At 40.0% G+C, this 248,501-nt stretch overlaps 11 protein-coding genes and 2 non-coding genes across 35 annotated transcripts; 9 read left to right on the forward strand and 4 right to left on the reverse strand.

Annotated features, from left to right (window-relative positions):
- Positions 1–12,156: 12,156 nt before the first annotated feature.
- On the reverse strand, positions 12,157–26,943 carry ANP32E (acidic nuclear phosphoprotein 32 family member E). 3 transcript variants are annotated; one of them, XM_063104593.1, is made up of 7 exons: positions 26,559–26,943; positions 23,134–23,283; positions 22,575–22,697; positions 21,420–21,585; positions 19,772–19,941; positions 15,150–15,204; positions 12,157–14,444 (listed from the first exon to the last, which is right to left on the reverse strand). In XM_063104593.1, the coding sequence occupies exons 1-7, from the start codon at positions 26,610–26,612 to the stop codon at positions 14,377–14,379; spliced, it is 786 nt and encodes a 261-aa protein (XP_062960663.1). In that variant the 5' UTR covers positions 26,613–26,943; the 3' UTR covers positions 12,157–14,376. The 3 variants fall into 3 exon arrangements, with proteins under 3 accessions (XP_062960663.1, XP_062960662.1, XP_062960665.1); XM_063104592.1 differs by having other exon boundaries at positions 12,157–14,447; XM_063104595.1 differs by lacking the exon at positions 26,559–26,943 and adding an exon at positions 25,426–25,592 and having other exon boundaries at positions 12,157–14,447.
- A 17,929-nt stretch (positions 26,944–44,872) lies between these two features.
- CA14 (carbonic anhydrase 14) lies at positions 44,873–51,104 on the forward strand. Its single transcript, XM_063105442.1, has 11 exons — positions 44,873–45,275; positions 47,243–47,263; positions 48,204–48,383; positions 48,793–48,935; positions 49,149–49,244; positions 49,420–49,486; positions 49,671–49,828; positions 49,929–50,046; positions 50,284–50,304; positions 50,428–50,512; positions 50,634–51,104. Exons 1-11 carry the CDS (start codon positions 45,221–45,223, stop codon positions 50,698–50,700), a joined length of 1,011 nt encoding a protein of 336 aa, XP_062961512.1. The 5' UTR covers positions 44,873–45,220; the 3' UTR covers positions 50,701–51,104.
- Positions 51,105–51,428: 324 nt separating this feature from the next.
- APH1A (aph-1 homolog A, gamma-secretase subunit) lies at positions 51,429–55,023 on the reverse strand. Its single transcript, XM_063105154.1, has 7 exons — positions 54,715–55,023; positions 53,973–54,143; positions 53,732–53,805; positions 53,381–53,503; positions 53,100–53,227; positions 52,563–52,686; positions 51,429–52,227 (listed from the first exon to the last, which is right to left on the reverse strand). The coding sequence occupies exons 1-7, from the start codon at positions 54,825–54,827 to the stop codon at positions 52,163–52,165; spliced, it is 798 nt and encodes a 265-aa protein (XP_062961224.1). The 5' UTR covers positions 54,828–55,023; the 3' UTR covers positions 51,429–52,162.
- A 1,829-nt stretch (positions 55,024–56,852) lies between these two features.
- Positions 56,853–63,596, forward strand: C8H1orf54 (chromosome 8 C1orf54 homolog). 5 transcript variants are annotated; one of them, XM_063106962.1, is made up of 7 exons: positions 56,853–56,935; positions 57,518–57,582; positions 59,146–59,286; positions 59,839–59,897; positions 60,378–60,488; positions 62,730–62,828; positions 63,519–63,596. In XM_063106962.1, the coding sequence occupies exons 2-6, from the start codon at positions 57,537–57,539 to the stop codon at positions 62,823–62,825; spliced, it is 453 nt and encodes a 150-aa protein (XP_062963032.1). In that variant the 5' UTR covers positions 56,853–56,935; positions 57,518–57,536; the 3' UTR covers positions 62,826–62,828; positions 63,519–63,596. The 5 variants fall into 5 exon arrangements, with proteins under 5 accessions (XP_062963032.1, XP_062963028.1, XP_062963027.1 ...); XM_063106958.1 differs by lacking the exon at positions 56,853–56,935 and adding an exon at positions 57,009–57,039; XM_063106957.1 differs by lacking the exon at positions 56,853–56,935 and adding an exon at positions 57,079–57,192.
- Positions 63,597–65,385: 1,789 nt separating this feature from the next.
- Positions 65,386–69,219, forward strand: CIART (circadian associated repressor of transcription). 3 transcript variants are annotated; one of them, XM_063106346.1, is made up of 6 exons: positions 65,386–65,479; positions 66,068–66,469; positions 66,641–66,716; positions 67,108–67,186; positions 67,300–67,411; positions 68,561–69,219. In XM_063106346.1, the coding sequence occupies exons 2-6, from the start codon at positions 66,128–66,130 to the stop codon at positions 69,086–69,088; spliced, it is 1,137 nt and encodes a 378-aa protein (XP_062962416.1). In that variant the 5' UTR covers positions 65,386–65,479; positions 66,068–66,127; the 3' UTR covers positions 69,089–69,219. The 3 variants fall into 3 exon arrangements, with proteins under 3 accessions (XP_062962416.1, XP_062962419.1, XP_062962417.1); XM_063106349.1 differs by having other exon boundaries at positions 66,316–66,469; XM_063106347.1 differs by lacking the exon at positions 65,386–65,479 and adding an exon at positions 65,535–65,686.
- Positions 69,220–73,244: 4,025 nt separating this feature from the next.
- MRPS21 (mitochondrial ribosomal protein S21) lies at positions 73,245–86,994 on the forward strand. 2 transcript variants are annotated; one of them, XM_063105243.1, is made up of 3 exons: positions 73,245–73,331; positions 73,734–73,848; positions 86,664–86,994. In XM_063105243.1, the coding sequence occupies exons 2-3, from the start codon at positions 73,766–73,768 to the stop codon at positions 86,842–86,844; spliced, it is 264 nt and encodes an 87-aa protein (XP_062961313.1). In that variant the 5' UTR covers positions 73,245–73,331; positions 73,734–73,765; the 3' UTR covers positions 86,845–86,994. The 2 variants fall into 2 exon arrangements, with proteins under 2 accessions (XP_062961313.1, XP_062961314.1); XM_063105244.1 differs by having other exon boundaries at positions 73,245–73,327.
- Positions 86,995–94,737: 7,743 nt separating this feature from the next.
- Positions 94,738–112,857, forward strand: PRPF3 (pre-mRNA processing factor 3). 2 transcript variants are annotated; one of them, XM_063104961.1, is made up of 16 exons: positions 94,738–94,833; positions 97,532–97,720; positions 98,544–98,674; positions 100,788–100,934; positions 102,127–102,210; positions 102,414–102,634; positions 103,299–103,605; positions 104,271–104,437; positions 105,204–105,283; positions 106,825–106,968; positions 107,466–107,565; positions 107,738–107,851; positions 108,873–108,991; positions 109,261–109,344; positions 110,608–110,669; positions 112,494–112,857. In XM_063104961.1, the coding sequence occupies exons 2-16, from the start codon at positions 97,576–97,578 to the stop codon at positions 112,638–112,640; spliced, it is 2,052 nt and encodes a 683-aa protein (XP_062961031.1). In that variant the 5' UTR covers positions 94,738–94,833; positions 97,532–97,575; the 3' UTR covers positions 112,641–112,857. The 2 variants fall into 2 exon arrangements, with proteins under 2 accessions (XP_062961031.1, XP_062961032.1); XM_063104962.1 differs by lacking the exons at positions 94,738–94,833; positions 97,532–97,720 and adding an exon at positions 100,014–100,109 and having other exon boundaries at positions 98,611–98,674.
- Positions 106,638–106,737, reverse strand: LOC134385426 (small nucleolar RNA U13). Its single transcript, XR_010024394.1, has one exon. It is a non-coding gene; the product is annotated as a small nucleolar RNA U13 (small nucleolar RNA).
- A 10,772-nt stretch (positions 112,858–123,629) lies between the features above and the next one.
- Positions 123,630–218,972, forward strand: RPRD2 (regulation of nuclear pre-mRNA domain containing 2). Of its 8 annotated transcripts, none has more exons than XM_063106879.1 (12): positions 123,630–124,363; positions 170,044–170,173; positions 184,718–184,818; positions 185,687–185,764; positions 187,015–187,067; positions 187,666–187,792; positions 189,772–189,947; positions 198,966–199,248; positions 200,793–201,053; positions 203,694–203,894; positions 208,467–211,230; positions 218,913–218,972. In XM_063106879.1, the coding sequence occupies exons 1-12, from the start codon at positions 124,156–124,158 to the stop codon at positions 218,947–218,949; spliced, it is 4,419 nt and encodes a 1,472-aa protein (XP_062962949.1). In that variant the 5' UTR covers positions 123,630–124,155; the 3' UTR covers positions 218,950–218,972. The 8 variants fall into 8 exon arrangements, with proteins under 8 accessions (XP_062962949.1, XP_062962953.1, XP_062962955.1 ...); XM_063106883.1 differs by lacking the exon at positions 218,913–218,972 and having other exon boundaries at positions 208,467–209,645; positions 209,786–209,954; XM_063106885.1 differs by lacking the exon at positions 218,913–218,972 and having other exon boundaries at positions 208,467–208,883; positions 209,786–209,954.
- LOC134385215 (small EDRK-rich factor 1-like) lies at positions 180,423–180,848 on the forward strand. Its single transcript, XM_063107141.1, has one exon. It carries the CDS (start codon positions 180,508–180,510, stop codon positions 180,694–180,696), a length of 189 nt encoding a protein of 62 aa, XP_062963211.1. The 5' UTR covers positions 180,423–180,507; the 3' UTR covers positions 180,697–180,848.
- Positions 218,973–220,412: 1,440 nt separating the features above from the next.
- Positions 220,413–231,886, forward strand: TARS2 (threonyl-tRNA synthetase 2, mitochondrial). 2 transcript variants are annotated; one of them, XM_063106887.1, is made up of 18 exons: positions 220,413–220,513; positions 220,836–221,032; positions 221,338–221,461; positions 222,616–222,740; positions 223,206–223,323; positions 223,439–223,503; positions 223,776–223,854; positions 225,266–225,412; positions 225,594–225,692; positions 225,988–226,205; positions 226,677–226,839; positions 227,270–227,407; positions 227,585–227,662; positions 229,051–229,151; positions 229,366–229,467; positions 229,645–229,717; positions 230,332–230,446; positions 231,506–231,886. In XM_063106887.1, exons 1-18 carry the CDS (start codon positions 220,439–220,441, stop codon positions 231,652–231,654), a joined length of 2,166 nt encoding a protein of 721 aa, XP_062962957.1. In that variant the 5' UTR covers positions 220,413–220,438; the 3' UTR covers positions 231,655–231,886. The 2 variants fall into 2 exon arrangements, with proteins under 2 accessions (XP_062962957.1, XP_062962958.1); XM_063106888.1 differs by lacking the exons at positions 220,413–220,513; positions 220,836–221,032 and adding an exon at positions 221,049–221,143.
- Positions 231,887–232,401: 515 nt separating this feature from the next.
- On the forward strand, positions 232,402–237,952 carry ECM1 (extracellular matrix protein 1). Of its 5 annotated transcripts, none has more exons than XM_063104126.1 (11): positions 232,402–232,569; positions 233,698–233,748; positions 233,828–233,929; positions 234,084–234,164; positions 234,253–234,333; positions 234,664–234,720; positions 235,068–235,390; positions 235,660–236,034; positions 236,543–236,763; positions 236,922–237,009; positions 237,446–237,952. In XM_063104126.1, exons 1-11 carry the CDS (start codon positions 232,500–232,502, stop codon positions 237,674–237,676), a joined length of 1,680 nt encoding a protein of 559 aa, XP_062960196.1. In that variant the 5' UTR covers positions 232,402–232,499; the 3' UTR covers positions 237,677–237,952. The 5 variants fall into 5 exon arrangements, with proteins under 5 accessions (XP_062960196.1, XP_062960197.1, XP_062960199.1 ...); XM_063104127.1 differs by having other exon boundaries at positions 234,667–234,720; XM_063104129.1 differs by lacking the exon at positions 235,660–236,034.
- Positions 237,953–237,997: 45 nt separating this feature from the next.
- On the reverse strand, positions 237,998–238,105 carry LOC134385328 (U6 spliceosomal RNA). The gene has a single exon (XR_010024320.1). It is a non-coding gene; the product is annotated as a U6 spliceosomal RNA (small nuclear RNA).
- Between the last annotated feature and the right edge of the window lie 10,396 nt (positions 238,106–248,501).

Consider the following 248,501-nt stretch of genomic DNA (forward strand, 5'->3'; position numbering starts at 1 on the left):
GACATGATCACATACTTAGAAAACCCTAAAGACTCCACAAAAAAATTACTAGAACTAATAAATGAACTCAATATAGTGGCAGGATACAAAATCAACACACAAAAATCAATAGTGTTCCTATACACCAATAATGAAATAGCTGAAGAAGAAATAAAGTAATCCCATTCAAAATAACAATCAAAAAGATGAGATACCTAGGAGTAAATTTAACCAAGGAGGTGAAAGACCTCCACAATGAAAACTATAAAACATTGGTGAAAGAAATTGAAAAGGACGCAAATAAATGGGAAGATATCCTATGTTCATAGGTTGGAATAATTAACATCATCAGAACGTCCATATGACCAAAAGTGACCTAAACATTCAATGCAATCCCTATCAAAATACCAACAACATTCTTCACAGAAATAGAAATAACAGCTTAAAATTTGTATGGAAACAAAAGACCCCATATAGCTAAAGCAATACTGAACAAAAAGAACAAATTTGGAAGCATCACACTACCTGACTTCAAAATATACTGTAAAATTATAGTAACCAAAACACCGTGACTCTGGCATAAAAACAGACAAATAGACCAATGGAACAGAATAGAGAGCCCAGAAATAAACCCATGCACTTACAACCAACTGATCTTCAAAAAATATGCCAAGAATATACAGTGAGGAAAGAACATCCTCTTCAATAAATGATGCTGGGAAAACATGATATCTACACACAGAGATTGAAACTAGACCCCTATCTCTCACCATACATAAAAATCAATTCAAAATGGATTAAAGACCTAAATTTAAGACCTGAAACTGTAATACTGCTAGAAGAAAACATAGGGGAGTGGCTGGCCAGTTAGCTCAGTTAGTTAGAGGAAGGTATCATAACACCAAGGTTGAGGGTTTGGATCCCTGTACCAGCCATCTTCCAGGAAGGGGAAGGGGAAGGGAGGGAGGAAAGGAAGGGAGGAAAGAAAGGAAGAAAAGAAAAAAAGCAAAGAAATAAAACAAAGGGGAAACACTACACAAAATGGGAGTAGGCTTGGAGAAGACTACAAAAGCACAGGCAACTAAAGCAAAAATAGACAAATGGGACTACATCAAACTAAAAAGCTTCTGCACAGCAAGGGGTAGAATCGACAAAGTTAAGGGACAACCTACAGAATGGGAGAGAGTATTTGCAAACTACACATCAGACAAGGGACTAATATCCAGAATATATAAGGAACTAAGGTAAGGCAACTCAACAGCTAAAAAATCCCAAATAACCCAATTTCAAAATGGGCAAAGGACTTGAACAGATATTTCTTTTTTTTTTTTTTCTTTTGATGAAAATGGAAGTCAGCTTTAATTCAGAAACACCAGTGACCCGAGGAAAGATGTTGGGCTAACCCATCTCTCTGATAAATCTGAAAGAGAATGGCCAGACTAAAGCCATGTCAAAGACTCAGATTTACTGAGAGGTTTTTAAAGAGGCGGTTGAGGAATTGGAATGTGGGAGATAAAAAGCAAGAGGGAGGGGGACATGAGCTGTGGGGGCTGTGCACAAGGAGCCAGGTGCAAGGTCTCTCCAAGGCTCCGTCTGGTTTCTGTTCCCATCCTTGTTATTATCTCAGGGTCCTCCTGAGGGGTGGAATCAGCATAGCTTTATTGATATCTTCCTTGGTTTCTCAGGGTCTGGATAGTACATGTCTCACTGCAAGTCTGTACCTCCAGGCTGACCGGAAAATAAAGTTTTGGAGGCTGGGAAGGCCAAGGTCCATATGGCACATCTGGTGAGGGCCTTCTTGCCAGGGGGTGGGGTGGGGGACTCTCTACAGCAACGCAAGGTATCACAAAGCGAGAATAGCAAGAGTGAACAAACTAACCTCGCTCACTCTCAGAATAGACATTTCTTAAAAAGAAGACATACAGATGGCCAACAGGCACATGAAAAAATGCTCAACATCACTAATCATCAGAAAGATGCAAATTAAAACCACAATAAGATATATCTCACTCCAGTTAGAAGGGCTATTATCAACAAGACAGAAAATAAATGCTGGCAAGGATGCAAAGAAAAGCAAACTCTCCTACATTGTTGGTAGGAATGTAAACTGGTACAGCCACTGTGGAAAATAGTATGGTGGTTCCTCAGAGACCTAAAAATAGATCTACCTTATGACCCAGTGATCCCACTGCTGGGTATATACCCAAAGGAAATAAAATCAATATATTGAAGACACACACCTGCACTCCCATGTTCATGGCAATACTAACTAATTCACAATAGCCAAGAGGTGGAATCAACCTAAATGCCCATCAATGAGTGAATGCATAAAAATACTATGGTATTTATAACACAATAGAATACTATTCTGCTATATTAAAAAAAAATGAAATCCTGTCATTTGCAGCAAGATGGATAGAACTGGAAACAATCTTGTTAAGTGAAGTCAGCCAGGTACAGAAAGACAAATAACACCTGATACCACTCACATGTGGAATCTAAAAAAAAAAAGTGGTTCTCATAGAAGTAAAGAGTAGAATAATGGTTACCAGAGGTTGGGAGGGGAGGAAGGCCCGGGGAAAGGACAAATTGTGGACTAACAGATCCAAAGCTATGCTATCCACCCTAAGTGAATCATTGTGCAGTATATGCATGTATTGAAACAATACACTGTACACTAAAAATATGTAAAAGTAAATGTTAAATTTTTTAAAAATTTTTTAAATGTTATCAAATGCTAATTCTACATTAACAGACCCAAATGCATCCTGGAAGGATGAACCACATTTCTTTTGAGTTGTATACATTTTCAGAATCACAAATAAAATAAAAATTGCAGAATTTACTTCACCTATAATATCATAAGCCTTCAAAGAAAAGTCTGGGCTATAAACTTTGAAACAGTGGAGTTTTACCACTGCTGTTAAAAAAAAAAATACCCATCTTTTAATTTTTAAACTGTGGCAGTTTTACTTGGCAGTTATTTAATCTTTCAGTAAGATGCACATTCCAAAATGCACACTATAGTTTTTTACTATAATTTTTTTCCAGACAGATTGACTTCTAAGTGTGTTCTCCTTTTGACACAAATACAAGTCTATAATTCCACTAACTTCCCTGGGAATTGTGAGGACATCTCCTGAGGTGGAATCATTCTCATTGTGGATAATGTTGTATGACATTTAAAGGAAGTTCACCATATTCTTTCATAGTTTCATTAGCATAGATTACAGTTTGGTCTTTCTTGGAAAACAGTATTTAAATTTCATATACTTTGAAAATACAATATTGTTTAATAATGATTATTGATATTAGATATAGAACTTAAGACTTCTCAGAAATAGAAATAGTAAATACATATAATAATGCTTTCTTTTAACCTTAACTTGTTCCTGTATTAGATAGTATGTTTTACACATCAGATTAATACATGTTTAAATTTTAACTTCATAAAGTTAAAAACCTGATATTAATGATATTAATATTTTAGAGTAACTCAACATAAGTAAAATATGATACATAAGAATTTAATAAACACTAAAAATGAGACATCACAAATCACTGGCAAAGGGATAGATTATTTAATAATGTTGGAATAACTAACAACTTGGGGTTATGGAAAGACAAAAAAGATTGGCTAAAGAATGACCCTGAGGGCTCTCCCCAGGCTACCTAACAATGAGCTGGCTGGTATATAGAGGTGCCCAATCTCACCTTCCACCAATATCTCCAAGTGCTGGGCAGCTGGTGTTCCCAGCAGTTTCCTAAAGAGATGGCACCCAAGCTCAGGGTATTAGAAACCCAAATTCAGCTCCACTCTCAAGCACACTCCCATGTTTGACCACACTGGACCCTGGGACAGTCAAGCAAGTATACCTCCCTCTTGGATGGTGAATGCATGCCCCTGTACGTCCTATGGATCCTTCTATTTATGAACTCCTACTTGAACCAAATAATGCTTGCAGAAAATACAGAGATAAAACTAGAATGAACCTTGAAGTGTTAGACAGAAATGGAGTGAAGTCATGGCTTTTGATATAAATATATGTGTATATAAATATGTATACACATATACACACATATGCTCTGTCCATTGAGAAGACAGGAAAAGAGTAACACCTCAGTAGTGATGAGCACACCTAGCACCTAGAATGTGGCTTCTAAATAGCATTCTCTAGGGCTCCTTGGAGAAATGGCTGATTCTAGGGTTGGGGTAGAAAAGTACAAGATAAGCCTATATAACATCTTTATGTGTCAGAAAGCAAGTACTAAAAGAATGATAAGGACATGTCAAAAGGAAACAGAAGTTTAGCTTAAAGGGATTCCAATGGGAAAATCCAAGAACAATTTGAACATCAAAAATGATACTAATTCATTGACTGAAATAGTAAACCATGAGCTCATACAGATATATACAAAGTTTAGTGAGGAATGTGATCAAGTATCTCTCCACAAAATACTTAATCACAAAGGGAAGAAAACTAGCTACAGTGGAGAAGCTTGGAAGACACCATCTAAATAAATCATGTGATCCAAGTAAACATTATCAGTAATGGGACAAATCAAAATTATGCACTACCTGATAAGATACATTGAGAAACAGCATCACTTCTGTGATATTCCCACCAAAAATGCCTAACCCTAAGTCTAACCCTGAGGAAACATCAAACAAACCTAAATTAAGGGACATTCTACAAAATAAGTAGCATGAAATCTTCAAAAGTGTTAAGGTCATAATAGTTGAAGAAACACTGAGAAACTGTTTGAGACTGAAGGAGTCTAAAGAGACGTGACAATCAAACGCCACAAGCCATGATTCACAACTGGATCCTTTTGATATAAAGGGCACTATTTAGACAATTGGCAAAATTTGAGTGTGGCCTGAGGATAAGATAGTATTAATTTATCGATGTTAATACACTTATTTTGATAGTTATTTTGCTTATGTAGGAGAATTTCCTTGTTTGTAGTAAAAATACACTAAAATATTTGGAGAGGTGGAACATTACATGAGTAATTAACTTTCAAATGGTTTAGGGAAAAAAATTTTTGTTATTATATTCGCAAGCTTTCTAATTTTAAGTTTAATATATTGGGGCTGGCCAGTTAGCTCAGTTGGTTAGAGTGGGTGGGGTGCTGATACCACAAATCAGTTCAAGGTGACTGAACTGACCAGTCACCAAAAAATAACAACAATAATGATAAAATAAATAAATTTAAAATATTTATTTAGAAAAATTTTGTCACCTACTCAATGAGACCTTTACTAACCACTGTAAAATTTCAATGCTCACCACAATGGCATTTCATATTCCTCTTCCTGCCTTATTTTTTTTCCATTAGCACACATATTTTATTTATCTGGTTGATTGTTTCATCCAGGAGAATCCATGAGAGCAGGAATTTTTGTCTGTTTTATTGACTACTGTGTTCCGAGCACTAGAACATTGCCTGGAGCATAATAGGTGCTCAATAAATATTTAATGAATAAATGAATGAAATAAACCTATTAAATAATTTTTTAAGAAAGATAATACTCAATACAAGGACAGGTGAAGTAAAACTGTTACTCTCATCATCGATAATATTGTTAAAAATCCTTTTGGAAAACAATTTGGCAATTAAGAATCATAAAAATAGTAATATCCTTTAACCCAGAAAGTCCATTTCTGGAAATTTATTCTAAGGAATTATCCTAAAATATGGAAAAGCAATCACAGTAAGGGTCAAGCTGTTCACTATAGTGTTACTTATACAAAAAAGAGAGATATGCCCCCCAAAATTTAAATTATGCCATATCCACAGATTGAAATTCCATTTATTTGAAATTCAATTTCATTTCTAATTCCAATAATGTGGAGAAATGCATTTATGTAAACAGAAAATGGATTTGCTGTCTATGATTCCAACGAAATAAAATTATGCACTGTAAAAAGACTAAGCAAGAAGCTGGCCAGTTAGTTCACTTGGGACAGCATGGTGCTGGTAATACCAATGTCAAGGGTTTGGATTCCCATAACGGCCAGCCACCAAAAAAAAAAAAAAAAGACTAAGCAATTATTGCAATATAGTGATTTTTATTTGCTTTTTTCTATTTTCCAAATTGTTGATAATATGGATATAATTCACATTCTTAAAATACATTTATAGGGGGCTGGCCCGTGGCTCACTTGGGAGAGTGTGGTGCTGATAACACTGAGGCCGCAAGTTCAGATCCCTATACAGGGATGGCCAGTTAGCTCACTTGGTAGAGCGTGGTGCTGACAACACCAAGTCAAGGGTTAAGATCGCCTTCCGGGTCACCTTTTAAAAATAATAATAATAATACATTTATAATAAAAATAAAAACATCATGGATAAAATTTGCCAGTTGTAAAACATATTAACCCCCTGAAAGAAAGTAACTGCTTAGGTGAAAAGATTAGAGAACACGCAAATCAAACATTGACTAGTCTGACCATGTTCATCACAGCTCTGTTTACAATAGCCAAGATATGGAACCAACCTAAATGTCCATCGACAGAAGACTGGATAAGGAAAATGTGGTATACATACACCATGGACTACTAACTCTGCCATAAAAAAGAATAAAATTCTGCCATTCACAGCAACATGGATGAACTTGGAGAAAATTAGGTTGAATGAAATATGTCAGGCACAGAGGGAAAAATACCGCATGTCCTTACTCATAAGTGGGAGCTAAGAGAGAAAGAAGTAAGGAAAGAAAGACCACAGTGGTGTGCTGGACTTGCAGAGGAAGACAGCATACCTAGGGTTGCAGAGTGAGGAGCGGGGGAGGAGGGGGATCAGGGATTAATTGAGTAGGGGACATGGAGAATAATCGCAATTTGTGGTAATGAGCATGCTGATAGTATTGATCTGGCCATCACATGTTGGGTACAAGTGGTGACCGTCAGCTTTGTACTCCATGAACATGCATAACCAATAAAATTAAAATAAACAAATAAACATAAATAAAAATAATTTTTAAAAGATTGACTAGTCTGCAATTAAATATGACTAAACATAAAATAGGAAAAAAAAAAAAACCTAGTTGGAGAAAATATGTTAATAAAAAAAAGTGGTTTACACAGAATCAAAAGAAACAAGAAATGTGGCAGCATTAGTGTCATGCTGCTGAGTCCAGTACTGCTGAGACAAGACACACGAGACACAAAAAATACTAAAAACACTAAAAAGGATACTCTAGTGTGGATCAGGGTAGATTCATCATGCTTGTCATGTCGGTAAAATATTCCTCAAGACCATCTAGCATCCTCTATTCTGATTCTATGCTCACCAGGGAGCTTTCTGATTATTAATTTGGCCTCTCAGTTACCCTCCTAGGAAAGAAATACACTAGACCTCCAGCTAGTCACACGAGTACTTGATATTAATAACTTAAAAAACTGACACCCTGGTTTAGACATCTGACTCTGGTGAGTTTTCATAGCACAAGTCTTCCTCACACACCAATCAACTTTGCATTGACAAAATCAAGCCGCACAAAACACATCAGACTTTCACTGAAGTGAGCAAATCAAAGTTTTGGCACCCTCTAAGCTTCCTGGGCACAAGCTGTCAGCTTAGCCATTTCTCTCTTGGCTCATAATGCTGTGTTTAGACTGTGTTCTTCAAGGGATAGGGTTATATATTATTCACCTTTGTTTTCCTACCACTTTGTTTCCTTAAACAGCCGTATTCAAGTGTATTAAATAAACATTCTATATTTTTATGTCTTTGATTGAATCTATAAGCCTTCCTACCTCAAAAAGGATTTGTACATAACTCTCCATTGTTTTTTTCATCTCTTCATTGCAAAAGGCTTGTAAAGAATGAACACATGATGACCTGGAAGAAAGCAAAGTAATTTAGTCATGTAAACTAAAAATGGTGTCTAATATCTCATATAGAGTGAAAGCTTGATAACTATATTACAGCACACTGTATTTTATTATCAAGGACAGAGCCTCAGAGGCAGACCACAGAATCAACACTCCATCATTATGCAGTGGCCTACATTATATGACCTCTTATTTGTCCCTAAACCCTAACAGCAACCTCAAGGCTGATATAGAAGAGTAGTGGAAAGGAAAATAGATGACACAAAAAGAAAGTAGATTTACCACGGGATCAGTGTAATGCTTTGGCCTCACAGCATAGGCCAGATGGCCATAACTCGTTTCTCAGCAAGTAGCTTCTCAATGCCCTACGGGTTGTAAACAACAAATTCACATCAACTGCACCTGCTAAAAATTATTTTTTCATATCGTGGCAGCATCAAAACAATGCTGAAAACACACAATCCCTCAATATTAGAAGGAATAAAACAAAGAACTTTTCCTAAATACTCTGTCAAAAGGAAAATTCTTTTCTGAAAATGCCATTCTGAAGGGTGACTGATTCCAACAATAAGCATAATTTGGTGGCAGTTTTTCTTCAATAGTTTGAAAAAATTCAAGCCCTAATCCCTCAAACTGACCTTTACAAAATTTCCCCAATGGAAACATTCTTTCCTTCTAGGAGAGTGGAAAACCATCCTACGTATATGCTAAAGCTCCTTATCATTTTACATACGGGCTCCGTGTCATTTTTCAGGGGTTTCCTTCGCGGTAGCTGCTTGCTCTAATATTTCTCAGAATCGATTCGTCCTTAGGTACCAATTTGACTGATTAATTCAGCAATTCTGGCTTTAAGATAGGGAAAATAGGAACAGGAACAACGTGGCATAGCAGGCTAGCACCTGGGGAAAAGAAGCGAAGTTCACTGAGCAAAGATCACCCAAGTGCGAACTTGAACCAGACCAGGTACAAACAATAAGCGAGAGAAGCTAAGTGACCTCTCAGCTCCAAACGCAGCACTTTAGAACTAACCCACACTCATTATTAGCCCTCATTTCCACCTTAGAGATCTTGAAAATGTACATAACACCGCCGTTTACAGTTGCTAAGTAGGTGGGTGATATTCGTGACTGTAGGGTTTAAAATAATTCAATATTTGAAATCAGATTAGAAAGAAAATAGAGACTTCATTAATCGTTATGCGGGGCTTGCAAAATGTAAAAGACAGAAAAGAAAAGTCCTAAGGACTCGACCGACGAATTTCACGCGGGCCCAGGAAGAAGGATGCTTAAGGAGGATCAACAGAACTTCCCTCAGGCCGCTGGCGCCGGAGCTCCCGGGGCAACGACGACACTCCCCACGCATGCGCAGGTCTCCGACTTGAAACGTGGCGGCTAGGCGCCGGCCCTCGCCCCTCTAGAGGGGAGGGGGCGGGGCAAGATCACGTGACGGGATTGCAGCATTTCTGGCCCAATCGGAGACATTTCGACAAGCTCCCTTGTAGAGCCGTTTGCGTAGCTCCGGTCCTTCCCGAGTCTTGACCTCTTTTTTATCTTCTGGCTTTTCGACTCTGCTCTTCAATCTAAGAATCTGGCTTGGCAGAAATTTTTGCCTTGTGTCCCGCGAGTCGAATTAGAGGCACACTCTGAAGTGATTAGAGCTTTTTGTTTTATTTTTTCCATAACTAAAGTGGCACATCTCTAATTTCAAGTTCTTCTGCTCTTTCCCAGAAGCTCAAATTCTATTCCTACTGCTTGAATTTCGGAATCGCTGGAGGGCACCTTGTAAAAATAGCACCCCAGAGACGAAAGAAAAACAAACTGTTTTGTGTGTATCTCGAGGGTTGAGAATTGGGGAAATCAAGGTAAAAATTTAGAGGCAAGTGACCCTTAAGACTACAACAGGTATTTTACCTCAAAAACGTACCCCCAAGAGATCACTCTGTTTAGGCATTTAAATAAAATCTTCCGATCTGTTTATTCAAGCCTCCTATGAAGAATCTAAACTAGTGAAGTTGAGATAACGTGGTTGGTTCACCCCAGAGGGATGTGACGGGAAAGAAGGCCATAGAGAAATTTAATCTTATGGCTGGAGTCCTTGAAATGAGAAGGGATGGGGTAAAAGTGAAACGGATGAGGCTGAGTTCTAGAGCTCTAATCCTTCGCGTACTGACTGCTACAGCCCAGGAACCTTGGTAGTGGTTCCTGACACATAGCCCAATATACATGGCTTGGTAAAAATAGTTTTCGGTAAAATTACCAAATCTGGTAGAAATTCCTCACCGGAGTCTTATATAGAAATATTTCACTAATTTTCTACAAATATTAAATCCTCAACACTGCAGAAATGGGTTTGTTGTTAAATTAGAATATTCTCAGAAAAGTGACGGGGGCTGGGCAGAGAACAAAACTAAGCGCTGAACTTGCACTGGCTTCACTGCCACCAAAACAAAAAAAATGTAGTTGCTCCAACTGAAGTTCCTCCCATTACACCTACAGGTTCTTCTGTGGACCCCAGTATTCATTTACGTAGACAGTCACGGGTCTCTACGTAAATGACTTTGAATGCCACTGACTACACTGTTGCTGGCTACTCGGTGCCAAGAAAAATGGACCCTGGGAGACAATCTCTCCAAGTGGAGAAGCCCTGTAGCCTCTGTGAGCTACTTCTGGAGCTGGGGAACGACCCTATGTAGGAAAAGTCACAACCCCAAGTGCAGTGCATAGGTAGGTAATGGCCTTCTTCATCTGCAAGACAGTGCAGTTTGAAATTTAATAGGAGAATAAAAGAAAATAGGCAAGTGTTTATTTAGTGTCAAAAGTTACTTCTTTAAGTTAAAACGGGTTGTTTTCACCAGTGTTGTGTGCCTATTTGGTGGCCTGTCTCAGGATTAATCATAAATGTGAATATGTCCATTTTATAAGTAACCAAGTCCAAATGATAACAAAAACTTAAAATTATTTGTAAATATTCATGAAATTGAAAGTCATACCTGCTTCCAATTCTTTCTTAATCAGGGTTTTTATTATGGGGTAACCCTACTTCAAGGTCTTACCACCTAAAAGACTAACTAGATTTGTATGAAATAAAAGTATTTTACCAGTATATAGTCTTTTTAAATATTCTCCTGGAGAGCAACTCATTTTGTAATTTCCATTTTGTGGTGTAACCCGTTCTCCTTCAAGTTAGGGCTGTTCAATAGACTAGTAACACAAGTAGCTGCCTCTGGCCAATGTACCCACGCCAGGTTCTCAAATCTTAGACTGATTAGTGTACGAAAAAGGCATGCAGTAGTAGAATAGTAGAATGCTATTATTAATTAAGCAAGAGCTGCAGAATATCATTGCATCCAGTAGTAGAAACAACAGAAGGGAAATTTTCAGCAACTGGAAAAATAAAAGTCACATTCCAAAGCCTCTCTTTAAAATATAGAACAAGGAGTAAACAATACTTACAGATATTTTGAATCACAATCTCTCACTGAATTGCTTCATAATCTAATAACTTAACCAAAAACTTTGCATGGTTCTACCATTTTCTTTAACCAAGAGGGGAAAAGCTTTGAATTCCTTAAAGACATTTTTAAAAACACACTAATGTCAGTAAACAATACCTGTAGTTAAAAGTACTTCAATATTTTCCACCTCTCAGGAAGGAGAGTTCTGTAATTAAAATACCTTTTCAATATTTAACCATAAAGCAACCGTGAAGATATTACTTAGCATTATAATTGTGCCTTGACTTTACACAACAGATACATCCTAGAGATGTCCACAAATGAAACATTTTAAAAATCACTTATCAAGGGAAAACCAAAGAGAGCAGAAAAAACATACTGTTTGTTTCAAGTTTGATTTACTCATGGAAAACATGTAAGAATTATGTATATTCGTATTTATACTATCAAAAGATTCTAAACATTACACGTATAAATGGAGACTTTGTATTCGTTTTAGAAAAAACTATTGATGTACAATAGTTTTATAATCACTTTAATTAACTGTAGATAATAGTTACTTCAATTACAGGTAATAAAGTTATTACTTCACATCAAAATACGATAAGTAATGGCTCAATTTGCAACTCCAAAAGGAAAATTAAGGGAATCCAGACTTTTTTCTGCTGCCTGGAAAAAATAAGATGATGTTGAACTATTAGATTGTAATGCCTCATATCACATCCAAATGTTTGAATGAGTTTACTTGCAAGCTGTTTCAATGTATTTTTTTAAAATGGTACTGTTGAAAAAGTGAATGTCATACACTGAAACTAATCATTAAAACAAATCTTTGATTTATTTGAAGCAATTCAGTTTCAAAAACTTTAAGTTACAGCAGTCACAGGAAAAAAAAGTAACAATCAGAAACAATAAAAGAATGATCAGCAGTACTGCATTTTTTTGTTTGTTTGTAACACTGTAATGGCTTTATTCAAAACACAGTTGCACAAAAGTGTTAACTTCAAAGTTTTTAAAGAGATTCTTGAGGAACTTAACACACTATATACATACTGCCATATAAAGAGCATTAAAATAGGACCAAAAACTTCTACAAAATATAAAACCCACCCTTACTTATTTGCATGAAAATATCATTCACAAAGCTAAATAGGTCTTAAAAGTTATCTGGAGGCTCTAAGTGTTGTTTTCCAAGCAAAGAACTCTTATTTTGATTGCACAATAAGATGATTGATAAGAAAGTCATTATACAGATTTCATTTTAAAAATAAGTATTTTATAATATGACATATATGCAATGAGAATTCTTAGGGACTAAAACAGAGCATTTCACAATTGTTAAAATTAGGAGAAAAACGTTAGTCTTCTGGCAATTCCAATACCCCCTCTAAACTTATTCCAAGTGTTTTAGGTAAGTCAGTTGTGCAACTTTTTTACTTTTTCCACAAGTAACTTCATAATTTTTTTACTTTAAAACAACAAATTATACATTTTAAACTAAAAAAGCAGCTGCAGCAGTACTATACTCAGCAATTTAAATGTGTCCCAGTATAGAAGCATTACTTCAATTAATTTGCTGACACTTTTTAATAAATTTACAAATATTCAAAACAAAGGGAAAAAAATGTTAGAGAGCCAAGATTAAAAAAGCAACTGCCTTGAACATGGAGCCTCCATAACAAAAGGGAGCTGTACTTCTTGTCTACTCATGTTTTATATAGTAGCCATATTAAGGAAACACACACTTACACTTATCCTGAATATTTTTCTATTTTTAATGGATACCTGCTTGAAAACAAATCTTGATTTTAATATTGATTTAGTTTCACATATTTTTCCAACTGCCTAGTATACTCCAATTAAATGCTATATCTGGTAATGCTTTAAAACTATATGAAGAATAATTAAAGGTTCCACTCAGAAAAATTATAAATTCTTTGTAGAGTGGTATCCAAATCATTTGGGAAGCCAACTTAAAATCTCATTAATTATTAATAGGCAATTGTTCTGACCTTTGAGGAACACTAATGCTGCTTCCAAAAGCCTCCCCTGCTTCGTTTTTTTCTTCATCCTACTAAGACAGTCTTACATGCTGTCAACCAAGAACAGTAGGCAGAGTTTGTTGCATAAAACTGTATCAATAATAATATTCGTAAATCAGAAAATACTCAATTTATTTCTTCACTTGTTTAAAACCCAAACAGGTCTGAAAAATTGATTGAGGTATAAGACTTAAGGTTTTCCTGTATATCAAATTTCCCAACTTTCTTTTGAGATAGAAGGAGGGGAGTAAAACAAGAAGGGAAAGTGATCATAAAGGAATTGCTGACAGAAAAAAGAATGCACACATAAAAACAAAACAACATAAACAAACATTGGTATGTCATGATGCAGCCTGAAGAAAGGGCTCAGCTGCATGTATCTGGACTTAGTATAACCAATTTTTCCTTCAAAAATAAAATCTTATCAGTCACAACAAAATCGATTAACTATAATTACTGAATAGAACCTCCACAAAATCCATTAATTATATCACTGAACAGAACCTTTACTATTCTGCTTCTACTTTCCAAGTTACTCATGAGACAAAAAAGCACCCTATACCCTTAGCCAAAAAAAAAGGTCACTGCCCTCAAACTAAAGATCTCTGGATCACCTCTAAAAAAAATAGCCAACTTATCATTCAAGAGACTGTCATTTCATATTACAGCTGACTGCAATTTCAGTTAATTTATAAATAACTTTAAAATCTTACAAATGAAATGCAACATACTACACCTGTGTAAAAGCAGTCATGTTTTAATTATGGGCTAAAAATGACTAATACGGTGAGCTTGAATTAGAAAAATTAAAATTCTAAAATTGCGAGGTAATTTCACAATGAGGGTCAAATGAAAATTTTTCTCTACATACAATATGATCATTAACAGACTAGTAAATCTTATTTGGAATGATAAGGCAAAAATAGTAAAACCACACTTTTCCTATAAAAAGTTACACATTGTCTTCTGTAGGGATAGCTATCATACATGAAGAAATAAAGACATGATCACTCTATTGCACACCCAGGAACATTAGGGAAGCAGGTCTTAGAATGATCTAGTCATCTTCTTCCTCTCCATCATCTTCAGCATCTCGTTTCCTCTTCTCCCCTCGAAGACCTTCTTCTTCTGAAAGAAGAGTAGAAGGAAAAGCATAAAATACTTAATTTTAACAAATGAATATTAACTTACAAAACTGTGATTCTTAGTGAAAAGTTAAGAGCAGAAAAATATTATAGGTTAAGTTTCCTCTCTGGCTTTCTTTCAATTTCAGTGTACTGAACAGACATAATAGACTTAGAAATTCTTAAATAATGACAGCTCGTTATGCACCCTTGTGGCCAAATCATGAAGTACAGATCAAGAAACTCGGGGCTTGACATCAATGAAATTGTTAGTAAATTTTTAAAATTATTCTAAAAGACCTAGGTAAAAAATACCAGAGAGCGAATCTGGAGTTCAACTGTTCTCCTCTTATAAATAAGGTTTCACTCTCTCCAAAACAAGAGACCCCCCAAAAAAGAATAAATTGAGCTCAAGGTTCCATTATCTCTTCATTCCTGCTTTTAAAATAAACGTTATAAGCTGTTTATTTTTTTAACAGAATTAATTACCTGAGACAATTAGTCTTTTAAAAAACATATACTTTTTAAGGCTCTCTGTGATAAACACAGCAAAATCAAATGGATTAGTAATAATTTGCAATATAAACTCATTCATTAGAGTCCATAAAAAATAGCTATCATTAATTTATCTTTAATCTAAAGATCGCTATTTTTTATGGACTTTAATTATGGACTTTTAGAATTTGTTGTGGCTAATGTAACTCACCTTCTTCTTCTTCTTCTTCCCCTTCTTCAACATAGTCATCATCATCTTCTTCATCCTTAAAATTAAAATACTCAGTATGAGAATAAATAAACCATGAATGGATTTTTCACTGTTTGTTGTAATATATTCCAACAAGAGCAAAGAAACTACAGTTATTCTGTATTCTGACAGCTTCTGCATCCATTATAGGTCCTTTTTTAAATCCTCTAGTTTTTTAATGAAAATAAGTTATGCTTTAGACCATCACTGTTCAAAAGAACTTTCTGCACCAATGGAAATGTTCTATATCTGTGTTGTGTAATATAGTAATCACCAGCTACACAAGGCTATCAAGCACTTGAAATGTAACCAGTGCAAACGAGAAAGTAATTTTTTTATTTTATATAATTTTAATTTAAATCGCCACATATGCCTACTAGCTACCATAATGGACAGAGCTATCTATTTTAAAAACAGGGTCTTCTATTTTATAGATCTGTAAAGAAAGGAATGACCCGAATCCTAGCCCCCAAATAGTTATGTGATGAATAAGTCACTTTATCTCACTAGACCTCAGTTTTCCAATCTGTAAAGGTAAAGTACTTATCTAGAAAGATCTATAAGTTCCTTCAAAATCTAAAAATCAATACAACAAAATAGCAAATGTTGATAAAAATCACAATAAAACTTGATCTACAACTCATGTGAAATGAGTTGTTCTGGACAGCTAAGATTTAAACTTTGCCTTGAAGCATCACAACCTTTTTACTTTATTTTTTTACTCTAGCCTATAGTGATACAAATCTCTAAAGTGCACTGCATTTTCTTCTACAATTTTATGCTGAACCTAAGTTAATATCTTTTACTTAAATAATCATGGCCACCATTATTTTTTATGGTTACCATTTTGATCATGAATATTATACCAATTAGTAGATGCTGATTCCCTCAGAGCCTATTAATATACGTAGAAAGGTTTTCTCTATTTCAAAATGACACTGGCCTCCACCTTTGAGTTGTTTCTTTTCCTAGTTTTTATGCCCTCTCTTTCACAGTCAGTTACTATTTCAATTTTAATCTGGTAAAAAAATCAAAAAATAGATCAACAAGCTTATCAGAGAATTGAATACATAAAAGAAAACAGGTTTAGCTTGAACACTGTCCTACAAACAAAATGTCTTTTGTTACTTATATTTTGGCTACTCAGAAGCCATGTTTGACACTTACTGCCATGTTCTTGGCTATGTTCCAGATGTATGAGTTCTAGATAGATGAGTTGCCACAATATGTTTGAACAAACTGAACAAGTCTAGCATCTCCCCTCCAATGCCACAAAAGTTTACTGCTCTTCAAAAATACTCTAACCAAGCATACCTAGGGTGGCCAGGTGGGGGGTGAGGAGAGGGAGGTTGGGGAACAATTGGGTGGGACAAACAGGGAATAATCGCAATTTGTGGTAATGGGCATGCTGATAGTATTGATCTGATCATCACATCTTGGGCACAGGTGGTAATGGTCAGCTTTGTACTCCATGAATATACATAATCTAAAAGGAAAAAAAATACTCTAACCAATTGGTAAATGCCAAGAACCACTGGATAGGTAGGGAGAAATTGGACAATCCTCCCTTCACGATATCCACACCCTATTGGGGTCTAGAAACAATAAACAGAATCTAATTTTCCAGCATTTAGTAGAAGCCCCTAAGAAACTAAACGGCATGATTCTTATATTAAAAATAATTAATTGAGGGCCGGCCCGTGGCTCACTCGGGAGAGTGCGGTGCTGATAACACCAAGGCCCCGGGTTCGGATCCCATATACGGATGGCCGATTCGCTCACTGGCTGAGTGTGGTGCTGACAACACCAAGTCAAGGGTTAAGATCCCCTTACCGGTCATCTTTAAAAAAAAAAAAAGAAATAATTAATTGAGTCTACTAAAACATCGTAAAGCATCTCCATACCAGAACACCAGTAAGCTACAAGGAGCAGAAAGAATAAATGGGGTACCAAATAGCATAATAAAGATCTCAGTAAAAATCAGGAGATCCTGCAGCCTTAAACTGAAGAAGAAATGAAAGGAAGAGAAGAGGGGTAGAGGACAAAGGACAGGAAAGGAGAAGGGAAGGGAAAGCAAGAGAAGGAGGACAAGACATTTTAAACAGCTCAAATTTGCAAGGAATAATGAAAGGAAAAATATTCATAATTTTTTAACAAAACACTTGAAATACCAATCATATTTATTCCTTGATAATTTAGAAAAGCCCAAGTATAAAAAGCCAATTATTTCTCTGGATTTTGTTTTAAATCAAACATTTTTTTTTTTTTTAAATCATCTATTAGACAATACTTCTCAATAAAAACTTAGCTTTCACCAGAGACTTCCTTGCTCCGTAGAGACTGTGATCTTCTTATTAGTAGGAAATAAAATATTTCCTCATTTGTGGTATGAGTAGTAAAAGGGTGCCATAATTCCCAATACTTCTTAAAGCCCCCACCTCTCCTACACATACATAAAGTCCTTCTTTATAGGTATTAATTCCTTGCCTCTGAAGAGCAGCTAAACTAAGAAGAAATAAAAACACTCAAATAAAAAACAGCTAATCAAATATGCCTTCTATTTCCTTCTAATTTCTTTTTAAATCTCAATAGTCTCTAAAGCTTCTCCTGGCACTTAGCTTCTAAGAACAAGACCTTTTTTTTTTTTTTTAACACGTACTGACAGTTTATTAAGTGTCAAGCACTGTGCAGACACTTTACATGTATCAGTTAATTTAATTCTCACAACCTTGTGAGGAAGGTACTAGCATGAGCTTCATTTTACAGATGAGGACACAACATAGAGATTAAATGATCTTCCCAAGGCCCCACAGATAAAATTTGTGGCATCTGAGGTCCAGAGACATGACTCTTACTCCAGTCACATAGAAACTATGAAAGGGAGTTACCAGTTGCCAAACTCCAAGGTCCAAGAAACCTGCCTGGGCCCATCAAGAAATCCCTCCAGCCACACCCACTTCCCCCACCCCAGACCACTAGCCCAAGAGATGCAAAGGAGCTGGCATTGAAAGCCCTTAAGGTCAGCCCCACAGGTTCTCAGACCCTGATGCTCACCTCATTATTGAGGTTCAGGGTTCCTGGCTGAGCCATGGTAGATCAAAGAAGAGGATCCACTGCTGCCTCAAGACTTAATTTTAAATATCCAAATTATCTCATCATGAATGGGAACTCTTTCTGGTCTCTGCTAGCCCTATCACTGACATAATGTTGTATGTATTGTCTTAGAGATTCTCAATCTATACTTGACCACGCCTAAACTCCCAGGGGCTAAAAAAATCATTTGTTCTAGTCAACTGACATTCCTATGAGCCTATTTTGTACCACTCAATGCACTAGATGCTGAGATACAAAGATGAAAGGCCCCTCCCCTTAAGGACCTCACCACCTAGTTGAAAGTGGCCAAATATGTTTTTTCTTTTTTCTTTTTTTTTTTTTTTAAAGATGACCGGTAAGGGGATCTTAACCCTTGACTTGGTGTTGTCAGCACCACACTCAGCCAGTGAGCTAACCGGCCATCCCTATATGGGATCCGAACCCGGGGCCTTGGTATTCTCAACACCGCACTCTCCCAAGTGAGCCACGGGCCGGCCCCAAATATGTTTTTTCAATAGTGTCTGTAGGCAAAAGAAGCCGAATCAAGGCTCAAAGATAACAGAGGAAGGAATGACTACATAAGAAAAATTATAGACAGCTTTAATAATGAGGCAGCTCCAGAGCAGCATTTGTAAAAATAAGAGTTCACAAGACACGATTCAGGAGGTGGTTACACAAGTATATACACATATGTAAAATTTCATGGAGCTGTATACAAAATTAGTGCACTTTATATGCTTCTCTATATTTATGCTTACCACAGCAAAAAAGAAAATAAAGTTCTTCAGAGAGCATGGGTAGAAAGTCATTTCAGGTAGAGTGAACAATGTATACACAGATACTAAGGTAAGAAATGGCTTGGTATGATAATTTAATTTGGTATTGAAGGACATGAGACTAGAGAAGGAAGCAGGAGCCAGATAATGAAGGGCCTTGTATGTCTTGGTGGCAAGAGGGAAACATTAAAGCATATCAAGAAGGCTAGTGATATAATCTCATTTGCATTAGAGTACACAGGCAGCACTACAGAGGATATTCAATGATGCTGTATTCAGAGAGACCATTTAGAAAGCTAATATAAAAGTATAAGCAAGAGATAATTACAGGGAAGAAACAATGTGCCAGGGACTAGATACTTTACACATACTGTCTTGTTAAATCCTTAAAAACAATCCTATGAGGTTGGTATACCATAGCTTTATGAATGCAGAAAGTGAGGATCAGAGACATTTGTAAAATGTTTCCACCATCTCATGCCACTGAGGTCAGAATACATTTGAAAGATATCTGAGAGGTAAAATTAACAGGTGTTTATGATTATTTGGATATGTTATGGGGTGGGGACAATGGGAAAAAAAAGACGCACTGACAGATATACGTACACCCACAAGTTAGAAATAACTCAGATTTCTACACAACTCACTTTTTACAGTACTTAGCCCTATGCCTAAGTAATTAATTTATAGTGCATGTAAAAAATGTCTACTCACCTGAATTTCTTCTTTCATTAAGTATGAGAGGCCCACTTCCTCTTCTCCCTCCCCCAATTCTGAACCTGCTTCATCTTCATCCTCCTCCTCATCCTCCTCTTCTTCCTCCTCTTCCTCATATCCTTCAGGTGGACCAGCTTCTTCTTCCTCTTCATCTTCATCATCTCCATCTTTAAAAACATTTTAAATGATGGAGGTAAAGGACCATAAAAATGTTTACATTGTGTAATGATAAATTTTTTTAAAAAAAGAAAGAAAAAAGAAGTCTTTTAAAAGATGAGCAAATGACTAAGCAAATGTTTCTTGCTGGTATGCTGATCCTTTCCATCCTTCCCAATCACTTCGAATTCTTAAGCCAATGGGTCAAAAATATATCAGGTTGATTTTTTTTTAACATTTCCTTTTTACAACATTCATATTGACTACTTCAGATGTATGGTTTCTAAACACTGATATTTATCCAATGTATAGATTTTCATCAAAACATCACATGCACTACAGTTTTACTTTGTGGACACTTCAAAATCTGCTTGTCCATTTTATAATTGTTTATCATTACCATATAATTACATTATCATATAATTCCTTACCATTTTATCTGCTTATCATTTTATAATTGTTTATCCACCAAAGTTCTTTTTTTTTTTTTAAGATGACCAGAAAGGGAATCTTAACCCTTGACTTGGTGTTGTCAGCACTACACTCTCCCATGTAAGTAAACCGGCCATCCCTATATAGGGATCCGAACCCATGGCCCTGGTGTTATCAGTACCGAACTCTCCCAAGCGAGCCATAGGCCGGCCCTCCAAATTTTTTATAGTGAAATCTTTTCATCCAATAATAACAAGCAGTGTCCCATTACTAACAACAGCTATTCTGTCATCTGATTTGTTAGTTATCTAAAAATGCATATTCACTATCTTATTCCAGAATTTTTTCTCTTGTTGCTGGCCAATATGGGGATCTGAACCCTTGACCTTGGTGCTATAACACTGCACACTAACCAACTGAACTAACCAGCCAGCCCTAGAATATTTTTCGTCACTTCAAAAAGAAACCCTATACCCATTAGCAGTCACTTCCCATTCTTGCCCCATAGCCCCTAGCAACCATTAATCTACTTTCTGTCTCTATGGATTTATCTATTTTGAACTCTTCACATAAATGAAATCAAACAATATGTGACCTTTATGCGTGGCATCTTTCTCTTAGCAGAACATTTTTAAGGTTCACTCATGTAACATGTATCAGTACTTCATTCGTTTTTTATGGTGGAATAATATTACATTATAGGAATATATCACATTTTTTTAAACCACTCAGTTGGGTTGGGCTGTTTCTACTTTTTTAGCTATTAAAAAGTACTATTTAGGAAGTTGCCACTTTTAGTGGGTGGTGGTGAAATAATTTTATACAGATGTAAAATGTCATGGAGCTTCATATGATAATAATCATTAAATTCCCTGAAACTATCAGGAATCTAAAAGAAGAAATTAAGGCTAGAACTGTGGGTTTTTAAATTTTTTTCATACTAATATCTTGTTGTGCATTTTTTTTTCCACACCTAAATCTCCAACCCAACCTAAATTTGCATGGCTAGAGTGGAGACTATAATTATGATACATTTATGAGTATTAAGAATGATTACCTTCATCGTCCTCTTCTTCAGAGTCTGGTGCTTCATTATCCTCCTGATCAAATCCATCTAAGTATGTGATTTGCTGCAGCAGTTCAAAAATACTTTCTCTATAATCTTCCAGGTTTGTGATCTCACAGTTAAACAAGTCAAGACTTTTCAAATTTTTAAGATTTTGCTGGAAAAGTAAAGTTAAAACATTCAAGACTTTAAATACCATTCTATTTCTTTTTAATTCATGATCCAGAAAATTACATATTTGAAATTGAGAGAATGATTTTTGGATTTTCAGAATTTTGTAATGAAGGGTTATTATATCAAGCACAACCAACCTTCTTAGTTAGCCCCTGGCATATAAACTCCACAAGAAAAGGGCCAGCCCGTGACTCACTTGAGAGAGAGTGGTTCTGATAACACTGAGGCCACGGGTTTGGATCCCTATATAGAGATGGCCAGTTAGCTCACTTGGGAGAGTATGGTGCTAACAACACCAAGTCAAGGGTTAAGACCAAGTCAAGGGTTAATATCCCCTTACCGGTCATCTTTAAAAAAAAAAAACTCCACTAGAAAAACAAATAAATAAACTCCACAAGAGTAGGAACTTTGCTTTGTTCACTGTTGTATCTCAAGCATCTTACTGCCTTACTTATAATAGGCACTCAACATATTTTTGACTAAATCTGTGAATAAATAGGCAACAATACCATGTAACAACAAATCATGCAATAACAATATCCATTTAAATCCACAGATAAACTTATTTTCAACAATTTCAACCTCCTTCCAAACTGTTTTAAAAATCAGAGCAACAATTTTCAGTTTCACTTCATCTTTTTTTCCTTCCCTCATACCAGGAAACAAGAGGGCAAACAGTAAACTAACTTAAAAAATAATCAAGAAAGAAGGAAAAGGAATAGAAGAAAATACTAGAAACTTAAAAACTAGATAGTCAACTTCTGAAACTGACAATGAAACAAATTTCTCTTTAACTTAAAAATTCATTTGAATATTTTACTCTAAAGGAAAAGAAAGCAGTAACCCTCTAGATCACGACATATAAGAAATTCAGAAGTTTCAAGAGTTAAATAAAAATTAATGAGATAAAACACAAATATCAGACAATTTAACCAAAAAATACAAGTCCAGAGACAAAATCTTTCCACTCACCAGAGCTTCTACTGTACTGAGATCTTTAATTTTGTTTCCACTCAGATTGAGGTAGGTAAGATTTGGACATTTCTCTGCCAGGACTTCCAAACCTCCAGAAATTATATTGTCACTAAGTTCCAACTATATATTCAACAGAGGGAGAAAACAAAGAATGGTGAAAGCTTAGAACAGACTAAAGATTTTAAAAGCATATCAATTTGAAGAAGAAAAACATTTGTCATTCTCTCTGGCTTCAAGAGACTATCACCACAAATCATTAATTTCCAAATTCCCATCTACATCTACCAAATAATATATTAGAACCCCTATAAAATGGGATCCTAACCCAGCTTTGGTTCCAGTTGTGTTACATTTGGATTTCATGATTCAGAGAAAAATGTTAAACCCAAATTTGTGATATAAAGCAATTCCACTATCCTATATAACCCTTTTTCTCATCCCTAGAAACTTAAAAACTTGTCGTACCAGGTAGAATGGTTGTTTCATTTGGTCAAAAACTAGACATAATAGCCCTCGGCACTGAAATCACGATGCCTTCACACTAATGCCAACTTACCTTTCGAAGTTTATTTAAGCTGGGAAGCCGGGCCAGTGAACTTAGTTCCACATTAGCCATACTCAGAAACTCTAGTTCTTTAAAAGTATCATTCAGGCCTTCAATTTCCCCATTGACACACAGGCAATTATCAAGAACTAACTCTGTCACCTGGAAGAGGGAACACATTAATGATTCTTTAGTTTACAATCTGCTTAGCAATAGACCTGGATCTTGATATGAAAATGTAAATATTAAAACCACCAATCGCCTTACATGCATCCTTTTATTCCCCCCAAAAACTGATATACAATCTAAAGTCATCACTATAAGCAATCTTTTAAACTTAAACTTGGACTAAAATTTAAGCCTGCTTCAAATCACTGAGGCATAAAAAACAGAACTTTGAAAAAGGTCCCATGTGGGCCGGCCCGGGGCTCACTCGGGAGAGTGCGGTGCTGATAACACCAAGGCCCCGGGTTCGGATCCCATATACGGATGGCCGGTTCGCTCACTGGCTGAGCGTGGTGCTGACAACACCAAGTCAAGGGTTAAGATCCCCTTACCGGTCATCTTTTAAAAAAAAAAAAAAAAAAAGGGTGCTGAAAAAGGTCCCATGTGAAACCTGTTTCTAACCCTGATGAGAAGGACCCTCAACATCTGGGCATATATTTATTTATTTTGCAGTGAGGGGACACCTGGTCTTTTGGGAAAAGATTAAACTGCCCTAAAACTTAAGGAGAAGAGAGGAAACTGTTTTAACATTTTTCCACTTTAAACCCCCTTATCTTTGGTTGATAAATGCCATCATAACTCAAAAAAACGTTGTTACCATTCATGCAGAAATGTTTGAAAGCTCCTCCTGGGACAGCCCAGCTTTTGGTTGTTGTTCTAACATTAAGGCATAACAATATCAACTAGAACAACTCATTCTTGACAAAATGTTATTTCTCCCTGACACTCTGGTAGCACTTTATGGAATTTTTCCCACTCTTCCAGGGAGGGGGCCTGGATTCCCTATTAGGTAAGATTACTAATAACAAAACTTTCTGGCGTGGACCTGAATGGAATTAATCTTAAAGTGGAAGTGGAAGATTCTGGTTTTCTATTCCCAATGCAAAAATATGTCTGACTTATTTGAGAGCTAAAAATTAGCCACAAGTGATACCACCTTCTCTATTTGAATAAGACTTTGACATAATTATTTCAATGAGGAGAGAACGCTTCATGGTCTCCCTTTTAGAGATGAGAAAACCAAAGACCAAAGGGCAAAAATGACTTGCCTAGGGTCACACAATTAGCATGTGGCAGAGGTGTGTCTTGACTCTTAAGTCTTCTGACTCCTAGTTTAGCTGAGTGATGCAAGGGCTACTACCAGATTTAGTGTCAGAAAACCAATTCTTACAGTTGAGTACATCACTTCACTGCCCTGAGACTCCGTTTGCTAATTTGGATTTTAGAACAATACAATCTACCTTACAAGTTTGTCCGAAGGAGGGAAGTAAATAAACTCGAAAAGTGCTCTGTAAACTGTCTATACAAATATGAGACCGTTATTACACCACAGCAGAGGAAGGAGAGGCTGCAAAAAGGCAACATCCTGCACTCCCCCAAACTGGCACGGACATTAATACGGATCACTAGGTAAAAGATTGAGGGGGGGGGCGCTATTTTTCCAACCCAAGACATAAAAAGCATTCTGAACATATGCTTCTGAGAGACAGCTTTGAAAGTTTGATTTTTTTTTTTTTTTTTCCTTAGGTCCCCAAGAAAAGGCTTTAGAAAATTCAAGTTCTGGGCCGGCCCGTGGCTCACTTGGGAGTGCGGTACTGATAACACCACGGCCACGGGTTCGGATCCCTATATAGGGATGGCCGGTTAGCTCACTTGGGAGAGCACGGTGCTGACAACACCAAGGTCACGGGTTCAGATCCCCTTACCGGTCATCTTTTAAAAGAAAAGAAAAGAAAAGAAAGTTCTCTCTGGGACGAACCTAATAGCAAGAGACTGTTTCCTCCTCCCCACCCGCCACCAATTTCAATGAAACCGAGACTTAAAAAAAAAAAAGTGTGATTTCTCCCTCTGCAGACCGACCGGGAAAACCCAGACAGACGCCACTCGTCCTCTATGCTGGCATGCAGCACAGACACCACCCCAGTTTAAAATACATACGTGTGTGAGAGAGTGCTTCAAAAAGTTCATGGAAAGATTCGTACTATCTTTCAATTCTATTTTTCCACGAACTTTTTGAAGTAGCCTGGTATTAATATCCCTTATATTCCAATTCTAGGGTTCACTTCAGGGGCCACAAACCGGCAAGACTCTCCGCTTTCCTTTGCGACCAGAAGTGCGAGACTTCCCGCTGGCCGTGGGCCCCGCTCTCGCGACCTGCCGCTCGGACCCACGGGAAACCCCACACGGGGCGGAAACACTCCATAGAAAAAAGGGGTCGCCTCCCCGCCTCCCCTCGTGCCTCCGCCCCGGGCAGGGAGAGCTGGGCTAGGCCGAGGAGGCGCCCGCGAAAAGGAGGCGGAAACGCCTCCCGCCCGACCCTCGAAAACACCACGACCCCGCCTCGCGTGGCCCCTCCCAACCCCGTCTCTTTAACTAAAGAGACAGCAGCGGGAGCGCATCATTTAGTATCGCCGAACCCGTCTTCAAGCACAAAACTACCACGACCCATTTGTTGAGTTTTGTGAAACCGTCTCCAGGGATCAAATTCGGAGTTACGGCCACTACCACACGACAAGCCGAATATCGTTACGCTGTGGGGGAACGAGCAGATTACGCCTGACGTCCCCTCCCCACCTCCGGTCACTGCGAAGAGTCCCAAACCTCAGCCGCGAACCTGCCGCTGACCCAGATTCCGCCCGGCGGCTGGCGGCGCGCGACGCTTCCCGGGGGAGTGGGCGCCGCCGGATCTGGCGGTGCGCCGACTCCGCGAGCGACCCCAGCCCGCGCCCGGCGCGACGTCGGACGGCCGGGGGCCTCAAGGCCGGGGAAGCTCCCCCCAAATGAGTTGGCAACACTGCAGAAAAGTTGGACTAACTTCTCAGGCGGCGATGGCTGCGACCTAGGCGCGTGGGACTGGGGGTCGCGCCCACGCCGCCGGCCCCCAGGCGGGAGGAACGCGGGGAGCAAAGCGGCGGAGCGCCCCCACCACCCCGTTTCTCGCCCCCACGAGGCCAGGACGCCCGATTCCATGACAGCCGAAAGGGGCTTAAGCCCCCATGCACACACAAAAACGCCCCTAGAAACTTAAACCCTTCGCCATTTTAAGTAGAAGATTTTAATGATTTAAAACTTAAAATTAAACACTGTCCCCAACCCTAACCCCAGCTGAGGGTCAATTTATTGTCCCTCCCTACACATCCACCAGGACACCAGAAACCCGACCCTCAGCATAAAGAACTGGTGGGGAAGGGGTGGGGGCTGAGTCATCTCACCTCCTCCGGGGCTCTGTTCCTTAACTCCAGGTTAATCCTCTTCTTCATCTCCATGTCCTCCTCCTGCTCTTCTGCTGCTGCTCTCCTCCCTTCCTCTTTCCTGCCTTTCCCACTACCCCCAACCCTAAAATTTTAAAAGATTTGGAAATGAATGAAAAGAAACGCAAATATAAACGCCCACTACCACCACATAGGCGTGGGAGAGAAAGAAGAGAATAGCAAATGGAGTCCAAGGAGTTGGGACTCTAACTCGGCTGCCCCCACCTCCTTGTCCACACACTCGCGCGCGCACACACACGCACGCACACACACACACACGCACACACGCACACCCGCAGTTCCTTCCCCTTCAATGGCTGCTCAGAGACTGAGCCTCCATGACACGGCACCGCCAACCCCCTGGCCTACACTCCACCCACCTCCCAAACGTATTGGTTGAGTCTTTAGCGTCACACTATTCCATTGGGCTACGTATATGTCTATCAGTCTTCAGGGAAGACCTGGACCAGAAACTGTGTGTCTATTGGCTACAGCCAAGCGCGCAGTTAACTTCGATAGGTCCGAGAGGCTGTAAGTCCCAGCGAAATGATTTTGAATCCCAGTAGCTCCCCTCCTTTTCTTTGTGTGGTTGGCGCGCTTTCCCTAGGAGCTCGGATGGTTCTGATGTCTGTTGGATTTGTTTTTTGTTTTTGTTTTTATTGTTAAAGGGAGAGAGAAAGCATCTTTGCGTGACCAAATTGGGAGACTAATAATTCACCACACGGTACGCACCGGCTGTTGGCTGTTTTAAAAGCACAGCCTCTGCTTTGCAGCTGAGGTGTACACCAACGTGCATATCACATTAAAAGGATGCCTTCGTGGCACTGCCCTGCTAGGGACAAATTTCTCACAGAAACTGACTTTCCGTGGTGCAAAACCAGAACCGAGATAAAGATGGTATTCTAACTTCCACCATGAAAGACAACAGTTTTGAAAGCAGATGGGTGAAATGTATGTTAGGAATCTTTAAATAAAGCTATCCTGGAAGAATTGTTACTGAGGTAATTGTTGCTGTAATAAACACAGACCTTGAAAGAAAAACAACGCTGGCCTACCGAAAATCAGACATTAAGTCGCATGGAAATGGCACGGCAATGCCTCTCCCTTCTGATTTCCCTTTGGTTGTTTCCATGGAAATAAGTAGGTAAATTGTGCTTTTAAAGTGTTCGATATGGAAGAGTGAGATAAGAATGATTTTTAAAAATTTTTGTCTTGAGGACTAACTTTTCTTAGTTCTTGTTTAAATTATGTCCTCATTTCCTTACACCATTCTCAGGATAGATACCTAAAGAAATTTCAGATGATTTGAGGGAGGAAGTGGGTGAGTTAGTCCCACGCCTCCCAGAACAGATTGATGTTTTTCGAGTTTCTCAGGTTAGAGACCTTTTGCTTTCCAACACAGACTTCTCACCACTCTACCAACTCTCTTCCCTCCTCTCCCAAGACCTCACACAGCTCCTCAAATAGGTTTACATTTAAAATGTAAATACTTAGTATTTTGCATTTTTAATACTTTAAAGGAAAGCAAAATGGTGATTGTCTTCACAATGCTAAGTGTTTCCTTTGATTCCTTGAAAAGGATATTTTGTGAAGATGAAGACAGGGGAAGAGGGAGAGCTTTTTGTATAAAATGGCATATCTAGGGGTGGGAGAGGGGCATTTGGAAAGTTAGGTTTTTTTGTTTGTTTTAATGTAGCCTAAAGAAGCCAAGATGATATGAAAACTGAACGAAAGGACCACGAAACAGTTCAAGAAAGAGTTAAAAAGCAAGAGAAGGAAAAAAAAAAAGAGCTAGAAAGAAAAAAGCTCACTTTAGTACCAGCCTGGGACTAAGTCCTGAGTTCTGATCCCACCTGCCACTGCAAGGTCTGGAACAAAATCCAAAAGAGAGCTCAAAGACGGAGGTTCAGATTTAGGGGTCGTCTGCATACAAGTCATAGTTGAAGCCATGAGAAAAAAATAAGATGTCCGGGCTGGCCCGCAGCTCACTTGGGGGAGTGTGGTGCTGATAACACCAAGGCCCCGGGTTCGGATCCCATATAGGGATGGCTGGTTGCTCACTGGGTGAGCGTGGTGCTGACAACACCAAGTCAAGGGTTAAGATCCCCTTACAGGTCATCTTTTTAAAAATAAATAAATAAATAAGATGTCCATAGGGAATATACACAATAGGATTATCAGGCAAAGGAGAGCAAACTGTGGTTGAGGGGAAAAGAGAGGAGGGAGGGATTCTCTCCCAAAGTACTCAAGGAAACTGAGAAATAAGTAAAGGAAAAAATGTATGGAAGCCAGAGAAGAGGTGATTATTGATTATGGTAGGGCTTCAAGAAAGAGATGATTATTGGAGTTAAATGGTAGGGCTTTTGTATTGAAACACAGTAAACAGAATGAGAGAGTATGCTGGACATAATGAATGTGAAGAAAGGCCATGAATTCATTTTACCACTGGATATTAGCTGCAGAAAGCACCCCATAGTAGCATAGACAGAGATCCACCAAAGTGGGTCTTCTTCCCACACTCATTATCCCCACCCTCATATCATCTCTCATCTTCATTACCTCAATACCTTGAAACTTACTTCTTTCCAGTTTTAACCAAGAAGCCAGTATAAATAAGAAGTTGGGGGAGGAGAGAGTCCCCATAGGGCTGGTGCACAGAAAGAAAGGTCCCTGGAAAGGTGTTGAACATTTATTCTCATGCTAGTTGATGGGTATATGGAGCTAAACGAAGGGTGGAAGAGTGAAATATAGTCAGGAGAAAAGCGAAATTCATGAACTAGAACATGTTTTAAGCTGAAATAATTAGGCAGCGCTTAAATTGTGGAATGGAGTCTGAGGTTAAGTAATCAGGAGGTAGGTGAAAGAGGAGTGGAATGAGTGAGAGGCTGGTTCAGAAAACTCTAATCTACCAGTAAGAAGCATACAACAGGATATTATTAAACTCAACATGTCTTTAACATCAAAAACTAAGCCCATCTTCTGCTGCTGAATATCTTGTTTGCCCCTCTAAATCAGCTCTTCACCTTTCTCCACCCTGCTCTGTAACCCACATGGACTGTGTCAAGTCCTTTGGCTTCCTGGGTTTGGTCCTGGTAGGAAATCAGAAGTCAGGAGGACAGTGAGTTTGGGGTATAGATTCCCCCAGCTTCCTCTCTGCCAGGTTCTTACAAGATGGCTGAGTCCCTCTACTGAAAGTCACAAATCCTGTTGAGGCTGTGGCAGACACTGGGATGTACCATACAGGTTTTCCTTCAGGAACGAAGGACTTATTCCCCTATCTGCAGAGAGCACACAGGAAGATGACTCAGTTGTCAGCCCTTTAAGGGAATTGCCTCAGCTGAAAAAATTGCCTTGCTCAAGGTTATACCTCTTTCTGAGGGAAGTCCACATCCATTGATAAGTCAACACAGAGGTATAAAGACTTAGACTGTCCTTTTGCCCAGCCTTAGACAAACTCCGAAGGGTCATCTCTGCTCCAGAATACCCCATGGCTGTGGCCTTTGTTGGGACAGCACTGCCTTTCAGTTTCTCCTTCTACTTAATCCTGCCGCTTTCTCCTCACTCTTATTAGGTATTGATCCCAATATCACGCAACAATAAATGTCCTGAGTGGTATTTCCATCTCAGAGTCTGCTACCTGGGAAGCCCAACATTTGACAGTGGCTCTCTCCAAATACCTACCCTCTGAGAAAATCCAAACTAACCTATAGGACAGATCACATGGAGAAGCCTTGAAATTATGTGAAGAGAGTGAGAGATTCCCAGCCAGCCCCCAGCTTCTCCAGTCTCCAACTTTTCCAGCCATTGTCTGACTGCAGCCACATGAGAAAACCTGAGCCAGAACCACCGAGCTGAGCCCTTCCCAAATTCTTGTACCACAGGAATTCTTGTGAGAGATAATAAAATGATCAATATCATTTTAAGCATCTAAATTTGGGATTGTTATGCAGCAATAAAAACTGGAACAATACCTACTACACATTTTTCTGATCAAGTCTCACTAATGCTGTTTTGTTTTGTGAAATAACAGGTAATAGTCATTCTACTCTTTTTAGTTTTGCTTACGCTGTTCTTTTGCCTTACCCAAAACAATTTTCCACCCTCTGAATTCTCAGCATTTATTAAATGTTCTATTCCATTCAGCATTTATCCTATGCTGCCTTGCAACATCCCATATATGTTATTTAACTCTGGTTCCTCATGACCAGATTGGAATTTCCTAAAGAGAAACCAGGTTGTAACCTGGCTTTGTCTGGCATCACTCACAGGACTTGGCACAGTTCTGAGCACAGAGTGGGTACTCAAGACATGTTTAATAGTTGATTTTATCTCAAATAACTCAGGTAGTAGTTTCAATTCATACTTCCATTAGGAAATAAAGAATTTGGTGCTTTCTTGGGGAACGGGTAATGGAGTAAAAGTTAAGGATAACTGCAGATTGCTCTTCCTCTTAACTTTTTAACTTTCCCTTTTCCAAACTAGTTAACTTGCAGTCTCAAGATAAAACTAAGCCAATGCAAAGAATGCATTTTCTCCAGAGATCAGACTGATTTGGAACCACCAGAAATCATTCCCACCTATACCTCTGAGAAATCCTGTCCCAGAAAATCATCCAACAGGGTCACTGCTGCTCCCCTTAGCATGAGGATATATGATCAATACTCACAGAATACCAACAACTCTAGATGCCCACTGTGCTAAAATGCTTTGGGAGCCTTCCAGGTCAACACTCTTCAAGATAAGGTGGGTTTTTATATTCATATACGACCTTAGAGTTAGGGAATATATGTCTATATATTTATACCTATCAATCAATCGAAAGTGAGTTACTTTTACAAATTTGAGGAGTAAGTCTCCTAGAAATAAATCCATATTGCAGTAGAATTGACTTAAATATTTTGCACTCTAAGAATTATTGCATCACTGTTTCTCCAGTGGCACAGATAATAAATAGTTGCCTTAGAAGAAATTTGTAACTTTTGTAACAAAGTTACTTTCAAAAAATAACTTGAAACTTTTGGTTAAACATGGAGAATTTAATATACATATTTACCTTCATTTTGTCTCACACTTTACTAAAATTACTTTGAAAGAATAAGAAGGCCTAAATGCAAAAGGACAAACTGAGCAAGGAGAAGACAGCTGATGAGAGAACTCAACAAAATTTTGGAATCTATAAAGCTGACTAACAAGGTAGTTCAGAAACGCTTCTTTACTGCTGATGTTTTCCTTCTTGTGAAGACAGTTCAGTTAATGCCCTTTGTTCATACACTCTAAGTGGACTGTTCCTCTCAGCTCCATCCTCTTTGCTCTTGGGAGCGGGGAACCTGCCTGCCAAAACACGCATTCTGCTTTGCTCTTCCTGCCCCAATCCAGGGTGCCTGATTCTGGGGTACAGTTAGCAGGTCCACTGACTCTCATACTAAACTGCATCCTTCAAACTGGCCTGTAACAGTAATAAAGGTGATGTGTTGAGCACCACATATATTTTTTGCTTTATTTTTCAATGTGTTCAGGACCACTGAACAAAGAAGGAATGCCATTATTGGGATCCCCTTCAGAGATCCCAGTAGACTAGAGTTAATTATTTTAGAGAGAGGAGGAAGTTGAAACCTAACTGCCTGCAGGAGATTAAGAGACAAACTGATTTACACTGTGGAACCCACAAAGATTCTGAATTTGGAGGCACTAAGGACCCTTGAAGATGAGGCTGTGGGAAGAGCTAGAACAGAAGATTGGTTGAAGGTTGTATTAAAAGTAGTTAAATCCCCTTCCCAACTCTGGCTATAGAGGTCAAAATAAAGTTACTGTAAACTCAGAGACAACAGGCATAACTAAGGCCAAGTTAGATATAATGAAAATGCGCAGAAAAAAATAAAAATCTATATTTTGAACAGTGAGAACCCTCCCCGCCCCCCAAAACCAATACTTTTTTCTCCTTAATTTATCTTACAAATGGGTGTACCTTCAGGGAAAAAGTTAGAGGTTTTCTCTCAGGAGAAAGTGACCAGCCAAGACACAAGCTCTGAGACACTGACAAATGGTAGGAAATGGCCAGATACCTGTTCCATCCCCTCATCATGCAGTTCACCCATCAACAACCTTCCAGACATGATCACAAACACCTTTATGAGCCTCAATCTTAAATGTGAATGGATAGGCAAAGATCGCTGGATATTTTAAAAGACTTTTCACATAAAAGCTGAAACCAAAAATAAACAAATTAAAAAAGGAACTCAGAGGAAACCGAGATAGGGCAGGAAGCAAAAGAAAAAAACATATTAATATATAAAAGATAGTGTATTCATAAAAAAGGGAAATGCTATAAAAAGAACATTAATAGAAGAAAGAGCTCATGAAAATTAAAAATATGAATGTACAACTTAATAACTAAACAGAAGGGATAGACAATAAAGTTGAAAAAATCTCCCTGAAAGTACAACAAAAAACAAAGAGATGGGAAAAATGACAGAAAAGTTAAGGATATTAGGAATCACTCCAGAAGATTCAACATACAATTAACAGGAGTTCCAGAGAAAGAGAACATAAGAAACAAAATTGTCAAAGACAAAATATGAAAAAATGTCCCAGAGGTGAAGGACACAAGCTTTTAGACAAATGAGCCCACTGAATGCCCTTTCAATAAGTAAAAAGAACTACACCAAGATGCATTATCATGAAATTATAGAACACCCAGGATAAAAGAAAGTTGCTAAAAAGCTTCCAGAGAGAAGAGAATCCAGTCTAGCTTAGAATTGGAGGATGGAGGCTTCCAAGAGGAATATTCTTGTAAAAAATGTGGTGACAGATTACTTGATATGTTGGCATGTGATGAGAGAAGAGTTACATTTTCAACAGTGAATTTAGAGATGAATAAGCAACTAGAAAACTAAAACAAAAGAAAAACAGGCTGTTATCAATTCAAGGGAAAAATAAAAATTGTACAAGGAAGGAAATATAATTAATTCCTTGGCTCAGCCATGAGTAAATATTGATAATAACTTAAATGCTGATTTAACTAACATTATGATGTAATAACTATACCGAGAGATTGGGGGTAGAAGAAGTGTGTGTTGGGGAGGAAATGTTGTGTGAAAGAAGTAAGTCCCATCTTTCAGAGTTGGAAGCTTATAGACAATAATATCTAAAACTGAAAAAAATCAAGAAATTACAGAATAAACCCGTTTTTGTATTTGGAGTTAAACACTGGAAGAAAATTTTAAAAGTTGCAGTGATTGTCTCTGGAAAGTAGGAATCAGATGTGGGGCAAATAGAGTGTTTCATTATGACCTTTGCTGATCTACTTGACTTTTAGAACTTTGTATTTGTACTACTTTGATAAAAATTAAAATTAAATTTAAAAATAATGTGAGGTAGCTAACCACTGACTTGTGGACCTTCCACAAACATAACGCAACATATTGAGTGGATCTTTGACCTTTGGTTTTTGGTCTTTAAACCAATATCTACTTTTCCTATTCTGTGGTGAAAAATAAGGATATGAATACATCTTGCTATAGAAATTTAGCATGCCAAACCCAAACTTACACAGTTACAAGATAGAGAACTTATTCAATGCACAATACCTTTTGAAAAGATTTTGGTATAGTCTTCAGTAACGTTTCAATGAGTATATTCCCATTTCTTTATTTATCAAAAAAGTTTAGATTTTTTGCCAAGGCTGTGTCTGTGTTTCTCTTTAACTTCAGCTCAATCAAGCCGATTGCCTCTAAAAGTATCAGAAACAAAACCGTAGTAATCAGTTGAATATAATTCTATTTAAATATATTAAAATTTGATAGAAAGCGGGTGACTATTTGGTGCAATGCGGTCCATTTAATTAAGATTTTCTCCTGTTTAGTTATTTGAGCTATTTTGACAAGCAGTATTTTGCATTAGTATAAGTTACTTTTAGTATTATACTTTCTCATAAAATGATGGGTTTACTTTCAATGTGTGTCTTTGAAGAGCTTGCTACACTCACTAATGTAGATTTCACTTATCTTTAAGTCAAAATTTTCCCCAAATGAACATATCTCTCACTTTATATTGAAAGTCCATGAGAAGGGGCCGGCCCATGGCTCACTCGGGAGAGTGTGGTGCTGATAACACCAAGGCCACGGGTTCGGATCCCATATAGGGATGGCCGGTTAGCTCACTGGTTGAGCATGGTGCTGACAACAACAAGTCAAGGGTTAAGACCCCCTTACCGGTCATCTTTTTAAAAAAAAGAAAGAAAGAAAGTCCATGAGAAGATGAGATTCACTGTACAGAAACTTAACCAGGAAACAGTTAATTTTATTTCTGTGTAGCAGCTAAAAGGTCATAACGGAAAGAAAAACACTGAATGTCTACCTAGTGATGGAACACCAATTGTAGGGTCCTTTGTCTCTCTAAAGAAAGAAGAAAATAGTGACAACTTGTGTATACAAGATTGGAGGAGTGTAATTTTATGGAAGGCAATTCGGCAATGAATATAGCAAAAATCCTAAAAAAAAAAAAAAAAAAAAAAGTTCATACCCTAAACTAAAACCAAAATGAGATACCTTACAAACCTATGAGAAAAACTACTTTTTAAAAAAACAGACAATATCAACCACTGGCAAAGATGAGGAGCAACTGGAGCTCTCATACGTTGCTGGTAGGAATGAAAAACAGTACAATCACTAAGAAAAACTGGCGGTTTCTTATAAAGTTAAACATACACTTTACCATAAAATCCAGCACTAGATATTTACTTCCACTCCTAGGTATTTACTCAACGATAATAAAAACATATGTCCACTCAAAAACCTGTACTCAGAGTCTATAAAACACTCAGATGGGGTTTTATTCGTGGTTGCCAAAACCAAGAAACCACCCACATGCACTTCAACTGGTAAATAGATAAACTGTGGTCCATCTGCTACACAATAGAAAAACTCAGCAATAAAATATACCAAATTTCTGATATGCAACAATATGAATGAATGCCATGTGAAAGAAGCCAGACTCAAAAGGCTACATACTATATCATTTTATAAATAAGACATTCTGAGAAAGACAAAATTATAGGGTCAGATAATAGATCAGGGGCTGGCCGGTTAGTTCAGTTGGTTAGAATGCAGCCTTGTAACTAACACCAAGGTCAAGGGTTCGGTTCCCCATACTGGCCAGCCATCAAAAAAAAAAAGAAAGATTTAAAAAAAAAAAGAAAAGAAAGAAAACAGATAAGTAGTTACCAAAGGATGAGTGTGAGATGAGAGAAGTTGACTACAAAGGGGCAGGAGGGAATTATGATGCGGGTGGTGGTGATGAAACTGTTCTATGGCTTGATTATAACAGTGGTTACAGGACTGTATTTGTCAAAATTCATAGAAATGTACAATAAAAAGGGTGAATTTTACTGTATGTAAATTATACCTCCATAAACCTGACTTTAAAATAAGAATAAGTTTAAAATTTTTCATAGTAAAAAGTTTAAGAAAAAAGTACACGCCCTCTTGCAATTTTTCTAGGAGACAATTGGACAAGCATATAAATATATATAAACAAGGATATTCTAATTGAAATATTGTTTGTCATAGGTAAAAATTGAAAGCAACCTCACAGTCCTAATGCAGGGGATTGGTTAAATATTTTAGGTTACCATACTATACTGTGCAGTCATTAAATTGATGTCATGGATATAGATTTATTGACATAGAAGAATGTTCACAAACTAGTGATAAGAAAAAAACAGGGATAGCCCTATTATGCATATAGTATGGTTCTATTTTTGGAAAAAATATAGTATATACGCACATCAAATATATGCATTATATGTAACTTCATAAATTAAAAGTTTGTAAGATATCGGAATGTTAACAGTGGCTAATTCTAATTGGGAGAATTTTGAGAGTTGTTATTTTTATTTCTTTTTTTGAGTCTTGGAATCTTCTGTTTTTCCTAACCAAGTATTACTTGCATAATTAAGAAATAATAATTGAGAGGAAAAATAACAAACCCTTGCTAAGATTTGAGGTTCTCTACCATTCTGGAGCCAACTCCAAGTAACTTTCTCCCTCCCTCCCTCCGTCCCTCCCTCCCTCCCTCCCATCCTTCCTTCCTTCCTTCCTTCCTTCCTTCCTTCCTCCCTTCCTTCCTTCCTTCCTTCCTTCCTTCCTTCCTTCCTTCCTTCCTCTCTTCCTCCCTCCTCCCTTTCTTCCCTCCTTCCTTCCTTTCTTTATTTTCCCCAATAAGATAGAAGTTTATTTTTCTCCCCTGTAAAAAACAAAACAAAGTATCTGGTGGTTGGCCAGGCCAGTGTTGATATGATGGCCCGTGGTGTCATCAACATGTCTACCTTTCTGCTCCACCATCTTCAGGATATAGCTTCAAGGTCACTTGATGGTCCAAGTTAGCTCCACATCTCTGTTTCAGGCAGCAGGAAGCAAGAAGTGAGGGTAAATGGGACATCTTTTATTCCTAGAAATCCCCGCAATACGTCTGCTTATATTTCATTGGTCAGAACTTACATTACATGTTCATTTTTAGCTGCAAGGGAGGCTAAGTCTTATTGTTTACCAGTCAGCAATGTAATGCAGGTAAATATTTGAGTTCTGTTATAAGAAGATGAGAGTGGATATTAGAGGAAATACTAAGTTTCTTCATGTTGCCTTGGACCAATGAGGAAGCAGGGCACAGAATGATTAAAGACAGGCAGTTGATCTCTGATTGAGGCAGGATTTGGACCCTGCCAGTTTGCATCCAGAGCCTGTGCTCTTAAGTGCTGTGCTGTTTGGTCTTCCCTGGAGTTCCTTGTTGCTTCTTCTTCTTTTTTTAAACATTTACTTATACATATTTGTGGGTTACAGTGTATTGTTTCGATACATGCATATACAATATACAACACAATGATTCACTTGGGATAGATTAACAACAGTCCACCACTTCTTCTCTCCCCCTGCCCTCCACCTCCCTGCCTCTGGTGACCATTATTCTACGCTCTGCTTCTATGAGAACCACTTTTTTTTTTTTTAGATTGCACATATGAGTGATTTCATGTGGTGTCTGTCTTTCTGAGCCTGGCTGACTTCACCTAACATGATAGTTTCCAGTTCCATCCATGTTGCTGCTAATGATAGGATTTCATTTTCTTTTATAGCTGAATAGTATTACATTGTGTATATATACCACAGATTTTTTATCCATTCATCTGTTGACAGGAATTTAGGTTGACTCCATATCTTGACTTTTATGAATAGTTTGCTATGAACATAGGACTGCAGGTATGTCTTCAATATATTGATTTCATTTCCTTTGTGTATATAACCAGCAGTGGGATCACTGGGGGGTAAGGAAGATCTATTTTTCGGTCTCTAAGGAAACTCCATACTGTTTTCCACAATGACTGTATCAATTTACATTCCTACCAACAATGCAGGAGAGTTTGTTTTTCTTTGCATCCTCGCCAGTATTTGTTATTTTCTGTCTTGTTGATAACAACCATTGTAACTGGAGTGAGATATATCTTATTGTGGTTTTAATTTGCATTTCTCAGATGACTACTGATGTTGAGCATTTTTTCATGTGCCTGTCAGCAATTTGTATGTCTTCTTTTGAGAAATGTCTGTTCAGGTTCTTCACCCACTTTTTAATTGGGTTATTTGGGATTTTTGTTTTTTCGTTTGCTTGTTGCTGTTGAGTTGTTTGAGTTCCTTATATTTTCTAATTATTAGCCCCTTGTCTGATGTGTAGATTGCAAACACTTTTTCCCATTCTGTAGGTTGTCTCTTCACTTTGTTGATTGTGTTCCTTGCTGTGCAGAAGCTTTTTGTCTATTTTTTGCTTTGGCTGCCTGTAGTTTTGTCCAAAAAAGTGCTGCCCACCCCCATTTTGTGTAGCAGTTCCCCTATGTTTTCTTCTAGTAGTATTACAGTTTTGGGTCTTAAATTTGGGTCTTTAATCCATTTTAAGTTGATTTTTGTGTATGGTGAAAGATAGGATCTTGGTTTCAATATTCTGCATATGGATATCCAGTTTTCCCAGCAGCATTTATTGAAGAGGCTGTCCTTTCCCCAGTGTATATGGCACCTTTGCCGAAAATCAGTTGGCTATAAGTGCATGGGTTTATTTCTCTGCTCTGTATTCTGTTCCACTGATCATTTGTTTTTGTGCCAGTACCACGCATGCTGTTCTGGTTACCATAGCTTTATAGTATATTTTGAAGTCAGGTAGTGTGATGCCTCCAACTTTATTCTTTTTGTTCAAAATTGCTTTAGCTATATGGGGTCTACAAATTTTAAGACCATTTTTTTCTATTTCTGTGAAGATTGTCATTAGTATTTAGGTAGGGATTGCATTGAATCTATAGATTACTTTGGGTAATATGGACATTTTGATGATGCTACTTCTTCCAACCCATGAGCATGGTGTTGGAGTGAGCAGGATTGAAGCCATGCTGGGAACTAAAACCACATGGGCAAATTTTTTAAAGACAGTTTTTTTCTTGGCATGCATTTCTCTGAGTTCCCTCTTTTCCCATGGTTATTTAATAATTTGAACCTTGGTTATGGAGCAAGATGATATTATTTACATGAATGTAAAGTTGTTTTCCAACCATCCTGAAGCTGCAGACTTGCGTCTACTACCCAGACCCCAGGATAACAGCAAAGATGAGAGCAGAAACCAGACAGAGTCTTGGCAGGACTTTGCACCTGAGACATTGCATGAAGCCTTCACTGCTCACATGTTTCTCCCTCCTGCTTTCTGTTTCCCACGTTCCATCCCGTTATCCCCCTCTTTAAAAACCCCTCGGTAAATCTGAGTCTTTGAGATGGCTTTAGCCTGGCCATTCTCCTTCAGGTTTACCAGGGAGATGGCCTTAGCCTGGCCACTGTCCTTCAAGTTTACCAGATAAACGGGTTAGCCTAACATCTCTCCTCATGTCACCAGTATTCCTGAACAAAAGCTGACTTCCATCTTCACCAACATTAGACTTTTGAGTGGTTTGTTTTTGAAAGGGGGCAGGCAGCTGGACCTGTATCATATTTTACATATCCAGTATCAAATTTGGGGGGGCCTCAGCCAGAAGCTGAGTGTGCCTGGTAACAATGGGATCTTTTTGTTTTTTAAAAAAGGAGCAGAAGGGGGGGAGGGAGAAGGGAGGGAGGTTTTGGTGATGGGGAGCAATAATCAGCTACAATGTATATCGACAAAATAAAATTTAAAAAAAAATAAAAATAAAAAAATAAATAAATAAAATAAATAAATAAAAATAAAAAATATATAAATAAATAAAATAAATTTTTTAAAAAAGGAGCAGAAACGGTCATTGTTTCCAACATGCATTAATTTATAACCAATCTGTGACAGTGGTACTTAGATAAAAGATATATAATACATAAAATAATAAGTATGTTGAATGGTAGATAATGGGGACAATGAAGGATCTATGAGGTCATTAACAACTGCATTTCTCTTTTACAGATGTTGCCTTAGAAATAACTTTAAGTTGGGCCGGTCTGTGGCTCACTTGGGAGAGTGTGGGGCTGACAACATCAAGTCAAGGGTTAAGATCCCCTTACTGGTCATCCTTAAAAAAAAAAAAAATAGAAAGAACTGTAAGTTTTTAAAAAAATGTTGGTTTTTGTATTTGTATTTTCTTCTCAGAGCAATTCCTCAACTACTACAGGGAATTAAGTAAGGCGGCAGCAGCCAGAACTAGAAATATCCTCTATTGACTTTAAAGGTTTTTGGCTTTGTTTTTTAAGTATCTTAACATGCTTTAAGTGGGGGGTCAATCAGAGCCTGATTCTTTTTTCTAATATTTCTATGTGACTTCAGCCAAGTCACCTTACTTTTCAAGATTCACATCCTTCTAAAAAACAGATAGCTACTTTAAGAGCAAATAAGATGTCAATGAAAACACAGCAAGCTCTTTCGCCATGAAGTTTCAAAGAAATCCAAGTCATTTTTCACAATCTGATCTGAGAACAGACTTCTGTCTTGGGGGATGATTTAAACCAGTAATAAGTTATCCATCATCACAATATTTTGCTATATTATCCTCTGATTCCTATTCCTGTAAGGATTCAGGCATAATAGTTCCTTCAAAAACAAAGAAAAAAGTTCTCATTAACAAAAGTTTCTCACCATTGAAGGGAAGTGGTGGAAATGCTAATAATGTCTTTTGCTTGGGTCAATATACAAGCTTCACTTGAGTTAGATGAATGATAGTGAATAAGAAGGAAGGGGAAAAGACAGGCAGAATGAAGTAGCCAAATAATTACAAATAATTACAATTCCAGAGTACCATGTTATCCTTTTTCCTCCCTCCTTCCAGAGGAAGTAGTTTAGTAAATATATTAATGAGAAACCTACTTTGACATAATCTATCCTTTAATGTCACTCTCAGAGATTATGAAGCATGGGTCTGTCCACCATGAAGTGGCAATTGCTATGTTCTTACATATAACTATAGGACCTGGTTAAACTACTCTGGTTATGTTCCCATCCTGCAGAGAGATTGCTGATTGTTATGGAAAATCTCATTGCTCATTGCTCCCTCCCCACCCCACCCCCACCACCCTGGTTCCCATAACCCTGTGCTGTACCATTTGATTTGGAACTTCTCACAGTTGTATTCCAGTAGTTGGATAAGGTATCTGCATCCCCTAAGAGACTGTGAAGTTCTTGAGAGCAGGGATTATGTCTTATTTATTTTTGTATTTCTAGGGCACAGCATGGTTCCGAGCACCTAGAAGTATCTGACGTATGTTTGTAGTTTACATATGTAGTTTACATATGTTTTTGTAGTTACATGTGTAGTTTACAAACATATGTTAAATACTTCTGTTTAGGAAGAAATTTTTGCTAATCTCAAATAAAAAGGTGACTGAAAAGAATGATTCTAGATGGCTGGAACTCTTACAAAGAATGGCAAACTCCTTACCAACTCTGCTTCTCCAATTGGTATGGGCAGTGGTTCTCAAGTATGGTCTCTAGGCCAGCAGCATCAGCAGCACCTGGGAACCTGTTAGAAATGCAAATCTCTGGACACACTCCAGACCTGTAGAATCAGGAACTATGAAGGTGAGGCCCAGAAATCTGTATTTTAATAAGCTTTTTGGTAATTGTGATATACACTGATGTTTAAGAACCAATGGTGTAGGAGAGAGCTCACTGGTGCCCGTGTCCTAGTTCTGGTTTAGCCTAGTAGCTACGTGATGGCTGAATCCCTAAATCCCTCAAAACTTAGTCTCTACAGGGTATAATGCAGGGTTTCAAATGATGCCTGACGGCCCTTCTGGTCTAAACTTCTGTGAGATATCAGCGGCAGAAAGAAAGTAAATACACATTCCAATGACTAGATTCATTCACTGAATCAAATACTTAACATACTGGACGGTGTTTTGTGCATGGAATCAATGCATGACACAAAATTACTCCTTTTTAATTAAATAAGTTGCAATATTTCACACTACAAATTTTTACCTGTCCTTGGTCTACAAGATTCTTACACTGCATCTGTCATACAGTGTGCAGTGAAAAACAGAAAATGATCCAAAAAGTTCTCACCACCCCTTCCCCCAAACCACTTTGACTTTAATTCTTGAACATTTTTGTGTTTGCTTAAGGGGCTTCAATACCAATGTGTTAGAAGACAAGCATGTGATAATAAATGTGATTTCCTATCAAATTACAATATCTCAGCATCTACATTACTTCATGGCATAAGCTTGCTGGCTCTTTTAGGACATCTAATTCCATCTAATTCTCTCTCCTCATTGATTCTTCTCAGCAAGTAGTTGCCACCTGTACTGTTTGAATGACCTGCAGGGCCATTCTTGCTTCCTTTTGCTTCCATTCATTCTCCCGCCCTAATTGAACTCTCATATACCCCACCACACAAACTCGGAGCACTTAGTGGGTTCTCCTAACTTGTTTTAGACTATTGAGTTTAAATATCTAAGTTAAGACTTTTTAAGAAAAAAAAAAACAAAAAAGTCAGCACACTTGGAAGTTTGAAACTTTTAACTTATTCACGTCTCACTGCATTTGCAAGGACAGGAGATGGCGCCAGAAGTCAGTGGAATGCCTTGGCTTTAAGAGGGTTTTAACCAACCCCAGGGTGAGAAAGACTTGAGAGGGAGAAGTCAGAACTGAAACAAAGATGCCAGAGTTTGAGGAGAAACTAAAATGGAGATGGGGGCTGGGAAGGAGGGTATCACTTTTTTTTCCTTTAAAACATGTAATGGTCCCCTTGACACCTATTCCAAATCAGCACGGTTAGAAAGCAGCAACAGAAATATTCACAGTAAAGGCAAAGGTCAAAATAAAGTCAACTCCCTGGAGGACAGTGCTTTCCTCCTTTCTCTCTCCTTCCTAGAAACCAGGGCTTTTGTCCATTTGGGAAGCACGAGAGCCTGGAGAGGCGGTACACTCAGGAGCGGGGAAGTGTTGAATTGGGGCTAAGACATCTTTGCCAGACAAATTATGCAGGCAAAATCCCAAAGTCCACCAGCAGTGAAATACTTCCCAGAAAGAATCACATATAAAACATTTTAAATTAAAATTTAAAAATTCATAAACGAGCCAGGAGGTGGCACATAGCAAGACATACTATCTTCCCAGAAGGCTGAATATCAGCCCTGCCCTGGACACTGCACGGGAACTCTGTCCTGGCAGAGGTCATTCTGTCCAGACATCTTTTTTCATCCTAGATATCTCTGCTTGCTTTCTTTTTTCTGTTCTGCTGTGTTAACCACTCTGATTCCCAGGAAATCTAATTTACACTTTATGCCTTTTATTCTTCTTAGATGAGATGGATAAGCCTTTGGGGGAGCATCAAAACATAAAACTTTCCTGTAGGGGAAAAATAATTCAGAGGGTGATGAGAGAATAAAAAGGTAAATGACATCTGCAAAATGGCTTTGCTTTGCAGATCAATCACAGGGGACAGAAAGACACTGCGAGCTCCGGTCTCTGTAGGAGCTGATGATCCAGCACATGTATTATTCTGTTCATTTATTTGCCTTTTGTCCTGCTCCTTTATTTGGCTTCTGCTCTCCTTGTTTAGCTATTTGTTGCTACTCAGCAGGAGCAAGGAGGGCAGATGGAGCTCAAATGGGTGCATCCTCCTGACCAGTGACTCTGGTGAAGGGTATGGAGGAGAAAGAGGTTTCAACGTCTAGCTTGCAATTGTCTGTGTGTTTCACATTCTCTAATGAGGGACTTAGGATGTACATTCCGATCAGGATTTCCAGTCCCGTGGGAGAGCACACACCAGCCCACATTCCTGGGACACACAGGCTCCGTGCTCCACTGGCCCAGCTCCTTGGTGGCAGATTTCACTCAGTCCCACACGTCCTGCCTCAGCCCTTTGTTGGGCAGGAGAGAAGACCCTGGGCCCCTCTTCCATCTGGATCACATGATCTCATTCTGGTCCCTCCCTTCTCTTTATCCAGAGCCCGCCTTTTTCTGATGGTGGTAGTGATTGTTTCTAAGGTCTCCCCATCTTTCCTCCTGCCCCAGCCTTTCTGCCAGGGGTCAGTGTCCTCTTCAGTGACAAAAGCCGCCCTAGATCTGGGCTCCCTGGGGAGGGAGGTGGCTGGGTCTGGCAGTTAGAGCCACTGCCTCTCTATGGTGCTGCTTCAGCCCCTCCCCCACTGGGCACACAAATGGGCTTTATACAGCAAACAAAACCACTCCCCCACCCCCAGGCCACACAGGCACGTGGACCCAGGCCTCACAGTGGGAAGGGGGTGGTGACAGGCACAGGAGAAAGAAATTGCTCCAGAAAAGTTCTCGCCTCACTTTCCCTTATTTTTTACAAACTAGGTTTTAGTCCTTCACTGACTTCCTACCCACCACCTGCTTGCTCCCTGAGCCCCCAACTCCTTCTTGTTATCTATTTCCTAACTCTGAACTATTCCTATTCCAGAGCAGCTCAGATTCTGCAGGGGACTGGGAACAGGTCCCCCCACCATCTTCCTCATACCACCCAGGGAGCTATTCCTCAGAGAAGTCAGGTGGGGAAATGAGAACACAATGTCCTCTTGAGGGGGCTGGATAGGACCCCAAAGCTCCCCTTCCTCGCCCCCACCTGCTCCAGGGGACACCCGTCTGAGCAGTGTCTGTGTACCGCAGAGAAAGAAAGAGCTCACCGCAGCTGGGCTCCTGAGCTAGGGCTGGGGCTCCTGTGAAACCCGCTGTGCACTCTGGCTCTGAGCAAGTTCATCCTGCATGCCTAATCGGCTATTTAAGGAGCTGTTCACCAGCAGCCCAGGCAGCCCCCGCTCCCCACGTACACCCGTCCAGAGCCACCTTAAAAGCAGGAGGCAGTTGTGAAGTCGCTGGCCAGCAAGTGGAGTGGAGACTGCAGAGGGAGAAAAAGAGGGCAGAGAGAGACGCAGCAAGTAATTTGTCCTGGGACCCAGAAATCCATGGAACCCTACTGAAAACCAAATCCTCTGGGAGCCAGCAGAGTACACAAGAGACAGCAAGAGAAAAAGAGATAAATACACTCAACACAAGGATTCTCCTCTCTCTCTCTCTCTCTCTCTCTCTCTCTCTCTCTCTCTCTCTCTCTCTCTCTCTCTGTCTGCCCTAGTCCTCTAGTCCCCAAACTCCCAGTTCCCTGTGCCCCTTCCTGGGATACCATGTTGTTCTTCGCCCTCCTGCTAGAGGTGACTTGGATCCTGGCTGCAGATGGGGGTAGGTATAACTGGATGTCTGTGTGTCAGTCTGTGCTGATGTCCACAAGTCGCCAAGTGTGCTTAATGGGGGCAGGAGATGTGTAAAAAGAAGCCTAAGGGTTGAAATAATAAGCTTGGGGATGAGGAAAAAGAAAGGAATGTGGAAGAATCCACTTGCCTTCTTCTCCCTTTGCCCTTACAGCTTTGCTGTTATTGGGGATGAAGGAGAAAAAGCCGGGGGCAGGCTATATACACACACAAATGCAGGAATCTCTTTGCAGGCTACAGATTCTCTCCAGAGCTTTTTCCCCCACTGCCCTAGTCCCAGGCAGCCCTCCTGGACTTCTTTATTTATGAACTACTCCAATTAGAGAGCCAAAGAGGCCTGGAGTGAAAGGAGAGACCTGATGAGGGGGGGAGTTTACCCTACACCTCCTGCCAAACTCGGACCCTGATTTCCAACTGATCACCTCATGGTCAAGGTCCCCTCTTCATTCTATGGAACAACGAGCCAATTTCCCAGTTTTCTCCTGAGAGTATAGCAATAATACAGTTTACAAAGGACTTTCAGGAGCTCCCAGGAGATGAATAGAGTTTCTTGGGACAACAGGCCAAAGTGCTCCAGGAGTGTCCCCAGAGACCCCTACACCTCATTTTTGTGTTTTCTGTGCCTAGCCCAGTATCCAGCACATAGTAGGTGTGTAATTAAGGTTTGTTGGAAGAAGGTGGGGGGGACATGTCTAGAGAGCAGAAAGGGAATGCCGAGAGGATGATGTGGAGGAGAGGGAAGCCAAATGGAGAGTCGCAAATTTCATCTGAGGAGAAAGAAAAAAAAATAGGGAAAGAGGAAGAGATGTAGAATCAGTGTTTAGATTTGATGGGAGGAGAAGACCACCTTCACAAAACCAGGGGATTCGACTTGTTGGGGTGTCCCACAGAGCTGGTAAATAAGAGGCTGCCTCCAGCCCTTCCTTGGGCTGCTTTTCAGAGTTGTCTGAACCAAGGAATGGGACAGCAAAATACACCACGGATGAAATCCAGGACATTTTACAAATCTGAGGAACTTAAGGGAATAAGTGAGAGACAGGATGGAACTTAGGATTTCTCTCTAGAATTTCCAGCAATTTGAATATTTCAGCGAAAACCTACAAGAAGGCCTCCCTTTTCTACCTGAAGCAGTTTGGCCTTGGGTAGGGGCTGGACCGGCAGACCCCCAGCCTTTCAGCCAGAAACAGGACTGCATGAGAGCCTGCCATGTGACTAAGCTGGCAGCTCTTTTCTATACACAATGCTTCACTTTCATCCTGTCCCTACCAGCCTGGCTGCCTGTGCCTTCAACCTAGAGTAGACCCTGCCTTGACTCCTGCCATTCCCTAGCCATCTGGGAATGAAGGCTTCTGGTGATGAGGAATTTCCTCTAGAGCTACAGAGACCAAAAAGGAAGAATTTAAATATTAATTTGGACGTCAGTGGCCTGATTCATGCAATGCTTCAAAGCAAAGGAATAATACCTTTTCTCCCTTCCGCAGCACCCCCCACCCCCATACACACACTCTCTGAACTTCTTTCCTCTCCCCCCATTTCTAGTCCCTTTCCTCCAAACTCCCTGCTTGCACCCTCACTCTACCCCACACCAATTTTCTAAGTGTTAGATAGACTTGGCACAGGCTGGAGCAAAATAAAGGTTGGGCTGCCTGAACATTTGGATCCAGGTTAATTTTAGTCTCCAGGTTTTATCTTTTCATTTTTCCTCCCCCTTTACTCACCAAACACAAGCACAGCCTGGCTGGTGATTCTAAATAGGCCCCCTGACCTTTCCTCCAAGGTGTCCAGTTACAGGGCTTCCTTTAGGAAGTGCTGGAGTAGAGGGAGGAAAGAGAGCAGAGGGAGGTGAAGCAGTACAGAGCTCCTGAGAGAGGGCAGAGTGGAGGCCAGGGCCCTGCCCCGGGCCATGCTGGCTGTAACCCAAATTATTCTGCCTTGCAGGTCAGCACTGGACGTATGAGGGTGAGAGCAGAACCGAGGCCTATCAACACCACACCCCTTTCATACTGAGACCTCCCCAACTGGCAGGAAGACATGTCATGTGGCTGGGGAGGTTTCCTTGAGCTTCTTACCCTAGCTCCTCTCTTCCCCATCTCCCTATGCCCTGGGTTTTGCATATATGGCTCCTAGACCCTGTTCTAATCATCAAACCCCACACCTCCTGATTCAGCAGGAAAGCCCGTTAGGCCTTCAATAAATCCATGTGGGAGTTGGGGAACTGGAATGGAAAGGAAACTGGGTGGGGAAAAGAATCTTGAGCTTAGCTGCCAGTTCTCCTCCTGACTCTCTCTACCCTAATTGGTCCTAATCCCATTCTGCATCTGACATTAGGACAGAGATTGAGGACAGGTGTGAGGAAGAGGCTGGCAGAATAGTTTGACCCTGGGGGAGGGGGAACTCAATTCCCTTGAACTTCTGATTAATGACTTAACTGAACTCCAGAGTCAATGCAAGGTCCAGTGTGAGAACAAGAAGTGAAAGTAAGGATATCTGAATCCCAAGACCACTTGACAGGTGGCCCCAAGGACACCCCGTTTCTCTAGGATAATTTTATTTCCCCCTGGTTTTTCTATTCCAACTCTCTAATCCCACCTCGTGGGTATTCAGGCTTTCTAGCCCTCTTCCTCTCATTCAGCTCTCTTGTCCTTGAACTATAGGTAAGTAAAAGAGCCACCACTCCCCATTTATTAGGACAGATGGGGAGTTATCACTTCCTTCTGGGTAGCTAAGGGAAATAGCAACATAAAGTCCAGCAGAGACTCCTACCTCACCCAGCCCTTTACAATTGGGGCTGGAGGGAAGTGCATTTCTACCTCCACACAGATGTATAACAGAGGTGGGTGGTGTTAAAGGGTGGCTGGGGCTTGTGGGCAGGACAAATGTCCATGATAACCCCCACCAGGCCCACATGGTCAGGACCATTGGCCAGCCTCCTATCCTGAATGTGGAAGCAATGCCCAGTCCCCCATCGATATCCAGACAGACAGTGTAACATTTGACCCTGAGTTGCCTGCTCTGCTGCCCCATGGATATGATCAGCCTGGCACCAAGCCTTTGGACCTGCACAATAACGGCCACACAGGTAAAAGCCCAGGCTCTGGGGAGTTGCAGGGCTCCAGTTGAAATTTTAGGAGTTGGGGAAAGAAGCATTCTCATAACTTGTGAATTCTCAAAAAGCTTCATCCATGAATTTGGGGATATGAAAATGGAGATCAGGCTCTGTAGCCAAGGTAGGAATTGAAATGTCTATGATTGAGCTCGATGGGTAGATTTGTATCATAGCACTGACTTAATCTTCACTAGGAAAAGGGGAGATATGCTTTTAAAAAAAAAAAGCAAAAAAGCATTGGCCTACAGGAAGAAATGGGAAGAAGTGGGGGAGGAAGGTGGAAGGTGAAAGAGGGCCAAGTCTCCAAAGAAGGGTTGGCAATCCAGGGATAGGAAGGTTTCCACATTTCTCCACCAATCCTAGCTTGCTCTTTTCCTCACAGTGCAACTCTCTCTGCCCCCTACCCTGTATTTGAGCGGACTTCCCAGAAAATATGTAGCTGCCCAGCTCCACCTGCACTGGGGTCAGAAAGGATCCCCAGGGGGGTCAGAGCACCAGATCAACAGTGAAGCCACAGCTGCAGAGGTACCAGAGAACAAAAAGCTTGGACCAGGACATAGTGACAGGGATGGTTGGTCCTAGGGAAAGGAAGGATTTGGACACTGAAAAGAGTCATACTGGGGGGATAAGGTCAATCTTTGTGGTACAGACTTAGGGCATGATGGGGGGGGCTAGGGTCAAGGCCTTGGCGGGGGTGGGGAAACATTAAATGACTTGATTCCCTCTCCCTTCCCTCAGCTCCACATCGTACATTATGACTCAGATTCCTATGATAGTCTGAGTGAAGCTGCTCAGAGGCCTCAGGGCCTGGCTGTCCTGGGCATCCTAATTGAGGTCAGTGGCCCAAACTCCCTCCCAGGTCTCTCTCCACTTTCTCTGCACCCCTCAGTCCTATTCGGTTGTTGACCTCCCTCCCAAGGCAGACAAAAACCCACACTGACCATTTATTCTCTACAAGAACTCCAAACACTGACTCTTTCCAAACTCTCTCCCTTTCCTTCCCTTCCAGGTGGGTGAGACTAAGAATCCAGCTTATGAACACATTCTGAGTCACTTGCATGAAATCAGGCATGAAGGTGAGCCCTAAAAATCTATAGTACAAAGAAGTGAGATTAGACTTTAGAGAAGCTTTCAAACACTGACCTAAGAGGCCTTGAGAAGAGGCAATGAGTTAACACAGCGGGTTTTGCTTCTGGGAGCCCTGTCTAGGTAAAGTAGGGCACAGTGAGAAGAAGATGAGTCCTAGTCTATTCTCCCCAGATCAGAAGACCTCAGTGCCTCCCTTCAACGTGAGAGAGCTGCTCCCACTACAGCTAGGGCAGTTCTTCCGTTACAATGGCTCACTCACAACTCCCCCCTGCTACCAGAGTGTGCTCTGGACAGTCTTCAATCAAAGGGCCCAGATTTCAATGGGACAGGTGAGTGGTGTAGAGGTGAAGTGAAAGAAAGACATAGTTGTAACCTCAGACCCTTTCCCACTCCACAAAGTGACACTTCTCCAACTCTTCTACTCCTCAGCTGGAAAAGCTTCAGGAGACATTGTTCTCCACAGAAGAGCCCTCTAAGCTTCTGGTACAGAACTACCGAGCCCCCCAGCCTCTCAATCAGAGAACAGTCTTTGCTTCTTTCATCCAAGGTGACTGTGCAGGGCTCAGAAGAGATGGGAAACTGGGGGACTCAATGGCAGGAACTAGGGAGCCCCTGGGACAGAAAAGGCAAAGAGGGGAAGGAGTTTCCAGGACTTGCTTGGACTGGGAACCTCCCACCAACCCTGGTGGTGCCCAGGTGATTTTCCCAGACATAGGAGAGTGTGCTGCTCCCAGCTGGGATAGGGATCTGAAGTCCCACTGACCCAAGTTTTCTTTCCTTACAGTGGGATCCTTGTATACCACAGGTAAGACAGCCCTACCCAGGTATTGAGGGGATGGGGGTGCGGAGAAGCTCCTCAGCAAATGGGGGAAAGGCTCAGTATCTATGTTAGTCCTAGACTGATACTTTCCATCTTTATCTCCCCCAGGTGAAATGCTGAGTCTAGGTGTGGGCATCTTGGTTGGCTGTCTCTGCCTTCTGCTGGCTGTTTATTTCATCGCTAGAAAGATTCGGTGAGGTCCTACTTTCCATCCTTTGGTCCTTTTTTTTGTATTAAAAAGCATTCTCCTATTCCACCCCTAATCTGCTTCACTTAGGACACTAGTCATTCCCATGAACCATTCCCCCTTCCAGGAAGAAGAGGCTGGGAAACCGGAAGAGTGTGGTTTTCACCTCAGCACGAGTCTCCACTGAGGCATAGACTCCCTCTTAGATATTGTGGATGCCTTCCCCTCATGCCTATCAGGGAGCCTCTAAGATGGGGTGCAAGGACTGGCTAGAAAATACCGTAGCAGTAGCAGGCAGACACCCCTTCTCCCTCTGGATATCCCCTACAGAGAGGTATGGACCCACGCTCTTGTTCAAGGGAGCACAGTAGAGCCTTCAGTTTCTCAAAATATGCAGGAGGAAATCAGGAGATCCCTGTGTTGTTAATGCAGAGAATAAATTGTGTTTAGTTGTAGGGGATGTTGGGATGAGCCCCGAAGTCTCCTATTCCCTTACCTTTATGTCCCTTTTCCTGGATATATTGCAGGATTTACCCTTAGGAAAAGGGGGTTATATATTTTTGCTCAATATATTGGAAATTAAAGTTTCTGACTTTAATCCTGGCCTATCCTTTGGGGTATCTTGACGGTGGGATAATTTCTTAATCCCTCAGGTGGCAGAGATGGGCAAAGGATAGGGAAAAAAGGCATGGGTGATTAACTCCTTTTATCCCACCCCTGGAAGGGGAGATCGACTTCTGGGAAAATACTTAGCCCAAAGTTTTTGACATATTAAACTCCCAGCCCAGATTTCTGCCCTTGCACCAGAGCTATGCTTAGAGATGAGTGAGTGGTTGCCAGGTTAGGAAAGAGGCTGAACAAGAGACATGAGAGGACAGAAATTTCAACTGACACGTTATCCCCTCCCTTTTTAAAAGCCAAGTTCCCCTACAATTATAAAGTTATTTTTATTAGCCAAAATCACAATCACCTTGATTAAAAGGATGGGACACTCCACCCTCAGCAGAAAATGATACAGTTTATAGAAAACCTCCCCACCCCTCCCACACCCCAATTAAAAATTAGAAAAATCTGCCCTCCTTCCCTATGATGTAATGGTAGTCTGACTCCTCCAATGGCACTGAAACTCTGGAGGGGGCCAGCTCACCACAGCACTCTCCACTTCACCTTGGGGAGAGGAGGGATGCTGGTGGTCAAGGAGGTTTAAACCATTAGGTTCCAGTAATACCAGTACCCAACTGTGCACTTCCTTCCTTTCCCCCAGGGCCTGGGACCAAGGGGAAAGGAACAGAAATGAAACCAGCCATGAGGAGCAATTTGAAGAAAGGAAATATAGCCCAAGAGGTTAGAAGAGTTCCAACATATCTCCTCCCTCCCTTTACTCAAAAAACAAAAAAAGGCAGTTTGGGGTCTTTATCACCAAAAATGGTTCCCCTCAGACCTGAGAAAAAGAAAAAGATGTCCAGTCTGGGGAGGGGGTACTGGGAAACTCAGAGCTCATCTACCCTTGAGCCTCCATTAATTTCATCTCCAGGGAAATGGCTAAACTAGGTCCCTTTTCTTGGCAACCTGCACTGTCCAGAACTGGAAATGAAGAAATACAGGGCGAGGAGATCAGGAGGGCACCCCATGCCCAGGGGTCCCCCCCAGGTTCCCTCAGTCCTCGGGTGGGATGCGCAGGGCAGAATACACCATCACCCGACTGTCCTCCTGCCGTCGGCCTGCAGAGGGGAAGGGGGGTGAGTCTTGGGCAGGATGAGAGCAGAGCACTGACACATGGGGAGTGTCGGACAACAAGGGGTCCCCAGGTGGTAGGGATAAGTGCAGATTCAAACCCACCAGTCACTGACTGGCTGAACCCAGGCTGTTCCTGGTAAAGCTTAGAGACTAAAGGTCACAAATGGACAAAGCAAAACCCTAAAGGTGGTGGGCTAGACCAATGAGAAGGAGGCAGAGAATGTGGGCAATGGACCCGGGCCGGGGCTGGGCTCAGTCATGGGCAGTGGACAGGCAGGTGGGATCTGTCAGGCGACCAGTCCAGGTAGTCAGTCCTTACAAGAGAGGCTGTGCTGGATACTTCGGAGGGACCCTCCAGCTGTGATGAAGGCCCAGAGCCCCATGGAAACAGTGACTGCATAGATGGGCAGCAGGCTGGCCTCATACCAAGGGTTCAGGAATGTCTAGGAATGAAGGTAAGAGTAGAAAAGAGGTTAGATTCTCCCCCCACCTAATCCCTATATTCTCTTTGTGCCTTTGACTCAAACTTCCCCCAGATATCTCTCTCAAACTCCCTATCTTTTCCTTTGGAGCAACAACATCTTGTAATTAAAATGACTCGACTTTTCAGCTCCCTCAAAGGCTTCTGCCATTCCAGCTCACCTCAGGCCCTCTGCATTAAGTTTGACTAATCCATTCCTGCTCCTCCCCAGAGTAGGGGGTATAATTGATGCTGAGGTGAGAGACCTCTAAAGACTCCCCTTTCTGCCACCTCCCAAGGTAAGTTTAAAATGTTAAGTAAGGATGTACTTTCTCCCGCATCCCACTCACCACTAAATGCCTTTCTCCCTAACTCAGGCCCCTTTCTCCAACTCACCAGTCCTGATGTCAGTAGGTGACTCCCAACCACCAGGCCCAAAGCCCAGTACCGTCTCCTCTCACAGGCATCAAAGAACACAACTCCCCAAAAGGTATGGAGCAGGATAATGGCTGCTGTCAGAAAGGCTGCAGGGAGGGAGATGGGGATGAGATGCATCCCTGATCTTCTCCCAGCCTCCTGAGATGTTGAGCCAAAGAAGTCTCCCAGGGATGGCCAATGAATCAGATCAAGGCCACAGATAGATGGGGCATGAAGGCAAGATAGGAAACAAGTCTTACCTGAAGTCAGGAAGTAATAGGGTGAGTCTCCATGGATCCCAACCACACCTGGCCCAAGTGCATCGGCCAAAATATTGATAACAGAGAAGACACCACTGATGATACCGAAGGAGAGACCAGAAACTGGGGGGAGGGAGGGTCTTATCAATGTCAGAGATTACTATAACCTGATTACCAGTGACCCCTCCCAGTCACAATTCTCCCACACCTACTCTCCCTCCAGACCACCTCTCCTTAGTAGTCAGGTATGAAGGAAAACAAGAAGCCTCTTAGAACATGTGGATATTTACAGACTATCCTAGGGAAGGGGGCTGTCCAACTCCCTCCTCCAGTCCCTCTCCCTTGGCTCACCATAGGCCATTTGGCGGATGGAGATGGGTGATCTTCCGTCCTCACTCAGCGATGCTAACCCCTCATCTGCCTTCCTGGGGTAGGGCAGGGTAGGGGAAACATGAGGGAGGGCAGGGATGCTCCTTACCCTCGAATGTCCTCCCATAGTACCTCCTCTTCCAAATCACAACCCAGGGGCTGCCCCACTTCCCATAGTGCAATCCTCTGCCCCTCACCCATCCAGACCACCCCATCTTCTTACTTAAGCAGCTTGTAGTAGGCAAAGCGGAAGGCCTCCTGTAGAAGAACAGAGACTGCAGCACCAAAAATCAGGAGGCCATACTGGAGTCGGGCATCTGACCGGTCGGTCACATGGACCAAGATGAACCAGACCACAGAGGCCAGGAGCAGGGAGACCAGCCAGAAAAATGCCCTGAGAAAAGACAAGGAAAATGAGACAGGCAAGGGTAGGAGCAGCCAGAGAAATCAAGGAGGGGAACGGCCAAGGCTGCAGCATGTAAAGTGGAAGTTAGACTTCTGGATGGTCAGGGAGACAGGGACCAGATATGGTAGATGTCTCCATCAAGGGACTCATCTGTAGGAATCCGGACGCAGGGAAAGGGATAGAAATCTGGTTAAAGAGTCTTCAGAGCGGTGAGAACCAGAGCGTGCGAGCACGAAGGGCGAGGTATCCATTCCTGGATCCCTACTTAGGGAACCTGACTTGGCTGGCCTAAGTCAACACAGCCCCCTCACGAGTCCCGGCCTTAGGCCTCCTCTGACGTCGCTGGGAGGAACATAGGAGGAATCTATGCTATCCCCGGAAGGCGGAAATCCATTACCGGAAAGGGCAAATCGCCCAGAACCCCGACCCGACCCTGTCCAACCTTCACCTCCGACATATCTTTCCCAATTCAGGCTCCCAGGCTCGCCCCAGTTCCTCCAGCCCTTTCAGCGTCTCTTGTCTTCGATGCGCTCCCGTGTCTCCCCGACCCGCTACTCACCCTGCAACCAGGATGATAACGCGAAGAGGGTCCCCAGCCACAGTGATCAAGAAAAGTGCGAAGGCCGGGCCGAACGCGACGAAAGTGCATCCGAAAAACACTGCAGCCCCCATAGCTGGCCAGCTGGGGGTGGAGTGGAGGTCTGGCCAAGAGAGGCGAATGGAAGGAGCACTCCAGCTGAGGAGTCCGCGTGGGGTGACGACGCGACCCCACAGGGGGCGCGGCGCAATGTCACCCCCGGACCCCGGGGAAGGGGGGGGCACCGAAACCCCAGATGAAGGTCCGCGATACTTCCTCTACGGAAGCCGAAGAGGGGACAAACCCCGACTGCAGCCCCATGGCCACCTCCCCTGTAATCCCCACCCCCGGAAGGCCAATGGTGACTGGGGGGGCGGGCCTGCGGAGGCGGGGGCGTGGCTTCACGACCTGCTGGGAGTTGTAGTCCTCCTGCACTCTGAGCCCTCGACTTCGTCCTAGGAGTGGTTCCAGCCGGTTAAAGGGGGTGGGCTGGGAATGGCCCTGGTCGGGGCAAGGATTCCTGGGTTCGGTTGCGCCTTGGCCGTGGTTTCCTTTCGTAACTTTGCGGGGAAGGGTGGTAGCAATTCTACCTCTTCTTGAAGTGCTACAGAGGGGGAAGATCCTGTTTGAATCTAAGGGACAAATAACAAAGAGAACACAGGATAAGAGATGCAGGAAGATAGGGACGGGTATTATTCTTACTTGAATGAGAGGAAATGGGCTAGAGCTGCTGCCCATTTGAAGGTTGGACTACAAAGGAGCTCTTTCGATAGGCTAGTATAGTAAACATGGAATACAGTATGTCACTAACGAAGCCTTCATCTGTAATGACAGGAGAATCAGAGAGAAGCAAGAAGAGCCTGAAGAGAAATATTAGGAAGGCGTTTAGAGAGAACCGGAATTAAAAAGCAATTAGAGCGATGGGGATGAAAGAAAACGGCACTCCTCCTCACCCCCGTCACTCAGTTCCTTTTATGTCATACTTCCTCTATTTATTTTCTGAAAAATGAACCTCGTGGTGTCTTTTCCTCAAGTTAGGGAGAGGGATTGCATATTAGAGTGAAAGAAAGTTAAAGTAGAAGAGAAAGACATTGTAAACCTCATATGGATGGGGAGGGGTTAGTCCTCAGGCAGGATTTAGTTTCAGCAGAGGTATCCTAGGATGGGAAAGTGGGGGAATCTGGAATATTTTTTAAATATACGATCCGAACCCACCGCGGGTTCGGATCCTATATAGGACTGGCCGGTGCAGTCACTGGCTGAGTGCTGGTCATGAAAAAGACAAAAAAAAAAAAAAAAAAAAAAAAAATTAAAGCTTCCTTTCCTTCCTGGAAGTGATTTATGGTTTAATGCATCTGTGTACAGCCACATAGATGTTTTACATTTTTTCCAGGAAATTCTGGAAAGGAACTGAGGAATAGATTGTATAGATTTACATGGAGTCACCAAGCAAATCCTTCCCCAATAAGGTTGAGAGGGTGAAAGTGTCCTGGTCAGTGTTCGAGACTCCAGTGTGTCCTGCTTCTCAGTCCAGCAGGCTGTAGGGGAAAAGAGATAGGGATGAGACAACTCTTATCAACTCTCTCTCCTTTGAGCTGTTACCACAGCATGTTCTGACTGTTGAAAGTAGGCTCTCAACCTACCTTGTTCATGGGTGGCTCCACAGAGACTTGCATAGTGCTTGGCTCATGATAGATGTTGAGAAGATATTTATTAACTCTCTTTTTTATAAAACTGTGTTCTTTTAGGAGCTGGCCCGTGGCTCACTTAGGAGAGTGTGGTGCTGATAACACCAAGGCCACGGGTTTGGATCCCTGTATAGGGATGGCTGGTTAGCTCACTTGGGAGAGCGTGGTGCTGACAACACGAAGTCAAGGGTTAAGATCCCTTTACCCATCATCTTTAAAAAACAAACAAACAAAAAAATTGTGTTCTTTTCTTATCCCCTTGCCTGTCTGAATTGCCTATCAGACTAGGCCTAGCACACTGTACCTAGCACATATGTTGTTAAACATTTCTGAATTGAACTGAATGAAAACAAAAAATCTAAAAGCAGAGGGAAGCATAAGAACTCTACCTCTGCAGGCCTGAATGAAGGGAACACAGCAAGTGACTGAAAGTCCGAGGGGGTGTGGCACCTACAGCAGGGAAAGAGACTATCTGTTTCCTCTCTTCTTCCATCCTGTGTCCAGAAAGTTAAGAGGTGAGGTGAGGTCATTACTTACCGTAAAGGAAATGACTAACTTTGGCTGAGAGATTTTTATCATAAGCTATGCAGCAGGTGCTTTGAGAGTCAGATAATGACGGGTAAATATTGCTCCCATTATAGCCCAAGACAGACAAAGGAAAGGGACTATTTTCAGTCTAGAAAAATGCTAACTCCTTTCTGAGAACATTTCCACTGTGAAGAAAGAGACTGTGATTAAGCCTCAGAGAGAAGGGCAACTCTAGATGGTGATGGTAAGTTAGGGACAGCGAGGGGGAGAGAGGAACAAAAGGACTGGAAAGAGGAAGCTCCTTGGTAAATTTTGGGGGTGGGTAGTAGCAGAGGATCTAATCTCTGGGCTGGGGAAGCTCAATGAACATGTTTGCATCAAATTTGCCTCTCTCAATATGGGCAGCTCTGGTACCGGGTAGTAACTGAAGATCTAGTCAGTTAGCAAGTAGGCGGAGAATTTGGCCCCCAGGGAGAAGAGTCTCTGCAGCTCCCTCCTTGCATTGGAGGAGGAGGGGAGGCGGGGTAAGTTTGGTGGGAAACGCTGTAACTTCCTTTCTACTTTCACAGCGATAGTACGGAATCCAGAATGGATGTCCTCTTTGTAGCCATCCTTGCTTTGCCACTTATCCTGGGTAAGTCCACTTCTCTCCCTGAGCTTTTGCACCAGGTCTTCTACCATAGATGGGGTGGGGAAAAAAAATGAGGAGAGAGTGAGAGGTGCATTTCAGTGAGGAGTGATAGTACTTTCTCATCTGTGCTAGACAGAGTCTGGTGTTGGGGCAAAGCAGAGTTCTAGAAGGTAGAGCCGGGAAAAGGGGAGGAAAGCAGAGTCCTGTCAAAAAAAAGAAGGCTTATTGAGGATGGAGTCCCAGACACGGGGAGGTCCTAGCACGACAGAACTCAATTTTCCATCACCACAAAGTTGAACAAGGTGAGAGGGACTAAAGTGAGAATGACAGAAAGAGGTGGACTCTTGGAAGGTGGGACAGTCTGAAACTAGTGAGGGAGGCCACGATATCTCCTTTCCCAGTGAGTTGCAGAAAAATCCTTGTATTAGTAAAGATGTAGAAGTGGGGTGGCCTTTAGTGTAGTGGAAAACTGGCTGCCTTAAGGGACAGGGTCCCAAGAGTAGTTTGGCTCCTTCCCTTCTTTGTTCCACAGTCTGTCAGGTGTGTCTCATTGTTTCCTTTTCCTCTAGATTCCTGTGTCATTAGTTTGGAGTTGGAGGGAAAGCATTCAAAAAGCTCAGGAAAATGTTTAGCAGGCAGCGTAGAGTTCTTGATTCAATCATATCAAAGCCACATATTTTTAGTTCTGAAAGGAAGAAAAACTAACAGAGATGGGTCGTTTAGTCCAGCTGACTCATTTTAAGAAAGAGGATATTAAATGGCTTCTTTAGGGTTATTCTGCTAGTTAGCAGTGGAACTGGAATTAAAACCCCAATCCGAAAACCTAAGGATGTGTGTTAGTCATTTGTGAGAGACACTGATAAGAGAAGATCTTTCACAAACACACTAAGGTCTAGAGCATACTGAATAGAAGATTTGGTGTTTTTAATTTCTTTTTTTTTTTTTAAGATGACCAGTAAGGGGATCTTAACCCTTGACTTGGTGGTGTCAGCACCATGTTCTCCCAAGTGAGCTAACCGGCCATCCTTATATAGGGATCTGAACCTGTGGCCTTGGTGTTATCAGCACCACACTCTCCCAAGTGAACCACAGGCCAGCCCCCCCCCCCTTTTTTAAAGATGACTGGTAAGGGAATCTTAACCCTTGACTTGGTGTTGTCAGCACCATGTTCTCCCAAGTGAGCTAACCGGCCATCCCTATATAGGGATCTGAACCTGTGGCCTTGGTGTTATCAGCACCACACTCTCCCAAGTGATTTCTGATCTCTCGTCTTCCTACCTTTTTTAGGTTTAGTTCTCCCTTTGGGTTTATAGTATATGAAAGGACCTGTTTTCATTCTAGAAGTTCCTGGATTGAAAGGGCATGGGGTAATAGGCCTCATTACAGATGTAGAGCCCAGAAGATTGAGAAAAGTTTATACATGCAGAGGCAGGGAGAGAGTACAGTTTGACTCTTGGAGGGGAGGCAGAAAGAAAGAAAATTGGTAGAGCTGGGATCAACTCCAGGTGTCCTTCTGTTGCTAAGGAGTTCCAGGTGCCCTTTGATCTGTAGTCCTTGTCCCCATAGGACAAGAATATGAGGATGAAGAAGGACTAGAAGAAGCTCCAGTGGCACAATCGGTTAGCGCGCGGTACTTATATGAAGAAGGACTAGAAGAGGAAGACTATTATCAAGTAGTCTATTTTTACACAGTCACCCCAAGTTATGGTAAGTATGTGAAAGACTTACACTTTGCATGGTAGAGAGAGGCTTTGGGGATACTTAGTTCTGAGGCTTTGCCCTTCACTTTGCAACAGATAAACTGGGTCAGAGAGAAATGTGGCTATGAATAAAAACTATCAAGACTCATGCTGTAGTTTCTCAAGCTAGCAATTTTTAATTCTTTGGAAAATGGTCGAAACCATTTGAAGATTTTCAAACTTGTAAATTATTTTAGATACCAGGTTGAAAATATAAATGCATACACTTTCACAAACATTTTTAACATGAAAGTTAATTAGAATTGAAGCTGGCCAGTTAGCTCAATTGTTAGAGCACAGCCTTGTAACACCAAGGTCATGGGTTCAGATCCTCATACTGGCCAGCTACCAAAAAAAAAAAAGTTAATTAGAATTGAATTATATTCATTAGCATATATATAGCCAATACATTTTACAACTTGAGCAAGTTGAAGTGTTCTGAGCAATTTCTTCCCCTTTTATTTCTGGATCTAGAGTTACCTTTCTCTTTTTTTATTACTGATGTTTTTCTCCTCCCCAGATGATTTTGGTGCAAATTTCACCATTGATTACTCCATTTTTGAGTCAGAGGACAGGCTGGTGAGTGACCTCTACATCTAAGAGGATCAAGATAAGTAACAGTTAAAAAGTAACTGGGCAAAAAAATAGAAAGAAGAGGGAAAAATAAAAATAATAAATTAAAATAATAAGATAAACAGAAAGAAAGAAACTGGGCAATGTTGAAATGTAACTGATTAGCAGGAATTGAAAAGGAGTTAGAAGAAGAGAAACTAGGTAGTAGGCCGAGAACAGATTTGTTAACCATAGCTGGGAGGGAGAAGGAAGCCAGAACCCAGCAGGTTAGCTAAGACACTGAGAAGCAGTGGCAGTCCTTGAGTCAAGGGACTTGTTGAATGAGATGGGTACATAATCCATGTAAGCACAGGGTAGGAAGGATTCCTGAGTTTAGTCTTTAGTGGGGGTGGTGGGAGCGGGGAGAAGAACTCTAAACAGAGAATCTATGAGGAAGTTGGATGGAGGAGATGATAACTCTGTGTTTCCCAATCCTACTGAGGGCAGAACAGGATGGATAAGGAGGTAACGGAAGCAGTAGAGACTACCATTAGTCTTGAAACAGAACGTGCAGACAATCAGAAGCCTATAACCATGAAACCAGTAACAATGGAACCAGTGAGTTGATTGGGGATTGGGGGGAGGGAGACAAAATGTGCTTTACCTTGGATAGATCCCAGCTCTGGTGGCTGGTGATATGGAGTAGACAGAGGGCCGGAATACCAGGCTTCGGTGGTTGGGAAAACCAAATAACTAGTACTTCAATGCAGATGTTCATCTCAACTTGGCCATCATATCTTTCACTAAGATTTAAAACTAACCCTGTATACAGAACACCAGGGAGATTTGGTGCAGTTAAATTTTAGTTCAATAGTACTTAAAGTGTATGTAATCTATGCCTAAGGCTGCTAAGGATGCTGATGCTGATGAAAAAGAAATCTATGGGGTAGCTGGGGTGAAAAGAAAAAGAAATCTATGATGCTATTATCGTCTTCAAGGAATCTATAAAACTTAAGTTTACATTTATGAAACATTTAGAACAAGACAAAAAGGTATGTCACAATGTTAAATTACACATAAGTTTGACAGCATATGACATAGGTAAGTGCTTTGGCCAGTGTAAGGAGAGAAATCAATACAGGCTAGAGTTGACTGGAAGGCTTTTAGGAGGTATATGTCAAGATATGGATTGAAATACATCTTGAGTAACAGGTGAACTTTTGATTGGTGGGAAGTTATGAAAGGATGAAAGCAATTAGGAGGAAAAATAGTTATTCCAAGAGTGAAAGAGCTGCATAGGCGAAAGGAATAGAACAAGTATAGTAAGTTTAGTGGATAGGGTATGATTCAAGGAGAGGGTATAAGGAGGGGGACAGTGGGAATTAAGAAAATTTAAATTTGAAAGGTTCCTAATATTTGCTTGGTAATTTCACATATGCTAAATTGGGGCCAAATTATAGAGTCTGAAGTGCCAGGCTGAAGCAATAGGACTTATAAGCAATAGGGAGCCTAGTAAGTTCTTAAGTATGGTAAAGAAAGTAATATTTTAGAAAAACTATTGGTCTGCTTGTGTGCAGGATGTAATTTAGTGGAGAGAGATTTATGAGATTTACATTGCTCCAGAAATAATCTGTTAAAGGCCTGAACTATAGACGTGGAATTATAAGTGGAGAGAAGAAAAGTTATAAATATTTTAAAGAAAATGCACTGCTTCAGTGATAATTTCATAGATGAGAAGGTTAAAATAACTTATAGGTTTTAAATATGATGTGTGGGAAAATGGTTGACCAAAATGGGAATTATAGGAGGCCAGAATGGTTTAGGAGGGAAGTCATGAATCTGGTATGAGCCAAGCTGAATTTATGATGACATCCCTAGGATGGTGCCCTAAAAGTAGCTGAACTAGGTCATGGCTAGAGTTCTAAGTGCAAAGTCACAGTTACGAAAATAAATGAGCTCAGCAGAGCCAGTACACACAGAAGACCAGAAGGGCAATGGCCCTCTATAGTTACTAGAAGGAGGAAGAGGAATCAACCAAGGAAATGGAGAAAGGTAGATTGGATAGGTAGGCAGATGGCCAAGTTTGTATTACAGAGTCTAGAAGAGAAAATTTAATATAATCAATTAAAAGCTACCAGGAGGCCAAGGAGAAGTTCATTGTTAACACCCATAAAAGTAGTTTTAATTGAGTGGTTAGAGAAAAGCTAGATTTTGTGGAGCTGAAGAGGGAGGTACATTATGAGGAAGTGGAGGCAAATATAGACCAATCATCAGAAAAATCTGGTAATGAAAAAGAGAAGCAACAGCTGGAAAGGTTAACAGGACCAAAAAGCAGCCTGCATATAGTTGAAAACAGAGGGGGAGAGCCAGTAGGAATGGAAAGCAGAAGACTGACAATAAGATAGATAAATCTTTTTAAAATATATCATTTGAGAGAGCGTGGTGCTGGTAACACCAAGGTCATGGGTTTGGACCCCCATACCAGCCAGCTACCAATAAAAGAAAATAAAAAGTATATAGCAGTCTCCCTTTAGATTGTAAACTTAAGGACAGGAACCATGTCTTATTCATATTTATATCCTCCTTACAGCACCTAGCACAGTGACTAGAATAGTGTCATGTACATAATAGATCAAAAAAATAGGTATCATTGAAATGAGTTGGGGCATCCCTGTTACGGTCAGTGATGGCTGATAGACACAGAGGAAAGGGCTCATAGTGATGGGGAGGAGGGCTGGATCTTTCTCTAAGGAAAGGAAGACAGGTTGGTGTAAGGAAGTGGTTATCCTTCTGGAGGGGGTGGGGGAAATAGTAGGAAGGATGACACTGGCCTACTGTGGGGGGATGTCTGTATTTTAGCAGAGTCCAGATCTGAATGATGCTGTGTCCAGGATGCACAGTCCTGTTCCCCTCCTGTGGTGGACCCTCATTCAGTGGGGGATGTATTTCATGTAGAAGGTGAGAGTGCAGCAACTGGCTTTGGGGGATTTTGTGAAGTAATTCTTACCAGTATCTCTGGCTAGTGTTTTCAGCCTCATCAATTCTTAGCTACTTAAAGAAGGAAGAGGGATCACATTTAGAAAAATCTTCCTAATATCTAATCTTGAAGAAGTTTAGGAGATGTTGAGGCAAAGACTTTAATGATGAATCATTAATTTTTCTGAACTGGGAGGACTTCAGGACCTCCTAGAGCAGAGGCAAGTGAAATGGAGAAAAACATCTCTCCAGGCTTCCTATATGCCTTAAGGAATCAGCACTCATTCCAGCCTGGCCTCATCTCAGGGCATGGCAGGTACCAGAGGGCAAAATGGGCAGGTCCTATAACCTGGTAGAGTCAAGAAGCAAAGTTCAGAGGCAGAAGAAATGGTGATTCCCTAATGTACTGGAGAGATAGTGGGGGAAGGGAAGAGGCATGAGAAAGCTGTATTAGAGGGAAGGAATTTAAGTTGGAATTCTAAATAACTATCAGGCATAAGGAAATTTAGCAAAAGGAGGAGGGAATGAGGAGGGGAGGGGACACATCTTTCCCAGAAGTATCCCAGGGAAGTCCCAGCTCAGAATACGCAATGTGGGGAGTGTTCACAGAAGTGGGGGGCATGGAGGGGCTTCGTGGGTCCCGATTTTTTTTCCTTTTCTTTGTTTTTTTAGGTGAGAGATGGCTGCTATGACTCTTTAGATGGGGGTTTGGCAAGAGGAAATTGGAAGATAAAATAAATAAGTGAAACAGTCTGGTTACTGTCTACTCCTTTATGAGGGTCTATTCTAAAGTCACAACACTACAGAGAGCAGCAAGATTTGGGGGCGGGAAGGGTAGATTAGAAAAGGAGTTGGGGACAATAGAATTTGAGGGAATTATGGACTGTGAGTAAAACTGAAATTTTGGGAAGAATGAAGAAGAGCACCCACAGACAAACAGGTTTATTCCCAGTCGATAATTCCCTCTAACTATATTGTTTTATTTTATTAGATACGGTGTTGCGACAGTGTGCTTGGGGAAACAGAGTCGAAGTTTATTTGGAACACTTTTTAAAAAATAAAATAAAATAAGCGCGTTGTTAAATACATGTAAAATGTCAAAAACCAGGGCCGAGCCCGTGGCGCACTCGGGAGAGTGCGGCGCTGGGAGCACAGCGACGCTCCCACCGGGTTCGGATCCTATATGGGAATGGCCAGTGCACTCACTGGCTGAGTGCTGGTCACGAAAAAGACAAAAAAAAAAAAAAAAAATCAAAAACTACTTAGCATAGACTTAAAATAGTCATATCTTTCCCCATTCCCACCCACACTCCCATCCAACGATGTGCCTTTTGCAATTAGTAATTATAGCAGCGACACACTTTTTTTTTTTAAATTCTCTGTCCTCAAGACTCTAATCAAATCTGGGCTGCCCCCTTGCGGTTTCTCCGTGTCATATCGTCCACCAGCCCACAATCCCAGGGCCCCATTCCCTTTCCCTCCGTTGTACTCTTATTACAAGTGGCAACGAATAGTAACGTCCCAGTTACTTTTGAGACTCTCTAACTCAGGACTCGCATCCCTCCTTCCTTCAAGGCTTTTCAAATCTCCAGGGAACAAATGAAAAACTAAAACTGGACAAAACCATAACCTAGGAGGTCAGGGACCTATCCCACTCTGTTCCCCGTGCTCGAAATCAGGGAATTCAGGGCACAGGGTCCGAGAAGCCGGGCAGAAAAGTCAAGAGCAAACGAGTTCGGCTTTGACCTCTGGTAGTTGTGGCGGGCTGGCATCTGAGCCGGTAACGTGCGTGACAGGTTATGTAAGGAAAGGGCTGGAGGAGCCGCCCCAGCGGGAGCCCGGGAGAGGACGCGGTGTTCTCGGCAGCAGTCCCCACCCTCCTCCTCACCCAGCAGGACAGGAGGCACCCAACTTAGAGGAGAGAGAGGAAGAGAGGGTGAAACAGAGACCGGGAGTCATGAGGGCTGGGCCGCCGAGAAAGGGATGGCATATACAGCGTCACACATCCATTCTCTCACACGTTGCAGACACAGGTCGCTGATAGTTTCCACGTGCTGCGTTCGTGAGCGGAGGTGCTTAAAGAGGGGGCAGAGGGGTTAGCTCCGGAAGCGAAACAGGATCACACGTCTTGAGGCGCGCACCTGCGGTCCACAACCAGTCTCCGAACACCAAGCCGAGCGTCTCCCGGGCATTACCACCCTATTTACGGCCCTGGGCTCCGCCCTTTCCCTCCCCGCCCTTCTTTTCCACTCTTGTTCCCTCCTCCTCCTTTTCTCATCACCGGGTCCTCTCCCGGAGCCGCATGTAGGGGCGGAGCACGGAATGCTCTCCTTCCAGCCAATCATCACCTGACTGCTTCTCTATTGGCCAAGCCCCTGTGTGCTGTAGCGAATGTGCTGTGAACGCCAGTAATGAGTGTCACGTGTTACAAGATAGACACCAATGAGGGCGCGAGATTTGTGTACGCCGGGGAAGGCACGTGCCGAGACGCACGTGTCTGGGGGGAAGGGGCGGGACCTACTGAGAGAAGGGAGAGAGAGAGAGCGCGCGAGAGAGGCGGGGGTGGGTAGCCCAGACCGAAAGAGACTGAGAAGGTGCTGGAGACAGATCGTAGGCTGGGCTGACCGACACAGGTGAGGAGACTCGTAGGCTGAAGAGCGAACCGCTGGGGAGGATTGGACCCAGAGGAAGCGGGTTTGAACGTACATGTTGGATAGAGTGGGATTGCATCGCTTGGCAGGCGCGACCAGAGAGGGACCGGCGCAGGGATCCTGATCATGAAAGATTGGGAAGGAGCAGGAGGCCTGTCTCTTGGGGGGCGGCTTCCGTAGGGTCACTAGGTGGGTTTGGGAGCTCAGATTTACCGCTCACCGGTGGCGTCGCCTCAGTCGGAAAGGCTCGCTGTGGGGTCAGGCTGGGGAACAGCTCAGGCGAACAGCGGGGTGGAGGGGAAGGTGTCAAGACAGTTATTTACTCCGAACTGAAGGAAGAAAAGAATGGAGGCTGTCAGGCCCAGAGCTGCTCTATGGAGGCCGGAGAGGCAGCCCCAGTTTCTTAATGGGCGGGGGTGGGGTGTGGGAGATGACTTTTTCTATTGTCTCTGAAACAGGTAATATTGGGGAAGGGAAGAAATGGTATTATCCCGTGCAGTACACCCAGTCTCCCAGTTCATTCTCTAATCCTTAGACTCTCGTTTCAAACTCCCTCGCTTTGCTCTTCAGTTACAGGTTCCGATCTTTGCGTACTCCAGGAGCTGATCTCCAGCCCCTGCATCTGGACCTATGGATTCTCCATCTAGTGTTTCTTCCAATTCTTCCTGTTCTTCCTCTTTTTCCACCTCCCCAGTGAACAGTGACTTTGGCTTCCCCTCTGATAGTGAGAGGGAGAACAAGAGGGCCGACGGGCCCAGGCCAGACACTGTTGGGCAGAGGGGAGGCTCTCGGCCCAGCTCAGGTCCTATCCGCTGCAGGCATCGATCCAGGGTTTCCAGTAACCAACATACGGCATCTCACTGGGAACAGCGGGGCTTGGCTTCTCCTATGTCAGGATCAGGGGTCAAAAGGTCAAGAGATGGTGAATTCGAAGATTGTACCACAGAGGGAGACCTGCTATTTGCTCAGAAGGTAAGAGAAAGCAGTAAAAAGGAGTTACTACTGGAGTGGCTTAGCACCCAGCTGGTTGATAAGAACCTTATGAGAATAGTATCAGCTCCCAGATTTGGAGGTGGAGGAAGAATCAGTACTGGTGTGGGCAATTCTTGGTCTTCTCATAGCCTTTGTCCTGTTTTCCCACAGTGTAAAGAGCTCCAAGGATTTATACGTCCCCTCACAGACCTACTGAATGGGCTGAAGATGGGTCGCTTTGAGAGAGGTAATTATTAGTTGCATTGCTTTGGGCTAGATTCGTATCTGTCTCTCTCCCTCTTTTAAAGGTGTATTTCTCTCTCTCTTTTTTTTTTTTTTAGGTTAAACTCTGCTAAATTTAACTTTAAAAAAATAATTAAATCTTCAAGGTGTATTTCTCTTAAGCTTTTGTTTGGGGCCTGGATTATTCCTTTTTTTTTTTTTTTTTGCTTCTGGTGGGTGGTGGTGGTGGTGTGTGTGTGTGTCTCTTTGTCTCTCTCTCTCTCTCTCTCTCTAACCAACTGAGCTAAAGCGATTTAACTTCTTTATGTGAATCAATTTTAATCCCCTCTGTTCTTCCTTTGTCTGACTGCTTTCTTGATTCTCAATCCTCAATCCTTCTCTCTCCCTGACCCTAGGATTGAGCAGTTTCCAGCAGAGTGTGGCAATGGACAGGATTCAGCGTATTGTAGGTGTTTTGCAGAAGCCACAGATGGGGTAAGTCTCCCTGGATCTTTCTTCAGTCCCTCATAAAAGGAGATCTCTGCAATCCTGTCTTGCTTCTTTTTTTTTTCACACTTTATGGCTTTTTTAAACTGTCCTTTTCACAGGGAGCGCTATCTAGGAACCCTGCTGCAGGTAGAAGGGATGTTAAAGACTTGGTTTCCTCATATAGCTGCCCAGAAGTCATCACTTCATGGTGGCAGGCATCAGCTGATGAAGGTAAGAACTTAAAAAACTGAGGAAGAGGTGGGAGACTAACCAAGGAAACAAAATGTGCATGCATAAGTGGGCTCCCCTTTCATTTTCTTCTGGGTCTTTTTCTCACGTTTCTTCTCAGGGAAGGGAATGCCTAAACTTCCTGCATTGTCTCGATTCATAGATGTTTTTGTTCTGTTTTTTTGGATCACTGGGAAGAACTCCATGAAGTTTAATCTTATCCCTCATGTTGCAACTTATCTGCTTCCTGCATAGATACAGGCTTATTACCTGGCCAAATGATTGATGCAGAAAGATGCCTGAGTCCCTCTGCAGATCCTTTTTTTCCTGATACCCCTAAAATTCTTCCCCCTTCTCCCTTTTCACTCCTGCCTGAGTATCCTTGTACCAAACCCTCTGGAAGCCTTCGTGTCTACACTGGGTTTCAAGGACTGGTCATAAGAGGTACATCACTGAGTAAAGGGCATCCATGGGGCACCCACAAGGGGAGTGTTGGATAGATTCTTAGACTTGGTGTGGAAGTGACCTATTTTCTGTACTTTCAACTAATAGGGTATTTAGAGGGCATCAAATCGGGAGGGTAGAGTCTCCTGTAGATAATAGCCAGTCCTTGTTTTCAATCAACCATAGTTATTATTTCTGTGAGAATAATTGACTAAATAAACAGCAGGATCTTGCCTGAGTTTTCTTTAAAAACTTAACACAGAAAATTAGAATTTAAAATACAGAAATTAGGACTGTACTCTGTAGTTTCTAATTTATGTAAGTATATGTATATATATGTGTATATATTACTTTTAATGTGTGGGTTTGTATTGAGGTAAGATTTTCTTTAAAGAATTTCTAAAAGGAATTATTTTATAAATAGAACCTATGGGACTGTTTTATTTTGTTCTTCTCTGGATATCCACTGCATAATATAGTGTGTGGTACATAGTAGGCCCTCAACTACTTGTTGAATAAATGAAAACATAATTTGGTTACTAAAAATTTTACTTAATCATGGCCTGGCAAGAACACATCTGTTGCATAAAACAAGGTATGTTTGCATTGCAAACTGAGTTCCCAAGGAAAGTAAAGGTTTAAGCAAACAGGTGGAGCTAATCTGAAATCTTTCTCCATAATTTTTTTCTCATTTCTCCCCCTCTCTAGCATTTTCCAAGCCACCACAGTGATTCAGCTGCTTCCTGTCCTGCACCTCCCATGGAAAAGATAGGCCAGATACAGCTCAGACATCTAGTTTTGAAACCAAAGCAGCCTTGGCACATCACAGAATGGCCAGCTATGAACCTCACCTGGATCCATACCACTCCAATTTGCAACCCCCCTCTCAGTTCCCCAGGTACCATCTCCTTTAGCCATGGTCCTTTAGGCACTGGAACCAGCTTTGGCGTCATCCTTTTCCTCCAGCATGGAGTGCAGCCCTTCACCCACTCTGCCTCAACAACTCTAGTTCCACCTACTACAGCATCTCCTGTCATCTCTGGTGATCCTAAGAAACTATCTGGAGAATGGCCTCATTGCCGTAGTTTGCCAGTAACTCTGCCATCAGACTGGAGCTGTAACCCATCCCCTCCCAGTCTACCCACCATGGCTAGAGAGATGACCATAGGACACCTAGAGCAGCAGATGAGAAGCCATCATCCTAGTGCTCCTGATTCCCATCTTCTCAGCCCCTAATCCAGGGCATGTGACTGCCCTCTGTAGTTTCTAATTTGTGTAAATACATGTATATGTATTTTTTACTTTTAATGTGTGCATTTGTATTGAGGGAAGACAAATCCTTTCTGATTAAAGACATTTTAACTAAACAGTTTGCTGATTGTGGGAAACTGAGAACTTTCTGCTTCAAATACCAACCTTTATAAACTCTGATCCGCAGAAAAGAAGAGGGATGGGGATGTTTGTGAACATGAGCTCTACCAAGTTAGAGTCTGGATGGGACAATATAAGTAGTGTCAGAGGAAAAGGGACTCTCTGCTGTTGTTGTCCTAGGAACACCCTTGGGACAGTTACAGAGTTGGTTTTATTTTTTCATTCAGGCTTTTCCTTTGTGTATCTCACCCCTGTAATCTTCCAGCTGGCCCAGACTACCTTCCTTTGTGTATCGCACCCTTGTAATCTTCCAGTTGGCCCAGACTAGCAAGTTCTTTTGCCCTGGGATAGCTCTTTGCTTTTATGGAAACTGTTGATGCTATGGGTAAATGCATATGTAACCTTCTGCTGCCAGAGGAAGGGCACAAGAGCCAAAACAGCCCCTGTGGTTGCTAGTTTTGAAGAGGGAAGGATACCCTAGAACTGTCAGAGAGGAGGGGTCCCCAGTGGGCCTCATCTATTACAAAAAGCTGCAGCTGCTAAATGTATGATAGACTAAGGAAGGCTATTCAGTGTTATAAGGAGGCAAAACTGAGGTCCAGGAATGTATCTATATTTACTCTTCTCTGTGTATTACTGTCTTTCTGATTTGTCCCAGTTCCCACCAAAACTATCTCCTCTCCCATCCTAAGCCTTTGTGCTGTATCAGACTACTCTGTCCTCTTAGTCATTGCTTATTGGCTCCTTAGCATGTTTCCCATAGCTAGTTATATATCTTTCCCCCATTTCTCAAGTCTTTTGTGCTCAGTGAATAATTGCCTCCCTTTATTTCAGAGAATATGACCTGGCAAAGCTCTCCATTTGTGCTTTTGATTATCTTTTGCCCCTGAAACCTTTTCTGTATCACATATCCTCTCTTTATCTTGTAACTTCAATTTGTTCCCCGTAATTATTTATTTTTCCTACAAGTTTGATCAGATCCCTCCTCCTCGAAAATATCTGAGCCTGATTGTCCTCTTTTCTCCATATTTCTTGATAGAGTAATCTAATTGTACTCTTTCTAGTTCCTTTCTACTATTCAATCCTTAACCTCTTGCAGTGTAGCTTCCACCATTTTTACTTTGTTGCACCTTCCAAAGTCACTAAATGATCTCATAGAATCAGTATTATAACATAGCTTCCACCTAATCAACAGCTAAACCCATAGGCCTTTACAAATGCTGTTTATTTCATGCTCTGTACCATTTGATACTCTTGATGCTGCCTACTGAAACTCTGCTCCCTTGGATCCCATGACAGCACACTATCCTAATTCTACTTTTAACTATCTGGCCCGCCTTCTTCCTACTCCAGAATGTGGGTGTTCCCCCAGGCTCAGGCCTTGGCCCTTTGCTCTGACTGTTCTTTCACATAAAGGTTTCATCTTCTTTCATGGCTTTAATTATTGTTTCAACTTAGAAGACTGCTAAAGCTTCATCTCCAGTTCCAAACTTTGTCCTGAGATGGCATACTCAGTGTCTAAATTTCTTTTTTTTCTTTTTTTTTTAAAGATGACCAGTAACGGGATCTTAACCCTTGACTTGGTGTTGTCAGCACCATGCTCTCCCAAGTGAGCTAACCGGCCATCCCTATATAGGGATCCAAACCCATGGCCTTGGTGTTATCAGCACCACACTCTCCGAAGTGAGCCACAGGCTGGCCGTAGTGTCTAAATTTCTGCTGGAAAGTTTTATCTACATATTGCTGGTACTTTAAAATTATTGAAAATTTCAGCATTTTAGATCCAAGATTTTTTTAAAATTTTGTATTTAATTCAACCCAACCCCCCTCATTTGATAGATGAGGAAACAGGTGACTTGTTCTAAACAACACAGTGTGTGGTACAGAATTTCTTGGTTTCTAGTTATGCTTTTTCCAGTGATCACCAATCAAGTTATTCTTTCCTTTAAACATGTCCTGCTCCCTCTTTTTAGAGTCCCCTCTTCTGTTAGTGCTGTCTATGGTACCATCATTTTTCTAGATGACTATGCTTTAAATTTGATGCCATTTGGTCACGAGATCCTTTTTGTTCTTTATTTGGAATGTCTCTTAAAATCCATTTCTTCCTATATATTCCATTGTCACCACTCTGGTCTAGACTTTCACTATAGCAATAGTCTGTCTTACTTCTAATCCCTTCACACTGATAATCAGATTAATTTTCCTAGAACAGTGCTTTACATGTCAACCCCTATTCAAATCCTTCGATGGTTCCCCAGTGCTTAGAAAAGAAAGTCCAAAATCTTTTGTCAAGATCTCCTTCTCCCCTGCATGATCTCTCTGCTCCAAAACACTCTAAATATTTATGCCTCTAAGCTCTTGTCCATGATGTTCACCTTGCCCAGCCTTTCCTGGTACTGTTATATAAACTCTCCCCTCTTTCAATAACTAAGTCCCTCTCCTTATCATTTTTTCTGTTAAGTAATATGGGCTCGGTCCTTGGCCATGACAAGTTTTTGCGATTGACAGGGCAGATATTAGTCCTATTTTACAGATGAGGAAATAGACGGAGAATTTAAGTCTGGGAAGGGCCAGATAGAAATAATTTAGGCATTTGTAGGCTGTACATCTCTGTTACAACTACCCAACTCTGCACTTCTATCCCAAAGCAGCCATACCTAATACATAAATGAATAAGCATGGCTGTGATCCAACAGTTTTATTTACAAAAACGAGTGGAGCTGGATTTGACCTGCAGGCAGTAGTTTCCTTGTCTAAGTGACTTGTTCAAGGTCATATGCCTAATGAGTATCAGAACTGAGACAGAATCCAGATCTCCCGACTTCTTTTTTTTTTTTTTTTTTTTTTTTTGTCTTTTTTTGTGACCGGCCGCACCGCGCGCTCAGCCAGTGAGCGCACCGGCCATCCCTATATAGGATCCGAACCCGCGGCGGGAGCGCTGCTGCGCTCCCAGTGCCGCACTCTCCCGAGTGCGCCACGGGGTTGGTCTCAGAGCTCCCGACTTCTAATCCAGCACCTCTCTACCATATTATGCTGTTGCCCATACAATTTATATTGCATTTATTATATGCTACCTTGTTTCACTATCTTTTATATCTACATACTGTCTTCTAGTCGTCTAAAAGGCACTAGAATGGTATCAACAATACCTTATCAAAGTTTGTTGATAAGCATAACGATGTTCCAGTCTAGCTCTATTTTGGCACTCTGAACCAAGCTTACTCTGAGGCAGGCTTGTTTTCTGTGTGAATTCCTACTAGCATAACTGATAAGGATGCATCTGTGTGTATTCGTGTGTGTGTTCTAGGGGAAGTATGCTTTGCCATAGCCATTAGATCTGAACTTACATGAATAACCATAAATGTATATGTAGAAGTAGCATACAAATAAAAGGAAAGCTGTCTCCACAGTGAAGAAGAAATTTAAAAGGAGATATTTCTACTAGTTCTCACTGGGAGGCAAAAGGCATAGAAGCTGACCGAGAGTTTTTTTTATTCTAAAGCCCATGTGTTTCCCATGTCTTTAGTGAAATGGCTGGCAAGGTGATGTTATAGGAAACTCATGGTATGTTCATTTCGTTTTTTTCCCTTTAGTTTTTAGGCAGATGAGTGTGTGAAGCTGTTTTTCGTCGGGAGAGCAGATCCATTCCGCAAAGAAAACAGGAAACATGCTCAGGAAGCTTCGCCTATTTCTCTCATTTTCCATCTAGAAAAAAGAAATAAATGGCTTAGATGTCTATTAGAGGGTTAATAAGATTAAGGGGTATGAAATTGGGCTGACCTTCTCGGAGGCTGAAGGACTACGACTCCATGGGAAGGCGAGGAACCTGTTTCGGTAGAATTTAAGTCAGCGAGTATTTTGCTTTGTCATATGTAGAGTCCAGGCTCAGGGCCCTAGGAAAGGCCTTCTACCCAGGACAGAAAGAACGTTGTCATGGTTTCCACGCACCGTTTTCTCCCCTCAGCCTGGGTTTCTTTGCGCGGCGCTGGGGACTCCGTAGTTTCCGCTTCCGGTCGCGGACACCTTCAGGTCGGCGGGGTCCCAGAGCGCGGCTGGAATTGGTTGTGCAAGGGCTAGAGAAAGGAAGACGGGCGTGGCTGCAGGGCAGGTTTGCGCGCTGTTGCCCATTTCCTAAAGAACGATAAGGACTCATTTCCCTGCTGCCAGCCCAAACCCTTTTGGGGCCGTGAGCGTAGTTGCGGGGGGAAGGGAGCGGCTCTGCGGTGCGTCCCCGCTGTTCCTGTCCTCCGGTGCCCGGCGACGCAGATCTCCGTGGTGGTGCCCTGCTACCTTCTCTTTTCTTCTCTAGGCTAGGAATTGTATTGGCAAAGAGAATGAGGGAGTCTTGATAACAATTCGCGTATACTTTCTTGGATATGAAAACTTTCACATGCCCCGTCTCGCGTGTCCGGACCCTGAATAAGCCGCGCGGTTAATTGTGTATTATGTTGTGTTTCTTTTTCTTACTTGGTCTCTATACTTTCCTTGCCCTTTCTCCGTCATCTTTCAGGTCTTGCAGAGCGAAGACTTAAATCCAAGGTAATGGCAAAACATCTGAAGTTCATTGCCAGGACTGTGATGGTACAGGAAGGGAACGTGGAAGGTGCATACAGGACCCTAAACAGGTAACTGTTAAGCGAACAGAATCATGCCTAGACCAGTTTTCTGGGAAGTGCGGTGGTTATTCTCTGCCTTTCCTTGACATTGATTGATCTCCAACCAGTGTCACCTCAGGTATTCAGTCTTTTGAAACTTCTCAGCCCCTCAGTTTATTTTTAAAATAAAGTTCTACCCAAAACCTAAATGTATGAAGCTTACTCAACAAGCAATCATCCCTTTGATAATGAACCTGAATTCTATCCAAGACTTAAAAAAGAGAGAATCAAAATGGGAAGTTGCTAGGAAGCAGGAACATAGTACATGAGAAATAGAAAGCCGAAGGTGATTGGTGTAGGACAGGTCAATGAAAAAGATGAATTCAGATTGGGATTTTGTAGGAGGCAAGAAATGGGAATGCTTACAGGTTTTGAAGAGGTTTACAGCGTAAGCAGAAATACAGAGATGGAAATGAACTAGTTGGAGTGGAGGAGCTGTATTGAAAGGTTTTGAATGCTAGGCTAAGAGATTTAGAGTAGCCTTAATAATGCCTTACCACTCTTATTTCTCAAGCAAAAAAGGTCCTTAGTCTTCTCTTCTCACTAGTTGTAAGGTTTTTGACTTTCTGGCATGCCTTGTGGTCATTTTCTTTCCCCAGTGTGAGGTAGAGTTTGGAGAAATAAGTGCTTGCTGAGTTGAATTATCAAAGAATTGTAGAAAAGAGATTATATGAGCTGACCCTCTGCCTTAAGGCCTGTATTGTGGTAGGTTTATTTCACAAGTAAGACAAACCTAGGAAGATCAGATTATATTTATTGGGTCACGCAATTATTAAATGGTGGCGAGTAGCATAAAACACATCTTTTTAGTGCAGTGTTATTTGCTCTGTATTACTAGATTATTTAACTAGTTTTTCTGGAAATAGACCTTTGGCAGTCATTTTTCAGTTAAGAATCATGATTTGATTGGGCTTAAATATTGATGAAGTCCTTGGGGACTGAGAGGGCAAATGAAAGGAAACCTAACTCTTAGCAAAGCAGAGAGTTCCGGGTGTGGAGGGCCGGATGGCAGAAGACCACAGTTGATAAGGGCAAAAATGCTGTCATAAGCTGTGTAGACGAGAAGCAGTTGCAGGTTCAGGATGGTCTGTGTGTTTTAGTCTTGGGTCAGCCCCATCACCTCGTTCTGTGTCTGTATGCTGGTCATACCCTAGGGCTGAAGCTATTCCCTCTGCATTGTCACTTATGCTGAGTGTAAAGATAATCAGTTAAGCACCAGATGGTAAGAGACCTTATCTCATTTTTTTTCTATTGCTGCTCATTCCCAAACTCTTTCCTATTTCGGACCTTCTGATGGCATGTCTGTGAGAGGCATTAGTTGTCTTTTTCTTTCTCTGCCCCTATATTGGAAGCACAAAACGAATGTCTTTACAGGTGACATAAATACTCTGTAGTGATATAGCTAGTGAGATGAAATGCTGAATTTGGGAAAAGGAATATCTCACATATAACTTCACTCTTTTTTTTTTTCTGACCTCTCTCTGTAAGACTTTTTCTGTATGATTTGTTTTGGTGGATTTGGATGGGTCTTCTGGCCAGGGTGGTTGAAATAGTTGTATAATTCTGGGATTTCAAGTGGTTACTTGATGGTAAAACAAACTTCCAAAAGGCTTAGTTTAAGCTCCTCTCACCTCCCATATTCCTAAAGGACAGATAACACAAAAGCAAGAATTTTGTTTTTAGAAAATTAGCTGCTTTGTCAAAGAACCAAAAAACAATTTGTGGTACAGCATTATTTACTGAACCATTTCTCATAATTGTATCAAGAAAGTAGCTACAATCTAAATAATTTTGACCAAGCCACAGCCTGATAGTTTTCTCATGTAAATTAGGCAGCATAATTTAGCCGTTAAGAGCACAGACTGCCTGATTCAGATCCCAGTTCTGCCACTTATTACCCTCATGATGTATGGTAATCTGTCTGGTAATGTCTCTCTGCCTCAGTTTCCTCATCTGTAAAGTGGAGCTATTACTAGTACCCCATAGGGTTGATGTGACAATTGGTAGTTAATACATATAAAGTGCTTAGAACAATGTGTGGCACATAGTAGTCATATGTTAGCTATTCTCCTAATTTGGAAGTCATTATAAGGAAGTTTTTACCCTTTTGATTTCGCTTTGTGGATGATTTGTTTATTTTCAAAGATTGAGAGTTTGCTTTGGCTGTTTCTTTCCTCCTGTCTTCCTTGACTATCAGGTCATGCTTAAAGTGGCCTACAGATTCAAAAAATGAGAAAATAATTATTAAACTTTATTTTGACATGATCCAGTTTCCTAATGGTATTGAATGACTTTTCTTTTATGCAGTGATACTTTCCATCCAGGGCCCTTCCTATTTAGCCTATTGGCTAATCTCATTTTAAAATAACAGTATTTATTTCCTCTGTGTGCACTATTGCATGTATGGAGTGTATCCTCCTTTCCACTTACAAAAATTTAAAACCAAGAACCCAAGAAACAAAATTTCTCTAATCTCTTACCTGAAGTAGTTGGTTATCTCTCCACTGATGCCAGGTCTGCAGAAAGCATAAGGCCAACTCTGGCTTCTGAGAGGAGACTTTCGTTATTTCTTTGTCTAGGATTTTTCTAATTATCTTAGAACCATGCCTCTATATATATGCCTCTTCCACTAGCAGCCAATGTCTTTTTTTATTTACTCAAAACTAGGTTTTAGCTTTTTCTGTTTTTTCTTCATAGTTTTCCATTTTATCTAAAATCCTTCCTAATTCTAGGTGCCAGTGGATGCTGAGGGAAAAATAAATGGCAGAAAGTAGAGGCAGGTGTGGATACTTTCTGGCATCTCTAGCCAGGCCTGATGCTATCTCAGACATTCTAGTTCTTAAGAATCTGTTTTCAGGGCCGGCCCGTGGCTCACTCGGGAGAGTGCGGTGCTGATAACACCAAGGCCCCGGGTTCGGATCCCATATACGGATGGCCGGTTCGCTCACTGGCTGAGCGTGGTGCTGACAACACCAAGTCAAGGGTTAAGATCCCCTTACCGGTCATCTTTTAAAAAAAAAAAAAAAAAAGAATCTGTTTTCAAATCTCTCTAAATTTCTTTTTCTTTTTTTTTTAAACAGCAGTCCCTACTTCTTTTAAAATTCTCTTTTTATCGGTAACTGGCAGTTTACACCTACTTTTTCCATTCTTCTTTTCAGGTTGTCTTTTTATTGGTGACTGGCAGTCTACATGTACTTTCTTCCTGTATGGAAGTGTTAATTTTAGTCAGAAACAGCAGGAGACTAGTCATTGTGACACCCTGTGGTTTTCAACCCTGGCTACCTATTAGAGTCATGTGGGGAAACTTTAAAAAAACTCAGTTCCAGGGCCCAACCTGAGACAAATCAGAATCTCTGGGAGGGTGGCACCTGACTGGCAACACTTTTTAAAGTATCTCATGAGATTTTAATATTCAGCCAGGATTGAAAATCATGGTAGTAGACTAGAGACCTGTGCTTTTTCATTTGTATAGCTCTTGCATTTATCAAAGTGTCTGGCGCATAGGAGGCTCTTATTAAGTGTCTACTTAATGAAAGTAAATGTTCCTTTATTTTTTGTCAATCCTTGCTTTAGTGTTTGTTAAACTTTTTCACTGTAGTCTCCTTTACAGCAGAGGAGAGAAAGAACTGTAGGGTTTCTGCCACTATAAGCAAACATGGAACTTCTTCAAAGTCTCTCTTTTTTATATTAAAATTTTAGGTGAGTTTTATATTCACTGCCATTGCACTTGTTCTAGGGCTAGCATACACCTCCCCCCATCAATCCAGTTAAAATTGTTGCTCGAGGCAGATGCCTCAAATTTATCCAGAAATTCTTGTATCCTATAGCATTCTGTCAGGTACCCTAGTTAAGAAGCACAGTTTATTACTTTTTCTTACTTCAGGGATTAAAACACCAAGGTAGAAATAGGTTTTGGAAAAAAACAATTTACATTGCTTAAAAAGAAAGGAATTTGATTAGAAAGAAGAGGGGTGGTTAAAAAAATAAATGAAGAGATTCAAGTCCCAGAGACTCAGCGTCTAAGGTGTAATGATATCTTTTAGGCTTCTTTGTGATTTTGGAAAATTGGAACCTTGTAGCTGAGATTGTCTAGGAAACCAGTGCAAGACACACGTTGGTTGGAAGGAGGTAGCTTGGGGAAACTATCATGGTAGTGATTTTTATAGTCTTTGGGAAGGACGTTTATTTTGTCCATTTAGAGTCACTCTTCAGAAATCTGCTTTTTTTTTTTTTTTTGCGGGGGGGGGCTTCAATCCCATAACCTCGGTGTTATAACACCATGCTCATAACCAACTGAGCTAACCAGCCAGCCCCAGAAATCTGCATTTCTATTCCTTTTTTATCTTGGAGTGTTAGATATTTGTCCCATAAATTGTATTTTAGCCCCAGGGGGGAAAAGTGAACAAATATTTTTGCTCTTAGAATAAATTTGAGGCAAGGGCTTTTAAGCTTGCACATGTGAACAGGCTAATTCTGGAGTGTCCCAGTGTTCTGTCTTCCTGCCTGTTAAGCAGTATTTTCTGACTGATGCACTTTTATTTTTTCCCTGCTTTTCCCTAATGTCCTCTCTCTGACAACCTTTCCTTTATATCTCTCTCACATACCAGGCTTCTCCTTATCTATCTCTCTTGCCTTTCTGGTTATTGCTACTTTATTTATTTTTTTAACTTATTTTTTATTAGCATATTCATTCTTACAAATCTATGCCCCTTATCCAATCCCTCCTCCCCCTCCCCCCCTCTCCTCTTCTTCCTCCTCACTCTAATAACCATAGATTTGTTCTCTTCATCTGATAGGTTAACTGTTCCTCTTTTGGTTTGTTGCCTGGATGGTCAGTCCAGTACTGAGACAGGTGTGATCAAATCCTCCCCTATTATTGTAAATGGGATGCTTCTTCTGTTACTCTGTACTGTGCTTTGTGGAGAGAGAGGACTTCTTTTTTTTTTTTTGGTCTCTGCTGGTGCCTCTCCTGTGTCAGTGCAGTTGACAGTCTGCCATCTGTATGATGGCTATGACTGCTGCTATAGAGACTAGCCACTTTTGTGGCAGCCATGACAACTGCAGTGGCTGTGGTGGGCTACCTACATGGAAATGGTGATTTTGGTGTGCTCTTTACCTGGTTGCAGCTGGGTTCAGCTTCCTGCAGCTCCATGCCTCAGGACCCTGGCATGGCCCCGAGGCAGTGGCAGCAGCCTACCTAGTAGCAGCTGGGTTTGGCTTTCCGTGGTTCCCTTTGGCTCCATCCCTCAGGACTTTGGCGGGGCCTCAGGGCAATGGCAGCAGCTTGCCTAGTTGCAGCTGGGTTCAGCTTCCTCCAGCTCCATGCCTCATTCTAAAACATTGTTGCGGAGCAGTTGGCAGGGAGGGGGAGAGGGGAAGAAGGAGGGAAATGGTATGGGAGGGGGGGCATGATTGAGGCCCATTGCATCCTCCTCATTCAGGCAGAGGAGACCAGGGGTTCCTAGCAGCAGCTTGCTCATTGCTGGGCTGGATGCAGATGTCAGCAGGGTGTGGCTGAAGCCCTCAGCCCCCTACCGCCTTGGCTCAGGACCTGGACTGTTTCCTGCAGCTGCTCGTGGTCGTGGTCGTGGTCGTCGCTGAGCTAGTTGCAGATGTCAGTGGGGATGTGGCTGAAGCCCTCAGCTCTCCCTCCTCTCTGGCTTGGGAGCCCAGAGGGCTTCCAGTTCTTCTAGGTTTTATAGGTATTTTTTGTAGTGTTAGACCTGTACTGGTTAATATCACACTTTGAATCTGATCTGTGGGTATTTTGTTTTTTCTTTCAGTTCTGTGTTGGATTATTTGCTATTCCCACCACTTAAACTCTGACTGTAACCAATTTGTTGTCCTTTGTTTACTTCTAAAATGGAGGAACTTCCTGTGGGGATCAGCACTTGAGCCCTGTAGTTGAGCTAAGCTAAATTGCTTCAGTGCTGCTGATTCCCTGGGGAAGGCTTTTTCTGCAGCTCAGGTTTTAATTTGTTGACCTTGTATGTACTTCCGGGTCTTGTGAGGTCTTATACACCTGGGTTGTGTGGAAACTGGTCTGGGCCTGAGTCTTTTCAGCAAACTACACCCCTGCAGTTCTGTATTACTGCCAAGTCTCCCCTGAGTGATCCTGCACTGACTGGAGGGCAAATCAGCTGTCCATGCTGTACCCCAGTATTCCCCCAGTGGGCCTGTCCCTCCCACCGCCCACACTCCAAACACTTCCCATGGGACAGGCCATGTGCCGGTCCCTTGCGATGACTCAGGTGGCTCTAAGTGGCTCCTTTATTCAGTTGTCTGTGACTCTTCACTCCTGTGTGGGTCCTTGGGAACACTGTTAATGGTCTTGCTGGCCTGGGGGCCACCAAGGCCCTCTTCTCCCCTGCATCCCCCAAGCAACTTCATACGAAGGGCACAGCTGCAGCTTCTGCGAGCTCTTGCTCTGTGGGCTCACCAGCTCCAGCCTTGAAGTAGCCGGGGCTCAAAATGGTGGGAGCAATCCTTTCTTTCTCTCGTCGTGGCTTCTTCTGCCTTCATGAACTCCATAGATCTCTCCTCCTCTTCCCCTGAGCTCTAGCAGCCCCAGCTTGGCTGTCATCATTTGTCAATAGTTGTAAATTGGTTGATTTGTGGGAGAGAGTGATGCTGGGGACTATTCTGCCATCTTGATCGGAAGCCCCTGATTGTTGCTAGTTTAAAAATAAGTTGCTTATTCTGTGGTCTAATTACAACAATAGATAGGAGAGCAAGTGAGAGGAGAGGGAGACTGAGGAGTCTTACAAAGGAAAACAGCCTATGTGTCTGCCCAGTGAGACTGCCACAAAATGCCTCTTATATAACCAGGGGTCCTCACTATGCCCTGGAATGTGGAGGTGGAAGGTGGGAGTTGCTAGGAAGCTCTGTGTGATTGGCTGGCCCCCAAACAAGGAAAAGCAAGCACACTAGAAGTGTGCCCAGTTGACCCATTTTACTGCTGACGGCCGAGCTTCTGGGTCCATTGAGTCCTTCTGCACACACATTGTTTCAGTGTAGGCTGGCTACACTGACATGTGAGTCTGCTACCCCCAACTTCCTCCTCCAGGCAGGTTGGCTTCTTTTACATAATCAGTTGAATTTCACTAAAACTGGTAGCTGATTTCTCCTTCGGTTTTAGGTTGCCAGGCACCCAAATTCTAGGCTGATCTGTTTACTCTAAAGCTCTTGGTCTGCTAGTCCTTAAACTACCTTTGGAAGCAAGCATCATTAATAACACCCTTCTATATACTTGTTGAGTTCTACAAAGCTCTTCCTGCATCCTTTTCTATTAGAGATGAAGTTGAGTAAATGCCTCAACTTCTGGAGCATTTGAAGGTAATCTGTGCTTTTTTAGGATGACTAAAAGGTTCAGAGTAAGAGAGAGAATCCTTACATGGCATCTTGGAATTTGTTTGGTCTGTGTTTTGGAAGTCATTAGAACATCCAGGGAACACCATTTACCCACCCCATCATTATGTTCTTTCTACTCTTTTCCCTCTTCCACCCTTATGTTCTTTTGTTATTTTTTTCTTGTCTTTCTTTTTTGCCTGACAACACAGACATTTACTTGGTAAGATGATCACATCTGTTTCAAAACCCTTTTGAAACTCCACTGGGATACTTGAGTATGTTTCTAAACTCCCTCCTCTTACAGTTTTCTTTTATCCCACTTTTAAATTGTCTTTATCAGGGCTGACCAGTTAGCTTAGTTGGTTACAGCACAGCCTTGTAATACCAAGGTCAAAAAAAAAGTAAACTGTCATTGTCATTGCAATAGGCTCCTCTTCCTAGGTGATGCTATATTTGGGGGTCTCTGTCCTTTTTACAACCTCCCATATCCAGTCTCCTTGTCCTTTTTCTTTCTTTATTTTTATTTATTTTTTTCCTCATCCTTTTAAAAAGATATATATATATATATTTATTTATATATATATATATATATATATATATATATATGTAATCTTTTTTCTTTGAGAGTTTTTTCTGTATTTTCTGTTGCTTTGTCCCCCACGGATTTGTCACCCCTCTTCCCCTGGGTGATGGAGACGCAAAGGATTACTCAAAGCCCATCTCTTCTGAGCAGTGAGAAACCCTGAAGTTGTTAACTTCCCTGGTACCCTCCAGCAAGAGGCATCCCTTCCTCGGGAAATTAACACCGAATTGGGGTTTTCTTCCTGCATTTACTTTCCAGACCAGGAAGTTACAGGAAGAGAACATAGGTAGGATTATAGTTTAACGATATAGGCTGGTAACTTTCAGTGAAACAAGCCAGATGACATTTCAGTAGACAATTAAGTGGTCCTATGAACACAAGCTTGATCTTAGCAAACATTCCTTCTCCCTCTAGCAGTTTTCCAGCAACTTAGATATCAGTCAGTTACTAATCTGTCTTTGAGCCAGCAACCTTGCTGTGCCACAAATCGTTATCTTATACCAGAGACTTATAGCCTGAGGAAAATTTCCAGTCCTCTGCAAGGTCAATATTTGAAACTTCAAGACTTTGGAAAACCAAGCCCTGTGAAGTACATATGCTCTGTAGTATATTCCACAATTTTCTCCAATATACTAGTCTCTAGTTCGAAAAGTGACCTTCATTAAACAGTAGTGAACACAGGTTAAGACAGAAATAAATACTTAGATGTTAAGAATATTCCTTTCCCTCAGTGCCATGTCATCTTGTCTTCCATTTCCTCTTTTCCTCCAGTTGAAGAATCTAGCCCAGCTCTTTCCTTGCTCATTGTCTCTTTTGCCCATGGATGGTGAATTCTTCTGAACTTGTTTGAGAAGCAAAGTACTGTTGTAGAGCACTGCATTAAAGACCTGAATTCTACTTCTAGCTCTGTTTTATGATCTTGGGCAGGTCAGCCTCTCTGAACTTTAGTTTCCTAATCTATAAAAAGATGACATTACCTACCTAATCAATTTCATAGGATCATGAATGTAAAAATGCTATCTAAACTCTAATGTGCCGTCTTGGTAAAAGTAATATTATTGAGGCTTTATGAGTTAATGTCCCCAAGAACTGTACATATCATAAAGTCACTTAACCCCTTGTGCTGTGGGCATTTGTCAGTCATCCAGAGGACTCAATTTTGTCATACATTTACTGATAATTTGCTTTTGTCAAGCATTATGTTAGATGTAAAGATGAAGAGTTTTGATCTCTAACCTTAGAAAGCACACAACCCATTAAAGGAATTTTTTTTTTTTATAGTTAAATATAATACTGTCTGATCAGTGCTGTAAAAGAGGCATTAACAGTGTGCTGTGACATTGGTTCTCCCTAGACCATCAGCAGTAACATCACCTGGGAACTTGTTAGAAATGCATATTCTTGGCTCCCACCCTAGACCTGCAGAATGAGAAACTGGAGGTGTCATAACAGTCTGTGTTTTAACAGTCTTTCCAGGTGACAAGGCATGCTAAAATTTGAAAATCAGGCCAGTCCGTGGCTCACTCGGGAGAGTATGGTGCTAATAACACCAAAGCCACGGGTTCGGATCCCATATAGGGATGGCCGGTTAGTTCACTGAGCATGGTGCTGACAACACCAAGTCAAGGGTTAAGATCCCGTTACTGGTTATCTTTTAATAAAAAATAAAAATAAATAAATAAAATTTGAAAATCACTGTGCTTTGGGAATGGAGGGAAGGAATGATTGCTTTAACCTGGACTAGTTTGCAAACATGATAACAATTTGGGCTTTTGAGGAACAAATAGGATTTCATCAGGCAGAAAAAGAATATTTCATGTAAAAGGAACATCGTGAAGAAAGGTAAAAATTAAATGTACAGTGCTTGGAGAACTGCACATTCCTTTAGTATGACTAGAGCATAGGCTTTACAGGGCAAGTTATTAAAGATAGGGTGAAGCTCAATGGTTTGGGCTTTCGGCTTTGAGCTTAGACTAGTTGTTCCCAAATTTGTCTGCACATTGGAATTACCTGGGAAACTTAAAAAAAAAAAACTGCACATGTCTCTTCCCCTTCCCCTTCTGATTTAATTAGTCTGGGGTGTGGCCTAGGGTTTGGAATTTTTAAGAGATTCCCCAGGTGATACTAATGTGCAGACAAGTCTGGGAACCACTGGCTTAGACTATTCTGTGTGTTAGGAAATGTTTTTTTAGTGCCAGAATGAAATGATCTGATTTATGTTTTAGGACAATAATTGGAGTAGGGAAAGAATGAAAATAGGGCATCCTCCTTACCTTTCACATTTCAAATAAATTGTCCTTTAGAAAGCCTTCATAACCACCTTCTCATTGTCAGGTCCAGGTTAAATGCCTCTGTCTGCTTCTATAGCAATGTTTCCCTTATCTTTGCACCTATCATACTCTGTTGTAATTTTTGTACAGTAATATAGAATATTGTCGGAGAAATTTGGGGAGGAGACAACAAATTCTGTTTTCTGCAGGGTTTGAGGCAGTTGGAAGTATTAGTGTACCTCTAAGATAAGATCAGGGCTAGAGATAAGGATTTAGGAGTCAACATTTTCTGGGTCAGTTGTTCCCCATCATGGTTCCACATTAGAAACACCTGAGAAACTTTTAAAACATTCCCAGTACATGGCCCCACTGTAGACTAATTAAATCATAATCTGTGTGGAGGGGAGGCTGAGCATCAGTACCTTTTACAAACTCTTTAGGAGGTGATTTCATTGTGCATTGGGGTTGAGGCCCAGTAGTAAAGGTTAAGAGAATCATGTAGAGCCAGAAAGGGGGATGTTTACAGTCAGAATCTGGAAGTATACCAACATTTAAGGGTAAATTGAGGGAGAAGGCCAGTGAAGGAGACCCTTTGTGGATCAGGATACTTAGTCTTCTGGTCTTTGGTGCCCTACTTCTCTATTATTATAAGATTCTAGTCTTAGAAGACTAGAGCATGACTATACTGATGTTTCCAACAGAACCTGCATTAATCTGCTTTTCTCACTTTTGGGAGTTTGCAGCAATTGCCTTGCTTCCCATCTCTCTGCCCCTAAAACCTAAGCAAACTGATCTATATAAATAGGATTCTCTAGTAGCCTACAAATTATTCTTGATGTTAAACAGCAGGAGCCTGGGAGAGGATCCCACAGGACAGTGGTTCACATGTCTATTCATATTTCTAATTTACCCAAAGCCCAATTCTTTTCAAGTTCATGTTTAGTCTGTTATTTTGGGCTTTATGGTGACACATAACAGCAATAAATGGGGTTTACCACTGGGCATAAGTAGCTGATAGCTTTTCTTATTTTTATTTTTTTCTTTTTCTGACCCCTTCTTCCAATCATAATATATTTCAGCTTCCTTATCTCCAGTTGTGTTTGTGACTTACTTTTTGCATGTAATGAAAGGACAGGGTTAGCAGGAATGGAGGGCAATAGCAGAAGATGCCTCTAGACCTCCTCGGGACCAACTGATGATGAGTTGAGAGGAAAAGAAATTGCAGATTGGAGCCAGAGCTCTCAAGAGTCTAGGAATTAGGTTGGCTATAGAATAACCCCAGTGTCTTCTTGGCTCAGTGAGAACAAAGAGGTGAGTTAGAGTTATCAATCCAACAGGAGAAGTTGCATCACAGGGAATTGGGTGAGCAGTAAAGAAATAGATTGAGCTCAATTTTACAGACATTTATAAAATATTTTTAACATTAATAAAATATGGCTTCTGTTTTTCAGGGATTTTTAGTCTAGTGATTTTCTTTTATTAAGAAGTTGGGAAAAATTTGTAGAGAGTTGACATCTGGGCTTGGCATCAAAAAGATGAGAAAAATTTCAGTGAGAATGTTGACTGCTGCAAGTTGGGGTGGCATTCAAGGCTTAGGAAACAGCATGAGAATTAGTGTGTTCGGGGAGAGTCAGCAAAATAGTGTGGTTGGAGCATGCGATACATGGAAAAATGATGGGTGAGGCTGTTATTTTAATGCTCCCATGTGTATCGCTGGTGTGATAAGGGCCACCTCTTTCCCTGTATAAAGGATCTTAAAAAAAAATTTGTGGGAAAATATATATATATAAAATAAAACAAAATGAATTAAAAAAAGAAAAAAGTTTGTGGAAAGATTTATATTATCTTCCAATTCTATTTTTCTCAAACTATTTGAAGTACCCTCATAATTAGGTTGGCCCTTGGGGCCGGCCCGTGGCTCACTCGGGAGAGTGCGGTGCTGATAACGCCAAGGCCCCGGGTTCGGATCCCATATACGGATGGCCGGTTCGCTCACTGGCTGAGCGTGGTGCTCACAACACCAAGTCAAGGGTTAAGATCCCCTTACCGGTCATCTTTAAAAAAAAATAATAATAATAATAATAATAATTAGGTTGGCCCAGAGATTTCTCAGACCTACAGACTTCACCTGTATCAGTTCTTAAACCCAGTAAGGATGGAACTACATTCTCCTCTAAAGACCAAGTAGGAATCACCTCTGGTGATTTTTTTCCAACCACAAATGGCTCACCCCTTGTGAAGTTTGAAATGCCCCCTTGGTTGAGAATCACTGCCATTGGGAGCCACTGTTTTTATGGGACTATGTCATATCCCTCAGAAGTGTTGTGGTAGAAAAAAGTTTGAGAACATTTCCCTGACTGTAAAATCTCTAAGAGTAAGGACCATGTAATTAATTGATTTTTTATTTCCCCGCAAATTCTTACTGGGGCCTCTGTAAGTAGATTAATGCTGTTATTGCCACCATTTCCCATTCATTTTTACACACACCAGTTGTTTGGCCACTTGACTTCTGAGTGTCTGTGAAACTGGAAAATAATAATAATGAGCTCAAGTTTCTAACCTCATTGCCTGTCTTTATACAGAATTCTCACCGTGGATGGGCTTATTGAGGACATTAAACGACGGCGGTACTATGAGAAGCCTTGCCGCCGGCGACAGCGAGAAAGCTATGAAAACTGCCGGCGGATCTACAACATGGAAATGGCTCGCAAGATCAACTTCTTGATGCGAAAGAATCGGGCAGATCCATGGCAGGGCTGCTGAGGCCTGTGGATAGGACTCCCAGTATGAAAACCCTCATCTAGTTTGTGTCTTCACCTCTTTCTTTCTTCAACCCCATTTTCTGTTACCTTTCTCTTAATACAATAAACTTAATCACATGTATGCAAGAAGGCTTGCATATACAGAAGCAATCCCATGAGTCAGCAATGGACCCTCTCTTTTATTAAGTGAAACTGAGTCCAAAAGTAGTCTAGGAGTAGAATGGTGGTTGCCAGAAGCTGGGGGAGGGAGGCAAGCAATGGGGAGTTACTGTTTAATGGGTACAGAGATTCAGTTTGGGAAGATGAAAAAGTTCTGGAGATGGATGGTGGTGGTGATGGTTCCACAAAAATGTGAATGTACTTAATGCCACTAAACTGTACACTTAAATGGTCAAAATGGTAAATGTGTATGTTACTACAATAAAATTTTAAAAAGTCTAGGAGAGATGAGGAAATTTTCTAAAATGTAGTGGAATATTACCTACCATTTCCTACAAGGCAAAATCTTACTGGAAAATCATCTGTTACTCTACTGAACTACTCCCCAACTGTTAGGTAAAAAGGAGAGAGCTCATTTGATTAGAGCACAGCCTTCTAACATCGGGGTCATGAGTTTGGATCCCCAAAGTGGCCAGCTGCCAAAAAAAAAAAAAAAAAGGGAGAGGAAGCATGTATGTATTTGGAATAAATTCTGCTTCTGAAATACCTATCAACCAGAATAAAGTGCTGAATCCTTGCCCAAAGGAATGTTTAAAACAAATCTAACCCACTATTCCTTCCTATTTTCTGTCTTTCCTTTAGTTTTCCTAAAGGAGACTAAGAGAGGGATGGTAGAGAAGAAATAAAGCAGTAGATGAGTGGTAGGAAAGAGAAAATGGGGGAGTGTTGATAGAAAGAGGGGCACGGAGCCAGAAATACCCTTCAGCATCATCACTTTAGAACTTGATTAAGGGGCCGGCCTGTGGCTCACTCGGGAGAGTGTGGTGCTGATAATACCAAGGCCACGGGTTCGGATTCCATATAGGGATGGCCGGTTTGCTCACTGGGTGAGCGTGGTGCTGACAACACCAAGTCAAGGGTTAAGATCCTCTTACCGGTCATCTTTAAAAAAAAAAAGAACTTGATTAAAATGCAAATTATGGGACCCTACTTTAGATCTTCTGAATTGGAAATTGGGGTTGGAGCCCAGCAGTCTTTTAACAAGAGCCTACATGTGATTCTGATGCTACTAGAGTTTGAGAACCACTGCCCTATATGCAGTCAAAGAGATTCCAGGTGGAGGTTCCCACCACCACTACCTCTTCCCAGCAGGCACTCCTATGTATGTTACTCTGACTGCTGGGGTATCTGACCACTGTGGGAAGATCATCTGCTCTGCTTTCTCTCCTGCTGTTTGTTTCCTCCACCCTTGGTCACCAACAGCCATACTACTAGTATAAGGAGAGTTGGCTCTAACCCCTACAGGAGAATGCAGAAGGGAGGCAGAGGCAGCTGACCCACCTCTCCTCTCCCAGACTACAGCTCTAAACATGGTGTTAAAAAAGGAAATAAACAGAGCTGTCTGTCAAGCTTTCTACCACTCCAGGTTACCAGTATTCAAACATGGTCACCTTGTGGTATATTAGAGTGGCTTCATCTTTCTGGCCTTAATTCTGTCTCTTAAATATCATTTCTGCCTTTCATAGTTACCATACTTATTGATTAATTAAGCGGGGCCTGCAAGAAGATATGCTGGAACCACTGTGGTCTTGCCTCTGAGAGCTTGATCATTTTTTCCCCACTCAGCAGCAGTAAGGCCCAGTGAATAAAGCATGTTATTGGATCCTCCATAGAGATTGCTTAAAAATAGAGATCTGCTTCTTGTCCTCTGAAAACTTACAGTGTGATTTGAGAAAATCTATGTACAGGCTGTCTTCAACTTTGTTACCTTTATACAAACCTAATGTTAACAAGTTAGACATTGATACTTCTGAACCACCTTTCAATCCCTATTTGGTTTTTATATCACTTTTTTTTTTTTTTTTTTTTTTTTTTTTGCAGCTGGCTGGTACTGGGATCCAAACCCTTGATCTTGGTGTTATAACACAGTGCTCTAACCAAATGAGCTAGCCCACCAGCTCCTACATCACTTGTGAATGATTTTGAGCCATGACATAGTGTCACTTCCTGCCACACTGGTAGGGTATGTTTGTGATAGCAGACCCAGGCCTGTTACTTGGCAGTATTACCCTGGAGCTAAAGTTGTTTCTGAGCTCCCAAAATACTAAGGGGTGGTTGAGATCAGGAATTTATTTAGTCTCTGAAAATTATCCCCTGCTTGTCCTAATCTCCTGACCTGACCATCATCCATCCATGCTCCCCTAGAGCAGTGAACAATGGTGGGTTTTAGCAGAAAGCCAGTTGAGAGGCCTTATAAACAGGGTGGGGGTGGGGGTAGCTGGCTAGTTGGCTGGCTGGCTGAAATTCTAATCTGCTTGTGCTGTGATGGCAGGGAGAAAAACCTTCTACTCCCTGCTCTGGCAGGCTAGAAGATAACCATATGGTTGTTTAATGAGTGGGGTTCATCCCTGCATTGGGTACAGAGGAGGAGTGGTTTGATGTTTTCCCAGTTAAAGGATGATAGATAAGTACCTCCTACCCTGATCTTGGGCACCTTAGAAATCTCAACAGTTCACTGAAATGCCTCTGGCGGGCCTGCTCCAGTCATAATTTCAGGATTTTATAATGTAATGCTCTGGAAACAGGTACCCCTTTACAATTGAGACTCTGCTGAATAACATTGTACTTTCAAGTTTTCAGAAGTGCACTAAGTAAGAGTTTGCCTATATGTTTACTGAGAATACTAACTGTATACTAAAAAGGTAAAGGAATAATGGAGTGATGTGTTAACATAGGTAATTGAAGAGAAAGGAAGATGGAGCTTCCACTATGTGCCAGCTACCTTACATATAAAATTTTTTACTTAGAAAGATCTGTATTCAATCATAATCTTGACAAGTTATTTAAAACAAGCCCTTGTTTCCCCTGTAAAATGAGGATAATGGTATCTACGGGTTTGTGATGAGGATTAAATGAGATAATGTGTGTCAAATACTTAACACAGTGTCTGGAACATAGTACTCCAGGAATGTTAACAATGAATCCCCCAGTTGTGCCAGCCAGAAACCTGATCCTTTTTTTTTTTAATTGATGTAATTCTTTAATGACACAGAAAAATAATGTTATGAAACAAGTGGGTTACAATTAGTATGTAGAAGATGATTCCATTTTTGATAAAAAAAAATTAAAAAGTATGAACATGCATACAAATAGCAGAAGGTTATATACCAAAATATTAAGAATATTTACTTTTGTTCAGTGATTATTCTTTGCTTTTGTGTATTTTTTGAAACATTATTTCTGAAACAACAACAACAACAACAAAAAAGGTACTAGAAAGAACAGTTATTAAATGCCAGGAGTTAGGAATCCAAGAAGCCAAGCCAGGAGCCCAGCAGTTAAGGTCTGAAACCCAGGACAGGTCCAGCGAGGGTAACAGTGGTCAAGCCCAGAATTGGAACATTGTTCTTTTCTTTTCCTGCTGGAATGCTGTTTATCAGATGGAAAAACCTGATCCTTGATTCCTTCTCACTCAGCCATGACCAGCATCCATTTAGTCCCTTCTGGCTGACTCTATGAGTAAATGCCACAACTCTAGTCCCAGCTACCATCTGGATTATTATAACAGCCATTTGACGATCTCCTTACGTTAGGGTTGCCTGGCTCCAATCCATTCATATTTTGGTCAGAATGATTGTTCTAAATTGCAACTCTGTCTCTTCACTTTCCTGCTTAAACTGGTAATTGGCACAGTTGGTTAGAGTGCAGCCTTACAACATCAAGGTTGTGGGTTCAGATTCCTTACTGACCAGCCACCAAAACAAAACACACTGGTAATCGGTTCCCATTGCTTTCAAGACAGAATCCAAACTTCTTAGCATAGCATTTAAGTCCCTTCATGATTGAAACCTGCTTTTCTCTCTGCCCATTTGTCTCCTCAAATGCACTTCTGGGTCATAGCATATGCTGTTTTCTCCTCTTCTCCACTGTACATCAGCTCCCAGTTAGGATGTTTTCTGACATGCCAGCTGTCCTTGTATTCTTTTTTGTGTCTTCAATTTACCTTTCATATGTTCACTTCTATAATAGCACAGTTTATTTCTATAATATGTTGTGACTTATTGCTTATTTATCTTTCTCCCTCCATTAGGTTTTCAGTTATCTAGTGGTTGGATCTTTTTCTTTTTTACCACTATATTCCCAGTGCCTAGTATAATGCCCAGTATTTAAATACTCAAATATTTCTTTTTTTTTTTTTTTTTTTTGTGACCAGTAAGGGGAACGCAACCCTTGGCTTGGTGTCGCCCGCACTGCGCTCAGCCAGTGAGCACCCCGGCCATCCTTATATAGGATCCGAACCCGCGGCTGCGGCGCACCCAGCGCCGTGGCACTCCCAATGCGGCCCTCACCTGAGTGAGCCACGGGGTGGGCCCATAAATACTCAAATATTTCTTGAAGGAATATATGACAATAGCAGTGATCTATTGTCTTACTATGTGTTAGGCGTTATCCTAAATGTGTTTTGTTTTATTGTGATAAAATAGACATAGCATGAAGCTTACCATTTAAATTATTTGTTGGGGTTTTTTTGGCAGCTGTCCAGTATGGCTATTTAAATCATTCTTAAGTACATAATTCAGTGCCATTAAGTACATGCACAGTGTTGTGTAACTATCACCACTATCTATTTCGAAAACTTTTTCATCACCCGAGACAGAAACTGTAACCATTAAGCAGTAACTCCTCACTGCCTTCTCTCCAGCCCCTGGTAGCCTTTATTCTACTTTGTCTCTGTTTGTCTATTCTAGAAACATCATATAAGTGGAATCATACGATATTTGCCCTTTTCTGCCTGGCTTATTTCATTTAACATAGTATTTTCAAGGTTCATCTATGTTGTAGCAAGCATCAGTACTTCATTCCTTTTTGTGGCTGAATAGTACTTGCATTCCATTGTATATGTATACCACATTTTGTTTATCCATTCATCTGTCTGTGGACACTTGGGTTGCTTCCATCATTTGGCTATTATGAATAATATTACTATGAATGTGGGTGTACAAACATATCATTGAGACCCTGCTTTCAATTCTTTTGGTTATATACCCAGAAGTAGAATTGCTGGATCATATGAAAATTCTATTTTTAATTTTTTGAGGAACCGCCATACTGTTTTCCATAGTAGCTGCATTGTTTTACATTTACCAGCAGTGCACAGGGTTCAAATTTCTCCACATCCTCACTTGACACTTGTCACTTTCTGGAGTTTTTGTTAGTTTTTTATGGTAGCCCTCCAAATAGATGTGAGGTGGTATCTTCTTGTGGTTTTATTTTGCATTTCCCTAATGACCAGTGTTGTTGAGCATCTTTTCATGTGCTAATTTGCCATTTCTATATCTTCTTTGGAGAAATATGTATTCAAGTCCTTTGCCTATTTTTGAATTGGGTTGTTTGTTTTTATTGTTGGGTTGTAGTTCTTCACATACTCTGGATATTAATCCCTTTTCAGATATATGACCTGCAAATGTTTTCTCCCATTCTGTTGATTACCTTTCTACTCTGTTGATAGTGTCCTCTGATGTACAGAAGTTTTAATTTTGATGAAGTCCTGTTTATCTGTTTTTCCTTTCATTGCTTGTGTTTTTGGTCACAGTCTTCACAATCCAATCACCTCTCAAAGGCCCCACCTTTCAAATATAATCAAATACCCACTTCGTAACACTGTTACTATGGGGATCACATTTCCAGTATGTGAACTTTTGGGGTCACATTTGACCCATAGCAGCTATTGCAGGCATTTAAGATAGATAAATGAACAAAGATCCCTGCCCTTAGAGAGTTTACATTCTCGCAGGGGGAGTCAGACGATAAGCAATAAACATAGTAATAGCCTAGTACTAGTACAGTAGGTGGTCACAAGTACTATGTATAAGAAAAAAAACCAAACACTAGGGGAATCAAGAGTGCTGAGCAGACTGCAGAATTAAATAGGATCATCAAGGAAAATGTGAAGGAGATGAGGGGGCAAACCATGTAGATACCTGAGTAAAGAGCAATCCAGGCAGAAAGTAACAAATGCAGAGGCCTTGAGGTGAGATGCTTGGTATGGTCAAGGAACAGCAAGGGATCAAGATACTAAAGCTGAATAAGTGAAGAGAGAAGTAGTAGATGAGATCACAGAAGTAAGGGAGTGAGGTAGATCTTGTAGGGCATTTCACTCTGGCAAATTAAAAGCCAGGGGGTAGTTTTGATCAGGGGAGTGATATGACCCTTTTAATGTATTAACATAATCACTATGGCACTGTGATGAGACTAGACTAAAGGGGGACAAAGTGGAAGCAAGAGAAAGCAGTTCAGAGGCTACTAAAATAATCCAGACTTAAGGGTGGTAGTAGTTGAGGTGGTAAGAAGCAGATAGGTTCTGTACATACTTTGAAAATCGGACCAATGGAACTTGCTGATGGATTGGAGAGAGGCAGAGGAGTCCAGTATGACTCCAACAAGATTATTGGTCTGCATAACTGGAAGAATTGAGTTGCCATTAACTGAGATGAGAAAGACTGCATTGGGAGGGCGAAGAAGTGGTGGTGGCGATGGTGGTTGGAATGAGAAGCTTAGTTTTCCTTTTAAGTTTGAGATGTCTATTACACGTTTATGTAGAGAGTTGGCTATATTATTATAGATCCTATATTGTAGCTGCCATTTTTTAAACTCTTTTGGGCCCGACCCCGTGGCACACTCGGGAGAGTGCGGCGCTGGGAGCACAGCGACGCTCCCGCCGGGTTCCGGTTCGGATCCTGTATAGGAATGGCTGGTGGACGACACCAAGCCAAGGGTTGCAATCCCCTTACCGGTCACAAAAAAAGACAAAAAAGTAATAATAATAATAAATAAGTAAAATAAACTCTTTTGAGAAGTATTAAGTGCATTATGCTCATTCATTTTTGTGGTCCTCCCAGCAGTCCTATGAGGTGGATTCTTTTTAAAATCTATCCCATTTAACAGGTGAAGAAACGGCTTAAGTAACTTGCCTGATGTCACACAACTGAGTAGGAGAGCTGAAATACAATCCAGGTGGGGTTTTTTTGTTGTTGTTGTTTTGCGGCTGGCTGGTGCAGGAATCTGAACCCGTTACCTTGGGGTTATAAGGCTGTGCTCTAACCAACTGAGCTAACCGGCCAGCCTCAATCCGGGCAGTTTGACTTTAAAGCCCATGCAATCACTTAATCACCAAGCAATACTGACTCTCAGAGGGTGCCTGGAACATAGTAGTAGGCAGTCGATAAATATTTGCTCCATGAATGAATGCATGAATAAAATAATAAAAGACACAGAGCAGGCTACTTTCTTCAGAGTCCTCCTAAACTTGCTTTTTATCTGAATGATCTCTAGCACCACTGTTACATTAGAGAGAAAAGGGTAAGGAGTGGTGGCTAACACTCGCGATCACGACTCTTAGAGGGTTTACTTTCTACCAGAAATGCCGTGTTTGGGCACGAACGCAGAAGCCTCGCTTTTAGTTCTAGCATAACTTTAGCGCACTTATTTTCGACATGAGGAAAACTGTCCAATAGTCAAAAAAAATGGTCCAGTTTTCGCTTCAGATGGTATTTACTTTGCAGTAATCTAGTTAACAGATTTAGCTAGGGAATCCGACCGCGGGCAACTTACACGAGAAAAGTTTAGCGTTCCGCCACGCATGCGCTCCGCTGCCGGGAAAGTGGCAAGTACGGCTGCGCGAGTCGGCGGCCCGGCCCTCCCTGGTCACGTGTTGGGGGACCACTGCGTGGAGGCGGCCGTGGCGCTAGAGACGGCAGGCCGTAGGGCGGTCAGAAGGTTTCCGGTTCCGGTGTAACGTTCGGGCTCCGTCTCAGGGGCTGAAGTTTGTGAGGTGAGTAGTGGCCCCGGGCCCAGAGAGGGTATCCTCTGGTCCGAACTGCTGAGGCCAGGGCTCAGTCCAAGGGCAAGACCGAGGCAGGAGAGTTCAGAGGGAAGGAGATTGAGAAAAGTACACGGTTCTGTGGGAGAAAGGGTTGGAATGAAATTGTTGAGAAGAAAAGGGCGGGGGCGGGAAGGGGACAGAGTGGGGAGACTAGCGCTGAGGTGAGTAGTTTGGGTAGAACAGGGTGGGGTGGGGGCCAGTTGGAGAGACGGAGAGAGTAAAAATGGAGGAAACTCGGATTGTAGCAAAGAAAAGCATGGAGTAAGAAATTCCTTCAAAAGATTGGATTCTGCTACCTGCTCATTCAGAGGAGATCATTCTATCTTACTGTCACTCCGCACCCAACCCCGGCGCCACCACAGCGACGCAGTTATTGTTGAACATTTGATTAGTGACAAAGCTAGTTACTGTTCGGAACTTTTTTTGGTTCATTGGCTGTTTAGTTTGCACATCATCTTATGGAGGATTGGGTTGTACTTGAATATATTTATTAGTATAGTGCTTGGGCACACATTTTATCTGTTAATAATTGTACTTCATTTATTGCTTTGGGTTTTCAAATTGCTTCTACTTTCTAGCATATGGTTCATTTCTAGTGAAATGCGAGGATTCTTGTGTTTTGTTCACTTCTGTATGTATCCTCAGCACCCAGTACACTGCTTGACATTTAGTAGTTACTCAATAAATATGTACTGAATGAATTTAAGTATGATGTAGATATGGCAGTTATCCTTATTTTGTACGATGGGTAAACTGAGGCTCAGAGGAATTAATTAACTTATAAATGGTGGGGATCAGTGTGCCAACTATTCATTGTGAGCTGTTTTCTTCACTGTGGTGCCTGGGTTTGCTTCTTTTGAACAATGCACATTTAATATGTAGAAATTGATAGCTTATATACTATCTCATAACAGGATAATAGAACTACCACAGCATTATTCACATAACTTGTCACTGAGGCACAGAATCTTTCCGTCTTAGTATCATGACTTTAATATACTAGCTTTGTTTGGATATACCAAAATTAAGTCCATTATTTGGCAGTAGGTGTTGAAGAGGGTAAACCTGCCAAGAATGCAGAAGTTAATCAGACTATATCTTTTAGGAGGAAAGATGTCTTAAAACGTCTTGAGAGATTGATTCCCAGGATCATACTCTGATGAGTGGCACTGCTGAGAAGAGTTAGCTTGGAAATTGAAGTCAGTGTAGTTTAGTGACTGTCACTATGGAGACACAGTGGAGAAAATCAGAAATAAAATTTTCTCTGTGCTTATGAGGGAGATCAAAATATAAACATGAATAATGTTTTTGTTTTTGTTTTTTTAAAGATGACCGGTAAGGGGATCTCAACCCTTGACTTGGTGTTGTCAGCACCACGCTCTCCGCAGTGAGCAACCGGCCATCCCTATATAGGGATCCGAACCCGTGGCCTTGGTGTTATCAGCACCGCACTCTCCCAAGTGAGCCACGGGCCGGCCCTAAACATGAATAATGTTGAAGTTTTATACTAATTTATTAAATAATTATACTAACTTATTAATTAAATAGCAAATTAAAGGTTTGTTGTGGAGAATCCTTTATGATAGTGTTTTCTCTGCTGAGCTAAAAAGAAGAGTGGAGATGAAAAGAAAGAGAGAACATCCAAAATGAAGGTATTCTTTTCTGAGCTGAGGGATTACTTTCATCAAGTCAGCTGACAGAGACCCTGTAGAACATGACAGAGGAGAGGATTATCTGTGCAGATTTCCCACTGGGATGGATATGACTACAGAGAAATGTGATGAAATATTCTTAAGGATTATGAGATTTAATACAGGGTGACTGACCTGGATAAATCCTCCCTTATTTACATCCTTTAAAAGAAGGGAAACTCATAGGTCAGGGCTGGGTTAGGGAATGCCTGCCTGGGAGGAGGAGGAATAGAAAAGCTGACCTCTAGGTGGGCTTTCTTAGTCTTGTTTTAATGTTATTATGTTTGCCAGTCCTTGTTAATATGACAGGCTCAAAAAAGAAGCTAGAACTCATTTCTCAGACTAGATTATTCCAAGAGTTTGTTTATTCCTCAGATTTCATTGATCTACTGATACTTACTGAGTTATTGTTAAAAATCAAATGGAATCTGTTTCTTTCTGCTTTGATATATGGTTTTTGGGGAAAGTATTTGCCTTCAAATGAGGTGGAAGAGCTTGCCTAGAGATTGAGAATAGGGCAGGGGAAAGCATTCCTGATGCACTAACCATTGCCCTGGATCACTTTAGTCTTTTTTTTTTTTTTTTTTAAAGGATGACCAATAAGGGGATCTTAACCCTTGACTTACTGTTGTCGGCACCACGCTCTCTGAAGTGAGCAAACCGGCCATCCCTTTTTTTTTTTTTTTTTTTGTCTTTTTCGTGACCGGCACTCAGCCAGTGAGTGCACCGGCCATTCCTATATAGGATCCGAACCCGCGGCGGGAGCGTCACCGCGCTCCCAGCGCCGCACTCTCCCAAGTGCGCCACGGGCTCGGCCCCCGGCCATCCCTTTATAGGGATCCAAACCCTTGGCCTTGGTGTTATCAACACAACACTCTCCCAAGTGAGCCACAGGGTGGCCCGTACTTTAGTCTTTTCCTATTCTCTAACTTAACTCTTTTCTGATTTCTTTTTAGGTGTATCAAGTCCCATTTGAGCTATCATTCTCCTTTTCCAGAAAATGGCATTGTCTAAGAGGGAGCTGGATGAGCTGAAACCCTGGGTAGAGAAGACAGTAAAGAGGGTCCTGGGTTTCTCAGAACCCACAGTGGTCACAGCAGCATTGAACTGTGTGGGGAAGGGCATGGACAAGAAAAAGGCAGCTGGTATGTACCTTTCTGAATCTTTTGACTTAACCTATAGGATGGCCCCAAACACCGCTTTGAACTTCCCTCTCTCTGTTGGGAGTATTTAAAAGTCATGCCGCATTTTATTTTCTCTTGTATTATAATGGAAATAGTGTAAATAACTAATTTTTCTTTTTCTTTTATTGCTTATTTTTTTATAATCCTTATCTCTTTTTTCTTTGTTTATTGGAGGGGGATTGTTTGTTTGTTTTTTGACAACTGGCTAGTAGTGGATCTGAACCCTCAATCCTGGTGTCAGAACAACATATTCTAACAAACTGAACTAAGAACTAACTGGCCAACCCCTACTTCTTTCTTTTTATATTATTTGTGGCATATTTTGAATCTCATACTGACTCCTTTTGACCACCATACTCAGTCACCTAAGTTAGATTTACTTAGGAATATGATAAAGTCATATATGTATATATATTCAGCTTCTGATCTCAGCATATAGAAGTCTTTATAAAATACATGAAAAAGGTTGAGGGAGGTAGATTTTGTTAACGGTAGTCTCCTACAACTTGCTGTTTGGGAAAGGTTAAGATAATTATTCATCCTAAGCCTGACGCTCAACCTATATGCATTGCTCTGGCTATGCTTCTTTCTTCCTACTCCAAAAAATTATAACTTCTTTACCTCATAGTGCAAGGTCATTCAATGTAAGTAAATTTATGGGAACTTAGAAAAAAATTTTCCTTCCTCCTAGGGATAAAATTCCATTATTGGTGTCTGTTATATGCCTAGTATTGGACTACATACTCTTATCTTTTCAATTCTGCCACCTCTTTTTTCCTGTCAGACCATCTGAAACCTTTTCTTGATGATTCTACTCTCCGATTTGTGGACAAACTGTTTGAGGCTGTGGAGGAAGGCCGAAGCTCTAGGCATTCCAAGTCTAGCAGTGACAGGAGCAGAAAACGAGAGCTAAAGGTAGGTTACAGTTTACTATCTAATGAGCTTGGGAGTGTTTTGAATGGTAACAAAGTTGCTGAATTTACCTGGCTCACACTTTGATATCCACTGTTAGAATACCTAATATTCAAGGGAGGTACTTAGTCATGGGAGTAGAGGAGGTGCCCTGGGGAGGAAGAGGAAAAAATAAAATAAAATAAATAATAATAAAGGAGAGGAGGTGAATTTGTATTATCACCATCTTATGATGATGAACTACTGAAGTTCGTAGGTTGAAATAGTCAAAGAAGTAATTGATAGTTTTGTCCTTTTTCATATACAGTTAGGAATTTTGGTTCTCGTGTTTCTCTGTGTCTCCTTTTCCCCCACTTGCTACTACCCATAAACTGATTGCTCTGAGGTTTTATGCTTGGATTTATTTGAGGCCTAATAAGTTGCTTCAGAATGTCACTCCACTGCTACCTGAGCTGTAGACCTCATTCTTGCTCCGTTATAGAGGTTTCTCTGCAATGCATTTGTAGATAGGATTCCTAAAAACAACTATTATTTCTTATTTTCTCAAGATCCCACCATTTGCTATATAGCATATTGTACATCATTTGGCCCCATGAGTGGTGTACTTAAAGAGACTGTCCCTTACCTACCTACCTTACTCCCTCACCTACTACACTTTTTATTCTGTACTTACTGATTGGTCATGGCCTCTCTCAGTATTAGTAGTGTCAAGTAACCTATCTCTGTGTCTCATTTCCCTCTCTCTCTCAAAAAAAAAAATTTTTTTTTTTTTTTCTGTGACTCCCTTCAAACCTTCCAAAGTGCTTTTGACACATTGGCTATCCCATTGCTTTTTCTGAAGCACAAAGAGTGGATACACAATGTCTGCTTGGTCCCTGGCCAGGCTTTGGAACCAAGAAAAATAGAGATTCACGTGCCCTTTGTGTTTAGAGCATTGAAGGGTGATCAGAGGAATGAGAGAGAGTCCCTGTCTGAAAATAATTTGCAATTTAAAAGAGGGCGGGGGTGCAACAAAATACAGTCACAAATTATAAAATCTGAGTAGCAGGTTCATGTACTTTTAGGATTGACTAGAATTTCAGACTTCTGTTGAATTTTGTTATATTTAAAGGGGAATGATTGACCCACAGTATGCACAGGTCTGTACAGTGAAGATTATATTATGATAAGGCATGCTGCTGTGTAAGTGCTGAGGGCATGCTGTGAATGAAGTGGGATTAATAAAAATGGTTTCTTAAAGGAGGTGTCTAGATAGCCTTGGGATATGGGTCCCATTTTTGGTCCATTCAAGTCCCCACCCCACACAATATATTATGGGAGAGTCCTTTTTCTTGAACTGTAGGAGTTCCAGGAAGCGCTCGCCCCTGGCCGAGGATATGTCCTTGCAAAACACGAGCCCTCCTAGTGAAGAGGGGATGTCACCCAAAGCCTACCACCGGTGTGTACATTTGCTTTTTCCCATTGTCCCTTCCAGTTGGCCACTCTTGGTCCTATTAAATTTACCTTGCAAATTAGTCAACATATTTGAGTTCCCATTGTTTGATGAGAACGAAGTGTTAATGGGGAATACTCAAAAAGAAAGAGAAAGTCCCTGTCCTGAAAGAGCTGAGACTCCAGTTGGGAGAAAGTACTAACATTATGAGATCTAACACTTGGCAAATAGAATATGAATAATGTAATTTAACCTAATATGAACAAAGCTCTTAAGTGCTAAGAGGATGTGAACCAAAAGTTTAATCAGAGTGGGATAAGGTTATAATGAGGAAAACTTCCTGGAGGAGGTGAGTTTTAGGCAGGATTTGAAATGGGTTGTGGAAAAGTTGAGGGAGAGCATTTCAAATGTGGGCAGTAGCATTTGCAAAGACATTGAGATGGGAACATTTATAAGAACATGGGGATGAAATTTGCTTGACTGGAGTAGGAAAATGATGAAGTTGGGTGAGATGGTCCACTTGGTGGAAAGTCCAGAAGGCCCTGCTTCTGGCAAGTAAATATTTGCAAGGTTGCATCATATTCCCCTGGGAAAAGCCACAAAATGCTGGTGTGGGCTAGAATGATTCTTCCCTTCTCTTCATGGGGAGGGATACAACTCTCCTTTCATATTGGGTTCCCTTAGGAGGTGTTTGGTGATGACTCTGAAATCTCCAAGGAATCATCAGGAGTAAAGAAGCGACGAATACCCCGTTTTGAGGAGGTGGAAGAAGAGCCAGAGGTGATCCCTGGGCCTCCATCAGAGAGCCCTGGCATGCTGACTAAGCTCCAGGTTAGTAAATTAGGACCGAATCAAAGCGATTTTGTGAGTTGAAGAAGCAAAGGGTACATGGGTCTATATTTATTGTGATCTTGATTTGAATTAGTGTTTACCATTTGGGGAAGTTTTATTTTCTGCTTTATATTTCAGCATTCCTTAACTTAATTAACAGGATTTGAAACAAGAGTTAATCTAGTTAAGGGTTATTGAAATTGCATTTACCTGAGCACTTACTGTGTGGCAAGCAAGGTGTGTTACATACATTATTTGCCCAATTATCTACCTCATTGGGTCATTGAGAAAATTAAATTACCAGAACTCAGCTTGATGGCAGAGGAGATGAATTTCTAAATATAATACAAAGAAGCTATAATCCATTTATAAATAATTGCAAGTTGACTTTGTATTTTTTTGAACAGGAAGTATCTGTTTTTTTAAATGGCACTGTTAAACAATTTTGGTACCACGTAGGCATTGAATATTTCTTGTACCATTTAAAATTTGAGGGGGGATAGAATATATACATATATATGGATGAATGGATTTGTGCGCGCGCATGTGTATACATGGATGTTTATGTAAAGAAAGAAAGTGATGGTGAAGTTTATGGAGAATGGGGATAGAAGAATTCACAGTACCCTTTTGTGATTTTTTTGAATTTTGAACCATATAAATATATTAACTACTCAAAAAAATGTTAAAAACAAATTTTTAAAAATATCTTGAAGCACCTTGAGGGCAGGAATCTTTTGGAAATCTTTGAGAAGAGTTATTTGACCATATCCTCAAAGCTTATTATTCTGAACTTCTTTAGGCCTGTAAGATAGGTACTATTTTTCCCTCCCTTTAGATACTTGGGAGGTTTAAAGATTAAGTACCTTGCCCAAGGTAACACAGGCATTGAGTGGCAGAATTACGATTCAAACTCAGGTATGTCTGACTCCGGAGTCTTAATCACTAAGCTATGTTACTCCCTATCATGCCAATCCTGCCTTGGGGAGATGGGTTGAAAAATTCCAGTGCTCAGCTGTGTAGTATATCTTTACTAAATTTTCTAGCCTCTATGGTACAGGCAGAATATGGTGGATTCATTCAGAAAATTTTAGGTCTCTAGACCTGAAAGTTCTTTGGGTTTAGGAACCTGTATGGGAGAAATTAAAAGGAGAAATTCACAGGTTTTCAAATTTTTTTTTCTGGAGAGCAGATCAAACAGATGATGGAGGCAGCAACGCGACAAATTGAGGAGAGGAAAAAACAGCTGAGCTTCATTAGTCCCCCTACGCCTCAGGTATTATGCCCAGATTACTCTGAAAAGGATAATCTTTAACATAGAATTTCTTGCTATCCATTTAAACAAGAGTCCAGAAGGTGACTGCATGTTCCACTCCACAATCATCTACCATGGTCTACCATGGCACGGGGAGGTGGGGTGGGGTGGGTTTCTATCTGTCTGTCTGTCTCAATCCCTCTGATTTCTTTTTTATCTCACAGCCAAAGACTCCATCTTCCTCACAACCAGAGCGACTTCCAATTGGCAATACTATTCAGCCCTCCCAGGCCGCCACTTTCATGAATGATGCCATTGAGAAAGCAAGGAAAGCAGCTGAACTACAAGCCCGAATCCAAGCCCAGCTGGCCCTGAAGCCAGGGCTCATTGGCAATGCCAACATGGTAGGCCTGGCTAATCTCCATGCCATGGGCATTGCTCCCCCGTGAGTATCTATTTCATGGAATCCATTCTCATTTCTAAAGCTTGAGAAGCAATAAATACCTTTGAAGGTTATTGATATTTTTCCAAAGAACCTCAATCATTTCTTACCCAGTTTTATATTTCTTACATACGGTTGATAAATACTAATTGAATTTATTCTCTTGGCTTCCTTGTTGCAGAATTTATTATCTTCTTTTTATAATTGGTAGAACTGAGATTTAAATTACTCATCTAATATTGGAGTTAGGAATAGAACCAGCTCTCCTGGTTTCTAAGTCGAGAGTTTTATCCATTAAACCACATTGAGTGAGACCAGATCTGAGGGTTCTCTACAACTGGGCAAAGATGATAGACTTTCTTTTTAGCTCCTATAATTGGTCTGGCATCCCATGACTGACTCAAGAATTTAGAGGTAAAGAAAGATAGGATTATAGATTCTTATCAATATAATTTATAAACTTATTTCATTTGATTGTACCCTATATGCAAATGTCCAGTTTGATGCTTTTAATCAAAATGTTATCCACTGCTGAGATTATGTTCCCTAGAATTATTTTACCTGGTAGTCTTTGTTGAGTTTGCTTTGTTTTACATTGTGGGGTTTTTTTTTGTTTGTTTGCCTTAATGTTCCATCAGGATTTATTTCTTTGTGGGTTATTTTTCAGGAAGGTGGAATTAAAAGATCAAACTAAACCTACACCACTGATCCTAGATGAGCAAGGTCGCACTGTAGATGCAACAGGCAAGGAGATTGAGCTGACACACCGCATGCCCACTCTAAAGGCCAATATTCGTGCTGTGAAAAGGGAACAGTTCAAGCAACAGCTAAAAGAAAAGCCATCAGAAGACATGGAATCCAATACCTTTTTTGACCCCCGAGTCTCAATTGCCCCTTCCCAGCGCCAGAGACGTACTTTTAAATTCCATGACAAGGGCAAATTTGAGAAGATTGCTCAACGATTACGAACAAAGGTATCTGGCTTAGAGTATAACACAGAATTTAGAAGTACTTAGGAAGCTAACAGAAATGAAAATACTGTCAACTCAATTCTCTTTGTTTTAAGGAATTAGGTAAACAGATAATTTAAAGCAATGAATAATTTTTTAAATACTGTATTTATTTTTGTCATACATGATTTTTTGCTGATTTCTCTTCCTAATTACTTTCTACTTAGGTGAAAATAAATAGAGTTTGAAAATCTCTGCTAAACAACTGACAGCGGAGGGAAACAGTTCAAAATCTTCTGAGGGCCTGAGGAAAGCTAGCTTAGTGTTAAAATTTACTGCAGACAGTTCACATATCAGGAGAGTAAATTGACTCTGTGTTGAATGACTTTTGCCTTCTCCTTTTTGTCCTCTCAAAGTGAGATTTTTAATAGAATTCCATTTCTGCGTATTTGCTTCAGGCACACACTGTGGGGTGAAGGGAAAAGGAATGAGTGAGATATATGTAAATGAACTAAGTAGAGGATAAAATAAAGCAGAACAACTCTTTTTCTAAGCTTTCAGAAATTATGAACTCTTTGCATTAGGTATAAAGGTTCCATAAGGGAGTATTTTAAAATTTGGGATTTTACCACTTCACCATTTTTTATGACTCCAATTTATCTTCTTGTCTTGGTTTATCTTGCCTGTAGGCTCAACTAGAGAAGCTGCAGGCAGAGATCTCACAGGCAGCTCGAAAAACAGGCATCCATACTTCAACTAGGCTTGCCCTCATTGCTCCTAAGAAGGAGTTAAAGGAAGGAGACATCCCTGAAATTGAGTGGTGGGACTCTTACATCATCCCCAATGGCTTTGACCTGTGAGTTTGTTAGTTAATACTTTTAATAAGGCTGTAATTTTAATGGGAAAGATGATACTCGTGCATTAATAAAATTTTAAATTTGTTTAAATTCCATTTCCCAAGGGAAATAGGTAACTGAACACATTTGTAAACAATATATAGAATGGGTTATTTTTAGCTTTTGGGGTTAATGCAGGAGAATCAGGGACACAGTCTACAAAAGCAGATCTATAAATTTTCTGTTTGCTTTTGTTACATATTTTTTTTAGCATATTTGTTTTCTTAATTACATTCTTTTACTAACATAGGTGTTTCCCTTTCTTAAAGATCCAGTTGTAGAGCAAAGATTCTTGGTTGATGAGAGAGATAATGGTAAATAAAGCATATAAGCAAACATATATTTGGAGAGCCTTAACTATATCCACTCCATCATTCTGATACATGGCTTTAGGAGACTGTGTCTCAGTCATTCCTTACCCTTCCTTTGCCAACCACTGTCCCAGGGACTTATTTTTACTAATGAGAGAATATGGTATATATCAAAGATGTTAGGGTAGAAAAAAGGTTGAGAATGGCTGCTCTGGAGAGTGTGTCCAAACTTACTGGAGTCCAGTTTTCTCATCCTGAAAATTATGTGTAATTTAATTACGTTATAGGTATGTAAATGCTAAAAAGCATTAGAACACGTTATGGAAAATGGATTTTTTAATTAAGTTTCTGAGACTCTTCTCTTGGATTTATATCTACCCATGTATCCTGTTTTCTCCTCTTCCTCCAATTTTAGTACAGAGCAAAATCCCAAGAGAGAAGATTATTTTGGAATTACAAATCTTGTTGAACATCCAGCCCAGCTGAATCCTCCAGGTAATGTATAGATTACTCAATCAAGGCACTGTCCAAGAGAACTTTATGCGGTGATGGACATGTTCTCCATCTGTGCTGTGCAACACAGTAGCAAACTATCCACATGTGATCTGTTGAGCACTTGAATACTGAGTTGCAGTAGTACAACTGAGGAGCTGAATCTTTAGTTTTATTCTATTTTTAATCAACTTAAATAGTACTTGTGGCTAATGGCTACCTATTGGACAATGCAGCTCTAGAGCATTGAGGCCTAATCTATAGATGGTCTCATTCATGTATATCACATGTTGGGCGTTTGCCATAGTGCTAACTCCAGCTCTAGTCTTGCATACCACCACTTTACTGCTGCCCAAGTTCATTCTTCTTTGTCTTCAGCCTTTATTTTTCTTTTTTCTTTTTGTAGCAAAAGTCTATTGGCTTGGTCAAAAGAGATATGTTTTAGTTGTGGCTATGTTTTTAACTAGCTGAATACCTTGGATAAGTCACTTAGAACACTGGGAATTTCCTCATATGTAGAGATAATAATGGATATGCCTTTACCAAGAGTTACATGGATCATAAAAGATTTTAACACTTTTACTAGACCTGGGATGAACAGAAGATAATATTGCAACTGGTAAATTTGCTTGACAGTGTCTCCAGTAAATTTAGAAAACAGATTGAGACTTTGAAATAATACAAGTTATAATAATCATTGAATTTTACTTAACCATATTCTTCTTAGCTGTCATCATTGTAAATCATTGGAAGAATGTGGGGTTTTTGTTTTAGTTTTGAAAGATTAAGTAAGCCTGCTTTGAGAGTCCATCTCTTTCCCTGCAAGACTAAAATGATAAATTTTATCATCTAGGCCAGTGGTTTTCAAATTGTATTCCAAACATCAAGCTTCAGGAGTGGGATCTAAATGGGAATCTAGGGCTGGCCTGTGGCTCACTCTGGAGAGTGTGGTGCTGATAACACCAAGGCTCCGGGTTCAGATCCCATATAGGGATGGCCGGTTGGCTCACTGGCTGAGCGTGGTGCTGACAACACCACGTCGAGGGTTAAGATCCCCTTACCGGTCATCTTTTGAAAATAAATAAATAAATAAATAAATGGGAATCTAGATATCTCCCACCTACTCCAAATTCTCACCCAGAGCAACTAGAGAACCTCTAACTTTGTTTTCTATATTTGCCACATTTCATTTGATGAAAGGGTTCAACTGCTTAAAGAAAAACAACTTAGCACACTACTTATGAAAGATAAGAATGCTTTTTAAAAATATCACCATACTACCCCATCACAACTTAAAAATAACTAACAATAATTAAGCTAAAGGTCTTTCTTTTTTGGGGGGGGGGTTTCCCCTCCACATTGGATAGGTAATGTGATGTCAACAAGGTTTAGAGGAAGGCACGTTTCACACAATAGCATGAAAACCCAATCATCATGCTTATAAACCATAAAATTATCTAAAGGTCTTTTAAATGTGATTCATATTCACCTAAGTCCCTCTAATATTCTTATTACTTTGGTATACTCTTTTCTCTGCCTGACAGTCGACAATGACACACCAGTTACTCTGGGGGTATATCTTACCAAGAAGGAACAGAAGAAACTTCGGCGGCAAACGAGAAGGGAAGCACAGAAGGAACTACAAGAGAAAGTCAGGCTGGGCCTGATGCCTCCTCCAGAACCCAAAGGTACTTGTCTTTGCCCCTGCTGTTAAAAAGGGTGGCAAGTCTATCTCTTTAATTCTAGAGGAACTTTAACATCTCTATACTTGGGTGCTCTCTGTTTCTCAGAATCATTCATGGGTTTTTTCTTCTTTCTCTAAATTCTATACTATCTATACTTGTTAAAACAGGCCAACACGTTCATTTTTGAGTTAGCACTGTTATGTATAGGGTCTTTCACTAGATGCTGTGATCAGAGTGAAAAATATCAAAGGAAATAAGTTTCTTATCTTTTATAAATTTTCAAGTAATATAAATGCATACTGGTTTTTCAGGCTAATGTGTAAACTTCTGTAAATGCTGAGTTAATTGAATGGGATTTTCAACACAGGAGTTATTGGAGGAAGTGAGTTTTCAGCAGAGATTTGCAATAGGTAAACAATACGAATTGATAAAGAGAGAACAGGTTATCCCAGATGGAGAAGTGACTTAGGAGGTTGATTGCTGTCCTCTCTCCACTGCAGTGAGAATTTCCAATTTGATGCGAGTATTAGGAACAGAAGCTGTTCAAGACCCCACGAAGGTAGAAGCCCACGTCAGAGCTCAGATGGCAAAAAGACAGAAGTAAGTGCCATGGGGGTGGGTGGAAACTCAGGGAAAATACATTTCCCAAACTCTTCTGGGGGATCCATATTTGGAGGGAGGGGAGAGTCCTCCGTTGCTCTCTCTTTCCCTCAGCCCTGCCTCTGATCTTCAATGCCTTTCTCACTTGTGGATGTCCTTCCTGTCACGACAGAGCGCATGAAGAGGCCAATGCTGCCCGAAAACTTACAGCAGAACAGAGAAAGGTCAAGAAAATTAAAAAGCTTAAAGAAGACATTTCACAGGGGGTACACATATCTGTATATAGGTAGGTGTCCGTACTGGGCCAGTCTTCCCCTTAGAAATACCAAAACATTATCCAAGTGCTTGAGGCAGAATCATTGTGGACTAAAAGCATACCTAACACCCATCTGTGCTCTCTTTTAGTGACGCTAGTGTGAATCAAGAGCTAGTAAACCTTCTACAGTGATGCGGGTTAAAGACTTATTTTTAGTTATCCAATTCTTCCGTCTCTACTCTTTATCATTAACTAGTATTAGTTCTGAAGAATAAATGAATGAATATAATTGTTCAGGCCAAGATGTGAACTAAGGATTTTTTGTGCTTTGTGAAGTATAAAATATTGTCTTATTTATCTGGGAAGCATTAAAAATTTCCTAATCATTTCATCCTCACTTTGAAATGCATTTTATACATTGTAAATATTTTTCTACCTTTGCACTGAATGTTTTCATTTTATTCTTTTATGTTGAGTATGTGTATCCTCTATTTTTTAAGTGTGTTTATTTCTGTTAACTAGTTTTTCATTATAAAAGTGGTACATTATTACAAAAGTAGTCGATGCTTATTAAGATAAGTTCTAACAATACAGAAGAGCACTTACTAAAAAAAGTCCCCTTCCTGTTCTTTGATCCCTTAGGAACACTCTCTGTAGGTAATTGCTGTTAACAGGTTTTCATGTATCCTTCTAGAAAATTTTCTTGCCTACATAGTGACTACATTATAAAAACCTAGAGGGCAAAGAATTTGTAGATCTTTACACTGTCAAGAACAACGAGCTTGTAAATATTTTTGGATGACAGTAAATACCTCTCCCTTATTCTTAAATTTTGATTACCTGCTGTTTTTTGTAAAGTATACCATACTAAGTAGTGGAAATATTTTTAGACTTATCAATTCTACTTTTTAGGCATTCATATATTTGTTTACTCCAGAGGCCTTTGTTTATATAGAGAAAATCATTTTGGATCAATCTGTTTATTTGCCATTCCATTCAGGCAGCTAATGATGCTAAAATAGAAGACATAACTAAACTTTCCCTTCTCTAGAGTTCGAAATTTGAGCAACCCAGCCAAGAAGTTCAAGATTGAGGCCAATGCTGGGCAACTGTACCTGACAGGGGTGGTGGTACTGCACAAGGATGTCAACGTGGTAGTAGTGGAAGGGGGTGAGTCTGAAAAAATTGAGGGAGACTGTCCCCAGACAATTCTATGCCTAGAGTGATTAGCATTGTGGGGAGAAGGGAGAAAAAGCCATACCTGAGTATAATATGCTGGGCCTCTGTTTCTATGTTTATTGGAGTCGAAGGCCCCAAGATGTGGTTCCTGGGATTGCTTCAACTATCACATTGATATCTGAGCATTAGATGAGCTCAGAGGTTCTTTTTAACCCGTCATCTTCCATAGCTCTGGCAAAATTCTCCTTCTCTCTTTCCAGGCCCCAAGGCCCAGAAGAAGTTTAAGCGTCTTATGCTGCATCGGATAAAGTGGGATGAACAGACATCTAACACGAAGGGAGATGGTGAATGGGGGTTAGAGGAGATTAAATGGGACAGATGTGGGAGGTGGGGATGGTGCATCTGTTTATTCATCTTATTCCCTCCCTGGGACGCTCTTACTAACACTACATAGTGTTCAGGAATTTTAGAAAGACCCTTTAAGACTGAGCCATTCATACAATATTTATTACATGATCATATGCATGAGTATTATTCTTCTGCCTGTCCTTTAAGGCTGTTGTACCAGTTGGTTTCCCTATCTGTGCTGGGTCTAGGTACCAGTTACGTGAGTGTATTTAGTTTGTGAAAATTCAGCCAGCTGTGTTACTGCTATGTCACTGCAGTATATTAATAACATACATGCAGTGTCTGTATTATTTTATTCTTTGATAAATTTTTTTTTCCCCCCAAAAGATGACTGGTAAGGGGATCTTAGCCCTTGACCTGGTGTTGTCAGCACCACGCTCACCCAGTGAGCTAACTGGCCATCCCTATATGGGATCCGAACCCGGGGCCTTGGTATTATCAGCACCGCACTCTCCCAAGTGAGCCACGGGCTGGCCCTGATAAAAAAATTTTTTTTAAGGATTGAAGGCAAAAGATTTTCAGATCAAAGAAGCTCTCTGCTTTGATCAAGAAAAGATAATTTTCATTCTTTTGCCCAGCTTTATCTTGTCTTATATATACATTTGACATGGTCCTGGTTATCATACTTCCATCAATGTTCATTCTTCTCATCTTTGAAGACTGGATTAGCATTTAACATCTGCAGAGAGCCTTACTTTTCTTAACTTTACCTAACTTTGGCCCTCCTATACTTTTTGTCCTCGAAGTACTTAAAGTATACTTTCAACCTATATTTTATTTTGTTTTTCAAGTGTTTCTAAGATATTTTCATTTGGTATGGCTGCTCTCCTCCATTAGGCTAAAAGTTCTTGAGAATGTTGACATCTAAATCCTGGTTCCCAAAGTGCCTAGGACAAGTTTTTATTGTCGACTTCTTGTCTTGTATTTCCTTATTCTCAGTACCTGGCACAGCTCTTGACACATAATAGATGCAGGTAAATGTTTGTTGAATTAATGTCCCTACTTGTAGGGCCTACTTGGAGCTTTCAGTCTAATTTGGGGAAAATAAAGAGTAACAGAAAAGAAAACATTTGATTCTAGCACATGGCAAAGAGTGACAGTATTTAAGAGAATTTGGGTAGAATTGAATACTGTTTATTTAGAACCTAAATCTGTGGTCTATAGTCTAGAACAAGGTTTAGCTACATTGTCTTTTTCAGATGATGAGGAATCTGATGAGGAAGCTGTGAAGAAAACCAACAAATGCGTACTAGTCTGGGAGGTAGGTGATCCTTTGTAAAACATTGAAGCAGAACTTTAAACACTTCCTGATTGTTTATACTATTTAAGTGGGGCAATGGAATGTTGAAAACTAAACAGTGAATAATTTCTTAATTCATGTTTCTTTTGGAATTCTTTTTTTTTTTTTTTTTTTGGTGACTGGCCAGTATGGGAATTTGAACTCTTGACCTTGGTGTTAGCAGAACCATGCTTTCCCAAGTGAGTCACTGGCCAGCCCTGGAATCCATTTTTAAATGGTTGGCAGCAAATTTTGATTATATTTTAGTTAAATTGATGAGTATATAGTATATGCCATCCGCGGAAGTGTATAGAAAATGCTGGTGTCAGGAATACAAATTATTTACTGAAAGTTACTTTTTAAAAATTATTTGGCAGCTGGCTGGTATGGAGATACGAACCCATGACCTTGATCTCACATTCATGAATATGAAACTCAGAAAGAGGGGAATAACTTGTTCTGGGATTTTTGTGGTCTGTATGTAGTGAAAGGAGTACTAGACTTCAGAATACAAAGTTAGGAGGATGGGCAGTGCAGTGTCTCTTATTAGCTGTGCAATCCGGACAAGACATTTAATGTCAAAGTCTGTTGCCTTATCAATAAAATGTGGATATTATTGTTTGCTCTTTGTATTGTCAGTTTTTTGGTTTTTGGGTTTTTTTTGAGAACCAAATTAGATAAGTATGTGATAATGTTACTAAAATCAGTCTTCAAATGGAATCTTCTTTATGGTTATTCCATTATTTCATTCCTGAAATACTTAGTGAACCAGTGTTAGTGTTTTCATTTTATTCCTTTAATTGAGTACATGTGTCTCTTCAATTTTTTAAATATGCTTATTTCTTTTAACTAGTTCTTTATTGTAAAAAATAGTGAGTGCTTATTAAGACAGACAAATTCTTACTATACAGAAGGGTACTTACTGCAAAACTCTTATTCTCTGAGCCCTTAAGACCATTCTTTACAGGTAATTGCTATTAACAGTTTTTCATGTATCCTTCTGTCTTATCCCAGACTCTTCATTTATACAGAGAAATTAGGTAATAATAACCATAATACCTGTTTTTCTGTTTCATAAATCCCCACTTACATATTTAATATCCCAGCCCTCTCATCTCTTCCAAATTATCTTCCATTCATCTCTGAGAGTCCTCAGGAATTGTCTTTCAGGTTCAGAAACAAGCCACGTTCTGCTCTGTCCTCCTTATTGTAGTCTGTTTCCTGAAAGCTCTTGAGGTTGCATTTTATGACTGCTATCGCTACTTGTGCCTTTGGTGAAAATGCTGTTCCACCCAGTACCGTGTCTTTTTCTATTGTAGTTCTCTGCAGGTAGCCTCCCTGATTCTCCACACCATCACCACCCCTAATTGTACTTTGTCATTGGGCCCCAAAGTTTCCTGCTTATATACATAATTTCACTAACCCTTGTAAAAAGAGTTCTTTCAGCCTGTGGCTCTCTAACTCCTTGCTCCTTGAAGACCCAAATCTGGTTCTTGAGGCCTGGTGGAAGCCAAATTCATTCCGTCCCACCCTACATAGTCCTTCCTGACTTGTTCCATCCAGGCACTAGAGCATAGAATTCCTCGTTGTCCCTTCAGTCAAAAGTCTGAAACCCTTATGCATATGAATTTATGAAAACTCATGCAAATATCCAAGGGGGTGGAGGTTATGATTGCTTTTACCTTAAAATCATAGTCAGCTAGGCACATTGCTATACAAATGTTTTTAGGTCTTATGAAAGAATATTACATCTGATTTAAATATGAAATTATAGTGGTTTTATTATAAATTTTGTCTCTACCCCAGGGTACAGCCAAAGACCGGAGCTTTGGAGAGATGAAGTTCAAACAGTGCCCTACAGAGAACATGGCTCGTGAGCATTTCAAAAAGCATGGGGCTGAACACTACTGGGACCTCGCATTGAGTGAATCTGTGTTGGAGTCCACTGACTGAGACTACTGCAAGCCCTTGCCTCTCCCCCTTTGCCTTTGTCTTTTCAGTCGTTTCCCTTATTCTCCTTCCCAGCTCACCCCCACTTGTGTGTGTGATCTCAGAACTGTGCCAAGCAGACATTGGGACAAAGGGAGGAAACCTTACTCCCTCTCCCAGTCAGCCTGGTGCTGCCCTTTATTCTCCTTATGTGCATATTGATTAAAGAGTTATTTTTAAACGTCGTATGATATTTTTTCACATACTCACAGGAATTAGAATTTGGGTCTTCAGGTGATATTTTCTCCAGACTTCTAGCAAGTGATGTGGGGGAAAAAAAATTTTTTTTTTTTTTGGCGGCTGGCCAGTACAGGGTTTAACTCTGGACCTTGGTGTTATCAGCACAGTGCTTTAACCAACTGAGCAAACCAGCCAGCCAGAAAAAAAAAAACATTTTTTGTCATTGATATTTATGTATGTAGGAATGGATGGGTAGATAAATGGATATGTACTTTTGAAGTCTAATGGAAGTGTTTGACCTTATCCTGGAGTAAGAGTGTTAAATATTGTTTTCCTGGAGCAGAATGAAGCAGAAAGACGTGTTAAGTGTGTAAGGGAGGGAGGACAAATGAGTGCTCACATCTTAACCTTCAGCATATAGAGTTGCAAAGTAGATAGATTGCCTAACTTGTCTTAGCTAAGTAGTCTTTCCAAGAAATCATTCCTCAAATGGGTGCGTTTATGGGATTGTGTGCTTAGGTGAAGTGGACACAGGGAGTCAAAGAAGGATGTTATGGGTCATTTTGTAAAGAGGAATAGGATTCAAGAATTTAGCTCATTTTCTCTCTTACTAATTTAAAATCCTCTTCTAAAAGGTAATGTGTAGTTTGTTTTCTAAGAATCTGAGTAGATGTGGTTGGTTCTCTTTTAGCATTTAATGTTTCTGGTTTTAGGAGTATATGGGTCAGAGTAAGTATAGAAGTCCAAAAATTCTTACCATACCTATCCTTCCATTCATGTGCCTGTTGAGGACATATTGGGAATGGATCAAACGAAGAAGCCAATAGAGCTCCAATGACTTCCTGCTAGGTAGAGCTTCCCATGAAGTAGTGTTGATGAATGGATACTTGACTAGAAGTAAAAACATTCTGTGTTACATAATGAACCCCTTTTGGGCCGAGCCCGTGGCACACTCGGGAGAGTGCAGCGCTGGGAGCGCAGCGACGCTCCCACCGTGGGTTCGGATCCTATATAGGAATGGCCGGTGCGCTCACTGGCTGAGTGCCGGTCACAAAAAAGACAAAAAAAAAAAAAAACATAATGAACCCCTTTTAAAAAGTTACCCATTTTACATACTGGTTAAAGTTCCCATTTTAAGGCAGTATTAGGGAGCACTAGGGTCAAAGAGGTAAAAAGAGACAAAGGACTACAAAGAGCCTTAAGGAAAATATAGTACAACTTCTCGCTTTTTTAGAGATAAGCAAACTAACTGAGACAGGCAAGGTTGCTAATTCCTGGAGCAGGATGAAATCTTTGAAAAAAGCCTAGCTTGCTAGCACACAGCAATGAAGACTTTGGGTGCTTGCTAGTAATTATATCTGTGAGAGTTGGGAGCTAGAGAATTGAACTAGTGTTTTTAGTATTTCTTGATTTAAGTAAATCCAGGGGGATAATTCATTGTTATAAAAATGAAAGTTTTGTTAAAGGATTTATCACAAATATATGTATAAATAATTTATACACTCCTTCAAAAATATATTGATTGCGTAAGATCTAAGAGGTATATTTATACTAAAGTACACTATTGTTCATTATTAAGTACCCATAATGAGACTTGTTGTCTTGGGCAGATCAGTCATCTCCCTGTGCCTAACAGGTGTTCTTTATTTTTTAATTTTCTCCCATATTGTGTTGAGCATCATGTTTAGTAAGCATTATCTCCTCATTTTTTTTTTTTTTTTTGACAGCTGGTCAGTACAGGGATAGAAGTCTGGACTTTGGTGTTATCAGCACCATGCTCTAACCAACTGAGCTAACAGACCAGTCCTATTTCCTTATTTCTTATAACAACCTTATCAGAAAAGTAGATTTTAGAAGTGAGGAATGTGAGGCTTAGAGTAAATAATTTGCCCAAGGTTATGGCTAGTAAGTGGTGGAGCTTGATTCGAACCCAGGTTTCTTTGGCTCAGGGCCCAAACTCAGCCTTTAAGCAAATACTACCTCATTTGTAAAATAAGGAAGTAGCGACAGATGTGTTTTTTCAAATGGATGTTATTCTAAGGATAGTTTCAACTATGGGATGCTATTATTTAAAATACTTTGTGAACTTCAGTAGTTTCTTTCATGATCTATTGCAAATCCTTTTGAATATTTTTATCTAATGGCAATTACTTCTCCTCTGTAGATAGTTTTGGAAAGAGTTTTAAAAGCCATTTTGCTGGAACTAGTAAGTACAGCAAGGTTGCAGGATACAAGGTTAATATACAAAAATCAATTGCTTTCCTATATGCCAGCAATAACCAAGTAGAATTTGAAGTTAAAAATAATGCCATCTGCATGAGCACCTCAAAAAATGAAATACATAGGTATAAGCCTAATAAAATATTTACAAGATATGAGGAAAACTACAAAACTAATGAAAGAAAGAGAAGTAGATATTCCATGTTTATGGATAGGGAGATTAAATGTTGTCAACATATTAGTTCTCAACCTGATCTATAAATTCAGTGCCATCCCAATCAAAATCCCAGCAAGTTATTTTGTAGGTATTGACAAATTGATTCTCAAGTTTATGAGGAGAGGCAGAAGACCCAGAATAGCCAACACAATATTGAAAGAGAACAATGCTGGAGGACTGACACTACCCAACTTCAAGAGTTACTATAAAGCTACAGTAATCAAGGCATTGTGGTATTGGTTAAAGAACAGACAAATAGATCAATGGAACAGAATAGAGAGCCCAGTGATAGGCCCACATAAATAATAGTCAACTGCTTTTTGACAAAGGAGCATAAAGAAATGCAATAAAATATTTTTTAAAAACTGGTGCGGGAACAACTGTACATGAAAATGCAGAAAAAATAAATAAACACAGATCTCACACCCTTCACAAAAAACGCAAAGAATATCACAAAGCTAAATGCAAGATGAAAAACCATAAAACTCCTAGAATATAACATAGAAAAAAATCGAGATGACCTTGGGTTTGGCAATGCCTTTTTAGATACAACACCAAAGACATAATCCGTGAATGAAAAAAATAAGCTAGACTTAATTAAAATGAGAAACTTCTGCTCTGTAAAAGACAGTCAAGACAATGAAAAGACAAGCCACAGACTGGGAGAAAATATTTCCGAAAGATATGTCTGACAAAGGAATTATCCTTTACAGAAGGATACTATATACAAAGAATTCTTAAAACTCAACAATAAGGAAATAACCTGATTAAAACATGGGCCAAAGACCTTAACAGGCACCTCACCAGAAAAGATAAAGTAAATGAGCATATGAAAAGATGCTGCACATATATGCCATCAGAGAAATGCAAATTAAAACAACATTAAGATACCACTACATACCTATGAGAATGACCAAAATCTAGAACACTAACACCACCAAATACTGGCTAGGATATGGGGCAACAAACTCATTCATTGCTGGTGGATGCAAAATGATAACAGCTATGTTGGGAGACAGTTTGGTGATTCCTTAGAAAACTAAAAATACTCTTAACATGATCCAGCAATCATGTCTCTTGGTATTTACCCAAAAGACTTGAAAACATGTCCACTCAGAAAGCTGCACATATATTCATTATTGCCAGAATATGAAAACAACCAAGATGGGGGCTGGCCAGTGGCTCGCTTGGAAGAGTGCGGTGCTGATAACACCAAGGCCACGGGTTCAGATCCCATATAGGGATGGCCAGTTTGCTCACTGGGTGAGCATGGTGCTGACAACACCAAGTCAAGGGTTAAGATCCCCTTACTGGTCATCTTTTAAAAAAGAAAAGAAAACAACCAGATGTCTTCAGTACATGAATGAATACCTAAGTTTTTTTGCTTTATATTTATTTGTTTTTATTTTTTGTAATTTTTAAAATCTTTTTTTTCTTTCTTTCTTTCTTTCTTTCTTTTTTTTTTTTTTGATCACATAAACTGTGGTACATCCAGACAATGGAATATTATTCAGCTCTAAAAAGAAATGAACTATCAAGCTGTGAAAAGACATGAGGAGACTTAAATGCATATTACTAAATGAAAGCCAATCTGAAAAGGCTACATACTGTGTGATTCCAACTTCATGACTTCTGTAAAAAGCAAAACGATGTTGACAGTAAAAAGATCATTGGTTGCAAGGGGCAAAAGAGGAAGGAGAGACGAATAGGCATAAGCACAGAGGATTTTCAGGGTAGCAAAACTGTTCTGTATGATACCATACATGCCATTATACATTTGCTCAAACTCATAGAATGTACAACACCAACAGTGAACCCTAACGTAAACTATGGGCTTTGGGTGATAATGATGTGTCAATGAAGATTCATCAATTGTTACAAATGTACCACTCTGGTGGGGGATGTTGATAATGGGAGAGGCTATGCGTGTGTTAGGGCAGGGGGTTTATGGGATATCTCTGTGCCTTCCCATCAATTTTGCTGTGAACCTAAAACTGCTCTAAAAAAAAATAAAATTTGTTGGTCGGGGGGGGGGGGGCATGCCATTTGAAATTTACAATGGAGAATAAAGTGAGAAGATCAAGCTAGATAATAGTTTTCGTAGTTAAAAATGAAAATATAAAGTGGTTAGACTGATTGTCCCTCACTGTATGTGGTTTACCTTGATGAAATTCCAGAAATATCTTGAACAATGTCAGTATCATTGGAATGCAAGTGCTCAATAATTACTTTTCCTTGAATCCTATAAGACAATGCAGTAATAGCTAATACTGTGTAGCAATTCACAGTTTTCAACGTTTTTTTGCAATTATAATAAAATATTGCTGGAGGTACGAAGAATACACAAATGATTTCATTCAAGACAGAAAGTGCTATCATACAAAAGAGAAATTCCATCCAGTCAGAATAATCAGGGAACTTTGCATGAAAGAGGCAATTTAAGATAGCTCTTGAAAGATGGATAGAATTTCGATGAGAACAGGACATTTTAGGTAGAAAGAACAGAATTAATTATAAATAGAAAAGTATAGGATATATTTAAGGAAAAAGACAATTTGGAGCTCAAGGAACCATGGAGGGAAGGCATCTGAAATAATACTGGGAAGTTAGATTGGAATCATTTTGGAGGGGCTTAAAAGTCAGGGCTTTTACTTAACTTGGTAGGTAACAAGGAATAACTGAAAGTATTTTTGTTTTGTTTTGTTTCTGTTTTTGAGCAGAGGAGAACTGAGATTAATCCGGTAATGGTATATAAGCTAAAGAAACTGGGAGACTAATTGTGATGCTGTTGATACAGTTCATTAGAAAGATAATGATAACCTTAATTAGGTAGAGGGCAAGGAAAATGGAAAGAAAGGAATTAATGCAAGAGGTTTTTAGGTAGAAGTCTATATGATTTGATAAATAAATGGAATGGGTTGAATCAAAGATAACTAAGATATCCAACTTAAACAAATCTAAATGTAGGTGATAAATTGAATCTTTGGAAGAGGGTAAGAAGAGAAAGATGAGAGAGGCTAAAAATAGAACTTTGGCAAGCACACAAGGGGTGAGAAAACTAGCAATGGGCAAAGAAAAGAGCTTTAAAAAAATTTAATAGGATCTGGGCTGGCTTGTTAGCTCAGTTGGTTACAGTGTAGCCCTATAACACCAAGGTCATGGGTTCAGATCCCTGTACTGGCCAGCTACTAAAAAAAAAGAGAGGATCTAATTAAGGTTTATATAGTTAACAGAAGCAAAGGGAAATAAGTTTTAAGAAAGGTTTAAGTGTAATACTAGTTGCCATCATCATCACGTCAAGTCTTCTCTAAGGCACTACTCTAAGCACTCTACATGCATTAACTCATTTAATAATATAGCACCACAGGGCTGGCCAGTTAGCTCCCTTGGGAGAGTGTGGTGACAGTCAAGGGTTCAGATCCCCAAACTGGCCAGCCACCCAAAAAAGTGTGTGTGTGTGTGTGTGTGTGTGTGTGTGTGTGTGTGTGTGTGTGTGTGTGTGTGTGTGTGTGTGTGTGTGTGTGTGTGTGTGTGTGTGTGTGTGTAGCACCACAGAAAGTTATGAAACTTACCTAAAATTGTAGCTGTCAATTGAAAAGGCCTGACTTTGAGCAATCTGGTTCTAGAGGTCTTGCTGTTAATCATCATGCTATCCAACAGAAAAGTGGAAGAGTTAGGACACTGGAATAGGCAATTAACAGATCATTGGTACCCTTTAAGAGAGGGTTGTCTACCTATTTCACTAAAAAACCCACAAATAATTGAAGAGAATTTATGCATATTCTCATCACCAAATCTACCTACCTACCTGCATCTGCACCTAGATTCTTACCTTACTGTTACATGAAAGGAACTATTCACGGACCTATCACTCGATCCTATCCTTTCCCACCTACTCCAAGAAATCAATCCAGCAATTGTCCCATCTCTATCCTGAACCAATATTTTCCCTTTCTAATGTGTCATTTGCATCAGCTACAAACATGCATTATCTCGCATCCTAGAAATGACTCCTTGATCCCACATTTCCCTACAGCTTCAGTCCCATCTCTGCTCCCATTTATAAAATCATTTTGTCTTGAAAGAGTTGTCTATATATATCGCTACTTCTCCCATTCTCTCTAGAACCCTCTCCAATCACTCCACTTAATTGTAAACAGCTCTTATCAAAATCACTGATGATTACCATGTTGCCAAATCCAATGGTTATCTCAGTTCTCATGCAACCTACACAGCAACACCTGACACAGTTGATTATTTCCTCCTTCTTGACATACTTTCATTACTTGGCCTTTAGAACATTATTCTCTAGGTTTTCCTTTCACTGGTTTCTCCTTTGCAAGTTGTTCCTTATATCTCTGTCCTTGGACCTCTTTTCTATTTACACTTACTTCCTAGGTGACCTCATCCATCTCATGGCTTTAAAGATCACCTATATACTGACAATTCTTTTTTATTTTTGGCAGCTGGCTGGTATACTGAAAATTCTTAAACTGATGTTTTCAACCTAGACCTCTCCCATGCACTTCAGACTTACATATCAGGTGTCTGATACCTCAAACTCAAAATGTCCATAACTGGGGGCCGGCCCATGGCTCACTTGGGAGAATGTGGTGCTTATAACACCCAGGCCATGGGTTCGGATCCCATATAGGGATGGCAGGTTAGCTCACTGGGTGAGCATAGTGCTGACAACACCAAGTCAAGGGTTAAGATCCCGTTACCCTTTTAAAAAAAGGTCATCTTTTTAAAAAAGGAAAAAAAAAAAAAAGTATATAACTGAAATCCTGATTTCCAGTCATTTGTAGAAGGACTGCTCCTCCCAATCTCTTTACCTGTTCCATCTGAGAAAATGGCAACTCCATTCTTCAGTTTATGCATTCTCAATGGGGACCATATCACCCCCAAGGGGGCAAAAACAGGATTTCAGGGGATAAAAAAACTCTGAGATATTACAATGGTCTGTGGTCCTCCAAAGCTTAACTCTACCCAACAAAAACTTACTTCTTATTGTTTAATTTTTCCTATTTTCTTGGGTATGACACAAGCAGTAATAATGACATTGAGTTCATAGAATACACAAAATACATGCAAGGTCAGCGCTACTAAACTATCAGGAATAGATGGCTGTGATTTGAGGACTTTGTCTCAGTCAGTTGCTCTATCTTGAAGTGATATCAGGCCAAGCCCGTGGCGCACTCGGGAGAGTGTGGCGCTGGAAGCGCGGCGACGCTCCCACCGCGGGTTCGGATCCTATATAGGAATGGCCGGTGCACTCACTGGCTGAGTGCCAGTCACGAAAAAGACAAAAAAAAAAAAAGAAAAAAGTGATATCACAGGAAATGGCCTGCAGTGGATACTGGCTGTCATTTGCTTCCTTGTTAATCTTATGTTTGATTCTCAGTGCTTTGGTATGCAATTTGGGCTTGAAGAAGCAAATAAAAATAGTTTATATTTTATTATTTAACTCTAAAAAAGTTATTCAATCCATCATAAATTATGTGAAATGCCGAAAAGAAAAAATGTCAACAATACCTGAAATAATTCTCATATCAAGTAAAACTTAAAAGTTAGGTTCACTAAAAATAATTTTTTAAAATTTAATTTTTTTCAGTGTTTTACTTATGCTGGCAAAAGCCATTTTGAGTGATTTTTAAAAAAAAAATGACTATATTGCTATTATGTATTTCTATAAATTGCTAATTTGCATTTACAATTCCATAAATTACAATTTATATTAGTAAATAAACTGCATTAAAACTTTCTCAGAAAACACAGTTTTAAAATTAAGTAAATATTGCTTTATTTATTTATTTATTTATTTTTTAAAAGATGACTGGTAAGGGGATCTTAACCCTTGACTTGGTGTTGTTAGCACCACGCTCTCCCAAGTGAGCTAACCGGCCATCCCTATATAGGGATCCAAACCTGTGGCCTTGGTATTATCAGCACCACACTCTCCCAAGTGAGCCACGGGTCGACTCCTATGTTTGTAATTTTTAACTTATAATTTTTACTTCATCATTCTTAACTCTGCATTGAATAAAAAGCTTCATGCTCACTCTTGTTTTGGGTAAAGCGCAGATATATATACAGTACCTAAGGAGATATATACTATATCTGGGATGTTAAAATTTCATGGGGATTGGGGGGATTAGGAAAAAAAAATCTAGACAGGAGCCTTAGGGACAATAATAATGAAAAAAAAAAAAGGTTGAGAAACACTGCTTTAATTGTCCAGGTCAAAAACCTTGGTGTCATACTTAGTTTTTTTTTCATACCGGAATGAAATCCATTAGCAATCCTTTTGGATCTACTTCAAAATATACCCAGGATCTGACACCACTTTTCATTCTCTTTTGCTACCACTCTGGTCCAAACCACGTCATTTTGTTGTCTAGATTATTCAATAGCCTACTAACTAGTGGCAATGAAGTCTATTTTCAACATAGCAACCGATGTGATTTTTAAAACATCCCATGATGGTCACCATGTAATTTCTGTTAAATAAAATTTACAGGAAGCCATTGGTTTGGACCAAGCTCATGGAGTAGGCCCAAAAGACCAAATCATAATGGAGTCGCTGATGCTAAACTTTCATGTCACCAAGCTGAAACTAAGTCATCTGGCCTTCCAAGAAATATAGCCAAATCCCCCAAAAAGCCAGTTTTAGTGGCCTTGATAAAGAAGTTCCCTCTGCTTTAATCTTTACAAGGAAAGTAACTTTGAAACAACCAATCCACTTTTGTTTTGTTTCTGCTCTTCTCAGCCCTTTTCTGTCTATAAAACCTGCCTCCTCTATTTTATAGAATGATGTGTTGCTGATTTTAGAATTGCAAATAAAAGCTAATTAAGATCTTTAAATTAAATTTGTTGTAATTTTATCCTTTGACACTTCTTTGCTTAAAACCCCCTTGCTTAAAAAGGCTCCCCATTTTGGAGTTAAAAGCCAAAGTCCTTACAGGGGCCTGAAGACTGGACATGTATTCTCTGTACACTTCTACCACTTCTCTCTTCTCTTACTCTCCTCCAGCCACACTAGCTTCCTTGCTCTTCCTCTAACATGTTAAGACATTTCTGTTTTAGAGCTTTTGTTCTTGCTGTTCCTTATCCTAGCATATTCTCCTTCTCCCCCATATCTGCTTAATTACCTTTTCCCCAACGTTCAGAACAAGTGTCACCACCTTCCAGAAGCCTTCCTAGTTCACCATACCACCATTCCCATTCTCACACAGAATCACACACGCACACACACCCCTCTCTCCCTTACCCTGCTTCATACTTCTTTATAGAACTTATACTCCCCGAGTATAAGATTTTTATCTGTTTTGCTGTTATTCCCTAGTATCTAAAATAGAACTTGGCACATGGACGTTTAACTACTTTTTGTTGAGTTAATACTAGATATAAACTTGACAAAACGGGTACCCTGATTCAAGAAACCTGGATCTAGTAGGGAGACAGAAAAGAATTAAAATGCAGTTGCATGGGTTCAGCGGAAACACAGGAGCCTCCAAATCTGCCCAGAGGATTTACGTAGGCAGATGCAATGGGATGGCTAATGAGGCTATGCTGATGAACATAATAGGCATCTAAGGCTCTTATAAACTAACGTATCATGTAAGTGTGACACTATCGTAACTGCCGAAGGTGAGGTCATATCTTGCCATTTATTTCTTTCTCGCCTCAAAAATTTTACAGGGAATTTTTTTGTTTCACTTCATTTCATGCTCCCATAATGCAAATGTTCAAGTGGCTGTGAATGGTATTGTCCAAAGGGAGCACGAAATCGTTTGCTTTAGTCTGCGTAGTGAATGGCTGGCCGGAGCTGGCGCACGCGCATCCTCTGCGAGGCTGCAAGATGGCTGCCAGCCATTTTGTCACGCGTCGGTGCCCCGAGGAGTTAGCAGCGGCGGCGCCGGCTGCAGTCGCCATAGACTAACAGTGACCTCCGGGCGGTGGGAACTTTCCAGGCCTGCTATGTGAGCTGGAGAGCCCCAAGAAAACGATCTCGCCAGGAAGCAAAAGGCAGACAAGCCGGTGAAACCCCTTTAGTTCGACCAACTCAATCACCCTTCCCTTCCAGTTTTTCTATCCAGCCCACTACCCGCTGATTTGCTGCGCAGGCGCATGAATAATCGAAGCGCCTCCTAGGCTCTTGGGGGTTTGCGGGCTGCTGCGCGCGCTTCTCGTTCTCCTCCCTTGATTGGGCAGATCGCCCCGCCATCCCGCCTCCCTTTGCTTGCAGGGTGGGGAAGGAAGCGGAGGGGCGGGGCCAAGCAGCGCATGCGCAATACTGGTTGCTGTTCCTTTGCTGCTATTGCGTTGCAAAAAAAAAAATCCTGACTAGGTAGCAGTGGGCCTTCTCTTTGCTAGAGAATCTAAAGGAGAAAGAGAGTTTCTGCAACTGGAGGGACAGTCGGTAGTATTAAACTTAGGACTTCTGCCCTGGCAAACAGGAGTGTAGGGATAAGGGTGGGGAAGGGCCTTAGTGTTGAGAGCCGAAGAGTATAAAACCATTCGTTTTGGGGCCAGGCGTTTTGAAAGGCTTTGCTGGTCCTGTTTTCTGCGTAATTCTTCTGTGATTACTGACTGGTTTAAACACGACCCCTTGAACATTATTGACAAACCTTCGAAACCCGCAGCCGCTCCTTGCAACGTGTAGGAGCCGCCAACGTGCCCAGCAACTGGTCCTTCCGTCCGTACGTCCAGAAGAGCCCAGCGCGTGCACCATCCCCACCCCCTCTCGCCTCCCTCCCCACCTACGGCTTTCACGCACTCCCGGCGATTGTTTTGCCCGCTCCCGCCGCCGCCGCCGCCGCGCCCGGCAGAGGAATAGCAGCGCTTGTGCAAACCGGGAAGATGGCGGCCGGCGGCGGCGGCGGAGGCAGCAGTAAGGCCTCCTCCTCGTCGGCTTCTTCGGCAGGGGCTCTGGAGTCCTCTTTGGATCGAAAATTCCAGTCGGTAACCAACACCATGGAATCCATTCAAGGCTTGTCGTCTTGGTGTATAGAGAACAAGAAACACCACAGCACTATCGTCTACCATTGGATGAAGTGGCTCCGGAGATGTGAGTGTTGCGGGTAAATGGGGAACGGAAGACTAGGGAAATGGAAGGAAACACGGCCCCAAGCTCTTAGGGCTTTCCCAGGGAGTCACTGCATTCGGTTGGGGTTGTTCACATTAAAGCTTTGATCCGAGTGTTCCCAAACCCAGACTCCATTCCTAGCCAGGGTTGTCCCGACCTGCAGGAGGCTCATTTCATGGATTTTTTTAGCCACCGACTTGTGACCTTGGGCCTAGATCCATAGATTTACATATTCTTTCATTTTAAAGCATTGTCAGGTATGTTGTTGATATTACTGAACCTTCATGTACCGTCCGTTTATTTCTTATAGGCCTTGACGTGTTAATGATTTTTGGTTTTCCTGACGGTAGACAAGCTATAGTTTAGGCAACAGTAAATCCACCTACTTCGCTGGAATATGTTGGACCATTCTGAATTTTCTGCTGACCTAAAACTTGTGGTGTATAGTAAGGAGGGCCTTAATCTGGATGAATGTACGTAAAACTTGTGATGTGAAATAGGGAGGGCTTTACCCGGGTGAATGTTAAGAAGAAGCAACATGAGCTCTGTATACATCTGGGAGATTTCCTTGTACCTGCGTTTGCTGCAGTAAAATAAATACAGGCTTCTTGATACTGACCAAAAAATAACCAAGATACTGTAGTTAGTATCATTATTAATATCTTAATTTATAAAATGTAGCCGGCCTTTTTAATCACCTGAGATACCTTTTTACAAAATTGAGTTTGGTTTCATAGGTAATCAAAACAGCAAATGTGCTTTTTGAGTGTATAGTGCTTTTTTTCAGTAATTGTTTTTTTGTCTTCATCCTGGAGTTTTTTCACTTTGCTGCTTTACTACAGAAAAGAGGCCTATTAAAGCATGGATTGTTTGCAGAATATTTAAGTCTTATAGGAGGAAGTGTGGCGAAGTCACTGTTGCTTCCTGCTGAGAAGAGAGAGTTAACTCCCAACCCCATTTATTTCTATTTGAATTTTAGTTTGCTTCCTGTCTATGGCATGTTACCAATGAGACGCATCATCCAGTAATTCTTATTTCTTATTCCACTTCTGCTACTGCTCCTGTAGTGCTTTGAATTATGTTTACCTTTTAGGAACAGATGGATAAAACTTGTAAAAGTAATAGGCCCTAAGCTTCAAGCCATTTGTGTTTAAAGTTATTGCTGGGAGAGATGTTTTGTGGTACTTTGAATAATGATGTTGAAAAGTTATTAGAGACAAAACAGGATTACCTGTATTTACCAATAGCAGATCGAATAGTTTCTTTCTTGCCAAGAGGTAGGATTAGAACATGCAATATCATGCTAACAGTCATCATCAAAGATTTCTCACGTATTAAATATGTACTATGTGCCCAATCATCTCATTATACCTTAAAGTGTACCTTAAAGTCTACTGAGAAGTAGATTTTTAAATCACTGACTTACAAATGAGGAAATTAAGACTTAGAAATGTTAAGTAAGTTGCTTAAGGTTACTCAGTAAAATGGCAGAGTTAGGATTTGACTTCACCATTAATTTTGTAAAATACTGTTTCATGTACTTGGTGCATCAGTGGTAGCAAGCAGTCCTAATGTGAGCATGAGAACATATTCTCCACCCTGTTTTAAAACATTTTTACTAAATTATGCAAGCATTCTACATTTCCTATCTTTGAGCTCTGGTGCTTAACTATGGTTACATCATTGGCAAGAATAAGTTGTCCTCCATCCTTGACTTGTGGGGTCACAAGTGACAGTTACAGTATTTTTTTTTCTTGTTAGCAATGATGAAATATACTGGAGCCAGATTTTTTCTGCCTTTGCTCTCATTAATGTTATTCCTGAGCTTATTTCCTTTGTTGATATCTTAAGAGGAAAAACAATGATAGCTTTAGGAGGGCTATACTCATTTAAAGTGCATTCTGTGTAGTTTATATAGTTAAATGCTTTTGGCTTTCTAAAACCCGAATGTTGTTTTCCTTGTGGAATGGAATTTAACTTTCTAAGACAAATAAGGGTAATTTGTAGTTGTTTTGTATTTACATTTAATGAACACCATCTATCTCATAAATAAAGCCTTTTGAGATAAATATTCAGAGTGGTGAAGGGCAGAATGAAAATAGTCTGTGCATTGGGCCTCATTTTCATTTAACTTCATATTTCTTTACAGTTATACTTATTTTAGTTTGAGTTTGGTTTCTAAGTCAGCTTTAGGTGAAATTGTGAAATTGTGAAGTAGGTGTTTTTGGCATTCCCACTCTTTCTGTCGATTTTCCTGATGCCACTTTTGCTTCTCTTTTGCTTCTAACATCCATTACTTAGTAATTTGTATTTATACCTCAGCGTAAATTTAAGTAACTGTGTTAGCTATTCCAGAGATATTTTCATTTTATCCTTTATTTCATAATGTGTAATATAAGAGACTTTTGTTCACTTAAAAGGAAACAATTTAGAGAAGCCAATTAGGCTTCCTGAAGATACACTCCAGAGGTGGATTCTACTGATTTTATTCAGTTTTCTTTTAATTTGCTTGACTATAGCATTCATTACCATCCTTTTCTAAAGTGATCTTTCTGTAGCATAAATGTGTCATTCTTCTACTTTAAAATCCTCCAGTGATAGCCCCTTGCAACAGGTTAAGATCTAAACTGCTCTTAATTGTGGTCTGCCAGATCCTACGCCATCTGCTCTGCCTTCCTCTTAGGCTTCTTCAAATCCTGCCGCCTTCTCATCAATTAGATCTAAGCTTAAATATCACCTTCTCAGAAAGGCCTTCCCTGATCCCCTTATTTCAGCTGGTCCCTTCAATTGCTATGACATCACCTTAGTTTCAGTATATGAAATTATCTTATTTATTTGCTACATGTTTATTGTCTGTCTTTCCCCACCAGATGATAGAGCTGTGTCATGTTTGCTGCTGTATACCCAAGCAGCTAGAACAGTGCTTGACATGCAGTAAGCAATCAGTAAATATTTGCCAACTTAATGTTGTGAAGTAGTTAATCAAGAACTTGAACAGAATTGTTCTGCTTTTTGTTTACCAGAAGGGAACATTTATAATTTAGTGAAAGAAATTATAGGCATCATTGTCAGCAGGTTCAGGCTGTAGCTCTTAGTTGGACTTGATGTGCAACTTGACCAGGTTATCATTTCTGTACTTCATTCTTCTCTCCTGTTTTTAATGTAAAATGGGAATTGGTATGGAAAAGCAGAAAAACATAGATTTTAGAACTAGACCTATGTTCAGATCTTTACTCCATCATTTAATACTGGGTGGCACTATGCAAGTATTTAAACTGTGAGCCTCAATTTCTCATCCAAAAGTAGAGATAATAAAAAAAAAAAAAAGTAGAGATAATAATGATCTCTCATAGGATTGTTGTTTAGATTTAATAAGATAATGCATGCATTTTAGCATAGGGCCTACCAAATAAAAAACATTCAAATTATATATGATGATGATGATGATGATGATGATGCAGATAAAGATAGTCTTAGGATCCTGAGTATTCAAAATAATCACAGCAGAACTTTGTTTTGGGTGCAGTACTGGAAATTATATTCCCAGTCAGTGGCATGTTAATTGGACCAGCCTCTCTGTAGTGAATTAGCAAGTGGTATGAAAAACTAACAGGACAGATGGAAAATATTGTGTTCAAAATACATCCATTTTGTCTTGCGTCTTACCATTGAATGGTTTGGTCTGTTTCAGAAGGTGGTATGAGAGTATAAGTGAGTTCTACAAGGAAGTAGAAGAGTAATTGCTAATCAGTTATAGAGCAGAAAATCTTCAGCTCTTTTTATTTTATTTTATTATTATATCTTTTATTTGGGGGGGTGGCCGGTACAGGGGTCGAACCCTGGACCTTGGTGTTATCAGTACCACACTCTAACCAACTGAGCTAATTGGCCAGCCCTCCCTTCAGCTATTTTTGATACAAACTATAAATGTGTACAAAAACAGAAAGATGATGAAACCCCATCCCCCTTTCTGCTGATAATCCCACTTCAGTAGTTATTAATATAATAATGGTCAGTCTTTTTTCATCTGTCCCTTTTACTTTACCCTCTGCCCTGCATTATTTTGAAGCAAATCTCAGTACAGTCTGGTATTTTTTTTCACAAAGGAGACTGTTATATAAACATGGACTAGGAAAAAAAAAATCTTTTCATACAGGATTTATTGTTGCAGAGAATTGGCAAAGTGCAGTTAACTTTTTTTTTTTTTTTTTTTAAAGGATGACTTGTAAGGGGATCTTAACCCTTGACTTGGTGTTGTCAGCACCACGCTCTCCCAAGTGAGGCAGGGGCCCGCCCTGCAGTTACCAGTTTTGATCTAAGGCAATTGTTTCTCAGTTTGGATCTCAGGATCCTTAGGTGGACCATGAAGCTGGTGATAATTTTATAGTTAACTTTTGTTTAGTGCTTACTGTGTGCCAGGCACTGTTCTAAGCATTTTACACATATTAATGCACAGTCCTCACAGAAACTCTTTGAAGTAGATATTATTATGATACCCAATTTACAGATGAGAAAACAGAGGTATCGAGAGGTTAAGTATCTTGTCCTTGGTTACAGAGCTAATAACTTGATTAGTAAGAGCAAGGATTCAAACTCAGGCATTCTTGATCTAGTGTATGCACTCTTGGCCACTATACTACATAGCCTTTCCTATTCATAAAATATTCTCTGCAATGCAGAAAACCTTTGATAACTTGCTTATTTATTCAGTATTAGGCCATATGGATTAACTAGAATGTCAAGATTTTAAATCTTTGTGTTTGGGTTTTTTTTTTCCCCTTCTCTGACAGAACATTATCTTCTGCTGATTTGAAGTTCTGATAGGCATTTATTTATGTTTTTGATTAATAAAAGGGAAAACAGTTTGAACATTTTAATTAGTTAAGCTGTCTACTAGATAAAAACTTCTCTAAATGTGAGGTTCATTTAGGTTAAATAATGAAAGGGAGTTTTGGTAGCAAAACATTTGAAGTGTACATTGGTCAGTGGGGTGTACAGTCAGCTGTTTTGTATTTGATATTCCACTAATCTGAGGGCCTAGTATTATTTTTTGCAGCTCTGGCCTCTGAAATGTTGCTCTTCCTTTAATTTTTAACCATTTACTTTCTTTGGGTTTTTTTTTTTTTTTTTTTGGTAGGGGGGTATTGTTTTTTTTTTTGCTGCTGGCCGGTGCAGGGATCCAACACTAGACTTTGGTGTTACCAGCACCACACTCTAACCAACTGAGCTAACCAGTCAACCCCTACTTTCTTTGTACTATGTCCTTTGTAGCAGATGTTTAGGCTAGGTATGTGGAATATAACAATGCTGCCATAGGCATAAAGCTTTTCAGTCACTTGTTATATGTATACAAATGAGTGATGTGGGTGAGCAAAATATTTATTGGACATCTACTGTGACAGGCACTGTGTGGGCACTGGGAATACAGCAGATGAACAAAGCGGACAAAATATTTTGCCCTCATGGAGCTTATTCTCTAGTAAGGGGAGACCGAAAACAAACTAAATAAGGAATTTTTTTTTTTTTTTAAAGATGACCGGTAAGGGGATCTTAACCCTTGACTTCGTGTTGTCAGCACCATGGTCACCCAGTGAGCTAACCGGCCATCCCTATATGGGATCCGAACCCGTGGCCTTGGTGTTATCAGCACCACACTCTCCCGAGTGAGCCACGGTCCGGCCCCAAAATATTAATGTATTAGAAGGTGATAAGTGAAGCAGGGAAGGGAAAATATAGAGTGTTATGGGGGTTTGCAGTTTCAGATGAGATAGTAAGGGAATACCTCACTGAGAAGCTGACATTCGAGTAGGGAGATGAGATATTAGATAATATAGATATGAGGGTATGAGGGGGGAAGGTTCAAGTCAAAGAGAACAGAAAAATACAAAGTCCTGAGGTTAGAATGTGCCTGGTGAGATTAAAGAACAGCAAGAAAGGTTTTGTGGCTGGGAAAGAGTATTAAAATGGAGATTAGCAGATGAGTTCAAAGAGATTATGGTGTGGGGGAGAAGTAAGTCATCAAGGGTCTTACAGGCACTGTAAGTTCTTTGGCTTTTATTCAGAAAGAGATGGGGAGCCATTTGAGCATGGCAGGAAAATGAACCGATTTATGTTTTTATTTATTTATTTATTTATTTTATTATTTTTTTTTTCCTGACCGGTAAGTGGGTCGTAACCCTCAGCACAGTATGGTCTGCATGATGCTCAGCCAGTGAGCCCACCGGCCATCCCTATATAGGGAACCCACAGCCTCGGCGCTACCAGAGCCGCACTCTCTCGAGTGAGCCACGGGGCTGGCGCCCGATTTATGTTTTTAAAAGGTCATTCTGGTTGTTGCAGAAACAGGGATACCAGTGAGATGGCTATTATAATCTGGTGTAAGAAGATGTTGGTGTCTTGGATCAGGTTATGGCCAATGGAAGAGATAAGAAGTAATTTAATTCCAGATCTGTTCTGAAGGTAAATCCAGTTGGATTTCTAGATGGATTAAAGGTGTGGTGAGAGAAGAGGAGAATAGTCAAGAATGACTCTGGGTTTTGCCTGAGTGAATAGGTAGAGTTGATATGTATTGATATGGGGAAGGCTGTGAGTGGGGCAGATTTTGTGAGGAATATCAGAAATTTAGTTTTGACTATGTTAGGCTGTTAAGATATTTAAAAAATATCTTTAGTGAGTTATAACTCACAAATATAAAATTCACTCATTTAAGGTGCACAGTTAAACTGTTTTAAGGACTTTTTTGGGGTGGGGGTGGCTGGCCAGTACGGGGATCTGAACCCTTAAACTTGGTGTTAGAAGGCTGTGCTCTTAACTCAGCCAACCAGCCAGCCAAGTTCAATTGTTTTAGGATATTCATAGAGTTGTGCAGCAGTCACCACAGGCTGTCTAGTGTATGGATTGTTTTTAGTGCTAGGAGGCTGGAAGAGATAATGAGGAGAGTAGGTGTAGATAGAGAAGTAGGTCTAGTAAGATAAAGTAGCTAGTATAGATAGAGAAGTCCAGGGAGAAAGCTCTTGAGGAATTCTGGTATTTTAGATGCCTCTTTCTACTTACTTGGTCTGGTGTGTGGTTTAGGTTCTTTTTGAGGTTCAGGATAAACTTTAACTCATCTCCCCAAAGAAGTAATAAATCTATTTTGATTTCTCGTATATTTCTACTCTTGGTTTGGGCTTTTAGTGGCTTTCTGGATTAACTGGACAGTAGTTCCGTTATAATTCCCCCATTATAAAGTTAATATTATATTATCTATCTTCTGCCTCCCTTTGAATGGCTAGATTACCTTTTCCTCATTCTATTGCCCTAGGTTCATAGAGTTGTAGGTAATATTTTTCTGTGTTTCCTGGCAATGTTTCAAAACATGGGACTACCTTATTATAAGGTATAATTATTGTAATGGTATATATTAAGTGAGCCTTCTTATCTGTATTATGAGACTTTACAAGCAGTCGTTATGTTCTTCTTTTAGTTACTTTGTCTTTTACATGCGGAAGGGTGATAGTACATCCATGGCCCTAGGTGGGTTTGAAGCAGTATGTAAAATATGATTTTGCTGTGCTAGATTCCATAGTTTACATGTTTAAATTTTGTAGCAAATAAACATTACCATAACTCAAAGTGTGAAACAGAATTGACAAACTTCACATGGTTCCGTCGTGTGGAAATATTTTGAAAGAAAATTTACAATGGCAATGGAAAAAATACTAATATTAAAATTTGTTCAACAGGCCACCTCAAAATTATGTGAGTTTTGTCTGTAGAGAAGGGATGAGTATGTATATGTGTGTAATTTCTTAAGGAGTGGAAGCTTACAGATTTTATTCTTAGCGATCTAGCTTCCTGCCTTTCATAAACTAATAAATAATAGCTGCATCCAAATTCCTTTTCCTCCTAGGCTTTTGTCAATTAGTTATGATAGCTGTTTTTCACATTTCTTAAATGTTTATTGTTTTATACCAGTACTTTAAAAAGTTCAAAGGGGAGATTTGGGTCGTTTTTAAAAAATTTCATCTGAGAACTGAGGAAACATGAGGTTTCATTTGTAGAAGAGGCTCAGAGACCCTAGTTAAAATGATGCAAGAGCTTAACACCGTTGTCCAAACCAGCTTGACTGACTTTGTCATTTGTTTTTTAGGGAAACAAACAGTTTGTGTTTTGTAGTGCTTTGAGATTCTACCGCCCCCACAGATTTTAATTATGGAACATTGGAAAAATGCACATCTTGTGGAGAAAGTAGTAGAACCTTTTGGTAGAACTCCTTTTGGAAACAGGCAACAATTCCATCTGTGCTTTGAAACATTAAAGCTTTTCTGGCTAAGATAAAGATAGTTTTTGAAAATACCTCATTTTTATTTTCTTGTTTGTAGAGACACATTGAAATAGAGGCTCTTTGATGAAAGAATTGAAATGTTTAATATGCTGGGTTTAAATTTTACTAGGAGTTTGGTTTGGGCCTCTCTTTCATCTCTCTTCCACTTCACTCTAATGATTAATTTCACTTACTTTCACTTTCTGATTCTTTGGTACCCATTAGCAGAGAGAAAGAGTGTTTCTTTATTATCCTTTAGTAGAAGTTGCACTGTGAAAGGAAAAAAGATCTTTTAATGTTAGGAATTATAATTTACCATTTTTTATTTTAAAAAGACCAGAATGGATCCTGAGCTGTTTTTGTGTTCCTTTACCATCATAGTTTTAAAAGTGTAGCGTGATGCATTTTTTTAAAATGATGATCTCTGTGTCCAGGAGGCAGTCAGTATTACTTGAATAATTAAAAGTTCTTTTACAGTATGTTACTGTGTCCAAAGATACAGAATTCAGAAATATTGAGTGCTTGCTCTGTGTAAACTCTGTACTGGGTGCAGAAAGAAACGTAATTATAAGAAACTTAATATTTAGTAACTCAGATAAGAATTGGGCAAAAGTAACTGGTTCTGGGAAGTATGATAGTATGAGTTATATGCTGTAACTCTTCTAAGTTTAGAAGAGTTATCACTTTTTTTTTTTTTTTTTTAAAGATTACCGGTAAGGGGATCTCAACCCTTGGCTTGGTGTTGTCAGCACCACGCTCAGCTAGTGAGCCAACCGGCCATCCCTATATAGGATCCAAACCCGTGGCCTTGGTGTGATCAGCACTGCACTCTCCCAAGTAAGCCATGGGCCGGCCCAAAAGAGGTATCACTTTTTGTTTGGAGTGTAGGTATTGTTTATTGAGCATACTTATTAGATATCATAAATACATTACCTATGAACCTGACATCAGCTCTGCAAGATATGGATTATCCCCACTTAAAAAATTTATAAACTGAGTTTGTGGGAAGTTTATTGTTTACTTTGGAGAAATTGCCAGAACATTCATAGCATAGGAAAAGGAAACCGTACAAGGTTTCAGGGTGGCTAAACATAAGCTTTATTTTGTTTTTTGTTTTATATAGGCAGAAGGTGAGGGTAAGTGGAAAAAAGAAAAGAAGTACAGTGGATTCAAAGCTCCAGTTGCTTACAAGTACTTTGTTGTTATTTAATAATGTTCTTTATCAAATTTCCAGTCATTAATGTAAACTTCACAAATACATCACTAATAGATTTATTTATTTATTTATTTTATTTATTTATTTTTTTGTTTGTTTGTTTTGTTTTTGTCGTTTTTTCGTGACCGGCACTCAGCCAGTGAGTGCACCGGTCAGTCCTATATAGGATCCGAACCCGCGGCGGGAGTGTCGCCGCGCTGCCAGCGCAGCACTCTACCAAGTGCGCCACGGGCTTGGCCCCCATAACTAATAGATTTAGAAATACAGTAACTGACATTTACTGAGTTCTTGTCTTGTGATCCCATTTAATAAACAATTCATTAGGTAAGTAATATATAATTTTTATTACCAAGTACATCTATTAGTGATGTGTTTGTAGAATTAACTACACTGGTGACCAGCAAAATAATAAACACTATAAATGATAATAAATGAAGTACTTGAGAGCTCAGTGAGGTAAAATAACTTGTTCAAGGTACACAGCTAATAAACAGTAGAGCCAGACTTCAGTCTTGACTCCAGAGTCTGCACTTTAACCATTGTGCTAGACTGCTTCCCATTTCTATCGAAAGTATATTGGTATTTTAAAGTCTTCCATAGGCAGTGTGGTATATATAGTATAATAGTTCCCAGCTTTGTGTCTATCTATTTTGATGATTTCACTGGGCTTCAGAGTTGAAAACAATTCATTAACTCATATGGAGCAAAACATTGAATATAGAAGCAGATATGAGAACCCAGCAATCTTCTAAGCCATACGTTATATAGATTTGTGAAAAGTAAAACAACTTACTGCCACTGAATTTTTGTTTTGTAAAATATAGTTATTTTAATTAAAATATAACTTGTTAACTGTAATGGATTTATTACTGTTGCTTTTAAAGAGTTAATAGATATTTTTTGAATTCTTAGGTTTCATTTCAACACTTTTTTTTTTTTTTTTTTTTTTTTGGCGGCTGCTGGTCAAAGCCTTGACCTTGGTGTAACAAGGCCACACTCTAACCAGCTGAGCTAACCAGCCAGCCCAGGTTTCATTTCTAATATAGTAAATAGCTATAGCTATAACTCACATAAACAGGAGCTCTTTGAGGTCTTCAATAATTTTTAGGCATATAAAGGGATCTTGAAACCTTTATACCTAATGGTTTGGGAAATAATGGTTTGAGAACCATTGCTTTATAATATAGAATGACCTTTATCAAGTTTCTACAATGTACACTTCCATTGTCTCTCATCTTAATATTGCATATTGCTCAGTCATTTCCAGACTTTATATTATCAATCAGCTAATTTTTTTATTTGTGAAATCATAAGTTTGACAACTTTTAATTTTACCGAATAAGGACATAAAAATATACTACCATTTATATTATCACTACCGTTTTATAAACTACCACTTTATAAGGAGGTTATATTTTAATACCAAAAGTGTTGGAAGGACATTAACTCAGAATAAAGGATAAACCTTCAAACGGTATATATATATTTAGCTGTATGAACAATTTGCCTTGATGTCCTTATCTCTCAGTCTCAGCTCAAATGTCGTCTGCTCAGAGGTTGACCCCTTATGGTCTTTCCCAAAGAACTTTCTCCCTGCCCATCATTCTCTTATCACCATATTTTATTTTCTTCATAGCTTTTCTCACTATTAGATATTGCCTTCTTTATTTATTTATTTGCTTATTTACTGAGGCATAGTTCCCCTCCACTCTCAACTAGAATGTAAGCCCGTGACACAAGGGAATTTGTTGTGTTCACCACCACATCCTGAGCACCTAGAAGTAGGTGTAGAACATAGAAAGTGCTTAATTAATGAATCCTTCTTAAGTCTGACCCCAGCTCACACTTTGAGAACTGATGCTATAGAAGTTATACACAATTTTGTTAGATTTACATATGAAGTATAGGGAGACATTGTATAGTGGTTAGTTGGTAAAGAACGTGGGTTTTGAATTCAAATAGACATAGTTGCTACTTAATTTCTTAAAGCCTTTAAATGGGGATGATAATAGTAAAATTCACCTTATGTGATTGTTGGTGGGATTAAGTAAGGTAATTCATATAAAGTGCTTTGTAAACTGCCTGACATTTAGAAAGCTCAGCAAGTGGTAACATCATTTTATTTTTATTTATTTATTTATTTATTTATTATTAAGTTTTATTTTGTCGATATACATTGTGGCTGATTATTGCTCCCCATCACCAAAACCTCCCTCCCTTCTCCCTCCCCCCCTCCCCCCCAACAATGTCCTTTCTGTTTGCTTGTTGTATCAACTTCAAGTAGTGGTAACATCATTTTAAATGCGATTTATTATACTGTATTTCATGCAGCCCTCTCTGCTTAAGCTTTAAATTCTTCCAATTAATCCTGCGTATCTACATAAGATTTTAAGGTTAATAATGCAAAGGAATGAGCATAGGTTTTTTAGACCTTTCTTTTTTTTTTTTTTTGTCTTTTTCGTGACCGGCACTCAGCCAGTGAGTGCACCAGCCATTCCTATATAGGATCCGAACCCGCGGCGGGAGCGTAGCCACGCTCCCAGCGCCACACTCTCCCGAGTGTGCCACGGGCTCGGCCCTTTTTAGACCTTTCTTATTAATACTAGTGAATGCCAGAATAACACATAATTTGGAAACTGTTTGCCTGTTTTGATTATTTCAAGTTCCTATTCATATAGCAACATCTTTCAGTTCCAGAAATGTATAGAATTTAAGAATCTTTCATGATTTTTATAGCTATTGTGCTATTATGAAAATGCATCTTTTTTATTAATTTTTTTTGAAAATGCATCTTAAAGAAGGGCTTTTAACAGGACAGCAAAATTCTTGATGTTACTGGATTTTTTTTTTTTTTTTTTTTTTTTTAAAGATGACCGGTAAGGGGATCTTAACCCTTGACTTGGTGTTGTCAGCACCACGCTCACCCAGTGAGCAAACCGGCCATCCTTATATGGGATCCGAACCCGTGGCCTTGGTGTTATCAGCACCGCACCCTCCCGAGTGAGCCACAGGCCGGCCCCCATGTTACTGGATTTTAAAAAATAACAGAAAACAAGGGGTTTCTAAAAATTGAAGTTGGATCAGTAAAGACCAAATATCGATCACATTTTTATTTAAATTTTTTTTCTTAATTTAAATTTTTGAAATTTAAATTTAAGAGGTTTTGAAAAGAAAATTTCAAAGTAAGACACATTTTGGGAGATCAAATTAACTTTATTTTAAAAGACTTTAAAAGCCTCGTAATAATTTTTAAAAATATATAAAAAGAAAACAAACAAAAAACCTGGTAGTAGAAAAGTGAAGAACTTTTGAATTTATTTATAGGACATCTTCACACATATATACTATATTTAGTATCAATTAGTTAAGAATTCATTTCTATCCTCTTAAATTTCTCATATTGCCGTATGCAGCACATATGCATAAACTGACAAATGTGTTAAGAGAAAATATACTGTAGTGGTTGCTGTGGATTGGTTGAATGGTGTCCCCAAAGTTTATATATTAGAAGCTTAACTCCCACTGCAACTGTTGAGGGTGGGAAATCCTATTATGGTAATGGAAAGGTGGGGCCTTAAAGAGGTGATTAGATTCTTAGGACCATGCTCTAATGAATGGACTAACAATGGTGGTCATGGGCATGGTTTCGAGGGCTTTAAAAGGAGAATGGGTGACTCAGTCTCTCTCTGCTCTGCCATTTTCTGCCATCTGGGACTCCTGCATTGCTGTAAAGCCACCACACAAGAAGACCCTCACCAGATGTGTTCCCTGGACTTTGGACTTACCCAGCCTATGAAACTAAGCAATGAATTCCATTTCCTTTATAAATTACCCAATTCCAAGTATTTTTGTTATAAGCAGCAGAAATGGACTAATACAGTAGTTAACAAAAGTATCATTGGAAATTTGAACTCTGTACAGCAGTATTTCCCAGGAAGTGGTGATGTTTAGGGTTTCACTGTCAAAGCTTAGGAACTACCAGATTAAAGTTAAACCTGGTGTCATGCTGCTGGACTTATACCTTTAATAAAATGCTTCATGAACTTCTTGGAGGGGTGGGGGATAGGATAGTCAGCATTTTCCGAACTTACTTAATCATGGAACCCTTTCTTTTTAGTCATTTCATGTGACTAATGTTTCATGAAACATGCTTTGGGAAACTATGTTATGAAAGTTTTTCTAGAAAACCTCCAATTGCAGAACAGAAAGTACCAATTTTTATTTGTGGATAGTAAGAAAGGCTTCATGGAGGAAACAGTTCTTCAAAAAAAAAAATTTGAAGCAGGTGATAAAAGGTATCCAATATGGAGCAAAGGTGTGAAATCAGAAGCAGGAAGTGACAGCCAGAAGGTGCACATACATAGCCAAGTGAAACTGAAAAAGACAAAATAAAAGGCATGATTTTTAAAGGTATAAGGGGTGGGGAAGTAGGTATAAAATTAACTATGTATAGGCACAAAGCTACAGTAAATTGTAATTGTAACTCTGAACCAAGATTATTTTTTGCAATACTTGTATTGATCTAATATTTGTATTTTATTCAAAGCTTTTGGAATTTTTTTTTTTTTTTTTTTTTTTTTTTTTAATGATGACTGGTAAGGGGATCTTAACCCTTGACTTTGTGTTGTCAGCACCACCCATTGAGCTAACCAGCCATCCCTATATGGGATTTGAACCCATGGCCTTGGTATTATCAGCACCACACTCCCGAGTGAGCCACGGGCTGGCCCCAAAGCATTTGGGATTTTAAAATTGAAATCAAATCAGTGAATCTAGTTATTTAATGTATTTTGTTTTTAAAAAAATTATCATTCTAGAACATCAAATAAAAGTTTATAAAAATGTAAATATTAAACAGATTTTCATTCTAATACAAATCATTAGCTGCTACTGGCTTTGCTGCTTCCTTTGACTGGTCTTTTTGCCTTAGGCACTCTTATAGTTGCATGTGTGATATAGCTGTTTGGGCTGTTAGCTACTTGGGTTGGATGGACTTCAGTGTTTTGTTGCCATTTTTAACTCTTCCTTGTAGTACTTTCTCTGTTCAGCAGTTCAAAATTGTTAAATTTTTTTTTCCTCTTGGCCAACTTGGGAAAAATTGCCCTAAATGAGGTCTAAGTCCTTTCTTTTCCCAAAGAGAGATCTTTTGTTATGGAAGGTTTTTTTCCCTTAGGGACATTCCCTCAGTCTTTTAAGTGGGAGGTAACAAGGGTAGAGGGGACTGAATTAAGGGAGTTTCCTGAGCTGAGTAATAAATAGTAGTAAAGTATTCCCCCCTTCTCTGCAGGAGATGAGTTCCAAGACTCCTCATGGATGCCTTAAACTGCGGATAGTACCGAACCCTATAATATACTGTTTTTTCCTATAAATACATACCTGTGGTAAAGTTTAATTTATAAATTAGGCACAGTAAGAGATTAACAAAAACTATAATGAAATAGAACAATTACAACAATACTCAGAATGGCTAACAATTTAAAACATGAATTGTTTATTTCTGGAATTTTCCATTTAATATTTTTGGACCGTGGGTAATGGAAAGTAAGAGGGTTGGCGGTGGATGAGTAGGTGGGGAAGACATTAAGATAATCAGGAAAGATAAATGAAGCTGCTTTTGTATTATGCCAACAAAAATATTGTATTTTGGTATTTGAAATAGCACAGTAAACTGCAGTACTTGAAACTAGTAAAAAAAAAAATCAATAATGTGTTTGGGGTAATGTTAGGAGGTCATTATAATAACCCAACCATATGGCAGATTTTTTTTTTTTTTTTGACACAGGTTCATTTTATATTGCTTTGTGTAAGTGTTTAGCTTTTTGAAAATTATACACCAATACTAAGTTTCCAAACTCACTGGTGAACTTTGCTGGCGAGTTTGACATTAAGTATAGATTATAAGTACACTGATGCCATTTCTCTAGAACTCATAGGAAAGTACTGTACATATTTCACCTCATTAACATACCACTACTTGGAACCTATATCGGTTTTAGATATGTAGACAAAGAACTAAATATCTTTAGTCAAGCATTATGATTTTTTTAAAAAATTTAATTTTAGTTTGTCAATATACAATGTGGTTGATCATTGTGGCCCTTTACCAAAACCTCCCTCCCTCCTCCCTCTCCCCCGCTCCCTCCCAACAAACTCCTTTCTGTTCGCTTGTCCTATCAACTTCAAGGAATTGTAATTGTTGTGTCTTCTTCCCTCCCCCGACCCAGGTTATTTGTGTATTTATTTATTTATTTTTAGCTCCCACAAATAAGTGAGAACATGTGATATTTCTTTTTCTGTGCCTGACTCGTTTCACTTAATATAATTCTCTCTAGGTCCATCCATGTTGTTGCAAATGGCAGTATTTCATCATATGGCAGATTTGAATTAATGTAGTGGTAGTGGAGCGGGAGGAAAAATCCAAGAGGTGTTTAGAAAGTAGAATTTGACAGAACTTGCTGACCAATTAGATGCTGGGGATGAAGTTAGAGGAAAATTTGGATGATGGGTTTTATGTATCTGTCTTGGGTGATGGGGAATTTGAGAAGAAGTAGAAAGATGATGAGAGCAGGTTTGAACATATGGAGTTGGAATGTCCACATCTGAGAAGAGTTTAATAGAGAACTAACTATTTAGATAGTGCTCATAGTCCTAATATTGGTTAATATTTATTGGCAATTATGTAATTGACTCTATATAGGAGTTTTATGTGTATTATGTCATGTAATCTTGACAACAGCCTTTGAAGAGATAGGTACTATTATTATCCTATCGTATAAGTGAGGAAAGCAGTGTTTTGAAAGGGTAACTTTGAAACTAGGTCTGACTGACTTTAAGACGTATGTTTATAACCACTATATTGTATTTGTGGGGGGAGGTTAAGACTAGAGGTATAGACTTTGGAATTGTAAGCATATGGGTAAGTAGTTAATGGATGAGCACTTCAAATTTCGGTGTGTTAAGTGAGAAGAGAATAGGGTCGATGAAAGAACCCTGGGAACATCTGAGTTTCAGGGGTTATCGAAAGCAAAGGTGTCCTAGGGAAAGGAAAGGAAACAAAGAACAAAGTGGTTTTTAGAAACTAAGCAAGAGAAAGTTTGCCAGAGAGTAGGAGCGTGATTGTACTGGGCTGAAGAATGAACAGGAGGACTTCTGTTTCTGGTGATTTGACAAGCTAGATATTTTGCAGGATCCTTCCAATAAAAACATAACTAAATCCTGTATAAGTTGCAACAAAAATTATTTTTAGATAAACTTTTTACTTTGGAATAGTTTTAGATTTACAGAAAAGTTGCAAAGATAGTACAGAGAGTTCTAGTATACCCTGTACCCAGTTTCTCCTGTTGTTAAAATCTTACCGTTAGTGTGATACATTTGTTAGAACCAACAAACTAATATTAATATGTAACTATTAAAGAGTCCATACTCTATTTGTGAATTTCTTTAATTTTTGTCTAATGTCTTTTTCTGTCCCAGGATCCCGTTCAGAATCCGTATTATATTTAAATTTAATCATCAGGTCTCTTTAGGGTCCCCTAGTCTTTGACAATTTTGAGCAGTACTAGTCAGGTATTTTATAGAATGTTCCTCAATATGGTTTTGTCTGATTATTATTTTATTTATTTATTTATTTAAATGATTAGCTGGGGTTATTGGTTCTTGGGAGGAAGACCACAGAGGTAAAGTCCCATTCTCATCACATCATATCAAGGGTATCCGTTCAACATGACTTATCATTAATGATGCTAACCTTGATTACCTGCCTGAGATAGTTTTTGTCTGGGTTCTTCACTGTAAAGTTACTCCCCCGGACCCCCACCCACCATACTCTTTGGAAAGAAGTCACTGTGCAGTCCACACTTAAAGGGTTGGGAGTTATGCTCCTCCTCACTGAAGGAGCTGTATCTCTGTAAATTTTTTGATTTCTCTGTCTAGAAGTTTAGAAACATACTTTTTAATGCATTTCTGGGTATGCTAAAAAAATAAGGGAGCCCTCCAAGGGTCTCTTCACTCATAAAAGTGAAGAGTCAGCTGAAACAGGAGTAGTGGTTGAGCTTGTGAGCAAACAGGAAAGACATGGTTGCCCTGAGGGCAAATGTCCTATCATCCCTGATGGGAGACTAAGTCTTCCAGCCTGAAGAAAAGTGAAAGAAAATCACTCTGAAAGGGATGCTAAGGTCAGTACCACCCCTAACTCTCTGCCAGAAGCAAATGCAAATGTTTTGAGAGAAGGCTTTTTCTGATTAGGCTCTCAAAATTCCCACAGATAAAATTCGAAAGCATATAAGCTCACAATAACAGAATTACCAAAATAAGGAAATAAGCCACTGTGAGTGAGATTTGGTAGAAACAAACCTCCAAAGACTTAAACTATTGGAATGATAGGATATGAAATATAAAAAACTATGTATGAAATGTTTAAATTAATGAGATGGAATCTAAAATATAGCAAGGAATGAAAGACTCAGACATGGTTGGGCAGATTTGAAAAAGAACCAAAGAGAAATGAAAAATACAGCTGTTGAAATTAAAAGCTCAGTGGATGGGTTTGAACAGCAAATTAGACCATTTGCAAAGGGAGAATTCATGAACTGAAAGATCTGAAGTAATTGTAATGTAATGCCAAGAGATAAGTTGATGGGAAAGGATATAGTGAATCTAACATGTGTGGTTGAAGTTTCAGAAGGAAAGAATGGAGAACAGGTAATTTTTGAAGGAATGATAGCTGAGAAATCTGAAGAATTAATGAAAGACATGAATATACAAATACAGGAAGCATAATGTTTATGAAGGACATTAAATAAAAAGAAGTCTACAGCTACGTACTTTGTAGTAAACTGAAGAATATCAAAGAGAAAGAGAAGCTCTTAAAAACAACCAGAGAGATCAGATAGCCTACCAAGGAATGACAGACTGATAGTAACAATGGAAGCCAGAAGACATTGGAAAAAAATAATTGTATGAAGAAAAAACAACTATCAATCTAGAATTGTCTAGCAAAACTATTTTTTTTTAAGAACAAGAGCAAAATGATGACATTTTCAGAAAGTCAAAAGCTGGAAACCAACAGATCTTCACTTAATGATTTTCTAAAGGATATATGCTTCAGGAAAAGGAACATAATCCCAGAAGAAGGTCTAAGAGATAAAATGCAATGCTGAGCAAATACATTGGTAACTATGAGATTAAATCTAAATGAACATTATCTGTATAAAATAATGTTTCATTAGTGGAGTTAAAAATAAAAACCAGAGCTAAAATGCTGGATAACATATTGTAGGTCAAGAAAAGGGTAATTTGAATTAAAAGTATTCTAAGATCCTTGTATTTTTTCAGGAGTGGGGAGATGTTTAAGGTATTATTTAACTTGAGACTCTTATATGTATGAGATAAATCTTCAAGTAGCTATTAAGTGAATAGAAATAGGATATATAACTTCCCAGCCACTTGGAGGGTTTATTATCTTAATTATTGATAGTTTAAACAGATAAAAATTTTGTAAAGAGAAAAGAAGATTTATACTATACCACATGTGATTTAATGGACTCATGTAGAGACCACACTGTGGTCCAAAATTTAAAAATATGCATTCTTGAACAAACAAGGAATGTTTAAACCAACAAATGTTGTGTATTGGTTCCTAATGCAAGATTCAGGTAATTTCACATACTCTGTCATACAAATCCGTGTAATTTAACCATAGGGCTTAGAAGTTAATAACAAAAACAAAAAGTTCTACTTCGGAAATTAAAATATGTGTTTTCCAATAACTTGTGGGTCAAAGAAGAAATAATAGTAGAAACTCAAAAATATTTAGAGCTGGCTGGTTAGCTCAGTTGGTAAAGGTATGGTGCTATAACACCAAGGTCAAGGGTTCAGATCCCCGTACTGGCTAGCCACCAAAAAACCCTACAAAAAAACCTGACAACCCACTAAGCAGAGTGTGTAACACATAGGAAGCACTGTTTAAAGAAAAGAGAGAGAGAGAATACCTAGCACTAAGCAGTAATAAGAATACCAAACCTAGTGTAACTTGTTTTATTGAGTGCCCACTATGTGCCGCTTGGGATCCATCAGTTAATACATTAAGATTTCTGACCTTGTGGGGTTAAAATTTGGTAGGGAAGTGGGACAGAGAGTAAATATAATGAAAAAGTAAATAATATGATAGAAGATGATAAAGTCTTATGGAAAAAAGGGTAAAAATAGATCAGGGTAAAGAGCATTGGAATTTATGGTGGGGATTGGGGGACACATTGTAGTATTAAAGGAATCAGTTAGAATAGGCTTCATTGAGGAGATAATTGAGTACAGACCTGAATACTGAGAGAGTTAGTTAATCAAGTGGATATGTGGAGGGGGAGAGGATTCTAGGCAAAAGGTACAGTTAGAATTAGGAATGTTGAAGGAGCAGTGTTCCAGAACAGTGTGGCTGGGATGGAATGAGTGAGGGGTAAATTAGATGAGGTCAGAGAGATAAGAGAGATGGCAGATCACTTAGGGTAAGGTCTTTGGCTTTTACTCAGAGTGAAAGGAGTTACCATTGGAAGGTTTTGATCAGAGAATAACATGTTCTGACTTACATTTTTAAAGGATTACTCACTGCTATGGGAAGTAGACTTTAAGGAAGACCAATAATAACAATAATGTAGTAGTCCAGGTGAGAGATGATGGTGGTTTAGGCAGGTATGACAGAAATAGAGATGATAAGAAATAAATGGGCTGACCGTTAGCTCAGTTGATTAGAGTGTGGTGTTATAACACCAAAGTCAAGGGTTTGGATTCCTGCACCGGCCAGCCACCAAAAAAAGTAAATGGTTTCTAGATATATTTTGAAGATAGAACAGATCACTGATAGATTGGATGTGGAGTATGAGAAAAAGAGAAAAATCAAAGAGTATGAGGAAAAAGAAAAATCAAATATAATTCCAAGGTTTGTGGCCTGAGCCAATAGAACAGTGGAGTTGCCATTAACTGAGCGATGAAGGCTTTACGTGGACAAGATTTGGGGGAGATCAAAAGTTTAGTTTTTGACAGGTTGAGTTTGAGATGTTTAAGTAGAGATGTCATATAGACAAGTAGATAGGTAGGTCTTGAGTTAAGGAAACAGGTCTGGGCCAGGATGCATTAAAGCATAAGGGAAATTTGTAGCCTAACATGCAAGAGGCTGAAAATTAATGAGCTAAGCAACTCCTGTAAGAAGTTAGACAAAGAACAGCAGAATAGAATAAGCCCGAGGAAGATTGAAGAAAGGAGAAGATGAATATAGGAGCAAATAATAAATTCAAAAGAAAGATAGAAAGATGAGCAAAACTAAAACTCAGTTCTTCAAAAATCCTAGTAAAAAAGCTAAACCTTTGTCAAGATTAATCAAGGTAACACCAAGGTCTAGGGTTCTATCCCTGTACCAGCCAGCCACACACACAAAAATAGACTAATCAAGGGAGAAGAAAGAGAAGGCATAAATAAACAATATTAGGATTGAAAAAGAGGGCATGCCTACAGATGAAGTAGAAATTTAAAAGGTAATATAAACAACTTTATGCTAATAAATTTGAAAACTTAGGTGATTCAGATGAAATAGACAAATGCCTCTAAAAAATTAACCAATAGTGGTCCAAGAGGAATTATAAAATCCGAATAGTCCTGTAAGTACTAACAAGATAGAATCAGTAGTTTATAAAATCTTCTATGAAGAAAACACCACATCTTGGAACATCTTGGGCCAGAAGGCAAGGAGGTGCTCAAAAAATGAATGAGATCATATCAAAAGGATGTAAAAGGTGGCTTGAAGCGGTTTTATTGGCTAAAAGTGGGACAATTTAAGTATCAAAAAGAATAATGACAGTAACAAATGAAGAAAAAAAATCCCTGAAGTGATAGTGTTGTTCATTAAGAGAAAAGAGAGAAAGAGCAAGGAAGGGTGCAAAAAAGGAAAGCGGTTCTTTACAGAAGAATGTCAACTAATAAATGTAGAAAACACCATTTTGTAACCCCTAACATAATAATTGATTTAGGCAAGGAAAACCAAACCACTGGGTGAAAGCCTTGTTAAGGAACAGGATATTCTTACAGTACAAAAGTATCACCCCATAGATTATGAATTACAAGTTGATAATTATAGATTATTACTTTGTTAATTATAAAGGGGAAAGTGCACCTTTATAATGGTGAGAGAATTTGATGTCAACAGCGGTGGAATGGCCTGAGAATGTTCTTGTCAGAAATGTTTAACTGGGGGGCCGGCCTGTGGTTCACGCGGGAGAGTGCGGTGCTGATAACACCAAGGCCACGGGTTCGGATCCCATATAGGGATGGCTGGTTTGCTCACTGGGTGAGCGTGGTGCTGACAACACCAAGTCAAGGGTTAAGATCCCCTTACCGGTCATCTTTAAAAAAAAAAAAGAAAGAAAGAAATGTTTAACCGGAATCTACTCTTGAGAAAATGGATGAATCCCCAAATGTGGTTGTGCAGGACAACTGGCTTGGATCTTGAAAGAATTCAATGTCATGAAGAATAGAGAGGTGAAGAGACTCTTTTAGAAAAGAGATATAAAAACCAAATATAACACAAAAACTTTGGTTCTTGGATTGAAAAAATACAAGAATAAAATAACAATAAAAAGAGCTTTAAACAAAAATCTGGGGATAGTTGGGGAAATTTGAGGATAAGCTTTATGTTGGCTGATATTATTGAATTAATATTGATTTTCTTAGGTGTGGTAATGGTACTATGATTATATGGGAGAATGTCCCTGCTCTTGGGAGATGCATGCTAAAATATTTAGGGATAAAGTGTCTTGCTTTCTACACCCCACTTTAAGATGGTTTGGCAAAAAGGAACTATGTTTCATTTATATAGTCATGTACTACATAACGACATTTCAGTCAACAGTAGACCACAATGATAGTCCCATCAGATTATAATGGAGCTGAAAAATTCCTATTGCTTAGTGAGATTGTAACTGTTGTAATGTCATAGCATCTGTTTACAAGCAAATCTTTGTTGAAAAAAGAAACAAACCAAGCGAACCATTATGAGCATACTTCTGACAGGAGTGACACCTCCTCAAGAAGAGTCTGAGCGTGATGCTGATAACACCAAGGTCAATGGTTTGGATCTCTATACCTGCCAGGTGGCCCTCCCCACAGTCCCCCCAAAAGAAGAGTCTTAAGAGGTATTTCAGTAGGCAGCATTATCATCATAGGAGATGATAGTTCCACTTGAAGACCTTCCAGTGGGGCAAGATGTGGAGGTGGAATACAGTGGTATTGATGATACTGACCTTGTGTAGGCATAGGTTGATTTGTGTGTTTGTGTCTTAGTTAAAAAAAAAAAAAAGTTTAAAAGTAAAAAAAATAAAAAATTTGATCAAAAAGTAAAAAAATAGAAAAAAGCCTATAGAATAAGGATATAAAGAAAGGAAATATTTTTGTACAGCTATACAATGTGTTTGTGTTTTAAGCTTAGTGTAACTACAAAAGTCAAAAGTTTTTTAAAAATTAAAAAGTTTATAAAGTGAAAAAGTTACAGTAAGCTAAAGTTAATTTATTATTGAAGAAAGACAGATTTTTTAAATAAATTTTATGTAGCCTAGGTGTACAGTGTTTGTAAAGTCTGCAGTAGTGTACAGTAATGTCCTAGGCCTTCACATGCACTTACCACTAACGACTCACCCAGAGTAACTTCCAGTCCTTCAAGCTCCATTCAGGGTAAGTGCCCTGTACAGGTGTACCATTTTTTATCTTTTTGTTTTTGGGTTTTTTTTTTACGGCCAGTATGGGGATCCGAACCCTTGACCTTGGTGTTATAACACTGCGGTCTAACTAGCGTCCATCTAGATTTCTGTAAGTATGCTCTATGGTGTTGACACCATAAAATTGCGTAATGGCACATTTCTCAGAACGTAGCCCAGTCATTTAACAAGACATGACTGTATATAGAAATGGAGCTGGTGTGGCAAGACGTTAACAGTTGGTAAATATGGGTGATAATATAGGGATGTTTACTGAATTTTCTATATTTTGTGGGGGGTTTTTACATAAGTGAATAAATATTGGCTGGATAAAAAGAGAAAAGAAATTAAGGGGAGAAAGCACCAAGCACAGAGTTCCATTGAACTTTCAAGAAATGGATTATTATAGGAGCTGGCCAGTTAGCTCTGTTGGACAGAGCACAGTGTTATGATACTAAGGGTTTGGATCCCCATACCGGCCAGCTGCCAGAAAAGGAAAAAAAAAAAATTCCGTAAATATCATTCATCACATGTACAGAAAAACTTTTGATAATATTCAATGTCCATTTAAATGGATATCGTTAACAAATAGAAATAAAAGGGAAATTTATAACTTGATATAGAAGTCTTAAATACAGAGAGTGAGATACCATAAGGGAAAGACTGCCATATCATAAAGCTGTCAGTTCTTCCAGGTTGATCACTAGATTCAATACAGTTCTAATCAAAATCCTATATTAAGGAATTTGACAAGCTGCTTTACTTTTTTTTTTTTCCCCCTGACCGGTAAGGGGATCGCAACCCTCGGAATGGGTGTTGCCTGCACCACACTCAGCCAGTGAGCGCACCGGCCATTCCTATATAGGGTCCAAACCTGCAGCCTCTGTGCTACCAGCGCTGTGCTCTCCTGAGTGAGCCATGGAGCCAACCCGTTTTACATTTTATATGGAAATATAAAGCCCTAAGGATAACAAAAGCACAAGATGGAAGGATTTGGTTCTCCAAATACCAAGACATCATAAAACAGACAGAATGGAATTTGCATAAGGATAGCCAAATTGACCAATGGAACATAATGGAGAGTCCACAAACACATCTGTGTTTTAATTGGTATTCGTGACGGGTGGCATTGCATATCACTAGGGAAAATGAAAAAACTGTTCATTAAGTAAGACAAGGACAATTGTATTTCCATATAGGAAAAAAAAGGAAAATGAATTCTATCATGTCATGCATAAAAATCATTTCTGAATGGAATAAAGACAAATACAAAAGGCTAACTAAACAAAGATTTTAGCAGAAAATACAGGACAGCAGACCCAGGGTTCGATCCCTGTACCAGGAAGCTGCCAAAAAGAGAGAGAGAATAGAATAGTGGTTACCAGAGTCTGGGAAGGGGAGGGAGGAGAAGAGAAGGGGAATAAATCCTGGTACTTTGGGGTGACTATAGCTGATAATGTTGTGCTATATATTTCAAGATGGCCAGAAAAGGGAATCTTGAATGTTATAACCATAAAGAATTGATAAATGTTCAAGTGATAGATATGCTAAGTATTCTGATTGGATCATTATACAATATATACATGTATTGAAACAATAAACTGTTCCCATAAACATGTACAATTTAAAATGTTTTTTAAAAAACTATAAAAGAAAATGTAGGAGAACATCTTTATGACCATAGTGCAGAGAAAGAATTATAAAAAAGACAGTTTGCTAACCGTAATAAAAAGTGTGTTTATTACAATAAATATATAAATTCAACATTATAAAAATTTATAATCTCTTTTCATTAAAAAGACATCGTAAAGAGAGGGCTGGCTGGTTAGCTCAGTTGGTTAGAGTGTGGTGCTGATAACACCCCAAAGTCTAGAGTTCAATCCCTGTACCAGCCAGCCACCAAAAAAATAAATAAAAGACACCATAAAGAGAGTACAGAGACATACCTCAAACTGGGAGTAGCCCTTTGTAACTTCTGATGTGGGCAAAAGACAGAAACAGGATTTCGCAACATAGGAATCTTCAGTAGTCTGTAATTAAGAATTTCATTAATAATCAGGAAAGTGGGCCGAGCCCGTGGTGCACTCGGGAGAGTGTGGCGCTGGGAGCACAGCGACGCTCCCGCCACCGGTTCGGATCCTATATAGGAATGGCCGGTGCGCTCACTGGCTGAGTGCCGGTCACGAAAAAGACAAAAAAAAAATATAGATAGATAGATAGATAGATAGATTGATTAAACAAACAAACAAACAAATAAATAAATAAAATAAAATAATAATCAGGAAAGTGAAAATTAAGATCACAGGATGATAGCATTTACCCCCACTGGATTGGCAAAAAATTAAGAGAACTGATATTACTAAGATTTGGTGAACACATGCAGAAACAGCAAGTCTTATTTACTGTGTTGGTGTTTTGCCTTTTTTAAAAAAAGTCAGGTTTATTGACGTATAATTTACATGCAGCAAAATTCACCCTTAATAATGTATAGTTCTATAAGTTTTGACAAATTTGTAGTTGTGTAACCACTATGGTTAGGATATAGAACAGCTGGCTGGCCATTTAGCTCAGTTGGTTAGAGTGTGGTGTTATAACACCAAGGTGAAGGGTTCAGATCCCTATACTGGCCAGTTGCCAAATAAATTAAATATTTTTTAAAAAGATATAGAACAGTTAACATATAGAACAGTGAGTTCCTTCTCTCCACCTCTACTCTCTGACCTTATAGTTTTTTTTCCAGACTGTCATATAAATGGGATCGTATGTAACCTTTTGAGTTTGACTTCTTATACTTAGCATAATGCATTTGACACAAGTCTGGTACTGGTTTATTTTACGTACCAGTACTTCTTTTATTTTTACTTATTTTTTTAAAATTGTGGTAAAATATACTTACCAAATTTCATTTCTTTTTTGTTGTCGAATAGTATTTCATTTTAGGGATGTTCTGCAATTTGTTTCCATCACAGTTTGTCGAAGGATATTTGAGTTGCTTGGTTTTTGGACATTGTGAATAGAGCCATCATAAACTTTTTTTTTTTAATGGCTGGCCAGTAGGGGATCTGAACTCTTGATGGTGGTATTAGCACCAAGTGAGCTAACCCAAGTGATCTAACCAGCCAGCTCATAAACATTTCTTAACAGCGTCTTTAAAAGAGCATAGTTGATTGATTTTAGTCCAGTTTACCAAAAAAATTTTTAGCAGATTGTGTTTTTGTATCCTCTCCAAGATATCTTTGCCTAACCCAAAGTCACAATGATTTTTCCAGTGTTTTCTTCCAGAAGTTTTATAGTTAGGTTTTACATTGAGGTCTGTAATGCATTTTGAATTAATTTTTGCAAATGATGTGAGGTATTGGTCAAGTTTTTTTTTTTTTTTTTTAATTGATGTCCATCTGTTCCAACACCGTTTGTTGAGAAGACTGTCCTTTCTTTCATCATTGAATTGCTGATGCACCTTTGTCAAAAAGTCAGTTGCCCATATATGTATGATTTTATTTCTGGGTTCTTGTCTCATTCATCTGTGTGTCCTTTTGCTACCACCATACTGTCTTGATTATTGTAGCTTGTATTAAAATCAGTTAGTGTGAGTTCTCCAACAAAATTTTTAAAATTATGTTGGCTGTTCTCGGTTCTAATCCCTAGGTATGGCATATCTCTCCATTTATTTAGGTCATCTTTGATTGTTTTCATCAGTGTTTTGTAGTTTTTCGACATACAGATCTTGCATACACAGTACTTTTGCTAGATTATATCTAAGTCTTTCATGTTCTTATACGTGGTGCTCCTTTTTTTTTTTTAAATTCATTTTCTAGCTGTGGATTGCTATATAGGAATACAATTGATTTTGGTATCTTGCAACCTTACTATAAACGCACTTATTAGTTCTAGTGCCTATTTTGTGGATTCTTTGTGATTTTCTATAAAGACAAGTACTGTCTACAAGGAGAGACTGTTTGATTTCTTTCTTGCCAATCTGTATGTCTTTTATTTCTTTGCCTTATTGCACTGGCTAGAACTTCTAATATGATGTTGTAGAGGAAAGGGAGAATGAATGTCCTTACTTTTCTCCTGTTCTTAGGGGGATAGCTTTTGTCTTCCACTGTTAATGTATGATGTTAGCTGTAGGTTTTTTGAAAATGTCCTTTGTTTGAGGAACTTCACTTATATCCCTAGCTTTCTGAGAGTTTTAAATCATAAATGAATGTTGAATTTTATTGATCTTTTCAAAGTACTTGTAATTGGGTTTTAAATGGGAAACAAATTGATAGTACTTGAAAATTCAAAAATATTTGCATACCCTTCAATCCAGCAATTCCACTCTTGCACATTGTCTCAGGATATAGATATACAAATATTCATACCAGTTTTGTTTATCATAGAAAATGTAGAAAACAACCTAAATGTCCATCAACAGATGGATGGCTAAAATTGTGGTATATTCACAATGAAATATTTTACTGCAGTGAAATAAACGTACCAGCCTATGCAGATGGATTTCTCTCAGGAACAATGTTAAGTGGGAAAATGATAGAAAACTACCTGTAAAATGAGACTGTTTATATGAAGCTCAAAAACAGGCAAAATTTAAAAATATTTTGTTTGGGGATATATGCATACATAATTTTTTTTTTTTTTTTTCTCCAACTGGCCTGTACAGGGATCCAAACACACATGATAATTTTTTAAGCAAGGAAAAATTAAACACAAAATTTAGAAAATTTAGGGTGTACACAAATACAAGGGTACTTCAAAAAATTCATTGAAAAAAATAGACGACTCTCTGTTTTTGTTTGTTTGTATTTTGGCTTTTGATGTCTGACTGGTATGGGGACCTGAATCCTTGACCTTGGTGTTGTAACGCTGCATTTTAACTAACTGAGCTAACCATCCAGAATTTAAAAGATAATACGAATAATAAAAACAGATAAAGAGATAATATGATAATAAAAACAATTAAAAGATAATACAAATCTTTCTGTGAATTTTTTGAAGTGCCCTCTTATGCCTATCTTTAGGAGGGAGCAAGAGAACAGGAGGAGAAACTATTACGTGGGTAGTGTCACTGGTGCAGGTAATGTTCTAGTTACCTAAGTTTGTTTTGCTTCATAACCTACATTTTTGTTACATGTGTTTTGTGTATGTTTGATATTAAATAAATAACATTCTTACTTAAAAATAAATAGTGATGGTAGATGAGGAAGTGGACATATCTGGCCATTTCAATAGACTGCTAGTTCCAAATATTTGAATGAAAAAGGAAGGTAAAATATGAGAAAGTCGATTGATTATTTTCAAATTAGTCACTTGAGTATATTAGGGAGCCATTAACTAGTTTGTTTTTTAAACTACTATATTAATATAAAAGTTCATGTTAAATAAAAATTAAACAATATATGAATTATAAAATGAAAAGTTAGCCTCCACCTTCTTCCTCTATATACACAGTCCCATTATTAGCAATTTCTTCTGTATTCTTACAGAATTTTTTTATACTTGCACACGTTTATCAAAATTTTAAAAATTGTGATAAAATATACACAGCATAAAATTTACTATTAACCATTTTTAAGTGTGTAACAGGTGGCTTAAGAACATTCACCACCATTCACCACCATCCATCTCCAGAACTTGTTTTCATCTTCCCAGACTGAAACTGTACCCATTAAACAATTAATTCTTCATTCACCCCAGCTCCTGGTGAGCACCATTCATACTTCCTGTCTCTCAGGAATTTGACTACTCTAGTAGTGTCAAATTTTACAGTCTTATAGTGTAATCATACAGTTTTTGTCCTTTTTTGACTGGCATATTTCTCTAATTCTTCAAGGCTCGTCCATATTGTGACATGTCAGAATTTTCTTCCTTTTTATGGCTAAATTAAATATTCCATTGTACGTAAATACCACATTATGTTTACCCAATTTGTCCTTAAAAGAGGACTTACTATAGACATAGAGGAGATTTTTAAAAATTATAAACATATGTTCAACTTTACATTAGTAATTTGGAAGCCCAGAGGAAATGGAGAAAATGTTCCTGAAAATATTAACCTTATTGCTTCAAGAAGTAGAAAACCTGTAAAAGGCCTCAGCTCCAGCTGATTTAGCACCCACACTTGTGTAATTATGTGTGTGTGTTTACTTTTATTAACATGTATTTTGTGGTTAAATATTAGTTTGAAATAATTTTAAGTTCAAAATTTTAAACAAGGCTGTTTTTTGTATCCTTAGTGGATATATTTGCTAGGCTGTATCAGATCCCATCAAATATAGTTTTAAAATCTGTATAACTTACATTCAAGAGATCCTATCCAGGATTCAGCCTGTTATGATATTATTTTAATATTTATTGCAGCTTGAATGCATTTCTCTGCACTATTACATATTGTCATTTCAATGTCTATTAGTCAGTCTCTTGAATTCAGAATAACGTCTTACTTATCTTTATCTATTATAGCATGTGTTTTGCATGAAGTGAGTGGTTTATGAAAATTGGTTGAATTTGTACCAGCATTTTATAGACTTTGCAAAATATTGCTACAGAAGAGAAATTGATGCTTGGAATTTTTAGTTTGGAGGACTTATATGGTTTGTTACAGATCAGTGTGGTTCCCAGCATCTGGGTGAAAATAAGAATAACTGACAAGGGAAAAATGTAGATTGTTGTAAAACAGGGAAATTGTGATTAACTCCTCTCCCAGGTCTTGATCCTTAGCCCACAATTTAACTTACTTTAACATCATTTTACCTTTCTCTTATTTACTTACCTGCCTGCTTTCTTACCTTGATTAGAAGGGTTACGGTTTAGGGCCAGCCCGTGGCTCACTCGGGAGAGTGTGGTGCTGATAACACTAAGTCCACAGGTTCAGATCCCATATAAGGACGGCCAGTTAGCTCACTGGGTGAGCGTGGTGCTGACAACACCAAGTCAAGGGTTAAGATCCCCTTACCGGTCATTTAAAAAAAAAAATTAAAAAAAAAAGAAGGGTTACAGTTTATGCAGTATACTAGGTCTGTAACTGTACTCCCTACAGAGACACAATGGGAATCCTGTTTGCCCTAAACTCCAGGGCCACATAAAATAGACACCAAATTCCAAAGAACCAGAGTAGCTTTTGGTAAAAATATGTGACGTTTTAAATGTCTTGATTACTAAACTGCTCTACTGGCCAGCTGCTGTTCCCCACCCCACAGTCCCCCATCAAAGGGGGGAAAAAACTGCAACTATTTTACCACATAACCACATAAACTCTTTGCTGAGATGTGCTCTTTTTTGCTCTTTCTTGGATTTTTGTCATCTGCAGATCATGATCCCTATAATCTCAAAGAACTTTTCCAGCATGGTTAGAACACATGTCTAATTACTGATTACAAAAGGAAGACTAAGTAGATGAAGTATTTAAGCATGCATTAATTTTGGTAGCTCTCAGTGAGTCAGGGTCAGAGAAGATCCACTGGACTAGTAGTTTCTAGACATGGGCCAATCAATTTAAGAAAATAAAAACTAAGACTGCTAAAATAAGATTATTTATATTGTCATTCAGGGACATAAAATTGTTACCATCACTTCATAAAGATATTTTAATTACCAGAAAAGTAGGAAGAAGAAGAAGATAATAAAGAATAACACTTTAATTTGGATACATCCTGGTATATATGTACATATATTTAGGGTAAATAAAGCTGTGTCCTTATTTTTCTCATTTTTCTGCCAACCGGTGGAAATTTCATCATAGTCCAAGGTCAGAATTTGGTAACAATTGCACCAAGCCATACTGCTTCTTTGAAAATTTTCTTTGCTTATTTGCTAGATGAAAAAAAAAGTTAAGGTACAGTATCTAACTGTGAAAACTAGTTAGCTAACATTTTATTGTAAAAGTTCTATGGAAAATTCTTCTAAGTTTTTTGTAAATGTATAAGTTTACAATTCTTGGTCTCAGATATGCTTTATTGTTGGTGGTGGTAAAGTTGGTATTGAAATATCAAATACTATCCTGCTTAATATATTCTTTTCTCACTAGTTAACTTTTCCTGCTCCTTATAGCATCTCTCTTTCTTACCTATTAGAGAAGGATACGGTGTAGAGAGTGAGATTGATTATTGTGATACAGTTTAAGCATACCTAATCCAAAAATCCCAAATGCTTCAAAATCCAAAACTTTTTGAGTGCCAGCATGACTCAAAGGAAGTGCTCATTGTAGCCTTTCAGATTTGGGGTTTTCAGGTTAGGGATGCTCAACCGGTATGTATTTATATGCAGATATTCTGAAACCCAAAAAATAATCCAAAATCCAAAACACTTCTGGTCCCAAGCATTTTGGATAAACGATACTCAACCTATTTAACCTTAGAAGTCTAATTATCAAGGTGTTTGTAAAAGAATTTATATGATTACTAAATTCAAAAGGGAAATGTTTGGGGGATTACTTTGTCTGTGTCAGCCACACTAGTGTTTCCCTTCATTGATACTGATGTGATTAATAAATAGTCATACTAATATTCATTGAAGATGAAAAGGGAAAATATGCTTGCTTTTTTTGTTTTGTTTAGTTTCTTTGCCACAAGTTAGACTAAGGCAGACTGTCAGTCAATCAGCAAATATATAGTAAAAGGCTAGTTTGTGTTCAGTTCTATAAAAGATAGAAAAGAAATAAAAGATGTTCTCTTTTCAAAGCGTTTACAATCTAGCCAAGAAAAAGCTAATGTGTGAAATAGTGCATGATATTAAATATGAGTTGTTTGAGTTCACAACCAAGAAAGATGGAAGTAGTTTCAAGAGCTTTCATTGAGGATCAGGAATTGGACTTGAGTTTTGACATGAGAATTCAAATAAATGGAAGGGAGAAGAGTAAGGGCTTTTTATTTATTTTCTTGTTTTTTAGTCTTTTTTTCCTTTGGTGACTGGCCAGCATTGGGATCCGAACCCTTGATCTTGGTGTTATCTGCACCGCGCTCTAACCAAGTGAGCTAACCAGCTAGCCTAAGCGCATTTTAGTTGGAAGGAATACTGTGAACAAATTTTTTCAAATCCATGAGCAAACAGTTTAGTTATATGATTAACCAACTTTTGAGTTACACATGAACAGAATTTTGGTTATAATCAGCATTTAAAAACATTTTGCTGATTAAATATGTAAGTAGTTACTGTTCTGCATAGTAATTGGGTATAAGCAATTAAACAACTGATATAAATCACTATTCTTAGTATTACTACAGGCAGACCAAACATTTCTGAAGTCAGCTGAAAAGAAAACAGTTGCCTTAAAACTCTAAGACTTCCTTGAAAATGCGTTCCCAAGTAATTGGGCCTCTGATTGGCAGCCTAGATGTCTTAGGAGCCTCCTAGATGTTAGGAGCCAGAATGGAGCAATGGAGTCCAGGGTCTGGAATTAGAGAAGCTAAGAATCTAAAGCCTTCTTTTTTTCCCATTTTCAGAGGCCACAAGAAACTGTTGTCATACATATCTTAATTTAATCTGATTGGTTTAATCAGGTGGTTTTATCTCCTTATACTTGATATATGTGTACTAGCTTAGAAAGAAGGAAAGCTGGGGGAAAACAACTAATGCAAGTGAAGTATTTTACTTGCTCTGCAACAGGCACTACAAACAGATATTTTACATATATTATTCTTTCCAAATGCCTTTTGAGCTATTACTGTCATTTTCAGATATAGAAGTTAAGGCTCAGAGACATATAATTTTAGTCAAGATCATGACCAAGTTAGTTATTGAGGCAGAATTTGAATTCATATCTGTCTGGTTCCAATTTCCATTTTCTTTCTACTGTATCAGGCTCTGAAGGGAATGAGAGTTCTGATTATGTGGATTTGAGAGTACTGTCCTTAGCATCTAGGGTTGACAAATTACATTATTTGCTATTCTCTCGCCAATATCATTTTTGTATTAGTAGAGTTAAGTCAGATGTGAAAGAGTGTTAAAAATTAGGCTTGGGGGCATTGTTCAAGACTGTAATACAGACTTACAGAAGATGGATTTAGTTAACAGGGGACCAGGAGTAAAAGATTTCCTTCTCCTTCACATCCTATGTCATTGCTTTGTGTAATCCAGGGCTACTCCAAAACATTGTGGGGGTAATTGATAGGAGAGAGAAACAGGTAATTTGGAGCATGGGGGGGGGGAAGATGAGGCCTGGATGGGAGTGATTTTAGAAGGGAGTCTTTGGTTAGTATTCATTTATTCAACAGAAGATATTTATTGTATACAGGTTGAGTATGCCTAATTTGAAAATCCAAAATGCTACAGAATTAGAAACTTTTTGAGTGCCAACATGACCCTCAAAGGAAAATGCTCGTTGGAGTATTTGGGATTTTTGGATTAGGGATACTCAACCTCTAAATATAATGCAAATATTCCAGAATCCAAAAAAATCCAAAATACGTTTAGTCTCAAGCATTTTGAATAAGGGATACTCAGCTTGTACCTGCTAAATATTTCATTGGCATTATGGTGTGTAAAGCCACTGTGCCCGAGGAGCTCACTGTCTGCTGGAGAGATAAACATACATACATACACACACACACACACACACACACACACATACATACACGTACATACATATATAGAGAGAGATTTTTTTTTTTTTTTTCTTGGTGGCTGGCCAGCACAGAGATTGAACCCTGGACCTTGGTGTTATCACCACCACACTCCAGCCAACTGAGCTAACCAACCAGTGCATACATACAAGGTGTTTTGGCAATATTGAGGAAGGGCATATTGTAGCAGCATGGGGATGTTTTCTCAATTTTTAATGTATTATTTTGAATAAGTAAATTTATGCCCCAGGCAGGTTCTAAAAGATGTACAATAAAAATAAATTCCTCTGTGATGACTGTCCCTTTCTATTGATCCCTTAGTTTCCTTCCCTAGAGGCATCACTGTTAGCAGTTTCTTATATGTCTTCCCAGAGATACTCTGTGAATATCAAGTAGATGTTCGTTCACATATGGTAGCATACTAGACTCACTGTATCTTTTTCACTTTATACCTTGGAGATCTCGCCAAATGAGCTATATAGAACATCCTTTTTTTTTTTCTTTTTTAAAGATGATCGGTAAGGGGATCTTAACCCTTGACTTGGTGGTGTCGGCACCACGCTCTATGAAGTGAGCTAACCGGCCATCCCTATGTAGGGACTCGAACCCGTGGCCTTGGTGTTACCAGCACCACACTCTCCCAAGTGAGCCACGGGCCGGCCCTTAGAACATCCTTTTTAAAAAAAAATATGTAACTACGTACTTTCCATTGTAAGGCAGTAACATAATTTATTTAGCCAAGCCCCTATTAATAGACTTTTAGGATATTTCTAGACTTTTGTAGGAAATATTGCTGCAAAGAATATCTTTAAACATATGTCGGGCTGAGCCCGTGGCGCACTCGGTAGCGTGCTGCGCTAGCAGCGCGGCGTCGCTCCCGCCGCCGCGGGTTCGGATCCTATATAAGGATGACCGGTGCACTCACTGGCTGAGCGCCGGTCACGGAAAAAAAAAAAAAAAAATAAAATAAAAAAAAAAAAATAAACATATGTCATTGTACACAGGAACAAGCATATCTGTGGGATAAATTTCAAGTAGTATGAAAAATGTATTGAAGGGTCATAAAACTAGAGGCAGATATCAGTTATTTGGAGGTTTATTGCAGTAAAGATGAGGAACTTCTTTTTTTTTTTTTTTTTTGTCTTTTTTGTGACCGGCACTCAGCCAGTGAGTGCACCGGCCATTCCTATATAGGATCTGAACCTGCGGCGGGAGCGTCGCTGCGCTCCCAGCGCCGCGAGTCCACCACGGGCTTGGCCCAAGATGAGGAACTTCTGAAGCAAGGTAGTGACAGAAGGAGAGGACAGGGAGAGAATGAATTGGAAATTCTGTATTCTGTCCATTCAAAACCACACATTTCCCCCACATTTTAACATGTTCGAAATTAGTGCATAGCTCACAGTCGATGGTTACATTCTCTTAATTGGAAGTACTTTTAAATTTCATGGTGGTACATAATATGGGACATGATATAAACAACAGTATCTTAAATTCAGTGAAATACAAGGGGTCTTCAAAAAGTTCATGGAAAATGCATATTATGAAAAAAAACTATGCATGGATTTCAAAATTTTTGCACCAAAATAAACTTGTACTAACTTGTTGTAACATGTCTGAACAGGTTCTAGTTTGAGGCACTAAGAAGGATGATATCAGTTTGAAAAGAGCCCCTATCAGAGCAGCATGAAATCTGCTAAAATTGAAGCAAGAACAAACATCAAATTTATGGTGAAGCTTGGGTGGAAGAATGGTGAAATCACCAATGCTTTGTGAAAAGTTTATGGGGACAGTGCCCCAAAGAAATCAGCAGTTTACAAATGAATAACTCATCTGAAGAAGGGACAAGATGGTATTGAAGATGAAGCCTTATAGTAGCAGATCATGCACATCAATTTGATAGGAAAAAATTAATTTTTTGTGTGTCCTAATTGAAGAGGACCAATGATTAGCACCGTAGACATCTCAATTGCTTCAGCTTACACAGTTCTGACTGAAAAATTAAAGTTGTGCAAACTTTCTGCTCAAAGGGTGCCAAAACTATTGCTCCCACATCAGCTGCAGATGAGCAGAGCTTTCCATGGAAATTTTCAACAAGTGGGATCAAGATTCTGAAGAATTTTTTCAAAGAATTGTAACAGGAGATGAAACACGGCTTTACCAACATGATCCAGAAGACAAAGCACAATCAAAGCCATTGGCTACCAAGAGATAGAAGTGGTCAAGTAGAGCAAAAGCAGACCCATCAAGAGCAAAGGTCATGGCAACAGGTTTTTGGAATGCTCGAGGCATTTTGCTTATTGACTTTCTGGAGGGCTGGAGAATAATAGCATCTGCTTATTTTGAGAAAGTTATCCAAAGCCTTAGCAGAAAACCACTAGAGAAGGCTTCACCAGAGAGTCCTTCTCTGCCACAACAATGCTCCTGCCCATTTCTCTCATCAAACCAGGTCAATTTTGTGAGAGTTTTTCTTCAGTTAGTTAATGTAAAAAAGATGGGCTGGCCAGTTAGCTGTTCGTTAGAGCATGGTACTGATAACAAGGTCCAGGGTTTGATCCCTCTACCAGCCAGTTGCCAGAAAAACAAAAAACAAACAAACAAAAAAAACGCAATTGTTGGGAAAATAGAATAATTTACTCAGGCCCCCTCACCTGCCCATCCAGTTGGGGGTGGTGCGGTGCATTCTTTGTAAGCAAATTGTGTGTGGGGGGAGTTGAATTAGTGCTCATGTGTGGCGCCGCTACCTGGCTGGAGCTGACTGCCTCAGGTGTCCGCCGTGCATGGCCATGCTCTCCAACCTATGGCTTCCAAGGACCTGTTTGTCGGTTACCCAGCTCATAGACCTGCATGTGAGTGGTCTGGTGACCCAGCCTGGCGTGTGAGGGGTCTGGGGACCCAGCCTGGACAACAGGCTTGAGGAATCTGTGAGCTTGAGAACCAGCCCTAGCTTGACATTTGGCCCGGTCGGCAGGATTATGGGCAGATAAAAGAGCTCGACAACTATAATGTTAAAAAAAAACTGAATTGACACTGTTAAATTCTCAGGATCTTCAGTTCTTTAGGGATGGACTAAACAGCTGGTATCATCGATTTAAAAAGTGTCTTGAACTTGATGGGGCTTATGTTGAGAAATAAAGGTTATAATTTTTATTTGTATCTTTTAATTCCATTTTTCCACGAACTTTTTGAAGTCCTGTCCTACAATAGTAAAAAGGTAGGATTGACGGGACTTAGAGGTAGAAAATACAGGGAAGCAAGAGTCAAGTTTGACATACCTTTTAATATTTTGTTTTCTTCATTTTTAGTGTTTAAGCCATTTTTCTATTTTCTACAGGTCTTCCTATTTGATAATGTTTACATTAATTTTGAGAATTTAATAAGCCAACTCTCCTAATAGTGGATATTTAGGTTCTGATCTTCTTTTGGCTGTCATAGATCATTGATAACAATGAAGTTTTCTGTTTGGAACTGGGGAAAATTTGAGTTTACATAGATTTCTGGATAATTGAATATAACAGTATCTAATTAACAGATACTTTGAGTGGTAAACTATTCAAGGAACTGGTGGATTGATACCTTACAAACGTTATCAGACTTCCTTGAAATTTTTAGTTTAGGTATGGCTCTATATATATTGAAGTAGTTTTACTTGGAACTTAGGTTTAAAATCAGTACATGAATATAAGATGAGATTAAGCTTGAAAGTATTTAAAATTGTTTACTAATTGCTATATTTATGGATTTTTGGTAAACAGCTTTGTACAGAAATATATATGTGTGTGATGTATACTGTATAAATTGATAGTGTGCTATTCCATAAGGTGAATCATATTCAGAAATTAAATCAGCTGAATGTTTTGATGCTTGGAACACCAGAAAATTTAGGGAGGGGCCGAGCCCGTGGCGCACTCGGTAGAGTGCTGCACTGGGAGCACGGCGACGCTCCCACCGCGGGTTCGGATCCTATATAGGAATGACCGGTGCACTCACTGGCTGAGTGCCGGTCATGAAAAAACGCCAAAAAAAAAAAAAAAAAAGAAAGAAAGAAAATTTAGGGAGAATCAAACTTCCTGGTTCTTCTGTCTCTCTTCATCTTTGTGAAGATATTTCTTCCAGTTCTTTATTAAGGAATATTTCTCTGTGACCTCAAATTTCTTTTTGATACTTAATTGCCTTTGTCCCTGAATGTGTCTTTAACTTTGTTGTTAATTATTTTCTCTCTTTTACTCTGGCTAAGTACTTACAGGTGAATTCTTACAAGTTAAATACAAATAATGTGACTTTCAGTACTGAATGGCTCTTGGTATCTCTAGTTTTTGTATTTGGATATTCTTTATATTTCATTCTGTGGAGCATATGGTATTCATATAATGCTTTTGGTTGTTGGGGATGGCACGTACAGTGCCAGGATTCTCATACTCTGAGTTAGTAAATTGTTTCTCAGTTCCAACAAGAACATCTCATCAGAGGAGTTTAAGGTATGTTTTAAGTTTGTCAATCTGTCCCCTGATAAATTTAAATTTAATTGTAAATCTGAACCTCCACACAAGAAATTAAGGAACTCTTTAAAAAAAAAAAAAAAAAAAATTTAGTAGGGCCAGCCTGTGGCTCACTTGGGAGAGTATGGTGCTGATAACACCAAGGCCACAGGTTCGGATCCCTATATAAAGTGATGGCCAGTTAGCTCACTTGGCAGAGTGTGGTGCTGACAACACCAAGTCAAGGGTTAAGATCCCCTTACTGGTCATCTTCATTTAAAAAAAATTTTTTTTAGTAAACATAGTGAGCATCTCTAACTTCAGTACAATACTGTTTGTTTAGTATTTTAAGTTCATAAAAGAGAAAGAAAATTATAGTATTTTAGACCTAAAGGAGGCTTTAGGAACTATTTGACTGCATTCATTTTATAGAGACTTAAGCTAGTTGGATCTTAGCTCAGCCTAACACATGTGGCCACATGTCTTGATGTGATTAACACCCCTTTCACTCTCATATTGTCCCAGTTTGGATGATATATGATCATCCTCACATATTGGTGATGCAGTGTGGAACTCAGATTTTCTATGTAGTTCACTGTTCTTTCTACAGCTTTGATACTTTTTCATTTACGTAATCTTTTCTTGTTAACCCTCAACAAAGCAACTAAGCTATTTTAAGGAAGTTGGAAGACTTATCTTTTTAAGAGAAAATATGGATTATTTGAATTAGGCATAATTTTCTTCTATTTAAATATTCAAGGCAGGGCCTGTCCGTTAGCTCAGTTGGTTAGAGTGCGGGGTTGTAACACCAAGGTCAAGGATTCAGATCCCTGTGCTGGCCAGCCGCCAAAAAAATAAAAAATAATAAAAACAATAAGTATTCAACTGGCACTGCTATTATTTGCACTAAGTGTCCTCACAAGTAAATACTTATTTAGTTATAGGATATTAAAGCCAGAGGGTATGTTATAAACAATCTAATCTAAATTGGTTATTTTGTATGCTTTTATATTTATGTAAAGGCATTACAAATGTAGTATAGGAAGTTTAGAAAAATAACATCCACTTTTTCATATGTATATACACATTTTAATAGTATATGTACATAATGTGTCTATGTATTTTTCTTTTCTGTGTTTTTCATTAACTCTAGTGCAAGCGTCTTCATGTTATTTATGCAGACCCATCATCCACATAATACGAACGTACCTTTACTTAACTATTTCCTTATTGTTGTTCTTTAGGGTGCTTCTAGTTTTTCTCTAATTATAAATGACATTTTTGTCTATGAGGCTTTTTCTTTTTTTTTCTCTTTCAACATCCTTGTTTTACAAGCGAAGACAACTGAAGCTAGGAAGGCTGGTAAGAGTATTGTTGGCTTGATGTTATAATGTTAGGTAATGTGGTAAGGGAAGTATTCACTTAGAAAGTAACATTTGGGCAAAGATTTAAAGGTGATGAGAAAGGGAACCATGAAAAACACAGGAAAAGAATGTGCCAGGCAGAGGGAACAGTGAGCTTAAAGGATCCTGAGGTGGAGAGTGTGCCAGGTGTGTTGTAAGCCTTGCTTGCAGGGATGGCAAGGTGGTAAGTGTGGTTGGAATTGAATGAGTGGTGACCAGGAAATTGAGTAGGAGAGATAATGCAGTGCCAGATTGTTCAGGGTTTATAGGCCATTATAAGGACTTTGATTTTTACTTTTAGTAAGGAAGGGAATGGAGTAATATAACCAAATTTATATTTTTAAAAGATCGCTCTCTCTTCTGAGTTGAGATTAGAGTGACGTGGTTTACTCTCTCATCACCTTTAAATCTTTGCCCAAATGTTACTTTCTCCAAGAAACCCTGGTTCCTCTTAGAAACCAAGATATAGACATTAGGGTGCTCATTGCTACTCAAAAGTCATTGCTTCAAGGCCTTTTTAGTGGAAGGATCTAAGAAATAGTTGTATGGACACACACACACACACAAAAACACATGAATGCAGCTATTCATTCATCTGTGTGTTTTCTGTATATAACTATGAGTTTATACCAAGATTTCAAATTGTAGTCCAAAACCATACGGTTTATTCTAGTCTTCCCCTTCCATATTTGTAACTTCCTAAGTCTGTATGTATTTCAAAGGTAGCATTAATGAAATCTGCTGAAATGGAATGTGAAAGAGGGGAGTCAAAGATGACTCAATTTTTAGCTGGAACCACCGGAGGAAATAGAAATGTCATTCACTGAGATGCGGAAGACTATAGGAGGAGACAGTTTGGAGGAAGTGATCAGAAGATTAGTTTTGAACATATTGTCTCTCAGCTGTCTGTTAGACATCCAAGAGTAGATGCTGGTTGGGCAGTTGGATATTTGAGTCTACAGCTCAAAGAGGTCCTAGATGGAAATAAATATTACTTTGAGAAAACCAGTCAATCTTTCTGGGCAAAAATGAAAAAAATTGTATTTCTTTAATAACCTTTCATTATGGAAGCAGCAAATATGTATTATGCAAAATTAGAATATAAGCAAGCAAAAGGGAAAAATATATATACACACACCTCTTAGAGATCAGTACTGCAAAAACTTAGTTTCATAGACTTTCGGATCTCTTTTATATAAATAGATTTTTTTCCTAAAATGAGATCATTCTGTAAATACTGGTTTTTTTTTTTTCAGTTGATGATCTCTTCACTTCTATTTTGTTAAATTTTTATCTTATCTAATCCGAGACCACTTTCAGATTTCCTCAGTTGATCCAAAAATCAATTATAACTGGTTAGTTCAAACCTATAACCAGTTAAGGAGCACAAATCAATTATATCTGATTGCTGTGTCCCTTGAGTTTCTCTTAATCTATCCATTACATTTTATGCCACTTATTTGTTTAGACACTTATTTACATTCTGTATTTGTCTTGTTGCTTCTTAGGGTATTATCAGCTCTTTTTATTATTTCCATCACTAAAATTATTTACTGCTTTTTCTAAAAATCCCTTGTATGTGGAAGCTTTTCATGACTTCGTGTTGGCCACAGGATAAAGAATAAAACTTTTTAGCTCACTATTAAGGTCTCACCAGAATTTATCATCTTTGTCTATTCTCCACTGTACTTCCATACAAATTTCCTGGTCAGACAGAAGTAGAAAAAGATAGTAGTCGAGAGCATGGATTCCAGAGCCAAACCATCTGGATTTTAATCCCAGCTTCACCACTTACTAGCTGTGACTTTGGATAGTTCACTTCATTCTATCTATTAAATAGGAATGAAAATAGTACCAACCTCACGGGGTTGTTGTGAGTGTATCAGTTAATATTTGTATCATCTTTAGAATAGTGCCTGGCACATAGAAAGTGCTATACAAATATTTTTTTTGTATTTATATAAAATATTTATATATAAAATATTTTTTTAGAAGGCGAGCACCCTTGTCCACAACAAAAGATAGTCATTGCACAATCCTACTCAGCATCTTTGCTCTTGACCTATTCTTTCTGGAATGGCCTTCCCTTTCTTCCTACCTATGAAAATTTAACTTCTTCATCAAACATTTAACTAAAATTAATTGGGCACCTACCGGACACTGAATTAGTCATTGAGGTCATGGCAGTAAACAAGACAGAATCCCAGCCTTCAGGTAGCTTATAATCTGGTGGGGGACACAGACAAGTACACTACAGTGTGATAAATGCTATGAAAGGTATAAGTACAGGGTGCACTAAAGACGTAGTCTTGTGGAATCAGGGATGCTCCGTGGAAGATGTTATATATAAACTGAGACCTGTTAGCCTATTGAAATGGGCAGCAAGGCAAGGCAGAGGGGATGGGATTTGGAAATAGAGCAAAGCCTAGTTCACTAAGCTGAAGCTGTAAAGGAGATAGTGGCTAAAGTTGAGGCTCAGTAGGTAAACAAGCATTCAGGGTGGACCCTTTCAATTTCCACTGCCTTTAGCTATCTTCCCAGACTACCTCAGCCAACTTGTCTCATTCCTCCTGAATTTCTGTAGTGCTGACCTAGAGTAAAGGGTTTGAATTAGGGAGATTAAAGTGGGAGGGGGCAGTTAGAATCTGACATGAATTACATTTAAAAGTTTGATCTTTTTTCTGTGGATGAATAGAAAACCACTGAAGATTATTCAAGATGGGTTATCAGAAAAGGAAAATTCTGGGCCGAGCCCGTGGCGCACTTGGTAGAGTGCTGCGCTAGCAGCGCGGCGACCGCTCCCGCCGTGGGTTCGGATCCTATATAGGACTGACCGGTGCACTCACTGGCTGAGTGCCGGTCACGAAAAAACGACAAAAAAAAAAAAAAAGAAAAAAAGAAAAAAAAAAGAAAAGGAAAATTCTGAAAGAGGGGAATTAACATGAACAAACGAGTTTTCTGGGAACTCTGAGTAATTCATTAAAGATGGAACTTTGATTATGAAGGGGAGGAGATGAGACTGGAAGAGAAGGCAGGATGCAGATCATAAAAGGAGGCTAAGGTATTTCAGTTTTTTCTGGTAAGCAGTGGGAAATCATTGAAAGATTTGATATAAAAAATAATTGAATAATGTTTGCATATTAGAAGATAATCGTAGCAACAATACAGAGAGTAAATTTGAGAGGACCAAGTCTAGACACAAGATAACCAATTAAGGAGGCTGTTGCAGTAGTTGTCCAGGTTAAAGGTGATGAAGCCCAGCAAAAAGCAATAGTAGAGGAGGAGAAGAGGAGATACATTTGAGAAATATTATTGGAGACAAAATTGGCTAGACTTGGAGATTTGTTAAATGGGAATGGGAAGGTAGGGAGGAAGAGGAGTCAGAAAGAATTGCTAAAATTCTGGCTAAATACAAGAGCAGTAACAGATGGAAGAGGAGTGGAGGAAGATTATTAATAAAATATTGAAATATAAGGTCAAGGTACTTCTGAGACTTAGAAGTGGATGTGTACATTGATTGGTAAAGGGGAATTTAGGCTTGATGTCTACAGATATGGGAGTCAATGATACATAGATGGTAGTAGTTAAAGCCATGGAAGTGGGTGATTATGCTGATAGCATTTCATTTTCTGTGTGCCAACTCTCTGTTGGCTTTACTTGCATTGTTTCATTTAGTTCTTATAAAAACCCTGTGAGCTTGTCATTTTACAAAGAGAGAAAGTGACATATAAAAGAGTTAAGTAATGTATAAGACCTCAAAGCTAATAAGTGACAGAGCCAGAAGTGGAACAGACTATCTGACTTAAACCCTGAAATCTTAAAACACTATGCTATGAGTAAACAGAAAAGGTATGCAGGAGAGAACACTGGGGAGCTTCAGTATTTGAAGGAGGATGATAACAGGAGGATTGCCTACCTATACAAGATTGTGGAGTAGGAGCCAGAGAGGTAGGAGCAAAACTAGGAGAGTGCTTATAACAGAATCCAGAGGAGAAAGTACTGTAAAAAAAATTATTATGTTTGCCAAAAGCCACAAAGAAATAACATTTTTAAAAAATCTCCCTTAGGTTTAATAAATTGGAATTTATTGGTAACCTTGGCAATTGCTGTTTGAGTACAGTCTTGACAACATAAATGAGATCATTTATGTAAAGCTCTTAGCATAGTAGATTGCATATTTTAAGTGGAAAAAAAAAAAGGTAACTCCTATAATTATGGAGTTAATGGGACTTAAAGTGGAGACAGTGAGTATATAAAACTCAGATCCCTGAATCCGTAAGATCTCAAATAAAAGAAGGCAAGAAAGGAAAGGTAGAAGATGAGGGGGAACCTAAGGTATCGCAGGAATGCTTGTTTAAGATGGGAGAGGAGGCGGGGGAGGGAAAGCTGGGAAAGACATGCATATAAATGTGTTGAGAGCCAAAAGGAATATGATATAAATATACAAATATGAATATAAATAAGGTATAAGTTAAAATAGAAGAAGCAAGTGTAGTTAATGGAGTGTAAGGTTTCCAAGGAGTGACTAGATACTAGGAAACACCACATGTGGAGGGATTACTCTTTAATAAGAGTGTCACTTTTCACTAGGTAAGTTGATCTGGATGCATTTAAGTATGGATACATTTTTTGAGAGAAGGTAATTCCTACTTAATGATTTCTGCTTTCTCTGTGAAATAGCATATGAGCTTATCTCCTGAGAGTGAAAAGGGATGTGGTTAGATAGGGGGCTGGACAAAGTGGTAAAAATTTGAAATACCTCCTATGGTAAATGAGAGAGAATGCTGATTAAGGATATGTGAATGGATTGTAGCATTGAGGGTCCAGCTGAAGAAGATTTTGAATTTGTATGGTTTTAGTCTTCTTTCTGATATGCTTCATCTTCAGCAGAACCAAGTAGCAGAAATAAAAGTGCAATAAGGCATTTGGTTAGATTAAACAAAATTTAGAATTTTGTTGACTGCATGTGATAGAAGGCTAAATTAGGAGGAAGAAGGAAAAGAGAATGAGAGTTTTGGTAAAAGAGTGGTTTGAAAAATGGACCAAAGACTCTGGAATTGATAGAGAAAGAATTGTGTACTGGAACAGACTGTGGAGTTGAAGAAAATAAAGAACTGAAATCTTAATGAAATTGAAAAACAGTTATAATGGGAGTGGGAGGTTGTGGTTAGAGAAAGGGATTTAAAAGTATACAAGGGAGTGGTTCTTGGAGGTCACTGAGTTTGAGATCAAGGATCTGAAGAGACTAGAAAATGTGATGGGTCATTCATATGGACACTGAAATTGCCAAGCATAATAATGAAACTTGTGGTGGCTTTGCTCAGGGTTACAGATAGTAAATTGATTAGGTCTCATCATGGGCTTTGAAAAGCTTAACTTCGATGTGTACATAGGATCAGGTTATTTATTTCCCAGGACACTTACCTAGGGATGAAAGTAGTAGCAGAGACTCCCTTCCAGTAGATTGCAAGGACTTAGGTATATCTGAGTAGTGTCTAGATTGATTGATGAGAGGGGTCTATCTACAATAATAGTGTTAAGCAGTTTGCCTAAAGTCACATTCTCATTGGATTCCAAGCCCATGCTTTTTCCACTAACCCTGGTGTTTCTGCAACAAAGTGAGCTTGTTCAACTCAATTCTTTTTTTAAAAAAATCTTTTCAGATGTTTGGAAGAATGATTTTGTTTTATTTCAGCTTCTCTACAGTTAATGGATTTTTTAGTGACAAATGTGTATAAAGTGAAGGAGAAATCTATTCAAGGAGTACCTAGAGCAGAAACTTAACCTGAAGTAGCAAGGTTTTAAGTATGTTCAATAAACTGATCCATTAGTTATTTTGTTTATCCATCTCTACTTCCTTCCTTACATGCATGTAGAAAGGCAGTTACAGTTTGAGAACACTGTATTTAGAATAAGTTCAGCTAAGTACACATTGACTCATTTGATTTTATTTATTGTCTTTTGTCATCTCTAGCTGCATATCCCCATCGTTTGAATCTCTTTTACCTTGCCAATGATGTCATACAGAATTGTAAAAGGAAAAATGCAATCATATTCCGTGAATCGTTTGCTGACGTCCTTCCTGAAGCAGCTGCTCTAGTAAAGTAAGTAAATTCTTATTTCCCTTTGGGATCTAAGCTTAGAAATTTTAGAATTTTAGTTTCCCTTTTTAGCCATTAGTAAGAACTGTAACAGTTGCACTTGCTTGAAGATCCAAGGATAATGGTTCATTATAACTTTCCTGCTAATACAGTTGTCCCTCAGTCTCTGTTGGGGATTGATTTCAGGAGTCCTTTGGATACCAAAATTCGAGGATGCTCAAGTCCCGAAGTCAGTCCTGCAGAACGCCCGATATGAAAAGTAGGCCCTCTGTATCCATGGGTTCCCCATCCCTTGAATGAATGCTATATTTTCAATCCTATCTGTGGATGGAGAACCTACAGATACAGAGGGCCAATTGTACACACATTTTTCTTTTAAAAACACTTTCTTCCCTTTTCAGAAGCTGGTCTCTTCTGTCCTAACTTAACCATATCATATCTCCTGGTCATACTCTCTGGATGTGCTTCTGAGTGTTGCTTCTGTTTTTGTTTTTTTAAAAACACATTTCATTTTTTCTTTCAGAGTCTTTCTAAAGTCTTTCCCCCTCCATGAACTCTGTGTGATTAAAGAGAAATGAAAATACTTATTCCCAATTCCATATTGATTTACTTCATTCTTAGTGAATTTCTAGCCAGCGTTTCCTACAGTGTATTCCTATGAAATGGTCAGAAAAAGAAGGGTTTCATGCTCAAATAAGTTTGGAGAGTAATCCATACTGCCTTTCCTCTCCTGAAGATTCAGAGTGCACATTATCATAATAATAATTTTTCTTTTGGGAGCTTTACAATGCTAAAATGTTTCAAACAGCATTTTCTAAACTTTGACTGTGGACCCTTGTTTTTGACTACCTATTAAACATCCCAACACATTTGGGGAATTCTGGTATATCTAGCACAAACTTATATTTGATCTTATTTTTGCCCCATATTAATAATGTTTTCTTGGTGTTGTATCCATATTTGTAAGTTGTTGTTGTTGTTGTTTTTTTGTACAAGACACACATTCCAAGATAAACGATTATATGGAGCAATCATAATTGCTAAATACTTTCTTAAGTTATGTATTTAATAGCATTGACCCATTTATTAGTATTAACCCAGTCAGAACTGAATGATCCTTTTCTCCTTTGTTTGGATTGCTAACTTGAAATGTCTACTTTGCTGTTACAAAAGATTAAAATATGGTCCTACTTGGATGCACTAAGTAATAAATATTTATACACATGTCAGAAGTACATAAAATAATAACACTACCACCTATCATTTGTTGAATACTCATAAATGACCAAATATCATACAAGGTGCTTTATCATTTAATTCTGAGAACAACTTTATATACTGGGTACTACTGTTTTCCTTATTTTAAGGAAGAGGAAACTGGCTTAGAGAGTTACTTAAGTAGCTTGCCTAAGCTCTCACAGCTACCTGTGGGTGGGTAGCTGGGATTCATACCCCACGTTTTCCAGACCCCAAAACCTATGTTCTTTGTCACTTGACCACTAATCTGTGCTGCCTCTTTACATATATAAACCCAATGTAATTTTGAGTAAGAAAAATAGTATGCTGGATGATCTCTGCTTAGAATTTCTGCTGTAAATAGCACTGTAGTCTCTTTAAAACTTTAGCCTGGTGTTTCCTAGACTTTTGGATTTTATGGCCTAGTTCATGAATTAATATTGGTTTGTCAACTTTTTTTTTTAACCATGTAAAGATATTTTAAAAAATAACTACTTTGTATTACTACCACTATGTCACAGAAAAAAGTGGGGAGGACATAATCTGGGAATAAAATATAGTCCTTTAAATTAAAATTTTAAGCTCTAAAAATTTTCTTAATGAAAGATGTCTTTAGAAACCTGTAAGAAACATCAGACTTAATGGTGAAACAATAAAAGATTACAAGACAAAAGCCTTCTATCGTCGTTACAATTCATCATTATGCTGGAGGTACCATTTATTTAGAAATTAATGGATTTATAAAATACATTTAGGAAAGAAGAATCAGAATTGTCATTATTTGTAGGTAACATAATTACCTACATCAGGTGGGCAACCCTTCTCTGCAAAGGGTCTCTAGATAAGTATTTTAGGCTTTTTGAGCCATAGGATTTCTGTCACAGCTACTTAACTCTACCTTTCTAGTGGGAAAGCACCATAGACAGTACAGAAACAAATAGGTGTGGCTGTGTTCCAAAAAGACTTTATTTACAAAAATAGACAGCGGGCCAGATTTGGCCTGAGGTAGCCTAGCCAATGTAGAAAATTCAAGAGAGTCAACTAAGAGAATTCGGCTGAATAGCCAGGTTCACATTGAACATACAAAATCAGTAGCTTTCCCATATATGCTAGCAGTAACTAATTTTAAAATACAGTGAGGAAAAAAGATTTCTTTTATATAACAAAAAGTGCTTCCCTTCCAATAAAAAGAAGTATATAATTATACAAAGAAAATTTTAAAACTTTAAAGGATATTAAAGAAGACCTGGATAAATGAAGAGGTACATGATGGTACTTCAGAAAGTTAATGGAATAAAATTAAAAGATAATATGAATCTTTCCATGAACTTTTTGAAGATCTCATATATATATATATATATATATGAAAATATTTGGTATCATTAAGAATATGTTTTCTTTTCCAGTATGTGATCTATAAATTCTAATCCCAGTCAAAATCTCAACAGGGTTTCATGTGGTGGACGGATAAATAATACCCAAGGTCATTTTTTGAAAGGATAGTAAGGTTAGGGTTCTACCAGTTATCAAAATAGAGCTTAAAACAGTAATAGAAGCAGGAATAGAAGACTATGTTAGTAAAACAGAATACACTTTTGATTATAAATAAATTAATTATAAAGTATATGGTAAATGAGAGGATATTAAGATATGAGCTTAAGTATTCCATCCTAACCTCCAACTTCCCCTTTTAAAATTTCTACTCAGTTACATTTTAGACTGATTCCTACCCTTTTGTGAATTGTTAGCTTTTAATTTAAGGCTACTCGTTTTAATCCCTTTAATTCAGGAGGGGCAAATGTCTAGAAGTTCTAGAGAGATAATATAGATGAGTGAAATAGGTTGGGTGTGAGAACCCACCTAAAAGGGCAGCAGCTACTCAGCCCTAGGCTTATGGCCATAAAGAAATGTGAGTCCAGTGTTAATATATGCTGCCAGATCATCTAAAGACTTTTCTCACTTTTTAAGCTAGGTCAGAAATATTGATTTTTATGTGACGTCTCCAAGTTTTTACATGTGTAATGTTAAATTGGATTTTTAAAAAAAATATTGCTGGCAGGGGCTGGCAATATAGCTCAGTTGGTTAGAGCATGGTGTTATAACATCAAGGTCAAGGGTTTGAACCAGCCATCTGCCTCCTCCTCTCCCCCAAATATATTGCTAGCAAACAGAACACATCTGATGACTAAATTTGCGACACAGGTAGCCTAACAGAGACCTCTGCATTATGGCATTTATTTTATTCCTTATTATTCTTTTTAAGGTGTTACTTGATTTCACTTGTTTAAAGGTTGGTATGGTATGGAGACTCATGGCCACATGATAAGAGATACGATCATACAATCAAAGAAGGAAATGAGGGTTTTCAGATAAGTTAGGAAACTTTTTTTTCCCCCCCAAGTATATATCCAGTTATTCCAGTTCCTTTTATTAGATTTCAGTTTATCGTTTCTTCACTGATTTGAAATTCCATAGTCTAGGAACCTGGAGATTTTGTTTTAGATATACTAGTTATTATGGTAATAAAAATATATATATGTGAGAGGGAGGAGTATAAATGAAAGTAAACCAATACTATGATATTTATTTGCCATTTGTGTCCTGGAGATCCTAGCTGTGGGACAAAAATGCCAATTTATCTGAATGTACATCATTGTGAGAACAGAATAGTTGAAACTTCAGTTTGAAGCACAAGGAGTGTCTATGAATGTCAGAGTTTAGTTATCTCTTGGGAAACTATGGACTACTCTGCTGCCAGCAGTGACTTCAGTAAGTTATTTATAGATTGCAGAAGAATCCCTTTGAGAACTGGAGCTTTGCTTGTATTCTGTCAGGACTGTGATAGTAGATGTATCTTGATGTGGGTGGAGCTTTCTGAAATCCTGTCATTATCCTAGGTTTTCATAAAAGGCAGTTGTGCTTTTAAATTTTCTTCTTTAATTGAACTGAAAAATGAATTTGTGCTTATTGTTATAAAAGAGCTTAATGTGGTTTTATTGACTCTTAAGAATTATATACATGATTTTTCTTGGGAAGAGATGTCATGACAGATTTTGGTGAACAGTGAGCTTGGCACCATGAAATCAATCCACTGTGAGAAGAGTTTCTCATGACCTCTGAGCAAATCATTGGTTAGTGAAGAAAGTCTTAAAACCATTTGGAAGTTTGGATTTTGGCAGTTATTCTCTCACTTTTTTTTTTTTTCTTTTTTCTTTTTTTTTTTTTTTTTAAAAAGATGACCGGTAAGGGGATCTTAACCCTTGACTTGGTGTTGTCAGCACCACGCTCACCCAGTGAGCAAACCGGCCATCCCTATATGGGATCCGAACCCGCGGCCTCGGCGCTCCCAGCGCCACACTCTCCCGAGTGAGCCACGGGCTCAGCCCTATTCTCTCACTTTTTAACTAAACTGTTAAGACCGAACCCCCCTTTACTGCTTTCTTACACTTTTTTTCTTGGAGACTGATGGATTACTGTTACTCTTATTATAATAACTGCTGTATCTGTATCTAGATTTTTTGACTGTGTCTTTTATTACATTCTGAGAATTACTACTTGAGTGTTAAATGATGAAATTCAACTGAGAGTGTTTAAAACAAAATGCCTTAATTTGTATAAAGTCCTACTTGTACAATTTATGTGAAAATATGTTCTAAACCAAAAATTGATATTTAAGTGTTATTTGAAACTCACAGTAACCAACTTTGCAGATAAGCAGATTGGATTTTATTATTTCTTTTTACAAAATGAGAAAACTGAAGCTCAGAGCAGTTAAGAAATTGCCGAAAGTAAAACGACAATTTAGTAAAAGAGCTGGAACTAGAACCCAGATTTTTCTTTCTTTCTTTCTTTTTTTTTAAAAAAGATGACCGGTAAGGGGATCTTAACCTTTGACTTGGTGTTGTCAGCACCACACTCTCCCAGGTGAGCCATGGGCTGGCCCTAAGAACCCAGAATTTTCTCACTCTTGGTCTTGTATTGTTTCTCTTCTGCCAAAGAGCTCCCCTAAATCTAACTTGGAGATTTTCATCTTATAACAGCCCCTTAGTAATCTTTAATTATTCTTTCCTCATTTCTTAAGTCACTTACCAGAGGCTGATTCTTCCATTAATGTTTCTTTGTCCTTCCTTTTAATTTCCTATGGTTATCACTCTATTTGATAGATTATTATAATAACCTCCTAACTAATTTCCCAGTTTCTTTTATCCTTCTTTATTCATTTCACACTACATACACACAGATGTCCAGAGATATAGTGGTTTAAGGCCATAGGCTCCAGAACCAGTGTGCATGGGTTTGAATACTGGCTCTGCCACCTCCCAGCACTATAAATTTAGTTGCAGTCTTTCTCTCTCTGCTCTCTCTGCTTCCACCATCTGGGTCACTGTTGCCACCACTACATGGACTTTGGATTTCTTGGCCTCGGAAACTGTAAGCCAAATAAACCTCTGTTCTTTATAAATTACCCAGTCCTCAGGTATTCTGTTGTAGCAACACAAAACAGACTAATACATTAGGCAAATTAAATTAGCCTCTGTTCTCTTACCTGTATAATAGAACCAGTGATAGCACCATACCCCTTTAGTCTATGGGTACTAAATGAACTAAAACATATAAAGGGCTTAGAATAGTGACTGGCATATAATAAATACTTAATAAATGTTCATTGCTGCTGTGATGATATGGAGGAGGAGGAGGAGGAGAATTATGCCTACTATTATTATTATTAACAAATTAATGTTACCAGATCACTACTGTGATCATTCTTTAAAATATACTTTTATATTGCTTATGATTTACATCCCTTTCTACCTTTGTTATCTTTGATTCTCAAACCAACTGTATGATATAATTAGGGGCAAAGCTTATTGTCCTTATTTTACAGATGAAGATACTGATGATAAAGTAAGTAATATAAAACTACTTTAAGATAGGAAATAGGACATTGAAAAAATATGAAAGAATAAGATCATGTCACTCAGTAGCCTTCACTGAATTTTTACCTGCAGTACCATATCCAAGCTACTTAGGAAGGCACTTAAAGCCATCTATAGTCAAATCTCAACCTTCCTTCCCACCCTTGCCACCAGCTCTCTCATGTCCCAATAATGAGCCATTACCTTAGACAAAAAAACTCATACCATATGTCTTAATATAAGTGCCTGTGAATTTTTCTTCCTGGAGTATCTCTCCTTTCTTGGGAAGCAGCAGCTTATAGGTTAAGAATGCAAGCTTTGGAATCAGGTTGCCTGGGTTTAAATCCTGGGTTTACTACTTGTTAGAGTAGTTTTTTTCAACTTTCCTGTGCTTTAGTTTCCTTGTTTACAAAATAAAAATAATAGTACAGCTTTTCTCTTAGGGATGCTGTGAGGATTAAATAGGCTAAAATATGTAAAGTACTTATAAAGGAACATCAAAGTGCTCCAAAAATTGATGAGCTAAGTATCCATCTCAAGAAGTTTGATGGAGCTGGGGGAAGTGGAACCCAGCAGCAACTAGGCAAGCTACCACCACTGTCTTGGACCCTGCTGGGGTCCTGAGGTATGGAGCCGGGGGAAGCTGAACCCAGCCACATCCAGTTAAAGAGCATACTAAAATCACCATTTCCATGCAGGTAGCCCACCATAGCCACTGCAGTTGACACGGCTGCCACAAAAGCAGCTAGTCTCTATAGAGGCAGTCACAGCCACCGTGCAGTTGGCATGCCAGACTGTCAACTGCATTAACACAAGGAGAGGCGCCAGAGGAGACCAAAAAAAAAAAAAAAAACAGAGGTCCTCTCTCTCCACAAAGCACACTCTAGAGTAATAGAAGAAGCGCCTGATTTACGATAATAGGGGAAGACTTAATCACGTCTGTCTCAGTACTGGACAGATCATCCAGACAACAAACCAACAAAGGAACGGTTAATCTATCAGATGAAGAGAACTAGTCTGTGGTTATCGGGGGTGAGAGGAAGGGGACGGAGGGAGATATTGGATAAGGAGAATAAAGAATAAATATGATTTGTAACAATTAATATGCTAATAAAAGAATTTTTTTTAAAGGTCTTAAAAGGAGCAAAATAAACCAAAGAAAGGAGGATATAATAAAATTTAGAGCAAGAACTAATGAAATGAAAACCAAATGTACAATAAAGTACCTAGAGAAGTCAAATTCATAGCGGCAGAAAGTAAAATGGTGGTTGCCAAGGGCTGGGGTTGGGGATAGGGCAATGGGGAGTTATTGTTTAATTGATACAGAGTTTCAGTTTTGCAAGATGAGTAGAGTTCTGGAGATATGGATGGTGGTGATGGTTGTACAACAATATGGATATATTTATTGCCAATGAACTGTATACTTAAAAATGGTTAAGATAGTAAATTGTATGTGTATTTTACCGTAATAAACAAGGGGGGAAAAACAAATATGTAATAGAAGAGTTCAACAAAGCAAACATTGGTTCCTTGAGAAAATAATAAAATTGATGAACTTTAGATGAGACTCATCAAGACAAAAGAGAAAAGGCATAAACAAACAGTACAGTAGTTCCCTCTAAGGGGGTACTGTCCAAGACTCCCAGTGGATGCCAGAAACTGCGGATAGTACCAAACTCTGTGTACTATATACTGTGTTTTTTCCTATGTATACATACCTGTGGTAAAGTTTAATTCATAAATTAGGCACAGTAAGAGGTTAACAACAACAATAATAAAATAGAACAATTATAACAATATACAAGGGTACTTCAAAAAGTTCATGGAAAAATGGAATTGAAAGGTAATGTGAACCCATTAACTTTTTGAAGACCCTTCTTATATGTTTTATGCAACTTTTCTGTCATGTTCACAATTTCAAAATATAACCATCAAAAAGATTGAAAGCACAAAAAAGACTTACTTGGACTAAACATGACTTTCAAATTACAATATTGAGTAAATGAATTGAAGAAGTGAGTTTCTTTTCAAAATTGAATTAGTGGCCTGGAAGAACTAATTGTATAATAAACCACAGAACAGTACAATATTTCCAATTAGGTGATAAACTCCTGAAGGTTCAACTTAGTCCATCCTTTCACCTTCCTTAACGATTTGGTAAATTCAAGAAATTCTCCCTGCCTGAGTTCTGCTTCCTAGTCTGGATTAAAGAATTTTTCCTCTTTGCTTCCCTGTCTCTTCTTCTATGATGATACCTAACACACTGCACTTAATTGATCCAAATGATTTTTTTTTTTTTTAAAGATGACCGGTAAGGGGATCTTAACCCTTGACTTGGTGTTATCAGCACCACACTCTCCCAAGTGAGCCACAGGCCGGCCCTGATCCAAATGATTTTTGTCACCACCTTCTATCCCCAGACTTTGAGCTCTGCTCCCAGCACAGTGCATAGTCGGCCACTTTGGTTAGTAATGTTTGTAAAATGGATGATAGATGGATGGAAATACCATGGAATGCTACAAAGCAGTGTTTCTTAAATACAAGCTGAGGTGTTCTGGGAAGGTACATGGATGTAGTTTAAAAGATCTTAAGAATTGTCTATGAGAAATTCTTAAATTTTATTTTATAATAATTTAAAAATAATTGTAAGCATATTTAGTAGCCTCTGTATTATTATAACAGGTCTGTGACTCATTTTTACTGGCTTTGTTGACATGTGTTTGTGATTGCATTTTGGCATGAGATAATATTACATGCTATGAAATAAGCTTTTACAGTGGTTCAAACAGAGAAAAATGGTGAAAAAATCACATTGTCATATAATAGTATAGGCTTGCTGAATTAAAAACAGTGCATTCAGTATCGTGTTCATGTTGCAACTGGTTTCAACTAAATATCATTTATCGTTTCAAATTAATGTTAATATGATATTGATTTTATTTGTATTTAATTTGTAAATTCTATTTTATAGTTGTTGAAGAACTATAAAATGTGATACCATAATCAATGCAATAAAATATGGGGGGAAGGAGATGTATGGAGACTTTGCAATTTTACAGACTAAAAAGGATTTAGCAGGGTTTCTGGGTAGAAATCACCACATGGGAATCCATAGCATTTCAGTACATCAGAAATAACCAGTTAAATATATAGGAAAAAAATCCTCAGTGTCATAGTTCATTTGTGCTGCTATAACAAAATACCCGAGACTAGATAAATTATAAAGAACAGAAGTTTATTTCTCACAGTTCTGGAGGTGGAAAGTCCAGGATCAAGACACCAGCAGATTCAGCGTCTGGTGAAGGCCTGCTTTCTCATAGAAAGCTAGCCATCTTCTCACTGTAACCTCACGTAGTGGAAGGGGCAAACAAGCTCTCTGGAGTCTCCTTTGTAAGGGCACTAATCACCTCTCAAAGCCCTTACCTCCTAATGCTTTCACTTTGGGGGTTAAGATTTCTACATATGAATTTGGGGGAAAAACATTCAGACCACAGCACTATGGTCCCTAGTCATTAAAAGAGTGTGATATTGGTACAAAGATAGACAAAGAGACTTAATAAAACATAGATCCCAGAATGGACCCTTACATATGTGGGACCTTTGTAAATAGAAGTTGCATTATAAAACATTGGGGGAAAGATGAACTCTTCAATAAGAGATTCTGGGATATAATGCTTTCCATGTAGAAAAAAATAAAATATTTTCCTGTACCATACACAGAAATATATTACAAATGAATTACCTTGGCATATAAATGTTTTTAAATGGAGGAAATAAGAATCTTTTTATGATTATAGGGAATAAAAGGCTCTTAAGACACAAAACAGATAATAAAAAAAATATATCAGTTTGATTACATCAAAAATTAAACTGCATTACAGAAAACAGAATGATATTAAAGACAAGTGACACACTGAGGAAGATATTTGTCATAGACAAGAAAGATATGTTGTGTAAATTGGGATTATTTTAGGAGATAGAGAGTAGCAAGTTTTCAAGTCTTTATAGTGAGAGAAAAGCTATCTCCATCTACTATTTCTGAGCTCAAGGTTTTTGTTTAAAACGTATTGAGTGCGCCTCTCGGGCTCAGACGTGCAGACCGACGGGTGGTAAGGGCAGCTGAGCGTGCGAGGGCGCCGTTGCCTTTCCGAGTTGCTCTCTTCCAGGCTCTGTCCGGTGGTCAGCATGGCCCGTGGAAATCAACGAGAACTTGCCTGCCAGAAAAACATGAAGAAAATCCAGGAAATTAGTAAAGGAAAAAGAAAAGAGGATAGCTTGACTACCTCTCAGAGAAAGCAGAGGGACTCTGAGATCATACAACAAAAGCAGAAGGCAGCTAATGAGAAGAAGTCTATGCAGACAAGAGAAAAATGACTGGCTGTTTGGAAAACCTGGGTGCTACTGCCAACTGGGTGTATCATAAGCTCTCAGATCTCAAGATTTGGTAGAGTGAACAGTCATTACATATGATATAATCTATCCTTATAAAACTGTTTATTTTAAACTTTACCTTTCAGCCTGACTTTGTGTGATATTTTAGAACCATTCTTCAAAGAATAAAACACCATGCATATGATGTATTGGTGAATGTTATTTTTTATCAGCTTTGAACATTTATATAATTTGATAGGTAATGTGATCAAATAGGATCTCTTATATAAATCTAGAATCTTTGTCATAAATTTTGTTAAAGTAGATCTTTAAAGCAAGTTTTAGGCCTGGCCAGTTAGCTCAGTTGGTTAGAGTGCGGTGTGTGGTGTTGTAACACCAAGGTCAAGGGTTCAGATTCCCTTAGCCAGCCAGCTGCCAAAAATGTTAAAAATAAAAAAGGTCAATTTTATTGTATAATAGAATTAAGATCTGTTTGAATAATTTTGCTTTGTAATCAACTGGTTTGCATGAAGAATTTGCAATAGATAATACAAACCACCTGGAATAGCTACTAAATGGATGTAAATTAAATGAGGTGTCAGTAAGGAAAAAAAAAAAAAGTATTGAGTGCCTCTCCCTCGAGTTGACCTATTATTTAGTCTTCCATTCAGATATTTAGCAAATATCTACTAAGAATCTGTAATATGTAGCCCATTCTGATAATGTCTCAGTAAGGAGGTATTGAAAAAGGAAAGATACTCTCATGAGTGAAGTACAAGATTATGCTGTTTATTACTATTTATTTTTATTTTATTTGTTTGTTTGTTTTTGGAAGCTAGCTGGTAGGGATCGAACCCTAGACCTTAGTGTTATCAGCACCACGCTCTAACTAACTGAGCTAACTGGCCAGCCCTAGTTGTGTTTATTTTAACTGTGACACCTGGGCACCTGCTCTTGTACTGTTCATCAGCTTTGTGCTTTGAAATAATTTGTTAGTACCTTGCTGTTTTAAAGGTTGGGGGAGGATGGGACTAGCAAAAGAAGCATCTGTTGAACATCCTAGTGATTCTGCAGGGCCAGCCAATTTTTTTTTTTTTTTTACTTATAAATAAAACAACAAAAGTTTATAATTTATGTTCTCTGTGGTAATGACTAAATTCTGTAGAAATTGAGATTGTGATCAGTAGTGGCTTAAATAGAGGGCTAGGATTACAAAGTAAATAAAACTGCTGTTCTTGGTTTTGGTTTGGTTTTATTTTGGGAGAATTTCTTTTTTTTTTTTTTTTTAATTTTATTTTATCGATATACATTGTAGCTGATTATTGCTCCCCATCACCAAAACCTCCCTCCCTTCTCCCTCCCCCCCTCCCCCCGGAGAATTTCTAAATACAAGAGATGGTTGAACTGTAGTTTAGGAGGTCTTTGCTTCTGTAAATAAGGAATAAATCTAGTTAAGAATTTTGGGCTGTTGTGGGAGTTTTTTGGTGGCTGGCTGGTATGGGGATCCGAATCCTTGACCTTGGTTATTAACACCTTCCTTTAACCGAGCTAACCAGCCAGCCCCTAGTTAAGTTTTTTGGAGCTGACAGAAATTATCTAGTAAAAATCATTTTACAATGAGAAAGCCTAGCCTCTAAAACACTTCTTCCTAGGGCCGGCCTGTGGCTCACTCCGGTGAGAGTGTGGTGCTAATAACACCAAGGCCCCGGGTTCAGATCCCTATATGGGGATGGCCAGTTAGCTTACTTGGGAGAACGTGGTGCTGACAACACCAAGTCAAGGGTTAAGATCCCCTTACTGGTCATCTTTATAAAAAAATTTAAAAAATAAAAAAATAAAACACTTCTTCCTAAGGCCAGGACTAAAACCTTTAGTTCTCCCATCTAGTGCTATTTTTACTAAATCATACCCTAGATTTATTTGTACATTTTCTTAGTGGGTTTGTACTAAATTAATACCTCACTTCTAGACTCCTAAAGTCACATGTTTTAAGCCATCCAACTATAGCAGTATTATTATCCTCCTCAAGATACCAAGGCTACATTTTCAGCATTGAATTGTTATTGGTTGCTGTCTGTTCTGTCATTCATGCTTTTTTCTCCCACAGTATTATGATGAATTTTTCTATAAATTTTGTCCATATGGGTAGGGAATTCATGTACTGATGATCAACAAAGGGAGAGAAGCTGCTGTGAAGGTGCATAAGCCAAGTCAAAGATCTTTTCCTTAATATTTTTAAACTAGTACGATAGCAAAACCTAAAATTCAAAAATTTGAAGCTTCTGTTGTTGCACCAGAAAGGAGATATCAATTGCTGGTTTTTAGCCTGTTTTACTTGAGAACATTGGTGAATGACTACTAGGACTTTATAATAAATAGTCTGGTTTGAAAATGACAAAACAAAACTTGAGATAATTTACCATCAACAAACTTCTGAATCAGTTTTACTCTGGGCAGTTGGCAATAAGAAGGATAGTGAGTCATACTAGCAATAAAATATCTGAAATATCCAAGAACAGCTTTTATAGGAAATATATGAGACCTTTTCTTGTAAATCTCCATTTGGTGAAAGTAAACGGAGTTTTTCTTTATGCTTTTCCATAACTTTTTTTGGCAGCTAACTGGTACGGGCATCTGAACCTTTGACATTTGTGTTGTAACACCACCACTATAACCAACTGAGCTACCTGGCCAGCCCTCATAACTTTTTCAGTGTTCTACATTAGATATGTATTTCTTTTATAATGAAGAAAAAAAAAAAGTCAGCATAAAAAATAAAGAAATGAGAATAGAATCGTCCATTGCATTTTCTAGAGGTTCAGTACAAAGCTTTTTTATGACAATTTTCTGTTTCCTATATATGCCATTCTTAGGCAAAAAAAAAATTTTTCGTGAACACGTTATGGATTCATAGACTCTCATGTTTGGAAGAGGCCATAAGGTTGATATAGCTTAGTTTATCTTATACTTCAGTCTCATGGGTTTGGTGGATTCTCTTAAGGAAAGGTTAAGTTCCTGTGTTGTCTTTTGACAGAACTGTTAGAATGTAGAATGTTCTCTGTTCTTTGGCAGATCTGTTAGAATGAAATTTCTTTCCCTGTAACTTCATTCTTTTTTCCTTATTTTGCCTCCTGGGATCACACCGTACTGATTCCTCTTTACAACAGTTGTGCCCTCCCTGTGTTGTTTTTTCTATTTCTTCTACAGTTCCACATAAGACATAATTTAAATCTTTACCTCCTGGTAATTGTTTCTCAGTCACTTCTGCTTTAACAATTTTCCTTTTGAAGTAATATAGCCAACCTGAACTTAGAAGTTCATCTGTGAACCAGTCATAATAAAGTAATATCCTTTACCTTCCTCATTCTAGATATATATTCTTAGAGTATTATGTGATAGTTTTTTAGAAAACATGTTACAGTACATGATTGATTCATGATTATTTTTGAATAAATCTTTAAAAAACACAAGGAAAAAAAACATGGCATTTCTAAACTTTATCTTCTCATCCTGTAGTAGTGCAGTTGTTTTTTTCAGATGAGGTTCTTTTTTATTAGATTTTATCTGTTTGATTCAACCTGTCTTTTGGAATGCCGGTTGTGTCAGCATATTGACCAGCCCTCTCATCTTTATAGTCATCAAAAAGTTCAGTATGTCACCCGTAGCCATCTCTATGTCATTGATGAAAGTGTTAAATAAGTGGTTAAGAGTTCCTGAGTCCAGGACACTGTAGAAAGAATTGTTTAAAAATAAACATCAGAAGAAATTTGGAAAATAATGTTTTTTTTTTGTTTTTTTTTGTTTTTTTTTTTGGTGACCGGCACTCAGCCAGTGAGTGCACCGGTCATTCCCATATAGGATCCGAACCCGCGGTGGGAGCGTTGCCGCGCTCCCAGCGCCGCACTCTCCCGAGTGCGCCACGGGCTCGGCCCTGGAAAATAATTTTGATGACAACCTTATTTTGAGATTTCTAGTTTGGGATGTAAGTCAACTTTTTTAAAATTGTCTTCCTTTTTCTTCTCAGGGATCCATCTGTCTCTAAGTCTGTTGAACGAATCTTTAAAATCTGGGAAGATAGAAATGTATACCCAGAAGAAATGATTGTGGCATTGAGAGAAGCTTTAAGTAAGTGTCTTTTCTCTCCTAAAAGAAAACTTTGATGCAGTCTTTACAATTATATATATTTTATTTTATGGATCTGGTCCTGTTGCATAATAATGAAAAATAAAGTTTTAGATCTGGTTCTTTTTGTTTAAAATTAAATACTTATAAAAGTCTAGATCTGTTTGAATTAAAATTTAAGTAGAATTGGTTTTGGGAGGAAGGGGTTGGATTTTGTCTTTATTGACTAAAAAATGTCAAGCATGCTAAGTGATGATAGTCATCTGCTTGTTTTCCTACAATTTGCTTTAATTGAGTTTCAAATTATTCATTGTTTGTGTTTAATAAATACTGCCCTGTCCTTTTGCCACTGAAGGATTTTTAGACATGGTTTCAGTTCTCATTAAACTGTTTGGTAGTAAGCATATACTGGCAGCCTTCAGGCTCTCTTTTGATCTAGATATGCAGTAAGTTATGTACTTTTTTTTTTTTAAAGTAATTTTGTTCTTATGTATTAGATGCATGCAATTGAATAGAAGATAGTGATAAACTGCTACCATGATCATCAATGGAATAGAAATTTGCTTTAAAAATAGCATATTCTAAGAAGCTGTTAAATTCTTCATTTGAATTTGTTAACTGGTATTTTAAAGCCTCCTGCCCTATTCGTTTTAGAAGTGGTAATTTCATTGATTATAGAAATCATGTTTATTTGACAGCTTCTTAGATCTGGTGGGTGTTTCAGTTTTTTTATAAAAATGAAAGAAAAGGAAAGAAAGAAACATCACACAGTCTCGGATTGCCATTTTTCATGCTACAACTTTGGCACTGAAGTGGACAGACAGAACAGCTTCCCATAATGCCAGATTGCAAAAACTGAAATGTTTTCCAGGTACCACTTTCAAAACTCAGAAGCAGCTGAAAGAAAATCTGAACAAACAACCGAATAAGCAGTGGAAGAAATCACAAAGTAAGGAACAAAATCTCAACTAATATAAAATTACCTCCTCTTTTTGGAGCAGAAGAAAAATGTAGACCATTTGACATCGTACCTGGCATAAACCATGGGCAAGCCTGAGTTTTCCAGGCCTGGGAGGCTCCCAGTGACTTACACACTAAACAAGCCATCATGGAGTTACTTCTAAAAAACCACTTTTAAACAAAGGAAATGCAGAAAAGGGGTTTAATTAAGTGAAGATTCAAGAGTAGTTGGGGGATTGAAAGAAGAAAAAAAATATTTGATAATGCCCAGGCTAATTCTCAGGTTCAAAGATGTATGAAGTTAGAGGCAGCCGACATTAAACAACAGCTGAAGAGGAGACTAGGCATTAAGAAGCATTTCTGTGGGAGTCATGAAATCCTTCAGATTTGGGGATACATTCTACCAAATTAGAAAAGGGCCTCAAATCCTGGCCAGAAGCTCAATCTCTAACGGGAGCTCCTGTTATGTTTATCATATTTACCCAGCATGAGATCAAGGGAGTGGAATACTGCATGTGATAGGCTGCTGTGGGCAAACTAAGGAATATTGAGAGAGACTTGAAGGTGTGGAGGGAACAAGGTAAAGGACAGTGAGAATTGGGAGGTGCAACAAGACACTTGGGATGGTTTTGCTCCAGTGAGCATATGACATTCATCATGATGAAGGGAGCTCTCTGACATCCTTTTGGTCAGAGTTGCATGCTTAAGAACAAGAAGAGTCATCATTTCAGCCAGCGTTCAATCATGTTGGTAATGTACTTAGAGCTTTCCTTACCAGTTTTTGCTGTGAATCGAGTCAGCAGAAAAGAAGTCCAAAGCTAAATACATAGGAATAGAGTTGACATTTGTAAATAATTTTCTTCAGCCAGTGCTCAGGATTAATGGGATGTCCTGTCCCTGAACACTCTTAATTTGAGGTATTGATGTCCTCTTAGACTAAGAAAAGAATGTATTTTATGTATCTCAGTATCTCCAGATCAGTAATTCTAGGATGTTATGACTTCAGGGGTCTGTTGGAGGTAAGTAGTGTAGGCCTATCTAAATTCTCTTATATTGACCATGCTTGGGAGTGTTTAAATTTCATAGTTCATTATTTATTCTAAGAATTATATTATGATTTAAATGTGCATGTTTGCCATATGTTCAAAGAGTATACCCTTAAGTGTAGAGCTAGAATTTTTCCTATTAGTCAATACTTTGTTTCTATATTCTTAATGACCTTTTGTTTAATTCCAACAGCATCCACAAATCCAAAAGCTGCTCTCAAGTCTAAGATAGTTGCTGAATTTCGAGTAAGTTATAGAATATGTTTAATATAGCAAAGCATTGTTCACCCCTTTTGTGTTACAGTTACCTGTATAGTTCAGCAAGATTTGTATTTATCTAATTGTATGTAAGTTAGGTTTTAAACATGCTTGAATTGTTCTCAAGGAATTCAGATTGGCATTAGATTGCTTGTCGTTTTATATGTTCCTCTACTGGAAGAAATAACCTTCTTCCACAATATGTATTACCAGCTGAGTTCTGTATTGAATTTATGCCAACAAGGGGTTCATCTTTCTATGAAGCTCTGCTAAACGAGCATTTATCTATCCAAAATTAAAATATAAGTGGACCTTTGTCTGTTTTAACCTTGTATTTATAAATTAGCTTTGAATAATTAAGGAAAAAGATCTTTTTAAGTATATAACTGAAAATGTGGTTTTGAAGTGAGAATTGATCATTAATATCCCTGACTATGAGGAAAAGTGAAGGGTTTTTTTGTTAGTCTTTAGTCTTTCTTTTTTTTTCCTTTTTTTTTTTTTTTTTTTTTTCTTTTTAACAAGGAGAGGTAGAATAAGAATAAATGAATGATCTTGTAAATGAAATATGACTCTGGTCTGTGTTCAGTCTCAGGCCCTCATTGAAGAGCTGTTGCTATACAAGCGCTCAGAAGATCAGATAGAATTGAAGGAAAAACAGTTGTCAACTATGAGGGTGGATGTGTGCAGCACAGAAACTCTCAAATGCTTAAAAGGTAATACTTACTTCCTTTAAAAGGGAGTAATTCAGATTTTCTATCCAGATCTGTCCTTTTCAGGTAATCAAACTGGTTTACCCCATAGAGAGAACCTTAGGTTATAGAAAGATGTTGTGGTGCCTCTGGTTTCCCGTTTAGTGATTTTATGCATATGAATTTTTTTGTTTTTATTTTTTATTTTTTTTTCAAATTTTTCAATTTTTTAATTTTTAATTTTTTAATTTTTTATTAGAATATTCATTGTTACAAATCATACTTATTCTTTATGCCCCTTATCCAATCACTCTCCTCCCCCTCCCCCTCAAATAACCATAGATTTGTTCTCTCCATCCGATAGATTCACTATTCTTCTGTTGGTTTGTTGTCTAGATGATCTGTCCAGTATTGAGACAGGTGTGATCAAGTCCTCCCCTATTATCATAACTATTATCATAATCAGATACTACTTCTATTACTCTGGAGTGTTATGCATATAAATTTCTTGAGTAAATTTTTATCCTCCTCACTTCTAGTGCTCTCTTGATCTGTTGAATTATATATAAATATAGACAGTTATATTTCACATGTGTGATTAATTGGTTTGAGTGTACTCTTAAATAAGGTCACTGTGATGCCTCATAAAATCTACTTAGTTGTTCTATTTTCCTTACATTGTAAGTTATAAATAATCATATTAATAATTTATTAGAATGAAAGCCTCATGAAGGCAGAAATTATCCTTATTTGTTCATTGCTATACTCCAGCACATAGAGCAATGCTTGGCACATAATAGGCAATTGATAAATATATATGTATGTATTTTTAGTTAAAGATCCCAGTTGACTATTAGAATTCTAGAATCAGGCAACACTTCATTCCATAAAATAGAATAAGTGTCCTATAATAAATATTTTTGAAATGATGAGTAAATGACTACTAGCTATTCATTTTGGCACCTATTTTGTTCCTTCATATACTTAATTTTTTAAAATTTTATTATTATTTTTTTAAAAACAAGACCGGTAAGGGGATCTTAACCCTTGACTTAGTGTTGTCAGCACCATGCTCTCCCAGGTGAGCCATGGGCTGGCCCCGCTTCACATACTTTAAATTTAACATATGTTATTTAATATAATTCTCACAACAACCCAGAAGCATACTAAAAAATTCTGTTTTATACATGAGAAATCTGAGGCTTCATAAGGAGATGAGTAGCTTGCCCAAGTTACACAGCTCATAAAAGGCAAAGCCAAAATTTATACCCATATCCAAAGCCATATTCTAGAAGTCACTGGGAAAGAAGTATATATCAAATTAGCAAGGATCTTTTTCACATAGGAAAGAATAATTTTTAGTGTGATATACACACAGAGGTCACTTTATCTTTACTTTTCTGAACCTTAGTTTACTAAGAGATTTATCTTATTACCTTCTGCAATGCAAAAGTTATGGTATAAGTGAACAGAATTGATTCTCATTCTGTTATTCCTAAGTTGCAGTGTGGCATCAAATTTGTAAAGAAAAGATGTAATCAACAAACTTTGTTGAACTTTCTTTTCTTTACATTACTTATAAGTGCCTTTACTCTTGCTTCACTCCAGCAGGTTCACATGGATCTCTTTTGTGAAGAATTTTAATAATCTGTTTTGTGGTTTTGTGATTTGGAGAAGCTTCTTTAAGATAAAACTATGAGGGGCTGGCCCATGGCTCACTTGGGAGAGTGTGGTGCTGAGAACACCAAGGCCACAGGTTCGGATCCCTATGTAGGGATGGCCGGTTTGCTCACTTTGGAGAGCGTGGTGCTTACAACACCAAGTCAAGGGTTAAGATCCCCTTACCAGTCATGTTTTTAAAAAAAAAAAGAAAGAAGAGATAAAACTGTGAGACTAAGAATATTATACACTAAGGCAGCAAGAACAGGTTCACAGAGAGGAGTTATTTCCAAAGATTGAATTTTTTTTTAATGCTGAAATGAATTCTTTTTCTGTTATTTTAGATAAAACAGGTGGAAAGAAGTTCTCCAAAGAATTTGAAGAGGCAAGCTCCAAGCTAGAGGAATTTGTGAATGGATTAGATAAGCAGGTGAAAAATGGGCCCTCATTAACAGAAGCACTGGAAAATGCTGGAGTTTTCTATGAAGCACAGTACAAAGAAGTAAAAGTTGTGGCCAATGTAAGTAGTAATTAAAGCTGTCTTATATTGAATACTTACCATATGTCAGAGACTATTTATGTATGTTATCTAACTCTATTAGGAAGAAATTACTTTTGAAGAGGGTTGGTAAACATATTCAAGATAATATAGCTAGTAAGTGTGTAGTCTAGATTAAGACTTGAGTCTGACAGTAAAGCTCATACATATCCTAATCATTATACTTTACTAAGACCTAATGTGTTAACATTTCAGAGGGACTGTGCTAAGTTACTGTTACAGGATATAAAACTGGGCAGAAGTGTATATGCTTTTAAAAAAAAAAAACAAAAATGAAAACATCTTGTTAACTAAAATGCCATGTAAATTGGCTGAATTAAGAACCCTCTTTCTTTCTGCCTCCACCAGAAGGGGAAGTAGGTGATAAATGAGCATTTGTCCAGTGGACTCTGAAAGAATCTGTTTTTTAATTTTTTTTTTTTTTAAGTTTTGGGCCGGCACATGGCTCACGTGGGAGAGTATGGTGCTGATAACAACACCAAGGCCATGGGTTCTGATCCCTATATAGGGATGGCCGGTTAGCTCACTTGGGAGAGCGTGGTGCTGACAACACCAAGTCAAGGGTTAAGATCCCCTTACTGGTCATCTTTTAAAAAAAAGTTTTAATCACTCTGTATAGTCATAAAAGCATATGGTACTGTAGGTCTCAGTCCCACTTCCTAGATTCAATCTCTTTTAACTCATTTAGCTTTCTTTTTCGGGCATTTGCTTTCATATTTGTAAATAATTTGCCCATATTGTTCTTTCTTGATTCATCCTATTTTAGAAATATGTTAACTTCTTGGTATGACAAATGTGGGTTTAGTTTATACTCTTTAGTTTATAGGTGAACTTTTCCCAATATTGTATAACCATTTTAAATCTGTTGATTACCTTTATAAATTGAAGTACTATATATATACTGTCTTTTCACCATTATCTCTAGACTCCCCCCTTTGTAAAATTTGGATATTAACATCCTTAATCTTTCCCATTATTTTTCATTTATCCCTTCAATTTCTCAGTTTTAGTCGACTACACTTTTTTTGTGTGTGTGTGACTGGCCGGTATGGGGATCTGAACCCTTGACCTTGGTGTTGTAGCACCACACTGTAACCAACTCAGCTAACCAGCCAACCTGTATTTTACTTTTGCATTGTCAAAGTTGATAATATTTACATTCCATTCTGTAATCATAATTAATTCTTCTTACTTCCTTGCTCTAAAGATTGAAAATGAATTTGAAAAAATTAATGTAAATGTAAACATTGTTCACTGCAAGGTCTTGTGGTAACTATGGTTATACTAAAGGTTTTTGGTTTTTTCCTAGAATTTTTAAAATTCTCGAACATCAGCTATTCTGAATCCCTGCTTTTCCCAGAGATCTCTCTACCTGAACTTCCATCCCCCTGCTCCTGTTTTGGGTTGTTCTGCATTAAATCCTCTGTTTTCCAGATTCCATGTCTTATTTTCTTGGTTTTCTCCCCTGTTTTGCTGGAGTGTTCTCAAGTAATTTCTCAAAAGAGCATTTGTGAGAGAGAAGTTTTCTGTGTTCTTATGATGTTCTTATGTTTAAAGATCATTGATTTTCAGCCTTTCTAAAATATATACATTTAATACAATAAATTTCCCTCTAAGTTGCATTCCACATGTTTTTTTACATTTAAGTGTGTCTTTTGCAAATAGCATATAGTTGGATCTTGTTTTTGTTTTATTGTTATCTTTTAATTCAGTCTGGCAATGTTTGACTTTTAATTGAAGTGCATGGTCTATTTATTGATATGTTTGGGTTTGAGTCTACCATCTTGATATTTGTTTTCTATTTGCGTTATCTGTCCTGTTTCTTTGTTGATACTTTCCTGGGTTTTTGTTTGTTTTTGGTTTTTTGTTTTTGATTAATCAGATAATTTTAAGATTCCATCTGTCTCCTATTTTTGCTCCTATGCACATGCTTGCTTTCTCCTTTCCTCTCCCACCCTACCCCCTCCATTCTTTCAGCTCCTCTTCTCCACGCCTCCCCACTTAGTGGTTGCTATAGGGATTACAATGTGCATCCCTAACTTTTCACAGCATATTATATCACTTCATGTGCAATGTAAGTGTACAATAGTATAATTCCATTTCCCTCCCCTCCCACGGGTCTTTATGCTATTGTTATATCTTTTATATATGTTTCAGCTTTTCTTGTAGTTCAGGACTACTGGTGATGAATTTCTCAGATTTTGTTTATCTCATAATGTTTTAGTTTACCTTCATTTTTGAGAAATATTTTCTCTGGATATAGAATTCTAAGTTGAGGGTTAGCCAGTTAGCTCACTTGGGGGAGGGCATGGTGCTGATGACACCAAGGTCAAGGGTTTGGATCCCCAGACCAGACAGTTGCCAAAAAAAAAAGTTGAAAAAATTTCTTCTTTCATTACCTAACTATGTTATTTCATTCTGTCCTCCCTTGTAATAAGCCAACTGTGCCTAGATGGTTTTTTTGTTTTTTTGTATTTATCCTGCTTGGTGCTCACTGAGCCTTAATTTTAAGAAAACCTATCCAATGAGTTTTTTATTTCAGATTTTGTATTTTTCAGTTCTAGAATTTTCATTTGGTTCTTTTTTAGAGTTTCTTTTCTCAGTTGAGATTTCCCATCTGTTTACCCATTCTTCATCTTTTCGTATAAATTCTTCAACATACTTAAAATCACTGTTTTAAAGACCTGGTCTGTTAATCAGTTTCTAACTCATCTCTAGGTATACTCTTGTTGACTGTTTTTTCCTTAATTTTTTTGATATTTTAATATTTTTAATCTGTATATTCTCTTTGAATGTCTAATATTTTATAGTGGACACTTTGGGTAATATTGCGAAGATTGTAAATAGTGTCATTTTTCTTTAAAAGGTGTTGAGTTTTTTTTCTGGTATGTTTAAATATCAGCAAATCACTATAATGTAAAGGCTTGGTTTTAGACTTTATTAATGTGGGTTTGTTTGGATATAGCCCTTAGTCCTGGACATGGTCCTTACTCCTCAGACAAAGTGAAGATATTGAACGTAGCTTCTCTATAGCTTAACAAGACATAAACTCTAAACTCTTACCTCCCTAGCACTGGGCAGATGCTGAAATCTCTGCTCAGATCTTTACCTTCCTAGCTACTGCTGCTTTTGAGTTTCTTAGCGGTATCACCAAAGGAACTGCATCCACCATCCAACCTTTATATCTTAAATGTTTTTATGGTTCTATACTTTAATTTATATATATATATATATATATATATATATATATATATATATATAGACTTATTATTATTATTATTTTTTAAAGATGACCAGTAAGGGGATCTTAACTCTTGACTTGGTGCTGTCAGCACCACATTCTCCCAAGTGAGCCACGGGCCAGCCCTAATATATATGTGTAGACATTTTATTTAGACTTATTTGTATTTCTCTGCATTAATGTCTGGATCTTTGACCTTCCACCTGGGATAATTTTCTCTCTGCTAAAGAATATTCTTTAGATTTTTTTTTTTTTTTTTTTTTTACTACAGATAAAGATAGTAGCAAACTATCTAAATATGCTTATTTTATATCGATAAAATAAAATTAAGAAAAATTAAATAAAAAATAAAAAAAATAAATATGCTTATTTGAAATATGCTTATTTAAAATATGCTTTTTCCACTGGGTATAGAATTCTAGGTTAGCGGTCATTTTAACATTTTAAAGATATTATTCTATCTGTTGTCTTGTGGGTGTTCATTTCAGTGAGAAATCAGGCATTAGTCTTGTTGTTGCTTCTTTGAATATAGTACTCATATGTCTTTTTTTTCTCTGGCTGCTATTAGTATGTTCTCTTTGTTTTTCAGTAGTTATACAATGATGTGCCTAGATATGGTCGTCTTTGTATTTTCCTGGCTTGGGGTTGCAGAACTTTTTGAATCAATGGTGTATTAGTTTGCTAGGGCTGCCATAATGAAGTGTCTCAGACTGGATGACTTAAAGAGCATTAATTTCTTGTCTCATTATTCTGCAGGTTAGAAGTCCAAAATCAAGGTGTCAGTAGGGTTGTTTCTTTCTAAGGGCTGTTGAAGGAAAAACAGCCTCTTTGGCTTGTAGATGGCCATCTTCTCTCTCTGTCTCTTCACATCATCTTCCCTTTGTGTTTGTCTCTGTGTCCAGATTTCCCCCTTTTATAAGGATACCAGTCATATTGGATAGGGCCCATCCTAATACCTCACTTAACTTGATTACCTCTATAAAAATCCTATCTCATAAGGTCACATTCTGGGGTACTAAGGATTAGGATTTCAGCATGTGGATTTGGGGTTGGGGAGAGAGACAATTCAGCCATAACAAATGGCTTCATGTTTTTCATAAACTTTTGAAACTTCTCATCTGTTATCTCAAGTATTGCTTTTATTTCATTCACTTTCTTCTTCTCTCAGAACTCTGTTAATATGTATACTAGATCTCATTGTGTTCCAGATGTCTTTTTATATTCCTTTCTGAATTTTCCGTCCTTTTTCTCTCTGTACTTTCTATATATTTTCTGTCAGCTAGTCTTCTAATTCATTAATATTCTGTTCTGTTGAATCTTTCTTGTTGTTAAGCCCATCTGTTAATTTTTAGTTGGCTTATTTTTCAGTTCTAGAATTGCCATTTGATTCCTTTTTAGAAAGAATTCAATTTTCTGGCAAAATTCAGTCTGTTCATCTGTTTTCTTCATCTTTTCCTCTTTTTCATTTTGTTTCTTTGTCTTTATTTTTTAATTTTGAAACAATCTCAAACTTAAAGAAATATCTTAAGTATAATATAAATACCTTTTATTTTTTTCCCTGAATCATTTGAGTATATGTGCTGCCGAAGCGAGCACTTCCCTGAATCATTTGAAAATAAGTTGCTTATACCCCATCACTCCAAATATTTTAATGTGTATTTCCTACTGGACATATATTTCTACATAACTATAAGATGTAGCTGTTTAATCAGGAAATTAATTGATATATTGACACACTCTTATAATGTAATCCTCAGACTATATTCAAATTGACCAATTTTTATAGCAAAATATTCTGTCCAGAATCACAAGTTGCATTTGGTTGTCATCTCTCTTTATTTTCCTTTGATATGGAACGTTTCCTCAGTTTTTTTCTTGACTTTAATGACCTAAATATGTTTGAAGATTATAAATAAAATATTTTGTACAATGTTCCCCAGTTTGAATTTATCTGATATTTCTTTGTGATCAGATTATGAATCTTTAGAAAGAATGTGGCAGTAGTGATTCTGTATTCTTATTTCATCCTCTCAGTTGTCAGACAAGTTTGATTTATCTCACTACATGTAGTGTTCCATTTGATATTTTTTTTTAAATTGAAACTTAGCCCTTTGATATCTTTATTATTGTGGCATCTTCCAGGTTTGTCCATTGTAAAGTTTTCCCTTGGTAAGTAATTGTTATGGGTTGAATTTTGTCCCCTCAAAAGATTTGTTGAACCCCTAACTTCCAGTTACATGTATAAATGTGACCTTATTTAGAAATAGAGTATTTGCAGATATAATCAAGTAAAGATGAGATCATTAGGGTGGGCCTTAATCTAATATAACTGGTATCCTTATAAAAAGAGAGAAATTGGACACAGACATAGGTAGAAAACAGAGGCAGATGATGGAGTGATGTAGCTGCAAGCCAAGGAACACCAAGGATCAATGGTTACCAACAGAAGCTGGGAAAAGGCAAGGAAGGATTCTGCCCAGTCTCAGAGGGAGCATCCCTGTTGACATCTTGATTTTGGACTCCACAATTAGGAAACAATAAATTTCTGTTGTTTTAAGTCACCTGTTTTGTAATACTTTGTTATCACAGCCCTAGGAAATTAATGTAGTAATTAGTGAGTGTTTCTCTGGAGAGGTATTTTGAAACTACATAAATATCTTGTTCCTTATTAGACTTTCAGTTTATTCATTTATTTATATAAGCATGGATTTGTAGAGTCCTGTTTATTCATTGTTTTAATTTATTACTACCAATATTTTCTTTGATGCTGAAATTGGCCAAGATTTGGCTCGTGGGATCTCTTTTCAAGCTCCTTTCTGTGTACTTTTGACATATTGCCGTCCTTTTTTGATCACTTCCTTACTTTTGGAACAGGTATTCCAGGCTTATCCTGTACTTTCCCTGCCCAGCCCTGGAATCAGTCGTTTCTCCAGGAAGCCCTTTTATTGAAAGCCTTTTATTGAAGGCCTCTTATTGAAAAACCATATTCAGAAACCAAGATCTAAGCACTAGGTATACTCATTGCAGTTGGGATGTCACTGCTGCTAGACCCTATCAGTGTACAGAGCTAGGAAGTGTGGAAGTGTGTGTGTGTGTGTGTGTGTGTGTGTGTGTGTGTGTGTGTGTGTGTGTGTGTGTGTGTGTGTGTGTGTGTTTAACCTATATACACAGACATTTGCTTCTATATTTATTTCTACATCTATTTATATTGAAAACCATGAATTTGCACTCTTATCTCTAATTCCAGTACATCACAGATTTGTTTTAGTTTTCTCCCTTTTTCTCATTCCTAATTGCTTTTTCTAAAAGTGCAAAACCTTGCTCCGTTTATCTTCAATATATTTCGCCTGTTTAATCAATCTGCTTGTGTGTAGCCAATGCCCAGCACTTCTGTCCCTCCCCAGCTACCTCTGTGTGCTTTCTCTTTGTCCTCCTTTGGCTCCAATGTCCCTTACAATGCCTCCCTCCAATGAAGATGTTTTTCTTACACAGTTTGGCACCATTATCTCACTCTAGGCCACCAGTTCTTTCCCCTCAGCTCCAGCTAATGGGTTTTGGAGTGAATTGTTCAAGAAAGGAAGGGGGAGAGATTTTTCTCTTTTTAAGGACATATTAATCATAGCTATTTGCCTTTTTTTTCCCCATATAATTTCAGTAGTAGCTTCACCTTTATGGGTGTGTTTCTAGTGTCTGTTTTTTCTTTTTAGTCATTTGCATCTGTCTTTCAGAATGTTTGCTAATTTTTTGTCGAATGCTGAACATTGAATATGATAGATTGTGGAGTCTCTATGATTTCTCTTCCCCCAGAGATCGTTCACCCTTTCTTTTGCTAGGCAGATATTGTGGGGGCTGACCATATTAATCAAATCTGAAACCTAACTGACTTGAGGCTGAACTGCAGTTTGAGTAAGACTTTGTCTACCTCTGGTTCACTCCAGCTTCTGGGATGTAATTTTCCCACTGAGAACCTGGAGTGGTCCCTAGGACCCCTCATCCGTGGCATGATTTGAGCTCTAGTCCTTGTATCCTTAGCACCATGAGACTGCATTAAACCCTGTTCTGTTTTTCAGAGGTTTTCTGCTTGGCTTCTTACTTCCCTCTCAAGCAGTTTCAGAACACAGCAAATATTTTGAAGGAAAAGTTGTTGAGGCAGTTCTCTCCTTCCTCTTTCATCAGGATTTTGGCCTTTCAAATCTCTAATTTTTATCTATTCAGACTAGCAAGACTTAAAAGCTCTGCTTTTTTTTTTCTTTGTTTAGTAATTGCCCTCTGCCCTGTCCTTTTGCCTGCATTCTCAGCTTCTTGCCTAGCTCCCCCATATCAGCAGAACCCTAAGAGAAATGGCAGCTGTAGAATGTCAGCTTAGCTCTCATGGTTTCCCTACTATGGTATTTGCCATTTTGGTTTTGGTTGCCTCACCTCTCTCCAATACATTCAGACAGATGTGTGTGTGTGGCTTTTCTTTTTTTCTTTTGATAGCTGGCCAGTACAGGGATCTGAACCCTTGATCTTGGTGTTACAACACCACGCTCTAACTAACTGAGCTAACTGGTCAGCCCATTTTCTATTTGTTCTTGATGGCAGCATTGGTCTACTACAAACTACTCAGTTATATTCAAAAGCAAAACTGGATTTTAGTATATTCATATATATTTTTAAATGCTCTTGAATGACCAACCAAAATGAAATCACAGTCTAGATAATCTAATGGTTTGAGACTCTTATTAAAAAAGAAGAAAAACAAAACAAAACAAAACACAGCTTTAAGGCTTTGGTGATTAAGACAATCAGGAGATCAATAGGATTTAAGCCAAGTGGTGGATATTAACATCAGCATTGGTAAGTCATATTGATTGTATGTATATACCCTTGATATAATGTGATGACAGTAGCACTTTACCTCTGTGGTCTTCCTCCCAAAAACCCATAATCCACTCTTACCTTGAGAAAAACATCAGACAAATTTCAGTTGACAGTCTGTGAAATATCAGTACTCTTTAAAACTGTCAAGGTCATGAAAAAGGAAAGTTCAACAAACTCACAAACAAGAGGAGTCTAAGGAGACCTGACTACTAAATGTATTGTGGTATCCTGAATGGGATCCTGGATTAGAAAAAGGACATTAGGTAAAAACTGAGGAAATCTGAATAAAGTACAGATTTTAGTTAATAATAATTATCAATTTTGGCTCATTAATGTGACAAATGTACCATACTAAATATATGATGTTAATAATAGGGGAAATTGGGTATGGATTATATGGGAACTCTCTGTATTATCTTTGCAGTAATTTTGTACACCTAAACTGCTTTAAAATAAAGAGTATTTTTTAAAAAAATCAACAGAATTTGACCTCTCAGCCTGTCCTTTAATTTTGGATTTGATTTTTGTATGTCTTCTTACTCATTGCTCTGTATCTCTAGTACCTAGAAGAGTGACCAGCACATTTAGACAGCCAGTAAACAATGGTTGCTTGGATGGATAGATAGGAGCAAGGGAGGATAAATGACAGATAACCTCTAGGTTTCTAACTTAAGCAACTGTGTGGATGATAATATTCACATAGGGAGTAGAAAAAATAGAGATTAGAAAACTACTTCATGTTTGACAGATGATGATATTTTCTTCTTTTGTGCCAGTGATGTTATAATAATAATCAGGGAATCTGATCACAGTCAAAATGGTAATTTCTTCGTCCTTTTCCCAGAGGAGTAAACTCCTTTTTTTTTCTCTTTTAGGCATACAAAACCTTTGCTAACCGAGTAAACAATTTAAAGAAGAAGTTGGATCAATTGAAGTCAACCCTTCCTGATCCTGAAGAATCACCAGTCCCTTCCCCAAGCATGGATGCTCCCTCTCCAACTGGTTCTGAGTCTCCTTTTCAGGGAATGGGAGGTGAAGAATCCCAGTCACCAACCATGGAGAGTGAGAAATCTGCCACACCTGAACCTGTGACAGATAATCGTGATGTAGAAGACATGGAACTCTCAGATGTGGAAGATGATGGGTCAAAAATCATTGGTATGTCCTTATGTGATTAATAGACAACTTACTACATATCTGGTTTACTTTCCCACCAATGAATATCACAGCAAGTTTGAGAAGATAGTTCAATCCTTATAAGATTAGAGCACCAAAATAGCATTATTGTCTCTAAAAGAGTGGTTCAGGATTTGGTATGCCACATGGGTTAAGAATCATTGCTTAAGAGCTGCACTGTTCAATATGGTAGCCACTAGCTACATGTGACTATTAAGCATTTGAAATATGGTTTGTCCAACTTGAGATGTACTATAAGTATAAAAGGCACACTGGATTTCAGAAACTTAATGTCCCCCCAAAAAAGTAAAAATATCTCATTAATTTTATGTTTATAACTTATTGAAATGAAAATATTAGGCATATACTGAGGTAAATAAAATATATTATTAAAATTAAATGTTTCTTTCCCTTCTTTTTTTAAAATGTGGCTATAAGAACATTTAAACTTACATATATGGCTTGAATTACTTTTTTGTGGCAACACCGCTCTAGAGGGAGAGGCACTTATACTAGAATTCCTTATTCTCTGTCACTCTTGACTGTCAAGAATTCCAAAGCCACAGTTTGTTAACCACATTTTTATAATTAACCCGAATTGGCGAATTGCCCAACAGCCCCAGGCTTTATAATTATTCTTATTAGAGAGTTTGATTTCCGTTGAATTTAATGCATTATCCACATAGCCTTTGAAGCATTAAAAGGAGTATATTACAAAGTGATAACGAGTTAAAACATTGCAGTTTCAAATTAGTACTTAAATGCACCCCCTAATATGACAATTTCAGGAAGCCAAAGAAAAACATGAAAAAGTATATACAGAATTTCTGTCTGCAAGAAAGTTCTAGGTTAATAAAAAAGACAGGACAATTTATGACAAATATTATTCCAAAAGATAAAACACAGATGTGTACCAAATAATAACTACTTTCAGAAACATATAAATACACAAATACTAATAAGATGCAAAAAAAATCATTAAGAAGTGAGATGTAGGTTGATTAGAACATGGTGCTGATAACACCAGGGTCAAGTGTGCAGATCCCTGAACCAGCCAGCCACCAGAAAAAAAAAGTGTGAGATACAAGATAAATTCGGGAAATTTCTTTTAAGCAGGTATGGGAAGTGGGAATGGTCATAAATTATGAAGAGTATGACTTTTTTTTTTTTTTTTTACTGGCCAGTGGAGTATGCTTTTTTTTTTTAAAAAAGATGACCGGGTAAGGGGATCTCAACCTTTGGCTTGGTGTTGTCAGCACCACGCTCAGCCGGTGAGCCAACCAGCCGTCCCTATATAGGATCCGAACCCGTGGCCTTGGTGTTATCAGCACCGTACTCTCCCGAGTGAGCCACGGGCCGGCCCTTGGAGTATGCTTTTTTTAAAAAAAGTGTGAAGTGAGTGGTTGTTTTCTCTGGAGTAGTACATTTTATCCCACATCAGGAAATCTTAGGATGTGTTTTACATTGGAAGCAAAGTTCTGGAAAGTAGTATTATGTAATATCATCTCTTTTCTTTGCTGAAACAGTGGAGGACAGAAAGGAAAAACCTGTGGAGAAGTCAGCTGTGTCCACTTCTGTACCTACAAAGCCATCAGAAAGTATCTCAAAGCCCTCCTCATGTACCCCAGTGCCCGTGACCATAACAGCAACCCCACCGCTTCCAAAGCCTGTGAATACTTCTCTTCTGTCCCCTTCCCCAACGCTGGCTTTGCCAAACCTGGCCAATGTGGATCTGGCAAAGATCAGTTCCATCCTTAGCAGCCTGACATCAGTCATGAAAAATACTGGTAAGTAAGCTCAATAAAGAGGATCAAAAGCCGATTTACATATATTTTAATGTTAACCATCAGTCTGGGTTTTCTGTTGATATTTTTAAATTCATTTTTTAATTAAAAAATAAAATTAAACCAATACATGGTCATTATAGAAAAATTAGAGAATAAGCAAAAAGAATAAAATAGTATCTGTAGAACGATAAATGCTGGCGAGGTTGCGGAGAAAAAGGAACTCTCATACATTGTTGGTGGGACTGCAAAATGGTGCAGCCTCTATGGAAAATGGTATAGAGGTTCCTCAAACAATTGCAGATAGATCTACCATACGACCCAGCTATCCCACTGTTGGGAATATACCCAGAGGAATGGAAATCATCAAGTCGAAGGTATACCTGTTCCCCAGTGTTCGTCGCAGCACTCTTTACAATAGCCAAGAGTTGGAACCAGCCCAAATGTCCATCATCAGATGAGTGGATACGGAAAATGTGGTACATCTACACAATGGAATACTACTCAGCTATAAAAACGAATGAAATACTGCCATTTGCAACAACATGGATGGACCTTGAGAGAATTATATTAAGTGAAACAAGTCAGGCACAGAAAGAGAAATACCACATGTTCTCATTATTGGAGGGAGCTAAAAATTAATATATAAATTCACGCGCGCACACACACACACACACACACACACAAACCGGGGGGGGGGGGGGGGAGAAGATATAACAACCACAACTACTTGAAGTTGATACGACAAGCAAACAGAAAGGACATTATTGGGGGGGAGGAGGGAGGGAGGTTTTCTTGATGGAGAACAATAATCAGCCACAATGTATATCGATAAAATAAAAATTAAAAAAAAAAAAAAATAGTATCTGTAATCCTGCTACCCCAAAGGAAACTACTTATGTTTACTCTTACAAGTATACATGTACATGAATATTTTGGGGCAATTAGGTATTTGTAATAATTTTTTTTTCAATAATTGAAGCATGTTACATATACTGTTTTGAAACTAGCTTTTTAATTTAGCCACATATAATGAATGTTTTTATATGTCATTAAATATTTATCTACATCATTTTTAATACCTACATAGCATTTGATAATTTATCTAATCCTTTATTAGACACTTAGGATGTTTTCAAGTTTTCACTGTTATAAAGAATACTGTAATGAACAACCTGGATACTAAAATTTCATGAACAACTCCTCCTAAAAGGGTTGATAAGTATATGGAGCTTTTTTTTCGTGGAAAATATTCATTTTAAAAAATTTTAATGGAAATACATAAAAGTACATCATCCCCGTATACTCATCACATAGCCGCAACAGTGAAATGGCAGCAAATCTTGTTTCATATGTGCTCAGCCTACTCAAGATTATTTTGAAGAAAACTCCAATTATTTCATATCATCATAGATATGTAAATATATATCTCTAAAAGATAAAGACTCCCCCAGAAAATCAGCAAGTAGATTTTTAAAGTCTTTTCCTATGTTATAACTAAATTGATATCCAAAAATGTGCTATTTTATATACCTAGTATATGAAAGTTTGTCTTTCCTCACTCTCTTCATTGTTTTACTTTGTTTAATCTTTGTCAGATTCAACCATAGAAAGTTTTTTGTGGGCTGGCTAGTTAAGCTCAGTTGGTTAGAGCCGTCTAGAGGGGGGTATTATAACACCAAGGTCAAGGGTTCAGATCCCTGTACTGCCCAGCTGCAAACAAAACAAAGTTGTTTCTTTTAATTTGCATTTGTTTGATTAAATGTGCTTAAAAATATTTTTCATTTGCTTATCATATATGTTTCCTTGTGAAATATTTGTTAATATTTTTTATCATTTTTTAAATCAAATATTTGTTTTTCATTTTTCTTTATATACTTTTTTTCTATGTTTAAAAATCAACCCAGTGTTTTATTTATTTATTTATTTTTTGTCATTTTTTCGTGACCGGCACTCAGCCAGTGAGTGCACTGGTCATTCCTATATAGGATCCAAACCCGCGGCGGGAGCGTCGCCGCGCTCCCAGCGCAGCACTCTACCGAGTGCGCCACGGGCTTGGCCCAACCCAGTGTTTTAAAATGTAAAAATGTGAAGGAGGTTGGTTATATCATCTCATTTTAAAGGCCATTTCAAAAGCAAATAATTTACCCAATCGTATTGAATTATGCAGTGGTCAAGTTATGCAACTGTGGTAATTACTCAACCAGCAATATTTATTAAGCATCTATAGGGCTCTGAGGCCTAGGTGCCACTTGTTAGAAAAAAAAGAAATAGTTTGCCTGGTCTCTTTCTATTGGGGCTCTCAAAACTGAAGAAATACATGAGGTTTTTTTTGGCTGGCCTATAGAGGGATTGAATCCCAGAACTCAGCACAACTGAGCTAACCAGCCAGCCCGAATGAATATATATTAAAATAACTTAATACTTGTTTGTTTTAAAGGTGTTCCGAGTAGAAGAAGCAAATCTTAATCTGATTTTCAGATTTTTTTCTTTGTACATGCCATGATATATGGACCATTTGTGGATTTGTCACAAAAGAATTCCTGTTAAACATATCAGATTCTTTGAAGTGAGTGGAAGGGTGTCATGAATTGAATGGTCACTTTGAATTGCATTTTCTTGAGTTCATCTTTCTGCCGCCAGGGGTCAGTCCTGCGTCAAGACCTTCTCCAGGAACACCTACCAGCCCCAGCAACCTCACCAGTGGCCTGAAAACACCTGCACCTGCCCCAACAGCATCTCACAACCCTCTGGCAAATATCCTCTCGAAGGTGGAGATCACCCCAGAGAGCATTCTGTCTGCTCTTTCCAAAACCCAGACCCCGTCAGCCCCTGCACTGCAAGGTAAACTGACGTGCCAGAGGGACTTGAATTCTGAGTGTTTGTCTCTGGCTTAATCTTGGAAAAACCAGGAAATGTATAATACAGTTAATTCATTATTCTCTTTATATTTATTATCTATGACCCAGTGTATAGAAAATAATAAAATATCAAGACTGAAAGAGACTTTAAATATCGTCTAGTCTAATCCCCTCCTTTTCAGGTAAGGAAACTAAGGCTCAGTGAGGTGATGTGACCTGCTTAAGGTCACACATCTGTCTATTCAGTGATGAGCCAAGACTAAAAGCCAGATTTCTTGACTGGAGTCCGGTAGTCTTTCACCTACATCATGACACCCCTAGGGGCTGCATTAATCCCAGCTTTTAGTACAGGTTAGTATATGTTTAGTTTTATATATTTTAATGTTAACTGAAACTAAAGACAGCAAGAAAGGTGTATCTATTATCAAAAAAATCTTATGGATGTGAATATCTTTTTTTATGTCCTAATATTTTATAGAGGCCTCTATTTATAGATGTAGTACATCTTTTTTTTTTTCACCTACCTATAACCGCTACCTCATTTGAACATCTCTGTCAGCTTTGTTTTGTGCCTGAAAGCGTCTGCTTCTAACATTTTTTCATAAAGTTTACCTGCTGTCTACTGTGTTGCCCTCCATTTACCAATACAGCTCTTTTTAAGCACCTCAGTGTAATTATGCAATGAATTACAAATACCAGAATAGTATCTTCAGTGGAGTGTTTTACTCTATATCAGTATTCTCAACCATGGGCCTCCAGAGAACATTTGGCAATGTCTAGAGACATTTTGGTTATCATAACTAGGTCAAAATGTGGGTACTACTGTATCTAGTGGGTAAAGGCCAGGGAGATGCTGCTAAACATCCTACAATGCATAGGACAATCCCCAACAACAAAAGATTATCCAGCCCAAAATGTCAATAGTGCTGAGGCTAAGAAAACCCTGCTCCATATGAATAGAGCAGTATAGGTATCTATTAATTTTCTGTTTCCTAAACTGTTCTAAAAGTGAATCAGACAAGCATTATATTATAATGAATTTTGTCCTAAGATATATTAGAATTTTGTTACCCAGAACTATACTATTAAGTAATAATTTACAGCTTCCACATATTGTTACCAGCAATAAAGAATTAATGATAATACTGTAGCACATATTGTACCTACAGATTTCAAGGACATTATTCATTTGAGAGATTGACATATTTATTTATGATTTCTCCCTTTTAATCCCCCTTCTATCATCATCCTATAGTTGCAGTAAAAATCTTGAACTCACTTGCATTTTAGCTTCTCATATAGATACAACACTACATCTTAAAGAGAAGCTTTTCCTTTCATCAAATTGCTGCAACAGTATTATGTAGGCTTTCTCATCAAGCAAAATTTGAACAGTACTGGGTAAGTTCTGACAAAATGAGAAGTGCAAACCCCAGAAAACAGCCTTTGTGGGACAACAGGGTAGATCATCATCTTTCATTTCCTTATGGAGAGTGGAATTCTCTTCGACTTTTAAAAAGACTGTGTCCAGCAACTTAAATAGATGGCATTTCCTCAAAGATTGTAAAAGATACTTTCTTAGAACTTGGTTCTGATTGTGTCATCCACGGCTCTTATTAACAGACTTTCACGCAGAAGAAAAACATCAGTGGTCAAAGGGGCTTAGAGTATGGCTTGTTAAGACTGAAGAATAGTATGGGCAACCCCATGGCGCACTCAGGAGAGTGCGGCGCTGGGAGCGCAGCAGTGCTCCCACCGCGGGTTCGGATCCTATATACAGATGGCCGGTGCGTTCAGGAGCACGGTGTGGCCGGTCACAGAAAAGACAAAAAAAAAAAAAAAAAGACTGAAGAAAAGTAATATTTAATGGTAGGAGACAAATTTTACTTATTACCAGAAATCTGTGTAGAGCCTATCTTAACAAGATGGTCTTTTGAAGAACTTATCCCACAATATATGAGAGATACTCTGAAATATCTTTTAAAAATTATGTGACATTATCATATACCACATCCTAGTGCTTGAGGACTTCTGGTTTTGGTGAGAACAATGACTACTAAAATTAAACTATTAGAAGGGGGAAATTATATATAGCCAGGGAACTTCTTGGAATGAAACACAGATTTTTTTTTTTTTTTTTCCAAGAGGATAAATAACTGAAGTAGGGCCGAGCCCGTGGCGCACTCGGGAGCGTGCAGCGAGCGCTGCGAGCGCAGCGACGCTCCCGCCGCGGGTTGGGATCCTATATATGAATGGCCGGTGCACTCACTGGCTGAGTGCCGGTCACGAAAAGGACAAAAAAAATAAAAAATAAATAACTGAAGTAAACAGTATTTCAGTTGTCTGAATGTTATTGGATATTGGACTGCTGTATAACAAAAACCATGGAACGTTATTTAGAAGTAGATGGTTTTAAAAATGTTACAAGTATAGGCTGGCTGGTTCCTCAGTTGGTTAAGAACACGGTGTTATAATACCAAGGTCAAGGATTCAGATCCTTCTACCAGCCGGCCACCAAAAAATTAAAATATTATGAGGATGGAGTGGCCTTGAAACTCTTCAGACTTTAAGTCTCTTAGCAAATATGGGTTAAAATTGAAATTTTGAAGAAACATTAATTGAGATATCAACAAGTATTATTTTATTCCACCATATCATTACTATCACTAAGGAACAGGTTTAGTGTATTGAATGACAAAAGCTATAAATTTGGGTGAAATGTGTATTAAAAGTTTTCATTTATGACCCAAAGTTGGGTAAATTTTACAAAATGTAATTGAATTTATAGGACCTTCTGTTTATCTCTTTGTGAAATATTTTTCTAAAAAATTTTCTACAGGAGTAGCTTGCTTTTTTTTTTTTTTTTTCCTCCCTGTATGAAGATGACTGTTAAGGGGATCTTAACACTTGACTTGGTGTTATCAGCACCACACTCTCCCAAGTGAACCACGGGCCAGCCCCAGGAGTGGCTTGCTTTGATGAACTTCAATCTGTGTCCCAAGGAATTCTTTCTCAGTGCTTCTGAGGAGGTTTTGTCTGTCAGTGAATAGTGTTGAATCTCATCGTTGTCAATCTGGACAAATCAATAATCAGTAGATTTTCCAAGCTATAGAATCGGGATTGTGTGTTTTCTTGTGAAAAGATCAGTGCCACTGTTGGTCTGGCTTTGTAAGTCTTTGTGGTGTGTGTGTGTGTGTGTGTGTGTGTGTGTGTGTGTGTGTGTGTGTGTGTGTGTGTGTGTGTGTGTGTGTGTGTGTGTGTGTGTGTGTGTGTGTGTGTGTGTGTGTGTGTGTGTGTGTGTGTGTGTGTGTGTGTGTGTGTGTGTGTGTGTGTGTGTGTGTGTGTGTGTGTGTGTGTGTGTGTGTGTGTGTGTGTGTGTGGTTCTTTTTGTGCCTATATATTTATATATTTATTATTGGTACATTTTACAACCAAACCAAAACTAAGAGTTAAAAACATTGTTTCCTAAAAGTTAACACCAGTCTAGAAGGAGATGCTTCCTGAAAAAGGTGCTTTTGTCTGCCTTTAAGGTACTGACAGTATTGTTTGGGAGATGACAAATAAGGTTTTTGAGACTGAGTGTTTACCAGTGTGAAAAATGTCTTTCTTGGAGATTAATTAATTATGGAAATAAAACATTACCTTAAGCCTTTGCATACTGGAAAAAAAAAAGAAAAAAATGTTTTTAGAATGAAACATGGATTTTTTCCCCCCCAAGAGGATAATAACAAGTAAACAGTATTTCAATTGTTTGGATATTATTGAGTATTAGATTATTGGATAACAATAAAAACCAAACCAGGCAACATTATTTAGAAGTAGATGGTGTGAAAACGTTACAGGGATAATGTTCAAATAAATTTCTGAAATTTGCACATACTATCTCCCTCTTGAGAGTAACAGTGTACATTAACTTATTGGAAACAGTCATGGAGGGATGGTAGGGCAGATACCTATTTGCATTTAGAGAAACATTATCACAGATCAAACATTAAGAAATACTAGCTTACAGTGTTATCTTAAAAATAATTTTGCCTCCTTTCTTTTCCTTTTTTGCCTTATTTAAACTATGCATGATTCTGACATTAAAATCTCCCCCTTCCTGTTGCCTTTTATTGTGTTATGTTGGACTTGTTTCTGGACTGTACTGGAAACATTTGAGTCATTTGCTTTCCTTCATATTGATAAATAGATCTGGTGTTTTCTATGACATTTAGCCATTGCTTGTTTGGTCTGGATTCTGTTTCGCCTCATTTTTATTTTATTTTATTTTATTTTGAGACCGGTAAGGGGATCGCAACCCTCTGCATGGTGTGGTCCACACCACACCCAGCCAGTGAGCGAACTGGCCATCCCTATTTCGGAAATCCGAACCCACGGCCTCGGCGTTCCCAGCGCCGCACTCTCCCGAGTGAGCCATGGGGCCATTAGCCTCATATTTTAACATCTATCTGGTTCTCACCAGAATGTATGAAAATATTCAATTAGCCTACGTTGTTTTTATTGTATGGAAGGGAGTTGTTCTTTTTAACTCGTCTAATCTTTGTTTCTACAGGCCTGTCATCTTTACTTCAGAGTGTTACTGGGAACCCAGTTCCATCCAGTGAAGCTGCATCCCAGAGCACTTCAGCCTCCCCTGCCAACACCACAGTCTCTACCATAAAGGGAAGAAATCTGCCCTCCAATACCCAATCTTTTATTCCCAAAAGCTTCAACTATTCTCCTAATTCATCAACTTCTGAAGTCTCTTCAACTTCAGCCAGCAAGGCCTCAATTGGGCAAAGCCCAGGGCTCCCAAGCACTACTTTTAAACTACCGTCCAACTCTCTGGGGTTTATTGGTACCCACAGTAGCTCTGCTGCCCCAACTACTGAAGTTGCCATGTGCCAATCTTCAGAGATCTCCAAGACAAAGCTGGAATCAGAGTCTACCTCCCCAAGCCTGGAAATGAAGATTCACAACTTCTTAAAAGGTAATCCTGGTTTCAGTGGCTTAAACTTAAACATCCCAATCCTGAGCAGTTTGGGGTCCAGTGCCCCCTCTGAGAGCCATCCCTCAGACTTCCAGCGTGGCCCTACTAGCACATCAATTGACAACATTGATGGAACCCCTGTACGGGATGAAAGAAGTGGGACACCCACCCAGGATGAGATGATGGACAAACCCACATCCAGCAGTGTAGATACTATGTCCCTGCTTTCTAAGATCATTAGCCCTGGTTCCTCAACACCCAGCAGTACAAGATCACCACCCCCTGGGAGAGATGAAAGCTACCCCCGGGAGCTCACCAATTCTGTATCTACATATCGACCCTTTGGCCTGGACGGTGAATCTCCCTATAAGCAGCCTTCTGATGGAATGGAAAGACCATCTTCCCTAATGGACTCTTCACAGGAAAAGTTCTATCCAGATACTTCTTTCCAAGAAGATGAGGATTACCGTGATTTTGAATATTCAGGGCCTCCACCCTCTGCCATGATGAACCTAGAGAAGAAACCAGCCAAATCTATCCTGAAATCAAGCAAGCTTTCTGATACCACTGAGTACCAGCCAATCTTATCCAGTTATAGCCACAGGGCCCAAGAATTTGGGGTAAAGTCTTCCTTCCCTCCATCTGTAAGGGCCCTCCTGGATTCTAGTGAGAACTGTGACCATCTTTCATCCTCCCCTGGGCTATTTGGTGCCTTCAGCCTAAGAGGGAATGAACCTAGGTCTGACCGGTCACCATCACCGAGTAAGAATGATTCATTTTTCACCCCTGACTCCAACCACAATAGCTTGTCTCAATCTACTACTGGGCATCTCAGTTTGCCACAGAAGCAGTACCCAGACTCTCCTCACCCAGTCCCACATCGTTCCCTTTTCTCTCCGCAGAATACCCTTGCCGCTCCCACGGGCCACCCTCCCACAACAGGCGTGGAGAAAGTCCTGGCCTCCACCATTTCCACCACGTCGACGATTGAGTTTAAGAATATGCTTAAAAATGCCTCTCGCAAGCCCTCAGATGATAAGCATTTTGGCCAGGCCCCCAGCAAAGGCACTTCAAGTGATGGTGTCAGTCTCTCAAACCTCACCCAGCCCAGCTTGACCGCCACTGATCAGCAGCAACAAGAAGAGCACTACCGCATAGAAACCCGTGTCTCTTCCTCCTGCCTAGACTTGCCTGATAGCACAGAAGAAAAAGGGGCCCCTATAGAAACATTGGGTTATCATAATGCATCCAATAGGAGGATGTCAGGGGAGCCAATACAGACCGTAGAGTCCATCCGAGTTCCTGGGAAGGGAAATAGAGGACATGGGCGTGAGGCTTCAAGGGTGGGTTGGTTTGATCTGAGCACATCAGGCAGCTCTTTTGACAATGGCCCCTCAAGTGCCTCTGATTTGGCATCCCTTGGGGGTGGGGGCAGCGGAGGCCTCACTGGCTTTAAAACAGCATCATACAAAGAACGGGCACCCCAGTTTCAGGAGAGTGTCGGCAGCTTTCGTTCCAACAGTTTCAACTCAACATTTGAGCATCATCTCCCCCCATCCCCCTTGGAACATGGGACACCCTTCCAGAGAGAGCCAGTGGGGCCATCGTCTGTCCCACCTGCCCCTCCTAAGGATCATGGTGGTATCTTCTCTCGAGATGCACCTACTCATCTACCCTCTGTGGATCTTTCGAACCCCTTCACAAAGGAGGCAGCTCTGGCCCATGCTGCCCCACCCCCTCCTCCCGGAGAGCACAGCGGAGTCCCTTTCCCTACCCCACCCCCTCCTCCACCCCCTGGGGAACACAGCAGCAGTGGTGGGAGTGGTGTCCCCTTTTCTACTCCCCCCCCTCCTCCGCCCCCTGTTGACCACTCTGGGGTTGTACCCTTCCCAACCCCACCGTTGGCGGAGCATGGAGTGGCAGGGGCTGTGGCAGTATTTCCCAAGGACCATAGTTCCCTCCTTCAGGGGACCCTGGCTGAGCATTTTGGGGTGCTCCCAGGACCCAGGGACCATGGGGGTCCCACCCAACGGGACCTCAACGGCCCTGGCCTTAGCCGTGTACGTGACAGCCTGAGCCTACCTGCCCATTCTCTGGAGCACCTGGGCCCAGCCCATGGAGGAGGAGGTGGGGGAGGCAGCAACAGCAGCAGCGGGCCCCCCTTGGGTCCCTCACACAGAGACACTATCAATCGGAGTGGTCTGATGTTACGGAGTCCCCGGCCAGACTTTCGGCCTAGGGAACCTTTTCTCAGCAGAGACCCGTTTCACAGTTTAAAGAGACCCAGGCCACCTTTTGCTAGGGGCCCTCCGTTCTTTGCACCAAAACGCCCATTCTTCCCTCCCAGGTACTAATGGAAACCAAGGGAAAGGCATTTTGGACAGTCTAGAGAGCATTGGAAGTAGGAGTTTGGTTTATTGTTGTTGTTTTTATTTGTTTTCCCTCAGTTTTTTTTTTTTTTTTAATGACAAGGGGCCCCCCTTCCAAATGAAAAAGATGTATATGCTTACATTTCACTATTCAGTTCAGTCCTCCCTCCCATTGCACTTATCTATCTTCCCCAAGTTGTTTGTATTTTAAAAAAAAAGAAAAGAAAAGAAAAAAAACAAAGCTTCTTAATTTGGCTGGGGACTTAGGGAGTGGGGAGGAAAACAATCTCTATTTTACTCCGTCTATTGAGTATTATTACATTTGAAATAAAACTTCCATCAGTACAGATAATAATGTGCAACGTTGGGATGTTATTTTGGGCTTGGCTTATGAAGTAGTCAGTGGAAAGATTCCTGTCCCCTTCTCTCTCCAGCTAAGTGACTGCTTTAACCAGTTTGGCTCCCTTCCCTGTATGCTTTGTGCCTTGCTGACAGCCAAGAGGTGTTGCAAGGGAGGAAATGTGGGAGACATTGGACCTGTAGGGTTTGTTATGTTTTGTTTTTAAAGGCATGTTGAAGTTGAGTTTATCATCCTCCTAAAATCTTTTTTTTTTTTTTTTTTTTTCTTTTCTTTAATTGGCCTCTTCCTCCAAAGTACTATCAGGCAGTAACTTTGAGAAGATACAAACCTTATTCTATCCTAGTAAAATATTTTCTCTTTATCCTTGGGATGAAAGAGAAGGGGCTGGATATAATTTCAAGATTGATAGAAGGAGTGACTACAATGTGTGAAGTTAGGAAAGGAACTATTAATGGTGTGATGTGACCTGCCTACCCATTGTAAACGAGAGAGGAAACGTTTTTGAGGTAGTTTCACACATCTTGCACCAAGCTCTTGCCTCCTGCTTTTCTTTCTTGACTTTGTTTTTCCTTCTTCAGTTTCTACTTTTACTTCGGCCAGAAAGAAAGTCACTACAATTGGCAGTTGATACAAAAGATAACTGAAATATCATCCCTGCTTTTTTTTAATATAAGAAGCAGACATTAATTTTACCATGGTGCCTCCGTAATGTAAATGATGTTCATTGGTGGTTTTCAGCAAAGGTTAGCTATTAGAGAATGGAAAGTATTTGTCTTTGTCTTCCTTTCCCCCTTGCCTCAGTCCTGTGTTCACCCCTTCTTGGTATTTCCAAGGAAGAGACTCAGTAGCATCTTTCTTTATATTATGCCTCTTCAGATATGTCTTAGAGACACATTACTATACATACCTTTACAGAGAAACAGAAGGACCTGATGAATCCAAATTTACCCTGTTCTACAGGTAGCATTAGCTCCACCTCCCACCCCCAATAGGAAATAAAAAATGTTTCTGCCCTTTAGTCATTGTACATGAAGAAGTGCTTTCCGTCTCCCTAGACTGAAAAGCTAATTTGTATTTCTACATCCAGTATTCAGGAAAAAGACAATCGCTGTAATTCGAGTGTTTACATCTTTACATCTAGGAACATTGAAAAGCAAATGTTGCTTTACTATTTTTTTTTTTTAGTATTTTACCCCAACGTACACACTGATAATCTGATGAGTAAAAGCAGTGCGTGTTGAGTTTTTGAAGGGATCCTAGCAATTTTAATATATTCTCCCCCAAGTTATTATAGAACTAACTATAGAAAGTATGGGAGTTGCTTTGTATTTCTCCAGTGGAATATTAAAGATGGGGGAGCATGGGCAGTGTAGTGATAGATGATGATTCTTTGTCTCAGAATAAACTTGCTTTTCAGAGATAGAGCAGATTAAATCAAGCATGCACCATAGCTTGGGGGGTTTTGTGTAATTTATTACATGTTATTTATTTGGGCTCACCATGTGTTCTGTGGTTAGGGTGCTGCAAGTCATTAATCTTCCTAATGCGTATCTGGTCTTAAGTCAACTATCCTTTCTTTCTTTGACCCTCTTAAGCCTCTGCTCTGTAGCTGTCCCCACAAAAATGCATGATACCATGACCTTGTGCATGGGATGGGATAGTAGTATAGCAAAGTAAAGAAAGTATAGTTATGTTGAGTCCTAAGACATTTGTTTAGAGAAAATCATAAATGAGAGAGAATGAAGGTATGAGGTGGGGAAATTGTTTGACTTTGAAATCTGAAAGACTTTTTTTTTTCACAGAAATTAAGTGGGATTTTTTCATTCTAGAATAAAAGAATGTGAATTCTTTCTGCTGCTCTTGTTTAAGCTAAAAGTAGTGTTTACTTGAAAAGGCTATTTGATTTTATCTGAAAATGTGGGGATATCAGGAAAGTGGCTTCCTGAATGTTGGGGCAGGGTAATTGTCCTCAAAAGCATGCTGGCTAATACATGAAAGGAAGACTTTGTTGTACAGATGGACTTGTAAGGGTTGGTTTTTTTGTGAGGTATTGTTGTTTTGTTTTTTAAGCCACAAAATCCTCAGTGTGTTTCATGATGGAAGTGAGGGTTTGTATGAGACTGTCAGCTATTTTAAGAAAATTTGTCTACAGCAGTAAATGAAGACAACAATGTATATATGTGATATAGGGAAACAAAAAAGACAATTCTGGTATTCATAACATGGAACAAAGGGGGTTTTATTCTTTCTGTGTCTGTGATTTAAAACTCCGTGACCATGCTCTGACTTTTGTATTTCAATCTGAGTTTAAAAAAATAAACAGGATATTTTTTAAAAAAAGCATAACATAGTGTGTCTTGGCAAGGACATGATTCATTTGAAAGCAGAATATGAGTTGTTACTAAGGTCCTTGGTGTTCACTGTGAAATCACAGACAGAGAATTGGTGGAGGTTGTGAATACACTAGTACCATTTAAAGTTTGGTGATACAGTATCATAAATAGGGTCCTTAAGTATTTTTTTTGTAAGGGTTTACTCTTCAGTCAGCTTAGATGAGAGCTCGCTCCCTGCTCCCCTCTACCTTCCCAAAAGTTGAGAGTAAGTAGAATTTGGTTTGATTCCAGGGTGGGTAAAATGAGCAGACAATAGTACTTTTATCCTTTCCAATAACAGGAATACAATGTTTGTCATATATATGGTACAGCAAACCTATCTAGATAATGTGAATATGCTAAACTTCCTAATTGCAGAATATTCACTATCAATCCTGAAGTTAACAGTTCATGCAGAATTAAACTTCAGCTGTTACTGTTTTGAAGCCGCTGTAAATTACTGCTTCCCTCCACCTCCTCTCCCCCTTTTTTTTTAATGGGTGGGGGTGCTTGTTAAGATTAAAATTAGATATGTTGGATTGATATTCTCACGTGTTCAGTGTGGAAAACAAAACAAGTACATGCTTTAGAAGCAACAATGAAATCCTTTTGCAAAAAATGTGTATTAATATCATTTAATAAAATAACTAGTTCTAAAGGTTTGACATTTTTCTTTGAGATGGGGCTTTGACTGAGGGCCCCTGGATTCTCTGGTGAGTGCAAATAGGAGGGAACTTCTCCAGGAGCTGAAACTGCTACGTTGTGGAGCAGGCCTGTGGTTGGAAAACGTAAATTTTCTCCAGCAGTGATCCAACATGACTGTCCAGGGCTGAAGGTGAAACCAACTACAGATGCAGAAAGAAAAGCCTGGATATATCTCTGAAGATAACAATTGTATTGGCTTTTGGTCAAAGGGTACGTGTGGGAGAGAGAGAGTGGTGCATGTGCCTGCACATTTCTGAGGCACATGCAAAGTTACCATGGACCATCCATCTCGTCCCTCATGATTACTTGCAATTTTCCGCTCTTCCAGCCATTCCTTTTTTTTTTTTAATCTTTGTCCCCAATATTTTGTTTTGCAGTTTAATAAAGTATGGTTTTCTTTGTTGTGTGGTTGACTTTCCCCTTCACCTTGATCTTGTCCAGCTGCCCCTTTTGAATTCTGCAGTTAATGTCACTGAAGGCAATCTGAGCCTCTAAGATCTTCATGGTCTTTGGGTTTTCTATTTGATCTTTTGTATAATTGAATTTTGAAAAGGAATGATGGGTGGGGTGAGAGCAAGATGTTCAAGGAATGGTTGGAGATGAAGTAAGATATACTGTATGGATAATTATTTGTGTGTCTTCAAAAAGTTGTACAATTGTGAGTCAAGAAGCATTTTTAAAGCATAGAATGGGTGGTGGGGGGCATGTGGAATAGGGATCATTTTGGCCAATTCTTTCCCCACATCTGCTCTTACTCCATATTAGCAATCTTTTGTGCAGAAGCTGCACTTAACCCTTCTTGCTTACCCATCCCTTTTTTCATAACCCAGTAAGGCTTAAAAAATGGAATGTTGGCTTTAAGGGGTAAAGGGGTAGTCACCGCATCTGGGCCAGGCTTGGGTCACTGGCAGGGTAGAAGGCTTTGAATAACAGCCTTGATGATGTGAAGCTACGTATATGTGTCACCAGACATTTCAGAAATAGCCTAGGAACACACCCAGCAAGTAGGATGTACCACCGTACCAGTAGCTTCTGGAATCTGGCTCACCACTTCTTCCTTGTCCTCTCTTGGTGCCTTGACTTGCCCACCTGATTCCTAGCTCTACACCTAAAGAAGCAACAACTTTTAAACTTAGTCATTGACCTTTCTGGACGTGTTATAGAAAATCCATAATTTCCTCCCTCTAAAATGTTTTATTTAAGTCAAATCTTGTATAGCAAGGATGAGTTACCCCCTCATGTATGTACACATAGTAACACAAACACCATCAGAATGGGTTTTGGGGTATTGGGGTGTTTCCCATACTTGTTTATGAATGAGTAACTGTATGGACAAGTCTGGCCAGTTGCTGTTCCCAATTACTGAGTGATAACTCATTGAGGTTGCATAGACAAGGCTACGAGAGAGACACCAGTGAGAGAGAGATCGGCTCTTATGTAAACATTCTCTTCTCCCCACAGAAGTAAAGAGAAGCACATAGGCTATAAAGGAAAGGAGCAAATGCAATGTAAAACTAAATACCAAAGTTACTTCAGACTAACCGCTGGGGTAGAAAGGAGAAAACTTTTTTTAGCTTAGTTACCAGTTTGAGGGGAGGGGGATAAGGCTGAGATCATTGAAATGATAGAAATGATAGAAATTGATTATTGCTGTTACCTTATTCTATTTTTTTTTTTCTTTCCTTTGTTCTCACCTAGCCAAAGGTCAAAAGTTGAGAATGCAGATGTGGGTGGAGGGGCTAGTGAGCTCTGCAGTGCCAACTGAAAACACAAATACAGGCTGCAGTTCTTTGTGTTTGACTCAAAAGGGTGTTGGCTAATTGAGGTCCACCTTGGACCTGTTCAGGTTCATAGCCAATTAGATGTCCCAGCTACTTTACTTCCTCATCCCCATTGTACCCCCTTATTTTTAAGAATTACTTAAGTCCTTTGCCACATAATTTGTGGGAAAGAGGAGATAAAACGGACTTGAAACTTATTACGTTTTTCTTGGAGTGAGTGGAAGAAAAAGATGGATGGCATCCAGTCCTTCTGATCCCCTCCCCCCCACCAGGAATCCTTTGTGCATACATGAGACAACACTTAAGGCAGCCAGTCACTGCCAAGGGCAGTAGTGATTAGTAAAGGATTAACTGGAAATCTTGATTACCGAGAAGTAGACCTTGGTTGCATATTTCCTTCTGTAGATGTACCTAGGCCCTCTTTTTAGAGTACTTTGCTCTTTCCTTTGTTTTTTAATTTAGCATCTAACCTAAGTTGACACATCCTTGCACTAGCTCCTGTGCTTGGGAGATTTCCCTATTTTTCTCCTGGCTTTGGCCTGACACCAGGATTAAGAAGTGGTGGTGGGGGTGTCTGTTATTTCTCTTCTACACACTCGAGATGTTTTGGGGAATGGAAATCTTAAGAGACTTAGATGAGTCCAAGGCTTTGTTTTTAGAGCCAAAGCTCTATTTATCCCCATACCCCTGGGAGGAAGCCTTCCTCTCTTTTTATTCATTCAGTAAATTTGTCTGGACTTTCTCTCCCATTGTAGCATCTCAAAGCAAAGTTAAAGTTTGGCCTCATTCTAGATCTTCTACATATTATTAAGGGAAAAAATTCTTTAAATAAACCTAACCTCTACCACCTGCTGTGCCTTTAGCCACTTAGCTACTTCTTTGGGCCTCAAAAGCATTTGGTGGCAATGACATAAACCTTTCTATATATATTTTACCTTATTTCTCCTTTTTTACTATTGATATTTTTCTATTTATTTTTTTAGAAAGATGACCAGTAAGGGGATCTTAACCCTTAACTTGGTGGTGTCAGTACCACGCTCATCCCAAGTGAGCTAACCGGCCGGCCCTCTTTTTTTTTTACTATTTTTATATATCTTTTCTATTCCTGGTGCAGAGAAATGGGAAATTTGCTTCTAAGAGCTAAGATAGATTTGGAGGTATGTGCTAATCCTGATGACAAGTGGAAAATGTATTTTACCTTCAATGCAGAGTATTCTTACATGTAGTTTAAAGCTATAAAAACAATACCTTAGCCAAGGCTTTAGCCAACTTGAGATGTCTACTCTAAAAGTGGAGTAAAGCTGAGGATTCCCCTTTCCCTACACTTTGGTGGAAATCTAGCAAATAATTTTCTTTCACACTTCTCTTTCCCCTACGTTAGTCTGGTAGAGAAAAGTCAGAAGACATCTCTTTTCTTGGCTTTTTATTGAACCATCTCTTCACCCTATATTAAAGGCCTCCTTGACCACAAGTATCTGAATCCTGTTCATTAATTCCGGAAAGAAAAGGGAACTGTGCTACCAAACATGATACATTATGACTAATCTGATCCCTGAGGCATCATGTCATAGCATAAACACAGGTTTTGGATTGTGATAGACTGGGGCTCAACTTCTCTGAGGATCATTTTCCATGTTTTGAAGGGAGCATAAGAATAGATATTACTCAACAGGATTCTAGAAATTAAATGAGATAGTGAAGGCATAGCACTTGGCACATAGTAGGTGTTCAGTGATATTCTGGCTAGAGAAACTTTAGGGATAGATGTTTCCTAGGCCGACTAACGGGTTAAAATTCCCTGAGGCTGAGGCATATATTAGTCACAAGTCAGAAGAACCAGTAATTAATTGGCCTTAGTTAGCTTGTGCTTGCTTGCTTGCTTGCTTGCTTGCTTGCTTGCTTGCTTGCTTGCTTGCTTGCTTGCTTGCTTGCTTGCTTTGGGGGGTGGGATGGAATAACTCTTGACATTCCTTCCTCCACTGCAATACAAGTTATATAAGTGATGGTGTGGTAGCTGATGGATCAGCATCCCCTCAGTATCCAGCTCAGTGTATTGCACACAGTCAGCAGTCAGTAAATGTTTGAGGGATGAGTATAGGAAGCTGCATCTCAGGGTAGCCAACTTATTCTACCATCCTTCTAACAAAGGACAAGGTCGAATAACTAAAACTGTCAGTATCTGTATCCTTTGGAGCTTCAAACCAATACAGTGATTGGTACATACTTAATTCCATAATTATTTATTAAGCACCTATCATTTTGTTGCCTGCAATATAACACTCCCTTGCCCCTTGTGATGCAGAGCTGTGAGAAAAGTCCTGTGTATCGTCACCCTTTGTGAATGCCATTTTAAAATTGTTACTGTCTTCTTCTCCCCACCACATACACGCAAAGTAATCTTCCTCTCCCACAGTCTTGTCTCTTTTCTCTTTGTATTTCAGGGTGTCTAACATACCAGAAGATGGAGCCAAGATCTAGAGGATGCCTATGACTCAGATCAACTGCCCTCCCCAGACAGAACCTCCAGCCAGATTAAACAACTTTCTCTGACAGCTCTTCCTCCACAACCCTTGATTTCATCACCATTGAAACTTGAGAACCAACTGTAACCATCCCACCCCCAGGTGAGGGGACTAATGGGAATTACTGACAGACTCACAGCTGCCTCCAAGTCCATTTCCATTCATACTCTATTACAAATCTGACCGTGTTTCCATTTTTACTTTGTAAAATTAATCAAATGTACCTAGTCCTATGTCCTAGATGTAGCAGGAGGAGGGAAGAAAAAAAGTAAAGGAAGTTGAGAGCTGAGATGGGAATGAGAGGTAAAGGATTTATGGAGGAGAGCAGAGAGCCTTTTTAAGGTGATGGGGGAGAATATTGGGAGTAGGGCCGGCCCGTGGCTCACTCCGGAGAGTGCAGTGCTGATAACACCAAGGCCCCGGGTTCGGATCCCACATACGGATGGCCGGTTCGCTCACTGGGTGAGCGTGGTGCTGACCACACCAAGTCAAGGGTTAAGATCCCCTTACCGGTCATCTTAAAAAAAAAAAAAAAAAAAAAAAGAATGTTGGGAGTAAACTCTATTACTAAAGCATGGTGTGGTGGAAGAGGGTAAGATTTGGATTCAGAAGTCAGCTTTGGCACTTACAGTCAGCTTTGGTCACTTTAAGTGACCTTAAATCACTTACCTTCTCTGACCTTATTCCTAATCTGTAAGATTAAGAAGTCTCTAGGGTTCCTCTTAAACGCCATGCGCATGGAGGAACTCCAGTAAGTAACCTCTGCAGATTATTTGCTGCAGCCTTAAAGCTGTTCTATCCATTTATTATAATAGCTTCTTGTTACTGTTGTCCATTACCATACACCATGCCCTACACTAGACGATTTGCATAAAATTAACCTCGACAACTGGGAGTGATACTATTATTATTCCCATTTTATAGATGAGAAAATTGAAGCTTAGCGAAATTAAATTCACCCCAAATTACATAGTTAATGGCAAATCCAGGATTTACACTAGGTCGGTCTGGTTCCAAAGTCTATACTCAACAGTTTTCTACCTTCGCTAAGGACCATGTAAAAAAAAAATTATGGTTAAAGGGAAATTACTAACTACCATTTCCATTTCTCCCACTCTCGCCCTCAAGAGTTCTCCTGTCCCTATCCTCAAAGCTTTATTGGACAAAGGACACCTTATTGCTACTTTGGGATTTCAGCAGAAACTTCGTGGGTATCGGGATTGCGGGTGTGTGTGACAGTTTTGGTCTTCCGGTCTGTCGGAACCACTCATACCGCTGCTCGTGCTGTGTGGGGTGCACCTCTTTGGAGTTCCTGGAGGTGGTGCCAGACTAGAGTAGCAGCTATATTAACCAATAGACAGGGACGTTGTTGGGCCGGAAGCCAATGAGGAATCTGGTGGAGGAGCGGCGATAATCTGAGGAGGCAGGCGCCGGCCTGGAAGAACATGGGGCTGTACCAGAGGTGGCAACGGCTCCGTCTCCCGGGGTTACGAGCCTGCGGGCTACGCACGGTGCGTGAGGTACGCAAAAGTTCCGAACCGCTTCGGACCCAGCCAAAGCCCAAAGTGCAGGCTCTCAACCCGGGCTCACGCCGCTCCTCCTCTCCTTCGACCCCCAAATCCTCGGAGGGGCTACTCTAGCACTAAACTCGCCATCTGCTTCTCGAGTTAGCGTCCTGGAGTCATAGCCCCGCAGGGCCCCCAGCTTAGGGCCCTGTGTCACTCGGTCCCCTTAAAGACTAGGGATCAGGACTGAGGCCACTTAAGCATCCACAAGTCCTTCCATCCCCATTTCCAAGAAGGAATGATGGTACTTGTGTTACCTCATAATATTTTTTTTCAGGCAGCTGTGCCAACCCCTCCACACTGGTTGGCAGAGCGGCTTGGCCTTTTTGAGGAGCTATGGGCCGCTCAGGTAAAGAGGTTAGCGAACATGTCACAGAAGGAACCCCGGACCATTAAGATATCACTTCCTGGAGGCCAGAAAGTGGATGCTGTGGCATGGAACACAACCCCTTACCAACTAGCCCGGCAGATCAGGTACAAGGCCATCCTGTACCCATCAGGATTACCATTCTCCCTTTTACATCCTCTGCACTTTAGGAGGGAAAGAAAACTTGGTCTGCTTGTTTCCATTCCATCCCCATCAAGGTAGCCTTTCCTGAGGATTTGTTTTATCTGCATTAGTTTGAGTCTCTGCCCTTCCTCTCTTATCCACTGGGGAAGGAAATGATGGTTTCTATTGCTCTGGTGACTCATTTCTCATTTGCAGGTTTAGGGTTGCTGGAAGATTATTCCCTGTGAATTGTAACCCTTTTTCTTCATCCCCACCCCCCACTGCCAAGTTTAACTCTGGCAGATACAGCAGTAGCTGCTCAAGTAAATGGAGAACTTTATGATTTGGAGCGGCCCTTGGAGACAGATTCTGACCTCAGATTTCTAACATTTGATTCCCCAGAGGGCAAAGCGGTAAGTTTCTTCCCTATCAGGAATATAGTAGCTACTAAACTAAGAGATATTTAAGCAGGGAATTCTAACCTTTATTTCTTTTGCCTCAGTTTCTCCATTTGCCATTGGGAGGGAGACCTAGCACAGACTGTCTTGACTATCTGAGTGCTCCTGGCTAAGCTGGAAACTTAAGATGAGATTGGGCACGTTCAGGGTGGTATGGCCAGAGACTAAGCTGGAAATCTATGACGAAAGTTTTTACTTAGCCTTGGTCTATTAAGCAAACATCATTTGTGCTAGTGTAAGGGAGAGAAAGATAATAAGTTGAAAAACAGTAGGATAATACACCAATTCAGCCCCCTCAACTATTTTTTTTTTTTTTTTTTTTTTTTTTTTTAAAGATGACCGGTAAGGGGATCTTAACCCTTGACTTGGTGTTGTCAGCACCAGGCTCACACAGTGAGCAAACCGGCCATCCCTATATGGGATCCGAACCCGTGGCCTTGGTGTTATCAGCACCACACTCTCCCGAGTGAGCCCCAGGCCGGCCCAGCCCCCTCAACTCTTGAGCACATATGTTATATGTCATCTGTAGTATACGTTCAATTCTAACATGGCCTCCATAACTGAGCGCACAACCTGGTAACTTCCCCACTTTATCTTCTTCATATCAGCTTGGGGTAACACAGACCTTGTTATTAGGACCCTGAAAAATGGAGTTTTCATGTTATCTATGTATAGATAGTGACTAAATCCTAGAGGAGTAGTTGCATTGCATTAGATTCCTAGGATAGAACAAAATAGGACTAAAAGAACAAACAGAGCCCAAAGGAACCACTGGTTTAAGAAAATAGTTTACTCTGAAGCCCTTAATGGTTATAGGAGCAGCAAAAGAAGACTGACTGGCCTCCTACTTCTATGTTTCAGGACCAGGAAGCACCAAGGACTTGAGAGGTGGGGCCAGGGCAAAGATACTGGCCTTCTGCTTTCTTTTCTATTCAGTCTCTTCTTTTTCCCACTATTTAGTGGTTATCCCCAAAGTAGGTTCTCCATTTTGTGGTCGTTACTCCTAAAAGAACTACTGGTTTCCCCACCAGCTTCTTTAAGAAAGGATCAGAAATCAAGGGGTTAAGGAGAAGTTTATGAACTCATGAACTCCTTTCTTGTGAACCCAGGTGTTCTGGCACTCCAGCACCCATGTCCTGGGGGCAGCAGCTGAACAATTCCTAGGTGCTGTTCTCTGCCAAGGTCCAAGTACAGAATGTGGTTTTTACCATGATTTCTTCCTGGGAAAAGAGCGGTGAGTAGTGCAAGGAAGGAGAATGATTCTGGGGTGATTTCTAAGGCTTCTTTCTAAGAACTTGGGAATGTTCACTTTGGAGGAGAAAACTAGGGAAGGGCCTCTCTAAGCCTCAACTGTGACACTGATACCACCTTCTCCACTAGTCTGTGTACCTGCTCTTCTGTCTAACTTGGCTTGGAATTGATTTTTTCTAGCCTTCATGAATTCTTCAAATTTTACTTCTTTCTCTCATTACTGTTTTTGTACATCCACATTGTCTGCACTTAACTTCAGCATAGAACTTTTTCTCCAGCCATAAAATCTATACCTGATTTTCTGTTTTTGTTTTTACTGAGTTTGTCTGTATTTGTCAATAATTCTAGATTGGTTTTGGAGGGTAGGACTTTACCTCCTAGTCAACAGCGGTGTCACCCAGGTGATACTTCTTAGAGGATGCAAGCCAACCAACTCTCCTCTTTCCAGGACAGTCCGGGGCTCAGAATTGCCTGTTTTGGAGCGTATCTGCCAGGAGCTTGCAGCTGCTGCTCATCCATTCCGGAGGCTAGAGGCTTCCCGGGATCAGCTTCGCCAGCTCTTCAAGGTGGGATGGAGACACACAGTTTTAAGAGGAAGATCCAAAGGCATGAGGGAAAGGTGGCTCTCTCTCTAATGGGAATAAAGACTTGTCTACACTCTTCCCTTCTGCCTTCTTCTAGGATAATCCCTTTAAGCTTCACCTGATCGAGGAGAAAGTGACGGGCCCAACAGCAATAGTATATGGGTGAGAGCGGTCATTAAGGAAAACAGGGAGAGGTGGGGAAGCACTGTAGAAGGTCAGAAATGAGATAAGGGAAGAAAGATAAAAAGTAATCTGTGTTGCTTCAGAAAAAGAAATTGGAACAGGAATTGGTTTTTATCTGCCGTTGCTTTCTCTACTTGCAGAGCAGTTTCTTCCTTTTCATCTCCTCTTTCTGTCAACTAGTGGCTATGAGAGGAAGGAAATTAGAAGCTCAATAATCTAGAAACCACTAAGCGGCCTCTTTTTTCTCCAAGGTGTGGCATGTTGGTTGACCTTTGCCGGGGCCCCCACCTTCGGCATACTGGACAGATTGGAGGACTGAAGCTGCTAACGGTTAGTTGTGAGGGCAGAGTTAGGTTGACACTCCTGTTTTCACTGGATTGAGCAGGAGAATGGGAAGATGATTCTCTCAGCATCTTCTCTACTCTGACAGCTAAGGGAGGAATCCAGAAGGAGAAAAATACTTAGTTCCCACATTCTAGAAACTCCCAGTTTAATGGCAATACTGGACACCCTGCCAGGGCCCAGAAGCCAATTCAGATTCCCTAGTCTATCTGACATCAGTGATAAGGAGGGTGTGAACAGGCTAGACAGTGTCACATGGGTCATATAAAGAAGGCTTCTGTGGAGAGAAGGGGTACAGGGAGAATACCCTAAGTCGAGGACGTGCTTTTTATGAAAATAGTGTTTCTGGACAAGATAAGTTACTAGATGAGATGGGAGCAAGGACAGGCAGATGTATAGAGCAAAAAGCTCTAAATTGAAAACCTAGCCATCTGCACTGAGTTCCACTTTTCAAGTAATGAGGTATGTGGCCCTGGGTGAATCTCCTTACTCATTTTCCCCATCTATAAAATGAGGTTGTTAATTCCTGTCCTACCAGTAAATCCACCTCATAAAGACAGTGAAAAACAACTAATACAGGAGAAAGTATTTGAGAAAAATTAAAAAGTGCTTTATGGTGGGAGTGGGCAGACGGACAAGGTCCTGTTCCCCCTCGTTTAAAAAATATTTTTTGTTTTCCTTTGGCGGCTGGCCGGTACTGGGATCTGAGCCTTTGACCTTGGTGTTACAACATGGCGTTCTAACCAACTGTGCTAACCAGCCAGCCCCCCCCCCCAAATTTTTTTAAAGTACTATAAAATGTAGGCTATTTCTTCTTATTACTACTGGTTTTTTTGTTTGTTTTTTGGCAGCTGGCCGGTTTGGGGATCCACACCCTTCACATTGGTGTTATAACAGGACTACTGTTAAATAAATGAGCAAGCAGAGGCTTTTGAATTTCATATGGCAGGAATAGGATATGGTGTGGAAGACTGACTTTTCTAGCAGCTGTATGGGATATTGATAAGGGGACGGATAGACTGACATTTGACCAGAGCTTAGGGTTACTCCCTTAAGCAGTCATTGATTAGAAGAGGAAGGAACTAAATACAGGGGTACTGATAGCACAGTGGTAGTGAGAATGGAAAGAGAAAGAAGTTGCAGGGTAAGGTTAGGCTTGACCAGGATATATGTGGGAATCAAGAGTCAGGCAACCCCAAGGCTGTGAATGTGGAAGAGGAGTGTCTAGAGGATGGAGGTGTTCATCCTTCTGGTGATGATAGTGGGAAAGGAGTGAGAAAGATGAAATGGGATCATTGTCAAATGGCATATCGGTGCTTACATTGAGAGTATCGTGTAAGTCTTAAATGAGGTGCTTTCAGTCCTCATTTTCCCTTGTATTCCCCACATTCTCCCATAGAATTCATCATCCTTATGGAGGTCTTCAGGGGCCCCAGAGACACTGCAGAGAGTGTCAGGGGTTTCATTCCCCACAACAGAGTTGCTGAGGGCCTGGGAAGCAAGGAGGGAGGAAGCAGAGTTGCGAGACCACCGGCGCATTGGGAAGGTACAGAGATTGGGAAGATGGCGGCTGGGCGGGGATAAGGGATGGAGAGAGATGAAGGAACCTGATTGTGAAGTTGGGAGCAGATTCAGTCAGAGACTGAGCAGCTCTGTCAGTTATTTCTTTGGGGTTCTAAAGGCCTCTCCTCCCCCCTTGAAGTGATCATTTCCATTCCTAACCCCAGGAACAGGAGCTCTTCTTCTTTCATGAACTGAGCCCTGGGAGCTGCTTCTTTCTGCCACGAGGGACAAGGGTGTATAATGCACTCGTGGCCTTTATCAGGGTAAGGAGGACCCAAGACAAGGGAAAGGAAGACCAGGGGAGGGGGCTAACGGCCTGGAAGAAGCCAAGGTGTTTGGGTTAAAAGAGGGGAATTGGAAACAAAGTGCTGGTGACCTTTAGCAAGGTACAACAATTGTGTGGTCTGTAGTGGGGGAGCGTAAAGATGGGACATGTTATTTAATAGGTTGTAGCTGTGATCAGCATGGCCTGAGGGCCCAGGAAAATCATACAGCTGCCACTGTACCTCCTCTCCTTCCAGTTACTCTGACCTTCCATATCTGTACCCTCCTCTCCAGGCTGAGTACGCCCGCCGTGGTTTCTCAGAAGTGAAAACCCCCACGCTGTTTTCTACGAAACTCTGGGAGCAGTCAGGGCACTGGGAACATTATAGGGAAGACATGTTTGCCGTGCAGCCTCCAGGCCCTAACAAACCTGCCAGCTCCCAGAGTAACCACCCTAGAAAGCATTCCATGGACACACTCGCCCTCAAGCCCATGAACTGCCCTGCACACTGGTGAGCTGGGAGACAGGAGGCTTGGGTCCTCCCAGGACTAGAATTGTAATCAGGTTGCTAAATATTATGTAATAGAAAGCACCTTGGAAAGAGTATTGGGACCCTTGATCTGAGTTTTGAATTTGTCCTCAAGCTAACCATGTGAATTTGGGAAAATTATTGTACCTCTTTAGGCCTAAGTCTCCTTACGAGTAATGTCAAGGATTTGGGGTTGCATCTAAGGTTGCATCAGCTCAGTGCCCATCACAGAACAGGGGCATAGTAAATGAGGTCTGTTATTGTGTTACTGAGAACCAGGCAGAGCTCAAACTGTGATGACTGGGAGTGACAGGACTCAGTGGGAGGATGTGCCAAGGCTGGAAAGGGCATTAGCAGATGGTGCGGAGAAAGTAAGGCAAGCAGAATGGGTGAAGGAGCAGTTTTCAGGCTATGTCCCTCTGTGGCCCTGACTGCTCCCCACCCCAACCTCAGCCTGATGTTCGCCCACCGGCCCAGATCCTGGCGGGAGCTGCCCCTGCGACTGGCGGACTTCGGGGCCCTGCACCGGGCCGAGGCCTCTGGCAGTCTTGGGGGACTGACCCGGCTGCGGCGTTTTCAGCAGGATGACGCTCACATCTTCTGTGCACCAGATCAGGTGGCCCCTTCCCAGCTCCACCAAAACATTTCTTTTTTTTCTTTTTTCTTTTTTTTTTTTAATAAGATGACCGGTAAGGGGATCTCAACCCTTGGCTTGGTGTTGTCAGCACCACGCTCAGCCAGTGAGCAAACCGGCCATCCCTATATAGGATCCGAACCCGTGGCCTTGGTGTTATCAGCACCGCACTCTACCGAGTGAGCCATGGGCCGGCCTTCCACCAAAACATTTCTAAACCCCCTTTCATTCTCCCTGTGAACCTCCGACAACCCTGACTTTCTGTTGCCCTCTGTATATACTGCAATTTAGCTACATTCCACCCCCAGCTTTCTTCTGCTACCTATGTTTTTGCTCTCTGTTTCCCCCAAACTACTATCACCCTGATCTGTAGCTGGCACACAACTCACCCATCTTTATTTCCTGCCCCCAGCTAGAAACAGAGATCCAAGGCTGTCTCAATTTCCTTCGCTCTGTCTATGCTGTCCTTGGCTTCTCCTTCCGCCTGGCACTGTCCACCCGGCCGTCTGGTTTCTTGGGGGAGCCTTGCCTTTGGGACCAGGCTGAACAGGTGAGCAGGAGGTAGGGAAGGAGAGGAAAATAAACCACTCTCCAGTGGAAGGGGAGGGGACATAGTAACCAGGGACCTCAGAGGCATATGCCACGGAGTCATTTATTGAAGACTAGAGGGATGTGTTGCTCGTGAAGTCTAAGGAGATATATTTCTCTTGTCTCATTCCCTTTGAAGGTTCTTCAACAGGCTCTGGAGGAATTTGGAGAACCCTGGGACCTCAGCCCTGGAGATGGTGCCTTCTATGGGCCTAAGGTAAGCTGAGAACCCTAGTTAGAGTTTTATTTATTCATTTTTGGTTTAGTTTCATTAAATTTTTAGTAGACACAAAGACTTTTTTTTTTTTTTTGGTGGCTGGGTGGTATTGGGAACTGAACCCTTGACCTTGGTATGAGCTAACTGCCCAGCCCCAAAGAAATATTTTTATTTGTAGTGGTTTTTTTTTTTTTTTCTTTCTGTAAAGAAATGTTTTTAAACTGTAGGATATAAAGAATAGCAACACATTTCCTGCCCCCATGGAACTTGCGGTCTAGTGAGGGCTGTAGAAAGTAAATAGGCCATGTCAGTGCTCTGGGAGCAGTGCTGTGTGGGTCCTAAGGGAGCATGTTAGCGGGGGTTAGCATTACTTGGGGAGTCAGGAAAGGCCTGCAGGAATCGCTTTCCAGTCTGAAAAAAGAGTAATTGTTGGCCGAGTAAAGAGGTGTTTTAGGAGGGAGCAGTGTAGGCAGAGGCTGGGGTAGGGGTGAAAACTCACATGGCAAGTTAGAAGAAGTGAAAAAAGTTGCAGGGGGAAAGGACAGAAAAGTGTCTGCTGGATTTAGTAAAAAGGCTGTCAGGTTTTGAAGGACCATTTTTGGTAAAGTGGGACCTGGGTGTGGAGTCAGAAGTGAATGAATGAACATAATTCTTTCAAGAATTTTTGCTCTTATAAAGGCAAAGGAGAGTAGCTAAAGTGTCCTGGGTAGTTGAAAGACTTTTAGGAAGGGAGAGATTTGAAAATGTTTAAATGCTATGATGAGAGGGAGACTATGGGCATCAATCTCTGCTTTTGTGTCTGTGTGGTATATGACACATTGGGGCAGCACTGAGCAGTTCTGTTGCAGGACCAAGGAGGTAGGAGGCTAAGGTGCCACCAGGGTGGGCTTTTGCCATATGGATGTGACAGAAGAAAAATGGATGGTATAAGGGAACTAGGGAGAATGGTTACAGCTGCCTGGGGAAAGAAACAAGGTGGGAAGGGCCTGGAGATGGAAGGAAAAAGGAGTTAAGGAACCTATGGGTTGAAGAGCCAGGAATAGGAATAATTATCAGAGCTGGAAGACCAAGAGAAAGTAATCAGAGTAGGGTGTTTGATGGGCTGATTCAGAGGTGCATCTATTGGGGGAGATGACAGGATGAAAGATGTAGCCATAGTGGGGGCGTGGGTAATATTGTAACCCAGTTATTAAGTGGAGAGAGTTACTGAGAGCCACGGCCAGAGTAAGTGAACTAGAGTGAAGTAGAGCAGTAGATTATGATACAGCTGGGTGACGTGACTCTCCAAATAGCCTGGGACATGGGTAAGTTGAAGGGTGGAGTGGTACAGATAATGGAGGATGATACTGGCTCTGGTTTCTCTCATGCCCTGCCATCTGTCTGCCCAGATTGATGTGCACCTCCGTGATGCCCTGGGTCGGCCCCATCAGTGTGGGACAATCCAGCTTGACTTCCAGTTGCCCCTGAGATTTGACCTGCAGTACAAAGGGTACAGAACCTTGTCCTGTCCCTATTGCCTTTGAGTTGTTCACCCCATGGAATAGGTAAACAATTTCCCCTCTACGTTTGACCCCCCAAACTAAACCAAATCCTCCACACCCTCCCCTGCCCAGGCTGAAGAGTTCTTAAAAACTGGAAAGTGACCTTGGGTGCATAATTTGTCACACTTCCATCATTCCTTCCACCCCCCTTTTCCCTCCAAGGCAGGCGGGGGCCCTGGAGCGTCCAGTCCTCATTCACCGAGCAGTGCTCGGTTCTGTGGAAAGACTGTTGGGAGTGCTGGCAGAAAGCTGTGGAGGAAAATGGTGAGACTTCTGACACTTGATTTCTGTTCTGGCCTTCAAACCAGGTAGTTTGTGCTCCAGATCCCATGCCCCTTCATATCCCAGCTTCTGTTTGGTTCTCAACTCTGCCCCCTGAAGTGCACTTCTGGCCAGAGCCAGAGTGAATCATTTGCCCTCCTCTGTTCTCTCCCCAACCAGGCCCCTGTGGCTGTCCCCATTCCAGGTGGTGGTCATCCCTGTGGGGACTGAGCAAGAGGAATATGCCAGAGAGGTGAAGAATTGGGGGCAATGGAAGGGGCAGAAGCAGGACCAGTAGGGAGTCGTGCCATCAGTGGGTAGGAAGAGACCGCACAGAGTAGTGGACAGGGTACAGCACTTGGAGCCATGAGACTGGGTTTGAATGGCAACTCTCCTATATGCTGCAAATTCTACATCCAAAAAAGGAGACTAATCCTGACTGTAGAGGTGTGTGAAAATCAAACAAATTAATAAATGTTAAATTCTGCCAATAGAGCAATTGGCACAAAAGTGGCTTGAGTAAATATTGATTTTATTTTTCCTTTCTAATGAGAATTGAGGATATGGCCAGTACCAGAGTTGAGCAAGCAGTGGTTGGTAGATCAGTGGCTGGAAGCAGGTGAAGTCCAGGGAATAATCGGGAGCTCATCTCCTGTAGGAGGCAGACAGAAAAGTTGTGGGGTTGGGAATGGGGAAGAGGCCTTAGTGTTGGGGTGAGATGGAGAGAGGTTGTTGGTGAGAACTGTGAGAGCACCGAGGCAGGGGAAGGAGGAGTGGATGGGGGGATTGAGAAATAGTGGCATCAGACTGCTCTAGCTCCTCCACCTTCCGCTGATTTAACTTCCTGTCACCAAACCTCTGTCCCAGGCACAACAGAGCCTACGGGCTGCAGGACTGGCCAGTGACCTGGATGGTGACTCTGGACTGACCCTCAGCCGGAGAGTCCGCCGGGCCCAGCTTGCCCACTACAATTTTCAATTTGGTAAGCAAGTGGGTCAGCCCAGGACCTCAGAGTCCTGTGTTCTCCCATCTGCCTTCTGCATTCTTCTTTATTAAATTTAGTTATCTGCCTATTTGGGTTAATTGAGGCTCATAACCTGAGGTAAGTAGGAGCCAGGATTCAGGACACCTGACTCATTTGGGCCCGAGGTTCCTTCACACCATGCTCCCACTTCCCCCACAACCACTTCTGACCCTCAGAACAGTTTTCCTCTTATTAACCCCACCCCAGCTCTTGGTGTCCGTTAGGTTAATTAAGGGAACATCAGAGAGAAAGGGAGGGGAAGGGTTAATAAGGTGTTAGTTAATTAGCCTTGTTTATTCCAGACCTAGATGGAGTCAGCCCTAAGGGATGAGGAGATAGGCCTTAAGGAGAAAATCTACAGTGTCTTGCTCCTGCTTTTTTCATTTTTCAGGATTCAGAGCTCTGTCGTGAGGGCAAGGAGCAAAAATTCCTCAGCCAGATGACCTGATTCTCTAGTTTTACACACCTCCCTCATCCTGCCGGCACCCTTTTTTTGGGGTGGGGGCAGCTGGCCGGTAGAGGGATATGAACCCTTGACCTTGTTGTTATAAGGCAGTGCTCTAACGAACTGAGCTAACTGGCCAGTCCTGACAGCACTTGGAGCAAGCTGTCTCACAGTCCCATGGACTTGCACATGTGTGTTCCACTCCTGCCATCTTCCCCTTCATTTAATGCGTCCCTCTCCCCCAACACACACACACACAGTTTCTCTCGTGTCTGGCTCTCGATCTGTTTGTCTTTCTCTGACTGACTCTAGTATCTCTGACCCCTGGGCTTTTGACTAGAAGTGATAAGGCATGTAGGGACTGGAACATTTCCTTATCTCCTCAGGATGAGCAGGAAACTGGAGAGAGCAGGCACAGCTAAATATATCCTTTCTTTGAACTGTATCTGGGCTCTGCTCCCACCCTTCCTAAAGATTTAGGTCTCTTAAGATTCTGCATAACAAAAGGAAATAATAGCCCATGTGGATGAATTTGCCCTGAGATTTCTAAACCTCCCTTCCTCTTCCTGCAGTGGTTGGCCAGAAAGAGCAAAGTAAGAGAACAGTGAACATTCGGACTCGTGATAATCGTCAGCTTGGGGAATGGGACTTGACTGAGGCTGTGCAGCGGCTGCTGGAGCTGCAGAACACCAGGGTTCCAAATGCTGAAGAAATTTTCTGAGCCTTTGTACGCAGATGAGGCAAAGACCTGCCAGAGCCATCAGCCTCCTTTAACACAGGAAATGCCAGCTCAACTGACAGTCTGGAGTCCACCAGAATCTTCAGCAGAACCCGTGTGGCGGCACATATCTGCTCTCCTGAAGAGAGACTTGGTTTGGGAGCCCAGAGGGAGGGAAGCTGTAACTGTTTAGAGTGAGGAGAGTAAAACCAAAAAAATAAACTTGAAGCTACTGGGTGTGTGTTTACATCTCTGAATCCTGAGAGGGAGGATAAAAGGAAGTTTGACTCTGTCTCTCTATTTTTTGTCCCAGAGAGTTGGGGAAATTGAAAAGGGATAGCCCAGGCTTCTGACTGGTAGGGGGTGCCCTCAGATAGCTTTCCTCCTCCCCATTGTAAGATCCTTAGTGCCCAGTTCCCCTAGCCCCAGTACAGTAAGTTGGCAGATCCCATCTCCACAGAAGGTAGCATACAGATGGAGAAACTGAGGCACAGACTAAGGGCTCAAACATCTTGCTCCATGATTCTCTGAATCAGTTTCTCTCACGGTTATAAGAATGCTCCCTTCCCATCACCCCCATTCTTCTCGATCCTCTGAGGAGGCTTCAGGGTGAGTTTGGGAGGAGTGGCTGCCAGAGGAGGAGCAGCTGGGACTGAGTCATGGCAGGAAGCTGAGGAGGGCGGGAGATAGCACCAGACAGCCATATAAAAAGTAGGAGACAGCCCTGAACTTCCCAATAGCACTAACAGCAACCAGAGAAGCAGACTTCAGCAGACCAGCCCTTCCAATCCAGATCTGCCTGATAGGACCCACTTTCTCGGTGGCCAGTGACCGGTCCTTGCCCCAGGATGTGGACCATGTCCAGAGCAGCCTTGGTCTTGGTCTGTTTGGCCGTAGCTTCTGCGGCCTCTGAGGGAGGTGAGTGGGGGTGGGGTCAGCACTTGGAAAGGAGTCCTGGCAGCATGGGCAAGGGCCTGGGTCCAGGCATCCTAAACAGCTCATCACCAGCAGGGTGATTCTCCATTTGGCCTCCCTTTCGCTGGGGCTCTGGAGCCTTTAACCAGGGAGGCAGGGGCCAGGGTCACAGGAAGAAAGGAGTTTCAAGAGATTGCTGCCAAGAAACACAAAATTGGAGTCAAATGGATAACTGAGGGGATGGGTGGATCCACAGAGTAAGGGACCTCTGCCTAAGGAGGATGTATGTAGGGGGCCTATTAGGCAGAGAGGGGGAGAGGGAAAGGTCCCCAGGCTGCTCAAAACTGGTTCGCTGACCCAGGGAGCCTTGACTGGTTAGAGGAGTTGAGGGGGTGTCCATCCACAGACCCTCTATCCAGCACACACACTTTATCTGCTTCAATGCCTGAACAAATCAGGGAACTCCTGGGGGAGACTGTTGAGAGTATGTCAATAGTCTGTATCTCTGTAAAGTCCTACATCATTGTCCCTCCCAGTTCCTAGTCTCTTGTGCCTGCAGATCAACTATGAGTGATTCCTTTCCCTGTGCCTGTCCCAGTCCGCCTGGTCCTAAATTGAGACCTAAACTGAGGAGGAGCTGTGACTAGCTGAAGGTGGGGCACTTAAACTTCTGGATGGGGTCCTTATTAGAAGGCCTGAAGGTAGTTTAAAGGGCCTGGAGTAGGAGGGTAGGTGGAGGAGGTGGGCAACTGAGACTCCAATGAGCTCAAGGGCCGGACTGTGTCCTCTGAAAGCTAGAGAAGCATCACAGCAGAGGTTGTGGGGAGGACACCCCACCAGACCTGAGGGGAAGGCTCTCATAGAGGAAATTAGGGCCTTAGGCCCAGCCTCTGAGCCAGGTAGAGGTAGAGGTATAGAATATCACCAGCTTTCTCAGAACCCAGCAGGTCATATCAAGGTGTGTTTTGGGTAGGAGGGATTTGGGGACATGGGGCAGGTGCAATACAGAGGGGCTTCACGTGTCTTGGTTGTCTTTCCTACACTCTTGACCTCCACAGCCTCCCCATCTCTTGCTCAGGGCCGGGAAAGGGCTGTTCAAAACCATCCCTGACTCACCCTTCCTCCCTCCAGGCCTCAAGGATCCAGGACAGAGGGAGCTGAGGCCAGAGCACCTTCAAGAAGGTAAGAGTTTGGGGGAGCAGCATGGGATTGGGAGTCCAGAGGAGCTGTAGGTGCTGACTGTCTTCCCTCTTGCCTCTAGTTGGCTATGCAGCACCCCCCTCCCCACCGCTGACCCACAGCCTCCCCATGGGTCACCCTGACACCTTTCAGCATGGCCCTCCCTTTGAGGGACAGAGTGAAGGTAAAGCCACCACACGCCCTTCTCAGTTACCCCTCCAGGTTTCTAATCTGGCCTCCTTCCCACTCTTCAGATGGAGAGGAGGGAAGAAGCCCCCTCTCCTGGCCTTGGCTAGGAGAAAGGATGGGCTGCTCACACACCCCCGCTTCCTCCGTAGTGCAGCCCCCGCCCTCTCGGGAAGCCACCCCTGTCCAAGAGGAGGAGCTGCCTCCTCCCCAACTCCCTGTTGAAAAGGAAGGTGAGTGCTTGCTTGCTTTGTCCCATTAGGGATCTTGCTGACACTACTCTGATCCTTGCTCCTTTGCGCCCTCACCCATGTCTTGCAGTGGATCCTCCTCCCCCTCAGGAAGCCATACCCCTCCAAGAAGAGCTGCCCCCTCCCCCACTCCCTATTGAACAGAAGGAAGGTAAGCAACCCCCACCCCTCTTTACCAATAACCTTTACCCCCGCCTTACCCAGAGCAGGGGCTGTGGAGGTAAACGAGATGGTGGGCTCTGCCACTTACTTGTGTGACGTTGGGTAAGTTACTTACCTCTCCAAGCCTTAGATTCTTCCTTTGTAAAATTGAGGATATAATACCTATTTTATAAAGTTATGTGATTAAATGACATAAAAATAGCATTTATTTTCACTTGCTTCTCTATTGAGTTCCTCTTTATGAATGGGAACTAGCCATGTTCCTCTCTTCTAGAGATGTCCATCCCAACATGATTTTTGCTTACTCCTTCTACCCCAGTAGACCCACCTCTCCTACATCAGGAAGAGATGATCTTCCAATCTGATCAGAGAGAGGGTGAGTAACAGCTTTGGTCTGTCCATCCCCCTGTTTAGCACGCAAGACCCTGGGGAGAGGATCTGGGAGCCAGAGCCTTGGGAAGGAGTACAAGGAGCAGGACTGATTTGGGAGGGGTGGGGGCAGCTGTGAGGGAGACACCTGTCATGCCTCAATTTTTTCAGTCAATCATGCTGAAAGTTAAAAGCCACAAGTTAATTTCTACCTCATTTCCCCCTTATCCTCCCAAACCTTTCTCCTCAGCCCCTAGCCATCCTAGCAACAACCCCCTCAGTCCTCCTAGCTCATTCAGCCTTTGCTTATTCCTCCACATGTGTCCCCCTCCCACTCTGTTTTCCCCATTCTAGAAAAGCCTGCTCCCTTTGTGGGCCAGGGCTCTCCAGAGCCTGAATCTTGGAATCCAGCCCAGCACTGCCAACAGCGCCGATTCCGAGGGGGCTGGGCCCACAGGCTGGACGGCTTCCCCCCTGGGAGGCCTTCTCCAGACAATCTGAACCAGATCTGCCTTCCTGACAGACAACATGTGGTATATGGCCCCTGGAACCTGCCACAGACTGGCTACTCCCACCTTAGTCGCCAGGGTGAGACCCTCAATTTCCTAGAGACTGGATATTCCCGCTGCTGCCGCTGCCGTAGCCGCAAAAACCGCCTAGACTGTGCAAAACTTGTGGTAAGGGTTGAGCTCTTGATGCTGGGGGTGTCCTTTAACTCCCAAACTGTAGGTGGGTATTTGAAGGGCTAGAGGCCTAGGCCAGGGTATGGAGGAAACATAGGTCCCTGTCGTTGGCCCTACGTTGGGCCTCCCTAGTGTGCCAGGAGAGCAGAGGACAGGCACTGCTTCTTTCTTATCTATCTGCCCAGGGTCCTTTCCTGGAGCCTGGGAGGAAGGCAGGAATGTGGACAATGGGCTGCCGGGCTGATCCACCCCTCTCGCTCTAGTGGGAGGACGCAATGACCCGGTTCTGTGAGGCCGAGTTCTCAGTCAAGACTCGAGCCCACCAGTGCTGCAAACAGCAGGGGGAGGCTCGATTCTCCTGCTTCCAGGAGGAAGCTCCCCAGCCACACTACCAGCTCCGGGCCTGCCCCAGCCACCAGCCTGGTATTTCCTCGGGCCCTGAGCTGCCTTTTCCCCCTGGGGTGCCCACACTGGACAATGTCAAAAACATCTGCCACCTGAGACGCTTCCGCTCTGTGCCACGCAACCTCCCAGCTACTGACCCCCTCCAAAGAGAGCTTGAGGCTCTGACCCGGCTGGAGGGAGAGTTCCAGCGCTGCTGCCGCCAGGGGAACAACCACACCTGTACATGGAAGGCTGTAAGTGGGCGTCCCAGCCCCCCAAGAACCTGCCTGCCCGCCTGCCCATCTCCGACCTCCGATCCCGCCGGTCCATCCATCCATGTAGCTCCCTGCTGTGAGCACGTCCACCTGTTCATCTGCTTGTGACTGTCAGTCCATCCATTGTGTTCATCATCTGAATCTATTCATCTTGAGCCCTCATCCTACACTGCTGGACTCATCACCCATGACCCCATACATGTACCTGTCTGCCATCCATCCGTCCAACTCTGACCTCACCTAACCCTCTCCATCTACTGTTCCAGCTCATCTCCTGTGGCCAACTCAGAAGCTCATCTGTGCCTCCACCCTTCTACCTTCCCAGCCCCACGCATCCACAGCTGCCTCCTTGCCCTCTGGTTCTTTGCCCTCCCCTCTTGGCCCTGGGAGCCACTCATCTCATAACCAGGGCATTAGGGGAAATAGATGGTCAAGAGAGAAGGGGCCAAGTGTCCAGGCTCCTGACCTCCCTCTCTCTGGCCCACAGTGGGAGGATACCCTTGACCGATACTGTGACCAGGAACAAGCTGTAAAGACCCACCACCACTTGTGCTGCCACTACCCTCCTAGCCCTGCCCGGGATGAGTGCTTTGCCCAACGGGCTCCCTACCCCAACTATGACCGGGACATCTTGACCCTTGACATCAGCCGAGTCACTCCCAACCTCATGAGCCATCTCTGTGGAAACCAAAGAGTTCTCACCAAGCAGTGAGTCTTGCCCAGTTCTTCCTCAACTCCCTTCCCCTCCCCAAAACCTCCCTTCTGGGGCACCCTTGGGAAGAGCAAACTCATAGTCTCCCAGCACCATTTTGATGCCCAGGGGATGCCCAAAGACTCTGATCTCTGCCCCTTTTACACCAATGTAGTAAACAGATTCCTGGGCTGATTCGGAACATGACTGCCCACTGCTGTGACCTGCCATTTCCAGAACAGGCCTGCTGTGCGGAGGAGGAGGTGAGTGTGTGGGAAGGAGGCATCTCAGTCTCCAGAGGAATACAGGGGAGGGAAGGGAGAGGACTAGAACTACAGGCCACTCCTTCTCTTTAGTACCTCAAACCAGTGCACAGAAATAACAAGAACTAGTGAGGGATATGTTTTTCTTGGTTCCAAAAGTCTTCATTCCTGACCTGGCCTGTTCCCCACCACTAAGTTCCTATTATGCCTTCTCTGGGCTTCAAGCTTCTGGCACTTCCAGATATGTGCATCTGTCAGTCACAAGGAATCCAGCTGTACAAGGCAGGCTTGCACTCTCTGTGGGCCCCAGGAAGGGATCCAGGAGAAGAAAAGTAGAAGCTGACAGAAGGGGGACTTTGGGTACCCAAGTATCCATGCCTGACCTGGGACCAGCCCCCTCCTCCATTGTCTGTGCTTTACTCTTCCGCTTCATCAGAAATTAGCTTTCATCGATGATCTGTGTGGTCCCCGACGTAAATTCTGGAGAGACCCTGCCCTCTGCTGTGACCTGAGTCCCGGGGATGAACAGACCAACTGCTTCAACACCAATTATCTGAGGAATGTGGCTCTAGTAGCTGGAGACACTGGGGATGCCAAGGGCCAGGGGGAGCACGGCCCAACTGGGGGAACAAATATCAGCCCCACCCCTAAGCCCAAGGAAGAATGAGTCACCCCAGAGCCTTGGAGGATCGGATGTAGGGAACCCCACCCTACCCCACCCTCCTCAAACACTCATTACAGTAAACACTTCTTGGATTTGGTGTTCCCCTTGTCTATAACACCACACACAAACACACCCTCCTAAGCTTGGATGATGTTCTGAGTTGGCCACAGGAGATGAGCTGCTTGGATTTCCTTCAGTGAGGGGCCCCTGAGGCCCACTGCCCTGCTGCCACTGACTGAGCAGATGTTCCACAGGCTGTGTGATGGGACCATAACTAAATGGCTTGACTTCACTATTTGTCATCTTGAATTTATTCACATTTTAAAAAATATGGAATGCTTCACCAATTTGCTTGTTGTCCTTGCACAGGGGTCATGCTAATCTTCCCTGCAACCTTCCAATTTTTAGTGCATGTGCCGCTGAAGCAAGCACTTACATTTTAAAAAAGCAGTGCCAACTTGTTAGCTAGCTATCAGGATTCAAGGTGAAAAAGATATGGTTCGTGACCTTAGTAAGCCCCCAAAATGCCACAGTCCAGCCTGACATTTTTTAAGTCTTCACTTCTGATCCCTGGACTCCATGCATTGATACCCACTTATTGGACCCCTCTAGCTATGTGTACTGTACAAGACTTGGGGGATACATATCTGACAAACACACAGCCTCTGCCCTGAAGTCGTCCACAGCCCACGTACCTAGCAGGTGTGATAAATGTGGCATAGGGCCATAAGGCGACCAGGGTGCCAGTGTGCACGGGCAGGGAGTAGGGCTGGGGACAGCACGGGTTCACTGGGGAAGACCTCTGGGACGGCGAGGTCGGAGCTTCTCCAGGAGAGAAATAGAGGGTGCAAGGGGCAGCTACGGTGCAGGCAGAAGGGCACAAGCATCAGGGCTAGAAGGGCCGGGCTCTTTGGTTGTCTTCCTCTCAGATGCGGCAGCAACGATAAGCAGGAGCTTATCACCGATGCCACATCCATAGGGTTAAAGTGGATCTTGGCGCCTCCCTCCCGGGAAGGCACTGGCGGTTTCAAGCAGAGGAGGTGCTCCGATTTGCCTTTTAGATTGTCTAGTCGGCAGCCAGCCAGCAGGCCCCTGGGAGGCCTGTTCAGAGAGCCTCTTGCCAATCCCGGAGTGAAGGGGACCAGAGAGTGGCAGTGACAGTGACTCTCAAGCCCTACAAAGCTGCCCCCAGGAACCCGGAGCCTCGAAGCTGGAGCTGAAATAATCGGAATGAAGACTAGGGTCCCGGGGGACGGGTGCTCTGTGACTCTGCTGCCAGGACAACTTTCCAGAAAGCGGGACTTCCCCGGCCCCAGTTCTGGCGGAGAGGAAGCAAAGACCATCGTCTTGCCCCAACCTGGGGAGGCTGCGTCTCAGTAGCTCTCAAACCGACACCGCCGCTCCCTCCGCCTCTCCTCCACAGCCTTTTATTTATTCACTCATTTATTTTTTTGGCCGGTTGGCTGTTTGTAACTAAGCAGCCTCCTAGCACATCCTTCCCCGGCTGTCCGCACCACCCGTCCGTCAACACAGGAGCCAATGAGCGCTCAAGAGCAGCACTGTGCCCCGCCCTCACCGGCAGCCCCGCCCCTCGAGACGTGGGTGACCTGCTCCTAGGGCCCACGCCGCTCGCGTCAGGCGCTCGAGGGTGTCACTGCGCCTGCGCGGACGTCCCACGCAGCTCGGTCTGCGGAACCGAACCTCGGGCAGCGGGGGGAGGGCCGGGGCCGCTCCTTCCCCGTCCTGTCCACACTGGCGCCTTCTTTGCTCGCATCGAAATGAGCCGCGGGGGGGGGGGGGGCCGGCCCGTGGCTCACTCGGGAGAGTGCGGTGCTGATAATACCAAGGCCACGGGTTCGGATCCCATATAGGGATGGCCGGTTTGCTCACTGGGTGAGCGTGGTGCTGACAACACCAAGTCAAGGGTTAAGATCCCCTTACCGGAAAAAAAAAAGAAATGAGCCGCAGGGAGCGGGCGGAGCTCTGGCCGGTGAAGCCTTGTCACCTCGCGGGCGGATCGGCCGCAGAGACCTCTGTGTTTAAAGGGCTGTCTCTGCAGGAGCTTCAGGGAGTCAGAGACGAGTTGCACCGCCGTCCCACCCGCTAGCAATTTACAGTCGGGACGGGAGGGGAGCAACGGAACCCGGAAAGCAGTAGTGAGCAGCTGTAAGGACAGAATAACAAGTGCTGAGTTAAAAAACATCATTCTCTTTGGGGACCAGCAAACTTTCTTTTTTTTAATTGAAATGTAACTGATTATACATATTTGTGGTGTACAGAGTTGAATAGCGATACTTGTATACACGGCCAGCCGTCAAAAAAAAAAAAAAAAAAAAACCTCTGTACAATGTGTGATGATCAAATTAGGGTAATTAGCATATTCATCATTACAAAACATAATCATTTATTTGTGTTGAGGACATTTGTCCTAGTCATTTGATAACATGCAGTAATTATAGGTGCCTAGCTCGACTGTACATCAATAGAACTTACTTTTCCTAATTAGCTGTTTTGTGTCCATTAACTCATATCTTGCTGTCACCTCTTTCCCTCCCCCTCTCTCCCCGAGTAACCACAGCCAGCGAACTATTAAATGGAGGAGGTAAGTTTGGATAGAGCCCAGAAGCACGGGTGGGATTGCTGTTAGCAGGAAAAGGTGAAAATGTTAACACTTACGGCAATTAGTTGTATAAACTATTAAAATATAATCTAAGTTCAGGAGCAGTGGATAAAGGAGTCAGAGCTTATAACTACTTGGAGAGGCCAGGGAAAGCTTCATAGAGGAATTCAAGCTTGAGAAGGATTTTGTTGGAAGGGAAGGGAAGGATGTACAAAGCATTGGATGTATGCAAAGCTCAGCTAAAGAACACAAAGTCCTTTTTGTGTTAGGCCGAGTGCTAAGTTTTCTGACTATAAAGAAGACTAAAACACCATCCTCAAGGACTTTAACGTCTGTGGAGACTTGAATATCTAATGGTAAAAGTATTCTCAAGAATTCTGTGAGAGCCACCTAGCTTGGCCTTCACGGAGATCTCCCAGGAGAAGACAATAATATATAAAGTGTGTTATAGTTGAAGACTAACACATTTGAAGAATATACCACAGTAGTGACAAAAAAAAAAAAAAAAGGTCAAGAGCTAAACATGAGGTTGGAAATTTAGGCTTAGTCCTGCTTTCTGGAAGGTCTTGAAGGACTTTAAAGGCATGCCAACCTGGGGATATGCACCTGTAAAACGTTGTAAAAGTAATGTGAACAGATTTTTTTGAAAATATAGATAAATTAGATGGACAGACAGGTGGATAGGAATAGATAAAGTGGAGAGAGGGCAGACAGAAGGGGACCAGTTCAGAGGTTGAAATTGTAATTCTTCAATGTCGATAAACTGAGAAATTCTGAGATCCTGAACTTAGTTAATGGTAGAGGGGATGAAGAGGGAGGGAACATTTTTTTTTTTCTTTTTTTTCTTTTTTTTTTTGTTTGTGCTCTTTCTTTTATTAAAGAGGGAACATTTTTTAAAAGCTATTTAGGGGCCGACCCGGTGGCGCACTCAGGTGAATGCAGTGCTGGGAGCGCAGCGGCGCTCCCACCACTGGTTTGGATCCTATATAGGGATGGCCAGTGCACTCACTGGCTGAGCACAGTGCGGGCGACACCAAGCCAAGGGTTGCGATCCCCTTACCGGTCACAAAAAGGACCAAAAAAAAAAAAAAAAAAAAAAAAAAGCTATTTGGGACATAGGGTTGATAGACCCTGTTTGCTGGGGAGATGTCCAGGATGACTCCCAAGTTTGAGGCTTGGGTGGCTAAGGCATTATGTACTAAACATTTGTGTCCCTGAATTCATATATTGAAATCCTAACTCCCAACGTGATGGTACTGGGAGGTGGGGCCGTTGGGAGACAATTAGATCATGAGGGTGAAGCCCTTGTAATGGGATTAGTGCTCTTATAAAAGAGACCTCAGAGAGCTCTCTAGTTCTCTTCCTGCCATGTGAGGATACAAGAAGTCAGCAGTCTGCAACCTGGAAGAAGCCCTCACCTGAACCCAGCCATGCTGGCACCCTGATCTTGGACTTCCAGCCTCTAGAACTTTGAGAAATAAATTGCTGTTGTTTAAGCCACCCATCTATGGTAGTTTGTTATAGCAGCCCCGACTAAGGCAGTAGGACATACAGGAGAAGGAGCAGGATTTACAAGAGGAAGATAATGAGTTCAGTTTTGGAGTTGTCAGTAGTCAGTGTCTTCATTGAAACCACCTTCAAAAGAAAGGTGTCGAAAGCCAAATTCTAGGAAATTGAGTGTGGATGGGAGGGGAAGAAGAGGAGGCAGCACATGCAGCCTGCTCTTTAAGTACACTTCTATGCTCTAGACCAGCAGCCTGTGAGACGTGACTCTTAGACGGCTCTTAGCCAGCGCAAAATTCGGCTTGTTCAAAATGAACACATGTGAGTATATGGGAAGATGTGAAGAACGTATAGCAATAAGACGTAGAAGCTAGGTGGTGAGATATGAGTATTCACTGTACAATCTGTCAACTTTTCTGTATTTTTGAGATTTTTCATAATAAAACATTGAGAAAAAAGTAGTGAGCTTCTCCTTTTTACTATCTAATTATTTCTCACCCAGTGGGCCCCGTCTCAAGAAATAGGACCACCATCTACTCAGTTGTTTAGGCCAGAGAATATTAGCGTTGTTAGGCCTGGGAATACCATTCTTTAGTCCCTTTCCTTCTCCCTTCTATCTCAATGAGTCACCAACTCTCCTAAATATCTCTTAAATCCATTGACAGTGGAGTTGCACCTTACACCAAGGTTAGGTTCTAAAGTTAGTACATAAGGCAAAAATTACATTGTTAACATAACCTTTGAAAATTCCTGAAATCACCCATAAAATACAGTGTCCATGGTTTTGTGTGCACAACTCTGTACACAAAATGTATGTACAAGTATGTATGTATAACTGTGTACTGTATATAGCGATAAACTAAAACATCTGCTCTGACCAAGTCTGCTAAATTGTAGTGCCTTGGGAAATTTGGGATGTTAGAAGTAACATCCTCATGTCCTGAAAAACATTATCTTTTTTTTTTTTTTAAAAGATGACTGGTAAGGGGATCTTAACCCTTGACTTGGTGTAGTGAGCACCACGCTCAGCCAGTGAGCGAACCGGCCATCCGTATATGGGATCCGAACCCGGGGCCTTGGTGTTCTCAGCAACGCACTCTCCCGAGTGAGCCATGGGCCGGCCCCTGAAAAACATTATCATAAGACCATTTTTAGAAACCAGACATGTTGGCACCATCGGAAGCCATAACAAAACCCCAAATGCTTCTTGTAACACTTACCCTAGATTCTGCATGTAGGATGTAATCTAGTAACAATCCAAAAATGTATATATGTGTGATAGCCAATAGAAAAACTGATGTAATGAGTAAGGTGATGTCTTTCTCCTTTGATTCTCCTCCTTTGTGTAATTATAAAATGCTGAGCTCTGCTGGCCCCTTCAGGGCACATTTCTCAGGGCGACCTGACCTATGCCTTTCCCATTGCAGTCATCACATTGGCTCAATAAACTTTATGCTTATATGTTTGGCCTCAGTTTCTTTTAGGTCAACAAAAGTAAGGGACAGTATATAATAGGATATACAATATAACATTACAGTATTTTTAATTACATAAAAAAAGAGATAGTGCTGCAGCGTATAGTTGAACAGAGTTATTAAATGCACCAGGGGCAGAAGAACACTGTATTCCTCACCTTTCCATTGCCTTCGCCCTAGGCCAAGCCTCAGGATTATTGAAACAGCTTCCTGACTAGTCCCCTGGCTTTTCCTCCTGTGTCCAATCCATTTCCCATATTCCAAGCAGAATGACCTGCTAACAGCCTTGGTCAGTTCACTTCACTGATTTAAAACTCCTTCCTCAGTTACTTCCCACTGTTCCCCTAGGACAATGTCCAGAACACTCCCATGTAGTTGCCCAGGCTTTCCACCATCTGGCCTTTCTGCCCAGCCCCCAGCCCTCCAACTTTGTCCGTCACACCTCTTCCCCCCTTGTTCTCTAAGCCCCTTCAGAACTAGGACTGACTGGCCAGCCCCCCCCCCCCCAAAAAAAAAAAGACTTGAGACTGATCAACTTTTGGTTCCTCAGATTCACCACATTCTTTTGTGCCTCAGTGACTTTCCCATGCTGCTCTTTCTGCGTAGAACTCTCTTCCCCACCGCCCAAATGGGTAAGCTCTGTTCCGCTGTGGCAGACACTCTTTTTGTCTATTCAACAAGCCATCATCCTCCAACTCCTCAATACTTTGCACTTGCCAAATTTTAAAATAATTTTTTAAAGGATTGTGAAAAATAACACATTTTAAAAGTGTGCAAAACATAAACGTATATAGCTCAATGGATTATGATAAAATGAACCTCTCTGCAACAACTACTCAAGAAAAAGCATCCCAGTAACAACTCACCTGCCAATTAAAAAAGTGCAAGGGCCAGCCCATGGCTCACTCGGGAGAGTGTGGTGCTGAATCACCAAGGCCACGGGTTCGGATCCTATATAGGGATGGCCGGTTAGCTCACTTGGGAGAGCGTGGTGCTGACAACACCAAGTCAAGGGTTAAGATCCCCTTACTGGTCATCTTTTTAGGAAAAAAAAAGAAAAAGTGCATCCCAGAAGCCCCCATAATTCTGCTTTTCAATGAGAGACTCTTACCAAGGTCCAGAGTTCAATCCCTGTACTGGACAGCCTCCAAAAAAAAACCAACTGTTAGTGATGATGAGAGACTCTGAGAGACTCTTCCCACCCCCGCGAAGTGACCACCATTGTGCTCTTTAATATTTATAGTAATCACTCACTCTTTCTTTATAGTTTTATCATCTAAATGTGAATCCTAAAAACAATCATTTATGGGTTTTTTAAACATACAATTCACTTATTTAACGTGTACAGTTCAATGGATTTTGGTTTATTGTATTATTAATTTTTTAAAATTGTGGTAAAAATTCTATGTAACAGGGCTAGCCAGTTAGCTCACTTGGGAGAGCATGGTGCTGATAACACCAAGGTCATGGTTTCAGATCCCTACACTGGCCAGCCGCCAAAAAAAAAAAAAAATTATATACAACATAAAATTTGCCATTTTAACCATTTTTAAGTATACAATCCAGTGGCTTTAATTACATTCACAAAGTTGTGCAACCATCACCACTATTTCAAAACTTTTTCATCACCCCAAACTAGCTCTGTAATCATTAAGCATTAACTCCCATTCTTTCTCCCTTCAACCCCTCGTAACTCCTAATCTAATTTCTGTTTCTATGAATTTGCCTGTTCTAGGTATCTCATATAAGTACCTACAATATTTGACCTTTTGCTTATTTCACTTAGCATAATATTTTCAAGTTTCATCCATGCTATAGCATGTATCAGAACTTCACTCCGTTTTATGGCTGAGTAATATTCCATACACCACACTCTGTTTTCCATTCATCTGTTGATGGACACTTAGGTTGTTTCCATCAGTTTTTTGTCTTTTTTTTAAAAGATGACTGGTGAGGGGATCTTAACCCTTGACTTGGTGTTGTCAGCACCACGCTCTCCCAATTGAGCTAACCAGCCTTCCCTATATAGGGATCCGAACCCGGGGCCTTGGTGTTAACAGCACCACACTCTCCCGAGTGAGCCACAGACCAGCCCCTTTTTTTTTTTTAATCTGAATCCTTGACCTCGGTGTTATCAGCACCACATTCTAACTGAGTGAGCTAACCAGCCAGCCCCTGTATCCGTCTTTTGACTATTGTGAATAATATGCAATCATTTAATTTTGCCAATTTTTAATCTTTCTAAGAATGGAATCAGACAATATATTTTTGTGGGTTTGGCTTTTTAAGCATGCATTTGTGCTATTTCATATACCTATAGTTCATTCATTTTCATACAAAATTCCATTTTAGAAATATGCCACAATTTATCCATTCTACTGTTAATAGACATGTGGGTTGTTTCCAGTTTTAGGTTATTTCAAATATACCTCTATAAAAATGGTGCATATTGCATGAATTTCTGTTGGGTATATAGCTAAGAGTTGAATTGCTGTGTCATAGAGTTGCTTCAATTTAACTAGCTAACACCAAAATGACTGTACAGTGTATGAGAGTTCCAGTCGTTCCACATCCTCACCAGTTCTTGAGGTTGTCAATCTGTTTAGCCATTCTGGAGAGTTTGCAGTAATATCTCAGGGTGGTTTTACTTTGCACTTCCATGCCTATAACTGAGGGTTAGCACCTTTTAGATGTCCTCTGTAAGATGCCTGCTCATCTCTTGCCTATTTTCTACATGACTTTTTCTTACTGATTTGTACTTCTTTATTTATTCTGAATATAAATCCTTTGACAGGTAAAATGTTGGAAATAGCTTCTCCACTCTGGCTTGCCTGTGCACTCTCTGTGCAGTGTCATTGATGAAAAGTTGTTCTTAAATTTAATGTAATTGTTATTATGTTTACTACTTTTTCAGTCTGTTTTTAAAAAATTTGTCTTACCCCAGTGTCACAAAGATCTGCTTGCATTCTATCTTCTGAAAGCATTATTGTTTTGCTTATCTCATTTAAGACTAGGATGGATCTGGATTTGGTTTTGATATACAGCCACCATATGATAGCATTTTGGTCAACCACCACCTGCATGTATGATGGTGGTCCCATAGATTATAATGGCTATACCATGTAGCCTAGGTGTGTAGTAGGCTGTACCATCTAGGTTTGTGTAAGTTCACTCTGTGATGTTTGCATAATGACAAAATCACCTAACAATACATTTCTCAGAATGTATTCCCATCATTAAGCAACATGTGACCGTATACTGGGAAGCAGGGGTCATGATTCATATCTTAGACCATTTGGAGATTCAGTTATTCCAGCACCATTTGTCGAAAGACTGGTTTCCTCACTGCTCTGCAAGCCACATTTGTCATAAATCAAGTGTCCATATTTGCATAGGTCTATTTATGGTCCCTCTGTCCTATTATCTGTTCATCCTTGCTCAATACTACACAGTCTGTAGCTTCATAATAAATTTTGATAACTATAGGGCAAGTGTTCCCTCCCATTTTGTTCTTTAGGAATGTCTTGGCTTTTGTTTAATGATCAGACAAAAATGTTAGGAACAGTATGTACAAATTCTTTTACATAAGTATTAAAAATAGAAAAGCCATGTTGTTATAATCTTTTTCTGAACAGTCATTCCAGTGACTTTCTAGTTTGGAAGCCATGCTGTCCAATACAGTAGCCACCAGCCACCTGTGACTGTTGAGCACTTGAAATGTGGCTGGTCTGAACTGCAATGTGCTATAAGCATAAAATACATCCCGGATTCCAAAGACGGCACAAAATAAAGAATGGAAGATATTTCATTAATATTTTTTGTGTTGACTACATGTTGACATAATATTTGGGGTATATTGGGTTAATGAAAAATATTATTAAAATTAATTTCACCTGTCTCATTTTACTTTTAAAAATATATTTATTGGGGCCGGCCTGTGGCTCACTCGGGAGAGTGTGGTGCTGACAACACCAAGTCAAGGGTTCAGATCCCCTTACCGGTCATCTTTAAAGAAAAAAAAAAAAAAAGAAAAATTTTAAATTACATCGTGTGGCCTGCATTATGTTATATTTCTATCGGACAGTGTGGTAGGCTGAATAATGTCCCCCCAAAGATATCTTAATCCCTGAAGCCTGTAAGTACTACATGGCAAAAGGCACTTTGCAGCTGAGACTAAGGGTATGGATATTTTTTTCTTTTTTTTAATCTTGGTGTTATAATACCACAGTCTAACCAACTGAACTAACTGGCCAGCCTGGTAGGGACCTTGAGATGACAGATTATCCTGAATTATCTGGGCAGACCTTAAATGTAATCACAAAGGTCCTGATAGGAAGGAGGCAGAGCACGGTTTGACAAAAGAGGAGGAGAAGCAATTTGACTGTGGAAGCAGAGTTGAGATGGTTGATCTGGGCAGCTGCCACAAACTGGAAGAAACAGCAAAGGATTCTTCCCTGGAGCCTCCAGAAGGAACCAGGCCTGCTGACACCTTGATTGAAGTCCCATAAGACTCGTTTTGTTTGTTTGTTTGTTTGTTTTGGCAGCTGGCCTGTGCTGGGATCTGAACCCTCGACCTTGGTGTTACAAGGCTGTGCTCTAACTAGCTGAGCTAACTGGGCAACCCTCATTTTGAATATTTGGCCTCCAGACTGTTAAGAGAATAAATTTCTGGGTTTTTTTTTTTTTTCTTTTAAAGACAGGGTCTCACTGTGCTGCCCGGGCTGCAGTGCAGCGGCTATTCACAGGCGCACTTCCACTGCTGATCAGCATCAGAGTTTTGACCTGCTCTGATTCTGACCTGGGCCAGTTTTAAACAACAGAAATTTATTTCTCACAGTTCTGGAGGCTGGGAAGTCCAAGATCAAGGGGCCAGCCAGTCTGGTTCCTGGTTTGCAGATGATCATCTTTCTTGCTTTGTCCTCAGGTGGTGAAGTTCAGAGAGAACACAAGCTCTTTCTTGCCTTTTCTCATACAACTACTAATCCCATCATGAGGGCTCCAACCTCATGACCTAATTACCTCCCCAAATCCCCCTTTCCAAATACAATCACATTAGGGATTAGGGTTTCAACATATTAAATTTGGGGGGACACAAGCAGTCAGTTTATAGCATCCATTATAAAAAAAAAAAATCCATTATAAAACATTTAAAAAACCCAGAGGGCTGGCCACTTAGTTCAGTTGGTTAAGACAGTGGTGCTGATAACACCAAGGTCGAGGGTTCAATCCC

This window comes from Cynocephalus volans, chromosome 8 (genome assembly GCF_027409185.1).
Source record: "Cynocephalus volans isolate mCynVol1 chromosome 8, mCynVol1.pri, whole genome shotgun sequence".
Taxonomy (NCBI): domain Eukaryota; kingdom Metazoa; phylum Chordata; class Mammalia; order Dermoptera; family Cynocephalidae; genus Cynocephalus; species Cynocephalus volans.

Coding starts and splice junctions, on each gene's coding strand:
- ANP32E (XM_063104592.1), bottom strand. CDS start 26,612: ATGGAGATGAAGAAGAGGATTAACCTGGAGTTAAGGAACAGAGCCCCG. Junction 23,284..26,558: donor GGAACAGAGCCCCGGAGGAG/GTGAGATGACTC, acceptor TCCCTCTTCCAG/GTGACAGAGTTAGTTCTTGA. Junction 14,448..15,149: donor GGAAGAAGAAGAAGAAGAAG/GTGAGTTACATT, acceptor CTCTTCTTTCAG/AAGAAGAAGGTCTTCGAGGG.
- CA14 (XM_063105442.1), top strand. CDS start 45,221: ATGTTGTTCTTCGCCCTCCTGCTAGAGGTGACTTGGATCCTGGCTGCA. Junction 47,264..48,203: donor TCAGCACTGGACGTATGAGG/GTGAGAGCAGAA, acceptor AACCCCCACCAG/GCCCACATGGTCAGGACCAT. Junction 48,936..49,148: donor GTGAAGCCACAGCTGCAGAG/GTACCAGAGAAC, acceptor CCCTTCCCTCAG/CTCCACATCGTACATTATGA.
- APH1A (XM_063105154.1), bottom strand. CDS start 54,827: ATGGGGGCTGCAGTGTTTTTCGGATGCACTTTCGTCGCGTTCGGCCCG. Junction 53,228..53,380: donor CTATTACTTCCTGACTTCAG/GTAAGACTTGTT, acceptor CCCTCCCTGCAG/CCTTTCTGACAGCAGCCATT. Junction 52,228..52,562: donor TATCCAGCACAGCCTCTCTT/GTAAGGACTGAC, acceptor TCCCCTCTGCAG/GCCGACGGCAGGAGGACAGT.
- C8H1orf54 (XM_063106962.1), top strand. CDS start 57,537: ATGGATGTCCTCTTTGTAGCCATCCTTGCTTTGCCACTTATCCTGG. Junction 57,583..59,145: donor TGCTTTGCCACTTATCCTGG/GTAAGTCCACTT, acceptor TTGTCCCCATAG/GACAAGAATATGAGGATGAA. Junction 60,489..62,729: donor AACCAGTAACAATGGAACCA/GTGAGTTGATTG, acceptor TCTGTATTTTAG/CAGAGTCCAGATCTGAATGA.
- CIART (XM_063106346.1), top strand. CDS start 66,128: ATGGATTCTCCATCTAGTGTTTCTTCCAATTCTTCCTGTTCTTCCTCT. Junction 66,717..67,107: donor GATGGGTCGCTTTGAGAGAG/GTAATTATTAGT, acceptor CCCTGACCCTAG/GATTGAGCAGTTTCCAGCAG. Junction 67,412..68,560: donor GCAGGCATCAGCTGATGAAG/GTAAGAACTTAA, acceptor CCCCCTCTCTAG/CATTTTCCAAGCCACCACAG.
- MRPS21 (XM_063105243.1), top strand. CDS start 73,766: ATGGCAAAACATCTGAAGTTCATTGCCAGGACTGTGATGGTACAGGAA. Junction 73,849..86,663: donor GCATACAGGACCCTAAACAG/GTAACTGTTAAG, acceptor GTCTTTATACAG/AATTCTCACCGTGGATGGGC.
- PRPF3 (XM_063104961.1), top strand. CDS start 97,576: ATGGCATTGTCTAAGAGGGAGCTGGATGAGCTGAAACCCTGGGTAGAG. Junction 102,211..102,413: donor TTAGTCCCCCTACGCCTCAG/GTATTATGCCCA, acceptor TTTATCTCACAG/CCAAAGACTCCATCTTCCTC. Junction 104,438..105,203: donor ATCCCCAATGGCTTTGACCT/GTGAGTTTGTTA, acceptor CTCCAATTTTAG/TACAGAGCAAAATCCCAAGA.
- RPRD2 (XM_063106879.1), top strand. CDS start 124,156: ATGGCGGCCGGCGGCGGCGGCGGAGGCAGCAGTAAGGCCTCCTCCTCG. Junction 187,068..187,665: donor AGATAGTTGCTGAATTTCGA/GTAAGTTATAGA, acceptor GTCTGTGTTCAG/TCTCAGGCCCTCATTGAAGA. Junction 199,249..200,792: donor TGATGGGTCAAAAATCATTG/GTATGTCCTTAT, acceptor TTGCTGAAACAG/TGGAGGACAGAAAGGAAAAA.
- LOC134385215 (XM_063107141.1), top strand. CDS start 180,508: ATGGCCCGTGGAAATCAACGAGAACTTGCCTGCCAGAAAAACATGAAG.
- TARS2 (XM_063106887.1), top strand. CDS start 220,439: ATGGGGCTGTACCAGAGGTGGCAACGGCTCCGTCTCCCGGGGTTACGA. Junction 225,413..225,593: donor ACCACCGGCGCATTGGGAAG/GTACAGAGATTG, acceptor TCCTAACCCCAG/GAACAGGAGCTCTTCTTCTT. Junction 225,693..225,987: donor CACTCGTGGCCTTTATCAGG/GTAAGGAGGACC, acceptor CCTCCTCTCCAG/GCTGAGTACGCCCGCCGTGG.
- ECM1 (XM_063104126.1), top strand. CDS start 232,500: ATGTGGACCATGTCCAGAGCAGCCTTGGTCTTGGTCTGTTTGGCCGTA. Junction 235,391..235,659: donor TAGACTGTGCAAAACTTGTG/GTAAGGGTTGAG, acceptor CTCTCGCTCTAG/TGGGAGGACGCAATGACCCG. Junction 236,764..236,921: donor CAAAGAGTTCTCACCAAGCA/GTGAGTCTTGCC, acceptor ACACCAATGTAG/TAAACAGATTCCTGGGCTGA.